The sequence below is a fragment of the Panonychus citri genome, unplaced genomic scaffold, assembly GCF_014898815.1.
Source record: "Panonychus citri isolate SS breed McGregor unplaced genomic scaffold, ASM1489881v1 Contig00033, whole genome shotgun sequence".
In the NCBI taxonomy this organism is placed as follows: domain Eukaryota; kingdom Metazoa; phylum Arthropoda; class Arachnida; order Trombidiformes; family Tetranychidae; genus Panonychus; species Panonychus citri.
In genome coordinates this window covers 87625-307423 of record NW_026515438.1, presented here as the reverse complement: position 1 = coordinate 307423, position 219799 = coordinate 87625, and the positions used below count along the sequence as shown (strand labels likewise).

Sequence of the window (219799 nt, the reverse complement as noted above, 5' to 3'; positions counted from 1 at the left end):
ACCTGGAAGATGATTTCGCCTGAGGGTAAATTGCCAATAAATTATTTCTACCTTTTTTTTGCTCAGGTAATTTGTCTTGTTTGTGCTGAAGAATGTGAGATGCCAATAAACTTTGTGTCCATCGTCATGTCCAGTTTGTTATGTTGTGACCCTTGTACTTTGTTTTTTTAGGTCAACAGATTAACTTTTAATGCAACTTGATTAAGACAGTAGCACGTTTCAAATGAAAATCGGTACTTTTGGATTATCAGAAATGTTCAAATATTAATATCATGGAGATTCATTTTCCTTAATCATTATATTGTTTGTTGATAATTGAAAAATCATAAAGTACATGACATGAGAATCTCGTGTCCATCATGACAGTTTTAGAATTTTCTTATTCTTGGTCATTAGATTGTGATTGTTCAAGTGCCTCTCATGTTGATTAAGTTGCAATTAAATTGTTTAAATATATTTTTCTCAACAATTTGCAGAGAAAAGGCAAAAATAACCAAACCATGTGATTCATTGAGACTCACTAATTTTTCATGAAACTGAAACTTTACCATGAATACCTCACTTATTACTAAGAGTGTCTGGGATTCATTGATTTTTTGGGTGTGAAACATTCAACAGACATAAAGATGAGATGGATGATCATGATGAAGATGAAAAATAGATGAGCAAATCTCTCTCTCTCTCTCTCTCTCTCTTGAGCTGTTGCTCTCTATCTTCATCATTAGCTTATCATATTCATCCCAATGTTGTTTATTTACTTGCAACAACCTAAGTATTAATAACTTAAGGTGTTTTTTTCTGGTTGATTTTCATTATTGGCTGAATTGTGGGTGTGGTGGGTCGTCTCTACTCTCTCCCTCTCCTCATAATCATCATCTAACTGTCTGTGTGTTTTGTTAGGCAATTTATCCCACCATCACCATGGTAACTTCATCTTTCTCAGGAACCATGGAAACATTTTGACCCCGATTTTGTCTCTTTAATTTGTCTTCTTTTTTTTATTACTTATCAACTTCTTATGTCCTCTGTCTGTTTATTTTTAGTGGACACTTTGCTCAGATGGATGATAAGTGAATTATCATCTTCTCTCTTTCTCTTCCTGTGTATCTTCCCCCTCTTTTCTCTCTTGCTTCATTTGATATCAAGATGATGAGCAAGATGAAGTATCTTCAACTACCATATAAAACAAACTTCCGGAAGGGCGTGGGTACATCCTATACTTCCGCTTTTCACTTTCTTCATCATATTGGACATCATCAAATTAAACTTATCTCTTTCTTTCCCCTCTCTCAATTTCACCCAGGGTGTGTTAACACATATCTCATCTTCATCTACATCCATTTCCCCTCTCTCATTGGATGATGAAAAAAATTAACCAATACATCATGAAGATGAGACCATTTCTCTCTCTCTCTCTCTCCTCATCTGTCTTCTTCTTTTTCATCATGATCATCTGTCTGTCATCATTGGTGAAAAAAAGAAGAAGAAAAAAAGTTCTCTTTCTCTTCCAGATTAAATTGACATAAACATCAGAGAGAGAGAGAGAGAAACTCATCCTCTCTACTTTATCCTCATCATCTTCAAATTAAAGGCATGACTATTTGCACGCGTTAGCTCGTGATGCATCAAAGATTAGTCACTGATTTTTTTCATACTCTCAAGTAAAAGTAACTTCATTTTTTTGCTCTTTTCTTTCAATTTTCTTTCAAGGCTCATTCGAGGCATCGAGAGAGTGATAGAGAGAGAGAGAGAGAGAGAGGCACTTAAATAGCCTCTTCCTCATCTTATGATTATGATCATCCCTTTAAATTATCAATTACTTTTAATCATAATGATCATGATAAGAAAACTTTTTACTCTTCCAATCACAATTAACATAGAAAAACAATTTCTCATGAAAATCAAAGTTTTTCAAATTGTATTGAATTTAATGATTTCTGTGCTGCTACCTGGTGATGATTTAATTTCAATCGTTTCAACAAACAATTAAGTCAAACAATTAACATTAATGGCAACACTTGATATGTCACATTGGTGAAAAAAACATTTCATCCATCAGTTAATTTAGCAAAATCTTATCAGATTATAAATGGTAATCAATCAACTAAATAATTAGAACATAAGAAAAACTAGTTTACAACAATTAACTGATTCTATTCAAGAAATAGACAAAAAAAACATCACAATCAAAAGTTTTCACCTAATTAACTTTATTATTCATATTGTTAATTGTTGGATTTCAGTGATTGATTAAAGTTTGTTAATTCATTACCAATCAGCTGATCGATGTTGATACATTTCATTCATGTTTCATTACGATTGTAAACAATTAGTGAAAGTTTTTTTTTCTTGTTCGTTAATTATTTCCCTTACCTTGATTCTAATTATTCATGGTAACTGAATTACTCAAGGTTAAGGGATTGAACAACATGATTAACATCATCATCATCATGATCATCATCATCTTTAACCATTATCATTGCGATAACGATTAAAACTTGATCATCATCAATGTAACAATGATGATTAATAAACAGGTAACTTAATCACTAATTAAAGTGACTACTTAATTTGTTGTTTTTGTTTGTATACTAATCAAAAAGTTAATCATAAATGAGTTAAATATATAATTGTGATTGTGATATTGATTGTTTGATTTCAATGTTCATACAATAAAAATATAAAAACTAATCAGTAATTTAAGATTTAATCATCATCATAATAATTAACAGTCATCTTATGATTAACTTAATCAATAACAACAAGTTGGCCTCATATGTGTAGTTGATTAATGTTAAGTGTTTATTGTTGTTAAAAATTAATTGTTGTTATTGTTTTTATCATGTTAATTGTAGTATAATAAAGATGATCATCTTAATTGTTGCTGATCAATTTTCTGATTGAATTTAAATTGTTTTTAAAGGTAAATAACTATTCAAGTAGTTGAATCATAACTTTCACCATGTTAATCATTATCATTTAACTGTGATTTTTACAATCATCACAATTAGTTGATTAGTTAATCAGATAAATCATGATTAGTTTTCACAATTCGCGTTCTTGTTTATTTTTTGATTTAGTTTAATATCGATTACCTATTAGCACGCTATTCCTTAATTGTTACGAACTTGTCAACGGAAATTTTTTAATTATCAGCAATTTAATCAACTTGATTCTGTTAAATCTTAATTGGTTACAATTTAATCAACTTTGCATTTGCATTTACATTTTCATCTGAATCAATTTTTAAATTGTTGTTGTATCAATTTTTTTTTCTTGATTTCTTGGTTTAATTTGGTTTGTTTAATGGACATAATTGATTCAATCTATTTGATTTACCTTTCTAATTATTATGATTTAGCTAATTATTTTCAATTCATTACTAAATTAACTTTAATCATGTTTCATGTCAAAGTTTTTTTTTAATATAATAAATAAAAGGTTAATGAGCAATCGGATTTCAGTCAATCAATTTTCATGATTGAACAATTTAAAAGTTTCTTGATTGTTAATGATAATCAGGATGACTTTCACTCTGTCAGATTGATCATCATCATCATCATCATCATTATCATCATTAGGATAAGAATCTGAATAGATTAACTAATCTTAATTGAGCAATTTTCGTTGATCAATGTTAATGCTTTTGGGTTAACAGTATTTTTTTTAGACTGATTAATATCCGAATCAAATCAGTTATTTAATCAAAAGTAAATTTAATTTCTCGCAATTAACTGTAGTCTAAATATTCACTTGTAATTAAACTGACTGTCATTTCATTTGAAGACATATGAAGAGTTTGTTAATTGTGATCACAATTAAGATGCTAACAGTTGATTGTTGAGTTTGACTCATTTCCTCATTTGTTGATTTCTCGTTAGATTGATAATAATTATCCAAATGTAATAGGAACTTGTTGATAAGTTTTCCAGATAAATATTCAATTGGTTTGTTAATCATATCACCAGAGCTAAATTGTGATTAAGTCAATGTAGATAATACATATTTAAACAATTAACTAATCAGCTCATACAATCAAAAAGTGACTATCAAGTGATTCTGTCTACTGAAAATATTTATCAATTTTCATCGTAAATATTTACCAAAGATAATCAATCAATAGCTCATTTAATTATGATCATCATCATCATAGTGAGAACTGAATCAAGTAAATTAGTTTAATACAATTTAAGTTTTGATATGAAAAAAAACCCAAATGATAAACCCATAGGTACATTGTAGTTGAACCCAAACCAGGACTGCGATTGTGAAGCTTGGGTGACAATTAAAAGATAATGATATTAGTTTGATTTAAATCAATTGTCAACAGTAATTAACTTTCTCACCAGGCAACAAGTTTCAACGACAATTAATGACAAACCTAAACAATTAAGGTAAATAAACAATTGATAGGAAAAGATGAAAAAAAAAATAGACACAAATTAGATGTGTAAACATGAATAGACATTGATGATCAACCCAAATGAGATGAACAATCAACTGATTGTAAATGAAACACGAAATTTGAAAGAGTTAACTTAATTAGAGCAATAATTTGATTAGAAAAGTGAGAAAATTTGGAAATTACAGAGAAAATGGAAATAATTTTGTTCTTTTAACCAGAAAACCCAATCTTGTCCTCGATCAGCTGATGACCAGTTACCAGAAAATGGAAACAACAATTTTCCCTCTTAAAAAGTTGGTTCCTTTTTCCAAGTTTCTTTTTCTCTGAGTTTTCCTCTTTTCTGTCTAATTAGTTGATTGTTTAGTAAATTGTATAGATAAATTTTGCTGTTCTCTTGTGCTAATTGTTGTTTATATCCACGGTGAATAATTGATAATTATAACAGGAAATTCGGGAAAGAAAAAGGAACCACAAAAAATACGCCAACAGAAAATGTTGTAACATGGGAACAGGAAAATGTTTCCTTGGAAAACGGATGAAAAAAGTCAAAGTAGTATCTTCTTTAATCATCAAACCGGAAGGATGAAGGATGAACAGATCTGTGGAAAATTCAATTTCACCTATGGATTAACACCGATCACTTTTACTATCAAATTTAATCTTCGCCATTATAGTGAACTGGTTTTCTTTTTGCCTTTAAACCACCAATCCAAGTGGATAAGCCGAAAGTGTCTCTTGATCCTTTTATTGGGTTAACTTGTTTATCTTCAACTTCCTCCATCTTTCTCTCTCTCTCTGTGTCCATCTCTCCATTGACCACCATTCAATAGTGACCATTAACCAATATTTACCTGTTCATTTTTCGTTATTTTTTATTAATTTTCTTCCCTTGTCCAATGTATTGAACTTTCCATTAACATCAATGGGTAACATTGTTTTCTCACTGGTTTCATTCACTATTTACTTAATTGTTATCCCTTTAATTAGTAAAGGTAATTACTGAATTGAGGAATTTATTATATTGATGTTTTCTCAATATCAAATTAACAAATTACTTGATTGTTGTTGATTTTCTCTTGGTTCTCAATTATTTAATTGGAGAAATCATTTCCAACTCTTTTTTTTTTCGTGATTGAAGATGAATGAAAATCTACTAATATTTAAAAGGAAATTGATTATGAGTGAAATATGATCAACTTGTAATTAGAATCCTATTGTTTAATTGTGGATCAAATAATTTAAATTAATTGTTTCTTCTTTGTCTCTCCTTGGTGTTTAGAGGTCATTACGAGTGATGTTGTTTTTCCTAACGATAAAGTTCAGGACGAACTTGATCCACATCGATCTGAACGATCATTAGGAATCCTTAGGAAATACATTAAAGGGTAAGAACTGGACAATTAAAAGAGTGAATTTAGATCATTTAATAATCGTCCATTTTGTTTTTGATACTTTAGAATTGTAAGAATAGGTGAAGGTTTACCAGAACCTGGACCAGGTAATTCGGGTAAGTTTTCAGAGTTTCGAATTGAAACTGACCTGGTTTTGAAGGTTTTCCGTTTTTAAAATTGTTCTTTTTATATTTTCTTTCATTAGGTCTGACCATTCGTATACCAACATCATTAGGACAAATATTTAAACCCGATAGGCGAACTGGTGAATATGAGGAATCTAATATACGGCCACCTTACAGGCCACAACCTCATCCAACCGAAGAGATTAGGCCATCTTATAGACCACCGGATGTAAATAATGGAGGCTACAGACCGTCCACACCAAGGATTCCTTATCAACCTGTAGTGAATCCTGGTGATCATGGTGAAGTTGGAGGTGGTTATGGATCTCATGGGAATATAATTTACTTTACAACGGAATCTTCATATCATACAACTGATTATCATGGTGGATCAGTAACGGGAATACCTTATGAGCCTGATCATCATGTTTATCCAACCACTCGACGACCTAATCACGGTGGTGGTGGTCAAAGGCTAACAACATATCGACCACCGCATAATGTAATTACAACCAGAAAACCTTCACATAACAATAATAATAATAATAATGGTGGAAACTCTGGACTAGGGGAGGGTAATGAGTGTGGTGTCCGTCGGAGTGACATTAAAGATCGGATAATCGGAGGTCGGGAAAGCGAATCAAGTGAATTCCCTTGGCAAGTAGCATTGAAGGATCGATCTCAGGGCGTTTTCTGTGGTGGGGCAGTGATTAATAAACGATGGATCATAACAGCAGCTCATTGTGTTGTCAAGTAAGTTAATTAACATCTATCATTGTGTTAAAATCTAATTACATCCCGGAGAGAGAGAGAGATCCATGAGTCTAATTAAAATTTAATTTGGTTAACAGTCAATTTGAATCAACCAGATTAGTAGTTAATTTTAATTGGCTCATCACTTTTTTAATCAACTATCTTCATCTATCAATAGTTTAATCTCATATTAAGTGATTACTAGCAATTCTTGAGGTGACTTTGTTTTTAATTGTCTTTTTTTTTGGTGACAGTTTTGATTGTTGATTGTTAATCATTTTGTTTATTTTGATAATGAAAAAAATATTGATTTACTTGACTTATTATTAAAATCTTGAAATGTAATCATAGACTTAATCATTTTGTCAGCGACTAATCAAAAAATCAACAATAATTAGTGAAATTTGACCTGAGATTCAACTAATTGTCAATAATATTTACCTCAGTCTAATTGTATCTTCAATATCTAATAGAAAACTATTATAATCAGCTGATAAAGATTCTTGTTAACAGTTAATCATAATATACTCTTGTTAGTGACACTTTAATTAAATAATAACAACAAAATTAAAGTGATTACTCTTAATCATATTAATAAGTGTCAAGAATTGTCAATAATCAAGTGCTCATTACAGTTATAAGGACAGTTAATTGTAGTTCTGAGAGACGAAAATTATCTTGAAATTTGGTTTTTTTTCCTAATTCTATCAGTTGATTGTTATAATTAAATCAAACATGATAATCGATTGACCCTGGCAATTGTTTACTAATATCAATATTTTCCCTAATTGATAATTACCATATTCTAATCACAATTTAAGTTCATTGACATTGAGATAATAATGGAAAAGTAATTCATTAAATTTAATCATTTAGTTATTACATGTTTATCTTTAATTGTGAGTTATGATTAACAACAAAACACATACTCAAACACAATTCACTTGACAACAATTAAGTCTATTGATCTCTATTCCAACAATTAACCATAATAATAAGAGATTTTTGTGATTATTTTCTTAAGGAGAAAGTTATTAATTGTTGTTGTTGTTAATTCAATTCTTTTTTCAGACTTCGTGATCTGAATTCAATTCGAGGATTGGTTGGTTCTAATCGTTTAGACGAACCCTCAGTAAATGAGATTCAATTCACTAAGATGGTAACTCATCGAAGTTATCGATCGGACACTTTCGAGAATGATATTGCTCTATTACAATCTAAATCGGATTTACCTTTATTCCCGTCGACTGCAACAATTAACACTATTTGTTTACCCAAAGACAAAGATACCAATTTCTCTGGCAAGGGAACGATAGCTGGGTGGGGTAGAACCTCTGAGGGTGGATTCGATACCTCGGAGACTTTATTAGCTGCTGATGTTGACCTGATGGACGATTCCATGTGTAAGGAATATTATGCCGATAAATTTAAAGAGGGTAAACAACTTTGCGCGGGAATTGTCGAGGGAGGTAAAGATTCGTGTCAGGGTGATTCAGGTGGACCTTTGATCAAGGAAGTCGGAAATAAATCTTACCTGGTGGGAATCGTTTCTTATGGACGAGGTTGTGGTCGCCGCCGGTCACCAGGAGTCTATACGAAAGTTTCACATTATGTTCATTGGATTCGAGCTCAGATTTAATCTCTCACTCTCACTCTAACTCTCATCCCATCATCACCATCATTATCACCCTGATCATCATGATTATTAGAAACAATTATCTAGTTAATTTTAGTATTTTTGCTTTTCTCCAATCAAAATATTAATAATAGTTAATTACAAAATTGATTGTATAAAACAAAAAGGTACAAAAACCAATTAAATTGAATACAACCACTTTAAAAACTAATATTAACTCTTCACACTGACAATTAACTGATTGTTTAAAAAACTTTTCCAATTTTACTAATTGTTTACCTGTTGATTTGTTTTGTTCTTGTAATAACCTGTTAATTGCAATTATATTATTGGCAATCAGATAAAATTGTACAAACGATTGTAAAAAACAAATTAATATTACATTTGTATTAATCAACACATCAATCAGTTAATTCACTTGGGCTTTTAGTTATAACATAACTTTTAATTGTGATTACTGTTAAATTGTTATGATTAGTTAACGTTATCGTTACTAATTAAAATTAATTATTTTCTATTAATATTATAACGACAATTTATTAACTATTATCATTTAAGATGATACATTTAAATGAGTTATAATAAAAATAAATTAAATCTAATTACATGAGATTTGAGTTTATTAATATAAAACAGGATACAAAGTTTTTTTTTAATGTTTTTCTTTGCAACAATTAACTAATTGTTAATTTACTACGTATTATATAAATATCCAAGTTATTATTGAGGGTCAACATGAAAAATTAAATGTATACAAATCTTGGATCTGGTAAAATTTGTCAATTATAATTATAATGGTTAATCAGCTTAATCAACAAGGAAATTGACTTGATTGTTATTGTATATTTGGTTGATTAAAATTACAAAGTTTCCACTCGTGGTGATAACAATTTAACGTTCAAACGTGTTAATTAGATTGATCATGATTAACATTGAAGAGGGTGAATCATGATTAAGATGATTATCAATCCAATGATGATGATGATGATTAGTTATTGCTGCCAAACAATTAACTTTCTAGTACCACAATTGGTAAGATTAATTGATAGATTAGATTAGTATATTAAATTAATGAATTAATTTTTATCTATCAGTTTAATTGTGAGTTTTAAATTTCAATTGAATTCCAATTGATATTAATCATTATCTTCACCTGAATGAATTAATGATTTTACAATTAATATTTAGTAATTAACTTTAAGAATACAAAAAACTTTGTATAGTAAAATTAACTCTCAATCGCGATAATATCAATTACCAATCTTAATTGTAATTACTATTGAAATTTGAATTCTTACCAATTAAATATTAATAAAATCGGAAATAGTGATTACAGGAAATTAGATTACAATGATCATCAGGTAATTATGATTTTCTCCCTCTAAATAATTAAGATTAGTAGTAGTAGTAAACAATTAAAACATTTCTCTATTAATTGTAAACAAGATCAATTAATTGTACTGTCGTTGATTATTGATAATAATAATAATAGTTGACCATTAATTTACAATGATAACTGATTCAATCAACTTTCCAAATAATATATAACAATTAAAACTAAATCTCATTGATTTTGCCTGAATATTGAATGATAATAATTTGATTATTTCCGTAGTTAGGATAATACAATTGGTTGCTAATAATATTATACATAATAAACAATTAACGATGATGATTAAAAGACAGACAGAAAGTATTGATTTCATGAGTTCAACCAAGCGAGTTCGAGATCTCCGTGTTTACGATCATTAAAGGTCACGGACCACGAATCAAATGATATTATTGATAATTCAAACTTGGAAAGAATAAAAAAAAATTAGAAACAAAAAATTATTACATAGACACAATTAAAGAGACAGTTAAACATTGGGCGAGGCCAATTGGAAATGTCAATGATCGGTAATAGTTATTATCTATTATACTACCATTGGTTTTATGTAGATTGTTGTTGATTGTTGATGACAATTAAGGTTGGTAACTTATTATTTTTCAACTTCCTTGACGATATCATGATTATGATTAAAAGTAATCATTTTGTTTTTGACATTTTGTTTTTGAGTTTGTTGCTTGAACAATAATCAAGCAAAAGTAAACAAGAAAATCATTGATTTGATATTAAACTTTTCTTTTCGCGTTTTTGTTTTTGATTAATTGTTACGATTAAGTTTGTAAGGGATAGAGAAATTAAAAAAAAAAGGTTTGATTAAACAGAACCATTTGTTTAATGGACATTGGTGGACAAAGGATATTTCATATCTAACATGATGTATCTGTTATTTTTTTATGGGTTTTGATGGTTGTGGTGATACTGTTGTTGTTAGGATAATGATGAGACTGATAATGATAATGATTATTGTTATGATGATGATGATGATGATGATGATAATGGTTTGTAAAAAAAGGTAAATGAAATATTTCAATTCTGGGTTAACACATCGTATGCTCAGTCACCGTTTGTTGTGGTGATGTTTATATCGCTCAGGATCAAATGATGTTGATTATCATCATTATTATCAAGTGAAAAGCAATTAAGAGTCACTTAAATATCTCAGAGAGAGAGAGAGAGGGATGAAAGAGCGGAGAGAGAAAGAAAAAGGGAGATTCATTATCGTAATTGTGAATATGTGAATAGGAGGAACCAGAGAAGATGGAAGATAGTGAGAGAGATATTAAGGGAGGATGATAATTTAGAGTGAGAGGTCAACCCCTGGATGAAATGTTATCATCTAGAGTCAGACAAATGTGAATTTAGGGTAATGAGTCTAGAAACGGGTTGATGTTTTCACTTGTGTCCATTTGACTGACCATCAGACCTTTTTCATTCATTTTATGGTCATTTTTATGTGTCTAACTGCTTATACTTTTAATGTTTATGTTTATGATAATTGTATTAATCTTAATCTTTGGACTAAAAATCGACTATTACTAATGATTATATTAATATCACCAAAGATTACTTGTAAAAATTGATCAAATATTCATGATAGAAAAATTTATCACTATAATTGTTTCAACTGTTTCCACAGACCGGGAACATGATATTAATGATCTAATCATAATTATATGTATTAGTAATCATGATTATCTCAGTTAATGATATCAAATATGCTCATTTACAGTTGAACTTTTTTATTATTACTCAATTTCCTTTCTTATAATGATTTTACCTCACAAATGGTTCATCAGAATTCAGGTCAGTTGTAATTCTTGAACAAAATAAAATCAGAATATCCCAGAATTTTAGACACTATTCTGATTCCGATTTCAACTAGACTTGGACATTTGTTTGGATAAAATCACTGGTCGATTTTCGATAAGTTCCATTGATTTTTTTCTCTAATATCAACACAATCGGTACTTCTTGATTAAACTATTATCATGTTAATCACGTTTTTTAATTGTTAAAGAAGTTTCTTTACTTTCTTCCAATACTTTATGAATCGGATTTTCTTTGATTGCACGAGCTTACAGCTCCATCTATTGGAAAACTAACCATCTAAATAAAAGTTTTCTTGACTTGATAATCAACTACGATGTCAAATAAAATTGTTAAAAAGTCTAAAACATTAAAAGACCAATGTTCCCAGTATCCTAATTCCTGATGACGTTGAGCCTTGTGCAGTTCGACCCATTCCTCAATTTCAATTTGAGCATGTGGATACCTCTTTGTATGATTAATATTTTTTAGCTATTAATAAGTATCGCTTACTAATCACTTCCAATTAGCTAATCTCAAATCGCCCAAGCACTTTCCCCCAAGTTATCAAATGATTAATCATGGAAGTTGATTCAATGTGCTCAATATGAAATCGATTTATTTACGAATCATGTTTTTAGATTTTATTGAACATATTCCTAAGTTGGTGATTTTCGCGAGCGAATTTCTCAAGTCGATTAGCGTAGCATTGCAAGGTAATCAAACTCTCTTTCGCTTTGAATAAATGTTTGAATGATTGGTAGAGCGAATCATAATTTTTATCATCAACCGGATCATCTCTGAATCGCCATCGCAGCAACTAGATAATTCCTGCGATCGGCAAATGATCAGATAAGTGCATTTGATCCACTGCAAAGTAATTTCTTAAGCAATTTTAAAAGCGTTTGACACCCTTATTGTGTCGTAAAAACGTGGCTTCTGTGAATTAACCATTAATGTTGCGTGGCATTTGAATGAGTTTAAACAACATTATTGTCAAAACAAAAAAAAGCCAATATGTTGCAAAATTTTCAATTCCATCGCCACGATAAATGTTGTCCGTATTTCAATCCCCACCAAGAATAATGGCGTCGACTGTTATCCTGTGTGTGTTATCGGCGTCATATCCACCCGATTTAACTATTTCTACTGATACAAACACATTGGCCCAGTAAGCTACTCTAGAAGCTCTGTTATTTTTACATATGTACAGGTTGAAAGTCGCGATCCTTAAATTACCCTTTGACGTTGGAATTGCGCATATAGTCACATGATATCTCCACGTTTGTTGCTGAACTTGCAAACTGGGGGAACCGCATCTTAAAAGAAGTAATAAAAGGCTAGAGTTCTGTATTAGTCTTACCCTTGACTAAATAATCTGAAAATCTACGAAACTCACTGAGAACTAATTGAAAAAAACTCTGCCTTCTGTCATATTGACAAAGCCAAATGAGTACTTGGCTAATTAGTTGAGAACTCGGCGAAAGTTACTGAGAATTGCTGTATGAGAATCAACAAGTTCAAGTAAGCTCGAAGCAATTCAATGAGATAAGTTTCATAACGCAAATCAGTCATATGTATCAGAAGACTTTGGTGAAAAGGAAATCACGAATTCTTTAAAATTGTTCTAAATGAAATTTTTATTTTTTCATAAATAAATAACAGTAAATTAATTATTTACATGGGTAATATAAAACAATTTTACAGTTAATCAAGGATAATCAAATGTTTGATGTAATATTAAGATTCAATTTTCACTTTGATTAAATATATATTATATTTACAACACAAGCGACTTGTTGATAACCATTTACGACTTTGTGCTTATTATTAATGGTTTAAACTCAATAGATATTAACTATTTACGTTTCATTACATATACATGTATAAGTATCAAGATGTTAATCTCAATATCATTATAAATCAGTTCATTTTTACAATCGATATTCAGATTGTTTAATTGTCAAATCTTCCATCATCAGGGCAGTTCCATGACCATTGCCATTTAAACGTATCTTTGTCTCTGTAATACAAGCTTCAGAAAAGCTTGATTTACCTCGACGAGTTAATTTTGATTCTAAATAATTATCAGAATCAGAATTATCATAACATAGGCAGCAAAATATTTTCTTGAATCCTTCTCGAAATCTAGAAAATTATTAATATAAAGAGAGAGAGAGAGAGAGAAAGTATTAATTAATCAATTATCATTTCATTTGGATGGTTTAGTTAATTAATTTCATCTCGATCCTATTCACACATTGTAAATAGCTCTGATTAATTACCTTGAATTCATCCAACAGTAAATGATTGGATTGTACATTGAATTTGACATTGCCAACCAGTAGATGATTAGATAAATGTGTTGAACATAATCAGCTTCCATCATTTCCGGAAAATGATGGGTAAGCAGGAAGTAGACATGATATGGTAACCAGCAAACAGCAAATATAACAAATACTACAATCATCATCTTAACAATCTAAATGAATGAACAAAAAATCAAAGTTTCAATCAGTTAATCAAAATCATAGAGAAAAAATTCCATTCAAACCAATAGATGGAGTTATTTGTATCAATCAAACTAAAAAGTTTTCAACTTGAGGGAAAAAAAACAAACGAAATCAATTAATAGTTAATTGTTTACCTTTCTCTTTGATTTCATTGATTCCACTTGTTTCTCTGTGTATTCACCAATACCCTTTGAACCCCAAAGTTCAATACCAACTCGAGAATAGGTAAAGCACATTGAACATATTGGGACCATATAAGTTACCAATAAAATTATCACATTGTAACTAAATCAACGATATAAACAAAAAGGTTAATAAAATTCTCCAGAAACCTAATCAAATCAACTAAGTGTATGTATGTTTATATTTATGAGAATATAATATCAAATAGTAACAATTTCCCAATAAATTGTATTAATATTTATATTTATGAACTTAATTACAACCATCATAACATTTCAATTTAGTTTTCAATTAGCAATGTTGATCTGACCTGATCTGATGGTGAAAGTTATTAATTCAATGATAATACTAATCATATAATGATAATATTATTTCATTTTTTTTTTACTATTCTCATCTGTATATATGATAAAAGTTATTTGGCATTAATTATTCAATGGGAAACATAAATTATACATGGAAAATGTTTTCATATTTTGGTGTGTATAATATAATTGTTAATAATAAGAATAAATTATTTACATATAATCAAATCTACTTGTATTTGCTTGTCCATCAGGCCATTCGAGGAAGCAAATATCACGATAATCTCCATTGAGGAAAAATTCCCGCTTCGTGTTTGAATAAAGCATATTAGGCAAGGCTAATATACTTCCAATTATCCAAATTGCTAGAGTTATGAATACGGTGTTTTTCTTGGACATTCGAGGTTTTAATGGATAGATAATGGCTACATAACTGTTTTCGAATTAAAATTAAAAAAAAAGGTAATTAGTTAATAGCAATTAGAGAGACAGAGAAAAATAATATCAACTATTATTATCATCACATTAATACAAAGATAATGGATTAACCCAAACAAAGTGAATTCATAAAGTTTTACTTTTCTTTGCTCTACTTTACATAATAATTTATCTGAATTAATTGCTGATTCGTTACTATTATTGTAATACATTCTTGATTTAGTATCTTGTAATTGTTTGTAATTAACTACAGAGTTAACCAGATGACTGTTGATTAGCTGATTAATTGAATTGTAAACTAACTGTTTTGTGTTTTTTTTTCGTTGAGTAAAAACTTAACATGGATAATAAATCAATGTCATAATTTATGATGTGATTAGCATAATTTTCTATTCTCAATGTTCAATATATTAATAAGATAATTTTCCAGTCTTGGATAATATTAGTATGCAAATTGATTCCAAACAATTAGATAACTTCTCATCTCTTGTATTAATATTTACTACTGATTATTATTAATACTCTGAACTTTTAATATATAAAAAATTAATTAGCTTATTATCATTAATCATTTACAAGTGATTCTTACAAGATTAATCATCTCAGGATTAGTAACTCCTAATCATTTTAATCATTCAAATGGTATTATTTTCATTCAGTAAATTGTTAGATGTTTGTAACAATGTATTCATTTAATTGTAATGATAACGATAATTAACTTTATTAATCTCATTGTTATTATAATGGTTAATTAACTTGTATGTAAAACAATAAAGTTTGAGATTAGTGATCAAAGGAAATGTTTATCATCATTTTCTAACTGAGATTTTGGTATTTCTTTTCATGGTGAAGATTCATAATTGATTAAAGTTAATTGTTGAGGTTTGTTGTTAACATGAACGATAATAAGTATTATTAAGATCATTGAATCAATCAAAGTTAATCAATGGTAATAGTATGTTGTTGTTGTTACCTGAGCACAGATAAAAAAAAGCATATAAGTTGAGTCAACAAATAAAGACTTGAGATAAGCTTTCATGTAATGATAAAAGTTATCATGATGATGATAACATGAAGATAATGAAGATGTGGAGTATGATTCTTGAAACACAAAATGCTTATCAAAGTGTAAATATTATTCAGGGAATGAAACGTGTTCGAATTGAAGAAAGAGTCACGATTATTCCAATTCTAAGTATATATAGTAACATATAGTTCATCGGAATAATTTTTTCTTCTCTCTCTCTCTCTCTCTCTCTATTCTAATCTTCAGATTTTTCGTTCTTTTCTCAAACTTATTTTCACTCTTTCTTTTTGTATACATGATAACGAAAAAAGAGCTTATCAAACGAAAATATAAAGTTATCATCATTTTTTTATCGCCAAAGCGAAAAACCAATCAATAGACTAGATATTTCATCATCATCTTCATTTCAACCTTTTATCCCCATGAATCTTCAGGATGAATTTTCTTCAATAGGAACGATAATATGGAAACATTTTTCTCGCAATAAAACAATGTAGGAAGAAACAGAGAAAAGAACAAAGTTTTTCTTTCGAAATTCTTTCATCTCTCTCTCTCTCTTTTTTTTTCTTCTTTCTTTCTTTCTTTCTTTCTTTCTCTGAACATTTCAATTTCGAAAATGATAATATTTTCATTATCATCGTAATAAGATTTAATTTCTCAACAAATGTCAAGATATTAATAATAATTCAAAAGATAATGAGACTTGTTAAGTTATTGATGAATTTATTAATATATGAAAAGAGTATTTAAATTTGCTTTTGATTCTTGACTTAATTGGAATCAAAATTATTTGATAGAATCAATTGATTTTAGATTAATTGTTTATCCTTCAATGTAGTAACAGCTTGTCATCATAATCATCATTGAGTATCATCAAAATTTTCTAATTCACAATCTTCATTCTCATTTCATCCTCATCCTCATAATAATCAACATCATGGTTGAACATTAGCTAAGGTAAGCAATAGATTTAAAAAAACCGTTATTTTTTTAACAAACTAATGAAGATGAAGGTTAATTAAATGGAAAAGCCAATTGAGATGAAAATTATTAATCAAACAAGATTGAAGCTCTTTTTTTAGGTTAACTGTTTATCAAACAATTTACTTTTATTTCATTACATGGGTTCATGATTATCGGGGGTTGAATCTTGAATCTTCATCATCAACAGGAACCGTTTTTTTTATTTGGTCTCTGTGTTTGGATAGATGAGATGTAATAGTTTGATGGGAAGAAGATGCTTGTGTTTAAGTATCACAATTAATAAAAATCCAAGGAAAATGCTCAGTAAATAGCCAATTAAAATGTCCATTCAGAAAAATTCATTAAAGGCTCCATCATGATAACAATTAACTCGATCATTATCATAACTGAAGTCTTCATTTTCCAAGATAAAAAAAAAGCTTATTAACCGAATCTAATTTTCAAATTATCATCGTAGTGAAAGTAAATACAAGCAAACTGATGGAGATGAAGCAATAAATGGATGATTGGTGTTCTCGTTTACTTAATCATGATCATATTCCAAATTCATATGATGTATATAAATGAATATCATATTTATCATAATAATCATCATCATAATCAACTGTGACTTCTTGATCATTGGAGTAAAGTTTTTACCTCATCACATTTATCATTCAATTCAATTTAACAGTAATATATACCAGAGTATCACCATCATTAACATCATCATCATCATCATGAAAACAATAATGATAATAATTCAGATAATGAACTTTTTTGTTTAATAATTTAGTGAATCATCAAATGTTGATCATCATTTAGATTGAAAATATTACAAGTGAAACAATTACTGTTTCTTTCAAGATTGTTACTCAATGAAAGGTATTACAAGTTGAGATCTGGAAACAAAAAAAGTGGCACAGTTAAATTATCACAGGTAATTTACCATTTAAAATGTGATCAAATAATAATAAAATTAAGGAAAATGTTTCATATAAGATAAAGCTAAATGCTGTCTACTAAATATAATAATAATAACGATAAATATTATATATATTTAATATCGTAAACATTTTGGTTTTACTTTGGATTCTCATCTTCATTATTCAAGTAACATTAACCTTTGGCTATTACTTTTTATGCTTTATCCAAGTTTATATTATTAATATATTGCTTTTCATTAGATTGGTAGAGTTAATATTTAACCAGCAATTAAGTTAAATTCTATGTGAATTGTTTAATCATTTATCTAACCGAAAAACCTCATAACAATTAACATTCAAGTTATTGTTTAACAACAATCTGATTTGATGGTTAAACAATTAACTTGACGTGAAAACTTTCACAAGCTTTTTGTTTATTTGTCTTTTCCAGGTAAATATATAAAAAAAAAGGATAAGATAATTGAGATAATCAATTAAGACACATCATGATGATGAGGATGTTAACAGCTCTCTCTCTCTCTCTCTTTAATAATCAACTATTGTCAATTATAAACCATCATCATCATCATCATCTTATATCTTTATCGTTTTCGTCATCAAAATATTTGGTCACAAAGTCGATATTGAAAAGGATACGTGGATCTTTTTTTAGTATTATTTGAGATTGAACGATAATATTGATCAGCGATTTAATTGAATTTCTGACAAAAACAATTCTGTGTACTTCACTTATCAACATCATCTCTCATCATCAATTCACGTCTTCTATTATTTGCTTTTTCATTGCATTTTTTTTTCTCTCTCAGTACCTTTTGTTTTCTTCTCATCCTCATCCTCATCTTCCTCATTCTATCATATTCATGCCTTGTGTACCTTTCTTAGTCGCTGGGAGGGAAAGTGTAAAAAAAAAGTTCTTATGAAAACCATAAGGAACTCGTTCTCACCTTTTCTTGAGGCTTTTCATCTCCATCATCTTCATTCTTATCTTTATCTTCCTGATCATCTTTTTTCTCCTTCTTCTTTCCTTGAGAGGTTGAGAATACTCTTGAGATTTTCTTCCCTATCTATGAGCAAGACATGATGATGAAAAAGGAAGAGATGGATGAGAGAGAGAGAGAGAGAGAGAGAAAGAGAGAAATGGAAAGAGTAAAGTAGTTATCTCATGGGGCAGAAAGAAGCTCATGATGAGAAGAAGATGAAAGGCTTGAAGGACATTGTTTGAATCGAAAATTTTTCGCTCTTTCTTTTTTTTCAGTCTCCCTGTTCATGGTAAACTCATAAGTAGCCCTGTGAATTTATTTCATTGAAATGATAATCATACAGATAAAAATCACAGTTGATGCCTTTTCTACCATAACTTTATTATCAGATAATAAAATACATAAATGGTTTATTGAATACGATTCTTGAGCTTGGAGCAAGATATTTTCTCACCCTGTTCCGAGTTCAGAAATCATGAACTTTTATTTTCCATCTATACCCTTTGAAATAATTATCACTTTAAGTGTTTGCAATAGTTATGTAACTTGAAGTTCTGAATGTCTTTTTTTGTCATCAAAACTTGGATATTAATATTTACCTTGTTATCCCCATGAACATCATGAAATTTTCATCTTTATTATCAGAATTGTATTACCTTGATTATTATTATTGTCTTTTTTATGTATTTTCTTATAGTTATTATTGATTTGATGTATTTGTAAATACTATTATCTAATATTGTTATGTTATATATACTATTTGATAGCAATAATCATGATAATTTTCATGAACTTTTGTATTTTCCTTGTGACATCATTAAATTTAATGAATATACATCATGATAAAAGTTTATCATGTTAACTTTTTACAGAGTCAATTGTTTATATTGAACTCTCAATATGCTGATTTTTTATTCAATCAATGTGCCTTCAATATATTCTGATGAAATAACGGTAAATGTGATAAATTACGGTTTCGATTGAATCTCTTGAATATTATTAATACAAATTCTGAAACTCTATTCAATGTCTACCAGGAAAATTGAAATTATTTTCATTTTCTTTCTTTTCTTTTTCCATGCTAATGATATTTTTTACTTTCCACACACATACACACATATATTCATCTAACGATAAGTTCTAATGAATCAAGAACAAAATTCTTGATTGTTTTCATTGAACTTTTATATTTCCATAAAGTTAATATGTAACATCGATGTTGAAACAAATTGTGAATTTCTATATATACCTTTAGGGTAAATGAGAAGCAATTTCGTCTTAAATATATTCAAAAGTTGAAGAAAATTTAATCTTGGGTTATAAAGGAAAATCTTGGTTTATGATTAAGTTGATTGTTGACTGTAAATTAAATCAGGTAGCAATTGGAAAATCATTAGCATGATGGAAATGAAAAATTTTACATAATAAGGATGATAATTGTTATTCTGAACTTTGTTCATGATTCAAATTTTATCATCATTATGGTTCCATATGATTACGATTATATATTATTCAAGTCTACAAAGTAACAATTATAATGAAATGATAACCATGAAGCTAATGGTAAAATTAACTCATGACAAATAAAAAGCATGTTTATCCAACAGGGAAATGAATCAACATGATAACTGATGAACTTTGAATGAGTGTGAAAGTGAAGATAATGACGAACCATTATAATAATGAACTTTTTCCTGCTTTTACTTTACACAAATGAATTAATATCATCTCATGATATAAAAAAAAGTGAGGGTGAAAAATATCACGAAAGACAAAAGTTCAGGAAGTTCAATTGAATGGGAAGAACAAGGAAAAATGGATAATATAATTTTCACCATGAAATCATGAACAATCCTACAGAATTCAAGAGAAAATTTTGACTTTTAAGGTTTTCAGTTTGAATATGAGTGAATATTAGTTGATTGACTATTAAGCCTGATAATTAATTTTCTCAATAATATTTAGATTTAAATGTTTTTCTATTCTGTCTTCATGAGTTTCATGTTGATCTGAGAATATGAAGAAAAAAAATCTGACATTCCGACGTTGACATTAAAACTTTTAGATATTAATTGGTGTTTATTTAATTCTCACCAGCTTATTACATGGGATGTAAACTTTAAATTCTTATAACTAATTAACTTCTCAAGTAAATTACTTTTCTCTGTTCATCTTTAATTCTTCATTCTGAATAACTCTCAGCATTCTCATTTAATTATCATGATAAACTTCCTGTTGGTGGAAAGAGAAAATTTCAATTTTCAAAATTTCACAAAATAATAATGTAAACTCACTGATATTTGGTTTCCTTTTTGCTCTCTCTCTCCTTTACAACCACTATCATCATCTCATCCTCTTCATCCTCATGGTTGTCATCATCTCCAGACTATAAGGATAGATGAAATTAGAACTCGAAATCGTGAATTACTTTCCTGATATAAGATCATCATTCTGTCAACGTCTCGGTGAGAGAATCATCTTATCAATATTTTATCATGTGAGAGAGAGAGAGATAAGTTTCATCAAAAGCATAAATCACAATCTTTATCATGTTGCTCAATGATTACAATTGATGTTGAACAAAAGTTCATCATTATTTATATTTTTATCGTTCCTTTGAAATCTTATCATGATCATGGAGCCAAAAAATAAAAATGTCACAAAGTTTTTCATATACTTGAAAAGAAATAGAGAAACAAAATTTCAACTTGTTAAACTGTTGATCAAAAAGTTTACTCAGTAATTGTCCATCATTGAACCTGTCAATTTGTTCAGATTGTTCATGATAAAAATTCATTATAAATATTAAAACCATTATAACATAATAATGATAACCAATCAATCAACAAAAGTGTTTTTGTTTTAAAATTTTTACACATGAAGGTTTAAAAAAAGAAACACTTTGATTAACTGTACTCATTTTAATTAAATCTGATGATACTTAATTGTACTCAACAGTTTCTTGATCCATCTCAATGAACGATTATTCAAATTAGTTACGAAATTTGTTTTCCTCTCTCAGTGAAAAGCATTTGATGGAAACATAAAGTGTTGACCTTTCAACTTTTATTAACTGACCAATATGATTAATATTGATGGACAACATGAGTCAGTTTTTAATTAGTATTTTCATGTCCGTTCGGGTTGAAGATAAGCTCAGGATTAACATGGAAATCCATGAGCACGATTAATACGACACCAGAATAACCATGAAAATCTGAATTGTGGTGAAACGAAAAAAAATGTTTCCAGTCAATCGAGTAACCAAATTTTCTGACTCGAAATCATGTTGACGATTTATTATCAAACTTTTGATCTAAACACAATTACCTTTGACTCGTACATATGAACTTGAGGTTTATTCTCATATACACAATCGTTATCATCCATCTATTTCCTTTATCATCATCAACGAAATCATTATCATCATGGTCTTTCTAGTATTTGCACTTCTATGAGAAAATAAAACTTTCATATTCTAAAAGAGGAAAGAAATAAAAAGAGAAAGAGAGAAAAGTTCTGAACTCGATTTTCTGTAATAGTAAAATTTTTACAGAAAAAAACCATTAGATCAAAATCATCTTTTCTCTATAGAATCAACCACACCTCATGCACCCTGTATACTCACCTTTTCATCTGCTCCAATTCAATTCCCATTATCAAACCATTAATAGTAAAGCCTGACAAGTATTTGGACAAACGATTCCAATTGAAGTCATCATCTTGAATTGGAAAGGTAAGATATTTATAACTGAATATAATGTATTGATATTTTAATCATATCCAAATATTTATCATGATATTTTTTTCTGACAGAATTTTCTGTAAGAATTCATTGAAAATCCTGAATAAAATGTTTTCTTTGCTTTCTTTCAGCTCTTAACTTTATATAAACTGAATGAGAGGAAAAAGAAAAAAAAATTTACCCGCCAACATGAACAAGCTTAGAATTCATTTGTTAATATTATTAAATTTCATTCCCTGATAATGATCAAGATATAAATGATAAATTAAATTCACTTGACCATTTAGTTTATCTTCATATTTTCATCAACCAAACTGGACATTGGATCGAGGATGAGATAATAATATTTTCCTTCAACATCTTCTTATAACTCAAAGATAAACATGAGAAAATGATAAGATTAGTTTTAGATTAATATTATTAAAACAATGACGATAATAAATTTGAGAACCTGATCTTTTTTTATCATTTGGAAAACTCAATATTTTGCTGAGCATTCATGATATTTTCGGTGATTTTTTCTCCTGCTCAAAGTTTATTACCAAAAAGATGATGATAAACCATGTATTACATTGAGGTAAGAATATTAAAATATCCAATAATGTTACTTGGTTATTATTATCTTCATCTTCTTTCATGTGTTTATCCTCATCTGCTCATCTTGTGTTCATGTGAAGTTTTTGTTTAGAGGCAATTTCCAAGCTGGATTCGATTGGATTAACCTCTAACGTTTGGTTAGAGGAAATGATGATGAGGATGTGAAGAGATGAGGAAAGATGATTAAGATGATAATGGGAAGAAAAGAGAGAGAGAGAGTACAGAACCAAGTTGGAAAATAGATGACCAGGGATCAATCGTAAGGGAGAGATAAAGTTTTAGCTCAGATTAAATTCACATTGCAATTATTTTGCCTTTTCGTTTATTATTATTACCGATTTTTGGATAAGCTCAATTTTGTCTTCGTTCACATCTTTTATCAAATGGAAAAATGGAAAAATAATCAAATGACTTAAGCTCAATTAACGATAGTATTGGCTTCAATGTGACAAGAAAACAAAAAAGTTGAAATCAATTGGTCAAGGTGACAATTTTACAATACTCGAGAGAGAAACGTTTCGACATTGAAAAGAGAGAGAGAGACAATATGAGGCCAAGAGATGATGATAATTTCCACTCCCAGTTAATGCTCTATCTCTTCCAAGTCAATATCCATTTTCTTATCCCATTTCTTACATTTAAAATCAATCATCAAAGTTAAGCTTTTCATTTTGTTTCCGTTTATCATCATCATCAGGATCATCTATTGTTACCATCAATGAGTTATTATTTTAACTGTTATCATTTGTTATCTAATCGAAAAAAATTTTTCTTTATCAATCATTTCATTTTTTTCCCTCTATTTCCTTTTACCTTTTAAAGGATGAACTTTTTTGCTTCACTCCAATAAAATGTGATAAAAGTGAAAGAAACAATCAAACAAGAATTGAGAACTTTTCTCCCCATCAACTTTTCCTACTATATTATATAAATAAAAGTAAATAAGGTTAACTTTTCATGCTAAGGCTTAACTGTTAATCAGAATAAAACAGAGTAGAAAAACTAAAAATCCAATATTCATCATGTGAATTAATGTTGTCAATGTCATCATCATGTTATTCAGGTAAAACAATTGGATTCAAATCAGTATCTTCTTAACATACAAGAGACCATAATTCATACAATATACTGAGTGAGAGAAAGGTTTCCCTCTTTACCCTTTTCTATGTGTAAAAATGATGTAAAGATACACATTCATCCTGATTTCCAGGCTTCATCATCATTTCAACTGATTTAGTTCAATGTTTCTAAATCATTTCAACCTACTACATGTATATTGTTGTATGTTAAAGGTTAAACAAACAGGAGAGTCAGTGAAGACTGAGATTGAGTGAGAACAACAACAAAAAAGTTGAACAATAACAACAAACATCAATTGAAACTTAAGATTCACATGGGAGATAATATCAGAATATCCTGGAGATTCAGGTGAAACATGAAGAAGAAGAGTAAAAAGTTTGATTAATATTTGCTTATCAGCGTAAAGATAACATGATGATGAAGATGAGAAGACGAAGAAGATGATAAAAAGAGTCAACTAGAAAACACTCTTGATGTAACAAAGAGCAAAAAAACATCAAGGTAACATCGTCCAATCAATTTCAATCTTTTATAACGGTAAGTTTTTCTTTATCATCTTCCTCATCATCTTGTCTTCAATCATCCTGTGAATATAAATATACTATTGATAAAACTTCATCTTCCCTCCTCATTGTTATAATATCCATCATTGATTGTTTTCTTCGTCATCTCTCCTTCTCTCTCATTTTCTTCACATAATGTATATAAATACTTTCTCACTCACTCACTCTTCCTTATCATCTTTCATCAAACAACCTACAGGGACTCATCATCTTCTTGTTCACTTGACAGACGAAAATGTGTTGACACAGAAAAAAAAGTACATTCATAGAATAAGAAAAGAAGAGGAGAGAAAAAAATATGAAACATTTTCTTTTATAATAATTTTCTTACCTGACATTACATGATAACATATTCTATCGGTCGTATTTATCCTTCTCTCTCACTCTCTTCATCATCTTCATCATCACTTCGTATCATCATCTTTCCTTTGCTGGTTTCAGATCTTTTTCTCATCATAATGTAACTTGGTAACAAAATAAATCTCGCCAAGATTTTTATTCACAACAGGAAATTACCTTTGCCACACATTTCATAACTTTCCATGATTATCCTGATGAATGGTGATAAACTTGCATGAATATGATGATTATCATGGTGATATTTTTATTATATAGATTGGATAAGTTAACAGACTCGTATGATGAGTCTGTCCAATCTGATTTACAGAATTCATCTTATCATGATGATAATATCTTGATATTTTTGTGGTCACTGAACATTGAGAATAATTTTCATGATTTATCTGATTTCTTGTCTGAAAATACTGCAATTGAAGGGTTTTCAATGCCATTTTAGCCTTTCTCAGTTTCATGATAACCTTTTAGGATTCCCACTGAGAAAATCCTAAAGGTTATTTTCATTATTGTGATAAAATTGTCGCAAACTGATCATAATCATAATCGTAATCATCAAGTTGATTACCTTAAGGTACTTTTTATCTTGATTGCTAATTCCATTAATCTGTTTCAATTTCTAGTTCTTTCTTTTTTCTTCTCGTTCTTTAATACTTTATCCAAATTGCCAAAGGAAATATTTGGCTCCCATTCTGAATACAATTTGGTCTAGCCAAAAGCCGTAAGAAAAAAGCTCAATGAATTCATATATGAATGAAGTTACAATGTATTAATATGATGAATATTAACAGAGAAAATGAATGAAAATTCTCACATGGTGCAAAGGCTAATGTATAACTTCAAGTGACATGTATTATACATTCATATGAAAACATGATGATGGTGCCTGAGAATGAAACTTCATCCTGAATCAGCTTTAAATGCTAGCAAAAGTTCAATGTAAAGTTCAATGGTAAATGTTACCAGGAAATGCTAAGAATCCCCAAGGTAAAAGGTAATGAGTTGAGATGAATAATATTCAAGGTTGAAGATGAAGGTAAATTACAAAAGTGTATTTAAATAATGATTTTCATGATGATGATAAAGTTTGAAAGGATAAGGAGACGAAAAAAACTCACAATGAAAAGAAATGAAGACGATAAAAGAGAGAGAATGAGAGAGAGAGAGAGAGAGAGAGAGAGAGAGAGAGAGAGAGAGAGAGAGAGAGAGTTTTATATTTTCTCTTTATCTAGATAATGATGAAATTGATTCTGTTGATGAGAGAATAATTATTACAAGAAGATGAGGATGAGAGGGAGAAAAAAATAGATGATGATGATACTTGAAATGCTCAAGGGAGAGTCTATTATGTTATCTTTAATTAAGTTGCTTACGTAAATTTCAATTGAACTGATTTAACAGCTCAAAATGTTATGTTGATAATGATGATTACTTTGATGAGATTAATCGTAATGATTTTACTCATCATGGGAATTAAATCAGATTAGATCATTGGTAGTGACTGGTAATTGGTAACACTCTGAAAACCATATTAGTTGGTTAATGAAAAGGATGAGGATAATGAGGAAGATGATGATGTCCTCTTCATGGTGATGGTAATGATAATATTTATCCATCTGAATTGCATATAAGTTACAATAAGAACAAGTGAAAAAAAATAGATACAGATTCTTATTGGAAATGAAATGTTCCTTTCATAGACTTATCTTCATCTTCTTTCCCTTAAATATTGTTAAGTCACTAATGCACTCATCTTGATGAGTTATATCATCATCATGATCATCATCATCAGTGTCGATACCATCATGGTGGTAATTGTGAAAACTCAAGTTCTATCTTGGAAGAAAAAAGAAGAGTAAAAAGTTTGAAGGGAGAAAAAATTGTTCAGAAGAAGGAAAAAAATAGTATAAGAGGCGATGGAAAAAAAAGTGTAGCGAGATAATACTGATGAAGATGATGTGGACTTTCCACATCATCTTCATCATGCTGAGAAGACGAAGATGATGATTAGGATGATTATATTGTAAGAAGAAAAATAAGTAAAAAATGTTCCATCAGATTGAAAAACTTTTCCAAAGAAGAGGAAGAAAAGAATCAGAAACTCAGAGATGAAGAATTTTTTTCCAAGGTGATGATAGCAAATGTTTGCCCATAATGATGATGATGAGAATTATTATCGTCATCATCATCTATTCAGAATTATTTATAGGTAAGCATGGAATCGAATTTTTCATTATTTTTCATTCAATGTAAAGAGAAATTGAAAGGCCAATTTCTCTTTAGAACTCAGGTAGTAATCAAGTTTCGACCACAAGGTTCTAAACTATTACAACTCTAGACAGAGAGTTCGAGAGACTGATGAGCAGATGATGAAATGATGGATATTAATAACTAAATAATGTTCTGAGAATTTCTGAAACTGACTGGGAGTTTTTTTTTCTTGCTCCATGATAATAGTTGGTCGTTATCTCATTTACAAACAGTCTTAACCTCTTGAGCCATAAATGCCTTCCAACTGTTTCCTATTACTATTATCATGGTTATCATCGTGATGATTTTTCATGAATATAAATGTTCATAAGACCCTGAGTATGGATTCCTCATGGTGAATACCATTTTTATGGACCGATCTCAATTTTTGTTTGCATCTCAAATTCAGATATCAGATTACTCTTGACAGTAACAAATCTTGATTCACTTTTAATCAGACGAGAAAGTTACGTTACCATGATGATGATGGTGATGATGATTATCATCATCAACATTAGATTTAAAGTATTATCATTACACTCTGATGATAGCCAAAGCTAACTGATTATTCAATTCTTTTAGCACTGTTTTCATCATGAATTTATTCATGCAAAATTTTTATATCAACATAGTTATTACATTTGCTGGGAAATTAAAAAAAAAACTTCAACTTTGAAATTTCAAAATAAACTGACCGATTCTGTTGATTTAATTATAATTAAATTTATCATTTGTTTTACCCAAACACAAGGCTCATGTTTAGTATCATTTTTAGGTCATGATAAATCATAATTAAAACAATTATCTAATTAACTTATTGGTTAATCTGCTGTTTAGTTTGTTTTTTGTTGCTCTTTCCTAATTATTACTTTACATGAATTTCATTTAACTTTCTAGCATTTGAAACTGAATCTCATTGCTCATGGAAATCATATTCATGATATTATGGTTGAAGAGGAAAATAAAGTTACATGATTAAAGTAGCATCATGAATGGTGATAAATGTAATCCAAATCATGAAGGTTAATTGAAAATCGTATGAAAAGTTATTGAATGTCACTTGGAATCTAAAATGTCATGTCAATTTGATAGAAATTGATATTGTTTGATTGGCTTCAGTACGGAACAGAATCAAATCAATGAATCAAATCAATCTTAATCACTTTGATCATCTTTTAGAATGAAATTGTTACGATTTACAGTTAATTGATCTACATTTGGAAACAAAATATCAAAAAGTAAATAAAAACAAATAAAATGAAAACAAATCATCAAATTAAATCAAATTTATGACGATGGAAAAGTAATCTAAGTATTAATATAATAATGATGAAAAACTAAACTTTGTTATAATACATAATGAAAAAGGAAACGGAAATTAATAGTTAAATAGGAAATAGTCAACCATGAAATTAGCAATAAGCAAAAGATGAAGATGATTATTAGAATGATGAATCAGGGGAGAGAGAGAGAAATTCATTTCTTCTGAACAATTGGAAATAATTTCGATGGTAACATTCATTATGATGGAAAAACTTGTTAAATCCTTTATATCTTTTTCTTATTCCTCCTTCTTCACCCACCGCCATTTTCCACACCCTCATGTACTTACCACCTCCTTCGTTCATCCTCCGAATAGTTTATCTTCCTTCCTCCGAGTTTTCTCTCTCTATCTCTTTCGAAATCCCTCCTTCGTCATCAAATAATCAAGGAAATTTCATCGAAAAAAGAAAGAAGAAGAAAAAAAGTTCCAAGTTAAACATTCCATTGGAAGAGCAATTTAATTGATTGGTTCACAAATGATTAATCAACAATCAAGTAAAAGACAATAATCACATTGGTTTACAAGTATTACTATCATCATAATTATATTAATTTCCATCAATGTTATTACCTTTGATTAGTGAGAGTTTAGTCCAGTGATGAAAATAATGATTACATGATGATTCTGATGATTGTGTTGAAATGAACCTGAAGCTACAGGGGAAAAAGAAACAAACGAAAAGAAAAAGAAAAATCGGAAATTCCTTTAATCATTTGTTTCCCTTGTAACAGAATCATGTAATAATAATAATAATAATAGTAATAATCTTCATGATAATGATAATGAGTATTTTAGTAAAGATGAGGATAAATAAGATTCCCAAGCAACGAGTTGTGATTACGATTGATTGTGATGGATAAATTGTTCCCAATGACAACCAAACATTTCCGATATTTAAACATTCCTGTTGATATTATCTGAGGATGTAAGTTATTGTCATTCAATTGTAATAAACAATCATCATGTTCAATCCGCATTCTGATTACTCAGACTAATTATACTGAATGTTAATCAAAGTGTTAACTTTAATACTCCATTTGTAACCCAATCAGTTAAGTGTCACTAACTTTCATGGGGGTTTTGATTAATCTCTCTCTCTCTCTCTTTGTTATCTATTTATTTCAACTATGTAAACAGATAATCTATTAATTTGGATTTGGAAAATGATCATTAACTATTAGAGATGTGAAATTATGATCATCCAAATAATGAAGCTTATTATTCTTGACCAAATGACCATTACGAGGAAAATCAATTCTATCACGATAATGGAAAACTGTTTGCAGATTTATCTCTCTCTCTCTCTCTTCACATCATCATTCATCAATCTCTTATACTGAAAACTGATCATCACCATCATCATGATCTCTTTCAGTTTCTTTCTTGATACAATAACATGAATATCAGGACATCCTAACGTTTATTATCATAAGAATAAATTTCCTAATAGGATAGTGTCATCACCTTCCTGGAACCTCATTTAAATACAATACTTAGAATGTTTATCCAACAAGAGAACGTGAGAATTTACGATTAATGAAGATTAGAAAAAAAGAGAAAGGATTATTCATGAAAGATGATGAGAACAAAGTGATGATAATGAGGAGATAAAGTTTCAGAATAATGAGAAAAAGTTCCAATAAGAAAGTGTAAATGTCTCTCCTTAACATTACAAAATAAGCTCTGATATCTAAGTGTAGTATTAATATCAACAGATATGACCAAGAACCCTTTGAATTACGATAACATCAATGATACTGGAATCATTTACATGGAAAAAAATGAGGACAATACCTGATTCATAGACTTTTCAGGGAAAATGAGGTAATACATTGTTGAGCTTTTTTATCATATCAATGAAAAGGAAAAAAGCGGAAATAGTTAAAAGAAATGGTTGATGCTTGTGATGAAAGTTGAATATTAGGATGAAGAAAATGTTAAACGAAAAAGGGGAAAAAGAAAAGCAATTTTCAACTGTCATTTGAATGTAATTCATTTCGCCCCATGAAACCATGTAAGTTACCTTGATTCAAAAATGTTCAACAGACCAGAAATATGAACCTGATTTTATTCTGATGATATTGGAGTAAAATAAGAGGAAAGAAAACACAAAAAGAATCATCAAAATGATAGAGTTTACGTAGATAAAAATATAAGAATCTGTTTGGAGGAAATTGAGAATTCAAGGAACAACACGAAGTAGAAGATAAAGAAGAACATGGAAAAGGAAAAACAAGAGAGAGAGAGAGAGAGAGAGAGAGAGAGAGAGAGAGAGAGAGAATCGAATCAAATCAAAAGGTAACTATAACTACGTTATTTCTTGTTGATAATAATATTGGAAAATCAGTAATAATAATAAGAGAAAATTTCATCTAAGTTATCCTAATATTATCCATTTAGATCTGACCGGTTGGCCAGAATGGTAATTTAGTTGATGTTGTTACTATTAATATTTTTTGCTCTTGTTACAATTCAAAAGGCTTCAGGTGACACAGAATGACATTCAGACTGACCACTGGAAAAGAAAGTATATTACGAAGATGGTGAATAGAGAGAGAGAGAGAGAGAGAGAGACGTTTATTTCCTATTTTTTATCTTCCCGATTCCTTGACCAAACATAATTATCATATGTTGCACATCCTTTTAGATGGACATTGGGAGTGAAAATTATTCGGTAATACATTTACTCGATATGTCTCATTATAATGTCATTTTTTTCCTTCCTATTCAATCAGTCCATGATTACATTTATGGGTCAAATGATTAAGATGAAAGATCCAATAAAATGTTATATTGAATTTTGTACTCTGTGAAAAAAAGGTAAAATAAACAAAATACAGTTCGGGATAAAAAAAGCTGATTTTACTTCCACTTCTCACTCAGAACTTTCCCAGTATACATTATCAATATTATTATTATTATGAAAAATGAATATAAACAGGCAAAGAGCCTCAGAAGCAAAAGAGACTGTATTAAGATTGATGGATGAGGAAAATGTTTGACCAAAAATAATGGTCAGTAAAAGTGAGGATATTAGAGGAAAGTATCGTTGAGATGCCTGGTCAATAGTAAATTATATTAGATAAAAATAGTTGAACAAAAAGGAAACAGAGGGAAAAAAAAGTTTAATCAATCCCCTTTGGTACAATATGTTACATTGATATTTTCCTTGCTTACTGAACACGCACAAGGAACAAAACATTGAAGCATTTTTACCAGTTAACGTTTGAAGCTAATATATTAAGATAATTCCGATAATGTTTATGGTCATTTATATGATTTGAGGTGAAAATGTTCAATTGAATTGACCACAGTGAAATCAATAGTTGTTGTTGTAGTTGTAGTAACCAAAAGACTAATGATGATTGATGATTATCATGTGGATTGAGGAGAGAAATGATCAGACAGATAAGATAAAGATTCTAAGCGGGACTGAACTTTAAGAAAACAGCATGATTACCATGAGAGAATAGATAATGTGTCACAATTTTCTTCCATATAATTACTCGATTCGTTGATCAATAATTAAGGCTCTTTATCGTCATCACCATTGTCCTAATATTATAATCTTATTGTTTATCTCATCTCAACAATCTCTAATTGTTGGAAAGTATTAGAAACAATTTAATCTCTTTTTGCAAATGATGAGAAAAAGTCAACAATAGTTACGACTTTTATCAAGCCTTTTTGCTAATCTTTTCAGAATCTCTCATCTTCAAACATCTTCAAACTTAATCATCACACTTATCACCATCTTCATCTTAATGTTCAACTCATTGAGAAGCAAAAACAGATTATCCATTCAATTGTCTTACGAAATACTGAAAATCGACTTGAAATTTGCCACAATTCAAACAATTAACCTAAATGACAATTAGCTCTTGTATCGTGATAATTGTAGTCAAGTCCAGTGATTTAGTCGCAATGACTGTTAACCAGATGAAGTTTAATTGAAAATAAGTGTAACATATTTTGTTAATTGATTTTTCATAAATAAAATCTCACTAATTAACATAACCAATAAAAGTGATTAAAATTAAAGTCCAACACTTTAGGGAATATATTACAACTGAGATGTAGTATTTAACCAATGAGTGAAAACAGTTACACTAATTAACAATTCTCAGTCTAATTGAGATTCAAAAACAAAAATCTCAATCATTTTACATGTGATTCCAATCTGATTCAAGGTAAATATTGACACAATCAACAGAACTGTGATTACAATTGATGTTTTGCTTTTTAATTCTGAGGTAAAAGTAATAAATACAAATAATTTACATTAATTGTTACTATTTTTAGCATCCCAATAGATAAAGTTAAATAATTGATAAATATTACATTTTATTCATGATTAACATTCAAATTAAATGATGATAAAAAATTCTGATGCTTGTGTAAACAGTAATCAAATTGAAGTAATAAAAAATTTGATTCAACTAAATTAACATTTTTATTATTCTGATTGATATTGATTGTTGATTCATTATCAATATACTAATCACGTTTCCATCTTAAAATTGATTAGTTGTTTTTGGTTGATTAACTTGTGTCAATATTAATTATTCATTTCGTTTAAGATTTAAATTTATTAATCAGTTTTTCCATAAGCAAATTAAACACGGTTAACTAATCCAATTTCAATTTTATCAATAAAAAAGGCCCAACGATAGTAACGGAATATGAATTGATTAAATTGAACTTTGAGATGATGGTGAAATTGAAAGAGTGGATAAGTGAATGAGTTAGAGATAAAAAGTTCTGATTCATTAATCAAAGATTAAGGACATCACCGTGATAGTAATCATGTTAATCATTCTTATGGATTCTTGACCAGACTCACATCCATCATGATGAATGCGATAATCTTTCACTCCAGTGTAATTAACATTATCATGTTAAGAGAAAATCAAAGTTTTCCCACTTATTTCAACCTTTTCTATTCTTAGATATCATGAATTCTAATCATGCTAAAATGTTTTCACCTATGGAACCTTTTTTCCTAATACTTGAAGCCTATTATATGATTATCATAATAATGATGAGCAAGTTATCATTTTTTTATCACCAACCATAACCATGATAGTAATAGTAATCTGTAAGTTTGAGTGTGGAAAACAAAAAGCCTGTTGAATCTCAAATCTCATGAATCTTCTTGTTATCATTATCATCTTACGACCAGAACTATTGAAAAAATGAATATGTTGATTAGTTTTCTCTGCTCAATATTATCTTAATAACCATTATCTTATTCATGTAATTATTGTTGTATGTTGAAACAATTGAAACAGATACAAGATGCAAAAATTATCATCTTTCCTTGAAATTTGTGCCATTTCCTTGCTAAGTTTTTCATATTTTATCAAAGATATACTTTCAGTATAATTTCATTCAATCTAAAATCAATATCTTGTTGCGGCGAAATTCCTTCTGCTGTTAGTGTATGGCCCAAATAATTTATTGCATTTACTGCGAAAGCTACTTTTGGCGGTTGGATAAGTAAATTGGCCAGTCTTAATCTGTCCATTACTTTATCAATATGAGAAAGATGATCTTTAAAAGTTTTCGAGAAAATAAGAATATCGTCAATATAAGAGATGCATATTATCCATTTAAGAGCGGCCAAAACAGAATCCATTAGTCGCTGGAAAGTGGCAGGGGCATTTCGGAGGACAAATGGTATGACAATAAACTCAAACAATCCACCTCTTGTTATTATCGCTGTCTTTTCTCTATCTCTGGGATCAATTTCTATCTGCCAATAACCAGACTTTAGATCAATTAACGAGAAATATTTACAACCACTGACACAATCAAGAGCATCTTAAACACTCGGTAGGGGATAAACATCTGGAACTGTGTCCTTGTTTAGTCGTCGAAAGTCGAACAGATTCTTACTCCACCATCTTTTTTGCCCACTATTATTACTGGTGATGAATAAGGAGAAGTTGACTCAACAATTACCCCAAGGCTTTTCATTCTATTTATTTCAGTTTTATCGCCAACTCAGATAATGAGCAGTCATAAGGCACCAAGGAAAAGAGTCGATTTTGATGTTGCCCAAAAGAGATTCTGTCACAGACGATCAAATTTAGGAAAATAACTGAACATAACAGGCATAATACAAACCAAACATAAGTTTACATTATTATCACCATCAATGAGACCTAAAAATTTCCTCAATGTAGACAAATTACCCTTAATGAGCAAATTAGAAAATCACCCTTAATGAGCAAATCAGAAAATTGCCCTCAATGTACGTAGACAAATCACCCTCAATGAGCAAATCAGAAAATTGCCTCAATGTACGTAGACAATCACCCTCAATGAGACCTAAAAATTTCCCTGTACGTAGACAAATTACCCTAATGAGCAAATTAGAAAATCACCCTTAATGAGCAAATCAGAAAATTGCTCTCAATGTACGTAGAAATCACCTCAATGAGACCTCAAAAATTGCCCTCAATGAAAACAATAACTCTCAATGGACAGGAGAAATCACCCTCTATGCAAAGATCAGCAAAAATCACCTCAATGAGCAAATCAGAAAATTGCCCCAATGAAATCCAATCCTGGATACAGGAGAAATCACCTCTATAAAAGATCAGCAAAAATCACCTCAATGAGCAAATCAGAAAATTGCCCTCAATGTACGTAGACAAACCTCTCAATGAGACCCCAAAAAATTGCCCTCAATGTAAAATCAACAATCACCCCTAATGAGCAAATCAGAAAATTGCCCTCAATGTACGTAGACAAATCACCCTCAATGAGACCTCAAAAAATTGCCCTCGATGTACGTAGACAAATCACCCTCAATGATACCTCAAAAAATTGGCCTCAATGTAAATCAACAATAACTCTCAATGGACAGGAGGAATCACCTCTATGCAAAGATCAGCAAAAATCACCTCAATGAGCAAATCAGAAAATTGCCCTCAATGTACGTAGACAAATCACTCAATGAGACCTCAAAAATTGCCCTCAATGTACGTAGACAAATCACTCTCAATGAGACCTCAAAAAATTGCCCTCAATGTAAAATCAACAATCACCCCTAATGAGCAAATCAGAAAATTGCCCTCAATGTACGTAGACAAATCACCCTCAATGAGACCTCAAAAAATTGCCCTCGATTTACGTAGACAAATCACCCTCAATGATACCTCAAAAAATTGGCCTCAATGTAAAATCAACAATAACTCTCAATGGACAGGAGGAATCACCCTCTATGCAAAGATCAGCAAAAAAATCACCCTCAATGAGCAAATCAGAAAATTGCCCTCAATGTACGTAGACAAATCACTCTCAATGAGACCTCAAAAAATTGCCCTCAATGTACGTAGACAAATCACCCTCAATGAGACCTCAAAAAATTGCCCTCAATGTAAAATCAACAATCACCCCTAATGAGCAAATCAGAAAATTGCCCTCAATGTACGTAGACAAATCACCCTCAATGATACCTCAAAAAATTGGCCTCAATGTAAAATCAACAATAACTCTCAATGGACAGGAGGAATCACCCTCTATGCAAAGATCAGCAAAAAAATCACCCTCAATGAGCAAATCAGAAAATTGCCCTCAATGTACGTAGACAAATCACCCTCAATGAGAGCTCTAAAAATTGCCCTCAATGTAAAATCAACAATCACCCTCGATGAGACCTCAAAAAATTGCCCTCAATGTTAATCATGTTAATCATTCTTATGGATTCTTGACCAGACTCACATCCATCATGATGAATGCGATAATCTTTCACTCCAGTGTAATTAACATTATCATGTTAAGAGAAAATCAAAGTTTTCCACTTATTTCAACCTTTTCTATTCTTAGATATCATGAATTCTAATCATGCTAAAATGTTTTCACCTATGGAACCTTTTTTCGTAATACTTGAAGCCTATTATATGATTATCATAATAATGATGAGCAAGTTATCATTTTTTTATCACCAACCATAACCATGATAGTAATAGTAATCTGTAAGTTTGAGTGTGGAAAACAAAAAGCCTGTTGAATCTCAAATCTCATGAATCTTCTTGTTATCATTATCATCTTACGACCAGAACTATTGAAAAAATGAATATGTTGATTAGTTTTCTGCTCAATATTATCTTAATAACCATTATCTTATTCATGTAATTATTGTTGTATGTTGAAACAATTGAAACAGATACAAGATGCAAAAATTATCATCTTTCCTTGAAATTTGTGTCATTTCCTTGCTAAGTTTTTCATATTTTATCAAAGATATACTTTCAGTATAATTTCATTCAATCTAAAATCAATATCTTGTTGCGGCGAAATTCCTTCTGCTGTTAGTGTATGGCCCAAATAATTTATTGCATTTACTGCGAAAGCTACTTTTGGCGGTTGGATAAGTAAATTGGCCAGTCTTAATCTGTCCATTACTTTATCAATATGAGAAAGATGATCTTTAAAAGTTTTCGAGAAAATAAGAATATCGTCAATATAAGAGATGCATATTATCCATTTAAGAGCGGCCAAAACAGAATCCATTAGTCGCTGGAAAGTGGCAGGGGCATTTCGGAGGACAAATGGTATGACAATAAACTCAAACAATCCACCTCTTGTTATTATCGCTGTCTTTTCTCTATCTCTGGGATCAATTTCTATCTGCCAATAACCAGACTTTAGATCAATTAACGAGAAATATTTACAACCACTGACACAATCAAGAGCATCTTAAACACTCGGTAGGGGATAAACATCTGGAACTGTGTCCTTGTTTAGTCGTCGAAAGTCGAACAGATTCTTACTCCACCATCTTTTTTGCCCACTATTATTACTGGTGATGAATAAGGAGAAGTTGACTCAACAATTACCCCAAGGCTTTTCATTCTATTTATTTCAGTTTTTATCGCCAATCTCTCAGATAATGAGCAGTCATAAGGCACCAAGGAAAAGAGTCGATTTTGATGTTGCCCAAAAGAGATTCTGTCGTACAGACGATCGCAATTTAGGTCAAAATTAATGGCTGAACATAACAGGCATAATACAAACCAAACATAAGTTTACACGGCTTATCACCATCAATGAGACCTAAAAAAATTTCCCTCAATGTACGTAGACAAATTACCCTTAATGAGCAAATTAGAAAATCACCCTTAATGAGCAAATCAGAAAATTGCCCTCAATGTACGTAGACAAATCACCCTCAATGAGCAAATCAGAAAATTGCCCTCAATGTACGTAGACAAATCACCCTCAATGAGACCTCAAAAAATTGCCCTCAATGTACGTAGACAAATTACCCTTAATGAGCAAATTAGAAAATCACCCTCAATGAGCAAATCAGAAAATTGCCCTCAATGTACGTAGACAAATCACCCTCAATGAGACCTCAAAAAATTGCCCTCAATGTAAAATCAACAATCACTCTCAATGGACAGGAGGAATCACCCTCTATGCAAAGATCAGCAAAAAAATCACCCTCAATGAGCAAATCAGAAAATTGCCCTCAATGTACGTAGACAAATCACCCTCAATGAGAGCTCAAAAAATTGCCCTCAATGTAAAATCAACAATCACCCTCGATGAGACCTCAAAAAATTGCCCTCAATGTAAAATCAACAATCACCCTTAATGAGCAAATCAGAAAATTGCCCTCAATGTAAAATCAACAATAACTCTCAATGGACAGGAGGAATCACCCTCTATGCAAAGATCAGCAAAAAAATCACCCTCAATGAGCAAATCAGAAAATTGCCCTCAATGTACGTAGACAAATCACCCTCAATGATACCTCAAAAAATTGCCCTCAATGTACGTAGGCAAATCACCCTCAATGAGCAAATCAGAAAATTGCCCTCAATGTACGGAGAAAAAAAATCAGGACAGGAAACAGGACATCACCCTTAACAAATTGCTCTGAATTAGTTTTAATGAACGAATTACCCTCAACACACAAAAAAGTAACTAGAATGCAATGTGTCGAACTCAAAATGACCTTAACGATAAAATGCTTGTGCATTTTAAGCCCAGATACCCGAAAAATGTTAAACCAATCAATATTGTATCCAGAAAAATCCTAAATGTAAACAGAAAATCATCCTCAATGTCATCAGATAAATAAATCTAACAAAAAAAGTCACCCTCACATGAAAAGATCAAGAATCACCCTAAATGGCAACATGAAGTACCCTTAATCTGAAATAAAATCACCCTCAATGAACAGATCAAGAATCACTCTCAAAATACAAAAATTGCCCTCAAGCAGAACCAAAATTCAACCTCAATGTACAGAGAAAAATCGCCTCAATATAAACAGCAGAAATCACCCTAAATGACTACGTGAATTAACCTTAACCAGAAACAAAATCACCTTTAATATCAACAGTAAATCACGATCAACAAATTGTCATGTATGACTATTAAAACTGTTAAAATTAATCTTAATGAATGAATCGCCGTCAACACAAAAAAGGAAGAACTTAAGACAATACAAAAATAGGAAGAGAAACAAAATTAATGAAAAACTTCGAACTCAAAATGACCTTACAATAAAATGCAGGTGCATTTTATCCCAGAGACCCGGCAAATGTTAAGCCAATCACAAGCGTTCAACGCCCACTGACCATTTCTTTATAAACCTGAACTAAGTGTAAAGTTGGGACACTTCTCTTACGATTCTTGAGTTTAACTCTACCCTTAGGTCATACATTTTACCCTTAACAATAAAACACTTTTCACATTTACAACCCCATTGAGTTCTCGTTGGGTTAGTTTACCCTCCAACCTTTATTTTTACTCGTTTTGTACCGAGTTTGTACTTAACAATATTTACATTTAATTAAAAGATCAATTAATCAATTTTCATATTCGATTTGTTACAGTCTGATGATTTTCGCGCGCTTCTGTCCCAGACTGGGCAGTTTACTACAGTATATGCTACTCATGTTATTTGTTCTACTTTGGATGTTGGTTTAAATTCACAAGTTTTACCGACTTTTAAATGAATTAAATGGTCGTCACCGTACATTGCAATCTCTTGTGGATGGTAACCATTATAAAAAAAGCTTGAAAACAGTCAGATGACTGTACATCCCTTGAAAACTGCTAATTAATACTTTTAAGGATCTCAATCAACTTCTAATTGTGAAAATTATCATAAGAAAAATGAAAGAAAAGGTAAAAACATAAAAACCTAACATTACGTCTTCATATCTTTTGTTGACTACGAACTTTTTTGTATTTCTTTTACAACAATATCATTATCAGACACGAAGAAATATTTATTTTCAGAAGCAAATGAAGAATTTTTTTGATATTACAACTTTTTTCTCTTCAAGATAACTTTGCTTCTTCTTGATAAACTAAGAATTGGTTATCATCATCAGGTTTATCAATTTGTCATCGTCATCATTTTATCTGTAGCATTCAGGTTGCTATTTAAGTTCAAATGAAGTAATTAGGCTGACAGAAACAAAGTTTATTCTGAGCGAGAATATAATATCAAGCTGAAAGTGTCAACAACACATTTTCATTAATATTCTCATGAATGAAAAAAAGATACAGTTGCTATCAGAACTTTTCTCTCCATCTTTACAGCTATTTTTAAATGTTTTTCGTTCAAATTATGCTTTATGATTCATATTTTTTTCTTTCCAATTGTATATAATATGTATTACTATTTATCTGATCATAAAGTCAGATTCCGATTAAAAGCTGAAACATTAGTGAACATTGAATTTATTTAAATGCGAAGGCAATTTATTCATTTAGATAATTTAACTGATTAAGAAAATGATGGGTAACATTGTGAATTTATATTCAGCTGGAAAATTTTCTCTGACAATTCTGAATTAGTTGATTGGGTGATTGATCGTGATTAAGGTTTGTTGACATTAACTCAAATTTTTCGTGAATCACAATTCCTTCTTGATTGTTAATTATAATCATTGTTGATAACTTTTTTTACTTTTATTTTACTTTATCATTGTGTAATTAAAGTACATGATAATGTTGATTGTGTTGAGTTAATTTGCTTCATGAAGAAGTTTCTGTATTTCTGAGTTTTGGCAAGTTCATGGTGGTAGAAAAGCAAAAAATTTACTCAAACGATAAAGGATTGATTAAAGTGACAATAACTAATTTGATCATTTGATTTTATCATTAGACCAAGTCTAATTGTAGAAAGTTAAGTTAATTTAGTATGATGATAATGAAGAAAATAAGAAAAAATCAATCTGATTATTTTCTTGCTTAAGGTTATTAGGAACAGTTTTATTAGTGATAGATGATTATTGATCGTAATCAATGTTGAATCAAGTGAAAAAAAAAACAATAATCAACAATCAGTTGATTTTTTCACTTGATTTTCTCGTTTAATGGATTAATTAATTGTTAGCTAACATTGAATAAGTTGAGAGGGAGAGCTAATATTATACAAACCGTAGTAAATAATTAGTTACAATTAACAATTAATAATTGTGAATTGTGGTTGTCAGTTGTATTTACATTTGCTTACGTTTATAATCAAGATAAATTGTTAATCTTGTAATCATAATGGTTAATCCTAATCAATAATTGTTTCTTAATGATAATGTGACACTGTTTATCCTTTCAGATTTATTTTAATCAATCAATATGGAAGATTAATTATTGACCCTGAATTTGTGAAAATCAGTTTGATTAATGATTTTACTCAAAAAGGCAAAAGTTAATCTAATTCAAGACTATCATGAAATTCATGATAGTGATAAGTATCGATGATCAATATTTATAAGTGATAGAGAACGAGAGATAATTTGATCCAACAATCAAGTTGATTGCTCATCTGATCTGCTATCGATTGAATTTTAATAGAATAATTATCATGAAAAAAATATTGAAATCATAAATTACTGACCAGTGGTTAGTTCAATGCTACAAATTGATTAAAGTTTGAAAGCATAACTTTTATTGGATAACAATTTAGTCAATAAGAAAATTGAATTCAAATTTTTATCTATTATTAACACTACTAAATGAATAATAGTTATCGACTTTGGTGAACTTTAAGTTGATAAAAGCTAGAGAAAAGTTCTAACTTTCAAGTTCGATAAAAAAAATCAACAAAATTCCGCCAATTGAATTTATAGTTATTATCACAGTTAATAAGCATGTTATTGGTATAATTAGATTTATGATGACGATAATAACATTTGAATTAATACTGGGAATTTATATATCAACCAGGATCAAGTTTGTTGATTCTTTTGAAAAAAAAATAATGTTCATCATGATGAAAATTGACATGAGATGCTGGGAAAGTTTAACAAAAAACTTTCACCCAAACAAACTTGAATCAAAGTCGTGAATTGAGATGTAGAAAAAAATATCACGAAGAAAAAGAAATGTAATTCTTTGATAGAAATAAAAAAGTTCTGTTAGAAAAAGGGTTCCAATTGATGAATATAAAGCTGACTTAATGGTAAGAATCTGAATGGATTGAAAAAGAAAAGAATATTTTTCTCTCAAATTTAAAGGCTCATGATTATGATGAGAAAAATATTCAATGTACTTTTCCTGCAAAATTTATCATCTTCATATTCAGTTATCATTGTTTATGAACTTTCTTCTCGTGTTATATTGTATGCAAACTCTGGAAGTTTGAATAATAATAGATAAATGAAATGTCAACTTGATTTATATTATTATTATCGTTATCAATATTATATCGACAATGTCTTTATGTACTTGTAAGGGAATCTGCTCAACAATAACACCAAGAAAAGTGTAAAAATCATGAGATCTTACAGGTCACAGAATTTTTCATTCTCATGACTGATGATCTTTTTGTATTAATGATGATGATCAACAATCAAGTTTCATGATAATAATTATCTAAAGATAAAAGTTTGAGTTGGCAGATAATTTGTCTAAGATAAGAGAGATAAAAAAGTTCTGGTTATAAAACTGATGATAAAATCTGAATCTTATTGTTCATATTCAAGATCATGATGATATTGTCATGAGAAGGATATTAAATCATTGAGAAAACAATGTTATACATTGAAAGAAATTGAAACTTTTTCTTTCTTGTATTCACTTTATTATTATCTCAATATTTGACATTTCACTAGAGCATTCAGGAGGCCATCATGATAAACAAGAAGAGCAATTATGGAATGAAAATTTGAAGCATTTTCTAGAACGAAATGGAAAAGTTCAAAGCCTGATGAGAAAAAAAAATTCCACCCCAAGAACTAGAACTGAACTGAATACACCAGATGAACTTTTTAAAATATAAAAATTGGCGCGTATCTGGTTAACTTTCCCATTCCTATTTGTTATTTGATGAAACTGATAATATAATATTGAATTTATCCTTAAAAAAAAGGATAACTTTACAATACATTTTCCCAGCTTTTAGTTTTCCTCGTTTTCCTAACCACTATTTTATCCCATTATTTCAATGTAATTTGAGGCTGTCGGACAATCAATTTAATGCCAATTTATCATCATTATATATTATTGGTGAGATAAAATATCTTGTCAGGAAGGTTTTCTCTTCCTTGTCATCATGTCTCATTGAAAAACTTTCAGCATCCTAACCCTAATCTGAAAGATCTCATGTTGGTGTAGCTACTTTTTTGTTGTTCATCTTAGATTTTGGTCTTTGTTAAAAATTATTATCCACTTATCAGGTTAATCGGATTTACAGTTATTTAGGGTAAACAATGAGCCTGACAAATTTGATGATTATGATTATCACTTTCATCGATTCACAACTTTTATTTCAACTTTTTTTTTCTCCTCTTTTTCATCATGATATCATGAGGAGAAGAGGAATATCATTTGGTTCGCTACTCCCTCTCTCTCTATTTTCACTCTGATTCTATTTAATTTGTTCAAACTTTTTCTCACTTATTTTTCATCTTCATGATATTATGTTCAAAAAGAGATACTATCAATTCATCAACTGAATTTAAGCTTCGTTAAGCATTTACAGAATCAATTTCAATCAGTTTATCATCATGGTTACTTATTATTGTTAACATGGTGTTGGTGTGAAATGGAATCAGTGAATTTAAACTTATTTTTTTTATCTTGTTCATTTAAATTGTGAATCAAAATTTATTTCCAACAACGAAAATTCAATTCATAACATTTACCATGAAATTTGTATCAAATCACTTATTCCCATGTAATCATCATGATCAATAATCCAAATTCACTCTGATTGATAAAATTAGACACAAAAGAAGCTCTTTGATTAGGTTATCGATTAAGGAATGAGGTCAAATAGTTTTAATAACTTTTAATTAAGAGTAATTAACAATCCACTAAATCATTTAATCCACAAACAATTAAAAAACTTTTCATCTTTTGATTAAAACTCCAACTAAGACTTAATCTTAGTTTCATGTGTGTTGATTAACTTGATTAATGAGTTAATCATTTCCAAACTCAATTGTTTCCATTGATTTAAAAGTCTACTGTTAGTTGATTATAATAATTATGAAAAAGTTGATGTTCTTGTTGATATTAATAGTTATCCCGTTTTTTTCATTAAATTGAATTTGATATGATTACAGTTATGATATTAACTAACTTGCTAACAAAATGGATTAGCAGATAATCAAACATAAAGCTTAAAGTTAATCCAGTTTATTATGATTATACTTAATCGTCATTGTTTGTACGTTATTAAAGTATTTATATCTATCGTCATCTTCATGATCATCACCGTGAACATTATTAAATCATCATGATTCAATTGACTGAATATCAGTTTTTATTGAAAATAAAAGGATATTTATTTTAACGGATTCTAAGGAATAGAGATTCAACTTTTTCTTACCATTGAAAAGGTTAAGGATAAATTTTCATTTAGATTGAAAATATCACTTGGTGATCTGAACTAATACATGATTACTGTTGAAGAGATTAGGATTAGTTGTTGAATCCATGAAAAGGAAAAAAAAATACCATGTCATTTACTATTATCGGAAATTCAGATTTTGGAAGACTTTTTTGTTTCCATTTGATTTGTGATGCGATTCCAATCAGTTGCAGTTGATTGTTATTAATAGTTCTGATTCTGGCAATGGTTCAATGAGATATAATTTTAAGGTGTAAAAGTTTAAGAAATGAAATCATAAATTTCATGTTCTTTCATTGAAAGAAAACAAATAAGTTTTACTAATGGTAACGATCATTAACATGATGATTATGAGATAACAGAACTGATTAAGTAAGCGTTTAGATTGAGTAATGAATTGATTGGTGAATATGATTGTTGATGAGCTTTTTTTTCAACTTCAACCGGGAAAAAAGTTCAGGATGAGAAATGAAAAGTATCACCACCATTAACAATCGGAATCATGTTGAAAAGGATTAAAGGAAGAGAGAAAAAAAATAAGAAGGAAAAAGAAAGTTCTGAATAACATCATGATAATGATCATGATGATTATGATGATACTCATGCAGGGGATGAGATCGATTTGTATTCATTTCAATGAATTTAATAATAAGATGATGATAAAAATGTTATCATTTATCAGCATTGATCCATTTCGGGGACATTGTTTTTTTCTTGTGATTTAATTTGTTTTCAGTTGCTCGATATACAAGAGATAACTTATCGTTCTGAACTCTGATCATCTTATCATGAAGTAAAAAAAAACGATAAAATATCATAAGAAAACTGAATGGGAGTGAAAAAGGCGTAGCCAGACAGTTCTGAGCTTTGAGCTTTGAGCTTTTGAGCTCATAATTATCATGGAAATAATTTTTTTCATCTACTGTTGACAGGGATTGAAAAAAGTACCGTTATGATGATATAAAGTGAGAAAATGAATCTAAATGATAAATCATAATCATCTTCATTATATCATCCATTTCGTCAGTTTCTTGTTCATTTAATGAGTTTATGAATAACTTTTGAAAATTTTTCTCGACAAAAAAAATAAACGAATGGATTTAACTTTCAAATGGGATAAATAGCATAACTTTAATCATGATGATGATTATTTTATTTACATTTAATTCTGTTTAAATTGCATTTCAGTTGATGGGATGAACAGAATAAGTAAATTGATTACGTGTTAATGGTTCTAAATTGCTTTAATGTTCATCACTCTACATGTTTGTATTGATAATAATATTAATTTTTTCTATGAAAAGATTATGAATGAACTTTTTAGCTTCTTCTTCTCTTTCAATCTTTTTCTTTGTAATTTTTGTCTTCCTAATGATAATCATTGAATTCAATGATTATCGAGGGACCAACATGATGATCACTTAATGTGCTTTTGTTTTTTCCTCCTGATTGGAATATGATATGACCTTGATATTGAAGAAACATTAAAGACCATGAAAAGGTTAGTTGCTGTTTTATTTACGATTGTGATATTTGATTTCATCCAAATCAGAACTAATCATCTTTATCCTATTATCAGGATCCTTTTAACTGATTCTGATATGTATACGAGAGAGAGAGAGAAATCATCTCATTCTTTTGTTCAGTGTTTACTTGATCCAGTTTCATCTTCCGCTTCCGCTTCGTTGAATCTACGAGACGTTAAAGTATTAAACTTGAGATGATATTGATGATAGAAGATGAGAAAGATAAAGAAGATGATGATGAGGACAAAAAGTTTCTTGTTGTGGTTAAGAATCCATGAGAATCCGTTATAAATGCATGATAACGTTCATAGATCTGATATTATCCAAATATTCAGTTCAATCTCTTTCAATATCATCTTTATCTTCATCTTCATCTTGAAACATATTTACATCATTATTGTGATACACTAGATTAGTTTAATCAATAGTAATATCAAGTATCATAAGTATATGTTAACCTAAATGTTGATGATCATTTCAAATTATGTAACCATTGTTGATGATGGACAAATGATTAACCCAAATAATGATAAATAATAATAATACAACTTGAATACTGATTGAATGAGTAAATATAAGATAAGAGGTAGTAAATGATTAAAGGGGTTCAGGTGATTGAAAGTTTCATGGAAAGATGTTGATTCCATGATTATATCAGTTCCCTTTTCATGGTGAGTTGATAATAAATGAAATGAATTGAGTTGCAATGAAATCTATCATTTGTCACTAATTTTTTTTATTCCAAGACTGAAAGTTAGTAAACATTGAATAAGATGATGATGATGATAATGTGATGATAATAGAGATGATAAATACAATATAGTAAAAAATACTCACAACTCCGATCATGGAAAGATAAAGTTGTGAATAAGAATCAGAATTGAGATATGATATTAATAATAATAAACACTTTTCATGTTTACTGATTTGTGAATGATTGTTATTAAAAGTTAAGTTAATCATTGGAGTTAAATTAAAATGATGAGAGATTTTTTTTTCTTCAACTAAATTAAGAAAAACTCAGAGAGATGATAATCAATGGTAATCAAAGCTAGTAGTTAATATTAATCAAAAGATGAGTCATTAATTTACTGATTAATTGCAATTGAGATGAAGAAAAAAAATTCGACTAATAAATAAATAAATCAAATTAACGATGCATAAGATGAATGATAATTAAAGGATGAGAATGAGTAGTTGACAACAATTAATATTGATTTACAATAATCAATTCACCTTTAGCTGTAAATTGTCAAACAATTGTCAAGTTAATTAAATGCTACTCTTAAGTCTTGAGTCCTGTTAATTAACTTGTTGTGTGATCATGTGAATATGATTAAGGTTGAAAAGGTAATTTTAAGATTTTTCCATTAATTGAATCAGATTAAGACGTTTAGTTGGTTAATTGTGAATATTAATGAAGGTGTAGTGAAGTTAATTACTCCAATTAAAAGTTGATCAATTTGATTTGATCTGATTATCTTAATAATAACTGATTGTAAGTTGAGAAGTTTTTTTTTCTCATCAGTTGATTTACTTTTCGTTGCATTTTATTTTTATTATCATCTACGGAAATTTAATCATTTCTGTTGATTGTTGAAAGGCTAATCAAGGGTATTAACTAATCAACTTAAATTGATCAAAAGGAAATACAACAAAAACGATTGTGAAGATAAATTTACAATTGAATAGATCACAGTATTGTCATGGTAATCATGTAAAAGGCTAATACCCTAAGGACATTTTCCTTTATCAATGAGAATAAAAAATTGAATACATTTGGATAATAATATGAGTATAATCGCTAATAATGTGTGACATTTTTTTCTGTCACATTTAGAATCCAGTTAATAACTATTATCGAAACTTTTGAAGGTTATTCAAGGTTAAATATCGTTAGAGGGTCAAGTTTATCAACTTCTCGAACGAGGTAATTTTCCCAAAACGATTTCAACTAAATCGAAATGCTTATCAAATTTTTAATCGTCAATGATTATATTCACGTTGGAAACATTAAATTGTTGATTATGAAGCTAATTGTTAATCAAATTTCCATTAATTAATCTAATGAGACAATACTGACTTCTTCATGATAGGATTATCATTATTGTTATTGAATTCTGGGAACCTGAAACTTGAAAAAACTTTTTCTATTAATTGTTATTCGGGATTTTTACTTAATCCACTTATAATATGACCTTTTTTTGAACTTCTTCATGTTATTTGACCTTTGGGAGTTTGATTTAAACCTTAATTTGAATTGTAATTGTTTCAATTTAATGATTTACTGTATTTAGAAACAATTAACTTAAATTGTGTTTCTATTACTTTCGTTTTTGTTTTTAAATCATTTACTTTGATGATTGTTATTATCATATGATTGCTGATATTATCTCATCATCATCATTATCAATAAATCAATTTAATTGATCACAGAAAATTGAAACAATTTATTTCCATTGAGAGTCTCAATTGATATTTGTGTTGATTAGTTGAAAAGTTTTAGTTTGTTTTTAATTGTTACAAATCAAATAGTAAACAGTTAATTGTTTTTTTTTCAAATTCAATGATTTGATTGTTTAAATACTTTGCATGATTAAATGTATATACTAATATACATTGATTGGTTTTAATTAAATTGCTGTTAAGCATTAGATTATGCATCAAGTATTAACTTAATTACTGGTAATTAAACAAATTGTTCAATAGATTTAATCAATTTATTGAGCAATAATTAACTTATTTACTTAATTATCAAAGTTACTACCATAATAGCAATTTAATTTGATGATTATATACAAAATTTAATTCAGTGATTGTAAATATAAACATAAGTGTATGTGTCTTGGTTAAAAGCTGATTAAGGAAACAATTAAACTAATCAAGTGTACTCATTTCTAATGATTAGATTTAGATTGATGAATCAAATGACAATGACAACCGATGAAACTTGAAACATACACTCAATTATATCACTAATAACAATTTAATAACAATTTAATACCAACATTTAAGTGTAACTATCAATGATCATTGTTGAGTAATAAATAAATTGTAATCAAATTAAAATCAATGAAAGTAAGACTCACTTTCGAGAAGGATTTTACTTTTTATTCATTGAGAAAAAGTGAATCAAATTTGTCTCAATGATGACAATTTAATAAATAGAGTGACAATCAGTGGAGAAATACAATAACAAGAAAATAGAATCAATTTCTAGTGATTAGCATATAAGGTAAATCTAAATATAAACATAATATAAAGTTAACTTGAAGTCCTCTTAACAATTTACCATCAATAATGTTATATGTGTGTACTAATCAAATGATTGAACATCAATTGTAATAAATTTTGTTTACTCTCAATTCAATTAGTTGATATAAGGATAACAACAAGCAATAAGCAATAGCAATGAAACCAAACAATTTGAATTGTAACTTGATTATCTTTGGATTGTAATAATAAGGTTGTTGTTGTTGCTGTTGATGTGATGATAATAATAGATTGTATGAGTTAATTGTTTACACTTACCGATCAATTGAAATTGCCATTAAGGTCAATACGGAGGCAGAAACTGAGACAATTGCAATGAAATTTGATATCTTACAATAAAGTGTACCAAAAGGCCAATCCCCGTTGAGCATACAGGTAAAGTTAAAGATAACATTTAACGTGGACACCATGATGTCCGCTACCGATAGATTAACGATGAAATAATTAGTGACCGTCCTCATCCTTTTATGGGCCAAAACGAGCCATATCACTATCGTATTACCACCGGTGGCAACTAATATCATCCCACCGAAGACCAGTGTCCAGATAACTTGTTGCCACCAGGGAAGGATAAACTTATTTCTTTCCAGAACTGAATTATCGGATGAATTTAGTAAATGGCTTTGATTGTTGGTTGAATTTGAAAGGTCAAATTCAATGAATTCAGATGAATTGTAACCAAGTAATGAAAGATTATCATAATCATTGAATTGAACATGATTAACATGAGCATTATTATTTACACCAAACACATTGACACTATTATTATTATTATTATTATACTTATTGCTATTAATTAGATTAACGGTTGATAATAAATCACTGATCATTGATGAATCATTAGTAACGATTGATAAAGATTCATGGATTAACATTGATGATAAATTCATTCCGTTTGGTTGATTAAAGACTTTACAAAGTGAATTAAAATTTTGATTATTATCTGAAATTTAATTCTTTGCTCTTGTTTATGACACAATTTAAATTTTACAATTGTTGATCTTTAATTGTTGAGCACATGATTAAAGGTTTTGTTGTTGATTTAGAATTTTGTTTTAATGATAGTTTGTCATTGGAATTGAACAATTTATGTATATGTATAATGTTACTCGTTAATGGTTATGATTTTTACAGTTGATCTTTGTAGTTAGTATATTTTTAATCACTCTATGGTAATTTAAGGTTGTATTTTTGTTTGTCTGATTGTTGATTAATTGGTGAAACTAATTGAAATGGGAAAACATTGATTAAGGTTTGAATTACTTTTGTTCAGATCTTTTTTTTTTACTCCTTGGTGAGTGAGTTTTTGTTTATTTGCTGATTTTTGTTCAAAAATTGGATTTAAAGTTTAACCCAATTTCTGATTAACTGGTTTAAATTTGATTCTGATCAATTATTTCTCATGTCATAACATATTAAACTTTAACATGCAATTCCCATGTAAATATCATGGCTACTAAATTCATGGAATAACTAAACTCAGAGTTTTGTAGTCACACTAAAACTAAGGTGAAAGCGATTCAATTGATGATTTGTTTTCACGCAGTCTCGAAGTTTTTTTTATCTTCATCCTATTTTATCGTCTTCATCTTCATCTTCATCATTATCGTCATCATCAACCGACATTATCACCATCTTCAATTTATCTTCATTCTCACTGTTTATTGATGTTAATCACTGATTGTCATTTACATGCAATCAAATGACGATGTTTAATAAAAAAGACAATCAGCTTCTGATAAATGGTTTAGGTTTCAGTTTGATTGCTCTTAATATTTTGGTAACAATTAATCAATCATCGCCTGTCGAGATCATAGTTTTTTCATTTTCGTTTTCATCCTCGTCTTCTTCTTCTTCATCTTCTCCTTCTTCTCCATCTTCTTTAGCAATTTCATCTTCATCAACTCCTTTGTTCTTTGCCTGTTTCAGTTTCGTCTCAAATTCCTCCAGCATTTGTTTCGTTTCGTTTTTAAGACCTGTTGTTTTCTTTGCATTTGTGACAATCGACATGAACAATTCGTAAACTGCTGCGACCGATACTTTGTCAGCGAAACAGGAAAAGTTTTCGAATAGTTTGGTGATTGATTTATCGGAATACTTGAGTAAACTCAGACAGAAGGATAAATCAACCCATTGTCGCTCATTTCTGTGGAAAAGGTAATAAGAACAAAAAAAGATGATTAGAACCACTGACCGAAATCATTTGAGAAATTAAAGAAACTTACAGAGTGTTTTTGAATCTTTGGCACATTTTCTCTAAGAGACCAATAGTATGACGTTCCTTGTCAATGAGTTCGAATAGGAAACGCATGATGGTTCGAAAATCGTTCTCTTCGATTCCAACCTTCGAATCTGATAGATTACTGATTATATCAGGTAGCACATTGTAGACAGCGTTTAGCTTCTTGCTTAATTGGGTAAAAAATAGTTTTGCATAACATGAAACATGCTCCTCTGGGTCAACCATGAGTTTCGCCATCTCACTGATTTGATCTTGTACTTTAATCATGTCAGATAAAATCAATCGTGAGATCACTTTGAGCGCATTGGTGCGGACCAAGACACAATCATCTTGTAATGATTGATATAAATGGGAAGTCCAAGGTTCCAACAGGTTAGGAAATCGAACACATAAATCACCAACTGCGATAATTGTATTAGATCGGATTGCAGGATCTTCGGCTTTCTTGAGAATTGTGATCAATAAACGAATATTGTTCTTACAAAAGTTCTCACTAATCGCCATCATTTTTGCCAATGTGAGACTTGCAGCAGATTTTAATTGTTCATGAGGATAATTTTTAGGATCACTTGCTACTTTGACTACAATTCGAGACAATTTAGCGAGTAGATTTTCATTCTTATCGTGAGGATCAACAATCTCGGAATTACAAAGAGATGCAATGAATTCAGCCTCAGCATCTTCTGCTGATACAACTCCTGTTAATCCTAATTCATCATCATCTTCATTTAAACCTCCACCAGTTGATCGTCTTCCTGATGATTTCCTCCTACTCATTGAAATTACAGTTTGAGATAAACTTTTCCGGTTATCTCTTTCCTCTTTAATTGCATTTCTTGTCTTTAACTCGGTGAAAACATTAACTTCCAAATGAATCAAAAGATTCATTGCAACTGAACCAATACTGTGAATGAAACGAGCTAATATTTTGGAGGAACCATAAGTAAATCATTGCTAGTAGAGCTATTTGTTGATTGACTAGGAAGAAATACTTCATTATCGTCTTCTCTATCATCTTCAGCTGTTGAGTTGTTCTTTGATTGGGATTGTTTGTATTTCATGAGATGACGAATCATTCCATATAAAATCTCTTCAGAAATTGTATCCGGATGTTCAGCTAAATTGAATATAACTTTGAAAGCTTCTTCACACATTGGTAACCATCCATCATTTTCATCACCAGGAAACGTTTCGACAACAACTCGAACAATATTTACAAAAACTGAATGAGATTTCAAGAGACGATACGGAAGTTCAGCGGTGATGATTCGCCCCTGATTGGTCATCGCTTTAGAAAGAGCGGAACAAGTGTAACGAGCGAGTTGGAGGTCAGTTAGAGCTCTTTCTCCAAGACCCACGGAAACAAGAAGATCAAGATTTTTACGAATCAATTGTGGATTAGAACTTGCTAACATCGATATTAATTGGATACAAATTCGACTCTCTTCTTCGGTTGTTTGTCCAGATCGAAGTGAAAACTTGTCCCAAAGTAATTGGATCACATGTTTATCGAAACTGTTTGTTGATGACATTTCTCGAAGAAGCTCTTGTAGTGAGATTATCTCATCCAAATCTGATCCTTTAACCAATTCAACCAATTTACTCACAATTGATTTTGCTTTTTCGAGTCCAGTTTGTTCAGCATTTTCAGGCGCTTCGAACAATATCCTCTTATAAGCTTCGATCACTTCTTTTTTTGTTCCATCAGTTGAAAAGATTAAGATGATCATTTTTCGCAATCCAACTTGTGCTTCCTCTTTTATACCAAATTCGTAAGCAGTAACAAGAAAGTTGATCGCTTCTTGTACATCCTGTATGGTTTTCGAATACAGTAGAGTACAAACCAGTGGAACAGCCGATTTTAAGTATTTTGTCACTATGATTATATCTCGTAGATAGATGAGTACATTTTTTTGTTTCTCCAGTAAGTCAACCACTTTTTCGAGAGATTCTTCTGCTTGTGATTCACTTGCGTTCGAGTCTTTTTCACGATTGGAAACCGCTCGATTTATTTCACCTCTCATAGTTTCCTCACCTAATTCGATGGTCTTTTTCTTAGAAACTTGAATGTAAACAGTTTTACAGAATTTTACAATTTTCGATGCTCGAATATGAACAAGTCCGTGTTCTTCACCAATTCCTTCATCTTCGTTTTCATCTTCACCATTCTCGTTATCGCCATCGCCTTTACCATTCGTTTCATTGATCGTTTCGTTTTCTTTGTCCTCATTGTCTGCATCTTCATCGATACTCATACAAGTATCTTCGTTCTCAGATGCTCGACGTCGTTTTCTATTCTTCTTATTTCGACGACTTTTTTCACCTTTTCCTGAATTCTTTTTTTGCTGAATTGTTTCGTCCTCATCGTCTTTAAAAGCTTCGTTATCAGGAAACTTTTCTTTCATCAATGCGTAAAGTTGAACAGCTCTGTTGAAATTTTGTCCATCGATTTCTACTTTTAGCATTTCCGATAGAGAATCGAAATCATCTAAATCTATTTCGCCGTTTTCTTCATTGTCTTTATCACTTGCCACTCCATTTTCGATAATATTATCAATATTTTCCATGGCCAAAAATTGGAAGAAATCAATTTCGATTCCATCCCAAGCTTCCAAATAATTGTTCTCTTCGATTTTCTCTCCTTTACTTTCCAATTGTTCCCTCAATCTATCCAATTCCTCATATTTACTCTTTGCTCTCTCGTAGGCTGATGATAGAGCATTTAGATCCAATTGAACGGCGAATATATCAGATCGAAGAAAACAAGTCAAAAACTGAACAGCATATTTACGAACATAAGTTGTCTTATCATGAAGTCGACCAACAACCGCTTCCATCAGAGTGTCGAGTCTCACCAATGGGATTTTTCGTTCTGTACAAAGTCGACACCAAACTTGCAAAGCTCTTCCTCGAGTGTAAGATGAAACATCAAGTAAATGTAATTCCAACTTGTTAAGAAGTTCATCTCTCAAATTCTTCTCTCGATTACTCATTTTATCTTGACTCAAGTTTTTCGAGATGATTGTACCAATAATAGAAAGTGTCGCATTTCTCATTATGTATGAATCTTGATCAAGAAACGGCAACAGATTAGCAATTGAGTTCATCATTTCATTTGGACATTTTTCACCAATTTCACAAAGAAACAATGATATCGCTCTTGGTCCACTGGTGTCTCGAGATAAATCCCTTGTGTCCACTCTTTGTACTTCTCGAATAATCTCACTGATTAGTAAACTTTGATTGTGATTTTGAACAATTGATCCAACAAGTTGTCCAAGAATAGAAACCAAATTCTCTCGATGTTGTAAAAGTTGAATGATTTTAAGACAAAAACCCAAACTTCCAGAATACTTTTCTATTGTGTATCCAATTATGTGAAAAATATTATCCATCAATGGTTTATTACGATGGAGATTTTGATTCTCAATTAATCTCCAACAACAAGATGTAACACATCTTATCAAATCATCTTCAACAAATGCTGGTTGAAAGAGTAATTGTAATGGCATCACAATCAATTTGTATATTATGTTGACACATTTTTCTCGTTCACGATCATAACCACTGATTGTCTGTTCATTTGGATTCTTTTTCTTGGCCGAGGCTCGAACATCAGTTTGTGCTAATTTATTGGCCAAAACTGATCCTTCAATTATCTCCACAAGAGAAACAACAGAAAATATCAGCATCTTAAGTGTATTACATTTCGATAGTTTCTCACAAGGATCAGTGAAACAATTTGCTCGAGGCTTTTGAAATTCACGATTCAATTCATCTTCAAGTTGAGATAAGGCAGTAAGAAGAGTTTTGAAACATGTATTTTTACACTGAGATTCCAATAACTTGAAGTTTCTGTAAAAAAAAAGTTGCAAAGAAAAAAACATCATTAGACCAGAAGAGGAACAAATAAAAACCCGATTTAAAACGAAAGAACAAAAAAAACGGAAAAGAACAAAATTTTCGCTTACTTGATGGCAGAATAGATAAAATCAAAATCATCCAAAATAAAAGCAGCTCCTTTCAATCGTATTCTGGAATTGAGGTCTAATCATCACACGAAAGAACAAAAGTAAAACAATCAAACAAGTGTCAAACAAGTGTCAACAATTAGTTAATTAGAAGAAGAAAAGAAAAGAAAAATTTTCAAAATTACCATTCAAATATTCATTCACCTCTCGGACAGAATATTGTTGGGAGACAATGTAACTACTCTCATCACTGACGGAAGTTAAATCCTCCAATTTATTTGGAATAGAAAACTTGATCATGATCACAGAACATTTAATAAAAATAGAATTTACAAAAATAAAATTGATTTAATTGTCTGTGATTTAAAAAATAAACAATTAAAAACAAGAGAAATCACTTGACTTCTGTCATAACTTAACCGCCGTTTCAATAAATTGAATTTCTATCAACAAACCGGTAAAAAGAATTTCGATTTGCTATCAACAGGTGGCAGCGTTTGTGTTCCAAGAAAAACATGGAATTTGTTTTTCCTCATTTTTTCAAATTCCAATGGAAATTTAATTAACTAAATTAATTGTTTTAGCTTTTTTAATTGTTAATTTTCTTCTAATTAGCAACTTTGCAAAGATCTGTAAGTATTTGAGGCTGGATGCTACTTGTTGGATTCCTTTTTTTGTGAAAAATCTGACTGTTTTTCTCAAGTTGATTAATTCCGATTTCTGATTTTTTTTTGTTTTTGTTTTGTTTTTCTCATTTTGGAACTTTAGATTTAATTGCTGATTTATTATGTCTAATTGTGTAGTGGATGATGATTCTTCTGGATCAGATGATGATTATATTGAAGAGCCTTTTATTGATACATCACTTGAAGGAGTTTGTCTTTTTTGTGATCAAACTGAATCTGATTGTGAAAATTTACTTGGTCATTTGAAAATTGGTCATTCATTTGATTTGAGAGAATTTGCTTCCACTCATCATCTTGATTCAATTTTATATATTAAACTAATCAATTTTATCCGATCTGCCAAATGGGTCCTGAACAAGTTGCTGGAATTATGGTTAAAGATGATTGGAAAAAGGATGATTACATGAAACCAGTTAAAGAAAATGATCTCTTATTAACTTTGGGTAAAAAATTTTCTTCTCTTCATCTTGGTGTTTATTCAGTTTTCTAATAAATTACATTTTTTTTCCAGATATTGGTGATGACTGGGATGATTCTGAGGATGTAAAGTTGACACCATCTCAACCACCTTGTGAACAACAAACTGAACTCTCAGTATTACAAGACGGAATTAGAAAGATCCAAACTTTAATCACTGACATTACCAACATGGATGATATAAGTGATTCCAATCAAAATTTAGACAATGACAGTTACTTTTTCAGTTATGCTCATCACACCATCCACTGGGAAATGCTTTCCGATCGACCACGAACTGAAACATACCGTAAAGCGATATTAGACACCGATAAATTTCTCGGAAGTTCTTGTCTTGATATCGGTTGTGGAACTGGAATTTTATCTCTATTTGCATTCAAAGCGGGAGCAAGTAAAATCGTCGCCGTTGATCAGAGTGATATAATTTATTCTGCTATGGATATTGCACAAGAAAATGGAGCTCATGATGCAATTACCTTCAAAAAAGGTAAATTAGAAGACTTGGAATTTAATGATAAGTTCGATATAATCGTTTCCGAGTGGATGGGATATTTTCTACTCTTCGAGGGGATGATTGACACCGTAATCACTGCCAGAGAGAAATATCTTAAACCAGGAGGTTTAATGTTACCCGGAAGCTGTTCAATCTTCATGGCCGCTTTGTCCAATGAAAAGATTTACAATGAACGGATTAATTTCTGGAACGATGTTTATGGATTTAAAATGACCTCAATGAAGAAAGATGTTCTCAGTGAGGTTTTAATTAAAGAAGTTAATAGTCAATCTCTTGTCAGTGATCAACTTGAGGTGAAAAAGTTTAACCTGTCAACTTGTACAATCAAAGAAGCTCAACATGTTGAAAGCTCTTTCTCATTAACAATTAACTCTTCAGGTATTGTTCATGGGCTAGTTTTCTGGTTTGATTGTTATTTCGATGGATCAAATTGTATCACATTAAGTACCTCACCACATTCACCATCAACTCATTGGAAACAATCAATTCTATTTTTCAAAGAACCAATTAATTGTAAAGAAGGTGAAAGTTTAACTGGTAAAATTGAATTATTTAGAAATTGTGATGATTTTCGAGCTCTGCGAATACAATTAACGATTGATGGTAAAGGAATTCAAAAATACATCATGAATTAGCTATTCTAATTGTAGCCAATTGATTTCACTATTTTCTTAATTTATCAATAAATTATCCAAAGAAAGTAAAAAATTGTTATCAGCCACAATTTCATCGGTTGAATTTGGTAACCGAATGAAGGAAGAGAAAGAAATGTGGGATCGACATTCACAGTCGAAAAAATCTCACCGCCATCGTCCATATTCAACATCATCTTCATCACATAAGCCTCACCGTGATCGGCATCATCGTTCATCTCGAAGTCGACATTCTAGGGATGATCCAAGAGACCATAGGAAAGAAGATGAAAGATGCAAACTTGAGGAGAACGAAAATCAGAATCAAATTATTGTTCTAAATATTTTAATAATTAAATATTTTTAAAAATATTTAAACTTATATTAGTATAGTTTTATTAGTATAGTGATTTCGATATAATATTTTTCTCATTTACTCTTACAAATAATATATATCGATGGTGGAGTTGCAACACTACAAGAGTAACTACAACATGGAAAAGTTTGTTCAATGAAATGAATTCTGTTGATTAATACCCAAAGGCATTCTGCCGGCGGTACAGCACCCTGCTATATGTTAGGCTTGTCCCCTCCCAAGTGCCTTTTAAATTCCCGATAATGTCTTTCACCCAAAACAAACAAAAAACCAAAAAAAAAGTACAAAATCGAAAAAAAACTTAAATGAGCTCATTGACAAAAAAAACAAATTAGCGTAGGGTATTAGCTGGGAAGAATTCGGGGTTAGCGCCCCCGGGTTCTTTTTTCATTATATTGGAATCGATAGATTTTTTTTTCGATTGATTAGCTGTTTCTCATTCACTCTTACAAATAATATATATCGATGGTGGAGTTGCAACACTACAAGACAGGGACAAGTTTGTTCAATGAAATGAACATGAATGAGATGTTGAGGGTGGAAAATGGAACTGGAAGGTGATCCTCATTATGGATCAACGAACTGGTAATGGAATCGATGGTTATGTTTTCAATATCTTCAATGATGAACACTGAATTTCTTTGACGATGAAGACCACATAATGATGATCGTTTTTCCTCTTGTTCGATAATTTGACTTTTTATCCATTCACCGACTCCACGAATATGAAGCCAGATAACATTTTCCATTTCTGGAGCACTACTTATGGCAAACAGATGCCATTTGGCGATATAGGGAATTTGTAGATAAATATAATCACCGGGATAAAAAATAAACTAAATAGCATTTCGAGTAATCAATGAATCAACCATTAGAACTTTTATAAATTCAATTGAATAGAAACTATTGAGTCTCTCCATGGAATGTATAGCCAAGGAAATAACTAAAGCTTCTTTGTTTGCTCGAAATTTTTGCCGCGCCTTAAAATTATCATAAACAAAGGTACAGAGGTGATTTCACTTAGAGAAATTATCAGCGCTCCCTACATAACTGAAAAGGTTAATTTCTCAAAGGTGAACTCATTCCTTTTACCTAAAGGTACTAATCCACCGGGAGGAGACTATGAAAACCGACTTTCCCTAAGTGAAATCACCTCTGTAGTTCCATCTATCAACTGACCTCATAAACAGAGTTTAGAACTCGAACTTAAAACTGAAAAACTTTTAAGCAAAAAGCTGAACGGTAGTTTTTAGAACAATAATTTGATTCTGATTGTCGTTCTCCTTAAGTTTGCATCTTTCATCTTCTTTTGTACGATCATCTAGAATGTCACTCAGATGAAGATAATCCGATCACTGATTATTGATAGATGATGTTATATGATCGGTGAGATTTTTCGACTGTGAAATCGATAATTTCTTTCTCTTTCATTCTACCAAATTCAAATGAAATTGTCTGATAATTTTACATTTCGATAATTTATTGATAAATTAAGAAAATAGTATATATTATTATTATATTTAAGATTATATTTTTTTCTTGGCCGAGGCTCGAACATCAGTTTTTTGTAATTTATTGGCCAAAACTGATCCTTCAATTATCTCCACAAGAGAAACAACGGAAAATATCAGCATCTTAAGTGTATTACAATTCCAATAACTTGAAGTTTCTATGAATCAATGGAAGGAAAAAAATAAAACCGTTGAGAGAAAATATCACAGAGAAAGAACAAAGTTAACTGTTAAGTGTCTGACCTTTAGAAATAACAATCAACCGATTATCCTGATTTGAGTGAATGATTAAACCAACCAATTTGATATTCTAATTCATTATTCAATTAAAGTGATCAGTTGAATATCCAAAATAATAGATAAACAGTCAGTCAATATATTAAATTGTTTAGTCATTTGAATAACAAGTATTGTTAACCTAAATGACATTGTTTTTATTTCCGAGCCTTGAGTTGATAAATTAAATTAAACAACAACAACAATTAATTAGTCACCCAACATGAGGGATCAATTAGTTATGATCAGCAAACACCTCGACCTTTAATTAACATTGGAGTTTTATTTTTCTGTGTTTTTCCAACAATTTGCTTACAATATCTGACAATTTGTCTTATAATACTTGACAATTAACTATCAAACTAAAACACATTTATCGAGTTTGATACTTTTGCAATTAAAGATCAAATCAATCAATGTCTCACAATTAAATTGATGAACTTGAGGATTGACTAATTAAGTGGTTGAACTTACTCTATGATCAACTTTGGTACAAAATAAATTGCAAGATAAGTATAACAATTAAACCGCAAGTAAATAACAATGAGACCAGTGAATTGATTAATTGTTGATTCCATGACAATTTATTAATCGTTGCAATAGAGCTTCAATTAAGTTGATTAATGACAAGGGCAGATGAATGATAATTATTTCGGTCAATCGCTCAGACGATTGTGATGATAAAAACTTGAATAAGACTTGAAAGTTATTAGTAGATTAGTTAATCAGTTGAATAATCGTTAACTATGAACCGATTCATTCATGGTGTTTTTAATCAAATTTCACCTCAGGAATCGTTGGAATCGTTACTGTCACCATGTATATTGTAGTTATCGGCAAAGGGTCAAATTGTTGGGTCAATCTGGAATCACATGTAATATGTTCAGTTACAGGGACACGTTTTTTCACTGGAAGTTTTATATTCAATGTTTATGAATTTCCTTGAACCTTTAAAACTTTGACAATTCCCTTGTTCTTAAAGCTCAATCTAGTATGACAATCAAATGACCTTGAAACTCTATCCATACAGAATGACCAGAATACTATTCAAATGTGACAATTTCATATCTGATGAAATGTCATAATTCAATTCTGAGGTGTAAATGTTCAAAGGCAAAAAAGTTACTGAGAAAGAAAAACTTTCAGCAAACTGAAACTGTTCATTGAAATTAAAGATTCACTCTTATTATGTGATGATTAAGTTGATTGAAAATCGAAAAATTAATTGTTTGGGAAATGGGAATTTAATTATAATCAGAAATAATGAAGGTACAATTTAGTTAATTAGTATCAACCTTAGAGATGATTCCATGTTCTTTTGGATGAAGCCAAGCATCAATTTTACGATAAATTGGATTGTCCTTGACTAAGAAAATTAATTTGATTGTTGAATAATGAACAATATGATTGAGAGAGAGACAAAAAAATTAATTACAATTTGTACTTGATTAACTATCGTAAAAGTAAATTCCAATCGATTTCCTATTGATTGGAATTGTAATTGTTAATTATCAGCGGAGGGGAAATATTGTTAAATTTTATCGTAAATTAAACTTACATATTTTATCAAAACTGATCGATGATGATATTGATTGATTATCGGCCTTAGGTCGTTTATTTGGTGTCGAATCGTCAACCAAAGATGAATAGTCCATATTATCGTGGTCAACATTTGATGGGTCAAGTTTTTCATACGTTGATTTCATCTTGTTGACCGATAGCCGATCAATTGTATCAATGAAAAACGATTTAGGAGACATTGATTGTTTTCTATTCTAAAACAATTAGAGTAACAAAATAATATCAACACTGAGAAAATGATGAACAACAATTAACCACAGTTAGAGATTAATAATTTGATACACTAATTGTAATTATAACGATGGTGGTGAAGATGAAGGTATCACAAGGAATTAAGGTTAACTAATATTTGTTGCGAATAATTTGTAAAGTAATTAGACAATTGATTGGATCACAATCAATGGAAAATAAAATAACTTTCAGAGAGAAAATAAATTGCTAATGATAACCATTGAATTTAGAAGTTACAATGAGAAAAAAAAATTGAACAACAATCAGCAGAATTAACAATTGGCAAAGGAAAACAATCAACTGACAATGACGGACATTAATCGGTGAAACTAATTGATATCAAACTGAATCAACTTGATTAGTGACTTTGATTTGATTTACAGTTTTTTTTTTCGTTGTTCATTAAACGACACCAACAATCCAATGATTACTTTTTCTCTCTGACAATTAACTGTGAGTTTTCATTTTCTATTCATTTTTAAATTATGTCACATCTTTTCTCTCTCTCTCAAGTTAATCAACTGATTGTCGTTTACAATTTTCTGGTTAATTGGAAACAAATCAATCAAATCAATCACGATTTACACTTCTAAGGTCAAATTGATTGAGATTATTTTCTCCGTCATCTAAATTTCTTATCAAAGGAATTAAATTAATTGTAATTGAAAGAAAGTTCATTAAATTGTTGCCAATTTAAAAATCTCTTCTCATTTTCTCCTTTCATCCTGAAATCCTTTCTTACAAGCCAACACCAGTCAGTCTCTACCAATTTTAACTCATTTTCCATCAATGTGACAATTAAAATGAGAAGAAATTAACTAATGATGATAATCAATTTTTTCTCTCAAATTTGAATCGCGCGCCCAAAGAACAGCAAATCTAAGCCAAGAACTGTTTCCATGTTGATATAAACAAGATTCTGTTTTCGGATTATCCGAATCGGATTGTTTTCATCTTTAATTGATGGTAATTTTTAAATTGTTTGGTTTATTTTCTCATTGTTTTAGTTAATTATGTTTCTTTCAAACGACTATGAATCGTAAATTATCGAAAGAAGGTAAAAAATTGTTATCTGCTACAATTTCATCGGTTGAATTTGGTAACCGAATGAAGGAAGAGAAAGAAATGTGGGATCGACATTCACAGTCGAAAAAATCTCACCGCCATCGTCCATATTCAACATCATCTTCATCACATAAGCCTCACCGTGATCGGCATCATCGTTCATCTCGAAGTCGACATTCTAGGGATGATTCAAGAGACCATAGGAAAGAAGATGAAAGGAGAAAAACTCGAGGAGAAAGACAACCAGAATCAACAAGAGAATCAACTAGAGAATCGACTAGAGAATCAAATTATTATTCTAAAAAACCACCGTCTAATGAATCTGATGTAAATAAGAAATCTACTCATGGTGATAGAGAATCTGATGATAGGAAGAGGAAAATATTCGTCCAAGATGTGGAAATGTCAGATGATGGAGAAGATAAAAGTGAAGTAGATGATTTAAGTCATGATACAGCTTCTCATCCAAGTGGAGATGCAACAACCGATGAATGTGTAGATGATATTATAAGTCCTGCGAGAACAAGTGAAGAAGATGAAGACCAAGACGAAAATAATGTTACACCAAAGAATGATGACGATGATGAAGATAATGCAGATAATGATGATGACGAAGGTGGTGGTGGTAGTGAAGATGAAGATGACGATTCATTGACATACGAACCTGTTGAAGATAAAGGTGAATCAACGCCTGAATTGAAAGAGAAAAGTTCAAAGAAAGAATTAGATAAAGATAAAGAAGGTGAGGTTTCAATAGAAACTGAGGAACCCAAGAAAGATGAACGACCCTCTTATTATCCCGCAATTCAGGGCTGTCGAAGTGTCGATGAATTTGAACGATTAAACAAAATCGAAGAAGGAACTTACGGAGTTGTTTACCGTGCTGAAGATAAACGATCTGGTGAGATAGTTGCTCTTAAACGAGTTAAAATGGAGAAAGAAAAAGAAGGATTTCCGATAACTTCGCTGAGAGAGATCAGTACTCTTCTTAAAGCAGCTCAACATCCGAATATTGTGAGCGTTAAAGAAATAGTTATCGGCAGTAACATCGATAGTATATTCATTGTTATGGAATATGTTGAACACGATTTGAAGAGTTTAATGTCCACGATGAAACGACCCTTCACCTTAGGGGAAGTTAAAACTTTGATGTTACAATTATTAAGTGCGGTCGCTCATCTTCACGACAATTGGATTTTACATCGAGATTTAAAAACATCTAATCTATTATTTAGTCACAAAGGTATCTTAAAGGTGAGTCTTAATCTGCTTTGATTTCAATCAAATGGTTAACTTTTCATTTTATTTTCTCAATTCCTCAGGTGGGTGATTTTGGGTTAGCTCGAGAATATGGTTCTCCTCTTAAAGCTTATACACCGATCGTGGTCACACTTTGGTATCGATCTCCTGAACTGTTGTTACAAACGAAAGAGTACTCATGTCCCATCGATATTTGGTCAGTTGGATGTATTTTTGGTGAATTGTTGACGATGAAACCGTTATTTCAAGGGAGAACCGAAATGAATCAACTTGACATTATTTTTGAATGTTTGGGAACACCGAATGAAAAAATTTGGCCTGGTTACTCTGAATTACCTTTACTGAAAAAGGTTTCATTCTCTGAACATCCTTACAATAATTTAGTTAAACGGAAACTGGATAAAGTTAATTTAAGTGCCAAAGGTCTTGACCTTATCAACAGATTTTTAGCTTATTGTCCAGAAAGACGAATCACCGCTGAAGAAGCAATTAAACACGATTTTTTCAACGAAACACCCAAACCATTAGATCCCTCAATGTTTCCAACATGGCCAGCGAAAAGTGAACAAGGATTAAATCGAACACAAAAATCGAAAAGTCCAAAACCTCCTTCTGGAGGTAAACTTTTCTCCAAACAATTAGCCACCGATGATGATGAAAAATTTGTGGGCTCAACACTTGGGTTGGCATCAACATCAACCTCAGGATTTCACATGGGATCAGCGGCCGCTGGTAAAGCGGCTAAAAGTGGTTTCAGTCTGAAATTTTAATCAAAAATCCAAAAGCCAAAATGTAGCAAATGAGATTTGCTTTAACAATTAATCCATTCTCAACCATTGACTTTTTTTTAAACAAAACAAACTAACGATGTATTTATAATTGTAAAGTGTTATTTTTCAAATGATAATCAACTCGATAACTTGTAAAATCTTGATAAAATGATTATTTTCTGTAGGAACAAAATTAATGTAAAGAATGACAAATCAACTATCAATTCATTTTGATACAAACGAAAACAGATCGCTTAACTTTCATTTGATTTCGGATCTGATTACAAAACAGTTGATGATATGTTTATAAACATAATTATATTTATGATAAATTGGTAGAAATTGATACAAATTATGTGATAATATTTACAAAATGAATCAACTTGTCTAATTGAGAGCCTACCAAATACTTTGGTATTTGTTTCCATATAACATACGAAAATTTCGTGATACTTTGATAGTCTTCTTTGAATAATAACAATGTTGGTAAATAAAATATTTGACGAAAATATTTAGAATTAAATAACTCAAGTTGATTGATCTTTGGCCGAGATCACAGTTTTTTCACTCTCGTTTTCTTCTTCATCTTCATCGTTTTCCTCTTCATCTCCTTCTTCTCCATCTTCTTTCGCAATTTCATCTTCATCAACTCCTTTGTTCTTTGCCTGTTTCAGTTTCGTCTCAAATTCCTCTAACATTTGTTTCGTTTCGTTTTTAAGACCTGTTGTTTTCTTTGCATTTGTGACAATCGACATGAACAATTCGTAAACTGCTGCAACCGATACTTTGTCAGCGAAACAGGAAAAGTTTTCGAATAGTTTGGTGATTGATTTATCGGAATACTTGAGTAAACTCAGACAGAAGGATAAATCAACCCATTGTCGCTCATTTCTGTGGAAAAGGTAATAAGAACAAAAAAAGATGATTAGAACCACTGACCGAAATCATTTGAGAAATTAAAGAAACTTACAGAGTGTTTTTGAATCTTTGGCACATTTTCTCTAAGAGACCAATAGTATGACGTTCCTTGTCAATGAGTTCGAACAGGAAACGCATGATGGTTCGGAAATCGTTCTCTTCAATTCCAACCTTCGAATCTGATAGATTACTGATTATATCAGGTAACACATTGTAGACAGCGTTTAGCTTCTTGCTTAATTGGGTGAAAAACAACTTAGCACTACAAGAGACATGTTCTTGTGGGTCAACCATAAGTTTTGCAATCTCACTGATTTGATCTTGTACTTTAATCATGTCAGATAAAATCAATCGTGAGATCACTTTGAGTGCATTGGTGCGGACCAAGACACAATCATCTTGTAATGATTGATATAAATGGGAAGTCCAAGGTTCCAAAAGGTTAGGAAATCGGACACATAAATCACCAACTGCGATAATGGTATTAGATCGGATTGCAGGATCTTCGGCTTTCTTGAGAATTGTGATCAATAAACGAATATTGTTCTTACAAAAGTTCTCACTAATGGCCATCATTTTTGCCAATGTGAGACTTGCAGCAGATTTTAATTGTTCATGAGGATAATTTTTAGGATCACTTGCTACTTTGACTACAATTCGAGACAATTTAGCGAGTAGATTTTCATTCTTGTCATGAGGATCAACAATCTCGGAATTACAAAGAGACGCAATGAATTCAGCTTCAGCATCTTCTGCTGAAACAACTCCTGTTAATCCTAATTCATCATCATCTTCATTTAAACCGACACCTGTTGATCGTCTTCCTGATGATTTCCTCCTACTCATTGAAATTACAGTTTGTGATAAACTTTTTCTGTTGCTTCTTTCCTCTTTAATTGCATTTCTTGTCTTTAACTCGGTGAAAACATTAACTTCCAAATGAATTAAAAGATTCATTGCAACTGAACCAATACAGTGAATGAAACGAGCTAATATTTGCGGGGAAATCATAATTGGATCAGCTTTGTGAGAGACATTTGATGATAAAGTGGAGCCTTGACTAGATGCAAAGACTTCATTTTCAATCTCTGTATCATCTGAAGACATTGAAATTTTCTTGGACTTAGATTGTTTGTATTCCATGAGATGACGAATCATTCCATATAAAATTTCTTCGGCGATCGTATCTGGATGTTCAGCTAAATTGAATATAACTTTGAAAGCTTCTTCACACATTGGTAACCATCCTTGAGATTCAATACGAGGAAATGTTTCAACTACTATTTTGACTATACTTTCGAATACCGGATGTGATTTCAAAAGGCGATATGGAAGTTCATCGGTCACGATCCTTTCCTGGTTGGTGACTGCTTTAGAAAGAGCAGAACAAGTGTAACGAGCGAGTTGGAGGTCAGTTAGAGCTCTTTCTCCAAGACCCACGGAAACAAGAAGATCAAGATTTTTACGAATCAATTGTGGATTAGAACTTGCTAACATCGATATTAATTGAATACAAATTCGACTCTCTTCTTCGGTTGTTTGTCCAGATCGAAGTGAAAACTTGTCCCAAAGTAATTGGATCACATGTTTATCGAAACTGTTTGTTGATGACATTTCTCGAAGAAGCTCTTGTAGTGAGATTATCTCATCCAAATCTGATCCTTTAACCAATTCAACCAATTTACTCACAATTGATTTTGCTTTTTCGAGTCCAGTTTGTTCAGCATTTTCAGGTGCTTCGAACAATATCCTCTTATAAGCTTCGATCACTTCTTTTTTTGTTCCATCAGTTGAAAAGATTAAGATGATCATTTTTCGCAATCCAACTTGTGCTTCCTCTTTTATACCAAATTCGTAAGCAGTAACCAAAAGTTGATTGCTTCTTGTACATCCTGTATGTTTTTAGAGTAAAGTAATGTACAAACTGCAGGTACTGAAGATCGAAGGTACTTCGTCACAGTAATGATATCACGTAAATACAAGAGGAGACTTTTTTGCTTCTCAATCGATTGCATCAATTTTTCCAAAGATTCTTCAGTCTTTGTTTCGTTCAAAGTTGAATTAGTTTCTTGTGATCGCGAATTGGAAACCACTCGACTTATCTCTCCCCTCATAGTCTCATCACCAAGTTCATCGTTCTTATTCTTGGACAATTCTAAGTAAATGCTTTTACAGAATTTCACAATTTTCATGGCACGAAAATGAGCCAATCCGAGTCTTCTTCTATATGCTCATCAGTATCTTCTTCTTCACTTTTGTTCTCATTATCAGTGTCATTTTCATCGGCACTTATGTCATCACATTTTGATGTTTTCCTTCTTTTTCTGGTTCTCATACTTCGTTGACGTTCCTTCCTCTTCGGTTTCACTTCCTTCTTTTTCTCTTTTAAGTCTTCAGATTTTGAATCTTGTTCTTCATCGTCTTTAAAAGCTTCGTTATCAGGAAACTTTTCTTTCATCAATGCATAAAGTTGAACAGCTCTGTTGAAATTTTGTCCATCGATTTCTACTTTTAACATTTCCGATAGAGAATCGAAATCATCTAAATCTATTTCGCCGTTTTCTTCATTGTCTTTATCACTTGCCACTCCATTTTCGATAATATTATCAATATTTTCCATGGCCAAAATTGAAGAAATCAATTTCGATTCCATCCCAAGCTTCCAAATAATTGTTCTCTTCGATTTTCTCTCCTTTACTTTCCAATTGTTCCCTCAATCTATCCAATTCCTCATATTTACTCTTTGCTCTCTCGTAGGCTGATGATAGAGCATTTAGATCCAATTGAACGGCGAATATATCAGATCGAAGAAAACAAGTCAAGAACTGAACAGCATATTTACGAACATAAGTTGTCTTATCATGAAGTCGACCAACAACCGCTTCCATCAGAGTGTCGAGTCTCGCTAATGGAATTTTTCGTTCTGTACAAAGTCGACACCAAACTTGCAAAGCTCTTCCTCGAGTGTAAGATGAAACGTCAAGTAAATGCAATTCCAACTTGTTAAGAAGTTCATCTCTCAAATTCTTCTCTCGATTACTCATTTTATCTTGACTCAAGTTTTTCGAGATGATTGTACCAATAATAGAAAGTGTCGCATTTCTCATTATGTATGAATCTTGATCAAGAAACGGCAACAAATTAGCAATTGAGTTCATCATTTCATTTGGACATTTTTCACCAATTTCACAAAGAAACAATGATATCGCTCTTGGTCCACTTGTGTCTCGAGATAAATCCCTTGTGTCCACTCTTTGTACTTCTCGAATAATCTCACTGATTAGTAAACTTTGATTGTGATTTTGAACAATTGATCCAACAAGTTGTCCAAGAATAGAAACCAAATTCTCTCGATGTTGTAAAAGTTGAATGATTTTAAGACAAAAACCCAAACTTCCAGAATACTTTTCTATTGTGTATCCAATTATGTGAAAATATTATCCATCAATGGTTTATTACGATGGAGATTTTGATTCTCAATTAATCTCCAACAACAAGATGTAACACATCTTATCAAATCATCTTCAACAAATGCTGGTTGAAAGAGTAATTGTAATGGCATCACAATCAATTTGTATATTATGTTGACACATTTTTCTCGTTCACGATCATAACCACTGATTGTCTGTTCATTTGGATTCTTTTTCTTGGCCGAGGCTCGAACATCAGTTTGTGCTAATTTATTGGCCAAAACTGATCCTTCAATTATCTCCACAAGAGAAACAACAGAAAATATCAGCATCTTAAGTGTATTACATTTCGATAGTTTCTCACAAGGATCAGTGAAACAATTTGCTCGAGGCTTTTGAAATTCACGATTCAATTCATCTTCAAGTTGAGATAAGGCAGTAAGAAGAGTTTTGAAACATGTATTTTTACACTGAGATTCCAATAACTTGAAGTTTCTATAAATGCAATGGAGGGAAAAAAAGAAGAAAAAAATAAATACAACCGTTGAGAGAAAACATACCAGAGAAACACTCACTTGATGGCAGAATAGACGAAATCAAAATCATCTAAGATAAACGAAGATCCTTTCACCTTCAGCTTGGAATTAATTTCTGCAAAAAGAAAACGAAATCCGATAATTAATCAGTTATCAGTTTCAAAAAAAGTAAACAATCAAATTTTTACCATTCAAATATTCATTGACTTCCCGGACCGAATATTGTTGCGAGACAATATAACTACTCTCATCACTGACAGAGGTTAAATCTTCCAATTTATTTGGAATCGAAAACTTAATCATTTTAATTCGAGAAACACATTAATCGAAAATCGAAATGAAAAAAATGAGTCTAAACAATCAAAACAAAAAGAAAACTGATCACCAGAAGCGCGAATACAAAATAAGTTAACTGCTTTTTCTTAAAATTCCACAGGTGGAGACACTTTGCAATGGAAGATTTTCCCTAATCAGTTGTTCCTAATCCAAGATGTTTTTTAATCTCAATCCTTTAATCTTGTTTTTCCAATAATTTTGAAACCTTTTTAATTAACTTTCAGTGGAAAAGTGCAAAGGTTTAAAATAAATACAAGAAAGGATAATGATGGAAACCATTACTAAAGATCTTGCTGATTATATTGAGCAACGTGTTAATGAAGCTATGATACCAAAGGAGGAAAAATTAAAGAAATTGGAACAAGATAAAGCTCGTTTAATACGATTAACATCTGAATTAAAGAATGAGATAAAAAACATGAGAATAACTGTTTCCATGTATGAGAAAAGGATGAATAATCCATTAAAGAAGATTAATTCAATTGAAAATAAATGTGTTGGCTGTGATTTCAAAATTAATTCACCGGAAATGGTTGATGTTGTCGAAGTGGTTAAAGTGGTTCCATCAACAACAACAATAACTCCATCTGTTGCCTATTCGAACAAATGAAACAAATTCTTTTCTCTTCTAAATGGAAACCGGAAACGGAAAAAGTAATTTCATTTATTCGCCATGTTTATGTTCAATGGGGAGAAAAAAAGTTCTCCCCTTCCATTAACCAATAGGAAGAAAGGAAAAGTGTCTCCATCTATTGTAATTACCTTGAGAAAATTAAAAGGTTTTCTTTTGGCTTTAATTTTGCTGTTTCTCTTTCATTTCATTTTTCTCTTTTCAACTTTAAACGTGTCGAATTTTTTTTCTTCCTAGTTTTTGTTTGAGTTTTCATTAATTGTTCTCTTTGTAATTCACACATACACAACATGTCATATCGAAGTTATTCTGGTGGTTATTCTAATGGTGGGGGCTATTCCAATGGCGGTGGTTATCGTGGTGGAGGCTCTGGTGGTGGAGGTGGTGGCGGTGGTGGATACCGAGGTAATAATCCTGTGCTTGCTAAGCCTCCAGCCAACATGCTTGTTTTAAATGACTTCTACACTGGTGTTGCTGTTCGTAACAATTATCATCTTGATGAGGTTAATTTGTTTAGATCAAAGGAAGGTATTACCACTAGAGGTAATGATGTACCGGTTCCCATTATGAATTTTGGTGATTATCCATGGCCCAAGTTTATCTCTGTTGGTTTTGAGAGACAAGGTTATGATAAACCTACACCTATTCAAGCACAAGGTTGGCCCATTGCTTTAAGTGGACGGGACATGGTTGGTATCGCCCAAACTGGTAGTGGAAAAACTCTTTCATATATTATCCCTGCTTTTATTCATATTGAGTCACAATTTAATGAACGAAGAGGTAAAATGCGTTTTTGTTATATCTTTCTTTTTCTTCTATATCTCTTGCGTCATAGATTCATATTATTGAACTTGCTCACTCACTTGTGTTACTCATTGTTCCTTCTATTTTTTTCTTCTAAACAATGTTACTTTTTTTTGTTCTGATTTTTAGATTTCGGACCAATGGCTTTGGTTCTTGCCCCGACAAGAGAGCTTGCACAGCAAATCCAAGAAGTAGTAAACAATTTCCAAACCCGATTCTCCAGTATCTGCGTATTTGGCGGAGCATCAAAAGGCCCACAAATCAAAGAGATTCATCGTAATAGGCCCATGCTGGTCATCGCCACTCCAGGTCGATTGAACGATTTTATTGAAAGCGGTATACTTAGTTTAGCAAATATAAGTTTTCTTGTTTTAGATGAAGCCGATCGTATGTTAGACATGGGTTTTGAGCCCCAAATTAGAAAAGCTATTTCACAAATTACTTTGGCTAAAAGGCAGACCCTCATGTGGTCAGCTACTTGGCCAAAAGAAGTTCGTACCTTAGCTGAAGATTTTCTTCAAAATTATATTCAAATTAATGTTGGTGCTCTTCAACTTCATGCTAATCATAATATAACACAAATTGTTGATATATGTGGTGAAATGGAGAAAAAAGAGAAACTGTTCAGTCTTCTCACTGAGATAATGCGTGAAAACCGTGAAAATAAAATCATAGTTTTTGCCGAGACCAAGAGAAAGGTTGATGACCTTACTAAGCAATTACGATACTCTAATTGGCCTGCCATGTGTATACATGGTGATAAAAGCCAATCTGAAAGGGATTGGGTTTTGAAAGGTGAGTCAACAATAACCATTTTATCTATTGTTTATTTATGGTCTCTTTTTTTGTTATGTTATAGTCTCTCTTTTGTATTGATTTTTAATTTTTGTTTTCTTTTTCATTTTTTTTATCTAAACAGAGTTTAAAACTGGACATTCTCCCATCTTAGTAGCAACTGATGTTGCTGCCCGAGGACTTGGTAAGACATAAGTTTACTTTTTGACCCATGATTCAAAGGAGTAACGGTAAGTAAGTTGTTCCTTTGGGTCAAAATTCATTCAATATTTGGATGCTTTATTCAAAAAGTGCTCTTTCATTCATTGTATTTTCTTCTATATTTATCTTGACAAAAATTTCTCTTCATCTACTCTATTTTAGAGTGCGCGTAATTTAGCTTAAATTAATGCTTCTGTTTTTCTTTCCTTTCCTCTCTATCACCTTTTCTTTTTCATATTAACCTTTATTATTTTCTATAGATGTTGAAGACATTAAATATGTTATCAATTATGACTATCCAAATACTAGTGAAGACTATGTTCATCGGATAGGTAGAACTGGACGAAAAAATAAAAAGGGCACTGCGTATACCTTTTTTACCAAAAGTGATTCTAAACAAGCTAACGATTTAATCAATGTTCTCAGAGAGGCAAATCAAACAGTTAATCCTCAACTGTTTGAATTTGCCCGAACTGGAGGAGGAGGACTAGACAAATATCGTCAAAGGTACAAAACCAAAACTGGCTTCATTCCAAAGAATAGTTTCAGAGGTGGATTCGGAGGAAGGTCAAACGATGGGAACAATTATCCACAAAAGAGAAAATTTGATTCCTTTGATTCTGCGTCTAATGCCAAGAAGGCTCATTTTGATTATTAATCTCTCTCTTTCTCTCTCTCTCTTTATCTCTCTTTTTTTCTTTTTTCTCTTTCTCATACAAGTAACTTCGAGAAAAAATTTTCGACATCTAATTAATCAACCAGTTGATCAGTTTATAATTCGTTCAACTAATTTATCTTAATCAAAATAAAACAAAAACATCTCAACATTATGAATAAAAAACCTTAAAAAATATCATTACTTTCACTTGTTAGCACACTTGAAACATTTCATATTTCGATTGATTGAATGACAATCAATTGGAATCAAATTGATGCCAAATCCACTGAAAACGCGACAATTTAATGGTCTTGTTCTAAGAAAATCAGTTAATCACAATTCAGGAGAAATTGGCAACATCACAGAGGCATAAAGGTTAAGTACAAATACTTGTTGATTAATCAATTAATTAGCTAATTGATTTTCAGCATGAAAAAGAATATTAAGTAACCATAAGGTTACGACGAAAGACACCAGATGGCTCATCAGAATTCGTGATTTGTATTGACTGAATTTCTCTAAAGAAAAGTTTTTCATCTACAAGTCGCCACAACAACCATTCGCTTCTCATTCAGCTCACAATCAAGGTAAACAATTAAGTGAATTAAGTTGAATCATTAGCGATTGTAATCAACTATAACCGTAACCATTAACATTGACATCTAACTAATAATTAGTGTATTAGTATCAAGATATTAATCATTATCTTAAATGTACATCAATGTACCTCCTCTGGTAACAATTTAATAATATTGTTGATTGTTTGACAGTTAAATAAGTTAATGAATTAAAGTACAACAACAACAGTAACAATAATCTCATGTCAATCATTAGTTTGAAAATTTCAAGACTTAGAAAATATCAATTAACTAGATGATAGAAAACGAGACAACAATCAAATTAAATCACATTGACAGTATTGTTGTTATCTAAATATACAAGATGAAACTAATGAATATGATTAACTTTTCATTTATAACCAATTATATAATATGATTGTGATTGAAATGAGAGATAATAGATGTCACGACTAATTTTGAACATTTCGAGTCTACAAGTAAGTTGAGGGTCGATACGAAAAGAGACAAAGATCCACTATTTTGTCCACACATTACACTTGTGAGCATTCGGATTGCACATGAGAAATAGTAACAAATAAGTCGACGAAAAGTTATGAAACTACTTCAAGATTTTTCGTTAGTATTAAACTTTTAAATGTTCAAATTTTGCTCATTCGATGATCCAAATTGTTGCTGCTTCTAAATGTTTCGAAATGTTGATCAAGACACTTATGACTTTTGCTATTTTTTTCAACGATTTTTATTGCATTGGAGCTAATAGAGTGTCAATTGGTCGAGGGCTAAACGATGAAATCAACAACAACCCCAAAAGTCATTCAAACTTAAGGACCAAGGAGAAGAAAATTCTAGATGAGATTATCGGTGATGGTCGATATGATAATCGGATTAGGCCAAGTGGATTTAATTATTCAGTTGATGGTTCCGATGATGGAAATGGTAAGTGTTCAATTTTCATATTCACAATCAACTAGTTAATATCGATTGATACAAAGTATGGAAAGTAAATCAGAAAAATCGTAACTTTTCATTTGATTGTTATGATAATTATGTTTACTATTTATTAATCTCTTTGTATTTGAAATTGGATACAAATAATTGTTGATAAAAGTTAATTGATTCGAGTCAACAATTAAAACCAATAATCAAAGTTAATGATATAATTCAATTTAAATCATCAAGTTACACAATTAAATGTTCCGATTTCAGGAAAAAAACAGTCTGTCTAACGAAATATGATATCTAATCAATAATCTCATTAATAATCATTCATTTCTCTTTCCATTTTTAACTTGGACGTTTTCTTTGTCGTGTTGATTGTTGGCAAATTGGAATCACTTCATCTGATGAATTTCATCAATCCGTGTAGATGGACCTTGTTTTGTTGTGGTCAACATATTTTTAAGAAGTATAAGTAAAATTAGTGATCTCGATATGGTAAGTCAGCCATTGTTTTCATTATTTCCTCGATTTTTCCATCATCACATAGTCTTAATCATTCTGAGTTTCATTATGATTTGAGAATTGAATATATGTTATATTCTTGTTTTCTTTTCGAATCTTTGTCCAGATCATCTACCTGGTTTGAAGGTTGAATTGTTATTGATATGCTTCCGACTCTCTCTCTCTCTTTGTCACTTCCGAATCTATTTACATTTACTATATTCCGCCGGATATTCAATTTATCTCGAGCAAAAAATATTGAATATTCAGGGTAAAAATCAGTTATTCTTATCCAATTTGTCAGCAATAGAGAGAAGAAAGAAAATCACCAACCTTCAATATCTTAGGGAGAAAAATATTGCTGATTTCCAATTTTATCCGTTGAAAGAACTAATTTTTTACCTTCGAATCAGAGATAGGAATAAAGACCGTTTATCAATACCTTCGTATTCATAGTATTTTTCATGATAACTCATGAATGTTATGAACAAATCTTTTCATGTATTCATGTGCCATCCATCTACAAATTCATTTGTTTCAATCAAATCACCTTAAACATGATAATAGTAGCTTATGATTCACAAGAGAGAGAGAGAGAGAGAGGGTAACAGTTGATATAACGAAGATACTGAAAAATTTTAACAGAACTTTTTATTTATTCATCTCTCTTTTATCCCTTCAAACCCTGAAGATTACTTTTAAAAACTCACGAGAAATCATCTGAATCTATTTTTATTTTATTCCATCAAGTGCAAAAGAAATAATAATATTGTTACATAGATAAATATCCAAGAGGTTAAATGAACAGTTATATTGTATTTATATGATAGTTGAAAGGTAGAAATATTTGTTACCTAAAAAAATTGGATATCACTCTCACGGAAATGCTTCATTCATCATGCAGAGATTATTTTGTATTCATAATCTTTATTTGAGACTATTAAATTCAGTACTATTATCTACAGAGATATTCATGTTTGATAATAGACAGAATGTTGATGCTAATTAGTAATGGTAATTGACATTGGCTCAATTAAATATTAATATTCTGTCTCCATGTCCGATAATTTTTCATTGAGATTTTTACTTTTCTCTCTCTCTCTACTCTCCAGGAATACTCAGTCCAGATAACTTTTCGTGAGGAATGGCGAGATGAAAGGTTACAATATAATGACAATAATGAGCAGATAAAATTTCTAACACTAACTGACCCAAATAGAATATGGAAGCCAGATTTATTCTTTTCCAATGAGAAAGAGGGTCATTTCCATACAATCATAATGCCCAATGTCCTTCTAAGAATTTATCCTGATGGTTCAGTTCTCTATTCAATCAGAATATCACTTTTACTCGCCTGCCCCATGGATCTTAAATACTATCCACTTGATGAGCAGGAATGTTACATGAGAATGGCAAGTTGTAAGTATATCAATTTATTAATTCATTTTGATGACATGATAAACATTATTGATTCCATTTACATGATTATCTTTCTCTCTCGCAATAATATCTGAGGTGTTTGATTATTTTTGACATGAATGTAATGAAACAATTCACATCAAGTGAAAACTTATCACATTCAGGCTAACTTGTTATCATTTATTATCCATTTTTAATATAAAACATTAATGATAATATGAATCTAGACGATTTCGTATTCAGATAATTCAAATTTTCTACTCCCAACTTGTCGTTACTATTTTCACACCTTTGACCCTCCTCATACTGACCATTCTTGTAGATTATTTCCAATTTTAACTTTTCTCATTCTCCTGATTTAACATGATGATTATCAATCAGATTTATATGAGATATTTCTGAATAATAGCTATTATATATTATTAATAATAACATACAAAACTGTTGAGAAAGACAAAAGTTATTATTAATACTTGACACTCCCAATGATTACACTTCAATACTTATCCATTGATAAGTGAATATCTTTTGACATCATTATCATTATGATGCATCGTAATGATAATCATCACCCTGTTTATCCTCCTCTTTTTTGAATATATTATTAGAATTCAACTTATACACTTTTACCCATTCGATTGATATTTTTTTTCCTAGCATTTCTATTATCTTTAGATTCTTACTGAACACTCAATCAACCAGAATTATGAAAATCATCACTTTGTTTATCATGTTGAGCCGATAATTTATTGAAAAATATCATCAACTATACAGATTATTATTATCATAATAATGAAAGTTAAGATTGACCAAAGGAGGGAAAAAAATAACAAAAGACAAATTTGATAAACATTGACCAAGAATTTGCTAGTATCCATCAGAATCATGATATTGATTGGACTGAACTTTGATTCTGTAAGATTTATCTTACAATTAGTAAACAATTCATGTTACCTTGATTATTATCATTTGTATCAATTGTCATTGACAAGTGAATCATTACCATTAATGTAAATTGTCACAGTCAATTTGAATGATATTTGTATGATTTCACCTTTACGATTGTTGTTGTTTTCCTAAATATCCCATTTAACATACAATATAAACAATGATGATGATGATGATAATTCAATCCAATGGTATATTTAATCCAGTTGAGTAGTTTCTGTGGTAAAAAAAACTATTCAGTTTATGGTAAAAATTTTTACTTTCCCTTTATTGACTTCGGGTCGAGTTCTAAGTTTTCATCATCATCATTCATCTCAATTGACTTTATAAGCTGATCAAAAGAGATGGAGAAACAATTAAGTTTTCAATAATGTTTAAGAAGCAAGACTACTAAATCTAATCATGTTCTTAATGGTTGTGAGTACAGAATTAAAATTAATAGTTGATTGTCACCATGTTGAGTATTAACTGCAATCCAATCTCTTACAGTTTTCCAATGGTTACCTGTAGATTTACATGGTAATCAAATTGAATTGGATCATTAGTTATATTCCTCGATGGCAGAACTTTTCTTTTGGAAAATTCATATATTAGTATGTAAAAATAGTCCAGGTTATTGTAGATAAAGGATATTATAAGATTTCCTTCGGATTCTGGTAGAAAACAACTGTTAACCGAATTATTGAATTCCAAGTCCCATGTAAGTTTTGATCGTTTTCATGGATAAGATTTAAGTTCATTTTTCTATGGCAAAAGAATCAGAAAATGTTTGTGAACAATTGAATCTGATTATGATGATTTTTATGGTGTAACTGAAGCCATCAGAGTTTTAAGAGAATGAAGAAGAAAAAAACTCAAATATCATAAAGATAATCATGCTGAACCATTGTAATAATATCTGTTCCTGTTTTCTGTTCAATTATTCAAATGATGAGATGATATTTGCTATGATAATATTAATCTATCATGAAAGATGATTATGATGATGAGGATCATAATCATCACAGTTAGAGTGAACAGTGAAAAAAAAACTCTATTGAATAGGGAAAAAATGTTATTCTAATATTACATAATCTCAAGCATCAGAGTTTTCAAGAACTTTGCTCGGATCAAATTCTCAAAGTATCGATATTTCAACTCATTTTTTATACTTCTGTTATCATTGAACAATATTCAGGGAGTTTGACCAAGTTTCCAACAAGTTTTCCATACACAGCTCTTTCTTCAGCGAGTATTCAGGCTCTAGAATTCAGTTATCGGAGTTGAGGCTATAGTCAATTCTCACATTTAAATTTCAATGTCATTCCGGTCATACAGTTTTATTTGGCGTTGTTTAGAAAATCATGAAACTCAAAAAAGAGTCTGTATTCAAGGCTAATTTTTGCTGAAGAGAATGATTTTTTTGAATTTTTGGATAGACAATAAAAATAATACAGGGTGACAATGATTATGTGACTTTTTTGACCCTTTTGTGTGTTTCATCGAGATTTTTTTTGTGTTTCAATGCGTTTTTCAATAGGATAACACTGACCAGTCTCATACTCGAGTATACAGGCGTTGGAAATAGAGTCCAAGTAAGACAACTCAGGTTGTTTTTCACACATATTTTGAGAACTAAGGACACGCGATTGAGCAGAGGTCAAGATATTAATTTTGGTGTTTTTATCATGAAGATTAAACTTTTGTGTTTAAATACGAAATAACTGAAAGCAATTAGAAATGGTTCACATGGCAACCTTAAACGGCCTTTCAATGCGTTCTTCGAAGAATGGCCTCAATGACCTTGAAAACGTAATGCCAAGCACTAAAATTTTAACAGATCTAAGTTTGACATTCATATGACTTTTATTTCTTGAGATATTCAGTAAAATCCGCAGTGGATCATGAAAACTCCCTGTATGATGAAGGAAAATGTTGTATATTATATTTCAATATGATACATGGAATAAAATCTCAAGTATAGAATTTTTTATTCTTTTTCATCTGATCTGTGATGTTATTGCAATAATTTGCCAACTCAACATGTTGATCTGTCCATTTTACCATCATGAACAATTTAAACTTTACATTTTCTAGAAAAAGTTTTATTTTCTTGTTTAAAGATTTTGGGTGAGTTTAATTTTCTATCATAATTTTTTTGTTTTTATCAAGACAAAGTTTTCTCACCAAATTCTCCTCGGAAATCCTAAACTTTATACCTTAACTTCAGCATTGATTCTATTTCATTTCAAATGATTTCATTAAAATTTCATTCCGAATCAGAATTTGATGATTTGTTTACATTTTTCCCTTCAAAATTCATATTATTTTCCTTACTTTCTATTGCAAAACCTTCACTGAACATGAATAATATCATATTGCAATTACTGAGTCAGTAATACTGACCAATATATTTGAAGAGTTGAACTTCAATGAATTTGTTATTCTTTTGATGGTAAACAACAAAAATTTTGTTTTTAATTGTCGAGTTGAAATTTGACAATTACCTATGAATCAAATTCCAAAAGTTATTCATTATAAAGTTCTGCTATTTGTATCGAGATGGTCAAGAGGTATACAATGAACAGAGATGGACAATCCTAGAGATAAACTATCATGAGTATAAGCTAATAATTTTCCGTGTTTTCTTCATTGACTTTGCATTTCATTTATTCAGCTTATCTGTTAATCCTTGTAATCAATTTGAGACGAATTGATTTAATACTAACAATCAGTTGCAGTTTCAAAGACTTTTTCAAGTGATTACTTTTCCTACTACAGGGTTGTACAGTTTATGGTTATTGAGAAACAAAAACTGTCGGTGAAAATAGCTGAATAACCCTGTATTCTAATGAATGAACAACAATCAAGTGTATTCATTGTGAAAATAATGATGATACTTTGATTATAATCATACAAAAGAAGCCAGATTACAATGTTAACTAATAATTCACTTGATTAAACAAATTGTATTCTGTGGTCATCATGTCCAACCCAGTGAACTGTCCACTTTTAACCCTATGCTTTTTTTTCACCATTAAAATAATTTAATTTACAACCTTTTGAATGTTGATTGTCAATGAAATTGAAAATGAATACAAATTCAAAATTTAGAAGCTCAAAATTAATTCTGGATTAAAAATTTTGATGGTGAAAAAAAAGTCTCTTGTAATCTGTATGATGGTTTATTTATACTTGAGGGGAGATTCATTGTTTACCATGATGAAATTTTCATGATGAACAATGAGCACACACAGTAACCATATTAAATACAAGAAGGTAAAGTATCAACAATGGCGAAGAAAAATTTCCTGAGTAATTGTTACCTCGATAATTTTTCTCCTTCTCATCATCAAGTCTGAATTCTGAGAGTGGAAGTTGATTCTTTTTTCTAGTTACTCCCTTTTACTCACCTTTAGTTTCATTCATGTTTTTTCATGATATTAAAATTAGAGAACAAGCATTTTGACAGGTTATTATTAACACAATGCTAACATACATCATCATCATCATCATAATCCAACTGATGGAAGAGAGGAAACAATATGGTTCAGAATATTTCGATATACAAATTGTTTGACCACTGGTCAGTTTAATACTTGTGAGATTTCATTTTTTTCCCCATGATGATTGATTTTCAACCAAAAGGTTTACTTATTTTAAAATGTTACCAAATTGATGATGATTTTCAATCCTATTAAATTGTTAACATTTTTAAATTATTATTATTTTCCTTGATTTATTGTTTGATGAGAGAAAATAAATTGATAAAATAATCAATACAATTAAGTGTATCTACTTTACGAGTGCAACTTGGGGGTGGTTGTTGGTGCTTTCATGGTGTTCATATTGAACTTTTATTGATAGTTTTATATTAACATTGTATTTATCAGTTGATATTACATACTTAGTATATTGTAATGGTAATGATCCAATAGCTATTAGTATGAGCTTATTAAAAGACTTACAAATTTTTTTTGTAGGAATTAAATTGTTGATAAATAATCAGAATCATTTGCTGGAAACCTTATCAATCTCAGCCAGTCTCTATTTTTCATGGGAAAATTGAGTCAGAATTTTTTGATAAACCAAAGAATCAAAGGGAAAAAAAGTTTTCTTACCATTTGATTATTGAACATTTACTATTATTCTTATACTGTATTTGGATTGTCATTGTTACACCTTAGCAAATGTTCAACTTATCATCATTCTGGTGATGATGATTTACTGTTATTATTATTTGTTCTGATTGAAATGGGAGGTTTAAAAGTTTCATCTTTTTGACGTTACAATCAGCTGATGAAAAGGTGTAAATTCCCATTTATATTTGATATTTGCAGCCTTAAGGGTTCACCATATTTGCTTTATTGATGATTTTCAGTATCAAACAATTTGTCTGATCAAATGAATTGTTGTTGTTTGTTATCAATCAATTTTCGAGTTTCTTATTCAATCCTCTTGTCTTAACATTTTCCCATTAGAAGGTGATAATATTGGTACTTACATTGAATTTACCTTGTTCATCTAAGTTCACAAAGTGACTATCTACCTGAAATTGGACATGAAAAATGTCATTAAGGAAGAACATAAAAAGCTATATTGTGTAAACAATGTGAATACTAATGCAATGCAATGAATAATCAATGATAATAACATGATTTTTTCTTTAGATACCTTGTTACAGTTTCATAAACAATAAGTCAAACCTTTTCCATGGATCTGAAAAGAGGAACGAGAGTAAATAGAGATGGTCAGAGTTTCGAGTAGATCACTAGGACATTATCATGGTCGATAAATGACCTTTGTCCCCTCTTTCTTTGAGAGATGAGAGAATTTTATTAACTTGTGAAAAAGATACAAGAAAAAAAATATCAATTTCGATAATGGAAAGGGAGAGAAATTTTCTCATTACATTGAACTTAAACTGCTATTCTGTACTTGAATAAAATTGCTACTTGATTGAATTGCATTTCTACAACTCAAACCTCACCCAATTTTGGGAATTGTCTCATCATGTAATCCATCAGGGTAACATATTCAATCAGAGTTTTACCCCCTGAAAACACGAGTTGAAACGGAACAAGAAAATTCAGATCATCATGATGATGGTGACAATGAAAGAAAGAGAAAGAAAAAACAATAAAAAAATCGACCTTCTTTCTTTAAACATTATTATTCAATCTGTACAAGATAATTTGGTTCGAACTCTTTTCTTGTGAACATTTCGATTCGAGTTGAATATGTATCTTGTACGAATAAGGAGGATAATAAGTTTGCTCTTTTTCCATAAGCTTATTTGATGGAAATATCTTTATTCCTTCATTGGTCGAATGTCAGAAACAAAAATATCGTCATCATGATAATCATGATTCAATTGGAGAAAAAGTTACGAAATGATCAGAATCTTAAACCTACAAGTATTATTTGTTTTTCCAATTGTTCATTCAATTGAATCTATCAGAAAGTGATACATATCATTGCCATTGACAGGCAATCAAAAATAACCCAAGCATCAACGACCTCAGTTTATATTTTCCTGGTCCAAAATCTTGATATGAAAAACCTTAAGTTTATTTTTTTTTCTCAAGCAAATTCTGAGACAAAATTTTCAGTGATAATAGGAGACAAGGAAAAAGTTCAATGCTAAGCTCAGGTTAAAAGTGAAAAAGTGATGATGAAGAAAGCAAATCGCTCACAAAGCCAGTCAACTTTTCAATCTGCTCTTGATCCTTGAGAGATTGAAGAAAAAGACTGACCAAGGAAAACTGATCATCTTATTGATTCATTTCGATGGTCATTTCCATTTTTGAAATGTACTCGTAATGATCATCTTCCTTTATGGTCCAATGATAACTTTTATGGTCAACCCTTTGTGTGAATATAAAACAAAAATGATGACCATCATCATCTTCATATTATTAATAATATCTTTTAGTTTTTTAATACTTATTCTTTCACCTCATCACCATTATCATCATTTTCAATTCTCAACCCTAACAGTTAACTTTTCATACTCGATTTGACCATTCAATGAGCCTTTCACACTTTCACTATATGGTCAGTATAATATTAGCTAATATAAAGATGGACATTTGTGTCCAGTTTTGTTTTTCTCTCCAATTTTCTTTACTCTAACTCGAAAAGAATGAAAATAATGCAAACAAATTGTCACCATTTTCTTTTCAAATGATTTTCATGATATTTCTTCATGGTTATCGGCTTTGATTGTCGTTCTTTTTATACTATTCTCATCTAATGTTCATTCATTTTCCATCAACTTGGTTTTACCATTAAAAGCATCAAGTATCCGATCAATTTCTGATCAACATGAGTAAAATAATTCGACAAATAATTTTTCGTCCTTTTGGTTTTCAATTATTTCTCATTCTTACTCTCACTTATTATCCAATATGTCCACACCCATCTCTCTCTCTCTCTCATCATCATCATCATCATCATCATCATCCTCCTCTTTGGTAGTAAATATCTAACTCATTTTCCTTAATATATTGCCTTTTGTTTCTCATCATATTTCCTATTGTAAGTTAGTTTACAGAATCTTTTTCTATCCAATTTGACCTGACCAATGGTCAACAAATATCAAGACATTGAGAAAGAAGGGAAAAAGTGATAGAACCACAAAAAATGCCATAAATTGTCCTGAAAAAAGTTCGATACTAATAACCGTTAGATTTATTACCACAGCTTAACTTATCATCATCATTCTAGAGCATGATATTTGTTCATCGTATCAGAATTTCCATCATTTTCTCTCAAAAGAAGAATAAGAAAACCTCTTCCTGAATGAAATACATGTAAGAAGGAAATAAAAAGAAGCCCAATCCACTTCCATGTTATGAATTCCAACGGCAAAATTATCATTAACAGTTCTCGTTAGTTTCTAATCAGTAGTAAAGTTTTAATTTACCCTCAGGCTCTACAGGAAGACGAAATTGAATCGAGAGAAGCAAAAAAAGCTCAAATAATCATTTAAACTTTTCTTCTGTTCTAAAAGAGACTCTATTGCAATAATAATACCACTAATATAATCATTATCATGTTACATGTTTAATTTACATTCTCTCATTATTAAATGTAAAATGTCCCGAGGGCAGTGAGTTTAATTGTATTACAGAGGGGAAAAATTCAGCTATTGTTTCCCAAATTCATCAATTCTCAGGAAACTCTATCCTTGGAATCGTAAGCATGAATAATTATACAACAAATTTCGAAGCCATTGTTACATTTTGATTCATGAGCTCAATTCTATAGACAGGGAATTGTGAGTTTATATAAACTTCTCATCTATTCCTGGATTTTAGGTCAATTTAAGTTATCATTAGATGATCATGATTACTGGTTATGTCTATTGAGTGTTGATTCAAGAGATCAGTTATTAAGTAACTCATTGATTTTAATAGTTAATCATGATAATTACTCACTCTTAATCTATCAATAGAATCTTAATTGATTCAAGTATCAGAATATAAGGTTAGATAATATTTCATCATTTTCTTTAGGTTCTTATGGTGATTTCATTTAAGTTTCTTTGGTCAAACTTATTATATATTTTATATCCTATTATTATCATCTTGGTATCATCATGGTAATGATAAGTATCAGGGTGATTACCATTCATTAACATTATCTATTAGAGTCTCTTTAATCAATCAGGAATATTATTCAGTTTAACTCATCATCATGGAAGCAACAGAACTTTTTTCTCAGCTCAGTTGTTTCATCTTCATTATCATCAAATGAGTTATCATGATTCATCATCTCAATTATTTGTTGACCTTTTTTCCTCTTATTAATCTTCATTAATCTTCTTCATCTTTATCAATGGACTTATCGTTTTGTCTTATTGGTTTCCTCGAGTTCAAAGTATCGACAAACTGAAAGAGAACAAAATTTGAATATTAAGATTTCTTCTCTCTCTCTCTCTCCCTCTCTTTCTCTTGCTCTTTCTATTATCTTCCTAATTATCATCATCGACTTAATCTCGTATGAGGCTTCATTGATTATCCATAAGTAATCGAGGTTGGACTTAATTTGCTTCTATTTTAGGTGAAGGATTAAAAAGAATCATAACCAATCAATGTGACTCGAGGGATAAAAATGATGAGGAAGATGAAGAAAGAAAATAAATATAATGAAGATGCCATGAGAATGATGAGAATGACCATTTGTTTATTATTCTCATTTATCTTACTTACATTTCTTTTTTTATCCATCTTTCAAAAGGCCGAAAAGTGGAACCTAAAGTTTCATTCATTCTCTTCCTTTACATTTTGTTCGATCAGAACCTTCATCAGTCTCTCCTCATGGTGATGATTATCAGTTTCGTTACACAGAATCTTCATGAAAGAAAACGAGAAAAAAAGATTTAATTTCACTCATTCTCTTTTTCTTATCCTCATCATCTTTTCTAAAGTTCCTTCATCTCATCTCATCTCAACTCTCTCTCTCTCTCTCTCTCTCTCTCTCTCTCACCATAATCACCACCTTCAACTCCATGAACACCTTCATCTTCTCACCCTCATCTTATTTTCTATCCTCATTTCAAATGGATTCAGTCAAAATCAAAGATGCACTTGAATAGGTGTGAGTAAGAAAAAACCGTTAATAGTTGAAACACCAAAGATCCAATTGATTTGTTGGAAAACTTAGTTTTTAGGCGTAAAAATAGTTAAGGTTTTCTTAATGACAAGTAATCCCTCTCATCATCATCATGGTAAAGCTTGAGAATCATTGAGAAACTCAAGATGAGAGTTGGAACTTAAGAAAAGTATAAAAAACATGGGGAAAAAAGTAAGAATAGTAAACTGATGATGATTCCAAAAAGTAGAGAATAGTAATAATAATGATGTGAAAGATGATCAAAGAAAATTTGGAAACTTTGTTACCGAAAAAAAAACAATAAGTTCCTACAATTTTTCATGGAGAATCGAAAAAAAATATTCTACCCCCATAAAGAAATCTTGGTATTAAGAGGAGATTTTTCATTTTTACTTCTACCTAGAAAATCATTTATCAACTTTAGAACTTTTCAGATTTCGAACTTGAAATAATAATAATATTGTCAGAAGGAATTTTCTTCTTTCCATTTCAGTTCTTGACTCTGCTTTTTTCATACCTTTTCTGTAGACAAATACATGATAATAATAATATAAACTGGGAGTTAAATTATTATCATGATAGACTAACATTCAATTATTAGTACGACTATTTGAAACTGGAAGTTCTGATCAACCAATAACATTAATGCTCGTTTTACCGTGAAAATATGGGACTGAATTTCATTGATGATCATCATCATGAGGGTTACTTTGAACTAACTGAATTAACTGTCACTTTGTCAACAATTTATAAACTGAATTTAATCATTGACAATTGATTTTTAATGGTTTCAACCTTGAAAATTGTTGTTTACAGTTTATTAGATTGATCATTTTCATGATTAGTTCAATAGTTTGGTGTTATTATATTGATTAAATTCAAGTTAAATTGTTACCATTTTCATGATTATATCCACAATAATCTCATCATGATGAGAAATTTAAATATTTGATTTGGTTAATGATGGTTCACGTCATATCTTTTACTAGAACTTTTTATTTCTCGACTTTTTTACACTTCAATTCACCGAATTTACTGTTGATATTTTTTATGCTAATTCTTTGATTTATTTCTAAATCATTGGCCTTCAGTCTAAGGTATTAATGATAATCGTTAATGATATAAGAAAAAGGATATTCGAGAGAGAGAGAGAGAGAGAGAGAGAGAAATGATCTGATTTAGGACTTGAATTATCTTCGACTTTCTTTCTAACATTTTGATTCCATTTGATTGGTTTCGTTTTGCTTGCTAATCTATTACAGAATTTACTGTTATTATATTGCTAATAATTGGTAATTGTGTGAAACAATTAAGTACACTGATTAACCTATTGAACATTATTTTGAAGGCAAATCAAGTATTAATCATAATTAATTGGTTATTTCGTCAACAATTTACAACATTTGTATTGATTGTAATTACATTGGCAAAGCATATAAATGATTACCATGATTGGATTGGGATAATTTAATGTTTTCTTTCCTGAAGTGGTTAATGTTTTACTTAATTGCTGCTAATACTTGACTCTTATTATTGAACTCGTTTAGATGCAATAAACGATACTGACCAATGTCCAGGGTTCCAGAATGTGAACAAGTTTTTTTCTCCTTTTTTTCTCCTTTTCTTTTCTCTTTATAAGAATTAATCTCTTCGTCATGTTGTAGCAAATGTTTCTGAATATCGAACTGACAATTAATGTATCATCATCATGGAAATTACATCGACAATCCAATTGTTACAATAGAAACTTTTCTTCTCCCCTTTTTCTTTTCATAGAATCAGAAAGGAAAGTTCCAACTCAAACGAGACGAGAAAAAATCATGTTCATCTAATCATCTATGTAACTCATTAGTTTATCATCAGTATTATTAGAATTAATATCCAAGGTAGAGAGAGAGAGAGAGCAAAAATCATCAGCTCACTCATCTTATCATCTATGGAACTGATAATTGTGAGTGATAAGCATGTTGACAAGTCGCTTGTCATCATCATCATAAGAGAAGATACAACTTTAAACTGACATATCAAGGTCTTAATCAGGACAATAACTGAATTCGACGAAGAAAAGTTCTAAAAGTTGTAAACTGTCTTCTATTCGAGGCTAAAACATTGACATTAAATTAATAATGAATGAAAATCGAGTAAATTATCAAGAATGAAAAAGTTACCAATCTAATAATTTAATAGTTGAAGTTTAATATAGTTGATCAACAATCAGAATGGAAATTTACTTAATGATTATCGTTGATTGAGCTTCAACTGAGCTCTATCACAATTAATATTCTGGTGGTAACAATTAAATGGCTGGAAAAATTTCCAAACTCTAATGACCATCATTAATATTGATTAATCGATTAGCTGAATTGTAGTTACCTTTATATTATTCAATTAATGAATTGATGAAATGATAATTTCGATGAAAAAAAAACATCATAATCACTAAGCAACCGTGTGGTCATTTCAGTTTATTTACAAGTCTACTTGATGTCCATCAATTTACTGATTACAATTAGATTGAAATTCATTGAAAAAAACTGTTTCATTTTCACTTTTCCAATGATTTATATTGTAATGGTCAAGGAAGGAAAAAGAAAATTTTGTAAACAAAGGCAAATAATACTTTATGCTTGACCATTGGCTACGATTCTATTAATATTATAACCTTGATTTTCACCATAAACTTTTCATTAGATTAAAAATATACTTTCTTATTATGGTCATAATCTAATCATCATAATGGTCAAGTAAATGGGTCAGTGTTTGTATCAAACTTTAATCTAATCTTTTGGTACATTTGAATTTTCAATTGTATCTTCAGTTGGTTCATGATCAAATTAAGATTAATCGAAAGTAATCAGTCAATCAATTTGTTTGAGAAGAAAATACAATTAAATGATCGTAATCAAATTGATTTGATAATGATAATATTATCATCGATTTTATCTAATCTTTGTTTCGATGATAATTATCAAGAAGAACTGTTTTAATTGTAGCAACTGATTCACTAATTGTTCCTTATATCAGATTGGACAAATTGAATTGAGAGTTTATATGGTTGACCCTGAATTCTTGATCGACAATTTGAATTGAATCTCACAAATAATAATAACGAATAAGCTCACAATTGCTCTTGTTGAGATAAACAATTAGTTGATTAGAGCAATTTCTGATTAATATCAAATTATCACGGTAGTTAGAGGAAGATTATGATTCTAAACTTACCTGGTTGACCATAGTCTGACCATAACTAATCTCTCAATACAAAGTGTCTCTCCTAGTCTGATTAGTCTTAAATCTAATTGTTATAACAATTAAGATTATAATCTTAATTGCTCATTGATTTAGATCTAATCATTAAATCATAATAGAGATTAAGATTGAAATAGTTAGATAGGCAATCTTTGGATGCACTTTCCAATCAAAAAGTATTCAGATTTGTTTTGGTTCATTAGCCTTTGATCAACTTTCAACTGTAATTAATTTTACCAGTTTCATGTTAATTTAGTAAATTGCAGCTTATCAGAAATTAAATTATCATAATTAACTAAATTATATAATATATCGTGACAGTTTATTATCATTTAATAGGTAACAACAAATGTCTATGTAATAATTTACCTGACATAAGGTGACACTGGTCCCTCTTATTATTAAGTTAATTGTTGAAGTGTATCAAGTTTGACAATTAAAATTAATCATCTATTAATCCTTTTCCTCTTCTTTTTTTCATTACATTTTACTAAATCAATGATAATTAAACTGTTAATTGTTGCCTATTAATCACTCATGAAAAAACTTTTCACAATTACAATAATTACTTAACAACTGAAAGCTATTCAACAGTTGAACAAAATCAATTCAGTTGATTGAAAAAAGTCTAAATAATCAATTTGAATAACAATTAATGAAAGAAAAACAAATCTAATCACTAATTTAGGATGATACTTGTTTATTTAATTAAGTTTAGTATCTTCATTAACAACAACAATTAGGGATTACGATAAATTAACTGTTACTTAACAACAGCCAAACTTATAACTGAATCAAACAATCAAATAGTTAATCTTGATCATCTCAACTGTAAGAATGTAAAACAATTGTATTTGATGAATTAAATCAATAATCAGTCAATTGTTTGCGATTTAGCTGAGGAAAAAGAAAATCGTAAAACTTGAAAATCGATTACCCTGGGATCAGAAAATAAAAGGTAAATAATGTTCAGTTGGAACTTTTTTCGTTCTGTCGAGTCAATTTAACTATTAATACATTTGTATGTAAGAGAAAATTAGTCAACGAACATTATACAAAACTAATCAGCGATTTCGTGAATATTTGTCTCTGTTTTCTAAGCAATTAAACTTTCATCAAACTTCCAAGTTCGAACTTTATTGATATGAGTTCGATCTTTGCCCCACTTACGAATCAGCCAGAAGTGGACCTTAATATGTTCTATTACCTGTTGACTTACTCTTAACGACGATCTGAGTACGAAAATAAGAGATGCTTTCAACCATTCGAGGCCAAGGAACATTTTAAAATCCAACAATTTCTGAAACAAAATGAGAGTAAGAAACGAATTAAAGTTGAATATTAATCTTCGAGATTCAAAGAAAATACTCAATTCTGTTTATTCAAATGTCAAGTGAAGTTCTGCTATTCTGAAACCATGATAACTTAATTTCTGGGCAATTTAACTGATCCGAGAATTGGACAATTATTTTAATTTGTCATCAGATAAAAATGTCACCTTCAAGTAATAACAACATTTCATTTTCCTTTGCTTGTTACGATAATTATGATTTACTGATGGTAAGGAAAATTCGGACTGTCCATTTTGGGCGATTAAACTGTCCTGAGATAATCTGACCAGAATTTTAAATGTTTATTTAATTTCATTTACTTGATTGTTATCATATCATTTTTTATTCAAAACTCAACTCGAAATGTTTGTATTTTGTCCTCATGAAATTTATGAATATCACATTTATCATGTTTATTTTTGAAGGTTGAAAATCATAACTTTAATTCATAATCATTGAATAATCTAGATCATGGTAAACGTGACCTTTATTAAGTGCTAATTGACCTGCATGTAATTTAATTCATATCTTGCTCGCCATCGTCACAATATTAATGATGATTTTCAACCATAATTGATGTTTGAATATTTTGTAGGAGGAAAAATGTTTTCAATTGATTTTATTTCATGATGATACCATGTGATGTGATTGTGATGTTGATTGAAGTTTATCATGATGGTAGCTGATAATTAGGTTTAAATGAACTGAGAAATATTGAATTGATCTGAGATGTTAATAATTTGAGTTTGTCTCTTCATGATGGAGAAATTTCAAATTCTGTCATTTACATGCAAAAAAAGAAGCGATTTCCTGAATTTGAGCTGTTCAACTCATCAGAATTTTAATCATTAATTGCTGTCTAAAGTGTAAATTGAAACAATGAGTAATTTTATTCATCATTATTATTATCCTTGTGAACATACATCATGGTATCTACATGTAAAGTATTCAGTTTTCAATGTATACACATGGTAATATCTTAATTGGCCATGAAAGGTTGTCAAATTGTTCATTCAGATTCAACGATAATGTAACAGATTTGATGATAAACAATTTATATCAACACGCAAGTGAAAAACTTTCATAATTAAGTGTATCTAGTAAACATGGAGATGGAAATTTCTGCTGACGAAAATGAATGATGATCAAAATTATCTCAATCTGAATAAATTTCATGGTGAAGGTGAATTATTATTATCAAATGAGGGAGAAAAGCAAATGATAATAATAATAATAACAGTAAGAAGATGTTAATATAAGTTTCAGATTCTAAATCTTGAGGATGAATCTAATGAACTTTTTTCCCTGGTATCAGGGGAGTGTAAATGTGATAATAATAAGAAAAGAGGAAAAAAGAAAAGTTTTAACTCATTTTTGGAAAATATTTGCTGTCGATATTTTTAGTTCATTTGATAAATTATTTACAATGGAAATTGAATCTTAATAGAAAATCGTTTCTTCTTCCTTATTTTTTTTCATGAAAAATTCATATTTCATCAACAGGGAATCCAAGTTAATCTGATCATTTCTTATATACAGAGAAAGTCAAGTTGAACAATAAGTTGAGACGATTTCTCATCAGAGTTAATAGTTGACTGTTAATGAAGTGAACTCAGTCATTAAGAGTTGAATATAAATCTTGAGAAATATTTTACATGGTGGTGGAAAGGTTTCTCCTCCATGATGATGAACAAATTGATATTCTCAACCTGAATATGAACCCTAAAGTTTAATAATGTCAATACATTTTCTTGCTAATGATTTTTACTATTTCCCTCTCTCTTTTCTGTCAGTGATATTATTCATTTATCATATCATGAAATTAGCTGATAATCTGAAACATGAATAGTTTAAAGTGCTGAATTTTACCAAGAACTTTTTCTTCAGTCACAAATTTTTGCTTCTATTTCTAAGAATTCACAATGATATTGATAACTTTTCATTGAGAAAAATAGAGAGATAGAAATTAAATAATCTGATTACCATGAAAAAGAAAAATGAATCATTGATTTCCAAATGATTTAAATAAGAATTGAATATCAATCTGTCAAAAGCATGGATCAGAATCTTTTTTTGTCAATGTTAACCAAATTATTAATATAAACCACAATTTCCAATCAAATCTTCATGATTGTTAGTTTGATATTTTTTCTCAAAATAGTTGCTCATCATTTCAGTTGTTGATTTAGTTAATTATTCATATTGCAATTCATACTAGAAATGATAAATTTCAGTATGAAGATGAGCTTGATCATCCTGAATCAACGATTGATCAATGATCTGAGATTAATATACGAAATTTTTTAATTATTTTGGCTTAATGATGATCATTAATTGTCTGAGCGTAAGCGAAGACCTTACGTCGAAAAATCAAAATTTCGTGGAACGATAGCGATCGTAATTTTGGTCCAATCTTTACCGAATTCAGAATAGGTTCAGATGATGGTTCATCACCTGTATAGTTTTGCAGATTGGCCCACCCTTAAAATTTTTCTTCACGCTAGATAGCGATAGCATCTATCACCATAGTACGCGCTACCGCTAATTACAAATTTTTGATTCTCTTTCTTTTACTTTCTTTCTTTTTAATTCACTCTCTTCTTTTTCTCTCAGTCTCTTTCTTCTTTCTCTCAGTCTCCTTTCTTCTTCTCTTCTCTCTTCTTCTCTTCTCTCTCTCAGTCTCTTCTCAGTCCTTTCTCTCAGTCCTTTCTCCTGCTTCTTCTTCTTCTCCAGTCTCAGTCTCAGTCTCTTCTCTCAGCTCTTTCTTCTCTCTCTCTCTCTCAGTCCTTTCTCTCAGTCCTTCTTCTTCTTCTTCTCTTCTTCTTCTCTTCTCTCTCAGTCCTTTCTCCAGTCCTTTCTCTCCTGGCTCTTTCTTCTCTTCTCTTCTCTCAGTCCTTTCTCTCAGTCTCTCAGTCCTTCTCTCAGTCCTCTTCTCTTCTCCTTCTCTCTCTCTCTCTTCTTCCTCTCTTCTCTCTCTCCTCAGTTCTCCCAGTCCTCTCCTTAGCCTCTCTCCTCTCTCTCCTCAGTCTCTCTCAGTCCTCTCCGGTCTCTCAGCCCTTCTCTCTCTCTCCCAGTCCTCTCCTCAGTCCCCTCTCCTCCTCTCTCTCCAGCTCTCTCTCCTCTCCCAGTCCTCTCCCAGTCCCTCTCAGCCTCTTCTCTCTCTCCTGTCCCTTCCCAGTCCTCTCCTCAGTCCCTCTCAGTCCTCTCTCTCCTTCTCTCTTTCTTCTTCTTCTTTCTCTTCTCTCTTCTCCAGTCCTTTCTCCAGTCCTTTCTCCTCAGTTTCTTCTCTCTCTCCTCAGTCCTTTCTCTCAGTCCTTTCCTCAGTCCTCTCTTCTCTTCCTCTTCTTCTCTCTCTCTTCTCTCTCTTCTCTCAGTCCTCTCTCAGTCCCTTCTCTCAGCTCTTCTCTCTCTCTCCTCAGTCCTCTCTCAGTCCTCCTCTCCTCTCTCTCCCAGCTCCTCTCTCTCTCTCAGTCCCTCCAGTCTTTCTCTCTCTCTCTTCTCCAGTCCCTCCAGTCCTCTCTCAGTCTCTCTCCTCAGTCCCTCCTCCTCTCTCCTCTCCTCTCCTCTCTCCTCTCCTCTCTCTCAGTCCCTCTCAATCTCTCAGCTCTCCTCTCTCAGTCCTCTCCAGTCCTCTCTCAGTCCTCTCCAGCTCTCTCCAGTCCTCTCCTCAGCTCTTCTTCTTCTTTCTCTCTCTCAGTTTCTTTTCTTCTTCTTCCCAGTCTCTTTCTCTCAGTCTCTTTCTCTCAGTCTCTTTCTTTCTTTCTCTTCTTTCTCTCCTTTTTCAGCATACACGCGCTCAGACGTTACTGTCGCTGCAGTATGCCTAGTGATAATCCAAAGTTCATTAGAACTCATTTCATGAAAAGTGTCATAAAATTTAGATACAAAACGCAAGAGAAATGTTGACTTTGCTCAATTAACAGTAAAGCTAAAGATTAACTATTTGAATTAGTGATTAAATTAGCTTAATTAAGGAAGGTGGTTCAATTATAAATTAATTAGGATCAAAGGATTAAGGTTTCCTGTCTTGATTAAATAATCTCAATGGTTGAATATGTTAATTAAAGTTTTCTCTTTCTCTCATCTTTCTAATTATTATTAATAGATGGTTATACAACTGATGACCTTGTATTTCGTTGGAAAGATGGTGACCCTGTACAGATAACATCAAATCTTCATCTTCCTCGATTTGCCCTACAGAAAGTAAAGACTGCCTATTGTACCAGTCGGACCAACACGGGCGAATACAGTTGCCTGAAAGTTTTCCTTGATTTTAAGCGGGAATTCAGTTACTATTTAATTCAAATTTATATGCCCTGTTGTATGTTAGTAATTGTCTCTTGGGTATCATTCTGGTTGGATCCAAATGCTATACCTGCCAGAGTCTCTCTTGGTGTAACAACTTTGCTCACAATGGCAACCCAAATATCGGGTATTAACGCTTCCCTACCACCGGTTAGTTATATTAAAGCGATTGATGTTTGGACCGGTGTTTGTTTAGCATTTGTTTTCGGTGCTCTACTTGAATTTGCTTTGGTAAATTATGCTTCTCGAAGTGATGCCCATCGAGCAGCACGTGAATTCAACGGTATGAGATACCAAAGGCGATGGGATAAAGATGGTAACGTTATTTCAGATGAAACTTCTTATGCATTGGTAAGAATGTCGATCATTAAGTTTACCCCAAAGTATCCATCCAATCAAATGTCCATATTCGATTTAATATTATATAACTTTTCGTACTTTTTACTTTACTTTTCTCCCATTACAGAGGCCACTGGTTATCAAAGGAAACGAATACTCAAATAAAAATATATTTTCCCGTTGGTGGTCAAAATTTCCCACTCGATCAAAACGTATTGACGTTGTATCAAGAATATTTTTCCCGTTAATGTTTTGTCTCTTCAATGTTGTCTATTGGGTGACTTACCTGTTTCGCCATAAAAAGGATAAAAGTGTATCTTGATTTTTCATTTAATCATATTCTCATTCACTTATTATACATGTATTATTAATAATAATCTCAATAATCAATCAATAATAAACCTTCAGTGACAATCTAACCATGGATAAGTTAAGTTTGTACATATAATCATAAATCAAATGTAAATGATAAAAATGTTAATCAAATTATGTGTACAAATCAATGAATGAAAAAGTCAAAAGAGAAGCAATTATCTAATTGCTCATTTATTAATAAAAATTTAATTGTTTCGATATTTCGAATGAAGAAAAACTTTGTCATCTCAATTTTATATGCTGATTGAATCAAAAAGAAAATTTGGAGCTTCTTGAACTAAAACTTTTAGTTTCGATTTGAATTCACGTCGTTTACTTGAATTATCTTGAATTGGTCGATTTAATTTCTATTCTATTAATAATTGATCATTTATCAATACAGAACAAGTTTTATTGTTCACATAACTCATTTCAAATGAACAAAGTTGATTAAAACTTTTTTATCTAAATTTTAGTACATTTCAAGCAATAAATTACGAGACTAAACTAATGAATAAGAGCAAAAAGTTTAACTTTTAGTTGATTTTTTCTCCAAGAGATGGAATGGTCTTCTTAACGCTCCTGATGAATTTTGGTTTAATAAAATTTACCTGTGAATTTAAAGAGTTATGCTTTCGCCTGCTAACTTAGAGTAAGCAGCAATAAAGGGCAAGCCTTATTCCTTATTCCCCTGACACCGTTCCTTCAGACTATTATCTTTTCTTTTCTCTCAATAACTTCCTCCAGGAAAAAAATTCAAATCAAATTCGGGCGATAAAATTGCTCTTGATTCATTCTTTGGATCTATAAATAGATTTCTATCGAGAAGGAATTGAAAAACTACCTGAGTTGTGGCGTAAAGCTGTGTAATCAAATGGAAATTATTTTGATTAAAGAAAATAATCATTAAATTAGCTATAACAATTAAAACGCAGCCTTTGATTTTCGGAAAAAACTTGAAATTTGAATTTGAGTTGATAATTTTTTTAAGGAAACATTTCACCATCACACGTTGGGTTAATCCACCACCGTCACCTATCATCGTGTTTTATGTAAATCATTGTGTAATATGCAATTTGTAGTGTTGCTAAGGATAACAACCACAATTTTAAACAATAATTGATAGAAGAGAATAAAAATCTGAAGGCAGGTATCAATGTTCAAAACAGGTACATGTAAACCAACCTAATAAGTATTTATAAGAATATTATTCAAATATCACAATGTGACTCGTGTCTAAAAAACGCAATCACCTTTTATATCATAATCTGTTGAAGCCTAACATAGTAACTATTGATAAAAAAATAAGTCAAATATGCCAATGTGACATGTGTCTAAGAAATTCAATCTACTTAATTTATTAATTTTAATTAACAAGGGAAAATAAGCAATGAAGATAAGTCATCTCCATCTTCATCCTCTTCTCAAGTTATTGACTGTCAGTAATCATTTAAATGTTATCCATTCTTATGGAGCGAAATCGAATGTTTTTGTTAATGACCAGGTCAAAAGTTATAAAAATGTGCCTTTAGAAACGACTGGTCAGACTTTTAGGTCAAGATTAAAGAGAGAAATAATTCAACCAGTAGGTCAATTGTTTATGTTTAATCATAGAGAAATTTTTTCAACAACAATAAGTTCCTGACGCAATGCAACATTAAAAGTTTACCAACTAATATTATTGATCTTCCTCTCAATGTCCCTGTTGTCTCTGGACAAGAATTGAAAATTAATATTATTGGAAAATTATTTAATTGATTGTTAATTTCTTTATGTTTTCGAAGGGGTATATGTTAGAGATTCAATGCCAAACCCTTGTTTTCCCTCTTTCTCTTCCCCTCTTCATCTTTGTTTATTATGTTATCTTTACAATATGTGATCATTTGTACTAATGTATAAACACATTGAGTTAATTGTTGTTAATAGTCAGTAATCAATTCACAAAATTGTGACCTGTTCCTTTCTTACACACACCTCAACCACCTCAGTTATTATTTTTGATAAATAAACCGTTACTTTCGTAACAAATCACTTGGTCCAGGAGAACGAATCAAGACTTCTTTTACAAAAAACAGCTTCTGAACAGACTGGCGTTTGTGGAGACAAATGTTGAGTACTTACAGCATACATGTCGCGTTGGGATGATTATCATTCACTTAAAAAACTACAAAGATTATCTATTAGTCTCATGGAATCTCAATAAAATTTTAGAAGGAAGTAGAGAAAATGGCCAATATCATGTATGAGAACATTACTTTAAATTTTGGCTCGTTGATGCTCAGGTAGTCTATTCTCAGTATGATAGATGCTTGTCACCGTGAGCAGCTGCTGAATTAGCAAAACAAATAAAACTTCAGCGCTTTGCATAACTTCTGATGTTGGCTCATAATGATGGTATTAGGCCTATTTCAGCTGGCGACTTAGCGATATCGAATCCATAATCTTGGAATTAAATTTTGGTTGTTGTACATGTTAATAGATAAAATCAATATGGTTTGCTCTCCTTTCAAAACCCATTCAGATTGGCTTTTATAACCATGTATTCAACAGCAGAAACTTTTAATAGGTAAATTATTATTGAAAATTTTCTTATTTAATATTCATCAAATTGTTCACGACTCTGCGTCTAATGCCAAGAAGGCTCATTTTGATTATTAATCTCTCTCTCTCTTCTTCTTTTTTTCTCTTTTTCATACAAGTAACTTCGAGAAAAATCGACATCTAATTAATCAACCAGTTGATCAGTTTACAATTCGTTCAACTAATTTATCTTAATCAAAATAAAACAAAAACATCTCAACATTATGAATAAAAAACCTTAAAAAATATCATTACTTTCACTTGTTAACACTTGAAACATTTCATATTTCGATTGATTGAATGACAATCAATTGGAATCAAATTGATGCCAAATCCACTGAAAACGCGACAATTTAATGATTTTATTCTAAGAAAATCATTTAATCACAATTCAGGAGAAATTGGCAACATCACAGAGGCATAAAGGTTAAGTACAAATACTTGTTGGTTAATCAGTTAATTAGCTAATTGATTATCAAAATGAAAAAGAATATTAAGAATTATGGTTACGACCAAAGACACCAGATGGCTCATCAGAATTCGTGATTTGTGTTGACTGAATTTCTCTGTGAAAAAAAGTTTTTCAATCTACAAGTCGGCACATTAACCACTCGCTTCTCATTCAGCTCACAATCAAGGTTAACAATTAAGTAAATTAAGCTGAAACTTTTCTCATCTAACATTCATCATAATCATTTATCATCTAAACTTGAAGTTGTTAACATTTTTTTAATTCAGTTTACCGAATTAACTTAATAATTATTGTTACTTTTCATTCAATTAACTTGACTAAATGTTTCGTTTTCTTTTAATTTAATTTTTCTGGTTTAATCAAAATAATTTCATGAGTTGATTAACATTTAAAATTTTCGATTAACTTTGTTTTCTTCATTTAAATTGTGACGACTCAAATTTGGATAATAAATTTTTCTGCAAATATTTTGTTTAACTGGTTGGAGATTTTTCAAATTACTGATCAATTAACGAAGGTAAGTTTTCATTAGTAATCAATTAATTACCCATTGATTGTAAATAACTGAATTTCCTGTTGTAACAAGTAAAAATGATTAATACAATGAAAGAAAATTGAATTTCCGGTGCGCCATATTTAACTCTTCAAACAATCAACTAAATCCATAGTTAACCAATTACATGAGAAAAATTTACCCACAATTTAAGTTGAATCATTAGCGATTGTAATCAACTATAACCGTAACCATTAACATTGACATCTAACTAATAATTAGTGTATTAGTATCAAGATATTAATCATTATCTTAAATGTACATCAATGTACCTCCTCTGGTAACAATTTAATAATATTGTTGATTGTTTGACAGTTAAATAAGTTAATGAATTAAAGTAAAACAACAACAGTAACAATAATCTCATGTCAATCATTAGTTTGAAAATTTCAAGACTTAGAAAATATCAATTAACTAGATGATAGAAAACGAGACAACAATCAAATTAAATCACATTGACAGTATTGTTGTTATCTAAATGTATAAGATGAAACTAATGAATATGATTAACTTTTCACCAATTATCTTGACAGTTAACTTAAAGTTTATAAATAAATAACATTGATTTAGACAAAAACAAATCAATAAACAATCAAGATAATCAATAACAGTACTTATCCCAATAAGTATCACAAAGATACAATAACAAATGAAATGACCATTAGATTAACGGGATTAAAGATCAAATTGAATTAGGAATACAAGATTAAAAATCATCTTTCGATCAAAATTAAAACTATCCGATAAATCATAACTTTCTACAATTAAACATACAGGTAATCTCTCTCTCTCTCTCTCTCTCTCTCTCTCTCTCTCTCTCTCTCTCTCTCCACCCTCAATGGCCATAAAAGTAAACTGACCATTGAAAAATGAAAGAGAAGAAAGAAAAAAATTTCTAATGAAATGTTCAGAGCTCTTTGTACAAACACACCTTAGATTTTGAGTGCACATTTACAGGTAAGAAATTGGCCATTGAGTTACCTTTGAATTATACCTTTTCGTTGGCTACTTAATGGTCATTATTGTTATGAAAAAGATGAAAGAAGAAAAATTCTCAATACCTGTAGATCCTTTTTAGTGTAGGAGTCCATTGTTTTTGCCCTTTTACCTTTATACCGATAAGTTAATTTTTCCTTCTCCATGGTTCTTGAAAATAACATAATTATAATTGTTATTTTCTCATCTCAGGTAAAGGTAAAGCAAGAAAGTAACATTAACCTCCGACTGAGTTGTAAACTATTTACTATGTGAACTCGCATAATAATATAAATAGATTACAATTTAAGTCGGCACTCGTCAAACTATTAACTATTACAACAATTAACTCTCTAAGTCTAACTTTTTATGACCACGAGAACCTTTAGATTCACTTTGATCCAACAATTTGAACATTTAATTGTTGGTAATCATTATTACCATAGGGATTTCTTGTTATCCTAAACCAAATCAATTTGTTTATCTTTTTTGTGTTTCCCTTCAAATCTTTCGGATAAATTGTTGTTGTTGTTTTTTGTTTCTTTTTCATCAATTAGGTTAATTTAGTTTAATTTTTTTTCTACTTCTCTTCACGATTATCATGTTAACATTAAGATTATCATCTCTGGTTACTCAAAATTTTTTAATTGCTTTCAATTAAATCATTTTCATTCCTCATCATCCTTCATCATCTTGTAATCCCAATTTTTAACAAGCAAAAAGTGATTTTGATTTTGAAACAGACTCCAACCTCTAATTTAGTTTAATTAATAATATTTATATTACATATTATCAAAGTTAATCAGCTCTTCCCTTATAAGGTTAACGTAATTAAATCAATAGATGTTGATGGTTAATCACTCAACACAGTTTAATTTGATAAAATAAACAATCTCATCATTTAGCTACAACATTCAATGTCTATGGAAACTAAATAACTGTAATAATGAGTAACATTTTTGAAACATTTTCATCATCAGAAATTATCATCTCTCTCTCTCTCTCTCTCTCTCTCTCTCTCTCTCTCTCTCTCTCTCTCTCTCTCTCTCTCTCTCTCATCATCATCATCGTCGTCATTATTTTATCATCTTCTTTGTCTTGTCTCTATTCAATTAGCATCTCTCTTACATCTAAATCATTGACCTTCCTTATGACGCTAATCAATGGATCTCTTCATTACTCCCTTTTCTCATCTTTATTATCATCGTTATTATTACTCTCACGCTCCCTCACTCGTTCTCTCTCTCTCTCTCATCTTCGTAATAATTTATCGACATGACTTCGGAACTACTCATTGGCCATTACAGAGTAAAATAATATCAGTGCCAGTGTTTACATTTAGTTGGGACCGATCTCTTCAATTCGAGCAATTTTCTCTCTATTTTCTTTCTATTTAAACTTTTTCCTCTACATCATCTTCATCCTCATCCTCATCTTCATCACTATCATCATCCTCTTCTTGCTGTTTTAAGATCAACAGATAAGTAAACACCCAGATGCTATCGGCTACTATTGATTGATGTCAATTCTCTCGAGTCTTTTTCCAAAGTTTATATTATGAGCTTTTTACTTAAAAAAGATTCTCTCGATAATAAATCGAAAGTATTTATCTTTCCAATCAATGACCTTAAAATTAAGCAATTCGAAGTACTCACACACTCCAATCTCTCATTCACTCGTATTCACAATCAACAAATAGATGAAAACATAACATTTACCTTATTTTTTTTTCTTCTCATTTTTTTTTCTATTCTTTTTACCAAAAACTATTCTAATGACCATTGATGTTTTTTTCCTCTTCCTCTTTTCTACCTCTTCCACTTCATCTTCATCTTCCTCCTTCTTCCTCTCTCGCTCACTCACTTTTTCTTCGTCTTCTCTTTTCTTCCTCTTCTTTTCGCTCCTTTTTTTCTTCTCTTCGTTTCTATTACTTTCGGCATTTTCATTCATTTCTCTGTCTCTCTTTTCTAAAAACACTTTGCTTCAAACACTCAAAACATTTCAACAAAAATTATCGTCGCCTCAGGTCACAAATTTTATTCTCTTATTTTCATCTTCTTGTTTTCCTTTCTCTCTCTCTCTCTCTCTTCAGGTCACTTTACCTCCATAGGTAGTATATGGAACTGGTCCAACTGATAGAACCCAAAAAACATCAACAAGTAAAATGATCATCAGATCAAAAATTATGTTCGTTCATCAATAGATCGACATCATTATCGATCTCATAATATCATGTTATCAATATCTTCATCGTCGTTATTATTAATCAGTGTGGTGATTTACTATCTTCATCATGTTCACCTTAACTGTTAACCAGAACTAAAGTCAAGCGAAACAAAAAGATGAATTTAATCAACCCGGTAAATTGGATAATCAACTCACATAGTCTAATGTCAACCTTAAAATCCAACAAATATCAATCCAATGGACTGTCCACTACAAGGTCATCCCATAGGATTTCAAGCTCTTTATTTAATAAACTATTCACAATGGTCACTCTAATTGTATATATTTTGTTTTCATCTTCAATCATTATAACTGTTTCTGCTAAAATTGCTCATCAATTACCATCAACATCCGAAACAATTGAATCTAATTCAGTTGACTGTTCACCAAATGATCCAAATTATACTTTATGTCGGAACTGTCCCTGTAATCGATCGGGCATTATTGACCCAGAAAATTGTGATGAACCTTGTGAATGTAAATCAGGAGTAACTGGTCAATTCTGTGACCAATGTAAACATGGTTACGTTAATCTTGACCAAGATAATCCGGAAGGATGTACAAAATGTTTCTGTTACAATGTGACCAATTCTTGTCGTATTACCTATTGGCCTTCAATGATAATCACTAATCCGGATAATTGGTTGATCACAACTTTACGTGATGATCAGATTGTTGAACCTCAACAAAATGACGACCATCTAGTAATCGCTGATGATGATGCACCATCAGCACCAATATACTACTGGTCAGCACCTTCGGACTATCTTGGTGACATGTACCGAGCCTATGGAAGGCAGGCTAAAATTTCACTATCAGCGACGGTACTTAGAGGTGATTCAGCGGGAAATCCCGTTTATGGGCCTGATATCGTTTTAGAGGGAAGTGATTTAAGTGGAAACCGATTGTTGATCGGTTATAATTGGAAGTCAGTTCCGTTCGAGAAACCTGAAAGGACCAAAATTAATCGTAAGATCGTCATGTCGGAAAGAAATTGGTTCCACATCGATGAGAATGGTTCGAACCAAGGTCCAGTTAACCGTGAAGAGTTTATTATGGTTCTAAGTAGTTTAAATCGATTATTAATTCGAGCCTATTATCATACTGATCAGATTGAAGGTTCGTTTTATAATGTTGACGTTCTGGTGGCCTCGAACAAGGGAGGATCGGAGTCTAATCTTGACAAGATGACCCAAGAATGTGATTGCCCTGAAGGCTACGAGAAACCCTTTTGTGGTCCAGGCTGTTTACCGGGTTATCGAAGGGTGAATAACACCTTAATTGGTGGGATCTGTGAGAAATGTGATTGTAACAATCATTCACTGACCTGTGACCCTTACACAGGAGAGTGTATTTCATGTTTACATAATACTAAAGGTCCCAAATGTGATCAGTGTATTGAAGGATTTACCGGGAATCCCACAATTCCAGGAGGTTTTTGTGTTCCTATTGAATATGTTACAACGGCAATTCCAACATCATCATCATCATTAAGACCTGAAATAATTAGAACCACATCAAAACCTTTGACTGATCCACCATGGATTCCAAATGAACCGATCACAACATATCCTTTCACATATTGGCCAGAATTTGAATTAACTACGTTACCCTCATGGTCTGAACCTCCTTCCCCTCCGACTCCATTGACAACTTATCCACCGCCAGTTCCATGTTGGCCTTATGAATATCCGACCACCACTGAATTACCAACAACAACTCAACCACCTCCACCACCATCAACAACACCATTCATTGCGACCTTTGAAAAGTGTCAATACTCTTGCGCTGGTCTTCATATACCCGTTATTTGGTATATGGAAACCAATCTCAGTGAGATTAACATTGACGATATATTTCATTTTCCATACGCTTTGGCCTCATTGATACGAAAGGAGGCCAATATTCGGGAATCATTGAGACGAACAACTAATCTCAATAATGAAGGATTAACTCTGGTTGACAGTCTAACGAATCAACTGGAAGACAGTTTAACCATGGACTCTTTTAATAGACGATTAAACATCTCGGAGACAACAGCAATTAACATGATTAACTCTCTTTCAGATATTATGAGTTTGTCAACGAACCAATTAGATGAAATTGTTTCACTTAAGAAAACAATTGCTGAAACAATTGATAATATTGAGTCGTTTTCAAGGGAAACAATTATCGAATCAGAGCCAAACATTTGGGCTGAAATGTTACAAAAGTCAAGTGCTTGGCTCGAATCGATGATGAACATTGATCTAACCTCGAAATTGGTCGATGTGACAGTTGAACGAGAGCAAAGTGTCGTTTTTATGGGAAAAGTTGAAGCTTTTCTATCAACTTTTCGAGAGCAAATTTCGCTTGTAACTCGATTAGAACAAATCAAAACTACTTGTAACCAGTTCGAAGACTTAATTAACCAGCAAATTCCCCAGAAAGTTTACATGGCTGATCAACAGAGGAAAAGAATCAGTTCAATAATCGAATCCCTAATTGTGAACAGTACAAATAATCAGAAATTAGTAGATGATTATAGTAGATCGATTCGTGAAGGTTTCGGCCATATTGAAGGTTCTTCCGTCTATCTATCGATGATCACCAGAGTCACAGCGGATTTAGAGGCCATGAAAAATGATCTTAATCGGTCGGTGGCTGCGATTGAAAGAGTTCGTTCAATATATTCACGACTTAATCCATTTTATGAGGACATTTATGTGAATCCTTGTCGTGAGAGAGTAAACCAGGAAATAGGAAGAATCAATGAAGCTTTAGATGAACATGATAAAAGGATAAATCTCCTAAAGCCTTACATAAATATCCCTTGGACTAACAACGAGACGATTGTTTCAATTGAACGGGCAGAGATCCATGGGGAAACAGCAATTAACACACTTTTAAATCAAGTGATTGACGATGTTGTTAATCAAGGAATTGGAAACAGAGCAACTGAATCAAGAGGGACCAGTGATCAATTGCTTCGGGAAATTGTCATTCAATCGTCGACAATCAGTGACCGGTCACCACAAATTGCAATTATTGAACGTTTCAAGGAAGAGGTTCGACTTTACGAGTCTTGTTTCTCATCTCATGAGGCCATTTCTAACGAATTGAACAATTTCACTCGAAGTCTTGAGCCAAGAATCAAAGATTCTAAAGATACAATTCAATTTTCATACATTTTAGACATTGGACTTAAAAGTATCGAAAGCAGAGTAGCCGAAATTAATGAATCACTGGTAATCATTGATGGGCCACAGGTAGAAGTTATTTCTCAGAAATGGATGGCCGAAAAGTCACTAGCATCTAGTTATGTAAATAAATCGACGAGTTTAGTTGGATCAATTTTCGGTGAGATTGAAAAGGTCACCATTTTGGCCTCAACTGCTAGTTACCAACGGCAAACGATTGAAGCAAATTTATCTGATCTACGAAAGCGTATTACTTTGGCTCGACAAAAAGCGGCCGAAATTGGAGTGGCCTTAGCATCTGAACCCGATACTTTCTGTGTCCGATCTTATTCAATCGAGACTCAACCCTCATCAGCCAATTCAATCTCATTTTATTTCGCAATTGACCAGGAAAATGTTAAAGATGTTCTAATTTTATCAATAGTTAATCCTGACGATGGCGATTTCTTAGCCATTGATATGATTGACCGGACAATAAGATTCCTTTGGTCACTTGGAACCAATGGAACAACGATAATTGAACATCCAACAAGAATCGAAACCAGTCCTAAGAATTTAGAAGAAACTTTTTGGTATCGAGTTGAAGCTCAACGAGTCGCAACCGTTGGAACACTTAGTGTACAACGAATGGTCGATAATCATGTAAATTCTGTTAATCCAGTTAAATCAGTTTCATCGGCAAATTATTCGATACTTGATGTATCGTCTTCTAACCTTTGTGGGTTGGTGGTCATTCCGAGTTGAATGGACACAATTTACCTGATGAATTAACGACCAACGGATTTAAAGGTTTTATAGCTGATTTAGTTTACGACGATAAACATATCGGCCTTTGGAACTTTAATTACTCATCGCCAATCGGCTGTAGAGCTTGGACCAAAGGTCACCTTGAATCAAGTGATTATAATGTTTTCCATTTCAATGGTAAATCATCTTACTCGGTTTTAGATCAAATTCCTCGTTATGATAATCGAAATTACCAGGTTGTTCTATTGATGAAAACTTTCGATGAATCGGCGGTCATATTTTTCTGCTCCGATACGGAGACGGGAAATTACATTGCGATCCATTTGATTAACGGACGAATCTCCTTCTCATTCCGTGATGGACCTGAAACATGGTTAAAATTAATCACCTCAGATAAATATAATAACGGAAATTGGTTCAGGGTAACAGCGGCTCGATCGGAATCGAGAGCGATGCTGGTTGTTGACGAGGAAACGATCGAAGGTGAAGTGGAAACTTACAGTTCAGATCTCGGTGGTTGTAAGATACACTTCGGCGGAATCCCACCCAACTTCACCACCCACTGGTGGCCTAATATTGATTTTAAACCATTCCTTGGGTGCATGAAAGATGTTCAAATTGACACAACACCGTTGAACCTTTTAGACGGCGAAACCTTTGGCCTGTCAACGGGATGTAAAAATGATCTACCTCGAAGTTCAAGATTCAACGGAAAGGGTTATCTTGAATTGAAGGGATTACCTTTACGGGATAACAACGTGATTAGTTTAACGTTTAAAACTAAGCAAAAAGATGCGATCATATTAATTGTTATCTTCAAGAATCCCAAGAAAACTAATAGAGAGTTTGTAAGTATCGATTGTTGTTGATGAAACTTTTTCTTTCGATCGAATTGTTAATTGTTCAATTTGTTTATCATTTCCACTTTTCTTCAGCAATATTATTCATTGGCAATAAATGGAGGATCGTTGGAATCACGATTTAATCCTGGAACTGAAGAGACTTTATTAATCTCTAGGGTGAATGTTACTGATGGACAGTTTCACACTGTGACGATAACTAAAAGGAATCGAAGGTTAGAACTTTTTTCAAGTTTCGAACTTTTTTTCGACTTCAATTGTTGTCTAATTTGTTGTCTTTTCTTTTCATTTTAGAGTTTGGATAACTGTTGATGATTTCGAAGTGATAAATGGTAAACTTGGACCTGGACGGAATATCGGCAATTCGGCTGCGAGTGAAAGTGGCCTTTATTTGGGCGGAGTTCCTGGTTCATCTGAATGGAGTAAAATTTTAGGAACTAATCAATCACTTGATGGAGTAATTAAAGACTTTATCAGTGATGGAAAAGTAATTTACTTTAACAATTTCATCTCCTATGATTACGTTGAAATTGGAAGAGGAATTTAAATTTCCTCCAACAATCAACAATAATTAACTAATTTGCAATCAACAAAACAAAAAGAAATTGATTTTATCTAATTACGATTAATAAATTGTATCATTTTTTTTTCATTATCATTAATTGTAAAACTATTTCTTGACTAATCTTTTTTTTTACCTTGAGACTAATTTTTTATGCTTCTAATTGTTGTTTACTGATTGTTTGTTTAAATTGTTACAAAATTCATTGGGGAATCAGCTTAATGAAATTGGACAATTTAGGTCATTTGATGATAACGTTTGACTTTTGATTATGAATATGATTTACTCAACAATTAACTTATCAAGATTTAGCTTTTTGAATAACAGAATCAATTACTTGATTATGTTGATAATCGTGATTGATCAGAAAATTAAAACAATCGTGGCTCATAAATGATTAACTTGAAAACAATTAGAAAACTGATTTAGTTGTAAAGGATCATCTTAATTATCTGGTAATCATTTAGTAGATAAAAATGATGATGATTAATTGAGTAGTAAAAATTTAAATCAAGATATTAAATTGTAAGATTATAAAGAGCAAACAATGTAAGGATAATAGTAATTCTGGTAAATCACTTTTAATTGTGATTACAAGAAAAAAAGATAATGTTAAAAAGTGAAAAGTGAAACAATTAAGGAAGACGATTTAGTTTATCATTAAAGTTAATCAATTATTAGCTTTCGGTTAATCATGATTAGGCGGATGAAGATGATTGTCATTGCTTTAGGGTAAAATTAATTTAAATGATTCAAGTAAAAAACACTTATTAGAAATGAGAAGAAGAAGAAAAAATTAACTCTCAATCGTAACATACAATTTAGACAATCAGATTTACTGGTTTACAATCAACAAAATGAGATAAATGAGTCGTAAAAAAATCGTGTCTTAATCAAATCTAATTTATCATTTTATCATTAAAACAATTAAAAAGTAAGAAGAAGAAGAAAACAAAACCGATTATTTGATTACAACTAAATTGATTATCACAATTAACCATCAAAGAATCTTTTCCGTTGTAGATAAACAAATAGTATTGATTTGTCAAAATGAAGAAAATGTCCACAATCAAATAGATTGGGAACAATCAAGGGAAATGGAGAGCCAATAGATTGATTAAGAGAGAGAATAGTAAATTGAAAGGCTCAAAATTTGGAGAGAAAAAAGTTAGACCAAATCACCCGTTCGACTAAAACCGACACTAGATGGAGCCACAAAAAGAACAAAAATTTTTTGATTTTCTTTCGATTTTCAAATGGCTTAATTTTCCCTCACTTATTGAATTTCACTTGCAAGGTAAACATGAATTCTTGTCTCTTGTTACCTGTTCACCATTTAAGTTTCACATGTTTTAATTTGAATTAAAACCGTTTAACAACAATTTGACTTTCAATTGTATTTCTAACTGTGATCTCAGTTTAATTTTAAATTTTCCATCTTTGTGTTGGATTAGTAGTACAATAATCAAATTGAAAAAAAATCATCATCTTGAGATATCAAAGGACAACCAACAATTTATATTGACCAAAATGTTTGGATTACCTTTTGTGTTGGATTTAAAATTAACTATTAATTGTCTCCTAATCTGCCAAATAATTTATTCCTCCAATGGTCAACAAATGGACATTTTCTCATCACCGGACATCTCACATTATGCACAAATACTAGTTGAACCATCTCAAAGTCATCTTATAATCGGTGCAAGGTAAGAACAATTAACTTAATAGTCTCACATATAATTACAATTAGCCAACAACAAAACTGACCATTGGTCATTTTCGTCATGAAAATTTTTCCCTCTTCAACTCAACCATTAACTCAATTGAATCCCACCAGTAATACAACAATCAAATGATTTCTTCCTTTAATTGTTTACCTTTTTTCCGGTGTCTTTTTAATTCTCTCTCTCTCTCTAAATTAATGATTCTCATTTAAATTAACTTGATTCTTTATCAAATTAATTTGTGTGAGTGTATGTTGATTAGCTTTTGACTTTTTATGGCATTTTTATATTCGCGGTAACTTGAAACATGATGATGATTCTGATCAACCTACGATTAAGTTAATCAAACTAACACAGCTCAAGGGCTTAGCTAAAATTTACCTCAATTTACCTGAACAATTTATAGTAAATAAAACATAACAAATCCCATAAGAAAAAAAATTAAATCAAATTTAAAAAGTCACAATCAAAATTTTCAACCATTTGAATGAGAAAAAAAAACTCTTGCGCTCTTTTTGTTTTGTTAATAATAATTATCGATAATTAATGATATTGGCCTATTCTCCCGCTCGATATAAATATACAAATCTCAATGCTGATGATTATCTGACAATTAGTTTACCTGTTAAATTGTTGATAAAACGGTTACCACACTTATCCAATGATAAGCGTGTTTACCTGAGTTTCCAATAGTTTAAAGCGAAAACTGTTTACCTGATGTTCAGTTAGTTTTTCTTGAATCAGGTTTTACTTTTAAATTTTTTCTTCTCTCATCTCTCATTACCTGTCAATCATTTTCCATCAAATATATTATATTATATATTTATGTTGATACTTGATGATTACCAGAGTTTTATTAAAGATAATTTTTCTTTAATATTAATTATATTATATAAAAATGAGAAGCTCTCTAAAAGAGTTACCTTTTTAATGTTTAACATTATTAATGTTCAACAGAAAAGTTGAATTGTCTCAATTAACTGATTACCACCATCGGTGTGTATCCTTATGTGTGAGTTACCTGTTGATTGTTAATTTCCGGAATCATTTGCACGATTAAGATGAAAATGAAAATGATTCTTTTCTGTTGATAGTTTTCAATACACGATTAATATCCTAACCTTTATCACTTTTATTTTCTTCATCTCTGATGGTTCATTATAATTATCACCATTCACAATTTTATCTTCATCATCATGATCATAACTTTTGTAACTTTCTCTTTAGATTTGTAACTGAATACATGATGATATATATTGAAGAAATTAAGAAGAAAATTGTATAATGAATATATTTTTAGCTCTCTTTCAAATTGAATATCAAACTTTTCTCCTGAGCTATTTGTTGACCAAAAGCCTTTTAAACTAATACATGATGTTAATTGAGTTCTAAACAGTAATCAACAGTCATAATCAACCAGAAATACGAATAACGGTTTTTACTACTAATCAACTTAGCTTTTAGATTGTCAATCTCTTACTGTGATTGTTTGTACGATATATATTATATTGTATTATCCATGTTACGCTTAGTAATTTGATATTTTCTATTTCTTAAATATTCATTCAATAGCCATTAACATTTAAAATGACCCACACGGAGGCAAAAGGTCATTTTTTCTGTATGAAGAGAGAGTGAGTCTCTTTGAATGAGAAGAGGAAAGGGAGGAGAGAGAAAGAGAGTGAGGGCAAAGTCTACTGACGGGATATGCCCTTGTGTGTCTATTTCTCTCTCTCTCTCTCTCTCTCTCTCTCTCTCTCAATATTGTTACTACGCTCCAAATAATATCTTGTGAAAGATGAGGTTTTTTGTTGCGCTAGAAGATAATAAGATGTTGATTAAGATGAGGATGGGAGGATAGAGAGAGAGAGAGAGAGAGAGAGAGATGGAGAGATGAAAAATAATACGAGATGAGTAAATATGATGATAATTTTGTTCCTTTTTCGCATCTTCTTCCTTTTTGCGAAATTCATCTCAACATTTTTATGAGAACATCTTTTCTTCATCTCGATGATGACAATCATCATCTTCATCGTCAGTACTTTGAATGTTTTTCCATATACCAGATATCTTCATCTTCTTGTTTCCATCTCTCAACAGCCTTTGGGCTTGTCAATTTGTCCCTTGTTGTAACTGTTCAGCTTTTTTCTCTCATTCTATCATCAGCATCCTCATCAGTAACAAGGGGAGACTATTAATCCTCAGTAAGTCAGCTTATTTCTCATCAGCTGTCTCGTTTTTTTACATACACTTACTATTGTTACCGATACACCTTTATAACTAGATTTCTGTTGATCTCTTGTTTGGGTTTGGGTTGATGAGAGAGAGATTAAGATGAGAGTAAAAATGGAGATGAAGTTGATGAGATGTTGAGAGTATGAGATATAATTGTTTGTAACTGATATCAAATGATGAGTGTATTTTTTCAAAGAAAGAAAAACATTCTAAATATCAATCTTGATCATATTGTTTTCAAGATTATTAAGTGAGAGGAGGAGGAGGAGGTGAGGGGTAATCAAAACTCACTAACAACAAACACATATCACCTCATAGTTACTGAGATAATATATCTACTTGGATAAACGATAGATGATCACCTGAACAGGTAAATTAAAATGAACATAAATGATGAGGCCACATGATGAGCTAATCTTTTCTTGGTTGAGATGATGATGAAGAAAATTTATTGCGATTAAATCAATTGTACTTTCTACATGATCATCATAAATTCAACAATTGATTTGAATCTTTTCTTCTTCTTCTTCCATTTGATTACGTTGGTAAATATAATTATCTCTTTCACTCTCTCTCTCGCTTACTGACCACTTACAATTTAATTACCATTTTCAAAGTAACCTGATTGTTTTTTGAAAGAGAATCATATTTATCTTCCTTCTTAAAGTTTCATACAGAGACTATGAAGATAAATAGATGAGAGAAAGAGAAAGAGAAACATAATGATAATATGATGATAATTATCGAGAGTAAATAGATATATTGGTAAAGATCCATAGGGAATATGATATATATTCTTGAGCAAATATACCCAAAGATTAGAAACTTTAAGTTGCTCGATAAATACTATTTTCTAAGTTCTAACTTGAGGTCATTTTGAAGGTGAGTTGAGTTGAGATGAGAGAGAGAGAGAGAAAGAGAAAGAGAGAGAGAGAGAGAGAGAGAGAGAGAGTAAATCTTCTTAGAATTATTTCCCTTTGTCTTCCATGGAAAAAGAAAAGTTGAAAATGTTGAGATTTCTCTTTTTCTGTAATATCCTTACACCGAATCCAATTTAATTGCAATTAGCAAACAATGTTTTACAACTATCTTAATGATCCATAAGGAGATAATCAGTAAATTGGTGTTTAGATCTCGTTTATATTATGTTGTTTTTATTGTTCGAAGTTCAATAAACAAAAATAACTTTTTAGAAATTCTTTTTTTTTTAATGTTTTTGTCTCTTTTCACTTTTAATTAATTAAGTTAATTATATACTAATGGTAGTGATTAATTGTTGATTATTGTCGAGTATTGATTTAATTGTGATAGATTAAACAAGTTTGGCGTCTTTTGCCATTGAATAGAATACTGATTTATCATTTTCGAGAAGATTTTTTGGTGAATCGTATTCGATTATCTGACCTTTGTCCATTACTATGATTTTATCGTAATCCATGATTGTGTTCAATCGATGAGCGATCGTTACAATTGTACAATTTTTAAATTCTCTTCGAATTGTTGCTTGAATCAGTTCATCGGTTTCAACGTCAACAGCGGCAGTTGCCTCATCTAAAATTAGAACTTTTGTCTTTCGTAATAATGCTCGAACTAAACAGACCAATTGTCGTTGACCAACCGAGAGATTTTCACCTCCTTCGGATATTTCATGTTCTAAACCTGATTCTAAAGTGTCAACAAAACTTTTAAGATTAGCCTGTTCGAGGGCTCGCCATATCTCACGGTCGGTGTACATATCGAATGGATCAAAGTTTCGTCTGAAAGAACCCGAAAATAGAACTGGATCTTGAGGTATTACTGTTAATCGAGAGCGAAGATCATGTAAACCCAATTGAGTTATATCCTCTTCGTCAATGGTAATGGTTCCACTCGATGGTTCGATTAAACGGAAAAGGGCCAATGTTAACGACGATTTACCTGCTCCAGTTCTGCCAACGATTCCTACCTTTTCATTTGGATTAATGGTACAAACAATATCTTTTAAAACTAAATCAAGACCAGGTCGATATCGAGTCGAATAGCTTTTAAATGCTATTTGACCTTTTTTAGGCCAATTTTCTTTGGGTCGATGTGATGGTATTATCCATGGAGCCTAACGTTGGAAAGGGAAAAATTTCTCGAAATGTTAATATACTTATCTAAGTGAAATGGTTGGCATATGAAACGGCAAAAGTACTAACCTCAACTGGTACTCTAGTATATTCCAAGCATCTTTCAACGGAGACAATGTTTGTTTCAACATCAGAAACAGCTCGAACCAACATGTTCAAAATGGCCGTTATTTGTAATGCATAACTGATCGATAAACCAGTTGTACCTGGACTTGAACCTCCTGTTGTGACAACGGCAAAAACGGCAGTAATGGTGACAATAATATTACCCAATAATTCAAGTCGAACTGCTAACCAACGATTAGCACCAAGATTTGGGAAAAATGAACTATGGTTAATATCAACTCGTTGGTACATATCGTTCGTGAACCTTTCGGCTGCCCCATAAGCTCGAATTGAGGTTGATCCATTAACAGTCTCAGAGAAATGTGAATAGATCGGTGAACGGCTAACAGCTTCAATTCGTCTCAACTGTCGACTACTGGCAATATAGAATTTCTAATGATTTAAGACAATAAGAAAACACGATTATCCATTTTGCGAACAGAAACTCGATGGTATATTTATGATTCGACGAAAATGTAAACAAAATATATTTACCTGGACAAGAACGTAAACAATACCAAGAACCACGATGACAATGATTAGATATGTTGTCTCTAGACAAATGACCACAATGGACACGATCGCACGGAAAAATTGAGATGTAAGAAGACGCAAATTGAAACTAATTGTTGTATCGGCTGTGTCAATATCTTTAGTGAAACGATTAAGAATCCGACCTAAAGGTGTTGTATCATAGAAGGACATTGGAGCTCGAATAAGTCGGGTTAACATTTTCTCGTGAATCCAACGGGCACCATTAACAATCGCGAGGTTCATGACAATTGTACTAAGCAAATTGAAAATTGATTCGCAAATACCCAAAGCTGCATAAACACCGAGTCGCTTATTACGAAGTGAACTGTCATTATAAGTCTTGAAATCCAATGAATCATCTGACCAAGCGCTCAACCAAAGATTAGTACCTAAATTAAAGCCACTTGAGGCACTTAAAAGTATACAGGTCGCAATACAAGCGGTCACACCGATTGCGGCAAAATAGTTGAGATAAATTTTCAATTTAACTGAACCAGTTTCGGCTGTTTCTGTTTCAACGAGTTTAAATTTATCTTCTTGACCTTCTTGACCTCCATCAGGTTTACCCCCACCAGAGATGAGTGTTGATGTCTTTCGATTGTCTCCTTTTCTCCGTCGAACTGAACCTTCATCTGATCGGCTTGATTCTGATCGAGCAATTGACAATTTCTTCTCAATCTCTGGACCAAGAGCTTGAATTAATTCCTGATCTTCGGGTTCTAATTCATCTTTTTGTTCAGCTAAATATTGGACTATAAAGTTATTGAATTCTCCCTTTTTCGCCATCAGTTCAGCATAAGTTCCAGACTCGTAAATTTTTCCATCCTTCATGACGATTATTTTATCTACTTGAGGTAAAAAGGTTATCCGATGTGTTACCAAGATTCGAGTTTTATTTTTCAGTAATCCTTTAGGTCCAATAACTTTATCGAATAAGTGTTTAGCTACATGAGCATCGACCGCTGATAAAGGATCGTCGAGTAGATAAATGTCCGAATTTGAGTAAACTGCTCTTGCGATACTGATTCGTTGTTTTTGACCTCCTGAAACGTTGATTCCTTTCTCACCGATTTCAGTTGCATCACCGCCCGTGAGTATCTGAAGATCGGGAACCAAAGCACAAGCGTCGATCACTTTATCATACTTATCTTTTACAAATGGTGCACCAAATACGATATTATTACGAACGGTAGCATTTTGTATCCACGCTGATTGAGGTACATAGGCGATTTTTCCGTAAACATTAACATAACCTTGTTTCTTGTACAAATCGCCTAAAAGTGCTGATAGCATTGACGATTTTCCTGAGCCAACAGTTCCCACGATAGCGACCAGCTTTTGTTTATTCACTTCCATGTCAACATTTTTCAGTGTTGGTTCCTCTTCCGGTGACCATGAAAATGTAGCATTTCGTACAGTTATCGGTGTTGCCGGATCGTGTTCATGAAGTATTGCCTCAGTGTCAAGTTCATCACCAGAAAGATATTTGTTTAAACGACGAATTGAAATGAAAAACTTGATAGAAAACAAAAAGTAGCCATCGGTCAACACATATACCACATAATCTCATTTCAATAGATGTAAAACTTCAAGAGAAAATAAATAATTTCTACTTACATTTGCTCCATAAGTTACAACGATCGGTAAAAACGCCAAAGGTCCACCAAGAATATTGATCAATGAGATTGAAACAAAAGCTTTGTTAGCGTCGAGAATGTGACTTCGGTCAATCAGAACATAACAAGCAAAACTAGTGACCGTTATCTGAGAAAATTAAGTTTGATAGTCAAATTAATAGCTAATAACAATATTAGAGACAAACTATTAGCACTATTTAGAAATTAACTTTACCAAGAAAGGTGCACATGCGAAAGCAAATGTGATCCCCGCTGTCCAAATCGCTTGAGATTTTAGCGCATCAATTTCATTCTTTCGGATTGAAGCGACAATATCACCGAAAGCGCCTTCCCATGCATATAATTTGAGCACTTTCATGCCGCTCAGAATTTCAGAGACCAATTTCGAGCGAGCATCTTTCTCCTTCATCAATCTAATCTGGCAATTCTTAAATCTCGTGGTGACAAATCCATTGAAAGGTACTAGAACAATCATAATCGCTAATCCAGCGATCGATGAGACTCCGATTTGTTGCCATAAAAGATAAATAGTCAAAGCCAATTGAATCGGCGATGACCAAATAATGTTGACAATATTAACATAATCAACGACACGTTGGGTATCAACGGCCATCAAATTAACGATTTCACCGGTGGTAAAATCCCGTCGACCTAAACTAGATAATCGTAAACTCTGTTTTTCCAATGCAAAGTAAAAGTTTATTAGATGATAGCTAGAACCAGGAAATAGGTTCAATCTTACCTTTCGATAAATTGTCGCAATCAACGCTGATCTCATTCTCATTGATGTTGTGTTTATCCAGAATTCATATTGTGAATCAAGAATCGATTGTAAGAGTGCAGCGGAAAACATTCCCAGAGCGATAATGTAACCTTTCCAGACCGGTTGATCGGAGATGATGAAGGTCAATAGTGCGTCCATTAATTGTGGACTTGCGAAAACAAGTAAACTTGAAATTAGTTTACAAAAAGCACAAAAAAGTAACATGGGCCAAAAGGCTTTAATTAGAACACCAAGAATACTAATTTCAATTGATCGAGATGATTGTGATGATGTTGATGGAGTATCACCTGAACTATTAACTGATCCCATTGATGATTTAAGATGAGGATCAAAATATTGTTTAATTGTTGTAGTTTTGTTTACATTCATTAGATTCCACATATCTGATTGTGTTAATGATTTACGGAAGCCCTTGTAGGCCATTGAATCGTACCAAAAGAAAAGTAATCGGCTAATAAACGATGAACTTGCATATGGACATTCATTCTGAGAAAATGATTATGATGATGATGATTAGTTAATCTTTTAATCCAATATAATGATGGATTACCTGACAATCCTCTGTGAATTTTTCCCTTCTTATATCTGCAAAGCAATACAAGAATAGTAAACAGATTGACCCGGAAGTTTGTATCGATTTGATAAAAATGTCACTTCTATCAAATGACCAACTATGTTGTAACTGTCACAAATTTAAATTGATTGTTAAGTTAATTGTCTCTCTTTGAATATACCAAAACAGTTTCTAATCCTTACCGGATCTTTTAATGAGCTAATTACTGATGAGTAATTAATTGATGAATAGATTGTCATGAGAAGCCAAAATAGGAACAATAATCCTGATGTATGAGCTCCTTTACGCCGGTAAAGGAGCAATAAACTAATTGCAAGAACCTAAAGACAATTAAAATTAATTGTAATTCAAAATTTGATTAAATTCCTCCAATTAATATTCATAATACTAATTGATTGACTTTGATTTGTGTGAAACATTATGATCAAAGTTTATCTTGAATATATATTGATTGGATTTACGGTTTAATCATCATGAACATTGATTATCATTAATCAGGCTCTTCAATTAACAATAAGTTACTATTTTGATTGTTATTATTGATCATGATTGGTGTTAACGGTAAATTAATTAACTTGATTGTTTGCAGTATTTCATATCAGATTAATAACTTTTTAATTATCTTCACTAATAATTAATTAGGTTATTGATAATATTTTTTCTCGCACAAATCAAACTCAATCCAATAATCTTATGGTTAATTGTGAAAAAAAATTGAAAATAGAATTAGTTAATTGTTATAATACTTACATAAGTGAGTAGTTTAATCAATGGTGAATAATAATCAGTTGGGTAAATGTTATGGTCACTTTTCAATTGAATCAATGAAGTGATTAACTCGTAAGCACTTGACCCAATCAAAATTAATCCAATAATCTTTAAAATCCAGATTGATTAGTGTTTTTGTTTTGTGAGTTAATCAAGAGAAATACAATTAGTAATCAAATCACTTAAATTGTCTGGAAGATTAAAATACTCAACTAATTTAGCAAAAATCAACAATGTCCATGGTAATTTTTTCCTTGAACTTGAAACAACTGAATGAATAGCAAATGGACTTGAAATCCATAGGAAACCAGAGGCAATCCAAAGTAATCCAGTGTCACTCAAACATGGTGGGAATATGAGTGATTCTGAGTTCCATAATTTTTTCAAATCCTAGATTCAGATGAACAATTAGAAAGTTAATTGTTGTTGATCCAGTGAAAGTATAAGGTAAACACTTACCCAAGCATTGTAACCACAGTAATTTTCAAGCACCATGATGTTTGAACACTAAGAGATGAATTATAATTGATTCAACTGAAAAATGAATTAATTATCTTGCTGTCTAATTATCTTCCTCTGTCTCTCTCTCACACACACACTATTCAGTCTTAACCATCATGAGTATCATCATAATCATCACTTTCAATATAACTTTACTATTGATTGTCTATTGATCATTGAAACTGTGAATAAGTTTCCAATCTGATTGATGAAGCAAAAATAACAATTGGAAAACAAATATTATCATTAATCGTTATCATTATAATTACGATTAACTAATAACCATAGACCAATTAAATTAAACACGCTCTTCGTACTCTTAATCAATCACACCCATGAACCACCACCACCTCTATGATTTAATTGTTGTAATCTGAATAAGTCTCTCTCTCTCTCTCTTTTCTGACAATTAAATGATTTTTTTTCCAATAAATAACCAATTAGATTACCAGAAAAATTCTTGATAATTTAGTATTCAAAAATTAGATACTAGTTTGATTATCTTCTAACAATTAACCATCAGACTTTCTATTAATACTCAATATTTGCACCTAAACAATGAACTTGATTACAATCAATTAATTGTAATCAGATTTATGTATGTGTCGATACTTGAAATGTTTACCTTATCCATTGATGATAATCAAGATAATCTTTTACTAATTGTAATCAATTAGATGAATTTTCTTGCTTCCTTGATTCGTTGACCTCTTTTTAAGGGCAACTTAATTCACTTATTAAACAATTCCCAACCAACTAGTTACCTGATTACCTGGTCACTTGGTCACAACTGACCTGAGACCAGTTTTTTACCTTGAATTTATTTTCTCCTTAGTTAGTTAATCTCTTAACCCGATAAACTGACCATTTATTTGCTCTCTCTCTCTCTCTCTCTCTCTCTCTCTCTCTCACTCACTCTGCCCTTCACTTGACAAAAACTGACCATGGACCGATGATTTTGTCCGTTTATTTATCCATAAAGTTTCACAGGGAAAAAAATCTGATTCAGTTTACCTACAAATCCACTTTTGAGATGTTTTCCTTTTCCAACCAATTAAACTTACTCATTGAGTAAATTGATCATAATCAACTTGAAACAATCAACTAATCATACACTTGACCATGATAATTAAAAGGTAACCTCCAAGTAATTAACAAGTACACTTTGATTTGGTGTTTTGTTTTTGCTTCGTATGTAAATTATTATCTCTTAAGTATCGAAACTTTTTCCACTGAATCAAATTCACTCAGTTAATTGTAATCTTTAAACGTTAGCTTCAATCTAAATTGTTATTATCATAATCTCACCTTAATCTAAAGACTCATGGTAATAAATTATAAATAACCGGCGACCTTGCAGTTAATGCTATTTGATTAACTGGATTAGTTAATGATACGAATCTTGTAATCCAAATGTCCTGATATTAAGTATCTGTGTAAATGTTGATCAATTTACCAATTTTTCCTCCTAGAAATTCATTTAATAGGATAATCCAGGTAATTAAATCTAATTGATTACCTTTCATTTATAATTCAAATGGAATAATATTGAACTGTAGTTAATTGTGATTTTCTCCTTAATTGTGATCACTTTTTTTTCATCTCAAAAATTAATGGCAAGTTTCACTTAATTGTAAACCTACAACGACTTTTAATCAACTATCAAGAAAAATTGTATATTGTTCATCTCATCTAATGGTTGATTAGATGAATTGATTATCGGTACATTGAAACTTGTGATTATCCTAAATGATTTACAGTAAAAGTGATTAATTAATAAGCTGAATGATGAGAAAGAGCAATTTAAATTGTTAGAGTTTCAAATTATCCTATTGATTTAGTAAACAAAGAAATGTTTATCAATATTTTCACTTGGCATCGGCAATAACCAAGACACGAGCAATTTGACCGTTGCAAACACAGCTTTTGTTTATCCTCATCTGCCCTCAGGTCATTATTTACCTTGTTAACCTGTTTATCTAATCCGCTCCTAGATTTTGTAATCTTTGTTTTTCATGCAGAAAAGTGAGTTTATTTTTTAATGTCCGAAATTGCTGCAAATCTCAGAAATGATCACAAATGCTGAGATTATCATGATGAGCAACAATTAAGAGAAAATGTTAACTGTTAGTAAATAATTAACTCTCTTGAACTGGACAATACTTACGAAAAGTCTGACCTGGTCTAATCTAATCTAATGTTATCCTTTTACTTGGTTTTCTTTGGGTGTGTCTGCATGAGAGATTGTAGCAAAAATAAATGCACTTTTCTTGCTAATCACGTTCATCATTTGTATCTTTACCTTTACTTTATTATAGCACTTAATGTATCTCTCTCTCTCTCTCTCTCGCGTTCTCAAGCCCGTGACCTGAATGACCAACTTACTGTTAACCCAATACTGACCATTAACCGTCTTCTAAATGATATTAACCATCACCCATTTGTCGTTTATATTTAAGCTCTTCTAGCCCCTAGAATAATGTTTCCAAACAGTAGCACTGATGATGATCAGAATCAAATGATTAATTTGATTCGTTTTCTGTGTTTGTCATGCTAAACACGTACTCAAATTGTTCAGCCCATCAGACGTAACCCAATTATCTTTAAACGATTAACGGATTCTAACGGATTTATTGTCAATCCTCATTAAGAACATCACTTTTTTCACCTTTACTTTTACACCTTTTCCAAGTTTTATCTGATACAAGATAATCTATTATGTTGATTATCTTAATCATCTAACTTAAGATTAACCATCACTTTCTTTCTTGATTGTGATTTACCGGAAATTAATCGTTTGTTTCGAGAAACTTTTTTTCTCTCTCTTCTTTGATATCGATATTATTGTTTTCACGATTTGTACTTTTTGATTATTCTGTTTCCAATTATTTCCTATTCACAATTAATTAACTCCCAATAGAAAGTTTTTTTACTTTTCTTTCATGAAAGAAACAACAATTAACAAATTGTTGTTTCAATGATGACTGATTAATAACAATAGTAGATTGATGATTTATTGTAACACAAGTTAAATCAGTTGATTATGATCACCTTTGTGTGCTCCCAAATCTAATCAAAAATGTGATTAAGGTTAACCATCGTCATGATTAAGATTATAATTAGTGGTTAAACTTTAATAATAAGTTACAGATGATTAGTGATACTGATTAAACTTTTCCAAGTCTCTTTTGTGTATATTATTATTATCATGGTTTGTATTGTTGTTACTCAAATCAAATTGTTAATTGTGATTGTTTTTGGTGTTGATTTACCAACAACAATTTACAACAATCAACTTTTACCACAAATAAGAGACTAATCACCCTTCAGTAATCAATACAAATTAAAGTCTCTCTCTTGCTCATTGAACATTTTAAATAATGAATCAACTTTAATTGTTTGGTGTAAAAATTAATTGTAAACAATTTTGTCTTTTCTATTTTTTTATGCTCTTGTTTTAATTGTTACAATTATTAACAATTTAAGATATACACTTGCTTACCTTACTAATTACCAATGATTATCTTAATTGTCTGTTCCTTTTCTTGTCTATTTAAATTGTATTAGTTTGCTGCTTTAATGATTTGAATAATTTACTGATCAACATGAATTGCTATTCACAATTATCGTTATTATTTAGTCTGAAATCAACATAATCAACATAAATATGATTGTTAATTGTTGTTGTTGTTGTTGTTTTTGGTTAGATTTGTTAACCAGATTAGATAAATTTTAATGGAAACCTCAACTTAGATTTGTAAACGCCAGCAATTAACAATCAAATTCAAATTAGTCAAACTGATGTAACAATTAAAAGCTTTTAATTTTGTTATAACTTCTGTTATTGTTGTTGATTACAATTGTGTTGATCTAATTTCAGGTTCCGTGTTGAATATTATAGTTATACTATTAGTTAATCATAATCATGATGATCATCTTAATCATGTATCATGTTAACAACATTTGATTTAAATCTGTAGGTGAAACTATCTAAACGTTCAGTTAGATAACCAAATTAACTAATTGAGTTTAATTTTACAATTTAAAGATGATGATTATTATTAGTTTGTTGTTGTTGTTTTTTACCCTCTTCCAATAATTTTGGTTAATCTACTTGGGATGATCATCTTAAATCATCAGCTTAATCATGTTCATGAATTAATCTGAAAACAAAATGTTCTTGAAGATAATTCTGATTACATGATTAAATTGTTGCTGTAAACTGGTTTAAATTGAAGCATTAATTTTGTTGCTCTGATTTAAAATATTAACTTGTATTAAATGTGTGAGTTGTTATCATCATTTGATCATCAATTTAATTTAATTGTGAGCCCAATGGTTAACAATCTTGTAGCTGATTTTTTATCCCAAAGCCTTTAAGGCAAAATTTAATCAGTAAATCGAGTGAAATAAATTGTGGTTATTGATACACTTTCATGATGATCAACAATTTAATACTTGATTCTGATTACACTTTTCCATCTCATTGATAAATTGTGATTCATGTTAAATCAGAAAGAAAAACAAGATTCTTATCCTGATTACATAGATTTGATTACATTTTAATTACTATGTGACAGTTTGAGATGAATTAATTGAAATGTTTACCACTCAGCCAAATATTATCAACGATTAACAATCAAACGATTCTCTCTCTCTCTCTCTGTCTCTAGTATTTAAATTGATAAGTTCCAATACTCAGTTGATATTATCATCGTTTTCTTTATCCATTATCACCTCGATTCTCAGGTGATCAGATCTTTTCCTTATCCCATGATGATGATTATTGGGTGTATCTAATATCCTGAATGAACATCAATCAACAATGAATGTGAACGAAACTCGGTCACTCCTCAAGTCTCTCTCTCTCTCTTTTCATTTTTTATCATCATGGTTATTATATTTTCCCTCTGAAATATATATTCTGAGTCAGAATTTATAGTTGGAAATGTAATCATGTTCTTGGAAGATGATAATCTCAAGGAGCCACACCTAAAGTTTTGTTTTCTTTACAATAATGATGATACAAGAATCGATTCATTGATGAGACTTAAATTGATTAGAAATGGACAATAAGGGATAACTTATTCACTCCATGATAATGATAATAAATAATAACAATTAAAATACACTCAACAATCAATTGTGTTAATTTGTTTCACCATTTCTTATAATACATATTCGTTATTATTGTTATATCATGGATACAATTTAAACCATGGAGGTAAAAGGTTGATTTTAATTATGATTAAATCTTCACGCAATCATCATTTTCTTTATCCATTCAATTGGATTAACACTTGATTAGTTGATTGTCTTGATTGACACGCATATCATTACGATGATAATGATTAATAATGATGAGAGCGATAATTGAACTTAATCAGTGTTTATCATTTCGTTTTCTCATTTCTTAGCCTCATCAATCTCGAACCTCTAAAGTAATTGATTCAACCAACTGACCATTGGCTATTGTTGTCATTTGGAAATAGACATTTGATTTAAATGATATTGAACTTTTTTTTCATATTCTTTAATCATTAATCAATATTATCTAATTATCACAATCAAAAATGTTTCCATTGCGTGTACAAAGTGTAAGAAAGTTTTTCTTGTTAAGGTAATTTGTTGATTACTGTTATTATTTTGATTAATTTGTACTAATCAACATAATTAAAAGTTTTAATGGTTTAATGTTTTTTGATTTTAATTGTTGAAATTATGGTTAAAATTAGATGAACGGATCTTAGTTAATTAATATGAGTCAGAATCGGATTTAATTTATCATCTTTTTCCTCCCACATGGTGATGATTATCATGATTATCATCTTAATCATCTTAATCAACTCATCCTTAACTTTTGGGATTCTCATTATTTTTCATAAGCTTCAATAGAATTAGTTAATTGTTGTGATTTATAATTAACCAGTTTACTCCCATGAAATTGTAAATAACTATTATTATCAATTCTGCTTCTGATGATTCCCTTAATCACTTAGTCTTTTCTTGATAATCAATTTAATTGTTTCCGAGTTTAATTGTCATCATCTGATTTTTTATTGTCTATTAATATCAACAGTAATCATTGTAACCTTTAAATACCTCAAAATTAATCACAATCAACTAATTGAACCCTTAAATTGACCAAGCAATTTAATAACGATTGTTCAATCAAAATAACAATTTCCTTTTAATTTGTTGATTGTTGTTGATTGTTTGTTTTCTTTAATCATTAATCACTTAACCAGTGTAGCAATAGGAAATGAGTTTAAAAAAAACAATAACAATCAACAATTAAATTGACCTTCCCTTTCAAGTTATTATATTATTAGCAGTATTAAATTAAATAGTAACAATTTGTATTGATAATTGATTGTGTTACTTTAATTTCCTGCAATTTAAGTTACAAAAAATAAGGTAACATAATCATTGACTAATTGTATTCAATTAAGATCCTACTAATCATAATTATTTACCCGTTAGCAAATTATTTTGTATCATCAATCAATGGTCAGTTATCATGATCAAATTGTTGACCAGTTAATTAATAGATTTTGATGATAATTATCTAGATGATTATTATTAGATTATCATCTCGATTGGATTGAGCTTAATCCAGAATTGAAATGGTCAAGATGAACTGGTCATCTCAATCTAATTACTGACCCTTGTTACCAAAATGGTCAAGTGTTAATTGAAGGATAATAATATTCACCAACCTCATTGATCCTCATCTTAATTGCTCTGAATTTTGATTCTGTTTCTTGATTAAATTGTTATATCGGATCAAGAATGTTAATTGACTTTTCTAGGAGTGTTTAAGTAAATAATTAACATTAACTATTCAAATGAGTTAATCATCATGAAGATAAGATGATTTAAGTTTTTGAGGCCTTAATCATTTGCTTAGCCTAATCCCTTAATTGTTAACAATTTATTCTTGAATTGATCATAATGAATGAGAAAAAAACAAATTGAAACGATGAAATTATGATTAACCCAACAATGGATTTTAATTGTGATAATTATTAAGGAAAACTGATTCCATATTGTTTACAATTAATCTGAACTTTGTTAACCAACAATTTAATTTAATTCATCTCGATTAAATCTCTAATTTACTCTTAATTGTTGAATGTGTTGAAAACTAATTGTTTTTGCTTTTGTTCACAACAACAATTTAATTGAATTCAAGTTTTTTGGTGAAATTAAATTAACCTAAATAATTAACGATACTGAGATGATACAATTGTTGTTGATATTAATTATTGATTACAATTAGTATACAAAACTATTACATAATAATAATTTCACTTAATCATGATTAACCATTGAAAATGATTAAATCACTGAACAGCGTGATTCAAGTTAATTAACTAAATGATTAACTAACTATAAGTGTGGATATTTTTTTTTGTAGGTCCAATGATATAACTCAATGGCTTTTTTTTCACAGTATTTAAAACTAATTACAATTAAAATTGAATCACAATTAACTATTAAAAAGTTAACATTTGTTTTGGTAAAATAAATTATGATTTCAATCAAAAGTTTTTTAATTAACTATCAATGTCAATTGAGTTAATTATTCTGGTTGATTGTTAGGTGAAATTTGAAAGTAACCAAGAAAAATCAAAATTCTGATTGAAAAGTTACCTTGAAGTTTTCTTGATTGTGATGATAATTTTCAATCTCAACCTTAAATTGTTCACAATCAAGTTAAAAGTTAACCAAATGATTAAGTAGGAGTTAGATCAAGTTGATTTTAACAACAATTAACTACTGATTCTGATCAATGTTGTTAAGTGTCAATATCTCGACCTTATTCTTGATTGTTAATCACTTGTTAAGATAAAGAAAAAAGTTTAATAACAATTTATTATTATCGATTTGGTGGTTAACTTGATTATCCCCGATTATTGATTCAAACAATTTAACGATTAATAAAAATGCTTCTCGATTGGTCAAGACTTGCCCTTTCACTTGACCAGTTAACTGATTAACCATTTACGATTAATTGTGATTTAATCGGTAATCTTGATTACAATTTATCGTCAATATTAATCAACTATTAACTTTTTCTTTATTGTATTTTAATGCTAATAACAACAATTTAGTTAATTGTGATCAACCAATGAATTATTACCTTATAATCAGAGTGTTTAGTTAATTACTTTGGTCTCTTATTTCACAATTAGATTAAATTTTTGTTTCTTCAACTTTTAATTATATTGTTTTATTTATTTTTCCTTATTATTAACCAATTAATTAACTAACTAATCAACTAACTGTACATATATTATTAACATTTATCTTTGATTAACTTTAATTGTTTGAAAATTAATCCTTAATTGTGTGAGTGTGTCTATGCCTTTCAGGGTTTAATCAATATTTTCTTGTTAAAAGTTAAATTGTTTACTTAATTATTCAAATTGCTTTTATATGGTAACTAAATCTTATTAAATTAATCATTAATTCACCTTTTTCAATCACCTGTTAATCAATTGTTTAATTAACCTATAGTTTTATTGATTGTGATCAAAGGATATAATATAATTAATTGTTGAGGTTAATCTTGTTGATCAAAGTTTTTCAACCAACAACAATCAAATTGTCAACTTGATAATTAATAAATTAGTTGCTTGTATTAATATAAAAAAACATTTTGTGGTTACTTTTAATTTCATTTAATTTTTTGCCTCTTAATCAACTCAATCTTTAATTACTAATTGTTAATTGTTACAAGTTTTACAACTAAAATAACAGTTAATTGTTTGATTGTATTTGTTATAACAAAATTAAACAGGAAACAGGAAAACGGAAGATGTTACAATTTAATCAACAATTAAGACGATACAAAATCAAGACAATTTAAAGTTTATCAAATTGATTATCAAGTCATATTAAATTGACAATTACTGAAAATTGTTTAAATGTTGATTATTAATTAATTGATGATTCGTCAATTAATATAATTAATAGAAAATTATAGAATTTGATGCTACCAAAAATCGTAATTAAGAAAATTATTATCAGTTAAATTAATTCTTACGGACTGTTTATTAAGTTTTGTTGTTTAAATTTAGGAAAATTTTTTTTTTAAATTTTTTAAATCGAAAATCAAAGATGGAAATTTCATCTACCTGGTGGTATGTAAAAATTGTAATTAACTTGATCAGTTTTCTAATAATTTCAATTTGAAGAAATAATCAGTAAATCAAAAATCATTTTTTCTCTTTATAATGGTTGCCTATGAAGCACTTTACATTGTTTTCTCCATAGAGGGAGCATTAAGGTTTCATTAATTTTCAACAATTAGTCTTAAAATAGTTGTTAATTTTATGGCAATTATCGGATTTAATATTATTTAATATCATTAGAATGCTCATAAACTGTTCTATCGTTGGTGAAAATTTAAATGATTAAAACAAACTGATTGATTAATAATCAATAATTAAAGTTATGTGTCAATTTTCAGTTGCACTACCTAAATTGTTGACAATTAATATCCTTAGTTTAATTTGGTTGGATTCTAGTGTTAATTATATTGATCAAAGGATTATTTTTAATTGTCATTGATTTTATATTATCAACCGAATCTAATTAATGCTGAAAATTTGATTTAATTGATAAGATTTTAAATGATTTTTGTCTCGCTGATTTTAATCATAATTAATTGCTCATTTCGGCAATAATTAAGTAACAATTTACAATTAATATGTTAATAGTTTAAAAATTAATGGAAAACTTTTATATTGATTTAATAATCTAAATTAGTGTCTGCTAATTGTTGCAATTAACCAGGTTATTGATCTCATAGGGTCTCTTAATTGTAGTAATTAAAAAAGATGTGTACCTTTGTCCCTTAATTGTTTGGTCAATTAATTGTCCTAAATTGATAATAAAACTACATCATCATCTCTAAATCAAGTGCTGTTTATTTAACTAATTGTCCGTAATTGATTTTAATACAGCTATTAGTTGATTGTTAACACTGGCAATTAACTACAATCTAAATTGATTACCTGATGCAAAGTTTGATAGCAATTGATAGTAAATTGTTAAGTGAAAACATTGAAATCTTTAATTGTTGTAAAAAGACTTGTTGGAAACAATTGATTAATTTGATTTGATTGTAATGATTACCAACTCTTTTTAAAGGTCGTTGATTTATCACCATTAACGATTCTTATAATCACAATTAAAGTGTTCATTTAGTTGATAGTTGAGTTGTCAATTGAATTATCGAATGTCCCTCTTGTTGATTGTTGGAAAATTTTAAAATAATATCTCCACTATTGTTTACAATTAAACAGCAATTTACTAATCGACTCATTTGATTATCTTTCACAGAGATACTATTATCCGATTGGAAACAAATCACTTAAACATAACATCGGAAAATATCATCAGTTGGCCTGCAAATAAAGACGCAATCACGACATGTCGCATGAAAGGTCAATCGGAATCTCTTTGTCGAAATTATGTCAAAGTTTTATTAGGGAAAAATATAACATCATCATCGACGATCATATCAGCTGATGCAAACTCGACAATATCACCAACGATAACTTCATTATCATCTAACGATTCCGTCGATATATTTGTTTGTGGTACTAACGCATTTCGACCTGTTTGTTCATGGAGAAAATCTGATTCTTTAAACTCTATCGAATCTGAAGACGATGCCTCAGGCAAATGTCCTTACAATCCCTCATGGAATACAACTTCACTGTTCACCAGTCGAGGTAAGTCAACAATTAGCTAATTTAATAACAATTAAAAGCTACTCAATTAATAAAACTCCTTTGAATTGATTTATTAATATTCAGAAAATTTTTGACAATTTCAAGTTTCCAATGTAATGAAATATTATCATGAAAATGAGCTTTTAATTAGCTGCTGGTCCTTTAATTGCAACTTGATTAGCCAATATGATTATCTTATATTAGTCATTAATCATTCATCATTCACAATTGCTCAAATTATCAAGTCAACTTGTAACAATTAACTTTTTCTGTTGATCATCATAATTGTAATTCAATGAAAGTTTTCATGCTCTTCTTGCTTTATGAGTGTTTCCCCTTTATAAAGGTTATTGTTTTGTAGACAATTTATTTATAATTTACCAATTATAATCTTAATTGTCCTTGATTTTGATAAAACAATTAAAGTGATGAGGTATTGTTAAGATGAGTATATCATCATCATTGATGATGAGCTACAGTAAGTTGTGAAATCTTTTCAATATCAAACGGAAACAAAAAGATTTTCAGAATTGAAAAGTTCATTCAGATTCTCAATTGAATTACTCAGAAAAAAAAATGTTCAATTCATTTGTTTAAACTTTCAATTGTTGTTTTTAAATCATCTTTGATTGTTGTTGAAATATAATTATTAGTGTAAATTGTTTACCATTTTCAAACTACCTACTCGGCTTAATTGTTACAATTAAAGTGTTCACATTTTGGTTAGCCAATGATTTTTGGTTGTGACGTTTTTCCCAATCTTAAAACTGGTTGATTGTTAAATCACTTTAACAGTTAAACAATTTAAGAGAAATCAACTTTTATCATCAGATAATAATCATTATTTAAATCATGATTATCTTTCATCATCATTATCACCAATTACTTTTAATCATGATTAGTAAACTGTTACTACTGTTTGACTGATTTGGTTAGTTAATCATTTCAAAGATTCACTTTTCACTTTGATTTCTTAAATAGTGATGATAATAATTAGTTAATTAAATGCAATTTACAAACATTTAACCACTTTACTCCTTTCAATTTCACCACAATTTAAATAATCGCTTTTTATATTTATACATTTGTAACAATTAACGAACGTGATTTACTTGATAATGATAATTAAAGATGAGCCAAGAAAATGATTAATCATGAGCTCTCACCAGAAATCAAACTATCAATAGTTTCTCACTTATTAATGGTGATAATTTAAGTAGCTAATTAATTGGTTCTTTTAATTGTTACTAAATTGAACATGTTAATTTCTAAATAACTGAACGACAATTAAAAATAACGAGTAACATTTGATTTTAGTGAACAAATCAACTAATCTATTGATAATTTAAGTTCCTAGTGGAAGTTTTTTCAATTAAGATTCAGAATAATTGTTGATTCATTTGTAATTACTCATACATTGTATATGGAATAAGCAACAATCTTAATTGTGATTTAGAATGTGATCTTATAGATTGAATTGGTTTAATTGTTGTACTATTTTTAATCATCTTGATTCACTTTGATTCATTAGCAATTTGATCAAAGGTTCAAAGAAAAGGTTCATCATCAAGGAGCAATTTAAATTAACTATTTAATTGACCTTAAATTTCACTGATAGTTTATTTAGATTAGTGGTTGTCAATTGATTGTTAACAATTTGTTGATTAACTTTAAGAAAAAGTTTGCCAGCAAAAAAACTTGATAAATCAAGCCGGTTAACCAATGAAAGTACAAAGTAGTTAACAGTTACTTGACAATTTCAATTGCTATTAACTGATCACTCAGTTGATTAGCAAACAATTAACGAAATAATCAAGATTGAATCTAATCATATATGCAGTTGATTGTAACTCGTTAATCGTAGTGGTCATTTGATTGTTGAGTCGAGTTTGAAAACTCGCATTGATTTTGACAACAAAACTTGACTTTATATCGATATTTTTACCTAACATATCAAAGCCTTTCGTTAAAAGAGGAGAAACAACATCTGACCAATGGTCAGTTGAATGTTAAACATTAACTTTAAGTGAGATTTAAACACTTGAAAGATTTGATAGTTTTCTGATCGAGTTGATGATCTAATTCTGGCCTCATCTTGTTTACCTCATAATATTTATTAGTTAAACCTTGTGAATGTCATGTTGTTGGTCAGTTATTTTTTCCTCAATTATATGGTCAGTTTCCGATGTTATAGATCGTTGATCAGAGTAATTAATAGCCAATGCCCAATCAAGAAAAAAACTTCTATTCAGCTATCATAACCTTGGATATAATATCAATTTAGAGGTAACAATTTATTCCCATCAAAAATAATAAACATCCATTGAAAAGTTGTGCTTATCTAAATTGAAGATTGAATTGAACAATTAATAGTCAAAATTATCTTATTATTATTATTGAAATAAGATATGAATTGCTGGTAATCAACAATCATGATCAAAATTCAGGGTTGAAGTCTATCAATCATATTTACCTGGTGAAAACTATCAACAAGTTTTAAAAAAGCCAAAAATAACAAATTGTAAATGATTCAAGTTTTTCTATTACCTTGATATTCATTAGTTTTTACATATCACTTCCTATTTATCATGACAATTATCATGATGATGATGATGATGACGATTAACTGCACAATTATCAATTCGGGTAATTGTCAAGTTTTCATTTTATCGATAATCATAATCATCACTCATCTATACTAATAAATTGTGAGCAATTACTTGATACTCATTTTCTTGGGAAAATCGTATTCACTATTGTATTATTATCAACCTATTTTATAATCCGTTACCTGGGCTTTGAATTAATCTGGTTCAGTTGTATCTCCCCTTGAGAACTGTGTTTATAACAACTAAATTTATAAACTAATTGTACCTTGATTGTTGAACGTTGTTCCTTTGCAGGTCATTCCTACGGATCGATGAATCGGTTAATGATAAATAATCATCTTGAATTTTATATATACTTTTTTTAATCTCTCTCTCTCTCTCTCTCGCAGTTCCGTCTCTTAAAATGACCATTAAATTGATACACTTTAGTAATTGTTGACCATTGTAACTACTGGTTTATCTCTCAGGTAATCAATTGTAATCATATGGACAATTTCAATGGTCAGACAATGAAATTATTCATAATGATAACAATCAATTGGTCAACATATCAATACATTAACCAGGTCAACAATTTAAAGTTTAATCATTGGGATAATGAAAGTTTTTTTTCAATATCTCAGTATCATAACCTGTCAACTATTCACAATTTATTAATTTTTTACAATCAACATTTTTTTTCTGCTATTGTTAATCAATTGGATTAGTTGTAAACAAAAAAAAACAAGGAAAATATTTGACAATTAATCAACTAAATTAAGTTACAAATCAGATTAAATTAGTTGTACAACAATCAAAACTTTTCTTACCTTAATCAATTGTTAGTCCCTCTTGAGGTCAACTTTTGATTTTAATTAATTTTGATTATCAGATTAATACTTTTTGTTTTTAATCACTAATCTTAAATCTATCACTTAATTATTATCACTATGAGATTGTTTAATTGCTGCAGAGAAGATCAATTAATGGTTATTATAATTGCAATTGATTATCTTGATTGCTGTCAATTGCTGTTTGCAATTTAATTTGTGTTGATTGATGTAATTAAAAAAAAATGACCGTTTAAAAAATTAGCAGCAATCAACTGCTAATATTTGTCAAATTGATTTTGAAAGTTGATTATTATGTATTTTTAAACTTTGATTGCAACTATTAATTATATAAGAGTAATTTTAATTGTCAGCCTGATGATTATCATCAAGTTAATTTTAACCAATTGGTTTAATTGATAAACCTAATGTTGTAATATATTGGCATCAGGTATCAACATGAACTGATCATAATTGTATCCACAATGATTTGCTAATTGCTGGGATTATCTGAGTTGCATTGATTTATTTATTAGGTTTACCATTGAAAGATTATAAATCCTTAATCATCACGATGATCATTAATTGTTAACAGAGACAAATAATGATTTATATTAGCTAATGTGTTACCTTTGCCTTTTTTTTACCTGTTTATTTGCCTTTAGGGTTGAAAATTTATTACATTTGAAACGTTTGCTTAGCATTGATTTTTTGTTTTCATCTTCGGGTGGATCAACTTTTTCCCAAAATTTATGATGTAGGATGATGAAGACAAAGATGAGGATGAAGATGAAGATGATAGGAGGATTAGAAAGATGCTTCATCCTTTAGCATCCCTTTTTCGTTGTGAGTTGTTACCTTATAAGATGAAGATGAAATATGATCATTGGGATGATGTTGATTTTCAAATGATTTCTCATTTCAAATTGCTACCTGATAGAAAGTGTTAATTTTGATTATTAACTTTGTGATGTTTTAATCAAATTGTGATCAATCATGATGATTTCGCTTTAATTGTAACAATTTCAACTTATTATTACCTGGAAAAGATTATTACAATCACACAATTCCCTCAATTGTTAATCGATTTTGTTTTCTCAAGGAAACAGAAATGATGTTTTTTTTTCAACTGAACACAAAAAACACAATTGCAATTAGTTTGATTCGTTGATTGTAATGTCCAGTTTTACTTTGTTTGGTCAAACTTTTTTTTATCCACTTGTTGTATTGATGATTAGCACATTAAACTGATTGAGTTTAACTTTTTTTCTCCCTCTTTACCTTAATAGATTAACTGAAATTGGGTGAACAGTTATAAGAAATTAGGTTGAAATTGATTGAATTATTTTTTTCTTCGTCTTCGACATCATCATCTTAATCATTGTTATTATTTTGTTTCATCTTGTTGACCACAAAGTGACCATAAACAATTTCCAAGAGAAAACTTTATCTTCATCATCGTCTAATATTTATCATCATCAATTGATTTTAATGGTTACAAAAAGTGTATATGAATTGACATTAGGAAAAAAAATCAGTTTCTCATTTTCTCATGATTATAATCATCATCATGATGACTATTATTATGTTGATGATAATTTTGTTGATCATCATCACTGTTGTTGTTGTTGTTGTTTAAATTCATTCAATTGGGAGCATACAATTAATGTTATGCTCTGTTGATTGTTAATACAAAATGATGATTTTTTTATCTTCATCTTTTCATCCTAACGGTTTGTGATTCATTTTCATCCATTGGTAATGATTATCAACGGAAGTACATTAACTTGTTGTTGTTTATTTGTCAACAATTTCAAATGAAAATCATAATGATAACATATATTAAACCCGGAAATATTTGTTACTTACTGATTGTTAATCATTGTGATGATAGTTTAACAACAATTTAATCAAAAATCATGATCAAATGATGATGATAACGATGATTATTACCTGAGATGAGCCTGAAAATAAATTTCAATCAAATTTTTGCTTCACCATCATATCAACAATCATAGCAAATTTATTTATATATTATTACAATAACTATTAACAATTTAGTAATTGTTGTAAACATTTTCCCTCGAAAATTGTAATTGTACAATTGCCATTGATATGCAATCAATTGATTTGCAATTTAATTTTTCATTTTCTTCCCATTCATTACAATTGAAAATGATTATTACAATTTCATCTCCACCTTGATTGTTATTGTTAACACCCAATGATATTATTAATAATATATTTTTCACTAACTAAATCAATGTGTAATTATTGATTATATTGAGTAAATTGTGATCAATTGGGCTTAATCATTTGTAATCTTGATCGCTACCACTACTAAATCAATCAATTTCCATTCATTGTTTAATCATTTAAAGATCAGATCAATTTGATTAAAGACAAAGCGAAAATGTTGATTAAGAAAAATGAAAAATGATCTTAATCCGAAAAGGATTTAATATTTTAATTGTTTTGTTTTCACCTCTAAAACAATTTACTAATTGTTTACTGGGTCAAAGTGAAAGTTTTATTGGATTTTAAGAAATATAATCAGACAAATTATTAGGTCAATAGATTGATGATTTAGTGTAAATCAATTGCCTTTGATTTTTGCTGAGTATTTGTTACAATTAACTTGATATTATATTGGGATTTTAATCTAATTGTTAATTGTTATTGATTCTCTCTTTAGGTATTTATTTTTACTTTGGGCCAATGGATTCTCAAGGTCATGATAATGCAGTTCTACGATCTCGACCTTCAAAATCATCAACGAAATGGGCACGAACCATAGCAGCCGATACTCGATTCATTAATCATGATGCTTCATTTATCACTTCGTTTGAACGAGATGATTTTGTTTACTTTATTTTTCGTGAATCAGCAATTGAATACATGAATTGTGGTAAAACGATTTACTCAAGAATCGGCCGATTGTGTATCGGTGATAAAGGTGAACGAAGATCATCCGGACGCTATTTGACCACATTCGTAAAGACGAGATTGAACTGTTCACTTCCAGGTCAATTTCCATTCTATTATGATGAAATTCAATCAGCCTTTTATACCAATGGTACAATTTATGGTGTTTTCTCAACTCCAGAGTAAGTTAATTAAAAACATTTCCAATTCTAAACTAACAATTGATTGTTTCTTGTTTTCCACCTTTAATTGTAATGCTAAAGGTTAATTGCCAAGGTTATTTAAGTATCGCTGGTGTGTTGAAAGTAATTGATTGATTATTTTACCTCATTGTGTAACCTTGTTGGATACTATTAAAAAAAATGAGGTTCAATATTGATTCCTAATCTAGATTATTTTAAATTACAATCAAGAAATTTAACCACAAAAAAAACAAATCAAATCGAATCAATAAATTGTCAGTTTAAGGTTAATACTAATCAATAACAATAATAATACAATTTACATTGAATTATTTCATCAATAATCAACAGTAATCAACGTTTACCTTATTGTTTAAACTAAATCGTTACCTTAAGTTTTTTTTTGTTATGATTTTTTTTAGTGATTAAGATTAAGATATTAAGTTAAGCCAAGGACAGGCTAAAGTTCATTGTAATTGGGCCTCTCCTTGAATTGTGATACTTGATTAAAGGTATCTCCCGATTTGATGCTTTTAATAACAAACCTGGAACACCCTGTATTCAAGTTAGATTGAGATATAAATTACAGGTTTATGTAGATATAAAGTGCATGTTGTCAGTGGTCATCAGATGGACAGTTGAATTTACAGTGGGCCTTGTTGGCCCCTTAACGAAATGGTCATCATGTTATAATTGTGAATGTGAACAAAAAGTGATGAGGATGAAACCATTTCAATAACTACCTGTTGCTGATGATAGAGTATAAGAAAACTAGGCTCTCTCTCATCTTCTGGATGATGAATACTTTTTAATTCAATGCTATCATTAGATTATTATTAATTCGTTGACAATAGAAAACTAAATTTTTCTTTTCTTTGGTGTTCCCCTGAATTCATATTGGAACTAATTGTTTTCCACCTTGTTCTTAATCATTTATTGATGCTCTTTTTCCCACTTTACTTTTATTCTGTCCATTTATCTGTCATCATCATCATTTTTTTCTTCTTCTCATTCTATTGATTGATAAGTGTTGTTGTTATTTAGTCGTAGGCTAAACAGGGGGATAAATATGAAGATGAAGATGATGTTAAGCAGGATGAGAAGAAGAAAACAACTTGAGTGAGAAGATGATAAAGACTCCAAAGGCCATTTGAAGCCTGTTTACCTTTTATATTTATCATTATTATGAAGATGATAAATATGAAAACGAAGATGAAGATGATAACTCTCTCTCTCTCTCTCTTGATGAGCTTTTAAGGTTCCTCTCTCTCTCTTTTAAATTTATCTACTCTCTTATGTGGAAGATGATCAGTCATCAAACTTTACTCTCTCATCATCTTCTTCATCTCTATCTCACCTTTCTTGTGATGCTAATAATCCAATGGTGAAACCGTGACTAAGAAAAGTTCATTAATACCTGTTGATGAATTTTCTCATTGTTATTTTTTTCTTATTGTTAAAACTTTACAATTAAAGTGAAAAAAAGATTTCTCTTCTAATTTAATATCATCAATTTGTCAATGACAAAAGTTTCCAAACAAATTTCATTAAAATCTCCTAAAAATATTTGCATGTTCATGATGATGATGATTATCTCATGATGATTTTCATTCATATGCATAAGAAAATGTGAAACTTTTTCACTTTTTCTTAATTTTCATCATAGTAAATTGTATATCATTAACTGTCAACTTACTCTCTCCTCTATTAAATTTGATTAACTAATCAATTCAATTGAAAAAGTTAAACTGGTTGATTGTTATTAATATTTTGTTTTCCTCATTTATGACAACAAACTGATCATCGTCAACAAGTAAAAGTTAATGATTAACGTTTGATTGTTATTAACTTTAGGGCTTCCCAAATTTGTAATCAGTTAACAACAATTAGCATTAACATTATTAAATTAACCTGAAATTTTCAATCAAAAAATAATCAATCAACATGGAAAAAGTTAACCAAAAAACTTAATCACTAACACACAAAATTTACTTTAAGTAAATCAAATTGACACAAACAAGATACCATTTTAATAATAACAAAATGTTACAAAAGTACACTAATTGCAATTAACTAACAATTTGCATACTAACAGTTAATAAATTGTTAAACTACTTCCTTTTTTAATTGCAAACACTGCATAAAAAATAATTAGGATAATAAAAATAATCAAATTGCAGTTTTTTTTGCTCAAATGCAAACATTTCCGTTACCATAATGATCCAACAGCAATTAACTGATTATTACAAAGGCAAAACTTGAACAATTAACTTTCCCTTTGACCTTATAATAAATGGATAAGCTTGATATGCAATTTCTGGCTTCATTTTCCAGTTAATAATAAGAAATAAATTTTTAATTGTTCACTAATTTTATGCTATTTTTTGGTTATAACTTTTTTTCCCTTCTCTTGTCTGTAAACAGGAATAGTATCCATGGTTCCGCTATTTGTGCCTTTACAATTTCCTCCGTTGAAAATGCATTTCAAGGGCCATTCAAGCACCAAGACACACCAGGGTCCATGTATAAGCCTGAATATAATAAGGACATCGCCTCACAATTTTCATGTAGCCCCAATTCTGGAAAAACGGATCAAATCCGAAACCAGGCTAAATACCAGTTGATGGATCGTTCAGTTGGTACACCCGAGGGTCGACCGCTTTTAATTGAGAAGGCCAAGTTAACTCGAATCGTCGTTGATTCAATACGAACGTTACATTATTCTCAGGTGACTGCTTTGTTTGTTCTAACCAATGGAAATCGATTACGTCGTTATACCGTTTGGCCTGGATCGTCTCGAGCTTGTTTCGTTTCTGAATGGGATTTGTTGTTACCTGTTAATGATTCGGTGATTTCTATGTCCATGGTTCCTCTTGCACACTCAATTTATTTGGGAACAATTAAATCACTGAGAAAAGTTTCCATGTCAAATTGTAATGAATTTAAAACTAAATCAACCTGTTTGAATTCAGGTGATCCTTATTGTGCCTGGAATAAAGTTGATGGGATTTGCGGGCGATTTAATGATTTGGGAGCAAATTTAAATGACATTTGGTTACAAAATGAAGATGTTACTTGTGGTGAAAGGTCAAAAGTGGTAGACTGGTCACCTTGGTCTGACTGGCGATATTGTTCAAGATTAAATGTCAATGGAAACAGTTCATCTGAGTGTTTATGCCGTTCACGAAGTTGCCTTTCTTTGGGTTGTAATGATCCAGAAGAGATTGAAGTTTCCAATTGTACCGTTCATGGTGGATGGACATTATGGTCTGAATGGACACCATGTACAACTCCTTGTGGCTCCGAGGGAACCAAAACTCGCTCTAGAAGCTGTACCAATCCAACACCCGAACATGGTGGGTCAAATTGTGTTGGAGCTTCGTTTGAAAAGATTCAATGTTTAGATAATCCTCCATGTACCACCACAACCACCACCACCTCGACAACAACAACTACAACCTCATCCAGTTTATCTGATGGTGTGGACGATGATGGAGATAATGGTTGGGGACCTTCGCTGAATGGGAGGAATGTCCAGTTAAATGTGGCGGTGGTGTTCAGATTCGTCGACGTATTTGCTCAGACCCTTCGCCTCGTGTAAATCGTTGCCGAGGATGTGATATGGAATGGAGACTCTGTAACACTGAACCTTGTAAAGAAGTTCGTCGAACCTATGAGACACCCTGGTATCGAGTTAATTTTACACTTGACGGAAGTGAATCAATAGAGGAACGATTAAGATTCACTTGTAAAGCCTTTAATTTACCCGAAGAAACTGATCTTACATTAGCTTCACGTCGAGAGGAGCGAACTGTCCCATTAAATTGGTCCGAATGTTCAGTTAAATGTGGCAAAGGAGTTCAATTCATGTACACAGGGTCAATTTACCTGAAAAGAGTTTGTGATACCAAAATCGATTGTATCGGCTGGTCATCTTGGTCTAAATGGTCAAATTGTATAAACGGTGAAAGAATACGAGTTCGAACATGTAACCAAAAAGAGAAATGTGAAGGTTCAGAAGAGGAAAGAATACCCTGTACATTAACATCGATTAACAACAATAACAAAGGTCTAAATTCAGTTGGAGATGATTATTCATCTGATCCGATAATCGATAATAACGATTTAAGCTCATCAGGAAAAGGAACCATTGAAGGAATTGGAAACATCGGCGATGAAGATTCATCATCATCATCTTCGTATCGTTTAGGTGGTTTTATATCAGCTGTTGGTCCATCGTCATCTCTATTTGATGAAACAAACAATTATAATCAACCTGGTAATCCAAATATCGGCGGTTGGTCAACTGGTCTTCTAATCCTGTTCACTTGTATCGCTTTGATTGTGGGCACTTTAATTGGTACTCTAGTGACCTACACAATCATGAGACGAGCCTCGTTAATGGAAGGAGATAATTCAAAATTAAGTCTTAAATTGTTCACATCACACAATTCAAATGAGCTGAAAAGCTGTAATCCTTATGTGACCGCCGATCACTTTAGGATATCAAATCTTAATCCATCTTCATCGGCATCAACGTGTTTACTCAATGGTGTCGGTAGACCTTCATCATTAACTTCGGCATCATCGCCGATGCTTAATTATAGCCCATCAAAGGAGGCAACAGTTAAAAGAGCTTCAACAATTAGAGCTAAATTAAATTCAGACCAAAATTTTTGAGGAAACAAATTTCAAACTCATTCGCTGTAAATAGATAATCAATCTCATCCATAATTTGTACATCATCTTCATCTTCATCATCTCTTGACCATCAAAACACCTTGGACCTAATGGTCAACATCATCTTCATCTTCATCTTTATCATCATCATCATCATCACGAAAAAGAAAAGCTAATCAACTTTGTACATATGAATTGTTTTTTTTACTCTTATGTTTATCACTACAATTTGACCAACAATTAATAGATTGTCATATATAAATTGTCAAACAACTATTACAATAACAATCAAATGATTAATGATTCATTAATTGTAAAAGTTAATGAGTTCATTAGAAGGTTTTTCTTTTTAAATTATTACAACAATTATCAATCAGATCCCCTTTTACCTTCACTCAAGTCAATTTATAATTATTATCATTACTGTCAAGTTAATTATCATTCAAATTGAAACGTATTATTTGATTAATCAGTTAGAATTGATTGTAATTTACTGCCAATTGTTTATGTAAAAAGATTTAATTGTTTGACAATCTATCAGTTCCTTTTTCTGTTAATTGATACTCTCAAATGTAATTATAAATCGTCTTACAATTGATATACTTTGATATTATTATTATTATGTAAAAGAAAAGCTCATCAAATGATAATTAAAAAAAAGACAAATAATCAATCAACAATTGGTCACTTATTTGACACTCCAAACTGACCAATACACCTTTTGGTCAGTTGAATTTTCAGTCAACTTTCATCTGGAAATGTTGATTATTACATAGGAAGTTTTTGTTTGCAAGAAAAGCAATTAGTTTATTTGATTAATTATAATGAGATGTAAATTAGTTTCCTTTCATCTTAATTGTTGTTTTCTGTTGTCAGTTGTTGTTGACTGATTGAGGTGCATGGTCATCTAGTGGTCAATAATGTTCGTGAATAATGGTTACCTTGTTAATAGAAGGAGGAAATTTAATTGTTTCAAGTGGAAAAGAGGTAAATTGTGTTTGACAATTACGTTTTTCCAATTGATTATCAGTCTATTGTTGACATTGTTTGCTGTTTACGAGGAAACAGCTGATCCATCGGAAAGGCGCAATTCCGTTTCCAAGGCTATCGGCGGATTTGACCCGATGACCAATCCAATTGGAAAATATTTACCGCATCTTCGTGATCATATGATGTTTTCATTGCTTGGATTGGGATTATCATCGGCAAACTCATCGGCGACAATGTTGACAAGTTTAGGATTCAATCTGTTGACATTTACCTTTGCCTCGTCGTGGGCGCTTTTATGGCCTAATTTGGTCACATCGATCCATCGAAAACCTTTCCTCTCCTTTGGGATCAATTCAATTGTCCGGTCAACTTATTATGGCCTCGGAGTGACTCTATCGCTTGGAAGTCTTCAAGGTAAATTAAGTCCAGTTCAGTGTATAATTTTATCAGTGATCGAGGTTCCAATAATATCATTGACCGATTATGTTTTATCTGAATTACAAGTTGCCGATAAATCAAAGGGATTAACAGTTTTCACCTTCTCGGTTTACTTTGGACTAAGTGTCTCAGCGATAATCTGTCGTTATACTCGAATAATTTGTCGAAAGGTACAAAATCGTAAATCGGACAGAGAGATGATTGTACTTTTAGGAACAATTTTCACCTATTTAGCCTCAACAAGTTCGAGCTCTTTAGGTGATGAGAAATATTATGTTGCCCTCAATACTTTTATCGCTGTAACGGCTTCGTGTTTATCGGCATTCGCAGTTTCCTCACTTTTAGATTCACAAGATCGTTTCTCAATTCGACATGTTCGCATTGGATCAGCTGCTGGATTTGTCGCAATGTCCATTATTGGTCAATACATTTTACATGTTTACATGGTTTTCGTCTGTGGGATTAGCGTTGGCGCTTTATCCATAATAATGGATACACAGGTTAATCCCTTTCTCTTCAATCGTCTACGTATTCATGATACTCACTCAATCCATGCAGCTTATGGTTTTCCCGCTCTAATCTCAGGATTATCTTCAAGTATCTTTGCTTACATGGCTGATTTATCATCATATGATTGCAGTTTATATCAAATATTTCCTGCTCGAGCTCCAGCCAGCAATTCAAGTACAATGGATCATAATTCTGATAAGATTCAAGTACTTGATCAGATCTATTCCGGGATTGGACGATCAGCTGATTCTCAAGCTTTGTATCAGTTGTTTGGATTAATTTTCATCTTGATTATCTCAATAGTTACAGGATTAATAACAGGGATGATATTAATCCAGTCGATCTTTGATCCACCAAAGAAGATTGATCTCTTTCAGGATGGACACTATTGGGTATTGTCCAGTGAAGGTGAAGATACTTTTGCCACTGAAAGTCTTTACGAAAGTGATCCAAGTCCAGAAGAAATGACCAGTCGAAATATTAGATTTTCTTAATTTTCCTCAATACATATGATGATGATTAGGGAATTAGAATATTAATTGGAATTAATATCGTTTTGTTACCATTTGTTACTTGATAATTGTTACATTATCATTATGTAAATGTCATTGTACTTAATTGTAAACAAGGAAGATAGAGATTTAATTATCTTCCCGTTTTGTATTATCTTATTATTCAATTTCATATTCAAGGTTAATGATGTTTGTTAATTAATCTGTGACTGTCAATTATGTTGATTACGGTTTATGGTGATCATTTTATTCCGTGTAATCATTGTGATTATTATCATTCAAGTTTAATGTATTCACCAACGTTATGATCAAGTTGACACGAGGAAATTTTAAATCACTGAAACGCAATTTAGTTTGACAGCCAAAAAGTCAAGATAAACAAATCTCAAAATTGACTCAATCATTCAGGAAATGCAATTAATTTGCTTTCTAATTATCCTTATTTGTCCCACTCTCTCTCTCTCTCTGTGGGATGATTAGTGAAATCAATAGACGTTTACCAATTGACTGGAGACAATTAACTTCTTTACCAAGTTAATATTCACTCAATTAGGTATTTAATGAGTTTCTTTTGTCGCCTATTATTATGGTAGACCAATTGATTAGTTAATTACATCTGTAATAAACTCAGTTGAATTCCGTCTCCTTGGAATTACAGTGGAAAATTTAACGATGAACTTTGATCGTCTCCTCTTAGACATTACGAGTCCATTATTTTAAACCTTTATAACTTTGACCTTCGCATATACCAAATAAATTGTTCTTTTTCAGGTACTGTGTCAATTGATCCATTAAACAGTTAGAAAATTACAAAATAACCGAAAGAAATACAAATGCATGAAGGCGATGATGTAACTATGAATTTCCGTTAACTGAGAATAAAAAAAACAGTAAAAGAGAAAAACGAAGAAAACAAAGTAACAATTGTTACTTTTTAGAAATTAACTCAAGAAAAGCAACAAATTAAATTGACACGATTAAAGAATAGAAACTAATTGTAACAAAAACGAAGAAAAAAAGACAAAATTAATCAAAGAGAAACCAAAATGGCGACATAAACATCAACAAAAATGGAAGAAAAAATTTTCTCCAAAAAGAACATATGATTCCACCAGATGTCGCACTTATATGTTCTTTTATTTTCGAACATTTAACTTTTTTCAGCTCCGTGTTATTCCATCAAAATTAGCTAATCAAATCCTCTTATAAACAAGTTTTTATTATCCCAAAGTGTCTATCAAGTCTTGGTGATCATTTTGACACCAAAGTTACCCTAAAATGTGTCAAAGTGACATAGTTAAGTCCATCAACAATGGTTGTGATAAAAACCACGTTGAGCGGGAATCCATCTTGGATGACCTACAAGACCTGGTCCTCACCAACCTCTCAGTAGCTGCAAAGAAAAAAATTGGTCCCAAGGTAGAGAGTCTAATCAACAAGCTTCGCAACATGTTGAATGAAAAGAACAAAGAAAAGACCAGTATCGAAAGTAAAGTGGATTCACTTCTCGAAAAAATCAACAACATCAACAACAATCCAACCAAAGCCTCGTACGCCAAAAAAGCCTCGAGTCAACCCAAAGAAACCCAAGTTATAATCAAGATCAACGAGAATGAAGACAAAGTTACAATTTATAATACACTTACCCAAAGTTTTCGACAAGACAACCTGCAGATCAAAAATATAAAGAAAATTCGCCATGGTCTAATCATTACATCTGATGATTCCAAACTTAAAGAGAAAACCATCAACAAGGTAAAAGAACTTGGATTAGACAATTACGTTGAATTAAAAGACGTAAAGAAACTGCTTCCTCAAATCCAAATAACAATCCCTAAAGATGATTTCGAAAACGTTGAAACCTTTAAAAAGAGAAACTGTTTGGATGAAACCAACGAGGTCAACTTCGTATCAACCTACGACTTTAAAACTCGACGAAATACTACCATGACAAAGATCACCATCAGAATGGATAGAAAAAGTAGAGAAAAGATCCAACAGAGAGGCAAAGTGTTCATTGGATGTACTGGTACCAACTTCGAAGACAACTACTACGTAAAACATTGTTCTTCTTGTTTTAAAATAGGCCAACACACTAAGCGATACTGCGAAGAAAAACCAGTTTGCACCAAATGCTACGAATACCATGAAACTTCAACATGCACAAAAGAAAAAACCAACCAGAAGTGCTGCTTGTTATGCAGAGAGAATGGTTTCGAAACGACCGATCATCACCCTAAATCAAAAGAATGCGTCTCATATAATCTCACTATTAAAAGAATACAATCGATAACCGATTGGGACCAAGATGAAACTACTCTTTAAAAGCCACAACTGCAGAAATTCAATCGTCAAAACTTGTGAATTATTCAAACAAATTAATCAACTAGACGCAATCTTTATACAAGAGGGAAATACAAACTTCATATTATCTACGAAACTACCAAATGGCATCAAAATGTTCCACAACGAACAAACCACCACCGTCATTCGTAACCACGTCAACTCCAAGACCTGGACAATTGGTAAATCATCCCTAGTAAACATGATCACAATAGGAACCAGAAAAATCGTCCTGGTAAACTTATACTTATCACCAAACATGAGTGAACCCGAATTCAAATCCGAAACTGATGAGCTAAAGAAAAGATTACTTGGCCTCAAGGGAAACCCCATGATCATCAGTGGTGACGTTAACTCTACGCATCCTGATTGGTCATTCAAGATCAACAAAGCCACCAGAAGAAGAGGACAAATTCTGGCCGACATCTTCAAAGAACTAAAAATCAACTTCGAATCACCGAATCAGACAAACTACACGTACATTCATCATGACAAGAGCGTCCAATGGATCGATATCTATGGTAATAACTTCAATGAATTCTATCAGAACTCACATAGTCATGCCAATCTAGAGGCAACTCACCTTGATCACCGCCCAATAAACTACTCAATTGAAGCCAATATATACACTGGTAACCACTCACCCAAATTTGTAACATTCGTAAACAAGAAACGCCACTACGAAAACGTCCATGATTTATGGAAAAAATATTGTTGCTCCGAATTCACCAGAAGTGAGGATCTTTGCAACAACATCAACACCTTCATAAAAGAAACGATAAAATGCGTACAACTGAACACCACGAAACGGCCGATCCGCTCCACCTTTAAGTGTGAAATTCCAGCCCAATTGCTTGAGAGAGAAAAGAAAGCGAAGAGAAACGTCAGAAACAACTTCTCAATAACTCACAAAAATGAGCTAAAGGAAGTTCAATCTGAAATCTACTCTCTCGTCCAAAACATGATCGCATCCAAATTCGCCATCACATTGGAAGCGAATCAACTTTGGTACAACATCAAAAAGATACTTGGCTCACACGAAATTGAAAGCACTGACGAATTCATCCTCAATGTTAACAATGAAACTGAGTCATTTACATGCATTGACATCGATCATCTGAGCTTTGAAGAAAAGGACAATTTAGACCTCATCATCCGTAATGATTTCGACCTCTCAAATCTCATTAAAATAATCAAAGATATGAAAGACTGTTCAACTGGGATTGACCTAATAAACAAAGAGATGATGCTGAGGCTATTAAATGACTACCCGGAAGCGCTGGTAAAGGTAATCAACCAACTAACATCAAACAACCTCTTCCCTCAGAGCCTGAAAATATCCAAAGCGGTTATGATACCAAAATCTGATGGTGAACGAGTTAGGACAATTAACGTCCAACCAATGTTAGGTAAGTTACTTGAAACCCTCATACTCAGCAAACTTGGAAGTGAAATAAACTTGAACGAGAGAGATGGTCAATATGCGTACAAAACCAACTTGTCCACAACCCACCTCGTCGAGGACCTAATCACCTCATCCTTATACCTAAACAACACATCATTCATCATCGCCACGGACCTAATTGGTGCCTTCGACTGCATACATCATAGACCAATCATTGAACAACTCATCAAACAGAAAGTATCCTTATCCACCGCCAAAGGAATAATAAACTTCCTCAAAGATCGCAAATCCGCTTTCCTACTCAACAACAAACTCTACTACAAAAAAACCCTCTTAGGCGTTCCCCAAGGCAGCATATTAGGTCCAATCCTCTTCAACCTCGGAGTCAAACAAACTCTCATAAACATCAAGAGAGAAATTGAACTTATGGTCTCGAATGAGCTAAAACTCTTCCCGAGGGTAGAATTAATGGCCTACGCCGACGATCTCTTTATATCCTTCAACTTGAAAAATGAAGACCCAAACATCTTCAAACAATTTTATAATTCCACCCTCAATATAATTACAAGAGAAACCAGTAAAATTAATCTATCTATATCCATGGATAAAACGAAAGTTCTGTCCAAAATATCTCCTCTATTAACCAATATTCCAAACTGCAGCCAAAACATAGAGATACTTGGAGTTCCAATTGATACAAGAAAAAAGGCCATCATTGATTGTGAGAAAATCATCGATAAATTACACACAAGCACCACAAAACTGAAGATCAGAAAATCATTAATCACCAGATTACCATTAAGAATAGTCAAGATGATCAACAACAGCTTTATCATATCCTCAATCAATCACCTCTCACCTTTCATCCTCATGATCGCTTGCAAAAACAAAGGCTTCCTCACTGAAATTGATAAACATGGAAATGACCTGATCAGAACCTCGTGCAGATTCACTGCCAACGATACGAAATTGGCAAGCTACTCTCTATTAGGAATCGAACCAGCATATAACTCATTGATCAAAGCAGGAGCCAAATACCTTTTCAACAGAGGTTTCGCTAGAAAATCAGTCATCTTATCAATGACACGAACCTCTTGTGAACTTTACCCCTCCGTCGACAACGATAAGCTATGGAATGGAACCAACTGTTACTCAAAACAACAGATGAAAAAATTCTGGCAGTTTGCTTGGGAAAGAAAACTCAAAGAATCCCCTGACTATTCTGTCCTGATCGGTAGAAACGCTGTTAAGCTAAACACCAATTGGTACAAAATGAACATCAAACTCAGAACTCTTCTTGGTATTTACGACTTCCTAATAGAAGACAAAAAATGCTCATGTGGCCTAAATGGACCAACCTCATTTCACCTCATTTTCAATTGCCCAACTTTCGACTCATCCAGAGAGCTACTACAAGAAGAAAACAAAAGAAAACCCCTAAAAATCATCCTAACCAAAAAACTCCACAATGCTTCAAACTTCCTAAATATCATTTATAATGAAATTCAATCTCTTAGACAAACCAGCACTGACATCACCTGAAAATCTTAAACAATTTCATTACCCCTTTTACATCTCAACTCATGATAACCCCACACAACCACACCTTACCCCCATTAATTATTTCATTTATTTTCTCTCGTGTTCACCATTACTCTCATGAAATCAAATTGTAATTCCCACACAGCGATTCTAGGCTGTGTTCTGCCATAAAGACAGAGACCCCAAATAAAATTTCTATTGTTTGTTTTCATTTGAGTTTCTTTCTTTTTCTCTTTCTCTTCATATGATACCAGTGAAGTAATTTGTCTAATTGTGAAAGATAACAAGTTAATTGAAGTGAACAATTTGATTGGATCGTTGATTGTCCTCATCATTTGATCCTCATTCTAATTAACAGTAAATCATCAAATTTAATATATAAACAAGAGAAAATCTTCCTCAACAAACACTTTGTGAACTCTCAACATCCTTTCAACAATAACAACAACAAAGATCATCAACATCATCAGAATAATAATAATAACCTTTTCTCTCTCATTTTCATCTTCCTCTTTCTCTCCAACTGAAGTCATTTTATCATCTCTACTCTTGTGACTATCTTTGTTTTCTTTTTTTTATAATTATTTACACATTTTCGCGTCTTTTCTCTATCCCATTTTCATAGAAACTGACAATCTTTTTCTACTTTCATTCTCTTTGTTACCAAGTGCTTTTTTCTCTCCTCTTTTTCTTTCTCTTCTTCTTTTTTTGGGGTACCTGTCCTTTGATTCTTCTTCTCTTCTTCTTGTTTTTTTCTTCTCAACAACCTTTTTCTTCCTCCATCTTGTCCATCATCATCAACCACCTCCACAAATCAACCTGATCTTCTTTCTAAGTTCTCCATCAACTGTTGGGCCTTTCTCTCTCTCTCTCTCTCTTTCTCACCATCTCTCATGAACTTCTCAGTTAGTTGACCCGTTGATGAGAATTTGGTTCTTTTTGGTTTTCAATCAAAAGTGAAGGTGTTTCATGAAAACCAAGTGATTAAATCATCTACAAAATTTGATTCAAATCGTTCAACTGACAATTTAAATTCGTTCGAAAAAAAAAATTTCTTCTCTTCGTCAAGTGTTAATCTTCATCAATCTACACAATATAATTTCGTTCACGCTATTGTTGTTCATCTTCATATTCGTTTCTCATTTATATACATACAAGTATATATAAATATAACTTGGTATCCATGGAAAGGCATAACCATTGAATCATTTGGTTTATTCGAAAATTCGAAACAAAAAGAAAGAGAAACAGAAAGAGAAAGAGAAACAAAGGAAAATTTATATCATCTCATTAAGTCACTGGACCTTTTGTAAACATTGGCGTAACCAGAACTATTAGAAAGGAAAACCAGTCTTTTGAGTAAGTGTTTTTCTTTTCTCAGTTTTGTTGGAGCAAAAGAATAAAATTAGTAAAACCTGATTATATTCTCTTCTCTTTTTTTTCATGATATTCTGTGAGTTTTAGAATATTCTGACTGAACCAACAACCTCTGACAACTCTTTTCCCTTTGTTTCCTTCTCCCAAACTCGTTCTTCCCAATAGACTCTCTCTTTCTCTCTCTCTCTCCTTTACCTCTCACTCTTTATACTCCAATGTTTTCATCCATTTTCTTATTTCTTTTTCTTCTTCTTGTCTACAGATTCTGGTCAATTCTCATCTTTGCTTATCTTCATCATTACTCTTTTTTATCCTAATACCTGATAAATCATTTTCATCTTTCTCCTTGTTTCTTTTTCTACAACGATTTTCTAATAATATTCATATATAAACAAAATGGTTAAAACATTTCAAGCATATTTACCTAATTATCAACGAACCTACAGTTGTATCCACTGTCGAGCTCACCTTGCCAAACATGATGAACTGATCTCTAAATCATTTCAGGGTAGCCAAGGAAGAGCATATCTATTTAACTCCGTGGTAAATGTGGGCTGTGGTAGGCCCGAGGAAAGGGTTCTACTCACAGGATTACATGCAGTCGCTGATATTTACTGTGAATGTTGTAAAACAACATTGGGATGGAAATATGAACATGCCTTTGAATCGAGTCAAAAATACAAGGAGGGTAAATACATCATTGAATTGGCTCACATGATTAAAGAAAATGGTTGGATTTAAAAAGATAAATAATCAACAACATCGAATCTTTTTAAGCTCTTTTTTTCTCTTTGGTTTTTTTTTCTACACATGGGAAAACATTCCCATCAATGGCATTGTATGCACCATAGAAACAACTTTTTTTCTACTCACATACTCAATTCTTTCAACAACAACAACAACAACACGATTAACAATCAATCAACAAGTTGATTATCATACAAGTCGTTTTTAACTATCAACAACCATCGCTATCAGCTGACATCTTAATTGAATCAACAACCGATCCGAAACCAAAAACAAAAACAAAAACAATTACAACCTAAGTGCATATACGATAGTTAATTATTGTACAAAGTTAATTTTCAAATTCATTGCAATCATATGACACGGATATGGATACACACCAAGTAATCAAAAATTTAATCGCCAACGCGAAGGATATTTAATTTAAAGAATCAAAAAAAACACATACACACACACACTTGGAATCGATTGAGGGAAAACTAATCATCAACCAAATATATTGATGATTTAACCCTCAACCTTTAGGAAGGATGATTGACACTTTTGCATATGGATTATGAGAAAATTTTACTTTCACTTTTACTTTTTCATTATTCACAATTGTCGTAATTTTATCAACGCCATTTTCACTAAAACTTATCCATTAACCATTTTATCATCCAATTGTATATATATTGTGATGATTATCAGTATCAACTTTTTTTTCTGCCTATTTATTTATATATATTAATATCTTATCTTCATTGTGTATACTTGATGTGTAAAGTGTATGGATCCACCTTTAAGCATAAATCCCTCTCCATCATTTATATCAATTCCTTTCGCCTCCTCATCTCCTTTTTTTATATATAATATCTTCACCTTAAATCTTGTGTATTTCTGATCTCTAATTTGATTTTCTTTTCTCCCTCTTCTATTATTATTATTCCCTGATTTCCTCATGATGATCATCATGATCATGATTTGTATTCCTCTATCTCCTTCCATCCCTCCCTCTCCCTCTCTTTGTTTCTTTCTCTCTTCCTGTAATAATTTCCATTGTTAATATATAATTATCCTCATCCTGACCATATATATATTTATATTTATATCGATCCTTGTATTATTATCTTATTGTACCTTTGTTACTAATCCACTTTTTCCAATATGGAAGCTAATATTATATCGTTTTCTCTCTCTCTCTTCCTTTTTTTTTGTTTCTTCGAATTCAAACTTGTTGAATTTTCTTATTCTAACTGTAAATCTCATCTTCATCTTCTTTTGATAAGTTACTTGGATTTTCACCTCATCATCATGCGCCTTTTGAGTAAAAAAAAGTCATAGAAGTAAATTATTATTACTTTCAAGGGGAAAAAAGGTTATTTCAAAAAAGAAAGGAGGAAGACGATGATGATGATGATGATGATGATGACGATCATGAGGATGAGGATGATAAGTAGAAAGCTCAATAATCCAATAATGATGATGATGATGATGGAGAAGAAAAAGATTTCATCTTTTGACCGTGAAAAAGAAAAGTATTAGATTGAAGAAGAAGAAATTTTCTTCTTCCATTCGAAATGAACAATAATCATGGTGACGATCATGATGGAAACTGATATGATTCCTTTTGATGGAAAGCGAGTTTAAATTATGATCATTTCTTTAATTCTAATTTAACTTGTCAATCATTTGATTACATTCTCAATGATTCCCGTTTCTCAATGGTGAAATTGAAACTGTTACCGGTTGATTAATCATCTAATTTTATAAATAGATGATCATGATCATTATTATGACAAAGTAATAAACGGAAGCTTGATTGTTGTTAAAAATTTCAATTCCAAATCAATCACCAGTTGATTTAATTGTGACACCAAATGTTGATGACATTTTTATTATATCAAATCACATTGAATTTAGATGAAACTTTTTATTTTCTCCTTTTGTTTATTAATAATAATTATCATCATCACAATCAAATTAGGTTGCTCATTTGATTAATTGTTATTACAATAATGACAATAACAATAACATAATCATAATCTATTCCTAGATAATATTTACCTTTTTTTTTGCTTTATTTCAATGTTTTCACGATAAATCATCATCATTGTGATTAGTTAATTGTTGTTGTCTTTTTTTCTGGATAAAAATAATTTTAGTAATACAATTAACTGTTATTATCCGATTCTATTAATATATTTAACAATCAAATGATTTTGTTTTCATAATTAATTTCATCTGATTAAAAGACAACAAGATAAGATTAACTGTCAACAATCAACCATGAAAATCGAAACAATTACAACTAATCAAAAAAAAAAGAAAAGAAATTAAAGTTTTGTTCTAATCGAATTCGATAGATGGCAGCACAGTTTTTAGAAAAGAAGGTGTGGCCTTGGAACGTAAATATTATTATTTTGATTCGGTTTCTATTATTGAGTAACAATTCCGGTGAGTTCCACATTTTTTTCCTCTTGTTTATGTTTAAATTTGTTTCTTTTAATTAACAATTAGTTGTTTAGGTTGTTAATTTTCCATTGTGATTTCAACTTTAACCTTGACTCGTAAAGATTAAGACTGATTTGTTTTACTGTTAACAAATTAAAAGCCTTCTAAATATAATATTTGATATTTTCTCTTTTTTGCTATTTTTCAAAAAAAATAAGATCTTGAAGATTGAATAAAGAAAGAGAGAGAAAGAAAGAAAAATAATATAATAATATTATTATAGCAAATATAAGAAGGTAACAAAATGCCAAGTGATTATAAAAATGTTTCTCTTAAAATGATGTATCCATGGCAAGGAGCTAATCAACAACAATTGGTTCAATCACCGGTTATGATTAATGAAACATCATCATCATCATCATCAGTTACCAATCAATTGGTTAATTCAAATGATTCTCAATTAAATCACCATCATTCGTATACAAGTAATAATAATAATAACAATCATGTTAACCAAGGACAACAAAATTCAAACAATTATTTTTACAATAATCTTTCATCATCTTCATGTTCATCATCATCTTCTCAACAACAACAACAATATCAATTACCTCAGAATCTTCGAGTATCTTCTGGTTCCGTGGTAGATGATGATGGTGGAAATTTGGTTAATTTAAACGATTATGATTCTCAAGAGAAGGAAACAATTATTGATCAATTGATATTTAATCTAAATGGTAAATTAACATTGAACAACAATGCCGATACTTATGAATGTCATTCATTGTGTAAAGAAAGGCGACTTTCCCCTTATTCAACCACTGGTCATACCTCCGATTGTACCAATTATCATCTTTTAAATTCAACGGAAACCAATCTAACCTCTAATACCGATGATCCTGCTTATCGTTTAATGCAACAATTAATTAAAGAAGGTGCTCTAATCAAGGAAGCCGTTCGAAGATTACAATTCACCAAAAGTGAATCACCAATTACTCTTTGATGACCAAATACAAACACACACATAATATCATCCATTTAGACAAATAATTCCAGAGTGACGATAAATGATGAATAACATGTAGATCGCCCGGGTCACTCTTCTTCCCCCAACCAATTCCCATTCTCTATTCTCTTCCAATGTGTGTCTACCCTCTCTTTCTCTCTCTCTCTCCATCTTTCCCACCTTCTACCTCCATCATCTTCATTGAGATTTTGTTTTTTTCTTTCTGTTGTCATTAACTAATTAACTTCATCCCAATGATTATTCCTCAATCTCTCTCTCTCTCTCTCTCTCTCTCTCTCTCACCAACACCATCTACATTTAGATGGTCAATCCTACCAAAACAAATCAGTATAAAAGTCAAACGATATTAGTCCAATGTTTTCATCCATTTTCACCCCTTCTCTTCCTATTTTCTTCTTCATCATCATCATTATTTCATCTTAACCTGATTTGATTATCAATTATCACCGATCCAAATCTCTTAAAGCGTAGACAACAATCAATCAAGATACAAACACACACACACACACACAAATATAAACACTAATAAGGAGGAGATAAAATAAAACCAAGCAAAGGAAGAGCCAAGTCAATCTTATACTCACACTCACACACATTTTGTAAACAATTGAGGAAAGGAAAAAGTGGATTAACAAGACAATAACAACAACAATTAACAATCAAACTAAATTATAACAACAACAACAACAACAACAACAATAACAAACCAAACAGTAACTTAATCCAAAGTTATGGATTAAGAAACAATAAGCCAACCTGAAAGAGATGACAATTTAATTGATTACTCTTTTTACCTGAAAATCCCTTATGATTATTTGATGACCATGTTAATTAATTTACTCTCTGTTTAATTTAGTTTCCTTTTCTCATTCACCCTTAATTATATTTCAGTTTCAAATCAATTGTTTGAAACATTTTCCTTTTCTCAATTATTATCTATTCCTGAAAAAAAAACAAACCATGAAACCAATTAAGTCTCCATCCTGGTTTAATTATTATTATCAACATTATTATAATTATCATTGTCAAATTATAATTAACAACATTATTTGTCAACATTGAATTGTAATTACAATTAAACGGTTGATTTAATTGTTACCATTCAATGTATTACCTTCACTCTCACTTTCTCAATCCATTTAAAGGTAATTTAAATTTGATATAAGATGATTAATCTCTTATTATTATTATTATTATTACTATTATATAAATACATAGACTAATTAATCAATTATCTGATGATGATAATGTTTTTCACTAATTAACTTAAATTGTACAATTTAAAAATCTTTTGATGGTTTATGATTTTGAACAGAGCAAAAAACAAAAGCTAAATTGATTTTCAATTGTTATAACGTTTATTTATGGAAAACATTAAATGATTAATACAATAAAGGTGAAATGATTAATAAATACATTGTAACCATTTAACTAATTGTTATCCAATATTTCAATCCAATTGAGTTGAAAATAGTCAATATTTAACCGTGACAATTAATTATCAACAAGTTTAGGTGATAACAAGTAACCTTCAAGTCTTAAGGTAAAAACTTTGTTGGTACTTTTTGTTATTCTCGTTAATTGTAACAATTAATTGTATGAAAGGGAAGAAAAAGTTTTCATTATAATTAAATCTAGAACAAGATTTAATCTCTATTCTATCCAGTTAATTGATGGAAAAGGTAATAATGTTATCTAATTGTAAAAGAAATTAAGTTAATCTGATATGTTCACCTTTCCTTTGAGAAAAGAAAACATTAACTTTTGAAAACGAGTTTTTTTCCCAAATCTCCTTAAAATAGGAACCAAAAGCCTAACCCAAACAATAACAACAATCAACAATCAACAATCAGCAAGTTAATCAAATGAATCCACCAACGTTATTGTGTTAATCATCTTCACGATCAATTGATGATCATTTTTTTCCCATCGATCCAATGAAATGAACGATTCCAGGTAGACAGATATTGAAATTTATTTAATTATTTCAACACTAGAGATTTGAAAAAAAAATGATATAAATTATAATCATGATTAGATTATCGGTTAATTGATTTGAATAGGAATAAATTGAATTGATTGATTGATTGTCTGGTTTGTTTTGATTTCGCGGTAAACTGCTAATATATTTTTTCTCAATCGTTATTGAATGTTTTCTGATGGCTTTTGAAAGCTTCTTTGTTACTTTAATTGTGGATTTAAGTGATTAACCCTTCCAACAATTTGCGAAACTGATGAAATTTTCAATTCAACTTTTATAATAGAAAATAATTACCATGATTACAACATGATAAGTCTCAAGGTTTTCTTACTAATCATCATTCTGATTCTTTTGGAACAACTTTCATTCAGATTAAATCACATTGACGTCTAATTGTAAATGTTCAGTATGAGTCCATCCTGGTGGAAAGTGATGATGATGATGATGGCGGTGGTGGTGGTGGTGGTGGGATAAGAATGGGAGGATAACCAGAAAGCTTGAGACAAAAGACATGGCCCACCAACCGAAAAACTTTCATCTATCAGAGTTTTGTTTTCGTTTTAAATATATTCCTAAAGGGCTTTAACCTTTAAAAAGTTTTCCATCTCCTCCTTTATTCATCATCTTCTTTTATCATCATCATCGTTTTTCTCTCTCTCTCTTTCTCTTTCTCTTTCTTCATCTTTTCTTTCCCACCTACCATGTAAAACACACTGTAGATACCAGAAAACTGGTTCATCTTCAACCTTTTTTTGGTTTATCTTCTTTCTCGCTTTATCTTCATCTCTCTTTCTCTCTTTTCTTGGATAATATTTACGATAATACAGAAAAAAATATAATAATAATGATGAAAGAAAATAACTTATCTTTGATTGTCAGTAAATAGAGATAATCAAGAAAAAGATTTAAAACATTTTAACATGAAATTGTTAGTAAATTAAATGGCGAGTAAATTGTTTACCTTTTTGTTATTATTTTCTTTTCTTGTGAGTTCATCTTTCCCCTGAAAAAAAAAAACACTGATGAATGAACAACTTCCAAGTTTATTCTGTCTACATGTTCATGGAATAGATGAAAATTAGTCTTCTTCTCATAAGAAAATACGATTCGTGTTTACATATTAGTCTCTTTACCTTTACCTTTCCATTTTCTTTTCCTTCTCTCATCTAATTTAACATTGAGACAATTTAGTCTCTTCAATAAAGTTAGAATAAAATCTCAACAATTAACCTAATCGACAAGCAATCGAAAGGTTTTCTAATTTCCAATCGATTTGATATCTTTTAACAAACTCTCTTATTAATCCTTCAACTATTCAAGTAAATTAACTATTCCAATTGAGGTAATTTCTTTTCTATCATATTAATACAATTGTTGTTCAAATATGATAATAATGATTAACCTTTATTGGGGAATTAGAAAACACTGGCGCCATCTCTTACCTAATTAACTCACTATTTCCACTGTTGATTAGAAAATGTCACCCAAAGTTGATTAATTTCCGGGTGATTGTAATTTCAATTGATGTTGTTTTATCTGCTGTTTTTCATTTACTTTTTAAGAGCTTAAATTCAATTGTTATCATTTAAATTGATCAACTAACTAATCAAGGAATGAGATGATCAGAATGAAGTTAAATTGTCACCAGGTGACGCTTAATGATCAGTGAATTTAAATTAATTGTTGTTGGACTGATTCAAGTGTGTGACCTAATTAACAGAATTAATAAATCAAATAAATTGATCACCAAGAGATCACCTTGATGATAAACGATTAACAAATTTAGATCATCTATTAATCTAACAGTCAACTAATTTGTAAATTATTATACAAAACTAATTATTATTATATTTAAATGATCATAATTATAGAGATGAAAATAATTAATAAACTGATCAATTAACTGAAAAATTTATGAAACTACGACAACAATCAATAAACAATTCTACCCACCAATTAATATGAAATTTTTCGTTACGTATACCAATTGTAACCAATAGGTTGTCGAAATCAAATTGCGAAAGAAAATTAAAAAAAAACCATTTTATTGGCTAATCAATTGAGTGATTGGCTGATAAAACGATGATTTACCGTTAGGCTCATCATAAACGCGAATTTGAATCAATCAGAATAAAAGTCAACAGATAACTTTGTTTTCTTTTGTTTTTTTCGTTCAATCTATTGTTGGGTGTATATGGAACATGATGATCATGCTCATAGTATTTTCTTCATAGATTCTCATTGAGTTTTCTGGTGAAATTAATGAAATTCACCCGGTAACATCCTATAAGCTTCGTGTTAAGGTCAGTTGAACAGTTGAACAGTTTAACTCATCTCAACTCTTCTCATTTTCATTTATTGTTATCACGAAACAATAACATCTCATATTAACTAATTGTTGCGTCGAATTTTCATCTTTACCAAGTTCATTCTCTCTCTTTCTCTCTCTAACTAACTCGCTCACTCCTTGTCTCTGTCGTTATCATTTCATCATATTCATCATCATCATCATCATCGTCGACATCATCATATTCCCAATCATCGTAATCATCACCATCACAATCATCATAATCTCAATAACCTTTCATCTTTTTAGTCAATAATTTATTTGATTAGATTGAGAATCACCAATAAAATTGATTTGATTGTGAATAATTCAACAAATAATTGCAACAATTTACTGTTAAATTGTTATTCTTTTCTGTGTTCATTCAATCATCTAATTACTAGTTGAACCTTTTTTTTTGTTTTCTGCTTAATGGATTATTATTGATACTTTTTGATCAAAGTGACAATCATCAAGTTTACAGTTTACTACAATTGATTCAAATTAGACTAAAAAACTTTCATTCCAATTAAATCAAAATCATCATCATGTTACTTTGGATTCGAATTATTTTATTTCTTATTCTCACATTTTCGACTAAATTTTCTTATGGACAAACTAAAAGAGATTATGAAGACCAATCAGTAAGTAATTCTAATTGATTGATAAATTGACTCAATCAACTAATTAAGTTTAATGGTCAACTAATTAATTGACTAATCGACTAATTGATTATTGGATTGATTCTATTCAGAGAAATACAAAAAAAGTATCAAATTGTTGACATGTGAAATAATCATTCAGTTAAAATCAATTAAATCACAATGAAATTAGAGATGAACCAAAACTAAATTAATCAGCAACAAGTGAAATAATTTAATCAAATAAACGTGAAGATAATTAGTTAATTATCATCAATCAAGTGAAATCTCTTGATAAATAATCAAATAGGAGGAAAACATACAATTAATGGTCAACAATAATAATCCTCAAAAGGTTAAAATCTTTCAGTTGATTAACAATTTGATTAATAATTAATACAAATATAAAAGTCGAAGTGACAAGGTGATGATGATAAAGATGATGATCAAATTGATTAAGATTATTAAGAGAGATAAAAGATGAAAGATGAAGAAAAGAGAAAGAGAAAAATGATGATAATAAATAAGGTAAATGCTCTTAAATGTCGTTTATAATTTTATCAATTTCATTCATGGAAAACTGTTCATTCATTTCTCATCATGTCGATAATTGAGATAACATTGGAATTAGAAATCTTGTTAACAAAAGAAAAACTATTTACCTGTAAAAGGGAAACGATTCGAATTACATGTTTTAGTCTTAATGGAAAACGTTCAGAGAGCGAAAAGTTCTATTCAAAGTTCTATCAACTTTTTTTTCTTCTCTTCTCTTCATCATTATCATTACCGTTATTCTTATCAGTCTTTTTTTCTTATTCTTCGCTTTTATTTATTCCAATTCATCTTATTATCATCATTAATAAACAAGAATCTATTTCATAAAGTGAACAATTTACTGAATTTCCACTGAATCGGCACAAAAATTCAACAAATAATAGAAATAAGAACAAGAATAATATCAATTTCGAAGATATCTTATTAATCTGTAATATGAATATTTTATCCAAAAATAGTACATATAAATGTTAAATTTATCTTTAGAACGATTGATTCAATCAATCCAATGATCCAAAGTCTAATTCTAATTCTAATTCTAATTCTAATTATCTCTCTTGATTACAGAATTTACCTGAATGTTCCCATGATTATTCTGTGTGTGGTTATGTTGAACTGAACAACATGGGAATCAGTTCACAAAGTATTTGTCAATGTAAAGATTTCATCTCATGTCCTGAATCATTTGATCGTTTCGATGGACGAACTTTGTCTCATGGATTAAATCAGTATAAGGTAAATTGTTGTTAACTGTTGTTAATTATTGAAATGAAAATACTAAATGTCTTAATTATTAGGTGGAGATTATCAAGAAAAAGTGAGCAAAATTAGTCAACTAAAGATTTTTGTTTGACTTTTAATGAGGTGTGATAGATTAGTTAGTTAATCACATTCTCATTAAATGAAATTATTGTTACTATTTTAGCTAATTACTACAAACAGTAATAGTACACAGTATTCATTTTATTAACAATCAGCTGACTAATTAAAGATAATTTGCATTTCAAAAGGGTAATTAAAACACCCACGATAACAACAATCAATTCATTAATTGATTGTAAACAATTATATCTATGATTGAATTAATTGTGTTGAAACATTTTCTATTAAATCGTCAGATTAATTGGATTAGTTAAAACAATCAATTGTTTCATCGATACGATGAGATAATACAAAAGACCAACGATCAAATTCAATTAACTTTATTATTATGTTTAAATTGTATCCATTTAGATGATGATATTGATATTACATTTATAAAAATGATGAGAAATTAATACAATTTAAATTGTAATCATGATCAAGTTATTAAATTGAAAGTTCAGTATTCATGGATACTCATCATTTAACCTGAAAGAAAAATAATCATGAAAATTATTTTCCATCTAAAATAGTTGATAGAATATAAAAGATTCGTTTTCATGCTCATGAGCTTGAAAAGTTTTTCTTACCTGAAAATTATTCGATGAACTAAATGAATATTATCAAGAAGAAATTTTCTTTTCTTTATTACATCAAAATGAGAGATACTAAACTTCCGTTTCCTTTTTACATTAACCCCTTTCTCTCTCTCTCTTTTTCTCTTCTCTCTCTCTTCTATTTTCTTGTTTCCTGTTCTCTTTTGTTTCTCTTACCTGTTTTCTTCGTTCACTCATTCTAACCATACCTTTATTCTGTTCTATTCTATTCTATTAACAGTATTGCCAAGAAGCTCCTCGTTTAAAAAAATGTTCGCATGATGAAATTGTCTATAGTTCGATCATCGAGTATGATGAGAATTTCCAACTGATCAACAGTGACAATCGAATTCACTGTGAATGTCCACCAAGACATATTTTTGTACGAAATTCAACAAATACTCACACAAGGCCTAATGGAGAAACGATCATTAAAACTCTATTGAAATGTTCATTGGTAAGAACTTTTCTTCTTTTTCATTTTCTTTTTCTTTCTTTTTTCTTTCTCTTTACATTTTCGTCTTTTTCCCGAATGATCAATTTACTCAAATAAACATCGTCGAGATTTAGATTTTATTCCTGATTAGATTCAAAATGATCAATCCTCTCATTTATTTACCTTCGTCACCATTAATTACAAATCATTTCAATCAAAACAAACAAACTATTTCCTGGTCTTGGTCAACTAACTTGATACTTTTACAAGACAATGACCAGTCTAACCAGTGAAAAGTAATCAATTTAAAATAATACCTCATTTCTAGAGTTAATTAATTCCCACTACTACTATATAACTAATTAGATTAAAGCCAAATAGTTAATCAATCAATTGATTTTGTCTTGCTCATTTCTTTCGTTCTAAGCCCTTATTTGTTTGTACTTTAATAAACTCAAAGGTTAATTTAATTTAACGACAACAATCGAAGTCTAAAAACAAATCATATCATCTAATTGTTCATCTTTAATCGAATAACAATAATCAATTATATCTTTTCTCTTTTTTTCTCTCTTTTCTCCTTACCTATTAATCCTTTAATCTTTTAATCTCTTAAATCCAAGCCTAAAATCTGTAAACCTCAAGAAAACTGTATGACAATTAGTCAATCATCTCATTCGACATTTATTAAGAAATTATGTAATTGTCCAATGGATTCATTTTGTCCAACGGACACTCGATATGCCGCTGAAGTCATGGACTTTACTAAAGGATCAGCATTTTCAATGAATTGTATTTAAACAATAAACAACATTACAATTAGTATAATAACAATAATAATAATAATAATAATAATTTCATCTCAATCATATTTTAATCATCTAAAACCATCCAAATCATATCACACATCAACACCATGACCATATCACCACCAAGAAACACGATCAATATCAAATCTGCATTTATATTTGTCTTCATCAACATTTCTCAGCACTTGAAATTCATCATTTTCAACTCGAAAACTTGAATAAAATCACTTTTTCATCTGAATCATTAATATTTATTTACGATACGATACTTGAGTTCATCATCAACCCTTTTCTTTGATACCAATCTCCTCCACAGGTCAAGAGCTTATGGAACCAATCAACAGTTATCTGTCATATAATATTTTTGGTTCAATTCTAATCAAATCGGTTAACTAAATATTCACATAATTTCATCAGAGAACTGATAATAATAATAATCTTTTACAGAATAAATTTATTACTAAATTAAATAGATGTAATAATTCATAACCATCTTGACCATCACTTTACTCATTTCATTGATAATAAGCTAATAGTAAGTTTCGGAATGAGTCAAAACTAAAATGAGTCATTCAATATGAAATTCAACTTGAAATTATGAAACTTATCATGAAATAAGTTGAGCTAATCTAAGAGATTTTTTTTCAAAGTGATTGAATTAAAACAAGAGTTTGTTATCAATATTATCAATATCAATTGTGAGTCTTCAAGTTTTAATGTGAACGTGTTTACCTTAACCTTTAATGATAATAAGGTTATTGATTCTGTGTGAAAGTATCATGAAATGATAGCATAAATCAGATAATCACCAATCCAAGCAATGAGTAAAGTTATGATGATTATCATAACTAATATAACAATCACCGATAATAACAACAAGTAGATTAATAAATTGCTGCAAATATGTCATTCTCATGCTCATACTAATAATTATAATATATCACAATAGTCTTGTAATAATAATAATGCTGATAACCACATAGATTATTATCCTTTATTTATATATTATTTATATGATAATATAATAACTATTAATATAAACTGATAACATAATCAACAACAACAACAACGACAATGATAATGATAATATAATAATAAAAAAATGCTATAATAATTTTCCGGTTTTTGAATAATTAAATAGACAATGAAATAAATATAAATAAATTAAATTGCAGCAATTAGCAAATCAATTAGCTTACTTATTATAAACTGATAGTATGATAACTATAAATCACCAATACCATTGAAATGTTAGCAATTGATTGCTAAAGTTAATATTACATAGAAATTGATAGAGATAAATATAAATAATAATCATTAATTTTCAATTGAATTGTTATATTTTTGTTATTATTATAACTTATCAATAGCAAGAATCACTTTTTTTATTCTGATTGATTCAGTTTCATCTGCATGGTACTCATGGAGAAATGGAGTGAGTGAATGATGATAAATGAGCCAATCAAATTGAAGAATGTTATTCAGATAAAAATATAACAGAGAATTCAGAGTTTTCGAAATTTTGGAAAAAGAAAACAAAAGAAAACATCTAAACCTTGAATTCTCATTTATATATAAAGGATTTCATGAGAAAGCGAAAGTATCACTTTATTTTATTTATAAGAATTTCGAATATTTTAAATTTTAAAATTTCCAAACTCTGAATTCTCCTTTGTTTTTGTTCATCTAAGTAACATTACTCTACTTGATTGAATCATTTATCATCATTCACTCACTCGATTTCTTCATGAGTACCATGTATTAGATCAAACAATGAATCAGAATAAAAAATTATAACTGATTCTTGGTTATTGATTGGAAATAATAACAAATCTGATTGTAAATTAATGAGAATCGTTGATATATTTATCTTTATCAATTTCCATGTAACTTCATCAAGTATAAATTTTACAATTTAAATGATATTATGGTCTATAGTTATGATAAAATCAATTTATATTAATAATAAATAAGTTAATTAATTGATTTGACAATTGATTTATTTATTTCAGATTTTGTTCAATTATTTAAAAACCGTAAAATTATCATTATATAATATCGTAGCATTTTTTTATCACTATATCATAATAATAATCGTTGTTGTTGATTATGTTATCAGTTTATATTAATAGTTATTATATTATCATATAAATAACATATAAATAAAGGATAATAATGTGGTTATCAGCATTATTATTTTTACAAGACTATTGTAATATATTATTAGTATGAGATGAGGATGAAAATGTTATGTAAATAATGAAAATTGACATTTTTTTATCCATATATTAATCTACTTGTTGTCATTGACGGCGATTGTTATTGTTATATCAGTTGATCATTACAACTTTACTCATTGCCACGATTGATGATTACCTGATTTGCTGAATGAAATATTGAATATTCACCATGATGATGATTATATATTCATATTACCTGAGAGTATTGGAGAGAGTGAATAAAATGTCAATTGGAAATTAAATTTCTCAAACAAATAGTTTTCCAATCTTTTATTTAAAACAATAGATTTGATTGTGGGATGAGGATTAGGTGAGATGATTAAGTTTTAATTGTAAACAAGGGATAATAGTGATTATTGCAAAGATTAGAGAGGAGGATTAGTGATGATTGTCTAGGAAACGAATTTGTCAGATAGATTAGGAAAGAGATTGAATTAAATTCAATACAAATTATTGATTAAAACGAGAAACAGTTTAATTAATTTACTTTATAATATTTAACTTTTGCGTTGAAAATGATTGATTATGAGTACAGATAAATGATGGAGATGATTATGTTTATGAAGACAATTAAAAATCAAGAGAGTCGATTACTGATTTTGTCCGAAAATGACGTGGTGATGATGTGTGATTTGGATGGTTTTAGATGATTAAAATATGATTGAGATGAAATTATCAATATTATTATTATTATTATTATCGTTATTATACTAATTGTAATGTTGTTTATTGTTTAAATACAATTCATTGAAAATGCTGATCCTTTAGTAAAGTCCATGACTTCAGCGGCATATCGAGTGTCCGTTGGACAAAATGAATCCATTGGACAATTACATAATTTCTTAATAAATGTCGAATGAGATGATTGACTAATTGTCATACAGTTTTCTTGAGGTTTACAGATTTTAGGCTTGGATTTAAGAGATTAAAAGATTAAAGGATTAATAGGTAAGGAGAAAAGAGAGAAAAAAAGAGAAAAGATATAATTGATTATTGTTATTCGATTAAAGATGAACAATTAGATGATATGATTTGTTTTTAGACTTCGATTGTTGTCGTTAAATTAAATTAACCTTTGAGTTTATTAAAGTACAAACAAATAAGGGCTTAGAACGAAAGAAATGAGCAAGACAAAATCAATTGATTGATTAACTATTTGGCTTTAATCTAATTAGTTATATAGTAGTAGTGGGAATTAATTAACTCTAGAAATGAGGTATTATTTTAAATTGATTACTTTTCACTGGTTAGACTGGTCATTGTCTTGTAAAAGTATCAAGTTAGTTGACCAAGACCAGGAAATAGTTTGTTTGTTTTAATTGAAATGATTTGTAATTAATGGTGACGAAGGTAAATAAATGAGAGGATTGATCATTTTGAATCTAATCAGGGATAAAATCTAAATCTCGACGATGTTTATTTGAGTAAATTGATCATTCGGGAAAAAGACGAAAATGTAAAGAGAAACAAAAAAGAAAGAAAATGAAAATGAAAAAGAAGAAAAGTTCTTACCAATGAACATTTCAATAGAGTTTTAATGATCGTTTCTCCATTAGGCCTTGTGTGAGTATTTGTTGAATTTCGTACAAAAATATGTCTTGGTGGACATTCACAGTGAATTCGATTGTCACTGTTGATCAGTTGGAAATTCTCATCATACTCGATGATCGAACTATAGACAATTTCATCATGCGAACATTTTTTTAAACGAGGAGCTTCTTGGCAATACTGTTAATAGAATAGAATAGAACAGAATAAAAGTATGGTTAGAATGAGTGAACGAAGAAAACAGGTAAGAGAAACAAAAGAGAACAGGAAACAAGAAAATAGAAAGAAAAAGAGAGAGAGAGAGAAAAGGGTTAATGTAAAAAGGAAACGGAAGTTTAGTATCTCTCATTTTGATGTAATAAAGAAAAGAAAATTGTTTCTTGATAATATTCATTTAGTTCATCGAATAATTTTCAGGTAAGAAAAACTTTTCAAGCTCATGAGCATGAAAACGAATCTTTTATATTCTATCAACTATTTTAGATGGAAAATAATTTTCATGATTATTTTTCTTTCAGGTTAAATGATGAGTATCCATGAATACTGAACTTTCAATTTAATAACTTGATCATGATTACAATTTAAATTGTATTAATTTCTCATCATTTTTATAAATGTAATATCAATATCATCATCTAAATGGATACAATTTAAACATAATAATAAAGTTAATTGAATTTGATCGTTGGTCTTTTGTATTATCTCATCGTATCGATGAAACAATTGATTGTTTTAACTAATCCAATTAATCTGACGATTTAATAGAAAATGTTTCAACACAATTAATTCAATCATAGATATAATTGTTTACAATCAATTAATGAATTGATTGTTGTTATCGTGGGTGTTTTAATTACCCTTTTGAAATGCAAATTATCTTTAATTAGTCAGCTGATTGTTAATAAAATGAATACTGTGTACTATTACTGTTTGTAGTAATTAGCTAAAATAGTAACAATAATTTCATTCAATGAGAATGTGATTAACTAACTAATCTATCACACCTCATTAAAAGTCAAACAAAAATCTTTAGTTGACTAATTTTGCTCACTTTTTCTTGATAATCTCCACCTAATATTAATAATAATTAAGACATTTAGTACTTTCTTTTCATGTATAATAATTAACAACAATTAACAACAATTTACCTTATACTGATTTAATCCATGAGACAAAGTTCGTCCATCGAAACGATCAAATGATTCAGGACATGAGATGAAATCTTTACATTGACAAATACTTTGTGAACTGATTCCCATGTTGTTCAGTTCAACATAACCACACACAGAATAATCATGGGAACATTCAGGTAAATTCTGTAATCAAGAGAGATAATTAGAATTAGAATTAGAATTAGAATTAGACTTTGGATCATTGAATCATTGGATTGATTGAATCAATCGTTCTAAAGATAAATTTAACAACATTTATCTGTACTATTTTTGGATAAAATATTCATATTACAGATTAATAAGCATCTTCGAAATTGATATTACTCTTGTTCTTATTTCTATTATTTGTTGAATTTTTGTGCCGATTCAGTGGAAATTCAGTAAATTGTTCACTTTATGAAATAGATTCTTGTTTATTAATGATAATAATAAGAAGAATAAGATGAATTGGAATAAATAAAAGCGAAGAATGAGAAAAAAAGACTAATAAGAATAACGGTAATGATAATGATGAAGAGAAGAGAAGAAAAAAAAGTTGATAGAACTTTGAATAGAACTTTTCGCTCTCTTTTTCTCTCTTTCTCTCTCTCTCTCTCTTCTTCGCTTTCTGAACGTTTTCCATTAAGACTAAAACATGTAATTCGAATCGTTTCCCTTTTACAGGTAAATAGTTTTTCTTTTGTTAACAAGATTTCTAATTCCAATGTTATTTCAATTATCGACATGATGAGAAATGAATGAACAGTTTTCCATGAATGAAATTGATAAAATTATAAACGACATTTAAGAGCATTTACCTTATTTATTATCATCATTTTTCTCTTTTTCTGCCTCTTTTCTTCATCTTTCATCTTTTATCTCTCTTAATAATCTTAATCAATTTGATCATCATCTTTATCATCATCCTCTTGTCACTTCGACTTTTATATTTGTATTAATTATTAATCAAATTGTTAATCAACTGAAAGATTTTAACCTTTTGAGGATTATTATTGTTGACCATTAATTGTATGTTTTCCTCCTATTTGATTATTTATCAAGAGATTTCACTTGATTGATGATAATTAACTAATTATCTTCACGTTGATTTGATTAAATTATTTCACTTGTTGCTGATTAATTTAGTTTTGGTTCATCTCTGATTTCATTGTGATTTAACTGATTTTAACTGAATGATTATTTCACATGTCAACAATTTGATCAATCCAATAATCAATTAGTCGATTAGTCAATTAATTAGTTGACCATTAAACTTAATTAGTTGATTGAGTCAATTTGTCAATCAATTAGAATTACTTACTGATTGGTCTTCATAATCTCTTTTAGTTTGTCCATAAGAAAATTTAGTCGAAAATGTGAGAATAAGAAATAAAATAATTCGAATCCAAAGTAACATGATGATGATTTTGATTTAATTGGAATGAAAGTTTTTTAGTCTAATTTGAATCAATTGTAGTAAACTGTAAACTTGATGATTGTCACTTTGATCAAAAAGTATCAATAATAATCCATTAAGCAGAAAACAAAAAAAAGGTTCAACTAGTAATTAGATGATTGAATGAACACAGAAAAGAATAACAATTTAACAGTAAATTGTTGCAATTATTTGTTGAATTATTCACAATCAAATCAATTTTATTGGTGATTCTCAATCGAATCAAATAAATTATTGACTAAAAAGATGAAAGGTTATTGAGATTATGATGATGGTGATGATTATGACGATTGGGAATATGATGATGTGTTTGATGTCGATGATGATGATGAATATGATGAAATGATAACGATGATGATAAAGACAGAGACAAGGAGTGAGCGAGTTAGTAAGAGAGAGAAAGAGAGAGAATGAACTTGGTAAAGATGAAAATTCGACGCAACAATTAGTTAATATGAGATGTTATTGTTTCGTGATAACAATAAATGAAAATGAGAAGAGTTGAGTTGAGTTAAACTGTTCAACTGTTCAACTGACCTTAACACGAAGTTTATAGGATGTTACCGGGTGAATTTCATTAATTTCACCAGAAAACTCAATGAGAATCTATGAAGAAAATACTATGAGCATGATCATCATGTTCCATATACACCCAACAATAGATTGAACGAAAAAAACAAAAGAAAACAAAGTTATCTGTTGACTTTTATTCTGATTGATTTAATTCATGATCATAACCATCATCATAACTGTTAAAAGTCATTTGATCAACACGATCTATGGATGTTTTAAAATTTATCATTTTCGCAAGTGAATTAATATTTACTTAAATTTCGTGTATGACAATCACCAATTCAATCCGGAATGAAGATAAATAAGATATACAGTTAATTAATAACACGAAGAAGGTTAAAAGGTTAAATTCAGATTCCAAATCCCGATGAAGATGAGTTTCGCTTCATGAGGAATAAGTTCTGAGTTGAATTCTCTGAAGATTCTCATCAAATATTTTTCTTTTTAATATTTATCTCTTTTGTTTTCTTATCATTTCTAGTTATTCTCTATTTCTTTGTTCGAAAAGTTCTAAAGTTAATGAGATCCCATGAGAATTTCATTCAATTCTCTAACCAGTTATTCCAATAACTAAATAACTTTTATTTTCTTTTCATCGAAAATCTCAATGTATCATTTTCTTTATATATCGAAAAAAATTTTCTCATTCAAGTGATGAAAAGTTCTTGTTTTTTTCTTAAATCTCAAATTCTTACCATGAGATAATATTAATATCATGTTGAGAGAGAAAGAGTTATGAAATTTTCGAAATGGTCATCAACCGATTTGATATTCTAATGCCAACTGAAATTCTCATAGATAAAGTTAATCATTGGATGATAATAATCACAATTCTCAGTTTGAACTTAATCAGATTAACGTAAAGATTTGAATTGAAATCGTTTCGTTTTTAATTTAATCAATAAACTAATTTTGTTTTTCTTTTTCATTTCGTGATTTTTTTTACTCTTACAAGATAAACAATTAAATCACGTAATTTTAATTGTAATTACAATTGGTAAATACTATTGTTTAAACAACCGATGTAAAAGACAATAGATTGTCAGTATTTGAAAACTAACAACAAATCAAATCAAACAGGTTAAACTAATTAAATCGTAAACTCTAATCAAATTATCATCAAAAGGACAAATGATGATCATCAAATCAACAAGACTACAATTAAGTATAATAATAGTAGGTTGATGACAATTTGTTAATTCAGTTTTACTTCTGCAAATTGTGGATAGTGGAAAGGGTGAAAACCCCTTGAAGGCAAACAAAACAATCAGCTGATTAATTATTAACTGCTAATATATTGATTGATAAAAATGAATTACCAATTGAGTGATTTGTTTATGTGAGATTTTTTTTTCTTATAGGATTGATTATATTTCAACATCTCACTCAGCCTTTTCAGAATTGGTGTTATCCATTATCTGAATACCTCTTATAACGGTAAAAGTGATGAAAATGGTTGAAAAAAGGTAAGGATAAAGGTTAGTGATTTATAATTGATCACTTGTATTAATATCCAGAGAGAGAGAGAGAGAGAGAGAGAGAGAGATCAATTGATCCCGAATATATAATATTTAGTTTCCCTTTGATTTTTTTTACTTTGGCTTTAATAGTTGAATAGATGGACAATTTAAGGTCAATTGATTATTGTTGTTATATACTATCAAAGGTAATTAAGCTTTTTTAATTGTTTGATTATCAGTGATTTACTATTTATACTTATATTATATGTATAATGTGTAAAAGAATCCACTTGATTACCTTGTTAAATTGTGAATGTGAGAGTTGATAAAGTTGATGATATATTCTGACGGCAGTTGATTTGAACATTTATCATTTTCCTTTTTTTTCTTTCTTTTTTTATCTTCCTGTCAAAGTATTTATCTTCTCATGAATGAGATGATAAAAGTGATGAAAGTGATTGGATATGAAGAGAGAGAGAGAGAGAGAGAGAGAGAGACGCACATTAACAAAGAAAAGCTCTAACATCAACATGGAACTTGGAAGGTTGAAGGTTGTCAAAGTTTTCGGTTACTTTTCTTCATCATTTTCTTTCTCTTTTTTCTTCATCATCTTCAACATCTCTCTCTCTCTCTCTCTCTCTCTCTCTCTCTCTCTCTACCTTTTCTTCGAAAATTCAATGTTCTATTCTAACTGTTTTCGGGCTTAATAAATATTTTACGCGTTACTCTTTCTCTCTTTATATATCAGATTTCGGTTCTAAAAGCGATTCGATGAATATACTTCTCTTCCTTTTCTTCATCCAACATTTACTTAACTATGAAAAAGAAAATGACTGAGGATGATGAAGATGATGAGGATAAAAAGAGGAAGATGATGACGATGATGATATTGATATGGAATTAGATTTAATCATTCACCAATGAACCGTGAAAAGATTAAAGTCCATTTATCATCTTGTATTTTTTTTAATAGATTTAATCACCTCGTTAATTTTTTGTTTGTTTTCATTGTTTAATCTGATTTTAATACAACCGATTAGATCAAATCGAAAAGAAGAAGAAGAAGAAAAAAATAATATTGAAAAACAAATAATAATTAGTAACCAATGGGTCGAACTCTTCCGGTTCCGGTGGCCTGTGAGGTTTGTGGTGATAAATCATATGGTAAACATTATGGTGTCTATTGTTGTGACGGTTGTAGTTGTTTCTTTAAGCGATCCATCCGCAGGTCAGCCGTTTATCGGTGCATTGGTAAGTATGAATACTGGACATCGATTTCGTTGATTGACCTGAATTTCCGTTTTTCTTAAAAAGCAGGAACATCTAATTGTATCATTGATAAGGCTCGACGAAACTGGTGCCCTTATTGCCGTCTACAGAAATGTTTCAAGTGAATATGAACAAATTTGGTGAGTATCGATGGTCAACTTGATTAAAAGTTTACCTTTTCCGATTGACCCGAAAATTGGTCACCAATTAGTTGAATATAAGATTAGTAAATGGTCAATACCTTTGGGAGTAACTTTGACCTTTAGTATTTTGCTTTCTTGTTGTTTAGCTTTTTGTTTTTCTATTGTCAAAATGTTTACCTTTACATGTTATTATTGTTGTTGAAACAATTGAGAATTAAATTGTTATCATTATTATTGTCAATCATTGGAAATTGAATGCTCACAATTAGCCGTTCAAGAGGAACGAGGTCCAAGGAAAAATAAAAAGGTCAAAAGTGGACTGACCAAAGGAGCTTCTGGAACATCGTCATCACCATTACCGATATCAACAAGTTCATCTAAAGGATCAAAGTTATTAACGAATCAACAATCATCATCATCATCAACAGATCAACAGTCATCACCTTCTCCATCAATTATATTAAATCCTCATCCTCATCATCATCATCATCATAATTATCCTTCATCTCATAATGTTCAATGTCCAATAAAACCATTGACCAAAAGTATTCTTGACTCGTGTCGATCAAGTAAATTGATCAAACCAATGGCACTTCCGTTTTCATGTTTACCTGGTTCCGGTTATCATGGTTTCTCTCTCAATAATTCATCATCATCTTCAACCTCATCTCCATCAACATCCTTACCTTTAACATTAACCGATTTAGGATTAAACAAACCATTTAATTATCGATCCAATTTAGATTGTTATCCCTTCAGGTCAACACTAATCCCGACTACGATTTCGGGTTCACCTTCACCAGCAACGGCATCAGTTGCTGCCGCTGCCGCTTGGTCACTATCAACTAAATTGTTAGCAGCTAATTATCAAATTGCTTCGTTAAGTTCACTGCTTCATCATCATCATTATCATCATTCATCATCTAATTATGATCAACAGAATCAGTCTCAACTTGGACGATATCCTTTTCTGTCACATTCAAACTCTGTTTATCCAGGATTATCTAATTATCCTTTACCTTCATCATCTTCATCAACTGTTAATCCATTGTCAAATAGACAATCATTAGAAACTGGATTAACATATCCTTATTTTGATTCCAATTTAAATCTCTAACTAATCAACTTTTAATCACCTAAAGTTACAAATTAAGCTTCATTTTTATTTTCAAACAATCAAAATCAATACAATAATAAATTGTTTTCAAATCAAACAATCAAAATATTCATTTTTTTTAATATAATCTTACAATTTAATCCAATTGTTGTGAGTTAATCACGTTTAGAACCTTGTCTTAATTGTGAACGGGAGTGATAATAGTGAATTGAAAATGAACTTTTTAATAGTAAATTTGATTGAAAGTACAATTGTAATAGTTAATTGTTGATGATGGTAAGTAGCGAGTTATTGATTAGTTGGTTGATTTAGTTATTATCCATTTAAATGGTTAGCAGATTAAATTGTTTGATTGATTATTTTGGTTTTTTGGGAGGATTTTGATCGTAATAATCTTCTTCGGAGTTTTTTCTGCCTGAATGTTTCTCACAGTCGAGAAGAAGCGATTTGAGGCCATGAAAAGCGGGCAGCGCTTTGCCCGAAGAACCATCGGGATTAACATCGGTACAGGTTTTGTTGGGTTCGCACCGAGGCTCAAATTTAACCGATTCAACGGCGTAAACTTTTGGACTCCAGGGACGGTTGGGAATCGGTGAAATTGATTGGTAGGGAGGAGGCGAAGGCACTGATTTCACTTTGGGTGAGGCTGGTGCTTGTTTAATGATCGCTCGAGGTGAGACCGGAGCTAAAAGTGTCTTTTTACCTGGAAAACGGGCAAATGCTGAATAAGGGTCAGGGGGCGAATCCATGTTACCAGTCATGGGTCTCGATTGACCTTCGGGTAAAAAAGCACCAGAAGTTCCGGAATTAGTCCGATCAACACTTTTCTTTTTCTTCTTTGGTCCCATTACGAATGTTAATTAGCTAATTAACTTGCAATTTATTCATAATTGACACAATTTAATTCATTTACATGAAAAAAGAAAAAAAAACTTTTTTTATTCACTAATGAAAATTTTACAATCTCTTAATTTGCTTGTTGTTAGTTAAACAAATTTCATTTTTATGATTAATTTTTTGTTTGGATGGTTTAATAATCATTAAAGGGATAGGACACAATTAATCAATGTTTGTTTAAACAACTAAATCAAATTCAAGGATATCTAAATTGAAAAATAAAATTACTTTTTTCTTATGTTGATTAAATGTCTTAATCAATTTGCTAAATTTGCTTTGTTTTTAAACCAGTAATCATTTCATGAGGGAAATAAAGGTTTAATTGAAACATAAAAATCTAAACTAATTGTTAACTGTTATTAAACATTTATATATGATTTGATTTAGATTTTGTTTTTCTTTAACACAAAAATTAATGGATAGGGTTTGAAGGTGTGCTGTGGCTCTTTGTAGGTTAATATGATTTAACAGTGATTACTGTTTAGTTTGTTTTCGTAATGAATACAAAGAGAAACAATTTAAATGACTCTCATATTTAAATGATGATTACAAGTTTGAATAGTTAATTAAAGCTAATCTATATTGAGTGTAGTAATTTTTTTTTTCTCTTCTTTTGATGGATTGGGGGGAAGTCGCGATTGATTGAGAGGAAATTTGTGATAATGACCAAATGTAAATGGTATTGAAAATTTTGTCAAAATTAATGTAAATCAAAACTAATTTTGTTTCTCCTTCTCCTTTTGTGAATCCTCTGACTGTGTCTTTTCATCCTGTGTATCTGATGATGATGATGATGAAGATGATGATGATTCCCGCTCAGCAGCCATCTATAAATTGGAAAATTTAGAGAACAACAAAAAAAAACAATTAAAAATCAAACAGGTAAGTTGATTCTTTGGGAAGAGAAAGTGTAATTTTCGAGTGATTAACTTACCTTTTTGTAAGCCATCTCGAACAATTTAAGTGATGCTTGTTGTAAATCATTTGTTGCTGCTTTAATATTTTCCGCTGTTGTTGATTCTTCGTCTTTTTTAGCTAATACCTCTCGAGTTGCATCGATCTTTAATTTTAATTTTTCGCATTCTTCAGCGGGAAGTTGAGCTTTAAACTCTTCCATCTTTGTCTCGGTATCGTGAATAATACCTTCGGCTTGATTAACTGCTTCGATAACTTCTTTGTTCTTCTTGTCTTGTTCAGCGTATTTTTCTGCTTCACGAATCATATTTTCAACTTCATCTTTACTTAAACCACCGGATGATTGAATGACTATTTGTTGTTCTTTACCAGTTCCCTTGTCTCGAGCGGAAACATGGACAATACCGTTTGCATCGATATCAAAAGTAACTTCAATTTGAGGTACACCTCTGGGTGCAGGTGGAATACCGACTAAAGTAAATTGGCCCAAAATTTTGTTCGCTGCGGCCATTTCACGTTCTCCTTGGAAAACTTTAATTTCAACTTGAGTTTGACCATCGGCAGCGGTTGAGAAAACTTGACTCTTTTTGGTAGGAATAGTTGTATTTCTATTGATTAATTTGGTGAATACTCCACCTAATGTTTCAATACCAAGTGATAAAGGAGTTACATCTAATAAAAGTACTTCCGTCACGTTACCAGACAAAACACCTCCTTGAATAGCAGCACCAACTGCTACAGCTTCATCGGGATTAACTGATTTACTTGGTTGACGACCAAATATTTCTTGTACAGTTTCCTGGACCTTTGGCATTCGTGTCATACCACCAACAAGAATTACTTCCCCAATTTCGGAGGTTTTTACTTCGGCGTCTTTAACTGCCTTTTACATGGTTCAATTGTCCTTTTGATAAGATCGGCAACTAGCGATTCAAATTTGGCCCGTGTTAATTTAAGGTTCATGTGTTTAGGTCCACTTGCATCCATGGTTAAGTAAGGAAGGTTAATATCGGTTTGCATTGATGAAGATAATTCAATTTTCGCCTTCTCAGCTGCTTCCTTTAACCTTTGCATGGCCATAATATCCTTTGTCAGATCTATTCCTTGTTCACGTTTAAATTCACCTACTAAATAATTTACTAGACCATTATCAAAATCTTCACCACCAAGGAAAGTATCACCATTGGTAGATTTAACCTCGAAAACACCTTTTTGAATTTCTAAAATTGATACATCAAAAGTACCACCACCAAGATCGTAAACAGCGATAACCTTATCATCTACTTTATCTAAACCGTATGCAAGAGCAGCAGCGGTGGGTTCATTGATAACTCGAAGCACGTTAAGACCTGCAATTTGACCTGCATCTTTGGTTGCCTGTCTTTGGGAATCATTGAAATAGGCTGGAACTGTAATTACGGCATTTTTAACACTGTGATTGAGATAACCTTCAGCAGTCTCCTTCATTTTCATCAAGATAAAAGCACCAACTTGACTTGGACTATACAATTTTCCATGTGCTTCAACCCAAGCATCACCATTTGAGGCTCGAACAATTTTATAAGAAACAACTTTCTTATCTTTTTGAACTTCAGCATCGTCAAATTTACGACCAATTAAACGTTTGGTGGCATAAAATGTATTAGCAGCATTGGTTACAGCCTGACGACGAGCAGGCATTCCTACTAATCTTTCACCATCAGCTGTGAAAGCGACAACCGATGGAGTTGTCCTCGAACCCTCTAAAGATTAAACAAACAGAAGAAAAAAATATATATACATTGAACAAGGAAAATAAATAAATTCCCATCGAATATTCTAGAAGAGAATATTTTCCTATTACCCCTCCCCCCTTTAAACTGAAACATGCTTCCTAAGATGAATCAAGTAACCATGATTGTCAATCAATCGACTAAATTAACTGACCTGAATTTTCAATAACTCGAGGTGTTTTTCCTTCCATAACAGCGACACAAGAATTGGTTGTACCCAAATCCACACCAATGACAGTTCCGGTAACCTTTCCATCAGAAGCATTTCGATGACCAACCACACTAATCCGGTTACCAGTCTAAATTTAAACCAAAGACCAAAGATAAAAAGTACAAAGAGCAGAAAAAGAAAAAGACCAATCATGAAAACAACAATTAAATCAAACAGAGAAAAAAAAACAAATCACAATTGAAAAAAACAAAGAAGACAAAAGAAATTAAAAAGACCAAATTAAAAGACATTACCTTGAGAAGGAGATTCTTGCGAACAAGTGAATTTAAAGCAGCTGACCTTAGATTAATCAACATTTTGTAGAAATTATACAATACAACCAATCAGTTATTAATAAATTAATAAGAAAACAAATGAAATAATTAAATGCAATTAACTAGAAAGAGACAATTAATTTAATCGGTTAAGTAAGATGAACAGAAAATTTCATCAGAAAGAAACAAAATATTGAAATCACGTGACATTGAACAAGCACATGGAAGGAACAGGAAACGAGGTAACCGGTTCCATCTAACGGTCCACCGATCAACTAATCGACTTGATCGTTTTTCAGATTTAATTACATCAACCTGTTAATCGGTGAATTTTTGATTAAATCAATGGGGATGAGTAATTAACAATTTGGGGAGAAAATAAAAATTAGTGTATAAAGTGTACAATCAATAGATGATATGAGAATAATTGTTTCTTGTTGTATAACTTTTTCAATTTCAATGATGAGATATAAATTGTTGAAATTGATGAGAAATTGATTATGGCAAAAGTTTATGATTGTTGTAAATAAGTGATTATTTTAGATGAGAAAATTTGGCAATTTAGAGCAATTTTTGGGCTTTGGCTTCGGCAAGATTCCAAGTCCATGAAATGATAATCAGCTCAGAGTTAATACTATTAGATGATATTCAGGCCATTTAACATAATGAATGATTGATGTGTGATTTGGGTAAATAAACATAATTTAACTCTCCCATTTGATTATGTAATTTGTACCGAGGGAGAAAACAATAAATGTAAATGTATAAACTTGTTTTTCCAAACAAGACAAAGGTCAATATGGTGAAAAGTTTAACCGGTCAAAAGGGGTTAAAAGATAAACTGGACAGTAGTTGAAAATGGTAACACTTCAATAAATCAAACTGTAGATTGTTAAATATGTGACCATTTACGCGATAATCACAATTGATTAGCTTTTTGGATACAATGTTGATCATTTCGCCTTATATTGTTTTCCATATATTCAATGACCAATTGTGGACATTTCTTTTCGGCAACAGAACCAGGAATCATTCCTTGTTGAGTCTCATTTTTCCTATAATAAAAACAGTAAACAAAAGAGAGAAAGAGAAAAACAAAAACAAAAAGAAAAGCAAAAGCAAAAAAAATAGAAAATGAATCAATGTAATAAAAAGGATTGAAAGCAAGACAAATAAAAGATTATTGATTAAAAATGGATTATTGGTTATATAATTGTTAACTTACCATTTAACAAAATAGATAATCTCATTTCCAATTTTAGTTACACCGGTAATGGCTTCGGCCTTTAGGCCTTTATCAAATCCAGTTGGTTCTCCAGGAGCAAATAGAGGCCTAACTTTAGGTTCATGTCTGGATCTCTCTTCAGCAGCCAACTGTCTCCTTTGTTTTTCTTCAAATCTGTCAATTAATTCGGGACAATCGACATCTTCCTTTTTAGCCCAAGAATTAGCCGAAGATGACCAACCGGACCACTTCAAAAGATATTCTATTTTACCTGTTTTAGTAACTCTTTTATCAATAATCTTTTCAACCTCGTAATACTCTTCCACTTCCACTGATCCAGAAGCTCCTTCTTGACTGGCTCCTTCCATTTATCTTCTTTGGTTATTTCTCTTTTTTTTCTCTCTTCTTCTTCTCACAAAATAAAGACACTCAATTATCCACCGGCTAATCCAATACACGATTATTAACCGAACAATCAACTAATTAACAATAACACCGTTGAAAGTAACTTGCAAGAGAACAGAATCAAAATGAAGACTTTAGCTTCTGCTTTTTGATGTTTCCTATTGGAGAGTAACAAGTAGACTAAACTTGAGATCTTTTCGGTTTAAGAATAAAGAGAAAAACAAAAATTTTTTCGAATTTTTTTCAATTCGATTTTGGAAAAATTCTTATTCATTTGGACTTGGAATAATTTGGAAAATTTAATTTCTAGTCAGTTAATTAATTTAACTCGGATGGAAATTTATCTGATATCAATTAGATTGAATGTCTAAAACGTGATCGACTGATTGTTGATCATTAAAGGATTAGATTGTGTTTAGAATCAAGTGATTTCTGTTAATTGAAATGCTTACAATTAGCTAATGAAATTGATTTTTTTTCTTTACAAACAATTATTGTCACAATTAAGGACTTAGAGTATTGATTGTTGATTGTTAATCCGATGATTATATGATTTATTTCTCATTCTAATTGTTATGATTAGTATTTTCCATTGACGATCAAGTTAATTATAAGACAAGAAGGTTAGTTGACTGTTTAGTTAATTATTTGAGAGTTGATTGACTTGGGAAACTTTTAATTGTAATTAGAAAAATTGTTAATTGTAACAAACAGAAAATCTTTTTTACCCTTACCATTCATTCATTGACTAGCAATCAATTAATCAGTTAATCAATAATGAGCTTATTAATTGTTGATGATCAAATTGTGTTGATAATTAAGTTAATTCCTCAATATTTATTTAATTGCTACAAGAAATTTTATCATTATGATCATTTAATGATGATATTATTAATTGTAGTGAGAAAGTGAGAGGGAGAAGATGATAATTAATTGATTGTAATTGTAATTACTTAAGAAACTTGATTCATTTAGTTATTATAATTCTTGTGGTTAAATTGATTGTCATCAATTAAAATTGTGTTGATATTTTTCAGTTTGATTCAAGTAAATTATTTAAATTGTGATTTTGATTTTGATTTCATTTATTATATCCTAATTAATGATTAATATTAATCATGAATTCACATAATATTTTTCACAACAATTTATTATTAATATTAAACAATCAAATAATCAATAAAATTAAATCAACAATAAACATCAAGTTGTTTGATTACAAAAGTTGAACTGTTATTGATATAATTAAATGCTCAATTCAATTCAATCACCTAATTGTAACAATCAACTAATCAAGACCAACAAATCAATGACCAAAGATAATCATTATCACCAAAATCAACACAATCAACATCCCAATAAACAATATCAACATAATCATAATCATAATCATAATCGTAATCGTAATTGTAATCAGAGTCTTAATCCTAATCCTAATCCGTATCATTATCATCACAATAATAAATCAGGTGAAAGTAAAAAATCATCAACAATTAGTTTAAATATTCACGATACAAATGACATTCGTTATTCACAATCAAATACACAATTACAATTAAAACGATTGTCTTTAAGTGCTTCGTTAATTGAGATCTACTTTGGGAAACATTATCGTTCACCCGATGTCCTTGTTGTCTCTGGATTTATATTGATCTTAATTGGATTAGGAGCCATTTTGATTAGTGTTTATGTTTATTTCAATGAAGATCAAGTAAGTATCATCATCGTGATTATGATCATCATTAGATATCAATAATTAACTAATTGTTTCTCAATTTCTTCTCTTCTTCTTTTCTTCTTCTTTCAATAGTTTCAAGAAATGACTTTTCTCGGTGGATCGGCAATGATGGCGATCGGATTCATTTGTTGTTCTTGTCGAATCATTTTCTTTGGTCCTCATTTGCTTAATTGTTGTCCAACAATCAAATCCTCCACAACAATTAACACTTATCACAATCAAAGAAGACCAACTAATCCTCCTTTTTTCACCGCTGCATCAACCGCGATGTCCACAGTCACTTGTATTGGTGTTAAATTCAATTCCAATCAATCAACTGAAAGGCCAATCGAATCTTCATCGAAATCAATTGATTCAAATTCAATTCATGGGAATACCAGTAGTTTAGAATCAATTGAAACAATTAAAGATGAAATTTGTGACCAACAATCAACTAATCAAATTGATCACAATCATAAACATAAACATAATCATGACATTGATCATGATCACAATTATAATCAAAACAATCAAAACAATCAAAAGATAAAAACAATTAACCCAATCATGTTACAATATATTTCCAATTTAGGAAATAAATCATCATGATTAATCAATTTCCATAAAAGTAAATTAATAATCAAAATTAAAGAAAAACAATTAGAATATTTTCTTTGATCAATTAAAAAGAATCGAAAGAAAATATCAACAACAGTTTCTAAACTTTTCTCTTCGTCATTTCATCCAATCATCTCAACTTTAATTTTCGTTTATTTTTAGAAAATTAACTGTTAATTAACTCGCAATAATTAACTTCTAATGATGAGAATCAATTGTGGAGCTTTTTTAAAGAAGGCGGTTCAGGAAATGACGACAGAGAAAAAAGAAAGAGAAACAAAAATAAAAGAAAGAAAAAAAATTCTCTTTCTGTTTGTTTCGTTTTGTTTTTCTTGTTAATTGTCAATGAAAGGAAACAAAAAGAGTTTAATTTATTAGTTTCATGATTAACATTCAATTCATTTCGTTCAATTGATTCTCTTTAATATTCTAATTCAATTCATTTTCATCTTCACTTTATTTTCTTCACAAATTCATCAGAATGGTGAGTATGTTTACCTTTTACCTTTTCTCTTCTTTTTCTCTTCTTTTTCATTCTCTCTCTTTACCTTTACTTTTGTTTCTCTATCACCGACCAAATCAATTACTTTGTTTACTACATTTTATTGTATCAGGATGTTTATGTTATTAATCTGTGATAATTATTCTCTTTTTATGTCTTTTCTCTTCCTTTCCTTTCCTTTTTTCACCCACTCTGATTTTCCATCGACATTTAGGTTAACTACAAAGAGGATCAAGTCGCTGGTAAGTTGTTTCTCTTCATGTTGACAATTCCATCAAATCAAATCAATTCATTTACATTCCATTTAATCATTTCTTTCTTCTTTCTTCTTTCTTCTTTCTTTTCTTTCTCTCTCCTCGTTCTACAATAAAAGAATATCAAGAAGCCTTCTCTCTCTTTGATAATCGAGGCGATGGAAAAATCAATGTTTCCCAATTAGGTGATGTTCTCAGAGCATTGGGTCAAAATCCAACTGAAGCCGAAGTAAAGAAATGTTGTAATCAACTAAGACCTGGTAAATTTACAATCAATCGTCTTTTTATTGACATCATTTAGATATTCTTGTAATGATAAATATTATTTTCTTTTCTCTTGCATCAGATGATAGAATTGGTTTTGATGTTTTCCTTCCGATCCTTCAAACTGTCTCCAAGAATCGATGTACCGACACAGCCGAAGATTTCATTGAAGGCTTACGACACTTCGATAAGGATGGAAGTGGTGTCATTAGTTCAGCTGAATTGCGACACTTACTTACTACTTTGGGTGAAAAACTTCTAGATGATGAAGTTGAACAACTTTTAGCTGGTCAAGAGGATTCACAGGGTAACATTCATTACGAAGAGTTTGTTAAAACCGTAATGAGTGGATAATCAAAGGATCACATGAACAATCAATGATCTAAAATCATTCCAAACGCTTATTGCTTTCCTCTAATCATAATTCATCCTAAAATATAATCTCTCCTAATCCAATCAAATAAACAGCACTCGCTTCCTCCCTTACCTATCCGGTTGTTTTCTCCAACTTGTTGCCGTTCTCAAAGTATTATAAAAATTACTTTCGCCGCAAATGCACAACTAATCAATAATAATTATTTTGATTCGACCTAATATTCTATAATTATTTCATATTTAAGTTCATTTCCACCGTGAAAATGAGAAAAACTCGAGGGTGTAACACGTCCGTTTATCGAGATTTCGTAAATTGTTCATTCAATCGAAGTACCTTGAAAAGATTTCGGGTTGTAAATCTTTGTTGACAAACCATCAAATAGCAATTTACTTTTCCATAAGTCAGGATGTAAACAAACAAACAAAAATTTCATTTGATAAAACTAATCTTTATTCTGTAACCATCGTTAAATATTTTAAGTGCCTCTGTAGGAAAAAGAGAAAAAGAAAATTAGTCCAGGTGATTAACAGTAAAGTACTAAACAGATTTTAACAATTAAGAAGATAAAGTAAATTTTTTACAACCACGAAGTCAAGTCGCAAAAAGGTAAGATCAGAAAAGCGCTAATAAATTAGATCTGAAAAGTTGAAAGTCACACATTTATGAAGAATTACCATTAACGACGATAATAAACTCATTTTTACGAAATTGGATTAAATAAAAATTTGAAAATATTGAGTAACATGAAATCTAATCAATGAAATCGTTGTTGAATTTGATGTATAAACAAGTGAAAATGTAACTACTAAAAAACGTAATACTTAAAATTATAAAACGTAACATTGAAAAACTCGAACTGAATTATCGAAAAAACTGAACAGTAGATAGCATGTCGATTGCCGATAATAATTCAATAACGGGAACCAATCATGACAAATCCTAATCAAGATTATGTGGCAGAAATACTTACACAATGATGTTGTTGATTGGAATGTGGATCAATTTCACAAAGAATCCAATGAAGCCCATGATGGCGAATCCAATAGCAGTAGCAATAGCAATTTTTTGGAACTCTGAGTAATTAACAAAGACCAAGATTATGGAAAAAGATAAAGGGACAGAAAGAGACAAAAAGAGAAAAAGAAATGTCAGAAATCATTTTTCTATTTAAAACATTTTCTAATGTTTACTACAAACCTTTTCTATCTGGTTTTGTGCATCTTTTCACTAAACGATAAGAATCCTTGGCAAATAATCGCATAGGATCCACCAGACTCTCTACACGAAAATCCATTTCCACCAAAAGAACAAATCCAATAATTTAATCACAAAATTAAAAGACAAAAGTAACAATCAATTCACCGAAATTCTCTTATTATTACAACGTCACCTTTTCTAAATAAAATCTCAAATTGATTCATTTCCTTTTTCTTCTGTTTCTCGCCATCTGTTGAATTTTCTCCTAACCCCAAATAAGAAAACATTAAATCGAAGAATTGGCGCCAAATATAAAATTCTCTTTTTTTTCTTTTTTTCTTTTTTTCGCTTTTCGTCGTCGTCTTCTCTCACTATCTTAGTTGTTTTTATTCTTTCTTCACCTTGTTCATCTTCTTTTTCTTCTTCTTCTTCTTCTTCTTCAACTTCTCTTTCTCTTTCTCTCTTTCTTTCTCATCATCATCTTCTCTCATTCTCCTGTATTCATCATCCTCCTTCTTTCACCCCACTTACCAAAACTCCTCCTCTTCTCAGTCAAATTATCCTATAAATGGAAACAATTTGTTTAAATGATTAAATTACTCGAATAAGAATTAGAATCATGATGAAAACATGGAAACCAATTCATCTAATTGATCATCACTCCATCATCAACCTTATTCAAACTCTATTTTCTTCTCTATATTTTCTCCACATTTTACTTTAAATCGTAGATGGAAAATGAAAAATGAAAAGAAATGAAATGAATTTGAAACAATTAACAAATCAGTTCGATTGTAAATCTTTTGTATTTTTATGTTTTACATGAATTCATCTTAATACTTTGAGACAATTAAATGAATTGTTGATGAATTTATGATGATAATGAGGCCACTTAAGTCCAAATGTCCAAGACAATTCGTGAATCCTTTTGTATCTCGAGCTCCGTTACATTGATGATTGTGATAAATTAATGAAAGTTCTGTAACCTGATCAATAGTAAAGAGATAGAGAAAAAGTTCAGCGTTCATTGTTGAACCATTTTTCTTCTTCCTTTTTCAATTGATTCCTTTCTTTGGCTCTTCTATTTTGGAACCAAATTTTCACTTGTCTTTTCGTTAATTCTAAATTCGGCCAATTCCGCTTTTCGATTCATTGTGATGTACTTCGATGTATGAAACTCTTTTTCCAGTTCTAACCTTTGAAAGTCAGAATAAACGACTCGATATTTATCTCGAGTTCTAGTTTTCCCTGAACATGATTGACCTGAGGTCGATGTTGCTGATTTCCACGATGTGGTAACTGATGTGGTCGAAGGAGATAAAGATGATGATGAAGATGATGATAAGGTGGTTGAAGGTGTTGACTTAATCACTTCATCAATTGAAGTCTCCCTTTTGATTAACGTTGTTGGTGTAAAGTGATAAGATGAAGAAGCTGTTGGTTCATAACGATGATGATCATGATAAAGATGATGATTAAAACCATCAAAATTTACAAATGAATGATTTTTTTGATGTGATTGTTGATGGGACAAAGAATATGAATATTGTTGTTGTCTAAAGTTACCACCGAGTGAATCAACTGATGAACAATTGTTATAATCAAAATAAGGATGATGAGGATAAGGTTGTTGGTAATGATTATATTCATAATCAACGATTGAATAATTGAAATTCTCCATCATGTATTAAGCAATTATTGAAAGAACAACAAAAGAATAAGAAGAAAACAAGATGAATGAACAAGTGAAATTTTCATACAAACTTCTAAAAACGAATTCAGAACTCGACTGAACTATTTCATCGACTGAAAAAGTTTCGATATTTTCCTCTGTCAAACCTCCTCTTCTCTCTCTCTCTCTCTCTCTCTCTCTCTCTTGGTTTCTTTAACTTACCTTTCCTTTAACTCCACCCTATTGAGAAAGAAAGAGAGACGGAAAAGTGGCCTACGGTCATTCCTTTTCGCAAAGAGGTGCAAAAAAGTCTTACGACTTTTCGACATCTCTTCATCATCGTCTCGGTCTTACAGGTAGTCTTCTTTTTCACAAAGAGGTGCTAAAAAGTCATTTCTCCTCTTCGGCTTCTCTTTTTTTTCTTAATTTCTTCCTCTCTTCACTTATTTCAACTCTTCTCATTGATGATATTTTAGTAAATGGAAACAATTATTATCACAATTAAAGATTTAGAGTTTTGATTGTTGATCCGATGATTTATTTCTCATTTCTATTGACGATAAAGTTAACTCGTGAAAAGAAAGTTAGTTGACCGTTTAGTTAATTGTTCGAAAGTTGATTGACTTGGAAATCTTTTAATTCTTTATTGATTTTAATTGTAATTAGTTGAGAAACTTGATTCATTTGGTAATTAAATTCTTTTGTTTTTAATTGTTGACAATAAATTAAACTTGTGTAACTACTTTTGAGTTTGATTCAAGTAAATGATCATTAAAATTATGATTTTGATTTCATTTATTTCATTCTGATAATCTAATAATCAACACTAAACATTAAATTGATTGATTACAAAAGTTTAACTGTTACAGTAGTTGAAATATATAAAGTCCAGGACAACCTTCATAAATCCAATTACAAAAAATCAAGGTCATTTTTTTTTTGTTAAGAACCAAGGTCATGTGAAATTGGAGTAATTATTCAAGGTTAATAATTTTGGGTATTTCCTAAATCACAACGGAAATAATTATAATTTTAGGATTTTCCAACTCATAAATTTAACATTGAGTTCTTCGTATATAAAGCTTTCTTTTTTTCAAGCCAATCATTCACAACAATGTTTAAGTTTAAGTGTACTGAGTGTAAACGAAATTTTAAAATTGAAACTAATTTCAATAAACATGTTGAAAAGTGTCAATCTGTAGTTTCTTTTGGACTCACCAATTATCAATCATTCATTCTACAAAAAAGTGCATTCAAACAGTTTTTATTATTCTTCATTCTTCAAAATATTGATTCAAAGGATCCAGAGTGTTTATTCACAGAGAAATCAAAGGATTTTGAAAGTTTATTAAAATACGTTCATGAAAATATTGGAATATTCAAGTTTCAAATATGTCTTCAGATTGAATTTGTTAAACCAGATGGAAGTGAAATCATCACATATCTTTGTTCAGCAATGAAAACAGTAATGAGGATTGAACAAATTGAAGATTTTCTACTAGAATGTAAACAGGAAATGAATGGACGAATCGATACATTTACTCATCTTGGAAGTGGTTGGATTATCGATAAAATTCTTGTAGTTGAAGTACGTATATCTAAATACATACCTTACACAGGTGGATGTTTTACACGGACTTTACCAAATTGGATTCAAAATAAAGGTGCTATAATATCTCCAAAATGTGAAAAAGATTGTTTCATGTGGTGTGTACTTATTGGTCTTCATCAACCTCAGATTCATCCAGAGCGATTGAGTCATTATAAGAAGTTCATGGACAACTACAACTTTAACAGTGTACGTGGATTAGTGAAAATAGATGAAATATCGAAATTTGAGAGAGCCAATCATATATCAATTCACGTTTATTCTCTTGACATTGACCAACATGACATAATACCATTGAAGTTGAGTGATTATCAGTTTGATATAAACTTGAAACTGTTTTATCATCGAGAGCATTATTTTTATATTAAAAACTTCGATCGTCTTCTGAATACTCGAAATTTTTCAACATATAATTGTTATAAGTGCCTTCAAAGGTTTTACTCCGAAGATAAATTGAACAAACATTTGTCATCATGTTGTTCTCAACAACGTATTGAGTTGCCTGATGAATTTCAACGGATTAGATTTACAAAATACGAAGCTTTACAAAAACAACCTTTCATTATATATGCTGATTTTGAAACCTTAGCTAAACCAATGGAGTTTGACAACAATAAAAATACATTTGAGTATCAAAACCATGTAGCAACAAGTTATGGTTTTGTTGTTGTGAATTGGAAACAAGATATCATTTTTTCTTCGTTCTATCGTGGTCAAAAAGCCATTGATAAGTTCTTCGAAGAAATTTTAACCATTCCACCATTACTTTATACGATTTATCGAGAAAATATACTTCCACTTCAAACATCTACTAACCAAGACGAGTTCATTAAAAATTCTGAAAAATGTTGGATATGTGAGAACAAATTTACTGAGGAAAGTATTCGTGTCCGTGATCACGATCATCTCACCGGTGAATTACGTGGAGCTGCTCACCAATTTTGTAATTTAGGTTTGAAGTGGAACTATAAAATACCAATTGTTTTCCATAATTTGAAGAATTTTGACGCTCATCTCTTAATACAAGGAGTAAATAATACTAATACTTTTAAAATTCAAGTTATTCCACATACAATGGAAAAATATTCAGCGATTTTCATGAACAATTTCGTTTTTATTGACTCATATGCTTTCTTAGCATCAAGTCTTGATACTCTTTCATCTAATTTGGATGATGAAATTAAGAAGAAATATCTAATTACACAATTCCCTTCAAACAAAATTAATAATCTAATGAAAAAAGGTGCATTGCCATATGAATATATTGATGATTGGTCAAAGTTTGAAGAAACATCCTTACCAAATATTGATAAGTTTTATTCGACTTTAACTGGAAAATCCATTGACCATGAATTATACAACAGATTACTATCAATATGGGATGAGTATGATTGTCGAAATCTTGGTGATTTTCAAGATATTTATCTTAAAGTTGATGTCTTACTTCTTGCTGCTGTATTTGAAACATTTCGTCAAAGTTGTAAAGAAGAATTTAGTCTTGATCCATCACATTTCTGTTCAATTCCTGGTCTATCATGGGAAGCAGCTTTAAGAAAAACTAATGTAAAGTTACATCTATTAACGGATATTGACATGGTGACCCTCGTTGAAAAAGGTATACGTGGAGGTGTGTCTTGTGTTATGTCTCACCATGTTAAAGCAAATAACAAAAACTCACCAAATCATAACCCTGATGAACCGAACTCATATATCACATATCTGGATGTAAATAATCTTTACGGATGGGCATTATCACAAAAATTACCTACACATAACTTCAAATGGGTTGATGTAGAAAGATTTGATGAAATATTAAATAGAATAATGAGTAACGATGAAGAAAAAGGTTACATATTGGAAGTAGACCTAATTTACCCCGAACATCTACATGATGAACACGATGATTATCCATTAGCCCCTGACAAGGTAAAAATAGATGAAAGCCAATTGAGCCCATATCAACATAAACAACTGGAAAATTTAATAAATAAAGGTGGAAAAAGAATACCTGGTGAAAAATTGATTCCAAATTTAATGGACAAGCGAAAGTATGTTATCCACTACAAAACTCTACGTTATTATTTATCAAAGGGTATGGAACTTAAAACGATCCATCGCATAATCGAATTCAATGAATCTGCCTGGTTAGCATCATACATCATGATGTGTACGAACAAACGACAACAAGCTAAGAATACATTTGAAAAAGACTTATACAAATTGATGGTCAATTCGTTGTATGGAAAAAGTATTGAAGATAAAAGGAAACATCAAAAAGTGAAAATTGTGTTGAATCGAAAAATGGTACAAAAATATACAAGAAATCCGTTATTCGATAATTTCATGATCCTCGATCAAGATAAAGCCATCCTAAAAGTAAGAAACAATACAGTGGTCTTAGATAAACCTATTTTTCTAGGATTTGCAGTATTGGAATATGCGAAACTCAAGATGTATCAGTTACATTACGACACATTTAAGTCATTCTATGGAAAAAATATAAAACTCGTATATACAGATACGGATTCATTCATATATCACATATTTACTGATGACTTTTACAAAGATCTGGAGTCCTTCAAAGATATAATGGATTTTTGTGACTACCCTAAAGATCATCCTCTCCAATCAAACTGTCATAAAAAGATGCTTGGTTATCTTAAAGATGAAATGAATGGGAAATCGATTCATGAAGTTATAGCAATCAAACCTAAAATGTATGTGATTGTGAGTGATGAAGGAGAAAAGAAAACCGCTAAAGGTGTACAAAAAGCTGTATTAAAAAAAGAAATAACTAAAGAGAATTATATAGATTGTCTATATAATCTAACTACTTATAAACACACAATGCACAGATTGCAAAGTAAACAACATGAAATCTATGCAGTTGAAACAAAGAAAACAACACTATCACCTCTGGACGACAAGCGATGGTCAATCAATGCTATTGATACTTATGCTTTTGGCAATCATAATATAATGGAGATTGATTAATTTTATTTTTTACATTTTTTTGTTTATTTTTTACATTTTTTCGTTTATTTTTTACATCTATTTTTTTTATTTTTTGTTAAATTTTTTTACTTTTTATGTATTTTTTTTATTAAACATTGATTTAAATAAATTTTTTTAAAATTTTATCATTATTACATTCAGTAAAATTAGAAAAAAATCTTTCATAATCTGGTGCAAACTTCAGAAAAATAATACAGTAATAACCACATAAAGATGAAAGATCTCCTTGTAATTTTCTGATACTGTATTTCCAACCAAATTTAGAATTTCTTTCCATAAAATTTATTATACTTTGTGGTGGGTAACGACCATATGAATCAAAATAGTAAGCTGGTCCATTAATGGGAAAATATATAGCTACCCAATGACTTCCAGGTTTCCAACTTTCATCTAAATTCACTATAAATGATCTTGGTTTAACTATCAATGTCACCGGTAAACGATCAATAGGACCAACTCCTCCAAAGTATAAATTTTTTTTCATTAATTTATGAATATCCCACGTAGTTAAAGCCATTACCAATCGATCGATACGTTACGATATTTATCAATTTCAACAAGGTTATCAAACTGAGCGAAAACAATCATGTGGATTGGATAAGTTGTAGCTGATTTAAATTTAACCTCAATCTTTATATTACCTCGTTTTAAAAGACTCAATGTACCAGTTTCACCACCGATAGTAACGTCTGGTGATAAGTCAAATGCGAATAGACAATATTTTTCTTTATAATCTTTGAATGAGACAGCACACATTGGTACTCCTTCATGTTGATTAAGATAACGATAAAGACCAACATATTCTTTCATATACAAATTATTTTCAAAATCGGGGTTATAGCTATTCGTTGGAATTAAATTTCCATTGACAGCACATGAAATTGACTTGATATCTTGATTTCCAAAGTGAAATGGACCTTGAACACTTTTACCATTGACAAAATCATCACCCACAAAACCAATTATCATTCTACGAGGAAGAATACCATTGAAAATACTTTCAAAACTAATTGAAGTATTAGATTTTGGAATAATGAAGCTTTTCATATCATTTCTAGTGATGAAGTATTTAGATGATCCTTTTTCAAGTGCTTCTTGAATACCAAGGTTTACATTTGAAAATAATTTAACACGACGAACAGTAATTGAAAGATCTTGAATAGTTAGTTTATAGTTAACGATTGGATCAGTCCCAGTTGGAGGGGTCTTGAGCAAACCAAAATCAATATTTGCTCTATTTAACTTTACTAACATGGGAACACCATTAAGTAGTAAATTATCCTGAGAACACATTGGAATATGTAATCTAAAATACAGATCAAAAGGTTTCTTGATTCGATCCTTTCTATTTTCAGTTAAATCCCAACCTGAACTTACATCAATCTTTGATGGAACACCAAAAAGCAAATCTTCAATATATGCTTGATAAGGGTAAAGGTTGTTTGATTGTCCAATGTTTACAGAACCAAGGTAGAAATCAATTTGTTCAAAAAGTGCTGCAGCAAACCCATCACAAATATTCACTTTTGTTATATCTACATCTGTATCAGTTGTTGTTTTCAAACTAAGTTTAACATAAATCATTGTTTCAGATAGATCTGTAAAGTCATCACTAGCTGGAATCGATATATCTATATTTTTTGCGTTATCTAATGTAGCTGAAGGTCTATATTCAACTTCATAATAAGATTCAATAGCTGTTTGTGTGGGTGGAACATGAAACAATTCCAATTCACTTTTTGTAGCTGGTACTGATAAATGGTGAAGATAGTCCATTATGAAAAAATATCTTTCCTTGTTCTGGTTTTCTTTCTCGTCCCTTTATATAGACCTTTTCCTGTCTGATCAATTTTTTCAGAAATTTTATTCAGAGCTTCTTTAGCCGCAATTTTAGCACCTTCTTTTGCTCTTTCTTTGAACGACTCTTTAGCATTTCTTTTAGCTAGAATGTCTGACCCCACAGCTACACCTGTACTAAGTAAGTGTTTACCCAGAAATTTCAAAACTGGAATACCAAATCTAGCAAACAGTGATCCAATTCCATATCCTCTTTGATATGGAAGACCTCTAAAGACATTGATATCAGATATGCCACCACCAACCTGTGATGTATAATAATTTTTGAAATTACAATCACCTGGACAATATTTCTTACGATTCATTTTTTTTTATGAAAATTAGTTAAATGTCGCTTTATATAATCGTCTTCTAAAATGAAGAGTCACAAATGTTCGTCCATTACTGAATTTGATTGGTAAACCAGTTTCGTCTGTTAAAAGTATTGAAATGTTTGTGATGTCACCAAATCTAACAGGAAAATAATACGGCATAGAAAAAGTATGTGTAGAAATCATTCCATCTTGTCCTCCTCTTAAAGGAATGGCTCTTAAACAGTTCGACATTGAATCACCTACATGATGTTCGCGAACAATATCAGAATACACAAACAGTAGGTTTGTGTTTGTTGGGTTTTGTCTTTCATACGTAGCTCTAACAGTTTCTTGAAATTTGAGTATGTCTTTTCCATAAGTAAGGTGATCAAAACCTAAACATCTTAGAAAAGATGGATCATCAAAGATAGGTAAAAATTTAATTCTATTCAACCCAAACAATCCACTTTTTTCAATCAAGCCTGTAAAGATTCTGGTTTGTCTTAACTGTCCATCGATGATAATTGGTCTATAGATTGGTTTAGTCTCTTTTGGTATTTCTTTCATATGATCTGTAGGATCAGCCAAAAAAGAAGCTGGAAAAGATTCAAATACAGAATTTAATCTTGTAATTATATCACTCGTTTCTTCATTCAATTTATATTTAAATGGAAACTTTTTAGTTTTAACTAAGCCTCCATAATCTCTTATCAAGGATATATTTACCGTTTTTTCTTGGTCGTTTTCCATAGTTGTTGGATGAAATATCTCGATCAATGCAACTTCCCACTCACCATCGAGTTTTATCGGAGTGTGAAGATCATTAGTAAATGAAGATAATGTGTTTGAACTATAAGTATTCAAACTTGCGTTTGAAACTAAATCAACTTGAATTTCGTTTAGAGGTTCCATCTTTAATATTTAATTTTTGCTTTATATCTTTATATTATTTTTTCTGGGTCTACCTCTTTTACGTTTCATGATTGGTCTACCTCGTTGTTTATAAGCTTTTTGTAACTCATCGGGGTAAAAAATCGATGTTAGTTCTTCACCATTCAAGTCTTCAAGCTTATAAATATAAGTTTGTGGAGTACGTTTCCTTTTTATTATTTTAAAAATTTCGTTCGTCCAATTTTTTGTTGACCCTTTTTCAAATAAGTTTTTCTTTTTAGCTATTCGAACATACTTAGCATCAACTAAGTTATCTTTCAAATTGTCATCATACTTTTCTTTTTGATTGATATTAATTATGGCTTCATTATCAGGTGAGACATTAATAGGAGCTTCTTTAATTGAACTGTGGTAATTTTTATTATATCCAGAAATAATGTCCTGTAGTGAATCTATATATCTTGTTGTTTTATAGTAATGCATGAATCTATATATTCTTCCTCTCAGAGTACGATTAAAACGTTCGACAATTGCACATTTTACAGCATCATCAGTAGTTGTGAAAAAAATTATATCATTATGCTTCATCAGTTGCTTAAATGTTGAATTAACAAACTCTTTTCCTTGATCAGTTTGTAATTTTTCAGGTTTTCTATCTAGTAAAATTTTCTCCATAGCTGCGCTTATACTCTTAGCTGATTTATCTTTCACAGGTAACGCCCAAGCATATCTACTGAATATATCAATGACAACAAGAAGATACTTAACATTATCGTTTGTTTTTGCGAACCATGAAACATCCATCAAATCAGCTTGCCATTGTTCATCAATTTTATGAGTTAAAGTTTTCAATCTTGGAAAGTTTCTTATGGTTTTCTTAAAAAGTGAATAAGTTTCTTGGTTATTTAACCATTTTTTCACTTGTTCATTAGTTGTGCTCGGTTTGCTTTTTTTAATTTCTCTTAAAAGCTGTTGAACGCTACCAAAACTTCCAGCTTTTGCAGGGTCTGTGTAAATGGTATTCAAAACTTTTTTATCGAATTCCATCCTTTTCCTGATTGTATTGCCTTTCTTCGACTATTATATAGAATTTCAGATGCCTCACCTAAATCCAACGTTCGATTGATATCTGCAATTTCATCTAAAATAGCTATACCTTTAGGATTAGTTATCACATCTTCTTCACCGATTCTATGTAATTCACGAGCGACTGTTTTATAACCTGATGGACCTGGTTTATCAACAGGTGTTGATGATGTTAAATAGTCTAAAACTCTATTAACATTGGAGCCTGGTATTGGTTTTTTATTTGAATTGATGACTCTCCCCCTTGGTGTAATTTTATTTATTAGTTTCTCGATAATTGGATGAGGCTTAGATGGTAGTGGAGTAATTGGTAAAGGTTTATCCCAAGAATATTCAGCTGACTCAAATTCATCATAAATATCTTGGGAAGATGATTGATTCATTTGCGTGCTTGGTTGTATATTTGTCTGACCACTATCTAAATGTCGATTGATTTGATTTTCAATCATTTGAGGTGGAAGTGGTCGATCCAAAATATAAGATATTTTATCTCTAGTCGCTGACTGAAGTTTCAAATACTCATCTTCTGGAATGAGAACCATCTTTGTGTAAGCATTCATATTTTGTTAGCGATTAGTGAACCTAATAAACTTATTGCAGGAATTAAAAGGGCAGGTAAACCACCTCCAACTTGATTTATGTATTGTCTTCGTTCTGTTAAGGGAACTTTTTGTGTGGCTAATTTTCTTAATGTAGTTTTATATTTAGCTAATTTTTTCTTTTCAGTCGATGAAATTGGTATATTCCCGTTTAAAATATTTTTAATAATTTCACTTATTGAATAAATAATACAACTTTGACAATTTAATATTACTTTTCTTTGTTCAGCTCTGTTTTTAATCTCTACAAGCTTGATTAGCTCAGGTAAACATCTTATAACACCCTCGATAGTCATACTTGTACATAATTTTTACTATATAATTTTATGATGTCAGTCTTTATATTAGTGAACCTTCACCAATTTCCATATTCTTAAATCCAAGTTTATCAATATTATCCATAATAAAATTTCCATTGTTGAACCACCATCTGTATACAGGTTGAGGAGTAAGTTCATGATTGAATTCATGGAAAAGATGAATCAACTTTTCCATAAATTCACCAGCACTGATAAAGTTAATTGATTCATGGTCTAAATTGATATTTTGACCATCTATATCAATTAAAAGTCTCTTTTCACTATCAATGACAACAGCAGCAGATTTTCCACTGGGTGAAGAAAATGGAGACATATGATTTGGACTCTTTTGATATTGAATACAATAGTCCCTAAGAGCTAAAAAGTCTATTGGGTTGAGGTTTAAGCTCCCACTGGGTCTAGAACTATTTTTTGTTGTTAAACGTAATTCAACTTTCAAAAACCAACGATCGATATTAGTAGAGGTTGAAGCATCAACAGAGATAGAAAACTCATCATTCATCATTGTTGTGAATTTTTCAACAAAGACGTTAATAGTTTCCAAATCTTTTCGCTCATCAACTTTATCAGACCAAACAGTAATATTTTCTTGATGAATACCAGAAAAAGGACGATTACACTTTCTTAAAGCTTTTGGGAATTTATCATCAAAGTCTTTACTTTTGATTATGGATTGTAAATCAACTGACCAATTGTAAGTGAGATTTTTATGTGAAAATGACAATGAACCATTTTTTCGATATTCGTGATCGATATTATCATCAATTTTTTCTTGATGATCATCAAGAATAAACGCTCTCACTTTATTAAATACTTTGAATGGTATCTTCTTTGAATTATTTTTTGGTATATCAATCATAATTTTTCCAATCATTTTTGAGCTGATTACCACTGAAAAACTCCATTTTTCTCCTGCAGTAATTCTTCCAATCAATTGAATTTTATATTCAATATCATTAAGAGTTTGTGAATAGTTTGATAAATGAACATTCATTTTATTTTTTATTGTTTTCTACAGAGTAAACGGCTTTATATAACATAAACTGATATTGGAGATGACCAAATATTGGAGAGTAATCTCAATTTTTCAGGAGTATCAGGTTTTAAATCGATGAAAAGGTAAGAATATGGTCTCTCAGTAGCAGTTTCAAAGATTTGATTAAATGATTTTATCTTGTTTGGATACATTTGTCTTGCTATGTTGGAAGAAATAGTTTTATCTCTGGGGTTCTTGAATAGAACAATATAATGAGAATTTAAAGTAATGTTACGAATCTCACTTCCTTTTACGAAAAAGTTTTGTACAAGAAATATTACAGAAATATTTCTATGATGAGAACCTTTTGTAAATAGTTCACTAATTACTTGACTTTTACCAACTTCATGCATGAGATCATCTAAAATTATCCAAATTGGTTCGTTTTCAGGGTTAACTTTTTGTAAGAAATTTTCTGGAATTCCCTTAATGAAGGTTACTCCAATCAAGCTTGCAAATGTTGGTTGGAATTCCCCATATAAGTAGTAAATGTGTTTCGGTGAAGGATGTGAAGCGAAAAGCGCCTCCTTAATCATTTTCCGAACCCATTGGGTCTTTCCAGAACCTGTTGGACCACTAATTGTCATGGTAAATGGGTGTTTCAAGTAAACTGAATACATTTCTACTCCCTCTTTCTCCTCAAATCTTTATATAAAAGGAGTAAAATCATGAAGTTTCATTCATTCGTTCACAATGAACAGTTCATCTTGGAAAAACTTTACTATTGTTGACGCGCCCATGTCCTTGGGTCTTTCCTTCAGTGACAAAGTTAAACGAATTGATATTCGTTTCAAAAAAGAAGGAAAGTTTACCAAATATGGTGTTTCATTAACACCATCTGAAATGGAATTCTGTGCTTCTTTTGCCCGAAACTTCCAGGAATCCCCTTCGAAAGCTTCTTTCTACTCACTTGTGCTTGAAAAATCTGGTGAAAATGGATTTCGAATTAAGAAAAAAGATAAAGAAGTGTTAACAAATCTTCTGTTTTGGAATCAAATTACTCCTTATATTCCAGCGGTAAAATATTTGTGCTTGAAAGATGGGATCAGTGTTGAAACAATTTTGGATCTTTATTTGTGTTGTCAATATCTTTCAAAAGAAGAAGTGCTGGCTAAAAAGTGGTATTCCAATGCTAATATTATAAAAGATAACATTGATGGTTCTTTCCTCGTTAAACTTGGTTTTGTTCAATTGAATCAGTATGAAACTCGTACAATCGATACTGAAGAAATGAATCAATTTGCTGAACACCTCCCTGAAACCTTCGCTTCAATCGTTAAAATGATATTTCGGGAGCAAGAATCTCTATATAAAGGAAAACAAGAATAATTTTTCATTCATTCACTTCTCCGCTATGGATATATTCTGTGCTTATTTCGATGTTCAAGGATTCTATATCAATGGTCTTTTTCACCCAGTTGAAATTTGTATGCTGAGTAATAATGAACTATTTCACTCAAAAGTTAAAAAAGAATGTAAATGTTATCCGTCAAAAGAAGAAAAGAGAAGTATCGATTTTTTAACCAAAAATTATCATGGACTATCGTTTTCACCGGAAGGACTCCATTTCAAGAGATTGAAATCAGTTTGTTCTAAGATCTATTATCGTGCTTTATCAGACCCTTCGATTTACATTGCTTGTAAATCTAAAGAAGCTGAGGAATTATTGGATTATTTCGGTTTACCAAACATGAATCTGAATGATTTCAATATCAATCATTCTGGCATCGATACTGGTAGAAGACCATGCAGATTCCATGATCAAACAAAAAAATTCAAATGCTCTTATAACGTTGTAAAAGATTTGAAAAAATTTATGTCGAAACCGAATTTTCAAAAAAAATAATTTTTGTATTCGAAAAATGTTGTTAATCTAACTTTGAAGAGTTGAAATAAAGATAAATTTTTGAGAAAGAAAAAACTTTTCTATCATCTTTTGTTTGGGATAAATTCAATGATAAATTCCTGTTACCATGGTAACGAGAGGTTTTTCTCATATTACTATGAAACGGTTCACATTGTATCTTTTATTTTGTATGTCACTTGTAGATCATGTGAATGTGAGTTTGTAGACATGTCATTTGTCTATCTAGTGCTTTGCATTCAAAAGTTATGAGACTTTGAAAAAACAGGATTTTTCAAATGGGTTTTTCTACTAGAAGGGATGATTTTTCGAAAAAAATTTCAATGGGCCTAATAATCTTTACCTACGGTAAAGAGAATTAAGGGATTAAAAGAGGAAATTTTTCCATGTTAGAAAATACCATATTCAAAATTCAATTATTGCGCAATACTTAAGTATATACTAATACATTGTTTAATAGAAATTAGCATGTTAATCCATTAGCAAGTATAAAGATAATGCTTTGTCATTGACTTTATTAATGTAAAACAAGAAAACGAAGGTTGCTAATTGATTTGCATATTTATTACAGGAAAGAGTTAAGGTTATATCTTTTCGTTCTTGAGTTCGATAATTAGACATTTCCATGATTTAACCTTTATTCTTCGAACGTGTGAGGGACATATCGATTAAGAAGATTAAATGATTAACTAAAGGAATGTAAATATAATCTTTACATATTGATCAAGAAATTAATTATCACCTTCGCTTATTACAACGAACATTTTAATTACTATCTGTCCATGATCTAAAATCTCATGAATTACTTTAAGACTAAAATAATTAGAAGAAATAATATAATATAAGAGATAAAACAATAGATTAAGTTCACTCGATTTCCATATATCGAAAGATAAAGTTCAATTTGATTAATTTTGTTTTCAACAAGTTTCAAAAAGTTTTTATCTATTTGTTTCATATATATTTCGATAAAGTAATGGAATATGGTAAAAGCCATTTGCGTGCTCGACTCACCAATTCAGATCGGTTAATTTGTGCTAAGTATGGTTGCAAACCCTGTGCTAATAGTGAATACAGGTATAGTGAAGATACTGTGGATTGCGACATTTTCCCTGCTCATGTTGAGCGTGTAACGTTCGCAGACATTTTGGCCATTAATCGTCGGAAGGAGGTTGAAGAAAAAGCGAAGAAAGAGAGAGAAGAAAAGGAGAGACAAGAGAGAGAGGAAAAAGAGAAGAAAAAGAGAGAAGAAAAAGAGAAGAAAGAGGCAGAAGAAATTAATGGGCTCCAAAAAGTGATTGATGATTTATTCGAAGATTGGGAAATGACATCTCTTTCCCCCATTCAATTTGATACATCATCATCTGGTTATATTGGAGCTGATCATCAACCAGTTCCAACTGAAAGTAAATTCGAAATGATTACTCCACCATCAACCATTGGAACTAATCTTCAATTTATTTCGCAATCACTTCCTTCACCTATCCCTCAAGCTCTTCCACCACCTCTTCCTCAAGCTCTTCCAACACCTTTCCTTCAGAATCTTCCACCACCTCTTCCACCACCACCACCAATCTCACAACAACCTAATGTTATGGTTATAAAACCAATGAGTTCGGTTATCATGTACAACATGAGTCAAACTCATGACATGTTTGTATATTCATATCACAATCAAATCAATTGATTGTTTAATAATAATCTATTAAAGATTACATAAATTCAAATTTTTAATCAAAATATTCATCGTGAAATTCGTATCGTCTCAGGTTGTCCTGGAAGTTATATATTTCCACTACTGTTACAATTAAAAGTTCAATTCAATTCGCTCAACTAATTGCAGCAATCAACTAATCAATACCAACAAATCAGTGACCAAAGATAATCATTATCACCAAAATCAACACAATCATCAACATCCCAATTAGCGATATCAACTAGTCATAATCATGATCATCATTAGGTATCTTAGGTATCAACAATTAACTAATTGTTTCTCAATTTCTTCTCTTCTTCTTCTCTTCTTCTTTTCTTCTTCTTTCAATAGTTTCAAGAAATGACTTTTCTCGGTGGATCGGCAATGATGGCGATCGGATTCATTTGTTGTTCTTGTCGAATCATTTTCTTTGGTCCTCATTTGCTTAATTGTTGTCCAGCAATCAAATCCTCCACAACAATTAACACTTATCACAATCAAAGAAGACCAACTAATCCTCCTTTTTTCACCGCTGCATCAACCGCGATGTCCACAGTCACTTGTATTGGTGTTAAATTCAATTCCAATCAATCAACTGAAAGGCCAATCGAATCTTCATCGAAATCAATTGATTCAAATTCAATTCATTGGAATTGATTGGAGAGATTGGAATCAATTAAGGTGAAATTTTCGATTATCATAAAACATTATCCAAACTCTATATTCTTCTCGATATTTTATTCCTACTCAACACTTGGAGCATTTCAATCAACAGGCACCGTTAAGATAAAAACTATTGTTAATCAACTAATTACTTTTCCTAATCAACTGATAATCACAAAATTAACACTTTAATCCCGAAAAGTAAATCATGTTAACAACATCAACTCGAAAAGTAAATTAAACTGTCATCAATTAATAAAATTGTCGAGACAAAATTGACAAAGAAATTGATTGTAATTTATGTTCACAATTAATTAAACAAGACAATTAAATTAGTAGATGAGGCCACTTCCGTGTTTTCTAATGTGAAATGTAACCTGTTGAAAGAAGATAAGAGATCAATTTATCTAAGAACTTATCGATTTCCAAATATTCTAATTTCTCGATAATTAACTTTACCTGAATTAATAAATGTTGAAACATTTTTCCTCTTTCTTTTTTAATTGTTTCCTCTCTTTGGCTCTTCTATTTTGGAACCAAATTTTCACTTGTCGTTCCGTTAACTGGAGATTCACCGCCAATTCCGCTTTTCTCTTAATTGTTATGTATTTTGATGTATGAAACTCTTTCTCTAATTCTAACCTTTGATGATCAGAATAAACAACTCGATATTTATCGCGAGTTCTTGTTTTCCCCGAAGAGGGTTGACCTGAGGTCGATGTTGCTGATTTCCAACACGTGGTTATCGATGTGGTGGATGGAGATGAAGATGAGGATGAAGTAGCTGAAGGTGTAAATGGAGTTGATCTGATTGGTGGGTCAATGTTTTCACTTTTAATTGTAGTTGGTGGTAAAAGAGGTGGTGATGCTTTAATTAGATTTTGTTGTTGATCATCAGATGATGAAGGTGTTGTTTGGAAACGATGATGATCATGATAGAGATGATGATTACTATTATCAAAATGCACTAAATGGTTTTGTTGATTGAATAGTTGATGAGGTGGTTGATGTTGGTGGGACAAAGGGTATGAATGTTGTTGTTGTTGTTGTTGTTGAATTAAATTACCACCAAGTTGGTCAAGTGAACTGTTTTGAAAGTAATTTAAATGATAAGGATGATGATGAGGATAAGGTTGTGGATAATGATTATAATCATAATCAATAAGAGAATTGTTGAAATTCTCCATAATTTATTATACAATTAATGAAAGAGAACAAGAAATTAACTAAACACGGAAACTTCTAAAAACAGACTCAGAACTTGACTGAACTTACAACTATTTCATCTACTGAAAAAGTTTCAAAGAAAATCTTCTCCTCCTTCAATCTCTCTCTCTCTCTCTCTCTCTCTCTCTCTCTCTGTTTTCTTACCTTTGCTTTAACTCCACCCTATCAATCGCATTACAATAATAAAAAGAAAGACTGAACGAGAGAGAGAGACGGAAAAGTGGCCTACGGTCATACTTTTTCGCAAAGAGGTGCAAAAAAGTCTTATGACTTTTAACATCTCTATCATCATCATCGTCTCGGTCTTACAGGTAGTCTTTTTTTTCACAAAGAGGTGCTAAAAAAGCCCATCTTTCCTCTTCGGCTTCTCTTTACTTTCTTAATTTTTTTTTCTTCTTCACTTCTTTCATCTTCTCCTTTCCTCTTCTTCTTCTTTTCTTTAATTGTTTTATTGCCTTATAGAAGAAAAATGATGATGACAAGAGAAGAAGAAGAAGATGATGAAAATGATAATGAAAATGAGAATGATGATGAAAACTGGGAATGATGATGTCATGATATCTTTTTTTCATCTTCTTTATCTTCTTCTTCTTCTTCTTCTCTGAGAATAATAACAATTCAGAGATTTATAGTAAAATGTTATTGATGATTAAACGAAATGAAGAATGAGTTATCATTTGTTTGCATCTGATTAACTTTATTGCTTCCAATCTCTCCCAAGGTGATCATCAATTGCTTTCTTTATGTAAACCTTAACCAAAGTTTCATTTATATTATTAATATGATGACAATCAGTTAACCAAATACAATTTATTTTCGTGTACATTTTTATTGTACAATTTCACACTCACTCTCTCTCTCTCTCTCTCTCTCTCTCTCTCTCTCTCTCTCTCTCTCTCTCTCTCGATCTTTTTCGATCTCACAAATTTCCTTCCTTCTCTCACTCCTGATCATTATCATCATTCTCTCTCTTCCATCATCGTAATCATGTTTTCTATATAATGTTATTTGAATATTTTTTTTCTTCTTTTTCATCATCTTAATTTCATTTCATTATATTTACTCATTCACTTTAACATAATTGTAATACGATTGATAGAGAATAGGGTGGAGTTAAAGGAAAGGTGAGAAAGCAAGAGAGAGAGAGAGAGAAAGAGAGAGAGAGTTTGAAGGAGGAGAAGATTTTCTTTGAAACTTTTTCAGAAGATGAAATAGTTGTAAATTCAGTCAAGTTCTGAGTCCGGTTTTTCGTTTGAGTTCCATTCTTAGAATTTCAATTGTTTTTCGTTTTTTTTCTTCTTCTATTGGTTTGCTTTTTATTAATTGTTTTCTAAATTATGGATAATTTCAATCATCCTCTTATCGATTATGATTATAATCATTATTCTCAACCTTATCCTCATCATCCTTACCATTTAAATTATTATCCAAATAGTGCACATCTTGACCAACTCGGTGGTAATTTTATTCAACAATCAACACAACAACATTCATATTCACTCTCTCATCAACATCAACAATCACATCAGAACCATTTCGATAATTGTAATCATCATCTTTATCATGATCATCATCGTTTTCCATCAACAGCATCTTCATCATCTGACAATTTCACCCCAACAACATTAATCAAAAGTGAGAACATTGATCCACCGGTAACGGCAACACCTTCGGCTACCTCATCATCATCTTCATCTCCTTCAACCACATCGATCACTACATCGTGGAAATCAGCAACATCGACCTCAGGTCAACCCTCTTCGGGGAAAACAAGAACTCGAGATAAATATCGAGTTGTTTATTCTGATCATCAAAGGTTAGAATTAGAAAAAGAGTTTCATACATCAAAATACATAACAATTAAGAGAAAAGCTGAATTGGCGGTGAATCTCCAGTTAACGGAACGACAAGTGAAAATTTGGTTCCAAAATAGAAGAGCCAAAGAGAGGAAACAATTAAAAAAGAAAGAGGAAAAATGTTTCAACCTTTATTGATTCAGGTAAAGTTAATTATTGAGAAATCAGTGGATTAGTTACCGTTCGTAACCATTTCGAGTGATTGTTTCATTGATGAACTTTTTTCTCTATCTCTTTACTATTGATTAGGTTACAGAACTTTCATTAATTTATCACAATCATCAATGTAACGGAGCTCGAGATACAAAAGGATTCACGAATTGTCTTGGACATTTGGACTTAAGTGGCCTCATTATCATCATAAATTCATCAACAATTCATTTAATTGTCTCAAAGTATTAAGATGAATTCATGTAAAACATAAAAATACAAAAGATTTACAATCGAACTGATTTGTTAATTGTTTCAAATTCATTTCATTTCTTTTCATTTTTCATTTTCCATCTACGATTTAAAGTAAAATGTGGAGAAAATATAGAGAAGAAAATAGAGTTTGAATAAGGTTGATGATGGAGTGATGATCAATTAGATGAATTGGTTTCCATGTTTTCATCATGATTCTAATTCTTATTCGAGTAATTTAATCATTTAAACAAATTGTTTCCATTTATAGGATAATTTGACTGAGAAGAGGAGGAGTTTTGGTAAGTGGGGTGAAAGAAGGAGGATGATGAATACAGGAGAATGAGAGAAGATGATGATGAGAAAGAAAGAGAGAGAAAGAGAGAGAAAGAGAAAGAGAAGTTGAAGAAGAAAAAGAAAAAGAAGATGAACAAGGTGAAGAAAGAATAAAAACAACTAAGATAGTGAGAGAAGACGAAGACGAAAAGCGAAAAAAAGAAAAAAAGAAAAAAAAGAGAATTTTATATTTGGCGCCAATTCTTCGATTTAATGTTTTCTTATTTGGGGTTAGGAGAAGATCCAACAGATGGCGAGAAACAGAAGAAAAAGGAAATGAATGAATTTGAGATTTTATTTAGAAAAGGTGACGTTGTAATAATAAGAGAATTTCGGTGAATTGATTGTTACTTTTGTCTTTTAATTTTGTGATTAAATTATTGGATTTGTTCTTTTGGTGGAAATGGATTTTCGTGTGGAGAGTCTGGTGGATCCTATGCGATTATTTGCCAAGGATTCTTATCGTTTAGTGAAAAGATGCACAAAACCAGATAGAAAAGGTTTGTAGTAAACATTAGAAAATGTTTTAAATAGAAAAATGATTTCTGACATTTCTTTTTCTCTTTTTGTCTCTTTTTGTCTCTTTCTGTCCCTTCATCTTTTCCATAATCTTGGTCTTTGTTAATTACTCAGAGTTCCAAAAAATCGCTATTGCTACTGCTATTGGATTCGCCATCATGGGCTTCATTGGATTCTTTGTGAAATTGATCCACATTCCAATCAACAACATCATTGTGTAAGTATTTCTGCCACATAATCTTGATTAGGATTTGTCATGATTGGTTCCCGTTATTGAATTATTATCGGCAATCGACATGCTATCTACTGTTCAGTTTGAAAGGTCAATAGTTCAATCATTTTTCTGTAAATACCTGGTTAGGTTCAACTATATCAAGTCAATCATTTCTTGTAAATTAGTTCAATTTTAGTTTCAATTGCCAGTTCTGTTTAATTTCAAAATTCACCGGTTGATTTCATATTTCATTTACCGGTTGAAAATATGAAAAGAAAACTATTTTTATATTGCCGATCTCTCAATCAATTTGGAAACTTCTGTAAAAAAAATACCTTTCTAACCTTTTTTATCTTTTCTTTTTTTACAGAGGTACTTAAAAGCGTTAACGATGGTTCCAAAATAAAGAGCATTTTACTATATCACACGTTTATTTGACCTATTTTACTATCGGATTATAAGTGATGTGAAATAAATTTGAAACTTTCACTCTACATTCTCGTGATCTAAACATACAAAACAAACCCTGGACTCTCTTGTTTTTAACCGAATTTGCAGTTCGAAATAAGATTTTGGAATATTAGTAGCTAATTTAAATTCTCGATTTGATATTGAATTCAAAAATTATGAGGTTTTCTAAGAAGTCGGATGATATTTTTTAATTAATAACGTGAATATCAACTCGGTGAAAAGTAATTACTCAATTAGTGGACTTCGTAAAAGTTATTGTTATTTCGAGAATAAAATTAGTCGCTTAACATGTAACAGATATTCCATATCCATAAATTCCACTTAATATAATTGGATTAGGAGAGATTATATTTTAGGATGGATTATGATTAGAGGAAAGCAATAAGCGTTTGGAATGATTTTAGATCATTGATTGTTCATGTGATCCTTTGATTATCCACTCATTACGGTTTTAACAAACTCTTCGTAATGAATGTTACCCTGTGAATCCTCTTGACCAGCTAAAAGTTGTTCAACTTCATCATCTAGAAGTTTTTCACCCAAAGTAGTAAGTAAGTGTCGCAATTCAGCTGAACTAATGACACCACTTCCATCCTTATCGAAGTGTCGTAAGCCTTCAATGAAATCTTCGGCTGTGTCGGTACATCGATTCTTGGAGACAGTTTGAAGGATCGGAAGGAAAACATCAAAACCAATTCTATCATCTGATGCAAGAGAAAAGAAAATAATATTTATCATTACAAGAATATCTAAATGATGTCAATAAAAAGACGATTGATTGTAAATTTACCAGGTCTTAGTTGATTACAACATTTCTTTACTTCGGCTTCAGTTGGATTTTGACCCAATGCTCTGAGAACATCACCTAATTGGGAAACATTGATTTTTCCATCGCCTCGATTATCAAAGAGAGAGAAGGCTTCTTGATATTCTTTGATTTTAGAAGGAGGAGAGAGAAAGAAAAAAAAGAAAGAAAAGAAAGAAAGAAGAAATGTAAATGAATTGATTTGATTTGATTTGATTTGATGGAATTGTCAACATGAAGAGAAACAACTTACCAGCGACTTGATCCTCTTTGTAGTTAACCTAAATGTCGATGGAAAATTAGAGTGGGTGAAAAAAGGAAAGGAAAGGAAGAGAAAAGACATAAAAAGAGAATAATTATCACAGATTAATAACATAAACATCCTGATACAATAAAATGTAGTAAACAAAGTAATTGATTTGGTCGGTGATAGAGAAACAAAAGTAAAGGTAAAGAGAGAGAATGAAAAAGAAGAGAAAAGGTAAAAGGTAAACATACTCACCATTCTGATGAATTTGTGAAGAAAATAAAGTGAAGATGAAAATGGAAATGAAAATGAATTGAATTAGAATATTAAAGAGAATCAATTGAACGAAATGAATTGAATGTTAATCATGAAATAAATGAATTAAACTCTTTTTGTTTCCTTTCATTGACAATTAACAAGAAAAACAAAACGAAACAAACAGAAAGAGAATTTTTTCTTTCTTTTATTTTTGTTTCTCTTTCTTTTTTCTCTGTCGTCATTTCCTGAACCGCCTTCTTTAAAAAAGCTCCACAATTGATTCTCATCATTAGAAGTTAATTATTGCGAGTTAATTAACAGTTAATTTTCTAAAAATAAACGAAAATTAAAGTTGAGATGATTGGATGAAATGACGAAGAGAAAAGTTTAGAAACTGTAGTTGATATTTTCTTTCGATTCTTTTTAATTGATCAAAGAAAATATTCTAATTGTTTTTCTTTAATTTTGATTATTAATTTACTTTTATGGAAATTGATTAATCATGATGATTTATTTCCTAAATTGGAAATATATTGTAACATGATTGGGTTAATTGTTTTTATCTTTTGATTGTTTTGATTGTTTTGATTATAATTGTGATCATGATCAATGTCATGATTATGTTTATGTTTATGATTGTGATCAATTTGATTAGTTGATTGTTGGTCACAAATTTCATCTTTAATTGTTTCAATTGATTCTAAACTACTGGTATTCCCATGAATTGAATTTGAATCAATTGATTTCGATGAAGATTCGATTGGCTTTTCAGTTGATTGATTGGAATTGAATTTAACACCAATACAAGTGACTGTGGACATCGCGGTTGATGCAGCGGTGAAAAAAGGAGGATTAGTTGGTCTTCTTTGATTGTGATAAGTGTTAATTGTTGTGGAGGATTTGATTGTTGGACAACAATTAAGCAAATGAGGACCAAAGAAAATGATTCGACAAGAACAACAAATGAATCCGATCGCCATCATTGCCGATCCACCGAGAAAAGTCATTTCTTGAAACTATTGAAAGAAGAAGAAAAGAAGAAGAGAAGAAATTGAGAAACAATTAGTTAATTATTGATATCTAATGATGATCATAATCACGATGATGATACTTACTTGATCTTCATTGAAATAAACATAAACACTAATCAAAATGGCTCCTAATCCAATTAAGATCAATATAAATCCAGAGACAACAAGGACATCGGGTGAACGATAATGTTTCCCAAAGTAGATCTCAATTAACGAAGCACTTAAAGACAATCGTTTTAATTGTAATTGTGTATTTGATTGTGAATAACGAATGTCATTTGTATCGTGAATATTTAAACTAATTGTTGATGATTTTTTACTTTCACCTGATTTATTATTGTGATGATAATGATACGGATTAGGATTAGGATTAAGACTCTGATTACAATTACGATTATGATTATGATTATGATTATGTTGATATTGTTTATTGGGATGTTGATTGTGTTGATTTTGGTGATAATGATTATCTTTGGTCATTGATTTGTTGGTCTTGATTAGTTGATTGTTACAATTAGGTGATTGAATTGAATTGAGCATTTAATTATATTAATAACAGTTCAACTTTTGTAATCAAACAACTTGATGTTTATTGTTGATTTAATTTTATTGATTATTTGATTGTTTAATATTAATAATAAATTGTTGTGAAAAATATTATGTGAATTCATGATTAATATTAATCATTAATTAGGATACAATAAATGAAATCAAAGTCAAAATCACAATTTAAATAATTTACTTGAATCAAACTGAAAAATATCAATACAAGTTTAATTGATGACAATCAATTTAACCACAAGAATTATAATAACTAAATGAATCAAGTTTCTTAAGTAATTACAATTACAATCAATTAATTATCATCTTCTCCCTCTCACTTTCTCACTACAATTAATAATATCATCATTAAATGATCATAATGATAAAATTTCTTGTAGCAATTAAATAAATATTGAGGAATTAACTTAATTATCAACACAATTTGATCATCAACAATTAATAAGCTCATTATTGATTAACTGATTAATTGATTGCTAGTCAATGAATGAATGGTAAGGGTAAAAAAGATTTTCTGTTCGTTACAATTAACAATTTTTTCTAATTACAATTAAAAGTTTCCCAAGTCAATCAACTCTCAAATAGTTAACTTAAACAATCAACTAACCTTCTTGTCTTACAATTAACTTGATCGTCAATGGAAAATAATAATCATAACAATTAGAATGAGAAATAAATCATATAATCATCGGATTAACAATCAACAATCAATACTCTAAATCCTTAATTGTGACAATAATAGTTTTCATTTACCAAAATATCACCAATGAATGTGAAGAGTTGAATAATTCATTCAATTAGTTAATCATCTTCTAATTTTAATTTAAATAATAAATAAATTTAATTTCTCCTTTTCTTAATCAAAACAATCTCGAAACTGGATTGAACTGAATTTACCAATTAATTAGAAAAAATTAATTTTCTCTCACTAAGCAGATAAATGGTTCTATTACTTTATTATCACTAATCAAGATAAAATATCTAAGTTCTGATAAGAATCGGAGGTCAATTAATAATTTCTATTAATAATCAAGAAAATTAAACCTTGTCAACAATCAAACAATTGTAAACTAATTAAAACTGATCCAATATATTAACAGAGAGGAAATTAAATTCTACTTGAAAGAAAAAACTCTTGATTGTTGAGCACTTTTCGTAAATTATTTACAATCAACATCTCGTAGCATAAGATTTCCTATCTAATCAAATGCAAATGAAAACAATTTACTAATTACGGTGACACAATTAATTGTTTGTCCACTTTCAACAAGAGGTGATCATTGATCAGATGTTTAGTTTAGTTTCTGCTTCGGATGTGACAACATCAAAGAGGAAAACAAAAATTAGCTTTATTTTCAATTCTAATTACATTTGTATGTTAGCGTTTTATTTATTAATTGTTCTCAACGTTTGTTTACTAATTGTTTATCTAATTTCTTATCAATTTACTAGTTAATCAAGTGAACATATCCAATGGAAGGGACCAGTAAAAGTGGTGTAAGTCAAAAGGGAGAAGATGAATTTTGGGAAGTGGAAAAGATTCTCGATAAAAGGATCAATCATGGTGTTGTTGAATATCAACTTCGTTGGTCTGGTTGGGGACCAGAATGGGATTCATGGGAAACCATGGAAAATGTTGATTGTCCAGAATTAGTTTACTGGTTTGAAGATAAATTAAAACGTAAAATGGCCGCCAAGGAGAGATCCAGACATGAACCTAAAGTTAGGCCTCTATTTGCTCCCAAAGAACCCACTGGATTTGATAAAGGCCTTACGGCTGAAGCCATTACCGGTGTAACTAAGCTCGATAATGAGATTATCTATTTTGTTAAATGGTAATTCAATTGTGTTGATTTAATAGTTTTAATCCTTTATCGTGTTTATGTAACATTGTTTTGCTTTTTTCTCTTTTCTTTGTTTACTATTTTATAGGAAGAACGAGGATAAACAAGGAATTATCCCTGGACATGTTGCTAAGAAAAAGTGTCCACGTTTGGTCATTGAATATATGGAGAACAATATCCGAAGAAATGATCAACACAGCAATTAAAGAGAATAACAATCAAATTAATCACCATTAAGGCCTTTCCAGTGGATGGGGAATGAATATCAAACAATTTCTAGTGTTTTTGAGTTTCGCTTACAACAATCAACACATTTGATTAATTCATTTACGAATTTTGAAAGATTTTATCTCGAAACCTTTTCCCGTACTTTTTTTTCTCTACCACAGGCAATTAATCAACTCATCAACAATCAGTAATCAATCTTCGTTTTCTTTTTCTCATTTTCATCTAATTCATTTTGAATACGAAATTAATTTCAATTGATTAACATGTAATCGTTTCCGTTTCAACATTTCCGTCCAACTTTCACCATTGCTAAACCTTCATCATTACCATTGATTGTTTTTCTCCGTTGAAGCTGACGATTTTCTCTTGATTTTATTCAAGAATTACACCAATTAAACTTACTAATTGTTTTTAACTAATTTCAATTTGCTTAATGATTATTTTTATTATAGCTAATTACAGCAAGTCTCCAAAGACTTTATCATCTTAAAAGATGATACTAAGAGTGAGTACAACTCTTTTGGGTGGGTTACAAGTTTGGATTGAGAATAAGGTGTTGGTAATATTATTAATGAGTTTCGATTATACAGTAGTAGTAGATTTAGTTAAATCTCAGTTCGGACAATCTGAATGTTTTTTAATTGATGATAATTGTCCCGCTCATCGGGCTAATCTAATTAATGAATGGTTTAGTTGTTGTAACTATTTACACAATATCAACCTTAAGTTGATAAAACTACCTGCATATTCACCTGAATTTAATCTGATTGAAAATGTCTGGGGCTGTAACAAATACGATTTTCTCTACTCTAATTGCGTTCCTAGTACTCGAGATGAAATGAAACATTTTATAATAGAAAATTGGAATAAAAAAAAATTAGTTCCTAATTATTGTGAAAATCTGTATGGATCATGGTCAAAAAGATGCGAAGACATAATTGCCAATGATGGTTACTCAATCAAGTATTGATTAAAATTATCTTTGTTTTGATTGTTCAATCAATTGATTGTAATCACTTCCTGCGCAAATGATTTAAAAATCATTCGAAACTCATTTTTCACGGCTGTATGTTTATCGTACAATTAATCAGTTGTTTGGAGACTTGCTGTATTATTCCTGCAATTCTTAGATATGTTTCAATGTTATCTGCTGTGATTATAATTAAAATCGCGAATCATTAACGTGCTTCCATCTAGTGGCTCTTTTTGTAACTAAAATGTGTTGACATTTTTGCTCATTTGTTTTCATTTATTGTTCACATTTTAATCACATCACAAGGTTTGCCTTCAATTAATTATTGTCAATTAATTGTTTTTAGCTGTTGTAATTTTTTAAATATTAGATAATTAGTTAATCTTCTCTTCTATGATCAATTAAATTTTGGAAGAAAAGAAATGATTTTTGATCTCTTTTTGTTTGTGTTTTATGTTGTTGACATGAAAACCAATTTTCAATTTCCAATCAGTGATTTAATGATTAAAACAATTGTCAACAACCTTGCCAATGAAATCTAATATTTTTGTGTTTCTATTAAAACAATAACAACCCATTTTTACAAATAGTAACACAATTAATCAAAGTGATTATATTGATTAACTAATTGGTCAACAATAGCAAAGGACAAAAGGTAATGTATTGTGAATACTAAACAAATTGTATCAGACAGGAAGACAAAAGTAGAGAAAAAGGAAAAAAAATTAATCAAATTGTGTGGAATTGATTGAAAGAAATGAGAGTAAGTGTGAAAACTGTGAGATTGACACAGAAATCAACAATCATTAACACACGAAAATCAATTAATCATGTCTTCATTTCTGTTACTGTTGTTACTTAATTATTGTGTGTGTTGTCATTATCATTTCAACACTATTTTCAATTTTATCTCTGCTCATGTATTTACATTGAATAGCAAATATGATTGAATAATAAGATAAAAATCTTAAATACATTTTGATAAATGTTTCTTTTTATCCTAACGAATAGTAAATGATACAAACAACAACAATTCTTAACACATCAACATCATCCATCTTTGTTTTTTTCACTTCATTCTTTTACTAAGCCTTACTTATTGTCTTCTTTTTCTTTCTTTTCTCTTTCTTTCTCTTCTCTCTCTCTCATTCAGTGACAATCTCACCACTCAATTGAAAAAGTCCAACAAAACATCAACAAAACATCAACATAAATATCAAACTTGTGCTTGTCATCATTACTTTTTTTACTTTAATTTTTCTCTCTCTCCTGTGGACCTAATTTTCACACCAACCTACAAACTACAATTCTGATCACTTAATTTACCTTTGGTTGTTTTCATTTCCATCAATTGTCCGGGGACGTTGCGGATGATTACTGTCCTTGCTGTCAACTCAATTATCACCATAATCAGGTAAATCAAGAGCATATCTGTGACTCTATTACTGTAATCTGATTGTTTTATGTATCTATCACTTTTCATCATCATCATCATCATCTCTCTCTCTCTCTCTCTCTCTCTCTCTCAGTTTATCATCTTTTTTCTTTCAGTTTACATTTACTATTTACTGCTTCAATATGATGATAGTTTTATTCGTTAATATTGATTGGTTATTTTTTCTTTCTCTATTTAAATATCCTCATAAAAACTAAAATTTTTCTACCCCTTTTCATTTGTATCTTACAGTTTGTGACCTGTGATAAAGTTATTTGAGAGTCAAAGGTGATACTTTTCGTTGACATTGACCGAGAGAGTGGGAAAAGTAAACGGAGTCCAAAAAATTGTCCATTTTGAGATCTTAATATTTTGTTATTAATCTACAAACTGATTTGGTGATAAACCAGAATCATGTCTCATTTATCACCCAACGGAACAAATCAATGTCGTGTTATTTATGATTTCCAGGCTCAACCAGGAACCGGAGAATTGGATATTTATGCAAATGAGGTATTGACCGTTTTACGTCAAGATGTTGGTGAAGGCTGGTGGGAAGGGTGTAACAGTCGTGGTGAACAGGGTCTATTTCCTGCTGGTTATGTTGAATTAATCCAATCAACTGCTAATTCAACGAGTAATGATTTTTTCTCCTCTGTTACATCTCCCACCTTAACATCTTCCTCTGTGCCACCCTCATTTAATCCTCCAGTTCCCAATTTTCCACCTCCAACTGGACCAACCAATGTAACTCAAATACAGGAAAACAATTATGATCAAGGTGATGATTGGGGTGATGAAGATTGGGATGATGATGATAGTCAAGGATCAACGGGTGGAGATACAATCGGAGCTGGTGCTGGTAGTGGTTCAGGTTATACGGGTGGATCTCATCAAGCTCGAGAAAGTACACTTTCTCTTGCAAGCGGTAAATCACAATTACCTGTTAAAAAGAGTATCAATCGTTTCTCTACTTTCGTTAAATCGGGCGGTGAAGATTTTATTCTTGGATCAAAGACTCGAAAGGTTCCTTGTGATGCTTATATTTACATTATCGAAACCTCATCCAATGAGATTATGTGGGCACCCGCTAAATCAGAATATCAATGCACCATTACAGCTCCGAAAAAGGAATCAAAGTTAAAAGGCCTTAAAACATATACCGCTTATAAATTGACTCCAAGTTTTAACAATATTATGGTTAGTCGGCGATATAAACATTTCGATTGGCTTTATGGTTGTTTAACCGATAAATTCATGGCCATTCCGATTCCTTGGTTACCCGCTAAACAGATCTCTGGACGATTTTCCGAGGAATTTATTGAACATCGTAAAATTCAATTACAAATGTGGGTTAATCGTATTTGTCGACATCCAGTGATATCTCAATGTGATGTTTGGATGCATTTTATCACTTGTACGGATGATAAAAAACGCTGGAAAACGGGCAAAAGACGTGCAGAGAAGGATGAATTCACGGGCGGATCATTTTTCTACACTCTTCAACCTCCTTCGGTTCCTTTGGAAGTGACCTTTGTCGAATCGCGAACCGAATCATTTGGAAAATTCATCAAAAAAATGGATGACTCAATACAATTCATGTCAGCGGTTGTTGATGATCAATGTCGAAAATATTCTGGCGCTTATAAGAAAGAGATGCAAAAAATCAGTACAGCTTTTAATTCAATTGCATCAGCCTACGATTCAACCGATTACATTGATCATCAATTAAATGAAGCCATTAGAGGGACTGGTGATTCTTTCGATAAAATTGCCAAAATGTACGAAGAACAACCCAAATACGATTTTGAGCCTTTAGCTTACGTTCTTCACGAATACAAAGGTGCACTTTCCGCTTGGCCTGAGATTTTGGACCTAAACAAACAAGCGTTAGGCCGTAAAAAGGATTACATTAAACTACGAGATGAGGGTAAAGCCGAAGACAAAGTGGTCGAATCGGTTTCCCAAAGAGCCGATGTTGTCGCTTATGCCGTTCTGGCGGAAATCAACCACTTCCAGAAAGAACGAGTCTTAGATTCAAAGGAAATGATGAAGAGCTTTGTCAGTGCACAATTAAACTTTTATCAAAGAATCGTAAACGAATTAACTGAAACCTTAAAGATGTTCGATTGAAGGAAAACCATTAAGTGTCCACCATGGAAAAGAATAATTTTATACAACTAATTAGAGAATTAAAATAATATCATCATCATCATTAAGTGAAAGAAAAAGTGCCTCTTTTAATGGATAACAATTAACAAATGATTACTTTTAAAAGCTAAAATTTATTATTATGATTGTAACAATCAAATCTTATCCGATCATCTTTTCACCTTTACCTGCACTTTTGCCTTGAAACAATCACAATTTACACCGATGCACATAAATTTGTATTATTTTACACTTTAATTATTTAACATTTACAATGGATCATCATCAACAATCAAATCAACTTTTCAACAAGAACAACATTGTTTTTATCCTGGTATATAATCAACTGTAAACTAATTAACATCAACAAACAAAATTGAATCAAGTGAAAACAAAAAGAGTCCAACAATCAATTATATGCTCAACAAAACAAATACATTACGATGAAAAGCCCAAGTGAAAATTAATTATAATTATTAATATTTTCCAATCTAATTTAATCATCTTTTTAATTCTCTGTTCCCATTTTCTTGTCATTTTTATGTTCATTGCGATTCCATGAATTTCCCCTTTGTAATTGATTATTTTTTTTAACCATCAACCATTTGAATCCATTAAGAAAAATGAAACTATCCAAAGATATTTACGATTACATATAAACGGATCAACAATCAATTAATTGTAATAACAAATCAACATAAACATGTCCTCATTTTTGTCTTAATTAATTGCGAACAACAAATTAGTCCATTGAAAATCATTCTCACTTTTTTTTTGTCTTAATCATAATCAAATTTTTACCATAAAACAACAAAGTATTTTTAATTTACCTTAATTACTAAATTTCTCATTGATTCTAAATTGAGGTGTTTACCTTAATCAAATTATGGATCGTTATTGTTGAACATAAACTGATCTTCCAATTGGTTAAACTAATCTAACCTTTAATTGTACATATGAAAAGCTTAATTGATATTCAGATTATTGTAAAAGGAGTGATTATAATTGAGAAGATCAGATCAATGTGATCGGATTGAAATGATTTGCTAATTGTGTCATTTGGGGAGTTTAATTAGTATCATTTGATTTTTCCATTGCTTCTTTATTAATGAAAGAGAATCAATATTTTCAATCATTGATAAGAATCAATAATTAGTAATAAAAAGTATAACTCGTTATTGTATTTGATTGGGAATTTTAAATTATTTAGTTGGTAAAAAATAAATTGTGAACAGGATGATTGTCATGTCAACTCTTTTTGTCTCAATTTTTCTGACAAATTGTAATTGAGTTAAATCTTTAACGTTTGATTGTTTCTCTTTTAAAGGTTGTGTGAGTGTTGTTGTTTTTTTTCATGTATACGTGGATTTAGGGGTAACATTAAATGGATCAATTTTCTTTTTTCATGTGGATCATTTTTAGGTGGATTGAGATCAAATCTACGAAAACAGAAAAAAGAATCATTGAGAAATAAGATTGGAACACATTTTTACAAACTTATACAATCGATTGGTAAGAGAGAAGAGAAAGAGAGAAGAGAGAGAGAGAGAGAGAGAGAGATAGAGAAAAAGTTAATGGATTCGAAATGGATTGATGATTACAGAATTGGTAATTTGAACAATTAACTAGGTGATTGTGATTATACATCCTTTAATGGTCTTGATTCTTGTGATTTATCCATGAGAAGTTCTTTCTGTGAAATCTCATAAATCATTTTCTGTCGTATGAATGGAATGTTTCTCTGTGAGATGAAAGGAAGAGAGAGAAAAAAAAATTATGTCAACAAATGAATTCATGTAAATGAGTTAACCAATTTACCTGACTAAAGTTGAAAGGTTTATCCAATGCTAAGCGTTCAGCATATTTACAGGTAAATACGCCACAATCAGAACCATTTTCTTGTTGTGGAATATCTTTGACGATAAGACATTCCCATGTCGAGGTATCGAGTAGGAATTGTTTTTTATCTTTCATTTCGTCTTCTAAATATTGAAGTAATCGAGATAAACATTCACGATTATTACCCGACATTGAATCATAATATTTGATTGTCGAGTCTCGTATTGAAATAGCTGCAAGGGTCCAATGAACAGATAAATGAACGGGTATTAGAATTAGGTCATAAGAAAATAGATCCACCTTTTTTGTCCATCGTTTCAAAGCTTTATGACCTCCTTCAGTTAAACGTTTATAAAAGAAAGTGTTGAAACAATAGACTTTTAAATTTCCATCGGTTTCTCCAATATTGGCACTTCTTTTTTGAATTAACTGGAAGTAAAAGTTGATAACTTCATCGTTAAGCCAACATGTTCCTTTAAGAGTTTCCAAATCTTTAACGCGAACTTCAACTCCATTTTCTTCGACAACTAGTTCTTCTTTGCTTCTAGCGAGACAATCCTCGATTACTTGTAAGGCCTCTTCAGGTAATTCGTCTTCCTCTTCTTCTTCTTCTTCCTCTTCTTCCTCCTCTTCTTCTTCATATTCTTCTTCGGTTTCTTCTTCCTCTTCGGTTTCTTCTTTTTCATCCGAGAAGAATCGATAAAAATATGGTATATATGAGAAATCGGCTTCATGGCACAAAGATTTACTTGTCTCTCGACGAAATTTACGCATAAAACTTTCTCTTTTTTTACCAATTATCCTTAAATAATCTTCCTTTTCTCGGCGAATCTTCTCTGCTTCAAGATGACCATCCTGAATCGCTCTACGCATATCGTTAATCCATTCACGGCTAAATAGTTTCTTCTTCTCCGCTTTTTCAAGTTTAAAATTTTCATAGCTCTTTGGTAAACTGGGTAACTTAAACTCTGGCTCATTTTTAACTGGTTCAGCTTTTTTTACTTCAGTTTCACAGACAACAGCAGGTTGAACTTTACTAGGAATTACTAAATCATAGGAGAAAATTTTCTTGATAGAAGCAAAATTTTTCGATGAAGCTGGAGTAGATTCTTGCGGATGTTTAATAGATGAACTTGAATCCTTTAAGTAGAGAGAATGAAAAAGAAAGAAAAAAAATTGGTTAACAAACAGGCGAACAAATAATTGCAAAAAGAAAATACAAATTAGCATGTTTACTCACATTGATCAAATTATTCGGTGTATTATTCAACTGTGAATTGTCCAAATGTTTAATCTCACTAACACAACTGGTATCACCGAGTAACAGGCCAGGTAGTCCTTTCACATTTTCCACATTTGGATCGCTTTCTCTATCGTCATCAGTCCAGTTTGTGACCGTTTTCAACAAGGCACGATAAGCTTTTTTTTCTCGCTCTCGGAGTAACTTTCTAACTTTACTACTTCTCGCCGGCATTCCCAATGTTTCACCAGCACGTTTTTTACCTTTTGCAGCTTCCCAAGAGGCAGGATAACGAGAAGAGCCTAATTGTTTCATAGTTAACGTTTAACTGTAAACGAAACTTGAAACAAAATAGTTTATAATAGAAAAGTTGTATCAAATAACAAGAAACAACAATTAAAAATTGTAAGAAAAAAAGTCAACAGCTGATGAAAAGCTAATCACAAATGACTGAAGATTGAAACAGCCAATCGGTAAGAGAGAAAAGAAAAGCGCCTAATTTGAAAAAGAAAAATTGAAAAGAAAATCAATCATATGAACAATTGAACAATCATTTAGAAATTAATACTCACTTGATTTTAATTTTTTCGTTTTTACATCTCCCAAAATCAATGATGAATGAAGACAAATAATTAAAAGAATAACAGAGAATTCGAAAAGATGAAAAATTATCTGATACTCTGAGAATTGGAAAGAACTGAAATGAATTTCAATTGATCTTCAATTGTTATGATTGAGACTTTCAGATGTTCACTGGATTTGATTAACTTTGGATCTTTTAATTTGGTTTAAATTGTTAGACCGAGAGATTGTTGATTCGATGGAGAAAATTATTTTGTTCACTTATCAAATTAAAGAATTTCAATGATATTCTGAAAATATAATAGCTCTTTTGTTCCAACTGATTTGATAATTTTCTATAGAGATGTAATTATGTACAAAGGAAAATGTTTTCATGATGGAAATGAACAATTCTGTTGATGGAAAGAAACTCTTATGAATGGAAAAAGAAGCCACCAGATGTCACTAGTTTTCGAATTTTTGTCGAGTAACGAGAGAAAATTCACTAGATGGCGATGCGAGTCAAAGAGAAATTTTTGTTTACAACTTTTTTCTCTTCTCTTCGTTTTCCTGTTTTATCTCTCTCTCTCTCTCTCTCTCCTTTTCTCATCATCATCCTCATCATTATTATTATCATCATTCTACTCATTCTCCTTCATACTATTCAATTCTCTTGCTCATTCTATTCTCCCTCATGCTCTCTCTCATTTTCTCTCTCATTCTCTCTCTAATTCTCTCTCAGCTATTTTCTCTTCTCCCTCAAACTTATTTTTCTTCATCTCTCACCTTGATACTCCTCCTCGTCTTCTCTCTTTCTCTCTCTTTCTCCCTTTTTCTCTTCATTCTCTCTCCCGCTTTCTTTCTTTTTCTTTCTCTCTTTTCCCTCTCTTTCTTTCTTTTTTTCTTTATCTTTCAATTTCTCTGTCTTCTTTTCTGTCTACTCTCTTTTTCCTTT

General features: G+C 30.6%; 28 protein-coding genes, 2 long non-coding RNA genes and 1 pseudogene across 31 annotated transcripts; 16 read left to right on the top strand and 15 right to left on the bottom strand.

Annotated features, from left to right (window-relative positions):
• Nucleotides 1-3477: 3477 nt before the first annotated feature.
• On the top strand, nt 3478-8521 carry LOC128397552 (transmembrane protease serine 9-like). Its single transcript, XM_053358290.1, has 5 exons — nt 3478-5397; nt 5685-5790; nt 5863-5912; nt 6002-6674; nt 7746-8521. Exons 1-5 carry the CDS (start codon nt 5328-5330, stop codon nt 8311-8313), a joined length of 1467 nt encoding a protein of 488 aa, XP_053214265.1. The 5' UTR covers nt 3478-5327; the 3' UTR covers nt 8314-8521.
• A 4616-nt stretch (nt 8522-13137) lies between these two features.
• LOC128397556 (tachykinin-like peptides receptor 99D) lies at nt 13138-50912 on the bottom strand. Its single transcript, XM_053358294.1, has 5 exons — nt 49665-50912; nt 14725-14940; nt 14154-14304; nt 13792-13988; nt 13138-13654 (listed from the first exon to the last, which is right to left on the bottom strand). The coding sequence occupies exons 1-5, from the start codon at nt 50294-50296 to the stop codon at nt 13441-13443; spliced, it is 1410 nt and encodes a 469-aa protein (XP_053214269.1). The 5' UTR covers nt 50297-50912; the 3' UTR covers nt 13138-13440.
• A 154-nt stretch (nt 50913-51066) lies between these two features.
• On the bottom strand, nt 51067-56038 carry LOC128397544 (condensin complex subunit 1-like). Its single transcript, XM_053358279.1, is given in 5 exon segments — nt 51067-51552; nt 51632-52574; nt 52577-55503; nt 55620-55695; nt 55805-56038. Coding segments are annotated over 5 exon segments (4416 nt in total). The 5' UTR covers nt 55920-56038; the 3' UTR covers nt 51067-51197.
• Nucleotides 56039-56095: 57 nt separating this feature from the next.
• LOC128397575 (protein arginine N-methyltransferase 1-like) lies at nt 56096-58004 on the top strand. The gene is given in 4 exon segments (XM_053358314.1): nt 56096-56251; nt 56388-56638; nt 56641-56748; nt 56817-58004. Coding segments are annotated over 3 exon segments (1455 nt in total). The 5' UTR covers nt 56096-56251; nt 56388-56406; the 3' UTR covers nt 57932-58004.
• Nucleotides 58005-61254: 3250 nt separating this feature from the next.
• LOC128397578 (uncharacterized) lies at nt 61255-62690 on the bottom strand. The gene is made up of 2 exons (XR_008326973.1): nt 61650-62690; nt 61255-61457 (listed from the first exon to the last, which is right to left on the bottom strand). It is a non-coding gene; the product is annotated as an uncharacterized LOC128397578 (long non-coding RNA).
• A 126-nt stretch (nt 62691-62816) lies between these two features.
• LOC128397573 (cyclin-dependent kinase 11B-like) lies at nt 62817-65244 on the top strand. The gene is made up of 2 exons (XM_053358312.1): nt 62817-64222; nt 64291-65244. Exons 1-2 carry the CDS (start codon nt 62936-62938, stop codon nt 64996-64998), a joined length of 1995 nt encoding a protein of 664 aa, XP_053214287.1. The 5' UTR covers nt 62817-62935; the 3' UTR covers nt 64999-65244.
• Nucleotides 65245-65297: 53 nt separating this feature from the next.
• Nucleotides 65298-70309, bottom strand: LOC128397577 (condensin complex subunit 1-like). Its single transcript, XM_053358316.1, is given in 8 exon segments — nt 65298-65889; nt 65969-67784; nt 67787-68106; nt 68184-68540; nt 68542-69352; nt 69355-69821; nt 69902-69977; nt 70051-70309. Coding segments are annotated over 8 exon segments (4326 nt in total). The 5' UTR covers nt 70166-70309; the 3' UTR covers nt 65298-65525.
• Nucleotides 70310-71113: 804 nt separating this feature from the next.
• LOC128397574 (uncharacterized) lies at nt 71114-73482 on the top strand. The gene is made up of 4 exons (XM_053358313.1): nt 71114-71609; nt 71763-72428; nt 72553-72612; nt 72890-73482. Exons 1-4 carry the CDS (start codon nt 71120-71122, stop codon nt 73285-73287), a joined length of 1614 nt encoding a protein of 537 aa, XP_053214288.1. The 5' UTR covers nt 71114-71119; the 3' UTR covers nt 73288-73482.
• A 914-nt stretch (nt 73483-74396) lies between these two features.
• On the top strand, nt 74397-96056 carry LOC128397576 (glutamate-gated chloride channel-like). Its single transcript, XM_053358315.1, has 5 exons — nt 74397-74804; nt 75235-75302; nt 76421-76727; nt 94959-95509; nt 95625-96056. The coding sequence occupies exons 1-5, from the start codon at nt 74525-74527 to the stop codon at nt 95817-95819; spliced, it is 1401 nt and encodes a 466-aa protein (XP_053214290.1). The 5' UTR covers nt 74397-74524; the 3' UTR covers nt 95820-96056.
• Nucleotides 96057-98925: 2869 nt separating this feature from the next.
• On the top strand, nt 98926-108093 carry LOC128397572 (laminin subunit alpha-1-like). Its single transcript, XM_053358311.1, is given in 5 exon segments — nt 98926-99420; nt 102524-106548; nt 106551-107431; nt 107519-107658; nt 107738-108093. Coding segments are annotated over 4 exon segments (5049 nt in total). The 5' UTR covers nt 98926-99420; nt 102524-102773; the 3' UTR covers nt 107991-108093.
• Nucleotides 108094-109286: 1193 nt separating this feature from the next.
• On the top strand, nt 109287-141529 carry LOC128397596 (semaphorin-5A-like). The gene is given in 5 exon segments (XM_053358335.1): nt 109287-109711; nt 129332-129726; nt 135840-136251; nt 138676-139757; nt 139760-141529. Coding segments are annotated over 5 exon segments (3237 nt in total). The 5' UTR covers nt 109287-109535; the 3' UTR covers nt 140932-141529.
• LOC128397595 (multidrug resistance-associated protein 1-like) lies at nt 113099-119180 on the bottom strand. The gene is made up of 11 exons (XM_053358334.1): nt 118937-119180; nt 118691-118867; nt 118460-118585; nt 117892-118029; nt 117686-117817; nt 117094-117621; nt 116566-117024; nt 116332-116478; nt 114676-116229; nt 114145-114573; nt 113099-114056 (listed from the first exon to the last, which is right to left on the bottom strand). The coding sequence occupies exons 1-11, from the start codon at nt 118970-118972 to the stop codon at nt 113277-113279; spliced, it is 4506 nt and encodes a 1501-aa protein (XP_053214309.1). The 5' UTR covers nt 118973-119180; the 3' UTR covers nt 113099-113276.
• Nucleotides 141530-141716: 187 nt separating the features above from the next.
• Nucleotides 141717-143555, top strand: LOC128397597 (ammonium transporter Rh type B-like). Its single transcript, XM_053358336.1, has one exon. The coding sequence runs from the start codon at nt 141852-141854 to the stop codon at nt 143361-143363; it is 1512 nt and encodes a 503-aa protein (XP_053214311.1). The 5' UTR covers nt 141717-141851; the 3' UTR covers nt 143364-143555.
• A 14997-nt stretch (nt 143556-158552) lies between these two features.
• LOC128397449 (U-scoloptoxin(11)-Sm5a-like) lies at nt 158553-162885 on the top strand. The gene is made up of 4 exons (XM_053358177.1): nt 158553-159206; nt 160326-160493; nt 161457-161672; nt 162275-162885. Exons 1-4 carry the CDS (start codon nt 159111-159113, stop codon nt 162449-162451), a joined length of 657 nt encoding a protein of 218 aa, XP_053214152.1. The 5' UTR covers nt 158553-159110; the 3' UTR covers nt 162452-162885.
• A 2121-nt stretch (nt 162886-165006) lies between these two features.
• LOC128397443 (U-scoloptoxin(11)-Sm5a-like) lies at nt 165007-169516 on the bottom strand. The gene is made up of 4 exons (XM_053358170.1): nt 168721-169516; nt 167397-167564; nt 166213-166428; nt 165007-165610 (listed from the first exon to the last, which is right to left on the bottom strand). Exons 1-4 carry the CDS (start codon nt 168814-168816, stop codon nt 165434-165436), a joined length of 657 nt encoding a protein of 218 aa, XP_053214145.1. The 5' UTR covers nt 168817-169516; the 3' UTR covers nt 165007-165433.
• A 1287-nt stretch (nt 169517-170803) lies between these two features.
• Nucleotides 170804-173450, top strand: LOC128397600 (putative protein TPRXL). The gene is made up of 4 exons (XM_053358340.1): nt 170804-170894; nt 171637-172139; nt 172203-172297; nt 172570-173450. The coding sequence occupies exons 3-4, from the start codon at nt 172270-172272 to the stop codon at nt 173415-173417; spliced, it is 876 nt and encodes a 291-aa protein (XP_053214315.1). The 5' UTR covers nt 170804-170894; nt 171637-172139; nt 172203-172269; the 3' UTR covers nt 173418-173450.
• A 1200-nt stretch (nt 173451-174650) lies between these two features.
• Nucleotides 174651-177608, bottom strand: LOC128397598 (stress-70 protein, mitochondrial-like). Its single transcript, XM_053358337.1, is given in 5 exon segments — nt 174651-175141; nt 175249-176114; nt 176117-176971; nt 177156-177300; nt 177467-177608. Coding segments are annotated over 5 exon segments (2040 nt in total). The 5' UTR covers nt 177530-177608; the 3' UTR covers nt 174651-175030.
• A 2-nt stretch (nt 177609-177610) lies between these two features.
• Nucleotides 177611-179311, bottom strand: LOC128397602 (chromobox protein homolog 1-like). Its single transcript, XM_053358341.1, has 2 exons — nt 178713-179311; nt 177611-178542 (listed from the first exon to the last, which is right to left on the bottom strand). The coding sequence occupies exons 1-2, from the start codon at nt 179078-179080 to the stop codon at nt 178407-178409; spliced, it is 504 nt and encodes a 167-aa protein (XP_053214316.1). The 5' UTR covers nt 179081-179311; the 3' UTR covers nt 177611-178406.
• A 788-nt stretch (nt 179312-180099) lies between these two features.
• LOC128397599 (GATA zinc finger domain-containing protein 4-like) lies at nt 180100-181551 on the top strand. The gene is made up of 2 exons (XM_053358338.1): nt 180100-180828; nt 180928-181551. The coding sequence occupies exons 1-2, from the start codon at nt 180367-180369 to the stop codon at nt 181441-181443; spliced, it is 978 nt and encodes a 325-aa protein (XP_053214313.1). The 5' UTR covers nt 180100-180366; the 3' UTR covers nt 181444-181551.
• A 232-nt stretch (nt 181552-181783) lies between these two features.
• On the top strand, nt 181784-183061 carry LOC128397604 (myosin-2 essential light chain-like). Its single transcript, XM_053358342.1, has 4 exons — nt 181784-181936; nt 182169-182196; nt 182328-182468; nt 182555-183061. Exons 1-4 carry the CDS (start codon nt 181934-181936, stop codon nt 182824-182826), a joined length of 444 nt encoding a protein of 147 aa, XP_053214317.1. The 5' UTR covers nt 181784-181933; the 3' UTR covers nt 182827-183061.
• A 214-nt stretch (nt 183062-183275) lies between these two features.
• On the bottom strand, nt 183276-184086 carry LOC128397605 (uncharacterized). Its single transcript, XR_008326975.1, has 3 exons — nt 184046-184086; nt 183819-183921; nt 183276-183333 (listed from the first exon to the last, which is right to left on the bottom strand). It is a non-coding gene; the product is annotated as an uncharacterized LOC128397605 (long non-coding RNA).
• A 746-nt stretch (nt 184087-184832) lies between these two features.
• LOC128397601 (homeobox protein CDX-1-like) lies at nt 184833-186579 on the bottom strand (annotated as a pseudogene).
• A 252-nt stretch (nt 186580-186831) lies between these two features.
• Nucleotides 186832-190320, top strand: LOC128397422 (uncharacterized). Its single transcript, XM_053358151.1, has one exon. The coding sequence runs from the start codon at nt 186832-186834 to the stop codon at nt 190318-190320; it is 3489 nt and encodes a 1162-aa protein (XP_053214126.1).
• Nucleotides 190321-190857: 537 nt separating this feature from the next.
• Nucleotides 190858-193264, bottom strand: LOC128397421 (uncharacterized). Its single transcript, XM_053358150.1, has one exon. It carries the CDS (start codon nt 192115-192117, stop codon nt 190858-190860), a length of 1260 nt encoding a protein of 419 aa, XP_053214125.1. The 5' UTR covers nt 192118-193264.
• A 7657-nt stretch (nt 193265-200921) lies between these two features.
• LOC128397515 (homeobox protein CDX-1-like) lies at nt 200922-202243 on the bottom strand. Its single transcript, XM_053358247.1, has 2 exons — nt 201106-202243; nt 200922-201023 (listed from the first exon to the last, which is right to left on the bottom strand). The coding sequence occupies exon 1, from the start codon at nt 201831-201833 to the stop codon at nt 201111-201113; it is 723 nt and encodes a 240-aa protein (XP_053214222.1). The 5' UTR covers nt 201834-202243; the 3' UTR covers nt 200922-201023; nt 201106-201110.
• Nucleotides 202244-202856: 613 nt separating this feature from the next.
• LOC128397516 (homeobox protein CDX-1-like) lies at nt 202857-204177 on the top strand. Its single transcript, XM_053358248.1, has 2 exons — nt 202857-203872; nt 203979-204177. Exon 1 carries the CDS (start codon nt 203211-203213, stop codon nt 203865-203867), a length of 657 nt encoding a protein of 218 aa, XP_053214223.1. The 5' UTR covers nt 202857-203210; the 3' UTR covers nt 203868-203872; nt 203979-204177.
• A 1731-nt stretch (nt 204178-205908) lies between these two features.
• Nucleotides 205909-207121, bottom strand: LOC128397518 (myosin-2 essential light chain-like). The gene is made up of 4 exons (XM_053358252.1): nt 206979-207121; nt 206730-206757; nt 206462-206602; nt 205909-206375 (listed from the first exon to the last, which is right to left on the bottom strand). The coding sequence occupies exons 1-4, from the start codon at nt 206979-206981 to the stop codon at nt 206104-206106; spliced, it is 444 nt and encodes a 147-aa protein (XP_053214227.1). The 5' UTR covers nt 206982-207121; the 3' UTR covers nt 205909-206103.
• On the bottom strand, nt 206977-208797 carry LOC128397514 (GATA zinc finger domain-containing protein 4-like). Its single transcript, XM_053358246.1, has 2 exons — nt 208097-208797; nt 206977-207997 (listed from the first exon to the last, which is right to left on the bottom strand). Exons 1-2 carry the CDS (start codon nt 208550-208552, stop codon nt 207482-207484), a joined length of 972 nt encoding a protein of 323 aa, XP_053214221.1. The 5' UTR covers nt 208553-208797; the 3' UTR covers nt 206977-207481.
• Nucleotides 208798-209795: 998 nt separating this feature from the next.
• Nucleotides 209796-211064, top strand: LOC128397517 (chromobox protein homolog 3-like). 2 transcript variants are annotated; one of them, XM_053358251.1, is made up of 3 exons: nt 209796-209946; nt 210026-210408; nt 210506-211064. In XM_053358251.1, the coding sequence occupies exons 2-3, from the start codon at nt 210047-210049 to the stop codon at nt 210621-210623; spliced, it is 480 nt and encodes a 159-aa protein (XP_053214226.1). In that variant the 5' UTR covers nt 209796-209946; nt 210026-210046; the 3' UTR covers nt 210624-211064. The 2 variants fall into 2 exon arrangements, with proteins under 2 accessions (XP_053214226.1, XP_053214225.1); XM_053358250.1 differs by having other exon boundaries at nt 209869-210408.
• Nucleotides 211065-211915: 851 nt separating this feature from the next.
• On the top strand, nt 211916-216039 carry LOC128397511 (sorting nexin-33-like). The gene is made up of 3 exons (XM_053358244.1): nt 211916-212273; nt 212772-213032; nt 213306-216039. The coding sequence occupies exon 3, from the start codon at nt 213468-213470 to the stop codon at nt 215184-215186; it is 1719 nt and encodes a 572-aa protein (XP_053214219.1). The 5' UTR covers nt 211916-212273; nt 212772-213032; nt 213306-213467; the 3' UTR covers nt 215187-216039.
• A 232-nt stretch (nt 216040-216271) lies between these two features.
• Nucleotides 216272-218758, bottom strand: LOC128397512 (sentrin-specific protease 2-like). The gene is made up of 4 exons (XM_053358245.1): nt 218284-218758; nt 217023-218183; nt 216806-216945; nt 216272-216643 (listed from the first exon to the last, which is right to left on the bottom strand). The coding sequence occupies exons 1-3, from the start codon at nt 218596-218598 to the stop codon at nt 216844-216846; spliced, it is 1578 nt and encodes a 525-aa protein (XP_053214220.1). The 5' UTR covers nt 218599-218758; the 3' UTR covers nt 216272-216643; nt 216806-216843.
• Between the last annotated feature and the right edge of the window lie 1041 nt (nt 218759-219799).

Bases quoted from the DNA above. Each gene is read 5' to 3' on its own strand.
- LOC128397552 (XM_053358290.1), top strand. From the start codon at position 5,328: ATGGGTAACATTGTTTTCTCACTGGTTTCATTCACTATTTACTTAATT. The intron at 5,913-6,001 runs GTAAGTTTTCAG...TTCTTTCATTAG, and splicing joins ACCTGGACCAGGTAATTCGG to GTCTGACCATTCGTATACCA. The intron at 6,675-7,745 runs GTAAGTTAATTA...TTCTTTTTTCAG, and splicing joins GCAGCTCATTGTGTTGTCAA to ACTTCGTGATCTGAATTCAA.
- LOC128397556 (XM_053358294.1), bottom strand. From the start codon at position 50,296: ATGAATTTATCATCAATGTTAATCCATGAATCTTTATCAATCGTTACT. The intron at 14,941-49,664 runs GTAAGTGTAAAC...ATTCGAAAACAG, and splicing joins ATGGCAATTTCAATTGATCG to TTATGTAGCCATTATCTATC. The intron at 13,655-13,791 runs GTAATTAATCAG...ATAATTTTCTAG, and splicing joins TACTGTTGGATGAATTCAAG to ATTTCGAGAAGGATTCAAGA.
- LOC128397573 (XM_053358312.1), top strand. From the start codon at position 62,936: ATGAATCGTAAATTATCGAAAGAAGGTAAAAAATTGTTATCTGCTACA. The intron at 64,223-64,290 runs GTGAGTCTTAAT...TCAATTCCTCAG, and splicing joins GTCACAAAGGTATCTTAAAG to GTGGGTGATTTTGGGTTAGC.
- LOC128397574 (XM_053358313.1), top strand. From the start codon at position 71,120: ATGTCATATCGAAGTTATTCTGGTGGTTATTCTAATGGTGGGGGCTAT. The intron at 71,610-71,762 runs GTAAAATGCGTT...TCTGATTTTTAG, and splicing joins ACAATTTAATGAACGAAGAG to ATTTCGGACCAATGGCTTTG. The intron at 72,613-72,889 runs GTAAGACATAAG...TATTTTCTATAG, and splicing joins TGTTGCTGCCCGAGGACTTG to ATGTTGAAGACATTAAATAT.
- LOC128397576 (XM_053358315.1), top strand. From the start codon at position 74,525: ATGATCCAAATTGTTGCTGCTTCTAAATGTTTCGAAATGTTGATCAAG. The intron at 74,805-75,234 runs GTAAGTGTTCAA...CAATCCGTGTAG, and splicing joins TGGTTCCGATGATGGAAATG to ATGGACCTTGTTTTGTTGTG. The intron at 75,303-76,420 runs GTAAGTCAGCCA...TCTACTCTCCAG, and splicing joins AAATTAGTGATCTCGATATG to GAATACTCAGTCCAGATAAC.
- LOC128397595 (XM_053358334.1), bottom strand. From the start codon at position 118,972: ATGGTGCTTGAAAATTACTGTGGTTACAATGCTTGG. The intron at 116,479-116,565 runs GTAAAGTTAATT...TAATTTTCTCAG, and splicing joins TCGCATGTGCACCTTTCTTG to ATAACGGTCACTAGTTTTGC. The intron at 114,574-114,675 runs GTAAATATATTT...TTAAATCATTAG, and splicing joins TTGTTTACGTTCTTGTCCAG to AAATTCTATATTGCCAGTAG.
- LOC128397597 (XM_053358336.1), top strand. From the start codon at position 141,852: ATGTTCGTGAATAATGGTTACCTTGTTAATAGAAGGAGGAAATTTAAT.
- LOC128397449 (XM_053358177.1), top strand. From the start codon at position 159,111: ATGTTACTTTGGATTCGAATTATTTTATTTCTTATTCTCACATTTTCG. The intron at 159,207-160,325 runs GTAAGTAATTCT...TCTTGATTACAG, and splicing joins GAGATTATGAAGACCAATCA to AATTTACCTGAATGTTCCCA. The intron at 160,494-161,456 runs GTAAATTGTTGT...TTCTATTAACAG, and splicing joins ATGGATTAAATCAGTATAAG to TATTGCCAAGAAGCTCCTCG.
- LOC128397443 (XM_053358170.1), bottom strand. From the start codon at position 168,816: ATGTTACTTTGGATTCGAATTATTTTATTTCTTATTCTCACATTTTCG. The intron at 167,565-168,720 runs GTAAGTAATTCT...TCTTGATTACAG, and splicing joins GAGATTATGAAGACCAATCA to AATTTACCTGAATGTTCCCA. The intron at 166,429-167,396 runs GTAAATTGTTGT...TTCTATTAACAG, and splicing joins ATGGATTAAATCAGTATAAG to TATTGCCAAGAAGCTCCTCG.
- LOC128397600 (XM_053358340.1), top strand. From the start codon at position 172,270: ATGTTTCAAGTGAATATGAACAAATTTG. The intron at 172,298-172,569 runs GTGAGTATCGAT...GCTCACAATTAG, and splicing joins AGTGAATATGAACAAATTTG to CCGTTCAAGAGGAACGAGGT.
- LOC128397602 (XM_053358341.1), bottom strand. From the start codon at position 179,080: ATGGAAGGAGCCAGTCAAGAAGGAGCTTCTGGATCAGTGGAAGTGGAA. The intron at 178,543-178,712 runs GTAAGTTAACAA...TTTTTATTATAG, and splicing joins ATTATCTATTTTGTTAAATG to GAAAAATGAGACTCAACAAG.
- LOC128397599 (XM_053358338.1), top strand. From the start codon at position 180,367: ATGCTCAATTCAATTCAATCACCTAATTGTAACAATCAACTAATCAAG. The intron at 180,829-180,927 runs GTAAGTATCATC...TTCTTTCAATAG, and splicing joins TTTATTTCAATGAAGATCAA to TTTCAAGAAATGACTTTTCT.
- LOC128397604 (XM_053358342.1), top strand. The intron at 182,197-182,327 runs GTAAGTTGTTTC...CTACAATAAAAG, and splicing joins CAAAGAGGATCAAGTCGCTG to AATATCAAGAAGCCTTCTCT. The intron at 182,469-182,554 runs GTAAATTTACAA...CTCTTGCATCAG, and splicing joins TTGTAATCAACTAAGACCTG to ATGATAGAATTGGTTTTGAT.
- LOC128397422 (XM_053358151.1), top strand. From the start codon at position 186,832: ATGTTTAAGTTTAAGTGTACTGAGTGTAAACGAAATTTTAAAATTGAA.
- LOC128397421 (XM_053358150.1), bottom strand. From the start codon at position 192,117: ATGGACTATCTTCACCATTTATCAGTACCAGCTACAAAAAGTGAATTG.
- LOC128397515 (XM_053358247.1), bottom strand. From the start codon at position 201,833: ATGGAGAATTTCAACAATTCTCTTATTGATTATGATTATAATCATTAT.
- LOC128397516 (XM_053358248.1), top strand. From the start codon at position 203,211: ATGGATAATTTCAATCATCCTCTTATCGATTATGATTATAATCATTAT.
- LOC128397518 (XM_053358252.1), bottom strand. The intron at 206,603-206,729 runs GTAAGTTGTTTC...CTAAAATCAAAG, and splicing joins CAAAGAGGATCAAGTCGCTG to AATATCAAGAAGCCTTCTCT. The intron at 206,376-206,461 runs GTAAATTTACAA...CTCTTGCATCAG, and splicing joins TTGTAATCAACTAAGACCTG to ATGATAGAATTGGTTTTGAT.
- LOC128397514 (XM_053358246.1), bottom strand. From the start codon at position 208,552: ATGCTCAATTCAATTCAATCACCTAATTGTAACAATCAACTAATCAAG. The intron at 207,998-208,096 runs GTAAGTATCATC...TTCTTTCAATAG, and splicing joins TTTATTTCAATGAAGATCAA to TTTCAAGAAATGACTTTTCT.
- LOC128397517 (XM_053358251.1), top strand. From the start codon at position 210,047: ATGGAAGGGACCAGTAAAAGTGGTGTAAGTCAAAAGGGAGAAGATGAA. The intron at 210,409-210,505 runs GTAATTCAATTG...ACTATTTTATAG, and splicing joins ATTATCTATTTTGTTAAATG to GAAGAACGAGGATAAACAAG.
- LOC128397511 (XM_053358244.1), top strand. From the start codon at position 213,468: ATGTCTCATTTATCACCCAACGGAACAAATCAATGTCGTGTTATTTAT.
- LOC128397512 (XM_053358245.1), bottom strand. From the start codon at position 218,598: ATGAAACAATTAGGCTCTTCTCGTTATCCTGCCTCTTGGGAAGCTGCA. The intron at 218,184-218,283 runs GTGAGTAAACAT...CTCTACTTAAAG, and splicing joins CACCGAATAATTTGATCAAT to GATTCAAGTTCATCTATTAA. The intron at 216,946-217,022 runs GTAAATTGGTTA...TTCATCTCACAG, and splicing joins AACCTTTCAACTTTAGTCAG to AGAAACATTCCATTCATACG.